Raw genomic sequence first — 288,358 nt, forward strand, 5'->3', positions numbered from 1 at the left:
GGATTTGATCCTGGGACTCCGGGATCACGCCCTGAACCAAAGGCAGGTGCTCAACCGCTGAGCCACCCAGGCGTCCCTAAACTGTTACTTTAATGCAATAAATTTACATTTTAATAATCACAGTAACATCTACTTATATTTTAAAATAGAAACACATAGGAGTGTGAGATTATTTAATGTCTAAAAAATGTAGTCGACATATACCATAGGCAGATCCTGGCGTGAAGTGATGCCTCACACTTCTTACATCCACCAAAATTCTGTGACCATTGTGTGGTCCTGAGGGACTCATGAATATTGAAGCTTCTTAGGTCCTAGAGCCAGGTGAGTTAAGAGCCAGTCCTCTGCGCTGGGGTGGGGTGGGGGGGTGCATAACAATTAAGGAACTGGGTGTGTGGACAAGCTCCTTCTACCGAGAGTGTAGAAACTTGTTTTTACTACTGGATGGAGCCATGGGGAGACAGTCAGGGATGTGACCACTGGCTCTATCAAGCAACCAGGAGGATCCCTTTCAGCTTCCGCATGTAGGCTGATTAAGGCCAGAACCTCAGGCAACAGACGGCAAACTATGGATTCACATCTTTTCCAGGGAGAAACTAAGAAATAGGTAATTTTGTCTGCTCCCTCTATTGAGCCCAAGAGAATAGATGTGCTTGCATGACCATTTGAAACTGGCTTTTTGTTTGTTCAATATGGTCCTGGGGGACTCATAAATGCCAGGGCCCACTGGATATCATAGCTGTGTGATTTGAGGCCTTCAGATAGCAGCCACAGAAGTTGGCATACCAGACGTGTGTACAAGCTTCTTCCAGGGAGAAGTTAGAGATTTGGCCATAGTGTTGGAGTGAGCCAGAGGGAAAATGTGGGGTAAGCGCCACTGGTTCTTTTGGGCTTTCTGGAGGGTCACAGTCAGCAACTTGATGCAGGCTGATCAGAAGCTTGGACCCTTATTCTGGGAAACAAACAAGGGGTGGTGTAAAGGGAGTTGGGCGGAGGGTGGGGGTGACTGGGTGACGGTTACTGAGGGGGGCACTTGATGGGATGAGCACTGGGTGTTACGCTATATGTTGGCAAATTGAACTGCAATAAAAAACAATACATAAAAAAAATAAACCCACACTTGATTCAAAAAAAAAAAAAAAAAGAAAAAGAAGAAGCTTGGACCCTTAAGCAGTAGCTGGGAAAGCATGTAGTCAAATCCCTTCCAGAGAGAAATGGGGAGATGTGTGCTTTTGCTGCTTCCCACTGCACTGAGCTCAGGTATATAGCCACAGGGAGTATTTGCATATTCATTTATTTTAGTTTTCTAATTTAAATTCAATTAGCCACCATAAAATACATACTTAGTTTCAGATGTAGTGTGCAATGATTTATGAGTTGCATCTAAAACCCAGTCCTCATCATATCATGTACCTTCCTCGATACCCATCACCAAATCACCCCATCCTTGCACCCTCCTCCCCTTCATCAACCCTCAGTTCGTTTCTTATAGTTAAGAGTCTCTCATGGTTTTTCTCCCTCTCTGATGACTTTCCATTCAGTTTTCCCTCCCTCTCCTACGATTCTCTGCACCGTTTCTTAGAGTCCACATATGAGTGAAACCATATGATAATTGTCTTTCTCTGATTGGCTTATTTCACTCAGCATAATGTCCTCCAGTTCCATCTACATCAAAGCAAATGGTAATTTTTGTCCTTTCTGATGGCTGAATAATATTACAGTATATATACATATTATACATATTGTATTATATACATATTATGTTACACATATTATACATTAAAATATTATATTATGTATTATAATATATTATATAATGTACTATATATTATATATTAATATATTATAATATATTATAATATATATTATATATTATATATATAATACCCCACATCTTCTTTATCCATCCATCTATCATTAGATATCTGGGCTCTTTCTACAGTTTGGCTATTGTGGACGTTGCTGCTATAAATATTGGGGTTTGTACATCCATTTAAAAACTGCTTCCGTGTTTTTAAACTCCTGTGGAACTCATGAACACAATCCCATTGGCTTTCAAACCTAGGTGATTGGAAGGCTGTGGCTCTGGTGGCAGCCTTAGAAGTTGGGGGTCCTAAATATGAGACCCAAAACCTTCTCTCCTCTCAGAGAAGCTGAGAGTTGGGAGTTCCCCTCCTGAATGCAAGGCACTGTGGAGGTGTGAGGGTTATAGTGAGAATATGCTTCAGCCTTTCCTACTTTCAATATAGGTATTTTCTCAGTTGCCTGTTGTCTAGGAGCTCATTCAGTTTCTGGCTTTTTTTCAAAAGGAATTGATCACGTGCAGCTGTATATTCTGTGTCTGTGGGAGGAGAGAAGTTCAGGAGCCTCTTAGGTCACCATCTTGGTGATGTCTCCATTTCTTTCTTTAAAATGGGGATCACAGTAATGGTGCATATAACATTATTGTGAGGATTAAGCAAATCAATATATATGCAACATTTAGAAATTATTACTTATTATTTATTATTCCTATATTATTGTTACCCCAGCTGGCATTCAATATTGTCAAATTAGGTACTACATAAATGCCTACTTGAAGTCCAGCATTGACCAAAGAGCACAACTTACTAGTTAGTCACACTTGAGAGTATGTCAAAATTTTTGTATGATGATGAAAACTTCCATTGAACATGATCTAAACTTTGCTTCATTTTGAGGGGATGCAGATGATTCAGGACTGTTGTTTGCCAAGCTTGTACACTTATCCTTGCTTAATGCTTTATTGATCAGGAAAGTGTGTAGGCACTCCGCTTGGGAAGCTTTCTTGGAGGAGGTCTACTATTGATGTGTGATTGCCAAGGAGACTCTGCAGGTTATTTCTTTTCTTCCTAGGAGCTGCTTAATAGCATCAGGTTATTGATCCATTTACTGTATTTGGTCCCCTGGCAATGGTTAATGCTAGAAAGACCATGTAATAAAAAGTATTTTGCTTAGAGGGTTGGAAAATGAATCTTGTCCTTGACTGAGGGAGGCATGGAGTGGCTTTTAGACCTCTCTCTACTGCTCTTAAGCAAGCTCTGGCCACTGGCTGTGCCCTTCAACATGTTCCTTTATTATATGTTTAGAAAACCTCCATTTTCAGATAATTCCTTTTTCAGGGGATTGTATGAAATGCAATAAGGAGATGTGTTTCATTTCTGTTAAAGACGAATAAAAAAGAATCATATTTTAGATTAGAGACCAGAAAGAATTTTGAGTGTATAGGTAAAAGTCTCACTCCAAAAATCTGCATATTCCTCTTTCTGATGCCATCACATATAGGGAAAAAGCTATTATATCCTAATGTTCCTTATTGATTACAATATAGTGTGATGTAGAAAGCATGGCTTTTGATTCTGGTAGATAGAGGTTCAAATGTTAGCTCTAACTACTTGCTCTGTGGCCTTGAATAAGTTGCAGAAAATTCTTGACAGTGAAAAAAGTACTATAAGAACTATCTTTATTGGCTAGTATAAGGAGTAAATGAAATAAATATAAGAGAAATGAAACATAGTGGGGGGGGGAATCCCTGGGTGGCGCAGTGGTTTGGCGCCTGCCTTTGGCCCAGGGCGCGATCCTGGAGACCCGGGATCGAATCCCACGTCGGGCTCCCGGTGCATGGAGCCTGCTTCTCCCTCTGCCTGTGTCTCTGCCTCTCTCTCTCTCTCTCTCTCTCTGACTATCATAAATAAATAAATTAATTAAAAAAAAAAAAAGAAACATAGTGGGCATGCCACACATGTTAGGTTCTATCTGTCTGCAGTGTTGTAGATGGTTAAGGCAGAGGCATTAGGCTCCAGTCTGGGCCCTCAAATAAAACTAAAGCAAGGCCTCCTTCTAGCCTCAGTGCACAAACAACTTTGGGGATATTCACTCCTTGGGAGGGCACAGTACTAAGCAGATTATTGCTTGGTTGATGGTTCTGCTAATAGAATATATTACCTGAGGACAAATGCGTGGTGGCTTTTCTTTATCTCTTGATTTTTCATCTATTCTTAAGGTCCTCAAAAATACTGCTATGTAAATAAACACAAGTGATAAGATACGGTGAGCAGAGTCTGGAAAAAATACATTTCCAGGGCAGCTGGGTGGCTCAGCGGTTTAGCGCCGCCTTCAGCCCAGGGCGTGACCCTGGAGACCTGGGATCGAGTCCCAGGTCCGGCTCCCTGCATGGAGCCTGCTTCTCTCTCTGCCTGTGTCTCTGCCTCAATCTCTCTCTCTCATGAATAAGTAAATAAAATTAAAAAAATACACTTCCACGGCAAATCTTTATTAAATAAGTTAACCTATGTGGAGGCACTTTAGCAAACTGTGAAGCATTAGTCCAATGTTAGCTCTGACTTCAGGGGTATTTAGCCAGAGATATAGCTTCTTTACATTTGCTAGCACACAAACTCATTTCCCTTGGCTAAGGACACCTCAGTGAGCACAGTGTGGTAAAAAAGATGTCCTACCCAGCAGGCCTTTGCAGTGATGGGAAGGACAGCCGTAACTAGCATTTACCAAGAGGGCCCCTGGTGAGAGCCTGCATCTCACAATATCTGAAAAGTAGAAAGGAAGACTTTTGCAACGCTGCACCCCCACAGTAGCTGCTCTCTCCCCTTGAAAATACACAAACGCAAAACTCCATGTACACACATACACAAACACATGCTCACATTGCTGCCAGGTTATCCAGGGAAGGAGAAAGTGAGTCACAGCTCTGGCTTCTCATTAGTCTAATGAGAAGACATGGGGTTGAGAGAGTTTGCCTGGGTAATTTGCCCTCCATTTGCAAATTAAAGAAAATTAAAGCTAGAAGTGATTGAGATTCTGGCTCTGCAATGGTAAGTTTGAGGACTTGATCAGGATATTTCACCCTACCTTCTGTCAGTGGTTTTGGAAACAAAAGGAATTCAGAGCTTTTTGTAATGAGAATCATTTTATACAGGTGCACACTCCAGAAAGCTGTGATTTGGCAATATCGGGGGAGTATATCAGTGTGCATGGGGGAGAGAGAGAAAAAGCACCTATCATTCACCTGGTATGGTTCCTGCTCTCTCGAAAACAACTTTCTGGAGTGGTCTAGCACTACTCATACACACAGATTCTGATCATATGCAAAGAAGCCATATGCGTATTGTGCTCCTTGAAATTTGTGCCCTTATTGGGGATCTCAATTTTTTTCTTCCATCTTCAAAATATTTCAACAGAAGGAAACTGTACATCATGAGTGAGTCATCCTCGCCCTAATATTATCCTGACTTAGAATTGAGGGACTATCAATTCTTTCTGAATGTGCAAAAACCAAATTCTGCATGAAGCAGGTCCTGCAGTTGGAAATGTCCACCTCCCTCGACTAAAAATCCCAAGAGTTCTGACTGCCATGCAAGTCATAGTCAAGTAAGACATCCTAGTTGGCAGAGATCAGAAATGTGACCACTTCTTCCTCCTTGTCCTATCTGTCCTCTCTCTTTCTCCACACCTTCCTCATCTCCCCCTCCCTCCCTCTTCTACTCCTGCTCTTCCTCTCTCTTCCTCTCTCTCTTCTGGATAAAACAGGGTTATTACCAGATAAGGGCCAACTAGCTATTTGATAAGCAATATTGCTATTCACATGATCTATCTGCACTTTCAGATAAGAGCACCTGGCATGGGCAGGCTGAAGTATGGTCTTTCCCTAACTGGAAACTTGGCGGGGGGGGGTTCTGATATCATTTGGATTTGCTATTCTATAATAATCCATATACAGGTAAATTGCTTAGTGAGTGTTTTAATTCATCAGTCTTTATCTACTGAAACATAAGATGGAAGGCTGTTTTTTTATACATATCTAATCCTTTTTCATCATTTATTCAGCCTTTTGAGACATTTAATCAGGTCATCCTATCTGCTTCCTGAAGACTTACAATATCTTCTTAATCACAGCCTCTGTGGTGACCAAAAACCACAGAGTACCTGGGCTCTGCTGACTTTTTTGTATCAGGGATACCACTTCAGTCCTCTCCCTTATTTGATATTAATATATTAGATGAATGCTAAAATTTTATCAGTCTAACTCCTCAACTACCGGAAAAGTTATTTTAAATACTTTAAAATAAAAAGGAATCCTTGTAATCAGTAACTTTTCAGTAAGAACATTCTGGATTTAAGAGGTGATTTGAATGATATAACAAATAGGAATAGAAATTTTAAAAAGTGTTGAGTTTAAAAACTCTGCCCCCCCAAAAAAAAAATTAAAAATAAAAAAATAAAAAAAAACTCTGCCCCTTCAATGGGTGTTATTCTGTATGTTGGCAAATTGAACACCAATAAAAAATAAATTTATTATTAAAAAAAAAATTCTGCCCCTTAAGGTTAGGGCCTCAAATAACTCCATATTAATAGTCTCCTTTAAGTTTGCCTCAATAAGTTATAGCTATTGTATTTTTACTAATAGACATGCTCATTTATGTTTGGGTACACTGTTAGGTTTATCTTTAAATCTTTTTTTCTTTGAATTTGAGAATTAAAAAACTTATCAAAGTAATACATCAAAGATGCATGTAATCAATACCTATATGTGTATGATTTTTATGTATGCTTTTCAATTTTAAAAATGAAGAAAATGAATTTAAGGGCACTTTTTCTCTGGAACCTGCCATCTCCCACAGAGACATTCATTATGATAAATTCAATATGAATCTTTCCATGTTCATTGTTTTGTGTTTTTAGAATATAGATATCCATAAACAATATAGTTATTTTTAGCATATGTAAAACTTTCTATCAATTATAAAATGGTGTATGTCTCTCTGCAACCTTTTTCATTCAACATATCTTCAGACCTGTGCATGTTGGTATATTATACATACACCATATATATGGCACATGGTATATCTCATTCTCTTCAACTGCTTTATTGTCTAAGTTGAAAATGTCATATTTCATGCATCCATTCCCCAAGCAAAGTAAGCTAAATGGTTACAATTTTTCATTTTTATGAGTAATGCTCACTGAACACTATTGCATATCTCTCTTTGTGTATATGGGCCTAATTTTCTCCAGCGGAGGACCCAAAAGTGGAAATGGTCAGTAGTGATTACATCAAATTTACTTGCATCAATACTAGATACAAGTTTATGTTTTTTCTCATGGTCACTAGTGAATATCACTGTAAATATTTTTTATTCACTCTAGTTAAATGGGGATAATATGATTTTAAAATATTGTTTCAATTTTTAGTTTCTGGATAATTGAAGTGTCTTTTCAGATGTTTATTAACCATTCTGTTTCCCTCCTCTTTGGATTGCATGGCCATTTCCTCTGCAGATTAAAATACTTTTTTTCTAAAGATCAATCCTACCTTTTGTGTGTGGTAGACATTGACTTCCGGTCTTTCCTTTGCCTTTTAACTTTATTTATGGTACCTCTGTCAGGCTAAAATCTTATCGTAAATAGCATCAAATCGATTAATCTTTTTTATGTATTGTGCTTTAGTGACCTGATTAAACAATATCTTCCAATTCCAAAGACACAAAGGCTTTCCTACATTTCTTTTTTATAGTATAACATTCTTCTAATTTAGGTCTTTACACAATCTAGAATTCACTTTTGTCTTTGATGAGAGATAGGGATCCTGTTTGACCATTTTCTAAGTAGAGAGTATCTGGAGAGTATTCTCACACCATTTATGATATAAACTTTATATCACCTTTCACGAACACTTAGATATATTTGTAGACTATCAGAACAAATCTCATCAAGTCTTATATTGGTCTAGATATTAGTCAGCAGGAATCCCAAGGAATCCTAGAATCTCTCTAGAGTTCTGATCTAACCTCATCTTCTATCTCTTACTAGATCTGCAAACTTTCTTGTTCCATGCAGGTTCTTCCTCTCTCTCGCTTAATGAAACATGCCTAACACCTGTGGGCGCTGCCTCTCAACATTACTAGGTGCCATGGTTAATTAATTCTTCTATTCTCCAGGTGATTCTCTCCTTTTTCTTCCTCGAGGCTTTTACTCTCAGATCACTTGTCCTTACTCTCAGATCATGGTTGCCTTTTATTGATAACTTTGAAGTAATCAAAAAAGCCCAAAACTGCTTCACTTCTACACCACTAAATCTACCTATATGAATACCCACAGATTCTTTCTTTCTAATGCAATGAGCAAACTGTTCTGGCCTTAATCTAATGGCAACTCTTTGATTTATACACCGAATCCATGTCCCCCTTGTCCCCTTGCCTATAAAAGATATGATACTTAAAACTGCCTTTCATTCTTTTTCCTTCAAAGTTTTATTTTTTATTTATTTATTTTGCATATTTTTTTATTGGAGTTCAATTTGCCAACATATAGTATAACACAAGATTAACTTCTCTCTTTTCTCTGGATCATTCACAGTATACAAGTGTACTATAATAAATAGTCATTAACCTTCCCTGGGCTCTGTGTCTCCCTGTGTGACCCTCTAGTCTCTTTCTTTTAGAGCAAATCTCCTGGAGAGAGTTGCCTAGATTCAGTGTTCCCACCCCTTGCACTCATTCACTCATCTACCTATACCAGGGACAATGTTGCCCCCAAAGTCCAATGAGATTGTATCTAATGAGGTTACCAACTTGCCAAATCCAATAGCCAACTTTTATTTTTCAATTTATTTGAACTACCAGCAGCATTTAATAGAAATAATCATTCATTCCTTATTGAAGAAATTTCTTTATTTGGTTTCTAAGATATCAAACTCACCTAATTTTTTTCTCTCCTTTCTCACTGGCTTCTAATCTCAATTGCCTTTAATGGGTTTATTTCTTGCTCCTGGGCTCTATTAGATGTTCTCTGGTCTCAGTCTTTAGGTCTCTTCTTTTTTATTGAAGATACCATGCTTCCTATTGCATTTGGATTAGAATCTACTAGAGTTATATTTTATTTGGGGCAACACTGCAAAAAGAAGAGTCCTAGTGACTCAGTTTTCTGAGTATTAAAAGGTCTACATGATTCATATAGTGTTGGATCAGCTAATAGAAAGCTGGTGATTTTATTTTCATTGCAAGCAAAAAAAAAATCCATGTTTTATAATAAATGTATTGTATAGAATAAATTAATATGTATTCCATGGGCATTCCAATTAAAATGGAAGGGTAAATTTTTGGGAGGTTAGATATTTTTGGAAACTTGCCCTCTCTCAGTAAATAAAATAGGAGGAAGAACATGATGAGATTAACTGAGACCTTTCTTCTATATATCCTCACCTAGTGCTCTGTGTTCATTGATCACCTGTGATCCCTGGATGTTAATATTGTATGCCTTATTTTCCTTATCTTTCTGAAAAGACTAATTAGTATAATATTTTGAAAATTTGTAGTACTCGTATAATCAAAATTCTTTCTTCCTAAGTTTTATTTTCAAAAAACTATTGTGACCTAAAATGTTTACTTTTGTTTTGATGAAATGTAAATTTTCATGGTTATAATTTTTATTTCCTTCCTGACTACACATACTACCTTGGCAAATCAATCAATCCATCAATCTCAAAGAAACAACAATAAATTGTCAGTGGACATAAAAATATAAGGAAAATGATGAAAAGTTAGATGCCTTGCAAATAAAAACCAAAAAGGAAAGTTTAATGGCTATAGTACTAGATAAAACAGGATTTTAATATATTGTGTCTTGTATTTAAGTTATGCCTTTCATAAAAAAACACAGAGCTCTGAAAAATCTTTGTGTTTTTATTGGATTATTTAGTCCATTTAGATAATCTTTAAAGATTTTTTTAAAAATTCTAGTTAGTTAACATACAGTGTAATATCAATTTCAGGTGTACAATATAAAGTTTTAATACTTCCATACAACACCGGATGCTCATCACAAGTGCCCTCCTTAATCCCCATCACCCATTTAACCCATCTACCCACCTACCTCCCTTCTGGTAACCATCACATTGTTCTCTATAGTTTAGGGTCTGTTTCTTGGTTTGCCTCTCTTTCCCCCACCCTTTGCTCATTTGTTTTGTCTCTTAAATTCCATATATGGGTGCAATCATTTGGTATTTGTCTTTCCCTGAATGATTTATTTTGCTTAGCTTAATAGCCTTTAATTCCATTCATGTTGTTGCAAATGGCAATTTCATTCTTTTTTATTGCTGAGTAATATTTGTTTGTACATATATACCAGATTATCCTTATACATTCATCAACTGATGGACACTTGGACTGTTTCCATAATTTGGCTATTGTAGATAATGCTGCTATAAACATTTAACCTAAGCAGTGATATATTAGTGTTCATACTTATCTTACAATTTGTATACCATTTTTTCTTGCTTTCTAAACTTTTGTCTTATGTTTATTAATTATTTTCAGTAGCTTATTTTGCCCTTATTAGCTTGTGAGCTATGAATTCTTTCTGTGGTTACACTACAGACACACAAACATCTGTACAATATACATGTTTGACTAAAACTAATGAAATTTTGTTATATAGTTAATAATCTAACTTCAAAATATATAAAGCAAAAAATACAGAAGTTCATAATTATAGTCGAAAATTTTTAATACAGTTCTCTCAATAAAGCCAAAATATAACTAAATCTATAAAATATTTTGTAGTACTATTCAACAGTATTCAAGCACAAACTGAAAACCCATTTGTCTATCAATAGCAGAAATTATAAAGAAATTATAAATTTCCATATGAAACATATGGTAATTGGAATAAATGAACTGACACATGTAAATGTATATATCAATCTTACAAGCAGAATATTGAGTGAAGGAAGTCAAAAACAAAAGATGAAGTACTGTATGTTTCAAATTTGATTTAAATTTGAGAAATAGGCAAACTAATTTTTGGTAATAAGTGTCAGGATAGTGATTACCTTTGGGGTAAGAGGTGACTCAGAGACTGTATAATGATGCTGTGATACTGATATATTCTAGTTTTCAACTTATGCTGAATTATGTTATAGGAGCAAGGATACAATTGGCCAGGAGAAGTGTTGGCAGCTCCATGTTCACTTCTATGCAGGCATTTCTATGGTAGGATTAGGATTCTATAAGACAGCACTCTATCCAGCATTTTGAGATGGTAGTAAAATAACTGGTGAGAAATAGGCAAACTAATTTTTGGTAATAAGTGTCAGGATAGTGATTACCTTGGGGTAAGAGGTGACTAGGTGAGTGAACGGCAAAGCAGCTAAAGTGTGGAAATGTAATATACTGTAATGGTGATATACTGCAGCAGTGGTTTTCAAACTGTAGTCTGCACCCAAGTGTTAACTGAACATGCAGATACCTGGGAACTACCTCCAGAAATGATGATTCATTAAAAACTAAGGAATAAGAATTTTTACACTCCAGATAATTCTGACACATAGGTGGTCCATAGAGCATTCTTTGAGAAACACAGAGCTGAAGTAAAGAAATCTTTGGTAGAGAGAACACTTAGGTTACAAATGCATAAATCCGAACTAGGGGTGGTGGAAGGGGAGGAGGGTGGGGGGTGGGGGTGAATGGGTGACTGGCACTGAGGGGGGCACTTGACGGGATGAGCACTGGGTGTTATTCTGTATGATGGCAAATTGAACACCAATAAAAAATACATTTATTATTAAAAAAACACAAATACACACTATAAAAAACAAATGCATAAATCGCCAACATAAAATATTGCAATGATTTTTAAATAAAAGAACTATTAAGAGAGGTAATTCATTCATATCTTTGGGTCAAATACCTAGTAGTACAATTGCGAGGTAATGGGGAAACTCTATTTTTAACTTCTTGGGGAACCTTCATACGTTTTTCCAGAGTGGCTATATCAGTTTGCATTCCCACCAACAATGTAAGAGGGTTCCCCTTTTCTTTACATTCTAACCAACATTTGTTTCCTGTTTTATGAATTTTAGCCATTTTGACCAGTGTAAGTGGCATCTCACTGTGGTTTTGATTTGTATTTCTGAACATGTTCTCATGTGTCTGTTGGTCATTTCTATGTCTTCTTTGGAGAAATGTCTGTTCATGTGTTCTGCTCATTTCTTGACTGGATTCTTTTTCCTCTGGGTGTTGAGTTTGATAAGTTATTTATAGATCTTTGGTTAGTAGCCCTTTGTATGATACATCATTTGTAAATATCTTCTCCCATTCTGTAGGTTGCCTTTTAGTTTTGTTGGTTGTTTCTTTTGCTGCCCAGAAGCTTTTTATCCTGACGAAGTCCCAATAGTTATTTTGGCTTTTGTTTCTCTTGCCTTTAGAGACATGTCTAGCAAGAAGTTGCTGCAGCCAAGGTCCAGAGGTTGCTGCCTGTGTTCTCCTCTAGGATTTTGATGGATTCCTGTCTCATATTTAGATTTTTCATCCATTTTGAGTTGATCTTTGTGTATGGTATAAGAAAATGGCCCAGTTTCATTCTTTTACATGTGGCTGTCCATTTTCCCAACACAAGTTGTTGAAAAGACTTTTTTTCCATTGGATATTCTTTCCTACTTTGTTGATTAGTTGACCATAGAGTTGAAGGTCCATTTCTGGGTTCTCTACTCTGTTCCATTGGTCCATGTGTTTTTGTGCCAGTATCATACTGTAGTGATGATTACAGCTTTGTAATATAGCTTTAACTCAGGCGTTGTAATGCCTCCAGATTTGGGATTTTTTCAACATTCCTCTGGTTATTTGGGGTCTCTTCTCATTCCATACAAATTTCAGGATTATTTGTTCCAGCTCTGTGAAAAACGTCAATGGTATTTGATAGAGATTGTGTTGAATGTGTAGATTGCTCTGGTAGCAAACATTTTCACATTTGTTTTTCTAATCCATGAACATGGAATGTTTTCCATTTTTTGTGTCTTCCCCAATTTCTTTCATAAATGTTCTGTAGTTTTTAGAGTACAGATCCTTTAACTCTTTGGTTAAGTTTATTACTATCTTGTGGTTTTTGGTGCAATTGTAAATGGGATCGATTCTTTCATTTCTCTTTCTTCTGTCTCATTGTTAATGTATAGAAATGCAATTGATTTCTTTGCATTGATTTTCTATCCTGCCACTTTGCTGAATTCCTGTATGAGTTCTAGCAATTTGGGGGTGGAGTCTTTAAGGTTTCCACATAACGTGCCAGGTCATCTGTGAAGAATGAGACAAATGTGATCCAAAGGGGCACCTACACTCCAATGTTTATAGCCGCAATGTCCATGATAGCCAAGCTATGGAAAGAGTTCAGATGTCCATTGACAGATGAATAGATAAAGAAGATGTGGATATATATATATATATATATATATATATATATATATAATGGAATATTACAGAGCCATCAAAAATGTAATCTTACCACTTACACAGATATAGATGGAATTGGAGGGTATTTTGCTGAGTAAAATAAGTTAAGCAGAGAAAGATGATTATCATATGGTTTCATTCATATCTGGAATATAGAAAAACAGAAGATCATAGAAGAAGGGAGGGAAAACTGGGAAGAAATCAGAGATGGAGACAAACCATAAGGGACTCTTAACTCTAGGATAAACAGAAGGTTGCTAGAAAGGAGGTCGGGGGTGGGGGAACTGGGTGAGGGGCATTAAGGAGGGCAGGTGGTGCGATGAGCCCCTGTGTGTTATATGCGACTGATGAATAACTGAACTCTACATCTAAAACTAATGATGTATGATAGGTTGGCTAATTGAATTTAAATTAAAAAAATAAAGGTAATTCATTTTAGGCTATAGCCTGGATTATATACAGCACGTATTATAATCAGTTCCCATAAAGTGTCTTTAAGATCAACTCTTTCATGTCTACTTAGAAAGTATGTGACAAGACAGGTAATAAACTGTGGAAGACATGTTATTAACAAAAGAAAAATCTCAATTCTGCTTTACCTGGTTTAAAAATGAAAATTATTCCCAACTTTTAAAAATTAAAATTATTTCCAACTTTGGTTTTATACTTCTGATAATAAATTATTTGCTATATAACAGCTGTGTGTTGCAAAATACAACAGTATTGACCACAACACACAGCTTGTCATGACACCGTGGTTGATGATCCCTGGTGTATTCATCGATGTAAGGCAAGGCTTACTTACAGTAAGGTCTGAAGAGAATGGCTCAAGTAGACATTTTTTTAGGGGCACTTGGGTGGCTCAGTCAGTTAAGTGTCTGCCTTCAGCTCAGGTCATGATCCCAAGGTCCTGGGACCTGAGCCTCTCATAGGGCTCCCTGCTAAGCAGGGTGACTGCTTCTCCCTGTGCCCTTCCCCCAACTCATGCTCTCACTCGCTCACTTTCTCTCTCTCAAATAAATAAAATCTTTAAAAATTATTTTTTTTAAAAAAAGATGTTTCTCAGAAAAGTTGACAATCTTCTCACACTATCATTAAGAATAACCTTGCCCAGAAGCCAACATCCTTCTGGAACTTTAGAGGCAGCATAGGCAAATATTAAAATAAACTGTGACCATCGATACACAGTGATGAGGTAAGGATTATAGTACAAATTTGTTCTTGCCTCTGTGTGGATTTCATGATAATTAAATTATTTTATTCAGCATTCTCTTCTGCTTCTAATTTCTATTCCTCTGAGTTCTATTTCTGTTTGGTTAATAACGATGAATTTGTTTATATGAAAAATTTATATGAAAGCTTTCAATGAATAGTTCCAGTATGCGAAAAGAAGACACATTATGGATTACAAAAATCAGAAAAATTGCTGCAGTTTTTAATCTATGTAAAATACTTTGTTTTTATTGGATCCAAGGAATATTCAACCCAAGTGCACATAGGTTTGTCTAATATAAGTGCTAATTGGGAGGCCTGGGTGACTCAGCGGTTTGGTGCCACCTTCGGTCTAGGGAGTGATCCTGGAATCCTGGGATCGAGTCCCACATCGGGCTCCCTGCATGGAGCCTGCTTCTCCCTCTGCCTGTGTCTGTGCCTCTCTCTCTGTGTCTCTCATGAATAAATAAACAAAATCTTTAAAAAAATTAAAATAAGTGCTAATATTCTATGATCTCCAGACACCTATTCTTTAAATAAATAAATGAATAGCCTTTATCACTAAAAATTAGACACCATCTTATCTAAAAGTAGCTTTCAGATAAGTGTGTAAGGAAGTTAATGGGGAAGACATTTGTAAGCTTAAAGTAACCCTCAGTTTACCTTTTCAAACAATGTACTTACCTTGGTAATCCTATTTCCATGTTTAAAATATGTTCTTACCTATTCAAGTATATTTGAAATTGTTTAGTAATGAAGGAGAATAAGAGTTTAAAATTATCGGGGAAAAATTAAAGCAGAGTTTCTGAAAGATTCATCCAAACACCTGCATTATAATTAGATGACTGGCTATATTCAATGATATCTCTTGGTTCCCACTCAGGAGCTCCTAGCTCAGCATCTCTGGGATTCAGCCCACAAATCTCACACCTTATGTGATTCTTATCCACACTGGTCAAATCATTTAATTCAGGTTAAACAACACTATGTAACTTTAGTTCCTAGAACACAGGAGAGGCCAAATTGGGAAGATGTTATCACGGCAGTCTCATTTCAAATATAACCATAATCTGTGTCTTCATAGCTGTGTGTGTGTGTGTGTGTGTGTGTGCATGCGCACGTGTGTGTTGCTCACAAGGAAGAGAACACACTGGGACTAGAGTCGGGTGAGCTGGACAGGAACCTATCTTGGTGAATCGAGAATTACATGCAGAGGAGGCAATGTGGGAAGCAGGTAACTTAAATTAATTGGGAGTGTTGAAAAGGAACTTAATGTTTTCTGATAATTTTAAAGCAGATAGTTAAAAGTTGGGGGCGTAGCTTTTCTGAGGTAAAGTGAGCTTGAGCTGACTAGGCTGCAGCAAGCAAACGGGAACTCCAGTGAACATTTATTTTTAATCACTTCAGAAAATGTAAATGTTCTTAAATTAGCATAAGGAAGACTAAAGTTAAATTTAGCAGTAATTGATAAGAACAGTGGAAAATTAATCAAAAAGTTACCAGACTATACCTAAGTACTCTACAATTTAATATCTTGTTTTAATTTGTATGCATCCTTACTGTGTGATAAAATATCTACTTTGAGAGTTTATTTGTGTTATTTTAATGACTAATAAATAAAGAGATACAAGTGTAAATCTCTAAACACAATTTAGAAAAAGAAAAAAAGAGGGGATCCCTGGGTGGCTCAGTGGTTTAGCGCCTGGCTTCAGCCCAGGGCATGATCCTGGAGTCCCGGGATTGAGTCCCATGTAAGGCTCCCTGCACAGAGCCTGCTTCTCCCTCTGCCTGTGTCTCTGCCTCTCTCTCTCTCTCTCTCTTTCTCTCTGTGTGTGTGTGTGTGTGTCTCTCATGAACAAATAAATAAAATCTTTAAAAAAGAAGAAAAAGAGATAAAGTCAATGGTCTATGTGTTTTAGCATATATCAATCTAGGTTAGATCCATATCAAAAGAGACTCAACAAAATCAGATATAAAAGTAATAATCATAAGGTCAATGAGGAAAAAAATAGTTCACTCATCATGATATTGATAAACAAAGGAAATACTTTATTTCTCATTAATCTTCAAGAATCCTTAAACATAGGAATAAAAAAATTAAGTCCCAATGCTTTTAAGACAGATTAGATGCATCTGTGCAGTGTTAAGCCCTCATGTAGTAAATTTAAAAAATGCTACAGCAAGGAAATTGGCAGCAACCTCCAAATATAAGTCACAAAAGGCTCAGAATGAGCCCCTCATTGGAAGCCACTGACAGTTACTATAAAATGACAGTGTTGGCCCAAAAGATCTTGATAGAGGACCATGTGCTAGAGAAGAAAGCAAGGAAGAATCGGGTGCTATATTTCCAGGCAATGAATAAAGGAAAACCTTAAAAATGAAGGGGAAATGCTAAAGGGAAGCAAAGATAAGGAAACAGAGCAGCCCCTGGGCTCTTCTCCAGCAAAGCCCTCTTAGAACCTGTGCTTAAAAATGGCAAATTGGGGCACCTAGGTGTCTCAATTGGTTAAATGTCAGCCTTCGGCTCAGGTCATGATCTCAGGGTCCTGGGGTTGAGCCCCACATGGGCTCCTTCCTCAACAGGGGAGTCTGTTTCTGTCTCTCCCTCTACCCCTCCTCACCCTAGCTCATGCTCTCTCTCTCAAATAAATAAAGTCATTTTTAAAAGATGGCAAATTGAATTCACAGACTGTTATTACTTGACAGATCAAACTTGATGTATGTACACACTTTTCTCCATCATCTTACAAACACCAGCAAATATAGCCATATTGTAACTATTAATGAAAGCTACAGAAATTCTCAGTTGTCAAACAACAGCTAAGACAAATACCCAACTATTCTAATATTTCTCGTTTTTTTTTTCTGTATCAAAAGTGAAAAACCTATTTTCTTTTTAAGTTTATGTTTCATATTTTGTGGTTACTGATGCTAGGAATAGGGTTATTAGCTCTGGTAGGTCATGTGACTAGAAAATAAATCTTATCCCGTCTCTCTTTTTACAAACTGTGTGAGCTTAAGCAAGTGGTTATCCTGTTTTCTGACTTCCCCAGGCCCAATGATTCTTCTTTTCTGTCTTTCATGAATTCTGCTAACAATGTAACAATTTTTTTCTTTAGAAAAGTTAAAAAGCATTATACAAATGGCATGTCCAGCATAGCCTTTGTATGACTGAAGAGAAACTGAGAAGTTAAGAAATTCAAAATTCCCTCCCTGGGCTGAGCTGTGAGAAAGTCTGCCTATGCAGCCCCCACTGGTCGTCCAACAAGCATTGGTCCACGGGTGCCTACCATGAGACTTTGCTGAACATCACCTAAACCCATTTCAGAGGTTTAGCTCATTCATCTGTTTTTAAAAAGAGAGAGGAAGAGAAGGCAGTTGTGGGGGGTGAGCGGGGGGGTGGGGTTTGGTGGGAGGGGAGAAGACAAGGCAAGATCCTTTGCGTTCTGAGAGAGGACAGTGGTTTAGACGGCTAAGGCCTAGTGCTGGTTATGTGGGTAACACTGGGCAGTGATGAAAATTCACCTTCATAGTAATTGCCTCTTCCTGTGAATTATAGGCCAGAAACAAGGAGGGATGTTAAATAGTGATGGCAGTGAGCATGAGAAATCAGAAAATGAGAGAAATCAGTTAAGCGGAGAGAATATTCAAGTCCAGTTATGTCCTATAGGTCGGGGGGGGGGGGGCGGGGATGGGAATGAGAGTTTTCCTGGAATGTCAGGCACATGGTGTAGGCACAAAAATGCACTTAAGCTGAACTGAAGGATTTAACAATAAACTTTGTCATGGCTCCTTGACATTGCCCTGGATAACAGACAACCAGGTGTCTTCCACAAATGGTAGACTATTCTAATTCAGCAAATAGAGCAGAAGCCTTACAATGAGAGACAAAATAAATGAGTGTTAAAGTGCTTCTTTAGAAGAGCTCTTCGTTCTCATTTGGCCCCGTGTGAAGGTTCTGCTTGAAGGCAGACTTTAACGGAGATAGACCAGCCAACCAATTAGATTACCAAGGATTAGAAAGGTCAACCTAATGATGAGTGGTTTGACTAAGTGAAGGAGGAATCAAGAACATGATTTTGCAAACTGTAAAAAAAAATAAGCAAGCACCCAGTTCTAAGAGCAACAATCCAAGGATGGATCCTAGGTCATCCTGCAGTGTAAACAGATGGGCACTGTTTGGGGTCTCCATGTAAACTCAGACTGGTGGGCCTTCTTTGAATATATTTCAACATCTATGGGAGAAAAAGTTTTCCTCAACCTCAGTAACAAGGACTTCCACAAGTGAACTGGGCCTGGTCATGTGAAAGGTATTTTTTTTTTGTCCTGAGTCTTTTCCAGTGGAAAACCATCACACAGACCCGGGGGAGTTCTGGACCGAAAGGAGGTTGTAGGACGTCAACCTTAGATCTGTATAGCCTTGAGTAAAACACACCACAGTCTTCTTGGTCTTTCATTTCCTCCATTTGGAACTGAAACATGATCTATCTTTTAATTATAATATCTCAGGGAATCTAGCCTATTAATTAGTACTTCTTAAAGGGCTTGCTAATTGATTAAACTTTTACTTGAAAGGGATATGTGGAGACGCATCTTTCAGTTGGAAAGGCATGATTGACGTCTAATCACAAAGCTTTCCAGTGACAATGAATATGTGTTTCCCCAGACCACAGAAAAAGACCTCCTGTCCTCAATACTTTGCTCTGCTCTTTCACGAAGTCCTCTGGGCAGGTTCATATGTTCTCTTTAGTGAGGCTCTTCTGATCACCAATGACATCTTTCTCCTCTTGGACGCTGGGCGATAGGACCTTAGGGCCTTCAGTTGGTTTGGCTCTATGGTTGGATTTCAGTACTCTTTCTCCCCTTTAATTCCTAGAAGTGATTTGATGAGCCCTTGGTTCATTGGCTGCCACTCCTGAGGTGGCTGGTTTCATTCCGATCCTCTTTCACTGTCATTTCTGTTCAGTATCATTTCTCTGTTTTATTATCTTGATGAACAGGAGCAAAAGCAATTCCTCTTGCCTAAGCTCCAGATCCAATTCCCAGAGGGAAAAGTCTAGGACAAAGGTCAATCAAAGATAAATATGTGTCTGTTTACACTAAAAAGTAACTTGCCACTGGCCTTAAGGTGAAGGAGGAGACATCCCACCACCCTCCTATCCCCCAGGGGGGGTGGTGGGACTCATAGCATTATAACAGATCTTCCAAAGACACCTCCATTAATCCTTCACTCTGACAACCTTTTGTATAATTGATCTGTCTGGGAATTCAAGCTGGTGTAATATGTGTACATATGTGATCTAGCTTTGAAAATTCTCATTTTATTTCAAATTGATTTTAACTTCCTGTTACACATGCAATGATAATATTATCACTTTATCTGATAGTCATCATTTTTTCCATGCTAAAGACATTGCTGAAGAAGATGTATATTGAACATGGTGTGAACTCTTTGGAGACACTTCTTTCTGGTGTGATTACAGTAATTGTTTTTTTTTTTTTCAGTAATTGATTTTTATAGAACTTTGATTTTATCTTGACACGGTAAACTGTGTAACTAATTATATGTTATTTTCAATCTAATATCCACAGTCTACTTTGTGTCTTGCTGACAGCACATGTACAGGACTCTAAGTTGGGAAATTTGCATAACCTTACACCTGGTACCACTTTCATTTACTTTCTGTCTTACTTTGATTTTTTTATTTGATTTCTGTAAGGCAATTGGGTATAATGTTAAAAGCTCAATCTTTGAAGTAGGACAGATGTGGGTTTATATTCTGGCTTCACCACTGCTGTGTGACTTTTTTATTCCCTCTCTTACCTCAGTTTTCTACTGGAAAATTATAATAAAAATAATATCTGCTCTTAGTATTACTGTGAGAATAATGTATATGAAGTATGTAGCATAGTAACTGGCACATAGGGAGCGTTTAAGAAATAGAAGCTACCACAACTATTATATATGTTTATTTTATCTTTCTATTCTTTTTTTTTCTTTCTATTCTTTATACACTTGTAGACTGTCCTGAATTCTTCTGGCAATAAATGCAAAGCGAATAAAGGAAAAACAATAAAATAACTGCAATTTTAATAATAAAATAACTGCATTTACATACCACTCTTGTAAAAATTCACTTAACATGTTATTTTTTTCTCATTGATAGGAAAGATACTATCCCTCTTTTCAAGGCACAGAAGCTCATTCAGAGAGGTTAAGTGGTTAACTCAAGATCACACAACTTGGGAGCAAGTTGCAAGCCCACATCTTCTGATTCCAAGTCTAGTGAGCCTCTCACTATACTATCAAATTTTTTCACCTTAGTCTTCAGCAACTGCATGAATCACAGTTACCCCCGCCCCCCAAAAAATCACAATTTTTGGAGACACAAACTCTGTTATTGTCAATCATTTTCCTACTAAACACTGTATAGCATCAGAATCTCAAAGTAGATTGAGAAAATCTTACTGAGCTGTATTTTTCCTCAGTTGTTTCTTTTCATAGGCTTTCGGTTATTTCCAAAAACAAATCACCTTCTTTTCATTTTTCCCATTCACTGCTTTACCAACGTACCCTTCCCTTCTTTTCCTGCAGCTAGATATCAACTTCATCCACCCCTTCCCTTCTCTATCACACTTTACTGCCTTCCAATTCTCCCCCCTCACCCTACATTTAATGACCACTTTCTGTGTGACCTACCTGCCCACTTCCACTACCCTGCATGTCAGGATCAAATGTAGGATAGCCGCATTTTCTTTCTTTTTCAATACTACCTTTATCATGTAGACTTTGTGGTTCTCTGTTAGCTTCCTTTTCAGTTGTATCTTTCCCCATCTGCCATGTGAGAACCTCCAGGTCTGTATATCCTTAGCACCCACAATACTCAACTTTGAGCTTTGCGCTCCCTGAAAGTTAAGAAAACCACTCACCTTTTTGCGATCTGGCTAACAGCAGAGAACCACCCTGTCCTTGCATGTTCCAGGATAAGACCGCCCTCTCTCTCTTCTCCATGACTCTCCTATTTTATAAAACCCTGCATTTTTCTTTCTTCTTTGAAATGTTCCTCATTAAGGAGCACTGTCCCCACTACAATAGCTGGAATAAAATCTTATCTTTAATATCCATTACTTTTTGTCTTTCACCTTATCTGTTTGCTACTCCTATTTAACAGGAAACTTCAACTTTAAACAAGGCAGCCTCTCCTCTGACCATACACTCAACTTCTTCATTCAAACTTCTTTTTGACCCTTGCACATGTGGTCCTTGACTCTGCTGAATTTCAGCCCTCCTTCTCCATACCTATGATCATCTTTTTCACTCTGCACCATCTATATATTCCAGTTTAAACTTCACTACCTGCACCCCGATGTTTCTAGCAGCAATGCCACCAATAGCCAAACTGTGGAAGGAGCCTCGGTGTCCATCGAAAGATGATGGATAAAGAAGATGTGGTTTATGTATACAATGGAATATTCCTCAGCCATTAGAAATGACAAATACCCACCATTTGGTTCAACGTGGATGGAACTGGAGGGTATTATGCTGAGTGAAGTAAGTCAATCGGAGAAGGACAAACAGTGTATGTTCTCATTCATTTGGGGAATATAAATAATAGTGAAAGGGAATAGAAGGGAAGGGAGAAGAAATATGTGGGAAATATCAGAAAGGGAGACAGAACATAAAGACTCCTAACTCTGGGAAACGAACTAGGGGTGGTGGAAGGGGAGGAAGGCGGGGGGTGGGGGTGAATGGGTGACGGGCACTGAGGGGGGCACTTGATGGGATGAGCACTGGGTGTTATTCTGTATGTTGGCAAATTGAACACCAATAAAAAATAAATTTATTATAAAAAATAAATTTATTATAAAAATTATATAAATATAATTATAAATAAATAATTCCTTCACACTATGTGTTGCTGTTCTCCGCATCTAAATTCCTACCATTCTTATTTATATTTCCTATTTATATTATAAAATGTACTGGCATGGTGAGGTATGCATTTCAAAAAAGATTTTTCTTTGTCTTACTGACTTTTTTTGTTTTTTTGGGTTTTTTTTTTGGGGGGGGGGGTCTTCTTTCATGGCTCCCTCTCCTCCCTCCAGATTTCCCTCAAAATCAAGAATAAAAATAGGCAGCTAATTGTTACTCAACAGATATTTGCAAATAATTCCCAAACTGGCTTTTTCTTAGAAATGCAAAACCTGACAGCTTTTCATGGCTTACCTAATGAATTAAAAATAAAAGGGAACCAGATACAATAACTGCAATATGACATTAAGGATTTGTTTTAAAATATGAAATACATTTCTTAATACATTATTTTAATTGACTGATTTAGTTTTAATTGTTTTCTTTACCTTAGCTTTGTATACTATCATTGCCATTTACTTAAAGCTCCATAATAGGAGTTTCAGAATAATTTCTTGAATTAGAGGGTAATAGAAATGCTTTGCCATAAACATATCAAGAAAGGATGATCATATTATAGCCTGTTTGCTGGTTGGTCTCTGGATTGGAGGGGATGAAGTGGGCAATCTTTCATGGGGCAAATAATTTTAAGGAATATATTTAATCTCATTGTCTACATTTGGCTTCTGAGATTTACACAGGAGGTACTTTGTAAGCTATCCTTTGTAAGTACCCACTGAACCCCATAAACAAACCAGAGATTAAACTCACACAAAATTAGAACTTTTTTTTTTTTATTTTCCAAGGCCAGCCTATTTACACCACAACATTAAAGCATAATACATGGTGGGCCTGAAACTTAAATTGTATGTGTTCTAGTGGTAGAAAGAAGAATAAAATATTTCCACATTTATATAAAAATAACAAAGTGAAAAGCAGAGAACACAGTGAGGAATGTTTGGCAGCTCCTTTAAATACAGTTGTTAGTTACTTCTATAGTCTTAAAAATAATAATTATAATATTTGAATGAGAATAAAAGGATTTAACTAATAAGAAGAAAAGAATGACTCTCTGATACTCTTTAAGAGTGTTTGTCTTACAAAAAAATAAAATAAAAATATCTTAAAATGCTAATTTTTAAAAAACCTAAATGAAACGTCGGGACACCTGCACCCCGATGTTTCTATCAGCAATGGCCACAATAGCCAAACTGTGGAAGGAGCCTCGGTGTCCATCGAAAGATGAATGGATAAAGAAGATGTGGTTTATGTATACAATGGAATATTACTCAGCAATTAGAAACGACAAATACCCACCATTTGCTTCAACGTGGATGGAACTGGAGGGTATTATGCTGAGTGAAATAAGTCAATCGGAGAAGGACAAACAGTGTATGTTCTCATTCATTTGGGGAATATGAATAATAGTGAAAGGGAATATAAAGGAAGGGAAAAGAAATGTTGGGAAATATCAGGAAGGGAGACAGAACATAAAGACTCCTAACTCTGGGAAACGAACTAGGGGTGGTGGAAGGGGAGGAGGGCGGGTGTTTGAGGGGAATGGGTGACGGGCACTGAGGTGGACACTTGATGGGATGAGCACTGGGTGTTTTTCTGTATGTTGGTAAATTGAACACCAATAAAAATTAATTTAAAAAAAAATAAAAAAAAATAAAAAACCTAAACAAAAAAAAAGTAACAAATGTTCAATACAGATGTTGAATTGGGTGTTACAGGGAACTATCACCACTGGCTGCTCACTAAGACAATGGAAGCACTAATATACCAGACTTAACTGTTAAGTGACCTAACATTTTTTGAATGAAAATATCTTGATAGCATTTTACAAATAAATATGATTGCATAGAGTACATGAGTAGCAAGACATTAATGACAATAACAGTGATGGAGTCAGGTAACACATAGCAGGAAGTCATTAAAGTGTGTGCACACAAAAGTGGCCATAAGAACCACCCAATCCCAAATTCAAGGAGAGGGAATCCCAGATTGGGGAAGCCATCTAGCTTAACATAAAGGTTAATGCCTTTTTCACATATGTACTCATGCACACGCACACACACACACACAAATGCATTGTTTTTTGTTTGTTTGTTTGTTTGTTTTGTTGTTGTTGTTGTTGTTTTTTCACAAATGCACCTGGGTCATGGAACTCTAAAATTTAATATTAAAATCAGGTCTTATATCGTCAATATTCCTATAAAATGCCTGATTATATTACTGTTACTTCTGTCTGTTTTTGTAATTAAAAACCCTACATGGCTTGAATTCAAGCAAAGATTATTTATTTATTTATGAGATAGAGGAGGAGAGAGAGAGAGAGAAAGAGAGAGAGAGACAAAGAGAGAAAGAAAATCTTAAGCAGACTCCAGGCTAAGCGTGGAGCCTGATGTGAGGCTCAATCTAATGACCATGAGGATCATGACTTGAGCTGAAATCAAGAGTCAGACACTTAACCGAGCCACCCAGATGCCCCAAGCAGAGGTTCTTTTCTTTCCTCAGGTATTGTTTTCCTAGTCATCATCATCATCATCATCATCATCATCACCATCTTCCTAGGTTTTCAGTGACCTGTAGTCCCATTCACTGTTCCATCCTATACCTGAATGTCAATCAGTGGAACAAACAAGACTCAGAACACCCAGACCCTTAATGGATCTGCACAGCTTTGTCATTTTTCTGAAAGAAACAGCCACAGAAAAGAAAAACATAATTCTTCTTTGTATCCTTTGTTTCACATATATGCAAACATACAAACTACATGTACCTATAAACCATTGGAAAATTTTGTTTAGGGGAGTCAGTACTTTGTATCTCTCATTCTCTTTCTCCTACTTCTCATTTAAGATATGTAACTAGTTTATGAAGAAGTCTCAATAAGTTAGGCTGATACATTTTTTTTCGATGATTACCTCTTGTGATGGTTAATTTTATTTGCCAATTTGGCTAGGATATGGTGCCCATTTATTTGGTCAAATATTAGTCTAATTGTAGCTTTAAAGGTATTTTGTGGATGTGATATAAACATATATACATATATCCTATGGACTCTGTTTTTCTGGAGAACCCTAACAGATGTACTTCTCTACATACTAACTTCCAAAACTGCCCAATGGTTGGTACTTAAATAGGTGCCCTGGCTGGTTTAGATATTAAGGCCTCTGTGGGAGTGTTGGCTTCCACATAAATGTTGTGTACGGTTTTCCTGGGGTCATATTAAACCTCCTTCTGCTCGTAAAAAGCCTTTCCAGAGGGGCCACCATGAGTCCCTTCAATCCAATACTGAGACCCATCCTCAATGCTTCTCCTGGTTAGATGGTCCTTCATTTGACCCAATAGCAACCAATACAACTTTAAGGTTACTATCTCTCCTCCAACTTCTGTGTCCTTTGTGTGGGTCCTCGAAATGATGGATTCCCTTTCACATATTCTCAGTGAGAAACCAGAGCCCTGGAATGGGTAGAGGCCGACTCCACTTTCTTTTCAGGAACATCACTGCATAGACTCTTGAGTTCTGTGGGATAATGGGATACAACAGGTCTTTCACCTTAAGAAATGTCCAATCTAGAAGGAGCCCCAGTGTCTTGGTCAAGTACACCCCCAAACGTCAGAGGATACATAGCAAGTCCCTTCTTCCCCATGTAAAGGGGATAATAACAAAGATCTCTAATTTGAGCTGAGCACCTAGAGGTATGCTTGACCTCTCCTGGACCCAGAATACTTTCCCTAGAGGTCTCTTATCAGATCCTACTCAGGTGGCAGCATAAGTATGGGAAGTATTTTTGGTAGCTCGACAAGGATACAGCCAGAAAACAGATGCCAGTCGCCTTTTAGTCAACTCAACTCCAGAAGGGGAAAGTACAGCTTCCCTTACCCCACACAAGTATTAGTAGCTTCTCTATTAGCATAATATTCCCCACTAATATAGTGTCTCCCTTCCTTTCTCAGTTTCTTATTATATTGATGCACTATAAGGTGGCAACCACTGTTGCTGCTCACTGACCAGTCTTATTAAAGATGCATGTACCAGTTTATATCCTCAGTTTGGGGTCTTAACTATAAATTTGAGACATTTTGACATTAAATGGCAAATATGCCTTAGACCTATTGTTAAAATGTAATTAGTAATAATTTTGATAAACTTTAAATAGTTTACAACCAAAATGCTGTGCTGTCCCTAACTAGAATGAGAAATATCCTTTTACTTCTGATGCCAAGAGGTGCTGGGACATGGTAAAGACAAAAGAGAGTCTTCGGGCCCTAAAAGAGTGAGTTAGGACAACACAGAACCTGTAGGAATAGCATGAAGTGAAGATTTTGCAACTTTCACAAGTGATTTTGGTCCCATAATGGAAAAAGATTGAGTAGAGAGGAATGAATAATCTGATTTCACTGTCTACATTGATCCCACTCACTAGATAATTGCTTGGCATCTTCATTTGCTTTACTGGGCATTACCTGAGAGAACAGTTTCTGGCTGACTGCCCCTTGGTTTGTTTTTATGTTTCTTTAACATGGAGACAGACAGCTACCCACATTAAAAATTTCGTGCCATGACTGGTAAATAAGTAGGGCAAATCAGAAAAGACAAAACAAGCCTCCACATAGCAAATGTGAATACAGTAGTGTGAGAAAATAAAGTCTTGCTATTTATTCCATTCCTTACTTCCATGAGAATCTACTGCCGTAGCAACACATTAAGTCTTCTTTCTTACATCTTCAGTCAACATCAAGTGGCATAACCAGTATCAAGTACTGAAACTCACAGGAGGTATTAACAATAACATTGCATTTAGCAAGACAACACAATAAACAGATCCACCTACTTAGGATACCTAATGCAACATCTGTTTCCAGGCAGTGCAAAATGCCTTTCAGAATCTATTCTCATTGCTGCTGATCTCACTGTGGGAAATGTAAAACTCAAGTATCAGAATTATCTTTCTTTACAGGAGACAGAGATGATTTGCCCAGTAGGCTATGGAGGAAATCAGAATTAGAATGCTAGTTTCTTTCCCTCTAACTCTCTTAGTCAAAACTTCACTCATCAATCCTCATTGCTTTTTCTGAGGAATTAATTTACCTCCCCATAAACTGAATCAAAAGAGAAGTGGAATCTCCTAGAGCTATGTTGTTCAATAGAGCAGCCCCTAGTCATGTGTGGCCTTTGAGCACTTGAGATGTGGCTAACCCAACTGAGATGTGCAGCAAATATAAATACACATCAAATTCCAAGTAGTTAGGACAGGAAAAATAATGTAAGGTAGCTCATTAACAAGTGTTCATATAAATTTCATATTAAAATGATAACATCTTATCGTTTATTTTTTAAATATGTCTACTAGAAAATTTAAAACACCGTGCAGAGGTCACATTTATGGCTCACAACATACTTATTGGACAGCACTGCACGGGGAGCTGAAAGTTGCTCCTTTCTCCACTTCTCCCCTACACAACTCTTCTTTTCACTCTCTTCCATGTTCCTCATCCTCTCTGCTTGTTATTTTGAGCTTTGTTGCTAATTCTCCCTTCTTTGTTCTATTTCTCTCCCTGGGATTTGGAATAGAGAGAAAGCAGAAGGTTTTTAAAGGGAGGGAGAAAGGAAGATGATGAAGGGGGAAGTATTCTGTGGTTCATAGACTTCCTTTTGTATATATATGTCCACCATTTTCAAAGTTGGCTGTAGAAATAACAAAAAGGAGTCAACTGTGGGAATCAGCAACTCTTTCCCTCATTCTCCTAGGGAACTATCTCTAACCACTGTATTTCCCTGAGGAGATATATGCCTCAGAAAACAGTAGGGAGCTATTTCACACACCCACCTCTACTTGCTCCTCAGGGCAAGTGGCCAATTTGATTAGTAAGACTTGGGGAAAAGCCTGACAATCATTGGACCTCAAGAAATAAGAGGTGGGGCACTACATTTAACAGCACCTGGCTCCTTCCCTTTTTAGTTTTTAGACCTTTGTTGTAGGCAGAATCATTTTTTGGAACCCAAAAGCCCAGATTCCAATTTCTAGAACCTGTGAATCTTATTTTACACGACAAAAGAGACTTTAAAGATGTCATTAAGATAAAGATCTTGAGATAGGGAAATAATCTAGGATTATCTGGATTTATACAATGTAATCACAGGGGTCTGAGAGTGAGCAAGGGATTCAAAATCAAAGAGAAGGGAATATGATGATGGTAGCAGAGGGAGATGTGGCGTATCAAGAAATGTGGGGAGCCCCCAGGAGCTAGAAAAAAAAAAAACAAGGACATTGATTCTGCTTTAGAGCTTTCAGAAGGAACTAGCCCTACCAACACCCTGATTTTTATCCATGGAGACTGATTTTAGTCTTCTAATTTCCAGAACTGTAAGATTAAAAAAAAAGTATGTTGTTTTAAGCCACTTTGTGGTCATTTGTTACAGCAGCAATAGGAAACTAATACATCCTAGTGGGACCCAGATGCAGCTGATTTTTTCAGGCAGTCCTAGCTGTCCAGTCCGGCTTAAGCTCAATTACATGAACAGTGCAAATCAAGCCTATGAGGTTTCTAAGGGTTTGGTGGGAAGGAAGCCTTGCTGCATTCCCCACTCTGGTCATTTCAGAAAGCCCTGAAAAATTCATTATTTTCCCCACTTCACCTAGTTGCTTATGTTTATTTAAAGTCTGTCAGAAGTCTGGAGGCAAGGGTTATTTGGCAAGACTCAAGAAGGGAAGTTCTATTCTAGGTCTGTTTAAACTTGTTTTCAGACTTACAAACTGAAGAACCAAAGGCTCCAATTCCAATGCTGCTTCCAGGCTTCTCTTCCTCAAATTCCTTCAATTCCATTTTCACTTGCACCATCTTCAACTCCATACCTCAACACTGTATGGATTTATAGAATGCCTTCTACGTACCCTGCTCTATGGTCGACATTGCAGTGGTTTTCTAAAATGTATACAGAAAGTTGTTTTTTCATCAAAGAAACACTTTGAGAGAGAACAAGTTCTACATATATGAAACGGGGAATATGCAAAAGTATCTCTGGCTGTTTGAGAAAATGAATGCTTAAAAAAATGAGTGGTTCAGATTATAAATAATATTGCATTTCGTTAGGACTGTATTTCCTCATGATCCTGGTATTTATCATCACCCATTTTGTTACTTGAGAGATTTAAAGCAACTTGATTGTCATTATTTTAAATAACCTATAGTGCTTTGCAACTTATAGAGTGAATTTACATATATATTATTCTCACAATTCTGTGAAATCAGCATTAAAATCTTTATTTGTGACATGAAGATAGATGAGAGTCTGAGAAGTTTGTGTGCTTTCCCAAAGGTTTATAGGGAATAATGGATCGAGTCTGCAGCAGAACCCAGATCCTGTGGAGCTCAGGTCCATCCATATCTTTTCTCAATTATAAATTAGAACTTTCATGAGAATTTTCCTCTGTGGTTTTGTTCCAAAGCTGGGATTTGAGCTTTGAGACCAATAAACACACTTCTTCATAACTCACACCAGAAGTTACCATCAGGCTGGCAGGGTCTCATATTCCCTGATGATAAATACAAGGACAAAACTAATCCCTCAGGAAAGGGAATGGGTTCAACAATTGGGAAGGTTATTGTTTTTTTGTTTTGTTTTGTTTTTGGTTTTGTTTTCAGCATAGTTAACACCCAAGGTTACATTAGTTTCAGTGTACAACATAGTGATTCGACAAGTTTATACATTCATAGATTGGGAGAATTAATTTGTTAAAATGTCCATATTACCCAGAGCAATCTACAGATTCAATGGAATTCCTTTGAAAACACCAACAGCATTTTTTTTCACAAAACTAGAACAAATTTGTATGGAACTACAAAGGACCCCAAATAGCCAAAACAATCTTGAAAAAGAAAAAGCTGGAGGTATCACAATTCCAGATTTCAAGATATACTACAAAGCAGTGGTAATCAAAACACTATGGTACTGACACAAAAAAGACTTAGATCAATGGAACAGTATAGAGAGGCCAGAAACCCGTGATTATACAGTAAATCTAAAGCAATTGCTATTTTGAACTATAAGAACAGAGTAACAAAATATGAGTAAAGATAAACAGTACTGAAATGTAGGTCAAATTCTCAAATATCAGGAACAACAACAAAAAAGTGCTAAATAAGTGCAAGCATATCAAAACACAAATTGCCACTATTATTTAATTGAATGCCTTCTCTTTGGTACTTCAGTTCTTATAGATATCATCTTTTATATAATATAGCACAATGGGAAAGTTTCCAACTCCAGTAACTTTTAACGTAAGTGTTTATGGGAGACTTTGGTAGCTACTTTTTTGCCTGTCCATGCATTTCTCCCCAACCCAATGCCCAGCAGCTTTGGAAATTGGTACTCTGGTCACCAAAGGAACATGAGCAGAGCCCTGGCCAATCCAATCAGAGTTCCCCATTCATTCTTGGGTATATGGTAGTGGGGACAGGGGTTGACACAGAATCCATGAGGGGCCAATAAAAGTCTTCCTTTAACAAGACCTTTCAAAAAGGAAGCTCTGTTTAAGCTGCAATTACTTCAACTGAGAGGCAGTCAAACTCTATCTTTATGCTGACCCAGAAAAGCCTTGTGTGGAATGAAGCTGACCAGGGCTAGGCTGACAGCAAGCTGTCTGGAGGAGAGAGGAAAAAGTATGGCAGTGTGAGCCCTATGGTCTAGGGTTCTGGACCCTTCAGCTCTTCCTTTGAGCTTATGAACTAGCTTCAGAACGGTCAAGCTACATATGGCAAAAAGTTGTATCATTCCCCAAGGTTGTTATTTAGGAAAAGAGGAAGAACCTGCTGACTCTGGGACAGACGCTCTAGCAGGCTCCCTCCCTGGTTGTAGACAGTGTGACATGTTGAATATTTGGACTTTATCTATCAAGAGTGGAGGGACTCCAGCATGACCTTGTCCATTGGGCCTCATTTCTTTCTCTCATTTGAACTAGAAGGGCTTTCTAGTCATTAGGAGGAGATTTTCCTGAACGTAGGGGCTGATGGCCAGGAGTGCAGTGGGTCATCAGAGAATATGTGGAAAATTATATAGGGACTGAGAGAAAGAATGGCTATTAAGCAGTTGATTCAATGAATCCTGAGTTTTTCTAGGCACTAGAGATTCACTAGTAAATAACAACAGAAAGTCGCCATCAAATCTTTTTTTTTGAATACCAGAATTGGTAAGTTCTGTAAATAATTGGTCAAAGAAGGCCTGTCTAAAGAGGTATTTAAACTGCTACCTGAGTGACAAGAAGGAGAAAGCTAGGTAAAACTCTGGAGGCAACAAAAGTATTTCTGGGGAGTAAACAGCAATGCAAAGGTCCTAAGAGAGAAGTTTGGGATATTTGAAGAACAACTGGAAGGCAGGTATGGATTGAAGGGGATATAGTATAGTGCAAAGGTTTTCAACATCCATGCTACTGATATTTGGGGCTGGATGATTTAAAGACAATGCAAAGTTATTTTTAGTTAGATCTAATATGGAATACTGTGCCACACTCAAGAAAATCAACTGAATAAAAAAAGTGAAAGGTCTATGAAAACAAAACTATATAAAACATTCCTAAAGGACAATAGAGGTCATGAAAAATGGAAAAGTACAAAGTGTGGCTGAGGAAGACTTGACATCAAAAGAGTTTAGGGACGCCTGGGTGGCTCAGCAGTTGAGCATCTGCCTTTGGCTCAGGGCATGATCCCAGGGTCCTGGGATTGAGTCCCACATCGGGCTCCCTGCATGGAGCCTGCTTCTCCCTCTGCCTATGTCTCTGCCTCTTTCTCTGTGTCTCTCGTGAGTAAATAAATAAATAAAATCTTTTTAAAAATGTTTTAAATTCTCCAAAACCAATCAATCTGTAACTCTAACAGGATTCCATTAAAAATGCCTACAGGATTTTGTTCTTGCGCTAGATAAGGTGATTACAATATCATATGAAAATACCAACAAGTCAAGAATAGTCAGAAACATTATGAAAAATAGAGGAACGAAGAGAATAAGCCCATTTTAAAAATATGTGAAACTTAGTTATGGCAACAGAATACAGGTTCAAGAATAGACACTGATGAACAAAGTAGAACCCACTAATACAAACAAATGCCAGTAGTAATTCAATAAATAATAAAAGTGGCATCTCAGATCAATGGGGGAAAATCTAAGAATTACATGGTATTGGGATAATTGTATAGCCATCTAGAAAAATATAAATTAGATCAATATTTTATACAAAAGTAAATTCCAAATGAATCAATGATTTAAATGTGTGTGTATATCTATCTATCTATCTATCTACACACAAAAGAAGCCCTAAAATTACTAGAGAAAAAACAACTTATGAGAATTATTTATAACCATGGAGCATGAAACACCTTTCTAATTAAAATACAATATTCCGAAGCTTTCAAAGAAAGTAAAAGATTGAAAAGAATGATTATAAAAATTTACAAATATTCATTGCAAAATCACTATAGGAAAGAAATAAGACAAATTGAGAAAATAGATTTGCAACTTTATCACAAAAGTCCCATTTAACATCTTAAGAGCTTCTCCCCATCCATAAACACCAGCAACCCAATAGAAAATTGTATCATCTACTTACCATTGCCCACTTTGATATTTTTTAGAACCATCTAAATACATTTTCAAAGGTTTAATAAAATAAAAGAATAAATAGTGATTACTCAGGCTACTGTTTGGTTAGGCTTCAAAAAAGACTATTACACATCAGTACTGACTTGTGCAAGTGAGTATTTCTGTAGAAACTGATAAATGATGTGAGTTTCATAGCTGAGTTGACACGGTTCAAAAATCAGTACATGAACTAATAAGACAGAAAACTGACCCAAGAACTGAAGTAGTTCATAACCAGAGGTAATTGTAAGAACTTAAACACATCACGCAACCACTTTCCCCCTTCTGCATGACCAACTGTTAAGCTGACAGAAATTTTAGGAAAGATTTTAGACTTCAAGGGAAGGAGGGGAAGCGCACAACTGCTGGATATTTAAGGAAATCTTTTTTAGTTCTTCAGAGGCAAGGTGATCGGAGTTGACATTTGCATTATTAAACAATTAAGCGCTAAACTAGAAGTCACAAGACCTAGACTCCAGATTTACCTGTGATCGCTGATAGGACACTTGGACACAAAATGAAATAAGAGAATGATCTGAATATTCCCAGGATCCCAAGGATCTAGCATGGCGGGGCTTTGGCACCAAGAAAATAACCAATTCTAGTTCTTTTCATTTATCGTTCTCATTCTGAAAATGGTTTTGTTTACGTGATGGTCTCAGCCTGATCGTGAACAGTTTGAAGCAGGTGTATTAGTTACCTCTAATGATGCTGCATCTATGGGGCGCGGAATACCACAGGGTTTAAACAAGGGAAAGCATTATTTCTCTTTTGCATATAAAATAACCAAGTTTAAGAAGTCCCAGGCTGGTGCAGCAGCTTCACAACTGTCATTAGAGACGTGGGCTTCTTAACACTCTGCCCACCACTCTAGCGCATGGCTCCCATTTCCAAGGCTGCGTCATGGTTTTGGGGTGGCTGCAAGAGCTTAAGCTATCAAATCCAGGATGCATGTAATTATGAACAAAAGAAGATAAACACAAAAGATCACGTGCTGCATGTGGCAGTTGTCAGTTTATTGCCTCTCAGCTCCAAATCTGCTTTGTGATACTGGTGCTTGACCCTGTAAATATTCCCCTTTGCCAGTTCATTCAGTACCGACCTTATCAGTAAATGGTTTTGGGGGGAACACTGCAAATCTTTAGCAGGAAGAAGGATCCCCTTTGTAGGCCCAGAATGCTGTTTCCAGTATGCACGGTCACTGGTGTCCCGGTAGCACTCATCCTGGCAGCCCTCAGACAAACACAGGCACGTGTCCTCTACTAGCAGGTGGACTAGAACTTCCAGCAAGGAAAGCATGTGTCCAGCCACTAGCAGGCTGCCTGTTTCTGTGGGAGCCTCTCCAACTAGGTCCGGACCTCAGGGGTGAGGGTGGAGCCTTCTTTAAATTCCTTGATCACTCTAAGCCTCAGAAGCAGTAGCTGCCATCTGTATTTGCTATTTCTGCACTTGCATTTTGTATTTTATGTTGTTGTAAGAATCCTCTTTTACCAATTTTAGTGGTTCACTACCTTTTAATTAATAATTCATTATATTAAATTTTCCCTGTTACAATTACCCGTGTGGTTTCTACTTTCTGATGGGGCCCTGTCTATTGACTGTGATTTCACTTCTATGAAATTCAAAATTAGGCAAAACTAACCAATGGTGATAGAGGTTACCCCTGGGCAGTTTATTGACTGGGATAGTCATAAGGGAGCTTTCTGGGCTTCTGAGAATATTTTATATTTTGATCTGGGTAATGGTTTCATAAATGGATATACATGTAAAATGCCATTAACCTAAATGATTAAAATGTGCACACCTTCCTCCGGGTAGATTACTCCTCAGTCAAAACACTGGGGAAAAACCCATGTTGCAAGCTAGGAGAGGAAATAAAGGGTTGGATAAAGGGAACTGTTTCTAGCTGAACCAACCCCCCTTTGAGCAGTTCCCTTCAGTATCGCACAGCAGTTATTCTGAATGTCACAGGCCTGAACAAAACCGTATGGCCAGAACTAGCTAAAAAACAAAATTAAGTGACAGTGCGCTAAGCTCAAAATCAGAGTTCCATTAGCTGAGGAGGAAGGAAAGAGGGGATGCCAGTGGAGGCCACTAGTAGTCTCTGCCACAACCAGTACTATATTAAATTTACTACATATTTATTCCTTGAGAGCCACTGGCCTAAGCCTTGGGGAGGTAGTCATCAGCAAACTGGCAGGGCCCCTGCCATGGCGGAATTTATGTTCTAGCACTTGGCTCTTAGTAGATCCTCAAATGATGTTTATTGAATAAATATGTGAATAATAAGGAACTGAAGGAAGGAACAATATTTGTTTCAATGGGAAAAAGTTACTTAGGGAAGCACAGCCACAGCTATAATATTGAGAAGAGTATCCGTCTTACTAGGGAGAAGGGAGCTATCTCTGACAGGCAGGTAGGGCTGATACATTATGCACGTAAGTTTTAGAAAGCTATAAATCAATGCACAGAAATGACTTCTCCGTGGAGGCCAGAGCTGAACTCTCTCTACTAGCAATGTAGATCGATGCATCAACCTCTTCTAGAGCCCAGCTGGAGTTTGAGGTCTCCCAGGCATAAGATTTGAAATGTAATAATTTTTTTTAAAAGCTCCAACTAAAAAGCCTAATAATTAAATTCCAGGGAAATACATGCTGCCCCTACAAGATAAGGAAGCATTATACACCAAAGGCTTGCCAGGGAACAGTTCACCTTGGACGAGATCTCTGATCCTCAAGCTTGGGTTTAGTTCTAGAAGGCCCTGAACCCTTTTATAGGGCCTCCTGGGACACTTTTGGGGTTTTTATCACTGGGCAGCACACACACCCACACACACACACACACACACACACACACACACCAAACTTTAATTTAGAGAACTGGACTGGACAAGACCTGCCACCTACCTTAAGAGTGAGCCATGAAGAAGGTCACACCATGTGGGCTTGAGGATATCACTAGACAGGGTAAAAGAGGACAGAATTTTGAGGGAAGAATGTTCACAGAACAATGGAAGAGAAGGGAGTGGGAACCAGAGTCATAATTGTTTCAGATTCAGAACACGTAATTCAAGCGAAAAGCCTGCACAATGCATAATATATCAAAGGGTGTTAGAATGGGAATGTATGGAGCCTGGCTACCACATTATTTTTATAATGGAACTCAAATCTTATATTGAGGTTGTTTTTTTTTCCTAGATTAGACAGAAAGTTTAACAGAAAAAAAAAAAAAAAAAGCCCAAGAGGACAATGCTGCCGCTCCTTAGGTACAGAGCTATATGGTCAATGACCTCTCCAAATCCAAGTATTGTCAACCATAAAAAGGAGGATTGTAACACATGACAGGAATAACAGCCAATAAATGAAAGTTCCTTAGAGGATGGTTAAACTTTATCTGCTGCATAGGTACTTGCTCTTACAGAAAAATTTATGAATGAATCATAAATCATAAATTGCATTGCCATTTCCCGTCTGGAAATGAGAAGTTCTAATAGGCAGTAGCTATTTAACAGGTGCCTTGCACATAATGTTTATTCAAAGCAGACCTTCTGTATGTTTAGTCAATTCATTTTTTAATGAGATGGAAATGTTCCTATAATGATGCCCAACCGTAATGGAAGGGTCTGTAATAGGATGCTCTGGTATAAAGAATACTGAATCGTGCTTCTGTGTATTTATTTATTCACTTATTTACATATACTCTGACTCATTCTAAAAAAAAAAAAAGAATTTGAGGTGACTTGCAACAGAAACACAATAACATGATAAAATATAAATGAAAAAGGGAAGAAAAACAGTCAGGGCAAAGATAAATTAGAAGAGCAGGTCATGACATAGTGGAAAACAAAATAAAGAAATATATTCTGTAAGGGATTACACACTTGCTATAATTTATTTCTGAAGTTGTTCCTGAACTTTCCTGAAACAAAGACTAAAGAGATAGACAGTGACATAGTTCTCATCTAAAGGGAAAAATAAAACTGTACTATTTCCTCAGAAGGACAAAGAATCCAATAGTCTGAATGATAGAATGGGTTGTGTCATCTTGGGTAAGACGTACAATATTCCTGAGTATCTCTGATTCTTCATAGAATGAAGGGCTGAAGGACTTGACCAGGTGACCGAGTTTAGCTCATGTTGTAAGTGGAAGGGACATGTGCCCTTTTCAGATCAAACCTTTTGTGGGTGACCTCCTTTGTCTTCTCTGCAGGCTGCAAGCTAATTCTCAGATTTCCCCCGACAGGAATCTGTAAGCAAGCAGACTCGGAGTTGCATGAATATTAGAGAGTGACTAGGGCCCAATACCCGCAGAAGGGAGGGGGAATCCAGGTGTAGGTAAGGAGACAAGTTGAGCTATGAGGCGGGCCTGATGACAACCATGGCTGTGGGATGTCAGGAATTAAAACAGCTCAAGAAAGTTAGCTCATACCGGGTGATATTCTATATGTTGGCAAATTGAACACCAATAAAAAATAAATTTATTTAAGAAAAAAAAAGAAAGTTAGCTCATGCTAAGCTGAAGTAACTAGTATATCTACTTTAGCCATTTTCTGGATGTGGGCTATTCCAGAAAGCGACCCTGGGTCAAGCAGCTCTCCAAAGCTGATGCTGTCCACAACGACAATGGCATTTGAAAGCACATCCAACAGCTGGAACATTTCTGTATCTACCACAAAGGGTGACCTTCTAAGCCATAAGCTAAACATGGCTGAGTCCAGCCCAGCACCCCTACCTCCTACTCTTTATACTGAAAAATTTTAACTTTAAGGTTTACCTGTTACAGCAAGTAACTGTATTATTTAACACACACACACACACACACACACACACCCAATCTTCAAACATACCTAACTTTTGAATAAAAGTCTCTAGAGATTATGCACTGGAATGAATATTCCTACTTCACTTGCTGACAGTGAATGCAGAGCCTGAACAGTGCTGTGAAGTTCACAGATTTTATCTTCATGGCTTCAACTTTTGTTCTGTGGCTTTCCCATCTTCCCAAAGTCCATTATCAGCCACTCTACAACCTACTCCATAAACCAAACATGTATATTCACACTTTTTGCACTTGCCACCTTTTGAAAAATCTTTTATCATTGTCTCATACTCAAAAAAAAACTACTTCTAATAAAAGTTATGTTTTCCCACTGGGAAACATATATTTTTAACCCCAGAAATAAAGAGATGTAACCATCACATGGAATTGCACACATACACTGAATGAGGCGAAGGAAATTTTGAGATATCGGGAACTCAACCAATCTGCCAGGAGGGAATACAGTTCTGATTTTAAGGTCAGCTCTCTTTTCCACTACGTGGCTCCATGCCTGAGTCCGATATGGTCTGAGGCTACACCCCATGGGAAGTAAAACGTGGTTAACTCATAAGACTTACCCATATTTATCTCCGAGGCGCCTTGTGGGGATTCTCAAGTAGTTTTTCATACTCTTCCACTTGAATCCTCTCATCACTGGTGTCCATTGGCTGAGAACCCATGTGAAGCAAGACTTTTCTCTCCAGCCACAGTCACACCGAGGAGCCTGGCATTCGTAGCAAGGATGCTGTCTTTAACAAGCTGCCTGAGTGCCTTGAAGTGTCAGCATGGAGTCACGAGCAGAATTTTCTCTAGGGTAGAGCTGCTGTTCCAGAAACACACTCCTACTTCAGGGGCAGATTCTCGAGTGATCACTGTCACTGCACTCTCATATCCAGAAGAATCCCCTGTAAGAACAATGCGTCATGAGAACTCCACTGGTTTAGAGGATAGCCACCTCTCTATAGATGTCAGTCCTCAGTTCTTGGAATTGAGTCAGCTGGACTTGGCCAAGTTGGGCCATGATGAAGAACCTCTCTCAAGAAGAAGATGCCAAGATACCTCCCTTTACCCACTTGTCATTACAGGAATATACTCTCTCATTCTCCTTTCATCTAAAAATCCTCATTCAAATTAACCCCTGGTAGCAGCCCTGCTAGTTCATATTCAAACACGGCTAAATCCCAGTTTAGAGATAAATCGGAACTTCCACGACGCATATGAAGAAGTAAGTTTGAGAAACAGGGAAGTAATAGTAATAGCATTATCAATATAACAACAGCTAGCCTTTACTGAGGGCTAACACACCAGTCACTGTGCTAAATGCTTTGTAAGCAATCAACAAACATATCATACACTATGCAAAAGATATTCATCTTTTTCACCATTAAAAACAAAGCAAGGTACAGAGAGTCAAATAACACATCCACGTTCATAAATCTAGGACTTCCCTGAGCCCAAATATAACCCCGAAGCTTAAGTTTACAATCACTATCCTCTGCAGGTGGTTCAAGGCACGGACCTTCACACTAGCACACCCCACTGGAAGAATTTGAGCGCTCATTTCATGAAGTGGTTCGACCAAATGTATACAGCTTAGTTGACCCTTCAGATTTTGCACTATCTTAGATGTGTAAAAAACACCCCCTCCCAAAGAATAAGGCATAATAAGTGATAAAGAATACTTCCAAGAGTGGAACACCTTTCTGGGTACACTTCCATGACTTCCATGTGATTAAAGGCACCCGTATACTCTCACTGTTCTTTACAGAATCTGAACATCCTTTAGGCTCAAAGTCTCTTGGACCCCCTAAGAGACCCTAATACAAAGGACAGATGAGTAAAGAAAAGGATTATGTTTCTGAGGGCTGCCAAAAGACAAGAGGACATGAAAACACAGGGAGGGATTGGGTAGCCAAGGGAAGGTGTGATGAAGATAAACTTCATTATCCAGCCAAGGTATGCCCTGATCCTGGATACACGTCGAACATCTCACAGTACTCACGTATCTAGTTCCCATGCTCTATGACATCTGTTATGTGACCCCTGCCCTCTTTCTTCATGCCTCTCTCCCCACAGCTCAATTTCACAGTATCAGTCAGCTTTGGCTGCACCAACAACCAACTGCCAAAATCAATGGCTCATAAAATATATTTATTTCTTGGTCACAGGACATAAGGGTTGCAGGGTAGGATAGGACACATGATGATTAGCTACCATCTGGTCAGTGTTGTTCTCACACTGGGGGACAGAAATAAAAGAAACAGCCATTCCATGCACATTAATTAAAGCTTTTGCTCAGATGTGGTATTTGTTATGCCTGCTAACAATCCATTGGCTTAAGCAAAGGAGTACACTTGATCCGCGGTGGTTGGTGCAGGGGCAAGATAGGGGTGAGGAGGAAACGAATAATTGCAAGCAAAGAAGATCTCTACAAACCGGGTCACTTCTCTACCAAGTCACAAAACTGTTCTCTGTTTGACCCTCTCAGAATGCTGTGTGCTCTAGATTTCTGTCCTAAAGCCCGCTCCGCATTTTCCTTAAGTCGGCCTGTCCATACTCGTGGCATCAGCTACCAATATTCTCCCATCAGTATCTTCAGCACCACTTCTCCTCGATTTTAGGCACACATCTTCCCTCTGTACTGAGTACCTCCACCCTAATCCTTCCAGGGACACAAACTCAAGTTATTAAAAAAAAAAAAAAACTAATTGATTAGTTTATTTATCTTGATATTCCCTAAATTGGTGCTTTTATTTTCATGCTGTGATTTATCTATTACAACCCCTACTCCTTCTGTATATTGATCATGAATACAAAGCCTTAGAGCCTTAACTCATCTTTCTTTCTCTCCTTAAATCTAAGCATAACAATATCCTCTTTCGGTCTGCCCCCTCGGCACCCCTACCCTCCCTGATCCGTGCATGCCCTTGCTGTGCTCTCAGCAGCGAGCCACTGTAATAGGCTTCGAATTGGTCTCCCCTTCCCCAGCTTCTCTCTTCTAACATAGCACGCTATTCCTTGAACATGATATGCGTGCTCTCATCTCAGGGTCTTCGCACCTACTGCTTCTTTGGTCTCAGAGGGTCTTCCTCCGATGTGCACATGACTACTGTCCTCACTTCTTTTCAGTCTGTTATCAAATATCACCTTATCACAATGCTTTCTCTGAATACCCCAAATAAAATACAATACTCTCCCTACAACCTAGCATCATTTTTTTAACATCCTGCTTTGTTCTCCTTAAATGCATCAACACCTGACATATTTTATTTACATATTCATTATCGATTTGCTACTTGTTCATTACCTGTTGTCTCCCTCTCTGAGGACAGGGGGATACATCTGTTTTGTACTTCCTCTCTCCCCAGCCCCCCGGAACAGTGCCAGGCATGTGAAATATTTGTTAAATGAACAAATAACAAATTCTTTTTCTGCTTATTAATCTATCTTGGAGTAGATTCTGTTTTATGCAAATGTACAGAGTGATAAAGGTTGCTACTCTCCTAGAAGATTCTATACCCTGGAAACATAACCTGCTGTGGCTTCCAAGCCTGCCTTTGCTTAAGATCCTATCTGATCCTATCCCTGGACTCATTTTATCCTATTCGTAGGTGATCTGTCTAAAATAAGTGTCCTAGGGATCCCTGGGTGGCGCAGCGGTTTGGCGCCTGCCTTTGGCCCAGGGCGCGATCCTGGAGACCCGGGATCAAATCCCACCTCGGGCTCCCGGGGCATGGAGCCTGCTTCTCCCTCTGCCTGTGTCTCTGCCTCTCTCTCTCTCTCTCCCTGTGACTATCATAAATAAATTAAAAAAATTAAAAAAAATCTTAAAATAAGTGTCCTAAAATCTCTAAACAAAGGTGAGAAAACTTGTCAATAATAAATCATTATCAGAAAAAAAATCCTTATTGATTCCTTCAGAAACATTCAATATTAAAGAGAAATACTTCTAAACTATGAACAAATAATAATAATTGAAACCAAAGCTATAGAGTTGATTTGCAAAAGCGAAAGCTGTAACATTGATCATCATGGTTTATGAGCTTTATTTAGGTGATTTTCCAGAGAAAATGGACTGATCTCTTGAGGTGGAAATGTTGGGATACAAAAGCAGTAAAGGCCAGTTTTGTAGAAAAACACTTGCCACGATCTCCTCCCGTGCCCCTTTTCTCTTTATTCCTGTCCCATTTGCCTTTGAGTATAGTCTGCTCTTGGCTCCCCACTCCAGAATCCATATCTGGTTTTAGTCCTCCTTCTGGCCTCTTTGGAAGTTAGTGTATCTCCTTCTAGACATAAGTTTTATAATAGGTACCACTGCCCACATGTGCCTACTTAAATTAAAATTAATTAAACGTAAAATTAACAATTCAGCTTTTCGGTTACACTAGTGACATCACAAGGGCCCCGTAGCCACAAGTGGCTGGCGACTGCTATAATGGACAATACAAAATGTCATAGAACATCCCCATCATCTCAGAAAGTCCTGTTGGCCAGCACTTCTCCAGACTCTTAGGATCCCACTTCTAGAATCCTATTGATTTTTGTTTGTTTGTGTTTATTGAACATGTTCACTGTTCAGCCTTTGTCTCAGGCTACAATTCCCACTGCAGCTCCAGGCCCTGGAACTGTTACACTGGGGTAGGTCAGCCCTTAGTCTTTATAAGGTAGCGATTAGATCACAGCAAATCTGCTTTCAGATCTTCATTTACATTAAAGTTGGTGATGAACTCTCTGAAGAAAGTCCATGGTATTTTGATAGGGATTAAATGTGTAAATTGCCCTGGGTAACATTGACATTTTCACAATATTAATTCTGCCAATCTACGAGCATGGAATATTTTTCCATCTTTTTGTGTCTTCCTCAATTTCTCTCAGAAGTGTTCTATAGTTTTTAGGGTATAGATCCTTTACCTCCTTGGCTAGGTTTATCCCTAGGTATCTTACACTTTTGGGTGCAATTGTAAATAGGATTGACTCCTTAATTTCTCCTTCTTCAGTCTCATTGTTAGTGTATAGAAATGCCACTGATTTCTGAGCATTGATTTTGTATCCTGCCACGCTACCAAATTGCTGTATGAGTTCTAGTAATCTTGGGGTGGAGTCTTTTGGGTTTTCTATGTAGAGTATCATGTCATCGGCGAAGAGGGAGTTTGACTTCTTCTTTGCCAATTTGAATGCCTTTAAGATTTGCGTGGAATCAGAAAAGACCCCGAATAGCCAGGGGAATTTTAAAAAAGAAAGCCATAGCTGGGGGCATCACAATGCCAGATTTCAGGTTGTACTACAAACCTGTGGTCATCAAGACAGTGTGGTACTGGCACAAAAACAGACACATAGATCAATGGAACAGAATAGCGAATCCAGAAGTGGACCCGCATCTTTATGGTCAACTAATATTCAATAAAGGAGGAAAGACTATCCACTGGAAGAAAGACAGTCCCTTCAATAAATGGTGCTGGGAAAATTGGACATCCACATGCAGAAGAATGAAACTAGACAACTCTTTGCACCATACACAAAGATAAACTCAAAATTGGTGAAAGATCTAAATGTGAGACAAGATTCCATCAAAATCCTAGAGGAGAACACAGGCAACACCCTTTTTGAACTCGGCCACAGTAACTTCTTGCAAGATACATCCACGAAGGCAAATGAAACAAAAGAAAAAATGAACTATTGGGACTTCATCAAGATAAGAAGCTTCTGCACAGCAAAGGATACAGTCAACAAAACTAAAAGACAACCCACAGAATGGGAGAAGGTATTTGCAAATGACATATCAGATAAAGGGCTAGTGTCCAAGATCTATAAAGAACTTATTAAACTCAAAAGCAAAGAAACAAACAATCCAATCATGAAATGGGCAAAAGACATGAAGAGAAATCTCACAGAGGAAGACATGGACATGGCCAACACGCACATGAGAAAATGCTCCGCCTCACTTGCCATCAGGGAAATGCAAATCAAAACTACAATGAGATCCCACCTCACACCAGTGAGAATCGGAAAACTAACAAAGCAGGAAACCAAAAATGTTGGAGAGGATGCGGAGAAAAGGGAACCCTCTTACACTGTTGGTGGGAATGTGACCTGGTCCAGCCACTCTGGAAAACTGTGTGGAGGTTCCTCAAAGAGTTAAAAATAGACCTGCCCTACGACCCAGCAATTGCACTGCTGGGGATTTACCCAAAGATACAGATGCAGTGAAACGCTGGGACACCTGCACCCCGATGTTTCTAGCAGCAATGTCCACAATAGCCACACTGTGGAAGGAGCCTCGGTGTCCATCAACAGATGATGGATAAAGAAGCTGTGGTCTATGTATACAATGGAATATTCCTCAGCCATTAGAAATGAGAAATACCCACCATTTGCTTCAACGTGATGGAACTGGAGGGTATTATGCTGAGTGAAATGAGTCAATCGGAGGAGGACAAACATTATATGTTCTCATTCATTTGGGGAATATAAATAATAGTGAAAGGGAATAGAAGGGAAGGGAGAAGAAATGGGTAGGAAATATCAGAAAGGGAGACAGAACATGAAGACTCCTAACTCTGGGAAACGAACTTGGGGTGGTGGAAGGGGAGGAGGGTGGGGGGTGGGGGTGAATGGGTGATGGGCACTGAGGGGGGCACTTGATGAGATGAGCACTGGGTGTTATTCTGTATGTTGGCAAATTGAACACCAATAAAAAATAAATTTATTACTAAAAAATAATAATAAAAATAAAAAATAAAAAATAAATAAATTTGGTGATGATGTTAAAGTCACAGTTTGCTGGAGAATAGGGAGCAGTGCCGAGCAGAGGAGATTCTGCTGTAGAGGAGATAGGGCAAAGCAGCAATAGGAAACAGCAATTCAGTGGAAAATTCCAGAGAAACTAACCACAGGTGATTAAAACCTCAAGAAAGTGGAGAGACTATTCAGAACCATGGGATAGTTTGCTTCCTTGCCAACACTTAAGAGTAATGAGAATCTGACTCAGGAGAGTCAAAGGTTTTGCTTCTACTTGGACTGGGTGGAGTCCTCTATAGATGCTATGCCAGGAGGACCCTTTCTTTATGAAAGTAGTTTTATAATAAGGGGGAAAACCATAACTAAAGGCTCCACTCCTTGGATTAAGGCTTCAGTAGCAGGTTTAGATGGTTCATGGTCTCCACCAAGTGACAAAAAGGAAGAACATGGCCAAAATATAACAAGACAGCTCCTTCCAGGCCTAGAGAGAGAGCTACTGGATTGTGTTTAGACTTCCTGCTTTTACTGCTGGTGGGAACGCAAGCTGGTACAACCACTCTCGAAAACAGTATGAAGGGTCCTCATAAAGTTAAAAAATAGAGCTACCCTATGATGCAGGAATTGTACTACTAGGTAGAGACCCCAAAGATACAAATGTAGTGATTCAAAGGGGCACCTGCACCACAATGTTTATAGCAGCAATGTCCACAATAGCCAAACGATAGAAAGAGCCCAGATGTCCATCAACAGATAGATGAATAGATGAAGATGTGATATATATGATATATATATATATATATATACACACACAATGTAATATTATTCAGCCATAAAGAATGAAATCTTACCATTTACAACAATGTGGATGGAACTAGATGGCATTATCTTGAGCGAAATAAGTCAATCAGAGATAGACAATTATCACATGATCCCATCATGTGTGGAATTTAAGAAACAAAACAGGGGAGCATAGAGGAAAGGAGGGAAAAATAAAATAAGATGTACTCAGAGAGGGAGACAAACCATAAGAGACTCTTAACCATAAGAAACCAACTGAGGGTCACTGGAAGGACAAGGGTGGGGGGTGGGAGTAACTGGGTGATGGGCATTAAGGAGGGCACGTGAGGTAATGAGCACTGGGCATTATACACAACTGTTGAATCACTGACCTCTGAAACTAATAATACACTATATGTTAATTAATTGAATTTAATTGAATTTTTTTTTTTTAAAAAGGGGGAGAAAAACAAGGGAAAAAATAATGTGAGCCTGTATAGACAGCCAAAAAAAAAAAAAAAAAAAAAAAACCTCAAAAAACAAAAACAAAACAATTGAGATGCTCAGGAGCCAGGCTGGGAGAATGCAGATTATTCCCTCTTCCAGCTAAGTGCTAACTGTGGGTTCCAAGTGGTATAGGCAGCTGCACCCTGGAATGGTCTCTATGATACTCAGTATCACCTGAGAGGGAGGGCTTGCTTGCCAGGGCCCAGGGAGAGAACGAGGTGCCCATGGGCAAGGACTTGCTTATTCATGAAGGACAAGATCTTAAGTGAAGAAATTGGGTTTTAATTATACAATGTGAGGCAGCATGGAGGATACGGAGGCGATGCCTCAGTGATTCTGACTCCCTGAAATCATATCACAAGGTCTACCTCTATGTTCTCAACTACCCATTTGGCTCACACCCCCCTCCTCCCAGGGAGAGCGCTGAGCAATTATGCTGACGCTGAAATCATTCTGCTAGTGGACAAGGTGACAGAGTCTACAAATGTTCCAGTCTGCTCTCAATTCAAACAACAGATTTCAAAAAAATTAAATTTTTATATCATTTCCAGCATCAAATCAGTAGATTAAATGCTACAAATGGAATTCAAACTACTCAAAAACCTGTAGCTAAGTCTTTGTATAAAGTAAATTAGAAATTTATTTCAACATAATGTATAAGCTGTTCTTGCTCTAAGCTGATATCTCTAATCTGCAGGATTTCTTTTTGAGACATAGGGATACAAAAGCAGAAAACTGAAAAAGAAAAAAAAAAAAAAAGCCTTTAAAATCTTCAAAGTTTGGGCAGCCCGGGTGGCTCAGCGGTTTAGCGCCGCCTTTAGCCCAGGTTGTGACCCTGGAGACCGGGGATCGAGTCCCACGTTGGGCTCCCTGCATGGAGCCTGCTTCTCCCTCTGCCTGGGTCTCTGTCCCTCTCTCTTTCTCTGTGTCTCTCATGAATAAATACATAAAATCTTAAAAAAAAAAAAAAATCTTCAATGCTCTGGAAAGCTCAGTTTCCTCATTTCAGAAACCTGACAGGAAAGTATTGATTTTCGCAGAAACAAGCAAGGATCAGCTAATTCCTTGAGGCAATTAATGGTTTTGTTAGGTTTTTTTTTTTTTTGGTTTTGTTATTTAATGTAACATGTGTTATTTAACAATCCTTTAACATTGAAGGGCTTATCATGCATTTGTTGTAAAGAACCCTTCCCGTAGAGCCCTAGATCAAAGCGAAAACAGAAGGAAGGTGGAAACATTAGCATGACCTGAAGACATGTCTGTGTATGGACCTGTTTGTGGGGGGTGAGGTTAAGGATATTATCATTCCAACCCTTCTCCTTACTATATGGTCTCACAGTGGACCTCCTGAGCTTTGAGGAACCATTTGAGTGAGAATGAACAACACAAATCTACCACTAATAAAGCACTTACTTAACAAAACTGGCTTAGTTGTGCTTCTTTCATCACATGGTTTTATAAAAGCAGTAATTTGAGGGGCAGATATTATTACTTCACATTTTCAGGTAGGTGCAGAGAATTTAGGTAACTAGTCCATCTTACACAGTTTATAGAGTGGAGTTAAAGTCAAACCCAAGTTCTGAATTCTAAGTCCACATTATTTCATAGGAACTAGAATTGTCCTCATTGTAAGAAAAAAAAAAAAAGGATAAGGGAACATGTTCCTTTAACTAGAAATCTCTTGTGAATAAATCTAATTTCCCACCAAATTTTACTCAGAAGAGTTCTATAGTCAAACAACATGTTTCTAGATATTTGCTTATCACGTAAACTTTTCCCCAAAATTACCAAAAATAAAAAAAAAAATCAAATAGAATGTTGTACTTAACTGAATGACGGGGACATGCTGCATTCCTGTCCCCCTGCCAACTGGCATGTGAAAGTCACAAGAAGTCCTAGTCAGGATTGTAGACCTTCTGGAAGCTTAGGAATTCAGCTGAAGAGGAAGCTGAACATTTCTTTCTATAAAGGCCCCAAAGCAAGTGAGATTGCCAAGTTCGGGACCTGCAAGCACTAAGATAGGCTGCTCACCACTCAGAATTGCGAGAGCTCCTTTCCGGCAGGTGTTCTCTGCAAAAGCTATGCTGAAGCCATTAGTGACATACGAGAACACTAGACCTTCTGCAGGCTTAGGCTGCTAAAGTGAGACCATGGCATTACTTTCGGCCAGAGAATGCTCGCAGGGGCTCACATCAATTGCCTACCGTCCAGCAAGTTCCCTGGGAATAGCTCACAGGACTCTCGAGCAAACAGTGGGGAATCCATCATGATGTGGTGAACCATTCTCATGACTCAATAACTTTTTTATCCTTTTCCTCAAGCCAAATAGTTCAAAAGATTGCTTGCTATTATTCCTAGCTGCTGGAACATAGCTTCCTGCTCTGTGTTTTCATCACAGGTGGTGATTGCCGAAAGGAAAAGTTGTTCGAGAAAATAACTTGTCGCAAGCTAATGCATGACTCAAGCGTGGAGTCCCCTGAAGCTAAATTCTGGAAACAGAAAGTCTTCCCTTGGGAAAGGCTCAGGTGTGCAGAGCTATAACCCGATGTTACTTGAATGCCTACTGTCTGCCAGGCACTTTATCAACCCCATGTAACATCACAACCACTATGGCAGAGACTTTTTATCTTCACTCTACATGTGAGAAAGATAAGCTCAAACTTTTAAGAAATTGCTAAGATCACACAGCCAACGAGTAGTAGAAATGTTTGGTTTTCTTAAATCTATACATTTTTGTGGAGGTATACGTTCAAATCGTAATGCGCGTAAACCACACTAATCCTCAACTTGCAGTTAATGAGTTGTAACTTGTGTTTATGCCCGTGGAACCACCAGCTAGCTCAGGGCATAGAAAGTTGTCACACTGCAGGAAGTTCCTTCTCGCCTTTTCCCATTCAATATGCAACCCAGAGGTGACCTCTACGCTGAACTTCTCTGAACATGGATTAATTAGGCTTGTCCTTAAACTTCATACAAATGTAGCATGAAACTAGCCATCCTAGTTTGCCTGGAACTAAGGAGTTTCTCAAATGCGGAGTTTTCAGTGCTAAATCCAGGACAGCTGGTCATCCTTTAAGTTAAATCACGTGATATGTATTCATTTCTGCTTCGTTTTGTGCAACAGAATGCCCGTGAGATGCATCCAGGCTGTTGCACGTAGCAAGGTTTTTTGTCCTTTTTAGTGTTGTGTAGTATTCCATTTTCTTACTACGCCATAACGCATTAACCCATTATCCTGTGGATGGACGTTTCTTTCTAGTTTGTGGCTTTCATAACAAAAGCCAACAACAATGTCATATGAGTCTTTTTTGTGGATATAATGACTAAATTCTCCTGTTAGAAGAAATGCTAGCTCGTAGCATAGATACGCTTTAATGGCTACTGTCAAAATTTTCTCAAATAGTTGTACCAGTTTTACTCTCTTAGCAATTTTCAAAAATTTTAGTTGTTCCACACCCTCACCAACATTTGGTAGGTCAATTTTTAGTCATTCTTGCCAAGTGATAGTCTGTTACAAATATTCGTGCCCGTGTGCCATCTCCTTCCACACTGACTTTGGTCTTGGCCATGTGATTCACTACAGCCAATGGGGTATGAGCAAGTATGACATAAACTAAAGTTTGATAAACACTTGTACACTGGGGTTTGTTCTTTTGGGATGCTCACTCTGACAGACCTGATCCACCATATAAAGATGTCGGGCTATGCTGCTAGGGAGACTACATGGAGAGGTAGAAGGGAGGTGGAAACATTAGCATGGACTGCTCGGCTGGGCCCTAGCTGTTCCAGCCGTCTCCACTGAAGGGCCAGACCTGTGAGTGAAGAAGCCACATTGGAAGTTCCAGTTATAATTGGAACTTGTAAAGGCAACATGGAATAGAATTACCCAGATGAAGAATTGAGAAAAATATTATTGTTATTGTTCAGGTCACTAAATTTTGGGGTGGTTCCATTCATAACTATAGATGATTCTAATAGGCAAGTATATACTAATATCTCTTCTTGGATTGGATTATTTCCCTGAGGAATGATTATACTGAGAATCATTTCATTTTTTCCTGCCTTTTTTTTTTGTGTATATATATATATATATATATATATATATATATATATTTACTGGAGTTTGATTTGCCAACGTTTAGCATAACACCCAGTGCTCATCCCATCAAGTGCCCCCCTCAGTGCCCATCACCCAGTCACCCCGGCCCCCCGCCCACCTCCCCTTCCACTACCCCTTGTTCGTTTCCAAGAGTTAGGAGTCTCTCATGTTCCGTCACCCTCACTGATATTTCCCACTGATTTTCTCCTTTCCCCTTTATTCCCTTTCACTATTTTTCATATTTACCAAATGAATGAGACCATATAATGTTTGTCTTTCTCCGACTGAATTACTTCACTCAGCATAATACCCTCCAGTTCCATCACGTTGAAGCAAATGATGGGTATTTCTCATTTCTAATGGCTGAGGAATATTCCATTGTATACATAGACCACATCTTCTTTATCCATCATCTGTCGATGGACACAGAGGCTCCTTCCACAGTGTGGCTATTGTGGACATTGCTGCTATAAACATTGGGGTGCAGGTGTCTCGGCGTTTCACTGCAGTATCTTTGGGTAAATCCCCAGCAGTGCAATTGCTGGGCCATAGGGCAGGTCTATTTTTACCTCTTTGAGGAGACTCCACACAGTTTTCCAGAGTGGCTGCACCAGTTCACATTCCCACCAACAGTGCAAGAGGGTTCCCTTTTCTGCACATCCTCTCTAAATGTGTTGTTTCCTGTCTTGTTATTTTTCACCAAACTAAGAATCATTTCAGATATTTATTGTTACTTGGATAATAATGAAATCTTATTTTATCCCATTTTATCTCTTAACTTTCTCATTAGATGTTTTTTCCTTTTTTGGTTATGATTATACTATAAATCCATTATTTTAATCTACCACAATTTGCTTTAACTCTTCATAAACATTCCAAATACCTTAAACAGTTTAATTCCATGTAGTCCTCTAATGCTTTGTGCTATGGCTTCCATTTTAACCCATTATAAGCTCCATGGAATACAGTAGTTATATTTGCTTCAAATAGCCAGTATTCTTTCATATTTTCCTACATATTTACTCTTTGTAGTGCTCTGCAGTTCTTCCTCCAGTTTTATGCTTCCACCTAGGCTTATTATCCTCAGACTAAAGGATTCAAATTCTTTATAGAGTAGGTCTAGGAGCACTGAGTTCCCTGAGATTCTGTTTGAAAAACTTCTTAAACTTCACCTTAAATTTTTACAATGAGCTTTCTTTTATTTATTTTTCAGGAGGGAATTATACTCACTGTCATTTTTTCTTACTCCATAGAAAATACTTTTACATTATTTTTTAGTGTTTAAGAATATCAAAATTTATGTACAGTAAAATTCCATTTTATGGTGGATAGTTCTATGGTTTGTGACTCAACTGCATAGAATTTGGTAGCCATAATACAATCATGATACAGAATAGTTTCATTACTACCTAAAATTCTTTCATTCTGCCCTAATCTCTAAACACCACTGATGTGTTCTCAATCCCTGGTTTAGCCTTTTTAAGAGTGCCATATAATTGAAGGATACAGTATATAGCCTTTTTTAACCTTTACATTTTTTCTAATTTTATTGAGAAATAATTGACATACATTACTTTATAAGTTTAATGATGATTAGATTTGTACATGTGAAATCATTGCAACAGATTCAGCTAACATCTATAATCTCATATAGATACAATAAAAAGAAAACAATTTTTCCTTGTGATGAGAACTCTGATAAAATCTACTCTCTTAACAACTTTCCTAAAAATCACACAGCAGTGATAACTATAGCTATCATGTTGTATACTATAGTGCTAGTACTTACTCACCTTATGACGGAAAATTTGTACCTTTTGATCATCACCTCCCTCAAATTCCCACTCATTCACCCTTCATGTCTGGTAAGCACATGTCTGATTTCTTTTTCTGAGTTCTTTGTTTTGTTTTGTTTTGTTTTGTTTTGGGGTCTCTGTTTTTAGATTCCACATATAAATGAGATCATACAATATTTCTCTGACTTATTTCATTTATCACAGTGCTGTATACATATGGCATCACAACTTTTTTTTATCCATTCACCAATTGATGGACTCCGGTTGTTTCCATGTTTTGGCTATATAAATAATGCCATTATGAAAATGCGGGCTTAGACAATTATATGGCCACAATTATATGGCCAATCTTCAACAAAGAGGCAAGAACGTACAATGGAAAAAAGAAAGTCTCTTCAACAAACGGTGTTAGGAAAACTGGACAGCTACATGCTAAAGAATAAGACTGGACCATTTTCTTATACCATACACAAAAATAACCATAAAATGGATTAAACCTAAATGTGAGACCTGAAGACATAAAAATCCTAGAGTAGAAAATAGGCAATAATTTCACTGACATTGGCCATTTATTACAACATTTTTCTAGGTAGGAAACAAAAGGAAAGGAAACAAAAACAAAAATAAACTATTGAGACTACATCAAAATAAAAAGGCTCTGCACAGGAAAGGAAACAACCAACAAAACTAAAAGACAACTCACTGAATGAGAGAAGATAATTGTAAAATGACAAAGCCAATAAGGGGTTAGTATTCAAAATATATAAGGAACTTATAAAACTCAATGCCCAAAAACCAAATAATCCAATTAAAAATGGGCAGAAGACATGAAGAGACATTTCTCCAAAGAAGACATTCACATGGCCAATAAACACATAAAAATGCTCATCACCATGTGTAATCAGGGAAATGCAAATCAAAACCACAATGAGGTATCATCTCACACCTGTCAAAATGGCTAAAATCAGTAACACAAGAAACAACAGGTGCTGATGAGGATATGGAGAAAGGGAAACCCTCTTGCACTGTCGGTGGGGGTGGGAATGCAAACTGCTGAAGCCACTGTGGAAATCAGGATGGAGATTCTTCAAAAAGTGAAAAATAGAACTACTCTAAGATCCAGTAATAGTACTAGTGAGTATATACCCAAAGAATACAAAAATACTAATTCAAAGGGATACACGCACCCCTATGTTTATAGGAGCATTATTTACAATTGTCAAATTATGGAAGCAACACAAGTGTCCATTGATTGATAAATGGATAAAGATGCGGTATGTCACATCTTTATGTCCACAAAAAAAAAATGAAATCTTACCATTTGCAAGTTAATAGATGCACCTGGAATAATATGCTAAGTAAAATAAGTCAGAGAAAGATAAATACCATATGATTTCACATATATGTGGAATTTAAGAAACAAAACAAATAGGCAAAAGGGAAAAGAGAGAAACAAACAAGAAACAACACTCTTAACTATAGAGAACTAATGGTTACCAGAGGGGAGGGTTGGGGGAATGGGTTCAAAAGGTGATGGGAATTAAAGAGTGTACTTGTCAAGATGAGCACTGGGTGATGTACAGAATTGTGGAATCACTATATATCTGAAACTAATGTGACACCATATTAACTGGAATTTTAAAAGAAGAAAAAATACACACATGTATTTTGACTCTAAAAAATAAAATAAGGGGATCCCTGGGTAGCTCAGTGGTTTAGCACCTGCTTTTAATTTTTTTTAATAATAAGTTTATTTTTTATTGGTGTTCAATTTACCAACATACAGAATAACACCCAGTAGCACCTGCTTTTGGCCCAGGGCCTGATCCTGGAGTCCCGGGATTGAATCCCGCATCGGGCTCCTTGTGTGGAGCCTGCTTCTCCCTCTGCCTGGGTCTCTGCCTCTCTCTCTGTGTGTGTCTGTCATGAATAAATAAATAAAATCTTTTTAAAAAATCAAATAAAATAAAAATAAAATAATAAAAAATAAAATAAATCTTGGGAAATCAAATTACACTTTTCCTAAGCTTACTGTTCTTTCATTTTTCATTATTTTAATTTCTTAACTTATTATTTATTGTTTATTATTTTTGCACTGTTCATTATTTTACCTTAAAACTTTGTTTTAAAATTCTTAGCCTTTGTCTGTTTGTAAACAGCTTAGCACACTTTCTAAAGCATGTACACTTTTTAAATGATGATAATTTTTATAAAGGGTGAATAGAATCAACTATTCCTTTCCCTCTCCCACATTTCCAAGCCATGTAGTTAAGTGTGTATCATATTACTCATTCTGTCCCATGGGCTATGAACAGAAATGATGCATTTACTTCCAAGTTAAGACAATTAGAGAAAATATTCCCCCTTCATCCTCTTCTTCCCCTCTGTAGTGACCTCAGAGGCTCCATTTAACAGAGCTACGAGATGGCATGGCCTCCATTAACTTTGGTCTCCAAAGGGCCATGTGCAGCAGATCCTCTGCCCACCAACCAGCAACAAGTAATGAGTGAGAAATAAACTTTTGTTGTGACACACCACTGAGATTTCAAAGTTGGTTAATCATAGCTCAACCTACCCTTAAACAGAAGATCCTTATAAAAGGATCTTCTATAAATTTAATGCAATTGGGATCAATCTGTAAATAGCATAAACGTATATAAATAAAAACTAATCTTTTCTTTCAGTGACTATTCTTATTTTGCCCTGGAATTCTATTCTAATGTCCTGGAAAACAATGTAAATGGACTAAATAAGAAGGTTTTTTTTGTTGTTTTGTTTTGTTTTTGTTTCTTTTCTTTTCTTTTTTTTTTTTTTTTTAATTAAGAAGTCTTAAGCTTAGCCCACCCTTTTCAGGTTAACTCAGTCTCACGTGATAACTCGATTCAAAGTTCAAATTCCCAATCATAGCCATTCCTCCTCTCTCAGTAGAGTTTACATCTCTGCTTTCCCTTCTGAGCTCTATGAACGGGTTCAGGATGAACCTTACTTACCCTCATGCGTTTACAAGGAATAACCTCCAAGGCAGGGCTTTCCTCCCTGCTCTCCGAGTCCCCATGGTGGTGTGGTGGGTTGGCTCTGGTCAATGTGCCGGCATCCATCAGGATGTTCCTACTCCAGCTTGGACCTCTGGGCAATCTATTGGCTCCTGATGCTGAAGTTGGCAGTGACTGGAGCTCTGCCTCCATTATGAAGTCCCTGTGTTCAGAGCTTGGCGAACATTTTTTACTAAAGGACAGAGAGGGAATATTTTAGGCTTTGCAGGCCACATACCGTCTCTGTTGTTTATTTTTCTTCTTTTTTAAAAATTCTTGTGGTGGTTGTAGTGGTGATGATGGTTGGTATCCTTCTTGCCGCTTCTCTTTTCTTTGCCTTCTCTTCCTTCCTCTTCATTTTTATTCTCTTCTTTTTGAAATTATAAACACCATCCTTAGTTCAGGGCCATAAAACTGAAGATTGCCAGGATTTGACTCACTGGCTACAATTTGCCAACCTCTAACCTACAACCTTTTCATTCAGACCTTGGGCCTCTTCTAGCTCCCTACGCCGATTTTAACAACTCCTGGGATCCCGGCATGCCCTATGATGTCTGTGGAAGGTTGTGGACTATTTTGGGTCCATATGCTGAGAAAACTTCCTCTTCCCAGAGTGGGGTTTCTTTTTTTAAGTTACTTCTGTACCATGCTGATCCCAGAAACAGAGCAAGGGTTGGCTGGCATGTTCTTTCATTCCCTCTCAACCTGCTGGGACTCTACTGGAGTGTGATGGCCTAAGGCTCAAGAAATACGGGGTGCAGGTCTGTTTTCAGGGACCCAGTCAGCAGCCTTCCCATCCTGTGAAACTTCTTTAAATTATTCTTCTTTTCCCCTCAGCAAATAGCTTTCTACCTTTTTCTGTTTGGTGCATCACATCCTCTGATCTTCTAAACTGTGGCTTATGAAGGAAAAACTCTTTCACCGTGCTGCAGTAGTCTTGCATTTTACTATATAAAAGGGATATTTTGTAACTTAGAAAATGCCTCTTTCTCAGCTAAAGCAGACCAGTTTTTAATATATATTCCAACACACTCCTGAAATAAACATCATAAACTCCCACATTTCATAATTAAGTACTTCGTAATTTATCTGCTACTCCTACAAGTCTTTTTAAACAGAGGTACGTATGCATGTATTTCAAGCTACGAGACATCTAAACTGCTCAGCCATGGAGCATGAATTTTCCATACTTTGCAGAAAGCACTTAGCTTCAAGGGTAATGTAAAGCAAAGTATTCAAAACGTGTATATTATAATCATCTGTTTAAATATTTTAAGTGATCATTTATTCATAAGGCCCCATTTTTTCCTTCCCAAGATACTTGGCATGATGCAGCAGCAATTAAAAGACACTCATAATCATAATCACAGCAATTATTATGTTTTCTGGCAGCTCTGTGCCACCCTTCCGTAGCAAGCCTCCAGAGATCTAGTCCTGCCTCTGGAATAGAGAACTGTCCTTACCAGAGGTTTCAGCCTCTGCTTCTGCCTGGGTCGCCCGTAAGAACGTCAGCAGTGACTCAGCAGCACCCTGCGAGCCGCTGTCGGTGACTCAGTGTCACATAGCAAAAGAGAAGGCTGCTACAATACTTGGCCTTTCTCTTCCTCTTGTGCGAGTTCTTTCCGTGATAGCTGTAGGGTGAAATACAGCAGATTTAAAATTCCAAAAACATTCTGCTTTAGATGCCCTGCAATATGGTTCAGGCTTTGATTACAGAAAGGAGTGGAATGTATAAGATGGTTTTGTGACTTTAGAAAGACATAATTTTTAAAAAGATTAGTTTCATCCAGCAAGGTCCAAACTGCTTACCTATGCTTGTGTTCCATCTCCCACCCCCGACCCCCTCCTCCTCCTGTATGGGTGTTTAGGAGGGGGAAGGAGCATCTAGTCCAGTATCACACATCATATGCCTCCTTCTTCCAGGGATCCCTGGAGAATATGAAATGGGGTACCACTGGTCCAGACTGTTGAAGAACTGACCTGGCCTGGATTTCAGCATTAGAACTACCACTTCTGAGAAACTTCCTCCTACCAGTGTTCAAGTGTTTGCATCTATGCCCATAAATATCCAGTTACCTGCTCGTCACCCTTACTATATGTGAAGTCCTTAAAGGAAGAAATTATGTCAAGCATTGAAAGACTGGTTGTAGAAAGGAGAGCTTGGGAGAGTGGAGGAATGAATGAATGAATATATGAAATTAGTTTGGTAAGATTATTTGTAGTTTTCAGAGGCTCATTTATCACTTTTTCTGAGAGGAGAGTATGGTACTCCCCATTCAGTAAATTTACTCAGATTAATGCATCAAATCCAATCAAATGCCTGGGTTATTATGACTGAAACAATGCTGGGATCATCACCAGGAAGGGTAAATACTAATGAGATCTTTCATATGATTGCTTTCAGCTGACTGTTGAAAGGGATTAAGCCACCAGAGATAATGGCTCATGCTACACATATGTTCTTTCTAAGAGGCGAAGACAAATAATAAGGATTTTGTTCCCAACTTTTTTATTGGTAGGTGAGCCCCCTCCATACAGTCTGTGGAATAAGATCACTGGATGTCCACAGCTAAATGTAATGTATTACCTTTTCTTTCCAGTCAACTAAGTGAGTTTCAGAGCATGTATCAAAGCCTGTGTGAAGTGCCAGAGGTGAGGGGGAAGGAATACAAAAGCAAAAAACTGGCATATAAAAAAGTGGTATGAAGTCATAATTAGTGCAAAGACCCGGAGCCAGGTGGCCTGGGCTTGAACTCTGTCACTCTTACTCTCTAATTCTGTGACCTTGGACAGGTTATGTAGCATCACTGATCCTCAATTGCCTCACCCATGAAATTAGTACCTATTTCTTAGGGTTACTGAGAAGAAAAATGACATGGGAAAAACACTTGGTTCAGTATACGACACAGAAAGTTCTCCAAAGTGGTAGTAATTGTTGTTTTGCTATTATTGCTGTTTTTAATATTATTATTATTATTATTATAAGATTTTATTTATTTATGTGAGATGCATGAATGGTGAGGAGGCTCAGAGGGAGAAGCAGACTACCTACCAAGCGGGGAGCTGACATGGGGCTCTTTCCCAGGATCTGAGATCATGACCTGAGCTAAAGGCAGATGCTTGACCACTTAACTGATTGAGCCACTCAGGCGCTCCTATTTTCATTATTATTAAGATAGAGTCCTTGACATGTAGGAGACATGGTTTGGCTGAGAATGATAAGTACTGTGTATTGATTTACTGACTTTCACAAAACAGCCCACAACAAATTGTAATGTAGTCTACCAAATACACAGTGACCTTAAATATTCATAATAACATATGGATTTAAAGAAGTTTTGATCATTCGCAATGTTCTCTTTATGTTTATTAAATCATACTGTTGCATTATGTGGGTAGCCACTGGATATTTCTTTAATAGGCTACATGTAAATTTAATAACAATGATAATAAATTCTTATTAGAGTTTCTCATAGAATTAATTAATCCTCTGTTAACACTCTTACTGAGGTCAAAAACAGTTTCTTGCACAGATGTAATTATAAATCCTCAGACCTATAAGAACAGATTCAATCTCAAAACAGTTCCATTAGGCCTGCAAGAACCCTACAAAAGTGATGTAATCCCAAGGACTACACAGTGGTTCAGTTCTAACGGAGATGATTGAGGATTTTCTTGCCAAATGAAGTAGTGCTCCAAAGAATGAAGCCTACTCACAATATATTGAAGTCTTCTAAATGCCAATCATCAAGCTAAGAGGTGAAGATGAATTACATGTAGAGCCTTTCTCAATAGCTCAAGCCTTCATACCATAGTGAGCCTGGAATAAAAGAAACCAGAGCAAGTAGGTTTCATCTAATCAGGCCCTTTGTCTTTGAGAGGCCTGAAAGCCTATAGTAATGAGTTGTCAAGAGAAGATGGTTGCAGCACTTAAGTTCCTTTAACATTTATGGGGGGGAAAAGCAAGCCAGACTATTACATCTCAAAGATCTGCTTCTCAATTTCATGCTATTAAAACCTCACTAGAGCATATATAAAAGATGTGCAAAAGAGTAAGCAAAGCCCCAGGGCAAACATGATGTCTTTCTAGGGCATCCATTTTTCCAGAAGCTTAGTGGGAAAGCATTATCTTTATATTTAATCAAACACAGATATCTCATGAATTCTTATAATAAATCAGGAAATCTAAAAATATATGTGCCTCTCTGGGGCTGCACCTTAGATCCTAGGAATATCATGTTTACTTTCCTCTCCTAAAACTTTGATGGGAAATTTGAATATCCAATATGATAAAATATCCGCACTAGCCAAACACAAACAAAAGTTTCATGATTTTATGTTCTGATTTTGTATTCATGTATTTTATCTCACCAATACTTAGGCATACAGAAAAGTGTAAATTCTAGCTATAATAAATATGGGATTCACTTTGCCCTCTTCTCCAACCCAGGTTCCATACACAGGTTCCCTTTATAGCCAAAAAGGATTTTGTCCTTCGGTTTTGCTTTCCCTTGAGGATGTAGGGCTTCACAAAAATCACATACAACAGCTGGTGATACTCCTAAGATCCCTACAAGGCAATTGCAGATGGTGATGATAACCACCCACATACTGTCAGTCTGCTCAGACACTAATCTCAAGGGAAAAAATCTGTATCAGTGAAATGAGGACATTTTCATGCCAGCAAAGAGCAGCTGTTAAAAGGTACTGTGATGATCCCACCCATTCACCCAGGCTCTGAATTGAGAGTACTGTAGTCAGACAGGCCCCGGGATTAATTGCTAGACCACAGAAGCCACTCTGACTTTTCCAAAAGTGATTAATGACTTTGCAAGTCAGAGAGCAATAGTGGTCTGGGTGTTCAGGTTTCAGGTAGAGGATACTGTATGGATCATGAACTTATGGAAGAGCCAGATAGTCATCTTTATATCTCTGTACTTCTGTGGTTCCTGGCATAGGGGTCAGGGGACTGCAAATAAATGTCTGAGAAGTAAATAATTAACTAAATAAATAGATTTCAGAAGGTTTTTAGGTCAAGGGATGTTAAGGCCAGGAAAAACTTAATATGATTAGTTTGTCACACTATCTTGGTTAGAATTCCATCTCCACCAATTAACTGTCGAATCTTGGGTGAGTTATTTAACTTTTCCAAGCTTCCAATTCCTCATGCATAATATAATATACACATAGGGTCATTATAAGAACTAAATTATATACAATAGCAAAGGTACAATGATTAACTGAATGATTGTCACAAGTAGACCCTGAATAATTTAACCTTCCTTAACAGGTAGCCAGAAAAGTTCAGAGCTTCTTCTGACGCTTTTTCTGTGTTACAGAGCTCTGAGTGGAAAGTGAGGTATGAAAAATAGAACTTTTATCTGGAAAATGATATAAAATGAACTTAATTGAAAAAGAGTACTGCTTGGAGCCAGAGATATTCATTCATTCATTTTGCTTGATTTTGCTGTTTAGTGGCTTTGTGATGTTGAGTGGTCATTTAAACTCTGATAGTCCAAAAAATAAATTAATTAATTAAAAATAAATTAAAAATAAATTTAAAAATAAATTCTGATAGTCCCAGTTATACCAGCTACAAAACAGGACTTTTTTAAATTTATAAATTAATTAAAATTCATACATTTTAATATTTTTTGCTCATCCCATAATACAGGTCTATTTTGAGGCTTTGTGTAAGATATAATGATTTATAAATAGTGACATACTATATAAATATGAGGCACTATTATTAATCAATTTTTTGAGTTGGTAAGTATAGAAAACTGGACTATAAATACACTTGAAGAGCAAGCAAAGGGGCTCATAGTAAGATTTCTCTTACTATGGGAAAGAGAAAAATCATGCTTTCAAGGCCAAGTTATAGGTCAGATTTCCTGACTTTAGATCTAATAGGCTCACAGGTCTCATCTTGCATGCTTGGAAAACTAAATTGAGAAGAACTAAGAAGATGTTGTTGGGTCCAATTTTAAAAAGTACCATTGTAGTTCAATGCTGGCTGCTAAGGACCCAGGAGGTAGGTGTGTCAACATGTGTGCTGTGAATTTTCTATCTTAACATAATATGTCCTTTATGCCCAAAATATTGCTGACCACCCACTTCTTGAAACTCTCTGTTCTGTAAACTCTAACTTGTTTTGTTTGCCAGTGGCTTTGAATGTTCTTTCTCTGCTTCTAACATATCTTGCTTCCTCCCACCATTTTTGTTTTCATCCGTTTCTAACTAAATTCATTTCCTCAGGGACCTCTTTCATTCCTATGGGAATTCTCATGTGAAATCTAAAATTTAGATTTATTGCCCTAATATCTGTATATATCTTTTATGCCATCATGACCTCAACCTAATATGGCTAAAAATTTATACATCATCATTCTCCTATCCCCCTTATCCTCCTTAATTCCTCATTCCTAATGTTCCATTTATCTTAGGATGTGCAATGCTTTATATGCAGAGCTATAAAATTTAAATTCATTCTATTATACTGAAGGAAATAGTCTCTCAGTCAATTCAGAGATTTTCCTGTTTCCCTGGGGTTTCACAGAGCTATGGTATCTTGAAAAGTGGACACCATGTCTTTGCTATTATAGGTTCATGCTGGCATCTTCTGAAACTTCCAGAACCCCAATCTCTGGGCCTTCAGTAATCAGTCTATATGCTTAGCTTCTGAGCAAGCCCTCATTTCATTGGCTGGGACAGCTTGGGATATTGTGGTTGTTATGGATAGCAACTCCTTAAATGAGGAGTAAATGCTAACGGGAAAAAGTCAATACAAGCGGAAATATATTAATTCATATTACAAAAAAATAAAAATGTTTTCTGATTTCATTTCCAAACACAATGGAGTAATGAGGACTGATTTACCCTCCTACCCCAAACATACAATGGACAAAAATATTTTTTAAACTTTTCATATTAGACACCAGGCAGTAAAGGAGACTGAAAGATAGGATTTCCTGGGAGACAGAAAACAAATATGGTGAGCACTATAACAACTCCGGATTAATTCCTAGAGAGAATTTTCAGGAGGCAGAATCATGCATAGTTTGGTGGTCTCCATGAGGTAAGAAACATGGAGCTGGGCATCTTAGGAACAGACATCCAGAACTAACAGGGCAGAGTAGCAGAGGAGAGAACTCCAAAGAGAGAGCTCCACAGATCTGCAGAGAGTCCATTTCAAGTATTTGTTAGAGAATTTACATGTATGCGAGGGAACTACCTAAAGCCAGAAAAAAAACAAATACTCAATGTAATTGATTAGAACTCACAGAGGACTGGCAATATTTCCTGTTCTAGCCAATCAGAATGGAAAGCTTCATTATTCAGAGGACATTGAGTATAGTATTCAAAAGGCAGTTGCCTCAGTGAGGAAAAATTAACCCCAGATGAAACAATGCTCTGATCTTACCTAACAAAATCTAAAAGAAACAGCTTAAATAAATGAACTTTTTCAAGTAACTTAATCAATCACATCCTAGAATAAAGCTCAGAACATTTATAGGAATACTAGAATATCCAGAACCCAATAGGATAAAATTATACTATCTGACATCAAATTAAAAATTACCAGGTATGCAGAGAAGCAGGAAAATACAACCCATAATGAGGACAAAAAAAATAATATGAACAGATCCAAAAATAACACAGCTGACAGAATTTGTAGTGGAGGAAAAACACAATTATAACTTAACTGAATATGTCCAAGAAACTAGAGGAAAGATTAAACATGTTAAGTGGTAACATAAAAGATATAAAAGAAACCCAAAGAGGGGCACCTGGGTGGCACATTCAGTTAAGCATTTGATTCTTGGTTTCAGCTCAGGTCATGATCTCATGGGTCAGTGCTCAGCTGGGAGTCTGCTGGAAGATTCTCTCCCTCTGCCCCTCCTCCTCTCTGTCTCTCAAATAAATAAATTTTAAGAAATAGAGAGACCCAAAGTGAATATCTAATGATGAAAAATAGACCAGATAAAATTAATGGCATATTAGATATTGAAGAAGAAAAGATTAGTGAACTTGAAGACCAAGCAACAGACATTATACAAAAAGCAGAGGGTAAAAATGACTCCATAAAAAAATAGAGTAGCATTGAGTTTTGGGGCAGTTTAAAACTGCCAAATATACATGTAATTATAATCACCAAAGGGTAAGTGCAGGAAAAAACTGAGAAAAGTAATTTTGAAGAAACAACGCTCAAAATTTTTCTAATTCGGTGATAACTAAAACCCACAGATCTTAGAAACTCAACATACTTTCAGCATGAAAAACATCAAGAAAGCTACACTGTGACTCATCATCAAATTGATTAAAATCATCAATAAAGGGAAAAATGTCTTAAAAGTGACCAAAGAAAAAAGACAAATTACATTCAGAGAACAAAAGGTAAGAATGATCAAATATTTATGGTTGGAAACAATGCAAGCCAGAAAAAAATAGCATTTTTAATGTACTGAAAAAAAAATCAAAATCTTTATCTAGTGAAAATATCTTTCAAAAATGAAGATGAAATGAAGACTTTTTCTTATATACAAAATATGAAAGAATTTATCACCAGGAGACTTGTAGTAAAAGATAAGTTTTTAAAAGTCAAGTATTTCAGGAAGAAAACCATGACACCAGGTAAAATTTTGGTTTTAGAAGAAGGAATAATAACCAGCACAGAGGATATTTATATGGAATATAAATATAAATATCCAAATGATTGTCTTCTTTATTATTGAAACCTTTGTCAAAGATAAGTGACTACTGAATGTAAATAATAACATTTTGTGGGGCTTATGCCATATGTAGTAGGCACTTTTAAGAACTTTATAATATGTAAAGACTAGGTTTTCATTTACTAAAGCACAATAATGATATTGTCTTGAATAAAAAGTAAATAAAAATTGGTTATTAGTTTCCTAGGGCTGTTATAACATGTAACACAAAGTGAGCAGCTTAAAACAGTAGCAATTTAGTGCCTTACAATTCTAGAGACTAGATGTTCAAAATCAAGGTGTAGACAGGGCCATATTCCCCCTGAGATCTGTAGAGGAATCTTTCTTGCCTCTTTGCCTCTGATGCTTTGTCAGCAATATTCAGCATTCCTTGGTTTGGAGCTGTATAACTTCATTCTCTGCTTTCATCATATGGTATTGTCCCTGTGTGTGTGTCTTCACATGGTTTTTGTTTTTTTTGTTTTTGTTTTTTTTTAATGTGATGTTTTTTTTTTAACAGTGTGAGCACACAAGTCAAGGGGGAGGTGCAGAGGGAAAGGGAGAAGGAAAATCTTAAATAGGCTCCATGCTCAGTGCAGAGCCCAACATGGAGCTTGATCTCATCACACTGAGATCATGACCTGAGCCAAAACGAAGAGTTGGACACTTAACCAACTGAGCCACACAGGCACCCCAGCATTTTTCTTATAACGGTATAGGTCAAATTGGATTAGGTGTTCACATACTGAAGTATGACCTCATTCTAACTAATTATACTTACAATGACAATATATGCTAATATGATCACATTCTGAGGTACTAGAAGTTAGGAGTTCAACATATCTTTTTCAGAGAAAAAAAATTCAACCCATAACAGCTGTTATGCCTTAAATATATTTCTGTGACAGAGTTTCTAAAGATGCTTGTAAATGTACATAGGCATTTTGTGGTGTTAATAGGCAATTGCACAACGGGAGCAGAATTATTTTTGGAACTGTTGGTTTTTCTTTCCAGCACCCTAGAGTAACAGGATTCAATAGCAACACTAACAATTAGTGCTTCTCTGGGTTTCAAGATCCTCTGTGAATAATTTTTGACAAATCACTCTCCAAAAAGCATCAGCTTTACAAAAGCTGTATCCCATATAGAAATTCTCCACTCTGAGACACAATAGACCATTAATGTGTCAACTTCAAAGCTAATGATAATCTAGTAATAAACTACCATCTTTAAATATTAATTTTTATTCTGGGGAAATATAAGGAGTTTCAAGATCTAGATACTTCACATATTACTTTTCAGATAAACAGGCTTCTTATTCATAATTCACATTAGTAAAGGACACAATCACCAAATGTGTGGTAAGTCATTTCACAGAATGCTGATTGGCCAACTCCCTAGTTAAGAAATATGGCACATATTTTTCAAATAGAGTTTAAATAACAACTTCTCTGATAAAGACTCCTTTTTAATTCAAACCTCACTAAGAAAGGAGACATGAAAATTACCAGCTCATGAGACAGAAAAGTAAGAATGATAAAACAAGGAAAAAAGTGAGGCTTACATTCAGAAAACTTTCATTTCATGGAAATTAAACTACTAAGAGGACATTTTAAAGAGAATGAGATATGGGTAAAATTAGAAGAGTCAAGTGACAATGAATGGACAGAAAACATTTGGAATCTAATAAAACCAAGTTTGAATGCTGTCCAAAACATTACTAATTAGTGGAAAAATAAGAAAATTACACATTAAGTATTCAATAAATTTAAAAAGTTATTATAACAATTATAGTCATAATTATGCAAATAACAAATACTGATTAATCGGTAAAAATCATTTGCCTAATTATGTTACATAAATACATGTTAAATGCACAAATAATTTAAAAATACTAAGTTTTAATATAATTATTGTTATTATAGTGAAGACAGAGAAGTCTTTGGCTTGCAGAATATTAGGAGATATATCAGGTTCTGGTCCTCTGGTGACATAAGAGTCTCCTGAATGTACTTCCTCCCATGGACACACTAAATCTACAGCTATACATAGGGCAATTGTCTCTGAAATTAACCCAGAAACTAGCTAAGTAACTACTATACATCAAGTGAATGAGAAAATATTCTTGTCAAAATGGGTAGGTCAGTCTGAGAGACAGTCTTGCCTCAAATCCACTCATGCCGGAGTGACCTATAATCAGGTAGGAACTCACAGTTCCTGGCTTTTCTCTGAGGACTGAAGGGTTTGGACCCAACATCTAGCACCCCAACTTTTAAGACTTTCACCTGAATGATGAGCACCCAAAAAACCTAGCTTTGAAAGCCAGTGGGACATGCATTCATGAGGCCCATAAGACCACAGCAAACAAAGGGGGAGCTCTTAACAAGTATGAAAGTACTGGCTGTAGCTACTAGCCACCAACATTTCCTAAAGGCTCAGTACACAGGGAGGAGACATAAATGTCCATTTCAAAATCTTTCCTCAAAAGAGGGCTATTTGCATACTTTAAAAGCTCTGGACAAAGGTTAGGCTTCTAATTTAGCTTATGTCTAAGGGCTCACTTCAATCCTTCCTAGAGACCAGTGGGTGCCATTTTGTTCTTCCTTTAACCCATTTAACTCACTAGGTGTCTTCTTGGAAGAAGCTCATGAATTTGTCTGGTGCCCTGGCATTTGCTGGCTGCCACCTAGGAGATGTGCCCTTTGATCGACTGAATCTTGTGGTGATTAGAGCTTGCATTTGTGAGTCCTACAGAACCATAGAAAATAAAGAACAGTTCTTAACCACACAACCTCTAAGAGCTAGGTACAGAGGAAACCGACAAAAATGACCATCTCCAGTCTTGCCCTGAAAAAGGCCTATCTGCATACTTTAAAGATACTGCCAGAGAGTTTGGCTAGTAATCACCCTACATCAAGGTGATAAATAACAGTCTCTCTTTTGGACACTGATAGGTCTTGGTATACTTCAAATACTGGGGGGCCAGTAAAAACAAAGAAGGTAATTAAATCAGCACAAAGGTGTAAGAGATAACAAAAAACTTTGGCTGAAAGACAAGTTTCATCACCAATACAAGACCATTTATCAAGACTGCTAGAGGTGGCTGTTTTATCTAAGACATAGAAACCAATGCAGAGAGTCAAGGAAATTGAAGAAACGGGAATGTGTTCCAAACAAAAGAATAAGATAAAATTCCAGAAACAGACCTTAATGAAACAGAGATAAGTGATTTACCTGAATAATTATTCACAGGAACAGTCAAACATGCTCAATTAAATCAGGAGAACAATGCATAATAAAAGCAAGAATTTCAACAAAGAAATGTAAAGTATTAAAAGATACCAAAAAGAAATCATGGAACTGAAGAATATGATAACTGCACTGAAAAATTCAATAGAGGGGTTTAATAACAAACTAGATCAACTGGAAGAAAGAATTAACTAACACAAAGGCAGGGCAGGAGAATTAATCTAGTCAGAGAAGAAAAAAGACAACAGAAAGAAAAAGAGGGGCCTCTGCCTCCTGCAATCACATCATCCAAGGAAACAAAAGAAACTCTAAAGGAAGAAGTGTCCTTGCTAATATTGACAGCTCATCTCAAATCACTGGGAAAGGAGTTATAGTGAAACCAGACTTTTCTGTGGATGAGTTTTCTGCCTCTGTCCTCACTGGAAAACTGACTACTTCTTTCTTTCAATTTTCTACACAATTGTATTTGTGATTGGTTTGCTAAGTAATGACATTGCTCTGTGGGTCTTTCTTTCCCAAACAAAGGGGCAGCACCCTGCTGTGGTTTACATGGCCAATCTAGCCTTAGCAGACCTCCTTTCTGGGATCTGGTTCCCTCTGAAGATTGCCTGTAACGTACATGGCAACAATTGGGTTTATGGGGAAGCTCTTTGCAAAGTACTCATTGGCTTTTTCTATGGCAACATGTACTATTCCATTCTCCTTATGACTTGCCTCAGGGTGCAGAGGTATTGAGTCACCACAAACCCCATAGTGCACTTGAGGAAGGAGGCAAAGACTGCCTTTGGAGTGTTACTGGGGATATGGGTGCTGATTCTGCTGGTTATCATCCCCTTCTATATCACGAAGCAGGCTGGGTACATTCCAGCCCTCAATATCATAACCTGCCATGATGTCCTGCCTAAGGATGTGTTTGTAGGGGACATGTTCAGTTATTTCCTCTCTTTGGCCATTGGAGTCTATTCCCAGCCTTCCTCATGGCCTCGGCCTATATACCAATGGTTAGAACACTCCAATCTTCTGCTATGGATGAACACTTAGGAAAGAAGAGGCAGAGAGCCACCAAACTCATTGTCATTTTCCTGCCATGTATTTGGTCTGCTTAACTCCTAGTGACCTTCTACTTGTGGTACATTATTTCCTAATTAGGAACTGAAGCCAGAGTCACATCTACATCCACTACATTGTAGTCCTCTGCCTCTCCACCCTCAACAGTAGCAGTGACGCCTTTGTCTGTTATCTTGTTTCACAGGACTTCAGGGATCATGCAAAGAATGCTCTCCTTTGTTGAAGTGTTCATACTGTAGGGTAGATGCAAATACCCTTCACATCAAAGAAATTCTCCAGGAAATCCAGCTCTTATTCAAGTTCAATCAGTGTTAAAACCTTTTTCTGGGTAGCCTGGGTGGCTCAGCGGTTTAGCGCCGCCTTCAGCTGGGTCGTGACCCTGGAGGCCTGGGATCGAGTCCCAGGTCAGGCTCCCTGCATGGCTCCAGCCTGCTTCTCCCTCTGCCTGTGTCTTTGTCTCTCTCTCTGCATCTCTCTGTGTCTCTCATGAATAAATAAATAACATCTTAAAAAAAAAACCCACCTCTTTCTGAGCTTTTCAGCCCCTCAGTTGGTTGTTTTAAGGGGGATTTGTAGCCTGCTTAATGTTACAGGTATATTTCTGTTGTTTCCTAACCAATTGGGTCTCACTACATACCAAGTATATGCAGTACTTCTCAGGATTGCTGGAAGCTTCCCTGTTTGCATGACAAAAGTCCCCCAAAGTAACACAGACATCAGTTTTAGAATTCCTCTACTGAGATGCTCCTGGAAATGAAACAGAAGCAAAATTTTCAGAAGGCAGTGAACACTGATAAGAACAGATACTACACTTGATCTTAGCCAAAAGGCCGAGAAGCGATTATTAGTCATAAAAGAGAATGAAATATTGCCATTTGTGAATACATGGATGGACCTAGAGGATATTAAGTGAAATAGGTCAGATAGAGAAAAACAAATATCATTTGATTTCACTTACATGTGGAATCTCAAAAACAAAACAAACAACAAAAAATAGAAATGGACTTATACTGGTGGTTGCCAAAGGGGAAAGGTTCGGGGGTAAGCAAAATAAGTGAAAGGGATTAGAAGGTACAAACTTCTAGTTATAAAATAAAGAAGATAAAGGAATGAAAAGTACAACATAGGCAATATAGTCAATAATATAATAATAATTTTCTATGGTGACAGATATAATTATACTTATTGTGGTCAGCATTTCATAAGGTATATAATTGTCAAATCACTATGTCTGAAGCTAATACAATATTATATGTGAATTGTACTTCAAATAAAAAATGATCGCAAACTTAAAAAAAAAGAAGGCAGTGAAAAAAAACAGAAGATCAGTGACTTGTAAAAACTAGTGGCATGAAGACACAGTTCTTAGCTGAAATTACATTTAGTTTATATCTGGGCTCAATTACAGCCATGTTAGAGCTTCGGTGTCTCAGAGATGATCAAACCAATTGGCTAACTGTACAAATGAGGACAGTAAAGAGGTAAAGAAGCTATCCAGACTCAGGGTAGCTTCCATTGCAACTAATTGCAGCCAGTTAGGATTGGACCATGGAATTAGAATGTTCTATGAGATTCTCCTACCACCTCCTTGTGGATTTTGTTTAAAAATGCAGATTTGTCAGACTCAAGACTGACAGAACTCAGGGTCTGAGTCAGGCAACTGTATTTTAACAAGTCTCTGCTGCATATGCTCATGCATACCAAGGTTCCAGAATCACCAGTCTGGGTGCTGCTTCCATCTGATAAGATGCCAAGGGAGAAGCAAACTGTTTTGTGTCGTTTTTATGTACAGCTTGAAATGAGATCTGTTTGTAGTCTCATTAGGACTTTCAATTATTTATCAGTCCTTTGAGCTTCTATATACGTCTTATCACTACAAGGAAAATACAATGAAAATTTTAAATGCAGAAATAAAAATTTTGTGTAACTTTATACCAACTCAATCTTCAGGGAGTCTGAGTTATAGATAGTTTCAAAGTAAGAATGGCATTTACCATTTAGTACTTTTCAAAATTATACTTAGATTATTTATTTTCAGTTTTCTTCACTTGTTGCAAATATGAAATTGTAATGCCTTCACTGGATTTGAACCACATCTGTTTGAAAAAGAATGCTAAGGAGATGTGATTTACAATATATTAAGGGGGTATTTACTTTAAACTGAATTTTTTTTTAACTGTTGTATTTCTGATTTTTTTGAAATAATTTCAATGATTGATTTGTAAATAACACATGACCCCCTCCTTTTTTGTTACAACTTATTTTTGAGTTGTGGGGTTTTTTTGAGGGAGGATGTAGAAGGAAAGCTCCAGCATCACTCCTAGAAAAAGAAATGATGTGATGCTCATAGCATATTTCTTAGATAAATAGGGCCATGCTGTAATATTGCCTAATGATACTGTTATCACTTAACATTACAGATTTTTTTCCATTCTATCTATAGGTTGACTTCAATTTTTAATAGACACAGACTGTACTTTGAGGGTATATTCTGATATAGTCATTTCCCTAGTAATGTCTCCTGAAGTCTCTCTCTTTCTCTCTCTCTTTTTTGTTATTAAAATAGTGCTGCATTGGAAAAGAGAAGAAAGAAAGAGAAGAAAGAAAGAAAGAAAGAAAGAAAGAAAGAAAGAAAGAAAGAAGAAAGAAAGAGAAAGAAGAGAAGAGAAAGAGAAGAAAGAAAGAAAGAAAGAAAGAAAGAAAAGAAAGAAGAAAGAAAGAAAGAAAGAAAGAAAGAAAGAAAGAAAGAAAGAAAGAAAGAAAGAAAAAAGAGAGAGAGAAGAAGGAAAATAAAGATAGCTGGAAAGACTATGACACATAATCAAGTGGTTCAATATTCTCATTACAGTTCTCCTAAAAGGGAAGAGAAAAAGGAGCAGAAAGCTTCCTCAAGAAAACAATGGCTAAAAATTCCCATAACTTAGGGAAATAAACAGATAACCAGATTCATGAATATTAAAGAATTCCAAATGAGAAAAATATAAAGGGACTCACATCAAGATACCCTGTAATTGAACTGTCAAAAATTAATTTTTTTTATTTATTTATGATAGTCACACACAGAGAGAGAGAGAGAGAGAGAGGCAGAGACACAGGCAGAGGGAGAAGCAGGCTCCATGCACCGGGAGCCCGACGTGGGATTCGATCCCGGGTCTCCAGGATCGCGCCCTGGGCCAAAGGCAGGCGCTAAACCCTGCACCACCCAGGGATCCCCGAACTGTCAAAAATTAAAGACAAGGAGAGAATCTTAAAAGCAGCAAGAGAAAATCAATTTGTTAAGTACACGGGAATCCCCAAAAAACTATCAGCAGATTCTTCAGCAGTAACTTTGTAAGCAAGAAGAGAGTGGCATGATATACTTAGAGTGCTAAAAGAAAATAAAACTGCCTTCCAAAGCATTTTCAGCAAAGTTGTTCTTCAGAATTAGAGACATAAACAATTTTCCAGACAAGCAAAAGCTGAAGAAATTGGTTACCACTAGACCAGCCATACACAAAATGATAGAGACATCTTCAAGGTGAAATAAAAGGATTCTAATTAGTAATGGGAAATTAGGAAACCCTGAATCTCACAGGGAAAGTAAATATATAGTTAGATACATATAGCCTATGTAATGCTGGTGGGTAAATCACATATAAATCTAGTATGAAGCTTAAAAGACAAAATCATAAATATAACTCTATAATAATTTATTTAATGGGTATGCAATATATAAAGATGCAAATTGTGGTATCAAAAATAAAATATGGGGAATTGGGGGAGAAAAATGTGGAGCTTTAGCATGCATTTGAAGTTAGGTAGTTATGAACTTAGATTGTTATAAATATGTTTCATGTAAGCCTCATGGTAACCACAAAGCAAAAACTTATTGTAGATACATACAAGATAAAGGAATATAAGCATATTGCTATACTAAATCATTTTATCACATGGAAGAGACAAAGAAGAAATAAATAAATAAATTATAAAACAGCCAGAAAACAATGAACAAAATGGCAATAATAAATCTAGATGTATAATCACTTTAAATGTAAATGGACTAAATTCTTCAATCATAATACAGAAAGTGCCTGAATGGATTTTTGAAAAGGAAAAAAAAAAGACCCAAATATCTGCTTCCTACAGAGGCTTACTTCAGATAAGGACACAGAGACTGAATCAAGGGGTTAGAAAAACAAATTTCACACAAAATAGACACCAGAAGGAAGCATAGATAGCCATACTTATTTAAGGCAAAATAGACTTTAAGCTGAAGACTCTAACAAGAAATAAAGAAGGTATATATTTAAAGATAAAGGGGTTTATCCAACAAGAAAAGTAAGTATTTATGCACCTAACATAAGAGTACCTAAATATTAACAAAACCGAAGGAAGCAATAAAGAGTAATGTGATAATAAAATATCCTATTTCAATTTGGATAGATCATTTAGGCATAAAATCAGTTAAGGAAATATTTGACTTAAAGGACACATTAGACCAAAGAGACTTAACAGACATTTATAGAACATTCCACTCAATAGCAGCAAAATATACAGTATATATATATATCCTTCCCAAGGACAGCAGGGACTTTTTCCAAAATAGATCACATGTTAGGCCACAAAACAAGTCTTAATACATTAAGAACATTAACATTATGTAAAGATTCTATTATGACCATAATGGTGTAAAACTAGAAATCAATTACAAGAGAAAAACTAGAAAATTCATACTTATCTGGAGATCAAACAACATGTTATTGAACAACCAATGGGTCAAAGAAGAAATCAAAAGATAAATTGAGAAAAAAATCATTAGACCAATAAAAATGGAAATACAATATACCAAATCTTATGAAATGCAGCAAAAGCAATTCTAAAAGGGAAATTGATAGAATAAATGCTTATATTAGGAAAAAATAAAGATCTCAAATAAACAATTTAACTTTACCCCTCAAGGAAGGAAAAGAACCCAAAATTAGTAGAAAGAAGGATATAACGAAGATCCAGTGGAAATAAATGAAGTAGAGAAAAAACAGAAAAAAAGAAAGAAGAAAGAAAGAGAGAGAGAGAGAGAGAAAGAAAGAAAGAAAGAAAGAATCAATGAAAGGATTTTTTAAAAGACAAAGTAGACATACCCTAGCTATACTTAGAAAGCAAAAAAGGATTCAAATAAAATTAGAAATGAAAGAGGACACATTCAACTGATATTGACACATGTAAAGATCATAAAAGAGTATGATGAACAATTATATGCCAACAAATTGGACAACGTAGAAGAAACTGATAAATTCTGAAACATAAAATCTACCAATACTGAATCGTGAAGAAAAAGAAACCTGACCATATGCATCACTAGTAAAGAGACTGAAACAATAAATAAAAATCTCCAAAATATATGTGATGAGCAGTAAGTGTTGGATGAAAGTGTTGAAACACTACATTATACACCTGAAACTAATATCACACTGTTTGTTAACTGGAATTCAAATAAAAACTTCAGAAAAAGAAAGGTAAAAAGACAAAACAAAACAAAACAAAACATCTCCATCAAATAAAGTCTAGAACCAGACAGCTCACCAGTGAATTCTACCAAACATTCAAAGAAGAGTTAATACCAACCTTTCTTAAACTCTTCCAAAAACTGGAAGTGTTAGTGGGGGGAACATTTATTTCCAAATTCATTGGAAAGGTCGGCATTACTCTGATACCAAAATCAGACAAGGGCACTACAAGAAACGAAAATTATAGGCTGAAACCCACAATGAACATAAACAAAAGTCCTTCACAAAATATTAGCAAGCCAAATTAAACAATATGTTAAAAAGGATCATATGTAATGATCATATGGGATTTTTTCCAGGAATGCAAATACGGTTCGACATCTGCAAACCAATAGGATATATCACGTTAACAAAATGAAGAATAAAAACTACGATCTCGATAGATGTAGAAAAATCATTTGACAGAAATCAACATCCATTCAGGATATACCCTCAGCAAACTGGGTATCTAGAAGCTCTCTCGGGGCTTGGATAGTGAAAGAAGAGGAATAGAACATGAGATTTCCAATAGTCCTTTCACAGTAGAAGTGAGCCTGACAACAAAGTAAACATGGAGAAAAGAAGAACCAAAAAATACAGAAAAGTATTGATGACTGTATGTTAAGCACCATGAAGACTGTGTAATGCTCATCAGTGCTTGATAAATCCCAGATTTTCATGTGGTTATATTGGAGCCATATGCCACTTCTAATCAATAAACATAAGTGATATATTTGTTTTACATGCCAAAGTATTTCAGAGCACATATGGATTATTCACAGTCTCTCTCTTCACTGGTCATAGTAACACAAAAAAAATAACATAATAAAATGGTGGCATCACGATGATCAGCAACAATGTGAAACAATCTACTGATCTGCATTAGATGACATAAGAAATATTAAGGCTTAAAATTCTGGAGTCAGATTAAAAAAAAACACACAACACTTGATCTCAGAAAGTAGTCATCTATATATTACCAAAAAAAGGAGGGGAGGGTAATCTGAGCAGATTCACTCAAACATGACCAAGATGAAGAGGAATAAAATGAAATAAAATGAAAACTTCAAATTCTAGAGGTCCTAAGAGAGATAATAAATATATCACGCAAAATTCAAAGTACTCCTACTAGAAAAAAATTACCCCAAATTGGAAATTAATTTTTCATAAATGGAGGAACAGAACTACTTAGTAAGGATAGTCATTAAAGCAAGAGCTTAATTATGAGACTACTGTCAATAAAATGAAAGCTCAAAAGTGAGATGATAAAATAAGAAAATAAAAGGTGGCTTCTAAATGTGGTGAAGTGAAACTAAAACAAATTAGAGACAGAAATGGTGTTGACAATGGAATTACTTGCATAAAGTAAAGTCTTGCAATAGCAGGATGGAAAGTGAATGCAGTTTCTTTTTTAAAGACAAAGATTACTCTAACAACAACAACAAAAAGATCCAAATCGATACAGAAAATAAAGTATCTAATATAAAGATAATGGTGCTGAAATAGAGATTAATAAATGTAATGTAATATAAATTTAAATTAAATAAGAAAAATTCTCTCCCCAAAAGAATTTTTAAAAGGGAAAAAGATTCCCTGATTTTTTGAAAAGTATTTTATTTATTTATTTGACACAGAGAGAGAGAGAGAGAGAGAGAGCACACACCAGAGAGCACAAGCAGGGAAAACAGCAAAGCGAGAGGGAGAAGCAGACTCCCCAGTGAGCAGGGAGCCTGACAGAGGGATCATGACCTGAGTGAGCCCAATGCAGATGGTTAACCATTTGAGTCACCCAGGTGCCTCAAAATTCCCTAACAAAAAAAAAAAAAAAAAAAACTTTGACTCTTGTACAGGAACACATCGTATTCAATGAAAATATGGTAACAGAGCACTTAGCACCAGACATAAACTGGATAAGCTATTGAGCTTAAGGAAAAGAGAAATTATTATAATTATTTTTATAATTATTCTGGTACCCAGACATAGAAGAAAAATATCAAGGAAAAAATAGTAGACTAATTTCATATTCCTATAAAGTATTATTCAGTGCCAGAAGACAGTATGAACTGCATATAAATTCTGAAGGAACAAAAGTATGACATAAGAATATTACATACAGCAAAATGTCCATCAAATACAGCGGACACTAGTTGATATTCTCAAACATGACAGAGCCTGAGTTTTTCTTAAAAAAGAAAATTACTTCACCTTGGAATTTAGCCACTTGAGAACTAAATAAAAATAAAAAATAATTTAAAAATATGCTAAATTTAAGAGACATGCTAAAAAGAGTGGTTATAAGCATTGATGAGTTTAAAGATTAAATTGATTTATAGAATAGAGGAATTGTTAACATTGTTTTTAAATTTGTCTTTGTATTTTGCTTCATTATTTGAATTCATTAGAATGAGCATATGTGATTTTCCCAAACAGCATTTTTTTTTGCTTAAAAAGAGACTAAATTGGAAAATTATTAGCAATTGTTAAGACCATGGCAATATATCAACATTTATTTTTTAGTTCAGTACTATATCTTAATTTTTAAAATATTGTTATTACGAAGAATCCTGAGTGCATGCAGTTACGAAGAGAAGTTGGGATAATCTGTAAAAGTGACACAGAATTAATAAAAAGCATGAAAATTAATGATTTTTTCAGAGAATGGGGAGCAGTCTCCATAAAACTGGAATTCAGTTCTGGTGAGATATATCTACAATGTAGAAGATGAAAATACACCTGATAACCTAACTTGAAGCTACATTATAGACTCTATTAACACTTCTCAGTAGAAAGTGGGAAAGTTTTGAAACCAAAGAGAAACAAAGTCATAAGAGATGTAAAGGCAGCATAATCTCTAAGACACTAATTTTAGGAATGTATGGGAATCCCATACTCAGTGAGCTCCTTGGCTACGTTGATAAAAATCAGAGAATATTTGCAAAAGATGTTCACCTTCTGTTTTAGATAGATACCAAGTATTTATATCTGCTAATTAAATGAAAATATTTGAGTCATAAGAGAGTACGAACAGGTAAGAGATCCAGAAGATCCTTATGTAAATTTTATTCATTGCGCTGGGAAAGAAATAGGTATGGAAACAAAGAAGCTTCAATCATCATCATTTATCCCAAGACTTTCCAGTACATTGTTTTGAAGTACAAGTGAGAAGAAAATGAGAAGCACAGAGCTCAGACTATAACAAGTAGAGACAGTTCCAATGATCCCCCTTTATTGGGGGAATGAGCCAAAGACCACTGATATATAATGGGAGGAACACTGAAGTTAGACTCTGGAAATAAGGACTTCAATTTTGACTTATAATTCACTTATAATTCATTTTATGTTTCATAAATTCATTATTAGTAATTAAGACTGAGAAAATCACTAGCAATGGATTCCTCTATTTCCTTATTTGTAAAATCAAAATAGTACTGATCTGCTCTAAAGGATATGATTTATGTAAGGATCTAGAATGGGATGATAAAATATTTTTTCTTTTTATTTTAAAGGTTTTATTTATTTATTCATGAGAAACACAGAGAGAGAGAGAGAGGCAGAGACACAGGTAGAGGGAGAAGCAGGCTCCATGCAGGGAGCCTGACATGGGACTTGATCCCAGGACTCCAGGATCATGCCCTGGGCTAAAGGCAGGTGCTCACTGAGCCACCCAGGGATCCCTAAAAGACTTTTTTCAATGGCAGAGTATGGAGTACCCAAAATTTTCTTCACAAAAGAATGAAAATACTGCTCAAAATTATCAAAATTGAGTTGTTGAGAACTCTAGAAATTAATCAAAAGCTTAAAAAGAACAATCCAAGGAGTGTTTTTTTTTTTATCACATTTTACACTTTATTTATTTATTTATTTATTTATTTATTTATTTATTCATTTATTTATTTTACATTTTACACTTTAAATACATGCAAATGTTTGCCAATTTTTCCTCAATCAAGCCAACAGGAAAAAAAGGCTTGAAGTTGTTGACGGTCAACTTTCTTGGCAATTCTTTTGGTGCTTAGAGTACCTCCACTAGGGATGTACCATCAAAATGTTCCAAGTTCAGTGGAGATAATTCTTTCATTTTGGACGGTCGAATCACTAACTTCATCTACAGTTAGGATAATTTATCGCCTTGTTTTCAGCTTTTTTTAAATAATAAATTTATTTTTTATTGGTGTTCAATTGCCAACATACAGAATAACACCCAGTGCTCATCCCGTCAAGTGCACCCCTAAGTGCCCGCCACCCAGTCACCCCCACCCCCGCCTTCTTCCCCTTCCACCACCCCAAATTCGTTTCCCAAAGTTAGGAGTCTTCATGTTCTGTCTCCCTTTCTGATATTTCCTACCCATTTCTTCTCCCTTCCCTTCTATTCCCTTTCACTATTATTTATACTCCCCAAATGAATGAGAACATATAATGTTTGTCCTTCTCCGATTGACTCATTTCACTCAATATCATACCCTCCAGTTCCATCCACGTGGAAGCAAATGGTGGGTATTTGTCGTTTCTAATGGCTGAGGAATATTCCATTGTATACACAGACCATAACTTCTTTATCCATTCATCTTTCCATGGACACCGAGGCTCCTTCCACAGTTTGGCTATTGTGGACATTGCTGCTAGAAACATCGGGGTGCAGGTGTCCCAGCGTTTCATTGCATCTGAATCTTTGGGGTCAATCCCCAGCAGTGCAATTGCTGGGTCGTAGGGCAGGTCTATTTTTAACCCCCTGAGGAACCTCCACACAGTTTTCCAGAGTGGCTGCACCAGTTCCCATTCCCACCAACAGTGTAAGAGGGTTCCCCTTTCTCCGCATCCTCTCCAACATTTGTGGTTTCCTGCTTTGTTAGTTTTCCGATTCTCACTGGTGTGAGGTGGGATCTCATTATGGTTTTGATTTGTATTTCCCTGATGGCAAGTGATGCGGAGCATTTTCTCATGTGCGTGTTGGCCATGTCTATGTCTTCCTCTGTGAGATTTCTCTTCATGTCTTTTGCCCATTTCATGATTGGATTGTTTGTTTCTTTGCTGTTGAGTTTAATAAGTTCTTTATAGATTTTGGAAACTAGCCCTTTATCTGATACGTCATTTGCAAATCTCTTCTCCCATTCTGTAGGTTGTCTTTGAGTTTTGTTGACTGTATCCTTTGCTGTGCAGAAGCTTCTTATCTTGATGAAGTCCCAATAGTTCATTTTTGCTTTTGTTTCTTTTGCCGTCGTGGATGTATCTTGCAAGAAGTTACTGTGGCCAAGTTCAAAAAGGGCGTTGCCTGTGCTCTCCTCTAGGATTTTGATGGAATCTTGTCTCACATTTAGATCTCTCATCCATTTTGAGTTTATCTTTGTGTCTGGTGAAAGAGAGTGGTCCAGTTTCATTCTTCTGCATGTGGATGTCCAATTTTCCCAGCACCATTTATTGAAGAGACTTTCTTTTTTTTTTTTTTTTTTTTTTTTTGAAGAGACTTTCTTCCCGTGGATAGTCTTTCCTCCTTTGTCTAATATTAGTTGAACATAAAGTTGAGGGTCCACTTCTGGATTCTCTATTCTGTTCCATTGATCTATGTGTCTGTTTTTGTGCCAGTACCACACTGTCTTGATGACCGCAGCTTTGTAGTACAACCTGAAATCTGGCATTGTGATGCCCCCAGCTATGGTTTTCTTTTTTTAAAATTCCCCTGGCTATTCGGGGTATTTTCTGATTCCACACAAATCTTAAAATAATTTGTTCTAACCCTGAAGATAGTCCATGGTATTTTGATAGGGATTGCATTAAACGTGTAAATTGCCCTGGGTAACATTGATATTTTCACAATATTAATTCTGCCAGTCCATGAGTATGGAATATTCTTCCATCTCTTTGTGTCTTCCTCAATTTCTTTCAGAAGTGTTCTATAGTTTTTAGAGTATAGATCCTTTACCTCTTTGGTTAGGTTTATTCCTAGGTATCTTATGCTTTTGGGTGCAATTGTAAATGGGATTGACTCCTTAATTTCTCTTTCTTCAGTCTCATTGTTAGTGTGTAGAAATGCCACTGACTTCTGGGCATTGATTTTGTATCCTGCCACACTGCCAAATTGCTGTATGAGTTCTAGCAATCTTGGAGTGGAGTCTTTTGGGTTTTCTATGTAAAGTATCATGTCATTGGCAAAGAGGGAGAGTTTGACTTCTTCTTTGCCAGTTTGAATGCCTTTAATGTCTTTTTGTTGTCTGATTGCTGAGGCGAGGACTTCCAGTACTATGTTGAATAGCAGTGGTGAGAGTGGACATCCCTGTCTTGTTCATGATCTTAGGGGAAAGGCTCCCAGTGCTTCCCCATTGAGAATGATATTTGCTTGGCCTTTTCATAGATGGCTTTTAAGATGTTGAGGAATGTTCCCTCTATCCCTACACTCTGAAGGGTTTTGATCAGGAATGGATGCTGTATTTTGTCAAATGCTTTCTCTGCATCTAATGAGAGGATCATATGGTTCGTTTTTCTCTTGCTGATATGATGAATCACATTGATGGTTTTGCGAGTGTTGAACCAGCCTTGTGTCCCAGGAATAAATCCTACTTGGTCATGGTGAATAATTTTCTTAATGTATTGTTGGATCCTATTGGCTAGCATCTTGTTGAGAATTTTTGCATCCATGTTCATCAGGGATATTGGTCTATAATTCTCCTTTTTGGTGGGGTCTTTGTCTGGTTTTGAAATTAAGGTGATGCTGGCCTCATAGAACGAATTCGGAAGTACTCCATCTCTTTCTATATTTCCAAACAACTTTAGTAGAATAGGTATGGTTTCTTCTTTAAATGTTTGATAGAATTCCCCTGGGAAGCCATCTGGCCCTGGACTTTTGTGTCTTGGGAGGTTTTTGATGACTGCTTCAATTTCCTCCCTGGTTATTGCCAAGGAGTGTTTAAGAGAAATCACTGAATCTCAGTAACAGCAGTTAGATGTGTGTCATTTAAACTAACGTTACTCCCATTTCCCTGGCCTAAGCTCCATCATAGCCTTGAAAATGAAGAGTCTTGTAAGCAACTATAGCTGTGAAAACAATCAGCCTAACAGGCACTAGAGGAATAAGATAGGTTTGAAAACTTTCCAATAAGTCCCATCCCAAGGTAATTGTCATTATTTCATCTGTCTGGAAAATCCCTAGAAAACCGCATCCACAAAACTTGTCATATTTTGACTTAGAGCTGGCTCAGTGGGAAAAGCCCTATCGGAGAGCATATGTCAAAAACAATCAGGGGCATTAGATTGAATCACAGTTGCCTGAGGCAGCAATAACAGATGGAGCAACCAAGAAAAATCACCAAAATCTTAAAAGCAAAATTTGGGAATGAGATGTAGGGCCTTTGAAAAGCTCAGACATATTCCTAGGAATATAGAAAGCCATACATATTTTCAGAGCTATGCATAGGCCCAGGACAAACCTGAGAGTGGTATCATATCTCACCTCCAGCTCATCTTGAGGTCCTACATAAGTGGGATGTAAGGACTAAGCTGAGTTTTAAAGTGCTGGAGCACTGGGTCATGCCCAACACACATAGAACTCCTTACTAAAGAGTGAGAGATTTTTTTGGTTTAAGGCTTTTAAGGAAAAAAAAAAGACTATTTAATTAACTAATTACTAAACTAAGTGAGTAGAGGCATGATTAGCCATCAATAACAGGATACAGTCTTTACAGAATTACTCCAAAAAAGTCACAAAATAAACAACAGAAACAGGACACTGACCAAAAAAATAAATAAATAAAACCAACAAACAAAAATATAGTGACAGCAAACCCTAAAAGAGGGAGGAAGGATCTGATTTCCCATAGATGTCATATAATATTATTTAATTGTCCAATTTTAAGAATAACAACATCTGACTGGCTCAGTTCGTAGGGCATTTGAGTCAGGGTTTTAATTGCAGCCCCATGTTGAGTGTAGAGATTATTTAAAAAATAAATATTAATTTAAAACTACAAATAACAAAAAAAAGAGATATGTGAAGAAGGAAAATATGGCCCAAACACAGGAAAAAGTATCAACTACAAATCTAGACTAGACGAAGACTATAAATTAGCTATTGTAAGTACATGCAAAGAAGAAAAAAATTGCTAAATAATTAAAGTGTGAGAATTATGTCTTGCCAAATAAAGATGTCAAGAGAAAAAAATTATAAAAAAGAATGAGCAGAAATTCTACAGGTAAAAAGATACAGTAACAAATGAAAAAATTGCATAGAGTGATTCAACAACAGATCTGAGTGGGTAAAAGGGAAAAAAATCAGTCAACTTGAAGATTGATCCATTGTGAATATCCAATTTGAGGAACTAAAAGAAATATGAGTGAAGAAAATTAACAGAGCCTTAGACATCTATAGGACAACATGAAGCATATCAATATGCACATAATGGGGATTTCAGAAAAAGAGAAGAAAGAAACAAAGGGGTAGAAAGAACATTTGAGGAATAGTGGTTGAGGACGTAACAAATTGATGAAATACAGTAATACACAAGAAATTCAATAAACTTCAAATAGGATTCCCTCAAAGATATAGGAGACAAATTGTTGAAAGACAAACACAATGTGGAAATTATGAAAGTATCCATCATCTTAGAGAATACACAAATTATCATAAACAGAATGGCACTAGAAATATAAACACCAGTGGTGCATATGGTGGTTCTCAGATGGAAGTGAGCAACAGGTTTTTCGACACTGAAGGAAAAAGAATCTGGGTTATATATTTTTTTAAAGACTTTATTTATTTATTTATTCATGAGAGACACAGAGAGAGAGAGAGGCAGAGGGAGAAGCTGGCTCCATGCAGGGATCCCGATGTGGGACTCGATCCCTGGACTCCAGGATCATGCCCTGGGCTGAAGGTGGTGCTAAACTACTGAGCCACCCAGGCTGCCCTGCAATCTGGGTTATTAAGTGGCAGAGAACCTGTTTTCCTGTTGGGTGAGATACATAGCTTGTAAGTGATAAATTTGGATGTTTAGCTGAGGAGATAAACTAAGCAAAATGTGAAAAGTGTAGCCTTGTTTCTTCTTGCTGCTTCAAATGAAATATGACAGAACAGAGATAAACAGAGAAATCAATTATTAAGCAGATAGGAACCCATTCTTGAGAATTTGGAAAATTTTAATCTAACCAGGCATAGTATTCTGGAAACAGGTCCAAGGGTGTTGTTGAACAACCGTTTGCTGAAGAGATGAGGTGTGTGACACATGGATCCAATCATCCATTTCAGCAGAAACCAGAAATAGAAATGTGGTTAACTAGGAAAGGGGTGTGGAGGACTCCCTTGTTGATATCTTGGGTCCCATCAATCACATGGAAGACTAACAAGATTTTTGAGAGTTTTATATCAGCAGAAATACTGCCAGCCTGGACTGAAAAGAACAGAGATAGGATGAAGTGATGGAAGTAAAACCCTGTGGGCAGAGTCATGGATGCAGAGGCCTACCAACAGGACCTCCTAGGCCTAAAACCGAGCTTGAAGGGTGAGACTACTTACTTTCAGGACAAGAAGACAAAGTGTTGACCGAAGACGATAACTCTCTGATCTCTGTCTAATGGAATTTGCTCTGGTGAGCTTTGGACTTGTTGGAGACCCCTGACTTCTTTCTTCCTTCCGATTTCTTCCTACTAAAATAGAAATGTCTATCCTATGCTGGTCCTACCCTTCCATTTCACAAATAGATAACTTGTCTGGTTTCACAGGCTCACAGATGGAGGATTTTGTCCCAGGATGAGTCATACCGATTCTCACTCAGAACTGATTTAAATGATTTAGATAAGAGTTGGCACTTTGAGCTGATAATACTGAGATGTGCTTTGGGACTTAAAGGTGATACTGGAATGGTTAAGATGTGGGGAATTTGGGGTTATAGTGAGTCTATTTTGCTCTTGAGAAGGACATGAATTTGGGGGTATAGGGCTAGAGTACAGGCTGTTATAGGTTGAACTGTGTACCCCCCCCCAAAAGATATGTTGAAATCCCAACCCCCAGCCCCTTAGAATATAACTTATTTGGAATTGGGTCATTACAGATGTAATTAGTTAAGGTCATATTGGAGTATGATGGGCTTTTAATCCAACATGGCAGGTGTCCCTATAGGAAGAAGAGAGAGACATACAGGGAGAGACAGCCTTATGATGATAGAAACAGAGATTAGAGTGATGTATATACAAGACAGGAACATCGAGGATAGCCAGCAAAGATCAGTAGCTAAAACAGGCAATAAAGAATTTTCCCCTACAAATTTGAGAGAGAACATGGCCTTGCCAACATCTCATTTCAGACTTCTGGTCTCCAGCACTGTGACACATTAAGTTGCTATAGTTTTCAGCCATTCAATTTTTGGGACTTGGTTACAGCAGCCTTTGGAAACTGATTGACAATTCAATCATCAGAATATTATTTTTTCCCCCAAATTGTGTTAAGACAACCAGACATTCATTTGCAAAAAGAATAAAGCTGGACCTTACCTCCTTGTAATATAAAAACTTAACCCAAAACAGACCATAGACATAAATGTAACTGTTAAAACTATAAAATTCTCAGAAGAAAGCAAAGGTGTAAATCCTCATGACCTTAGATTAGGTAACGGTTTCTTAGATATGACTCCAAAAGCACAAGTAACAATAACAACATCAACAAAAATGAACACTGAAGGCTATTAAAATTTCAAAATTAACATCTTTCTCATTTCAAAGACACCTTTAACAATTTAAAAAAACAATCTACAAAATGGGAGAAAATATTTGTCAATAATATATTTGATAAAGAGCCTGTACTCAGTATATACAGAGAACTTCTGCCATTCAAAAAAAAAAAGACAATACAATTATATATATATATGTAAATATATATACATATATAACGTTGCTATATGACCAAGCAATTTCATTCCTAAGTACATATCAAAGAGAACCGAAAACAGATACACATATATATGGATGTCCACAGCAGGATTACAGGAATAGGCAAAAATGGAAAGAATCCAAATGTTTAACATATAATCCGTGGAATGAATTATCATTTGGAATAAAAAACATGAAGTACTGATATATGTGACAATGTGGATCAACCTTGAAAATATTATGCTAAGTGAAAAACAAAACAAAAACTAAAACATATTGTATGATTCTACTCACAGAAAATGCACAGAATAGGGGCAACTGGGTGGCTCAGTTGGTTAAGCATCTACCTTGGACTCAGGTCATGATCCCAGGGTCCTGGAATTGAACCCCGCATGGGGCTCCCTGCTCAGCGGGGAGCCTGCTTCTCTCTCTCCCACTCCCTTGCTTGTGTTTTCTGTCAAATATATATAAAAGAATTTAAAAATACACAGAATAGGCAAATTCATAGAAAATAAAAGTAGACTAGTGCTTACCAAGAGCTTGGGCAAGGAAGGAATGGATACTGACTGCTAATTAGTGTGGGTTTCCCTTCGAAGGTAATTAAAATATCCTAAAATTAGATGATAGTGATAAATTCACAGGTGCAAATATACTAAAACCACTGAATTATGTACTTGTAAAAGGTGAATTTTATGATATACAGTCATATCACACTGTCGCCATTATAAATATAAAGTTGGGAAAAGCTAATTAAGAAAACTCAGGATTTTTTCTATAGTACTTTTCAAATCTCACATCATGATAATGTGCCCAAGAATTTCCAATGAAGTTATATATGCTGCATATCCCTAAAATGATCATTCTGGACAACGATGCTCCATGGGATTTCTTAAATTATTCTTGATCTCTTCATTCCCTGGGATCAAGGTAGAAGTCTTGAAAACTCTGCTCCCTATAACTGAGTAGTCAAGTTTATAATGAAGCTTTCCTGAAATTAAATATATATATGTAATGGGACGCCTGGGTGGATCAGCAGTTGAGCGTCTGCCTTTGGCTCAGGGCCTGATCCCAGGGTCCTGGGATTGAGTCCCACATCAGGTTCCTTGCATGGAGCCTGCTTTTCCCTCTGCCTGTCTCTCTCTCTCTCTCTCTCTCTCTCTCTTACTCTCATTTATAAGTAAATAAAATAAAATAAACATAAAATTATATATTCATTCTATCAAATGTATGAAAAAACATGTATTTTAGCACTGGCAGAATGTTAAAATGCAACGTTAAAGTAATGTCCTGGTCTTCTGGGGCAATATGTTAGGGGAATGTTTCTGGAAAGATGTCACCCAGTCTGTGTCAGTTAGAGACCATGTGAATGTGAGGGTAGATCTTAGTCTTGTGAGCTTCAGTTCACCTGTCTTTATCGATTAAAAAGGTGCCGAATTCATTGAACTGTTGTTAGGATTTGATTAGATAATTTGTGCAAGGTTCAATGTCTTTTTGCTGTTGATATTGTTATTCTCAACTAGAAGATCCTGCAAAAAAATACCTTAATATTCAACACAGCATGTAATTCCCATCAAATTTAAGAGAGCTTCTGAGAAAACATTAGAAAAAAAAAACTGGAATTTTAGGGCAATGATATTATTATTATTCTGGGTGACACTATAATGGTAGATTCATGTCATCATACATTTATCCAAACTCATAGAATGTACAAAGCAAAGAGTGAGCCCTAATATAAACCATGGACTTTGGGGATAATGACGTGCCCATGTGGATTCATCAGTTGCAACAAATGTACCACACTAGAGCAAAATACCAAAAATAGGAGAAATGGGTGGATGAAGAAGGGTAAGGAAATATTTTGGAACTCTGTACTTTTCATGCTAATCTTTTCTGTAAATTAAAACTGCTAAAAAAAAATAGTCTATCAATCAAAAAAGAAAAAATGTGAAATTAAATATAATTCATCCATATTGCCCCAGAATAAACATCATGTCTTTTATGCTGAAAATCCAATATGGCATGTCATTCCAGCACCTTATGTGTTGATTAGTAAATGGTATTAAGCAATCGATCAATCGGACATGCTTTGGGTGGACAGCTGATTGACCCTGACAGCTAAAGGACAGGACAGTTTGTATTAGAGACAAAAGTTTTCTTTCTGCCAATAACCGAAATGTAGAATTCAAAGTCTGAAATGGTTTCCTAGATCCCTTACAGAACCGTACTTCAGTGTGCCTGAGGGTAATGCTTTCAGTGGTCTGGCAAAGGTGTTTTGTCTTGCATTTATACCCGCTTGCTCCACTTTCAAGAAGCCTCATGTGTCAGAGCTGCTCCTATGTCATCTTACAACGTCCATCTCTCACCTGAACCTGGGCGTGATTAAGTATTGCTTAAGTGACTCGACAAAATTATGATCACTAATGTGAACAATTTTTCTTATGATGTTGAATTTATAGTTACCATTAGGTTGTCCTAAATATTCATTAGTCACACCATTTGGTCTCAACAGCTTTGTTTTCTTAGATGTTGATTTTGTTTTCTAAATTAGGTAGATACAAAGGACTAAAACTATATACCACATCTTGGATGGTGAGAACATGCTTCTGAGTGTCTCAAGTGAAAGCAAAACTGTTGGGGAAAAGTCAAGAATGAAGGACATTTAAAGATGTCAAACATTAGAAGCCATAGCCCTGGATAAAGCCCTGGACCATATGGCCCTTGGGGGCTGCTGTTGCTCCAGGGAAACTAGCCTCCAAATGCAGACTGCTACTTTGAGTTATTTGCTAAATTTTCAAAAACTCAAATCCCTGAAGGGAGTATGTGATTTGCTAATCAAACTCCATTAGATTCTATAAAAGAGACAGTAGTGGAAGGTGACAATAAGAGGCTGACAACGAAAAAAAAAAAAAAAAAAAAAGAGGCTGACACCGAGAACAACTCCCATTTAAGGAAACACAAAATGGAGCATTCCCTTCAGAGGGAAATTGGCAGGCTATTAGTAAAGAGGGGAAGTGTAGAGGTGAATGCCAGACACCCCTCCCAACAAAATGAGAAAAATTTCCCGTGAGTAGTGCTCATGATACTAATAGTGATCTTTAAGATTTTATGAGTTTTAACATAACACAATCTCATCAGTCACCCCTCCAAACCTATGGTCTGCATATCGTTATGTCCATTTTATTAAGTGAGATAACAGACACTCAGGTAAGGTGTCTTTCCCACAGTTATGTGGCCTTAATATAATTAAGTCAAAACTCATCCTGTGCAAATAATATACTCTCTTCTCCAAATACTTGTCTTGTAAACAAATGAATGAACAATAACTTTTTTTTGTAGAATCATGTAAACATATCACCTCTTGGAAATAGGTTCACAAATGGAAGGATTCTTTTAACATATCTAGTCCAACACTGTTTTTCTAAAACTCAGGAGATATACTATGAATTATCAGGATTTACATAAGATCAAACAATCAAGATGGCAATTTAGGCTGTCAAGGACCTCAGTATCTTGCTCTTATGCCCATCTCATATTGCTTTCCCCAGGTTTCCTCCTTATACTTAACTGGATATCACTGTTTTCATTCCATGAAAGGAAATGAGAAGCATAATGTAGACCATGCTTCCTGTGAGCTCATAGGAAACTTGGAAGTCAGAGTTTCTTATGCATCAGACTGATCTAAAGGGACTCATGGAATGTGTCAGATCTGCTTAAGGAACCCAGGGCTCTTAAAGCTCCTGTCTGCTGTCCTTCTGGAAGCCATCCCTAGAAAGCCTTTTCTCCTACATATCTCCTTCCTCTGGAATCCATGAAAGCCACAACGGGGCAGTCACCAAAGGGCCTTTACCCAGAGGCTCTAGCCATCAGGTCAACAGAGAGTGGAAAATCCCAGCTAACTGAGACAGGTGTGGGTAGCCTTTCTCTGTTGGCAATGAGACCTGTGTGCCTACATGCAAAGAATTTCCCATATTAGCAAGCATCTAGGGTGAGTAACTCTATTCAACAAGCTGATTTATAGTTCAGTACAGATAAGCCTTGAAGTCAAGACTAGTTTATCAATTGGTAGGCTCCGAATTGCAAATACCAGAGTACCCAGCTAAACGTGGCTTAAATCTTAAGAATTTATTATGTCCAGTGGTGTGCTGTAAATGTTTAATAGCCGATTCTCCAGAGAACCCCAAATCTTTCATTTGCACCACATGCAATTCCCATGGCATAAATACTCTTGACATGGCTGATTTCATGTGACCAACACACTAATGCAGAACTGGCAAGAGATACGCACAATCGGTTCCTACCTGGCAAGCTGGTTCTAGCCAATCCCATGATAAAAAATCTACTGTAGAGGATGCTGGAATTACAACTCAGTGGCAAAACAATATAATTAAGGACTCAGCTCTCTTTGCTTTCCTCTTCTACCATCCTCAGCATATGTGCTGTTAATCTCAAGCTCAGCGATTCATGATTCCAAGAGGACTTTCCACCCAGATGGCAGGTTCTTGCACAACTGCAACTAAAGGCAGGAGGAGCAGATTTGTTTCCTTCCTTTCTCTTTTCTCTTCTCTTTTCTTTCTTTCTTTCTTTTTTTTTTTTAAATCAGGGTGAAAACTTTTTCCAAAAGTGCCTCAGCTTATCCACCATGCCAGGAATGAATCAAAAGCTACTTCCTAAATACAGGGGATGCTGGAAAACAGTGTATTTGGCACTTTTAGGGTCTATAGTGGGAATGGGTCCCCATCATCATAGAATCAACACACTTAGGAGAGGAAAAGGGGGTGAGGGCTATCAGTCTGACAGTAAACAGGTCTGCCACAACTGAGAAGTTTATTGCCATGCATCACACACTTTTCATTTGAAATTGAATTACCTGACTTAGAAGACAAAGTAAAAACTACATTTATCTTTGTCTTTAACTACATCTGAGAGAGGACACACGGGTTCACCTAGTGCATGACTGTTGAGGCCACTTTTTTGGCATTTGATTTTGATTTTATTAGTAATTAACACCAAGTCCAAGTGTTTTTTGTTTTGTTTTGGTTTGTTTATTTTTGCTCCTAGTAGTTAGCCAGCCATTTTTCCCTTAGGGTACTGGGTACTGTTAACAGTTTCTCCTGTCAAAATTTTCTAGTTTTATAAGTTGTTAGGATTTTTGATAATTTTCTATAGTTTTCAAAATGGAGTTGTTATACTTAGAAATGGGAATTACCTGCTTTTCTAGAGAGTAGCCATGTGCCCATTACTAGGTAGCAGTGTTACCAATTAGATCTTCCCTAATACCCACTGTTCAACCTTTCCCTGATCTCTTTAAGTAAAACAGCTACCTGAAAATTCTAGACCAGGGGATTTGAATGAGTGTGTGGTAGTGTAGACAGAGCTATGTACTAAATACCTGGAGATCCCAGCTCTAACTCTAACCCTGCCACCAACTACTCATGTAGCCTTGGGTAGCTCACTTAATCTGTGTGATCTTGGCTTCTTTATCTCTGAACAGAGGGAATCTTAGGGAATAATCCCCAAATCCTTTCTATGTCAAAAGTGCTGCAGTTCAAATTATTAGTAATGCCAAAATGAAGTTTTCTCGGTAACTTGGGCAAGCCAATTAACCTGCTGGTCTTGGGTTCTTTCTTTCTTTCTTCTTCTTTTTTTTTGTTCTTGGTATCTTTATTCATAAATGTGTCTAATACAGTGAGGTATATAAGTAATGAACCATAAGGATAAATTACCCAAGTGTGAGTTGACAAGAAAGCCTACATTATGCAAAAAGCAGTAACAGGTCAATAAAATACAAACTGACTGTACTGATGATGGGTAGAGGCTGCAAAGCATCTATCTTCAAAGATAGGTCTAAGCCAGGTAAGCAGGAATCAGGTGAAACAGAATGCAATCAGCCAGGACTAATCTTTTATAAATCTGCTTCCAAAAGATAATATGCTTCAGTATTAAAGGGAAGGATCCAAAGAAGTTTTAGTAAAAACAGAAAAATATATATATAAGTTATGCATATAAAACACTTCATTGCAATTTATGGATTTTTCCAAAAGCCCAAGTATACATACGATTTTTGGAACTCAGAAATTAATGTCATACATAAGATTGATTTCCCTCGATCAACCCATAATGTGTTTTTAGCCACAATATACATATAGAAGAGTCTGGCACTTGTGCACAGAGGTCAGGGTGGCGGAACCAGACTAACGGTAGGTGGCATGGAAACTGAGCTTTGTTGCTACGCAGAAGTGAAATCAGGGACATTGCAGACAAACATGACATCTTGATTTTTTTTAATTAGTGCTCCTCTTTCTAAATCACTGTATGTTCTCATTACCAGCGTGCTGGTTATGTGCCCAAATCTGCTAACCTCAGGATCCCCTTCCATCCCCATCACTTAAGCCAAGCCTGAGTTGCCAGGTCTTCCTGGCTCTATCTTCTGTCCTGGTCCTACTCAATCATTCCTACAGGGAACACATCCAAGCTCCTGTTCCATCTTTCTACACCAGCTATAGGAGAGAAAAAAGAATTCTGCATGCAACCCATCATACTTGTTCCCATTGGAAGTGACTGGTTTCCTTCTTCCCTCTGCTTCTATACTGTGCACTCTGTGCAACTGGGCCCTACTGCAAATGGAATTCCCTTCAGAGAGTAAGAGGAGGGATCTATGTGGTTGTCAACAAGCCTGGAGATTCTTCAGTTGGTGATAAAACCCACTGGAAATAACCAGGGTGAAAGAAATAAAAGTAAAGAAAAGGAAAGGAAAGAGAAAGAAGGAAAGGAAAGGAAAGGAAAGGAAAGGAAAGGAAAGGAAAGGAAAGGAAAGAAAAGAAAAGAAAAGAAAAGAAAAAAAAGAAAAGAAAAGAAAAGAAAAGAAAAGAAAAGGAAAGGAAAGGAAAGGAAAGGAAAGGAAAGGAAAGGAAAGGAAAGGAAAGAAAAGAAAAGAAAAGAAAAGAAAAAAAAGAAAAGAAAAGAAAAGAAAAGAAAAGAAAAGAAAAGGAAAGGAAAGGAAAGGAAAGGAAAGGAAAGGAAAGGAAAAAAGAAAAGAAAAGAAAAGAAAAGAAAAGAAAAGAAAAGAAAAGAAAAGAAAGAAAAAAGAAAAGAAAAGAAAAGAAAAGAAAAGAAAAGAAAAGAAAAAAAGAAAGAAAGAAAGAAAGAAAGAAAGAAAGAAAGAAAGAAAGGAAAGGAAAAGAAGAAAAGAAAAGAAAAGAAAAGAAAAGAAAAAAGAAAAGAAAAGAAAGAAAGAAAGAAAAAGAAAAGAAAGAAAAAAGAAAGAAAGAAAAGAAAAGAAAGAAAGAAAGAAAGAAAGAAAGAAAGAAAGAAAGAAAGAAAGAAAGAAAACTGGAACATTGTGAATTAATTGACATTCTCTGATGAAAGCCTGTCAGGGTGTAGCCATATATAATGTTTCTGTTCACTTAGTGTCCTGTAAGGATGAAACATTCAAACAAAATCAAGAGTGGGTATATTTATTAACTAAATGTGATAGACTTAAATTTGTTTTTTTTTTTATTTCAACACTTGTTTTGGAAAAACATCCTTGAATTTATCGGTCCACTTTCCTTAGTGGATAGAGCATAAAAAGAAAATTGAAAATGTTCTTTGTTCATGGGAGAACTTGCTGGTTCCTACGTTGTTCAAATCTTCCGTTCTTCCAGTTCCCTCTACTGAGTCTTAGAAATGTGGAGAAGGTTGTGCATAATCTGTTACTTCTGGAACTTGCCTGAATACCTTCTTAAATCTCTCCTGTGAGATCTCCCTGAGAGAAAGGCGCACAGGGTATTCCAACTAATCAAGACTTTATTGTGCAACTGGACTTCTCCAAACTGGAAAATAATGATACTTGACGTAGGGAATACAACTGAGCAAATCCTACAGCTCCTTCTCCAATCCCCTTAGGTGTGACTAAGCAGAAGCATTTGAGTAAAATTTTCTCTTCTGCTTTAGCGCCATATCAATATAATGCAATTCTAGGGCCGGTATGTGTTTTAGATGCTTCTGGAAACCCTCTTGCCTGATTTAGGGTTGGTAAATAAAATTCAAGGTCATGTGTGCCCTTGCTGTCCAATTAAAGTCACCAGGAGAAAATAGAATCTACCCTTGGGTACCTTATTTTAGTGTTTGCCAACTACAAACCAACAGCTTAAAAATGTCACCCACTCAGTGGAGATATTTAATTTATGCTATAACTTCCTGTTTTTGATGGTAGCTTTTATGCTGCTTTTACAACTTAAACACCTAAAATGACAAGCCGGTGAGTCAGAAGTTAAACTGGATGAGTTCAGGTACCATGTGTCCTTCCCCTATTTCAGGCCACTGTTCTGTTCTCCTCATTTCCTCCTTGAGCCCGGCTCCCTTTAATTCCTCCATGGGTCTCCATTTAGTCACCCTATGACAGCACCAGCCGTCTCTCACTGCCTCCTACTTTCCACCCCTGTCCCTTACAGACTGTACCAGCCCAGGAGTTTCCTCCGATTTCTTGTTTTAAAACCATTGTATTCAGGTATGACTGACATACGAAAAGCTGTGGAGAATATTTACATATTACATTCAATTAAAAAAAAGAACCCTCAGTGTGTTTGGAGATAACACATCCATGGAACCATCGCACATATTGTCTGCGTGGTAAGAGCACTTACCCCAGGATCTATCCTCTAAAAATTTGAACTGTGTGCTATTGTTAACTATAGGCACTGGGTTGTATCTATTTTCTGAATTTATTTATCTTACATAACCTCTAGTCATCACCTCCTCCACCTCTCATCTTCCTCTCCCCCAATCCCTGGTAATCATCACTTTGTTCTCTACTTCGAGGAGTTTGACTATTTTAGATCCCACATATGAGTGACATCGTACATTGTTTGGCTTTCCGCATCTGGTTTACTCCATTTAGCATCCTCTCCAGGTGCATCCATGTTGTCACAATGGCAGGTTTTGTTTTTTTCTGTAAAGTTGAAATAATATTATGTTTATGTACCCTCTTTTCTTTATCCATTTGTCTGTTGATGGACATTTAGATTGTTTCCATATGATAGCTCTTGTGAATAGTGCCATAATGTGCATGTAAGTGCGTATATTTCTTCTAGATCCTAATTTCAATTCTTTGGTGAAAATACCCAGAACTGGCACTGCTGAATCATATGATAGTTTAAATTTAAAATTTTAAAAATTTTAAGGATCTTCCGTACTGTTTCCCTTAATGGCTGTATTAATTTATATTCCCACCAACAGTGCACCAGGATTTCCTATATTTCGTATCCTCACTAATGCTTTTTAATAATAGCTACCTTAACAGGTGTAGATGACATCTCATTGTCATTTTGATAACTATTTCCCTTATAACTAGTGATGTTCACCTTTTCATATACCAGTTGGCCATTTGTATGTTTTTTTTCAATATCTATTAGGTGTTTTGTCTATTTTTAAAATTATTTTGTCTTTGCTATTAGAAATATGGTTTACAAGTATTCCCTCCCATCCCATAGGTTTCCTTTAACTTTGTTATTTCCGTTGTAGTTTGATGTATTCCCTTTTGTTTATTTTTGCTTTTGTGGACAAAAAAAAAATCATTGTAAAGGCCAGTGTGAAAAATCAGTGTAAAGGCCAGTGAATCATTGTAAAGGCTTTCTCTCTGTATTTTCTTCCAGAAATTTTATGGCTTCAGGTCTTATTTTTTTAATCCATCTTTAGATGGTTTTTGCATGTAGTATAAGAAAAGAGTCCAATTTCCTTCTCTTGCATGTAGATATGAGTGCAGTTTTCCTAAAACTACTGAAGAGTAGTATCCTTTCCATCTTGTGTATTTTTGGCACTGTTCTTGAAGACTGTGTATGTGTGAGTTTATTTCTGCACTCTCTCTTCTGCTCCATTGGTCTATGTTTTTATGCCACTTTCATACTGTTTTGATTACTATAGCCTTGCAGTATCGTGTGAAATCAGGAAGTTTAATGCCTCCAGCTTTATTCTTCTTCCTTAGGATTCCTTCGGATATTCACAGTCTTGTGTTTCTATATGCATTTTAGAACTTTTCCCTATTTCTATGAAAAATGCCATTGGGATTTTGATACAGACTGCATTGAATTTGTATTGAATCACAATAGTAGCATGGATATATTAATAATATTAATTTTTCCAGTTGATGAACACAAGGTATCTTTTCATTTGTTATTTGTCTTCTTCAATTTCCTTTAACTATGTTTTATAGTTTTTTTAAAGATGTTTTATAGTTTTTAGTGTACATAGTTTTCAAGGTTAAATTTATTTTCAAGTAATTTTTGCTGATACTATTGCAAGCAATTGTTGTTTGCCTATACAGAAATACAACTAATGTATATTAGTTTTGTATTATGCAATTTTACTAAATTCATTTATTAGTTTTGACAGTTTTTTTGGTAGAGCCTTTAGGGGTTTCTACATATAAGATCATGTCATCTGCATACAGACAGTTTTACCTCTTTTCCATTTGGATTCATTTCTTTGTATTTCCTAGTTGCTCTGGCTAGAGCTTTCTCATATGTATTCTTAACCTCCTGAAATGTTAAAGCTCAAGAGGTCAGACTGATTGAAAACACACACACTAGTATTTACTGAGCATTTTCTAGATTCTAGGTACAAAGTAAGTACTTTATCTACATTGTTTATTTTAATCCCCACCCTAATCTATGTACATTTTATAGATAAAGAAAAACTTAAAAAGCTTGCGTAATTTGCCTGGAGAGCTAGAAAGTATGAACTCGTATTGAAATCCAATGCTCTTGGAGTGCCTGGGTGGCTCAGTTGGTTAAGCACCTGCCTTCAGCTTAGGTCATGATCTCAGGGTCCGGGGATGGAGCCCTGCATCTTGCTCCCTGCTCAACAGGGAGTCTGCTTCTCCCTCTGCCCTTCTCCCTTCTCCTTCTCCCTCTCTTGATCACTGTTTCTCAAATAAATAAATAAAATCTTTTTAAAAAGACACAAATCCAATGTTCTTATTTCTAAGCATATATCCTTAATTATTCTATGAAGCTACTAATAAAAAGGAACCCTCAGCTAAGGGGCAGAGTGTATAGTCTCCAGACTGGAAAAGTTGAAGATCACACAATGGACCTGACCTAATTACAGGTTTGTGTTCAGAGACACATGAAAATTAACTTTCAAACTCTCCCCATAATTCTATTTCTGACATATCTGCTCATGTCTATTGATCTAGGCAATTCCACATTTAAAGTTTTATTTCTTTTGTTAAAGTGTTGTTGCCTAAATGAAAATTTCTCTGAGAGTATCACATTCAACTAAAAAAAAAATCTATTTGCACCTGTATATGACAAAGTTTATTAGACAATTTCCCAAGTGAGGATTACAGTGGGAAGAGTCAGAATGGAAAGAATATGAGGACACTAGTCAGTAAGTAAAAGGAGAAACTACCTGGAAAAGGATGAAGGAATGGGGAAATGAGGACTTACTGTAAAAAGAAGGGTATACCAGTAGGCATATGCTATCGCGCATTTTGGCTTTGCCCCAATTCTAAATTTGCATGCTGCACTAAAAAATAAACTGAAATACATTAATTTAGGATCCTCTCACTCAATTATTTCAATATGTAAGTGAGATATAGCTGAGGTGTCTTTGGTTTATAAAAATAACTACTTGTATATAGAAAGCAAGACAGTTATTTCAAACTGCATATGTATCATATGTGATGTATATGCATAAATTATTTAAATATTGGCTTTTCCAGATGTCCACATAACCACTGAATAAACATTCTGAAAATACTTTAAAAATATTGAGGGTTAAAATTAAGTATGTATCCAGAATGCCTGGGTGGTTTAGTGGTTGAGTGTCTGCTTTTGGCTGAGGGTTTGATCCCAGAGTCCTCGGATCAAATCCCACATCAGGCTCCCCACAGAGAGCCTGCTTCTCCCTCTGCCTGTGTCTCTGCCTCTCTCTCTGTGTTTCTCATGAATAAATAAAATCTTTAAAAAATCTTTTAAAAAATTAAGTATGTATCCAATTGATTCTTTGGGCTGCAGAATGTATTTATGAGCCAGAAGTGGATATAGCTGGTAGCTTTGCATATATGAGGAATGTGTGAAGAAGTTACCTGGTGGCTATAAGGCTGCTGTTACAGCCTTATTTTATTATTACCAACATTGTAACAGAGTACTTAGAAACTTTATTGCTCAGTTATATGTTCATTAATTCAGTCAACAAATATTTATTAACCAATTATTTTAGTGCCTTCTCAAGGAGATGATGACCCATTTGGTCATCATTAGTCTAGCAAATAGATATACTTCATGATAGTGTGACTAAGAGTACATTAGGAGGTTATTTTAGCTAAGGGACTCAGAGATACAGAAACTAATACTGAACCAATCATTTTGCAAGATGCTGGTAGAGAGGATACAAACGGGCAATGGCCAGTAAAGTATGTAAATTAATTCTCAGTTTTCATAAGATAGTTATTCCTCAACTCCCAACACAGAGTCATGGTCTAGACCACACAGAGGATTCATTTTTCCTATTGATAAGTCAGGGCAAAGAGGCAGGAGACAAGAACCTCTGAAGTAGAAAGAAACCTATTTCATCTATTTTTATTCAGGGCTTTAAAGCAAGTCTTGGATCACATCATGCCAGAGTGGTGAAAGGGACTACCACCAGTGTCAGAAGAAAGGGAGTAAGAGAACTGAGTACTTGAGATAGCTCCTTTATTTATATCAGTGAATCTCTAACTGTAAAAAAGATGACCCAAACAGGGGTCAGGAGCATTCCTCTTCTTTCAAGGAAGAACACAGCACCATGCGTTGGCACATGCTTTCCCATTGTACCATGGTGTGCACTATTCACACAATGCTAGACCAGATATTCCCTGAAAGCAGAGAATATAATATAATGTCTTCAAAATACATAGATGATGTGGTTCTTACTCCAGGAACAACATTAGTGAGCAACTAAAACACAAGGAAAGGTAGAATTTGGGGTCAAAAATTCATTAATAACCATTCAATCCTACTTCAGAAAGGTGAAGAAATTTCCCAAATATCAAAGCTCTTCAGTGACAAAGATTCAGAGAAGACCAAAGATGGCCTTTACAACAGTGGTGTTTCTACAGCAAGGCCCATTGCATTAGAACACAGGTTGGGCTGGACTTCCAAAGGCAGCAGGTAAGTCCCCCATGGAAGCTGATAAATGCAAGGCTTTACTCAAGCTTAGAATTTTGATGGCTTTATATGTACTACATCAACCAATCTTTGAGTTAAGAATCGGTATGAGTGGAGTGTCTGCCTTTGGCTCAGGGCGTGATCCTGGAGTTGTGGGATTCAGTCCCACATCAGGCTCCCTGCATGGAGCCTGCTTCTCCCTCTGCCTGTGTCTCTGCCTCTCTTTCTCTGTCTCTCATGAATAAATAAATTTTTTAAAATCTTAAAAAAAAAGAATTTGCTACATAGCTGACTTTCAGAGACTTTGTTTCAAATAGAGATGAATCTTAGCATAAATCTTCTATAAGTGGTTGGGATGCCACTGAGATTCTCCCCATATTCAATATCCAAACCATCCTATGTCAACTATGCCTTCATGTTGAAGTCAAAATAAAGATACAATTTTGGACTACATAGTAAAATCAGTAAGAACTTCAAGGGTTTGTTAAAATTGAAGAGTTATGCTCAGTGAGGTAGAGGTAAGGAGCATTACAATCCTTGATTAGGGCTTAGTGGCAACCTCAGGGCTCTGCGTTTCTGCATCATTGATTCTGAACCTTGGCCACACAACAAAACCACCTGAGATGCTTTTGAAAATCCCAATGCCCAGGCTGTGCCCCGGATCAAGGAGATCAAACTCTCTGAGGATGGGGTCCAGCTTCAGTATTTTTCAAAGGCCCTCAGGTGATTCTATGAGCAACTAACATTCAGAACCACAGTTAAAACTAGTAGTTTTAGATGATTACAGCTGCCTAAGCGCTATGACTCAAAGTGGGGGGAAATGGTCTAGGACTACTGTCACTGGTGATCATTTCTCTTACAATATTGTTTCCAATATTTGAAACTTAAGAATGCTTTAAAGGATGCTCTCAACCACAGCACATTACATAGATTATGAACTTTACTTAACCTAAGGAAAGTGGAACAAAGTTCACATGTGAAGAAAGAAATCCTAGTTCTCATATTAAAATAATAGTATACATATTTGTAGTCAACCTCTATTTAATTTCCATGCATGATTAAACTGATCTTTTTGTAGAATATTCCAGAATATCTGCAGTTAGTGGGCCCTTCTACAGAGTGGGGCACCTCTGCTCCCATCAGCTAAGATACATACTTGTAAGAAACTAGTCCTGTTTGTTCCTTCCTACTAATACCCATTATACCTATTACCCTAATTAATTTTATATTTAATAAACAAAAAACAATGTATATGTGTGCAAACGGAATATTTTTCTTTTTTTTTTTATTTTTTATTTATTTATGATAGTCACAGAGAGAGAGAGAGAGAGAGGCAGAGACACAGGCGGAGGGAGAAGCAGGCTCCATGCACCGGGAGCCTGATGTGGGATTCGATCCCGGGTCTCCAGGATCGCGCCCTGGGCCAAAGGCAGGCGCCAAACCGCTGCGCCACCCAGGGATCCCCAAACGGAATATTTTTCTATGAAACTAAAATACTTAGAAAAACTTGATGAGGACAAATCACTAATATATGTTATTGATTATATATTCTAAAATATATTTAATCTCACTACCTATATTTATATATACTTATATATTTATATTATTTATATATTGCACATACACACACATACACATATATATGTAAAATATGCCAGACAAATTCAAAGGCTTTTTTAAATTAATCAAATGTTAGTTGAAATCATGAATGAGAAACACAGTCTTCTATTATAGTGGGAGAGTAAAGGATGAGTACGGGCCAAGGATTTTGTCAGAAATCATGCTTTCCTTTCTAGTGTAAGTGAAGATATTTTCACTGAAGCTCTTTCTAAACAGATAGGCAGAGGGATAAGAGCACAGTCTTGGAAATCAGACAATTTAATTTCCTATGACTACTCTGATACTGACTAGCTCTGTCATCTGGGAAAGTTATATGCCCTCCCTGCACCTCACACATCTTACTTTAACATAAGCTTAATAAATGGACAATGAGCAGTTAACTAATGAGGTTTTTTATATAGAAAGGAGTATATGATACAGTTAACAGGTTGGACCCTGGACTCAGAGATTTTAGTTTAAATCCCTGTTACGACATTTATTAGCTTTGTAACCCTGGGCAAATTTCTGAAATCTTTTGAGCCTCTTCTGTAAAGAAGGACTTCTAGAAAAACCATAATGTACCTTTAAGGTTTTTGCAGGATTAAATAAAACAATGCATATAAAGCACTTAGAGTCTCGTCAGGGACTTAGTAAGCACCAGACAAATGTTAATTATTATCACTGTCAATAACATTCGGCACCTAATAAGTGCTTAGGGTGTTACACAATTAGCAGCTACTGCAATTATTAACATTATCATTAAAATTATTCTTTTGCCCTGGTTTTAAGAAAAGACACTGGGGTAATTTGGAATATACTGTAGAAATTCCATTTGCTTTGACTCACCTCCTCCATAAAGGGAAATGCTAAGGTCCTGCACTAAATAAGAGTTTAAGCAATTAATAGTGTGGCCTTTTGAGTTCTGTGAAGACAATCCTATTACAGTATTTAAGATGAGCCTACTGAGTAATGGCTGAGGAGTTTTTATCTAGCTAAATGCTCTGTGATTAAAGCCATTATATCTTTGAGCTAAATTGACAGTAAGGAGATTCTGATTTAAAGGCACAGGTTTGTGATAATTGGATGCCAGAGTTTAGAAAAAACAATGGAAAGTAATTGCAAGGGAGGTAGCATAGAAGAGAGAACTTGAATACACCTATTTCTTTTTAGAAGTGTGACAAAAATTTGAATTCCCACCTATAACAAAATTTAAAGATTACATAAATTTTCCAACTCCCTTAAATCCCCCCTTTCTCCCCCAACTTCGGTGAATTCTTACTCATCCATCAAGACCCAGCTTTCATTTTACTTGACCTCCTTTCTGTCATAGTATGAAGTAATCAAAACTCTCCTTTTTCTCCAAGAAATAAAGTCATTCAAAATTAATTAGATTTAATAATAAAATCCAACATAGCTTTGGAAATCATTTTTTAAAAGATGAATTATCAAAAAACTTGACATGGATGGAGCTAGAGAGCATACTGCTAGCAAAATAAGTCGGAGAAAGGTAAATAACATATGGCTTCACTTGTATGTGGAATTTAAAAAACAAAACAAGCAAAGAAAAAGAGAGACAGATAGACAAACCAAGAAATGGACTTAACTATAGAGAAAACTGATATTTACCAGAGGAGAGGTGAGTAGTGGGATAGGTTAAATAAGTAATGAGGCCTAAGAGATGTTCTTGTGATAAGCACCAAATGATGTATGGAATTGTTGAATCACTATATTGTACACCTAAAAATAATATAACATGGTATTTTAACTACACTGGAAATTACAATAAAATATTTTTTTAAATGGAAAGAACAACATAATACTAAACAGCAAATGGGGTCAATGAAAGAGTCAAAGGAAAAATTTAAAAAATATGTGGAAATAAATGAAAATACAACTGCCCAAAATCTTTGGGATGCAGTGAAAGCATTGCCAAGTTAGGCCTACCCACCCCCACCCAAAACAAGAAAAAGCTCAAATAACCTAACCTGATACCTAAGGAAACTAGAAAAGAGCAAACAAATCTCAAGATAAATAGAAAGAAGGAAATAATAAATATCAGACCAGAAATAAATGGCATGATGACCAAAAAAAGAAAAGAAAAGAAAGAAAGAAAGAAAGAAAGAAAGAGAGAAAGAAAGAAAGAGAAAGAAAGAAAGAAAGAAAGAAAGAAGAAAGAAAGAAAGAAAGAAAGAAAGAAAGAAAGAAAGAAAGAAAGAAAGAAAAAAGAAAAACAAAAGAAAAAAATCAGTAAATCCAAGAGCTGGTTATTTGAAGAAATAAACAAAATTAATAAACCCTTAGTCAGACTCATCAAGGAAAAGATCCAAATAAATAAAACCAGGAATGAGAGGAGAAGTAAAATCTGACACCACAGAAATACAAAGCAATGTGAGAAATTATTGTGAAAAATTTGTATCAATAAATTGGACAATCTAGAAGGAATAAACTACTAGAAATAGAAAATCTGAACAGACTACTTACTCATAGCAAATAGAAGTGGTAATCAAAAAATTACCAAAAAATAAAAGTCCAGGACTAGATGGATACCCATGTGAATTCTATCCATGTTTTCAATTTGCTTGACTTAGAGACTTCCAAAAAGGATGGCAGAGTCAGGGGATCCTAGGCTTACTTCACCTCACAGATACACCTAGGTAACACATTAGTGTAAATAAACTAGAAAACCACCCAAAGACTAGCAGAATAGTCTCCTTATAACTAATCATAGAGAAAAGGCCACATTAAAAATGGCAGGAAGGTCAGAAACATGGTTGGGAGCCAAAGTGACCTGTGAGACTATCTGCAGTGGAGAGCAATACTGTAAGCATGGAGAAGGGAGAGGAATAAACTGCACGCCAGGCACCACAGGCATGGAGGACCTTCACTGGGAAGATGAATCACCATAACATCTGGCTTTGAAACCCAGACAGACTTAACATGGTAAGTTTTTACAACCAGCAGGGCTTAACTGGAACTTTAAAAATCAGTTGGCTCTGCTCTGGAAGAGCCTGGAGGGTCATGAACTGAGTCCCTGCCTTTAAAGAGATGGCATAACAAACAGCTCCACTGATATACAATTATAGAAGCAGCAGTTTGAAAAAACACCTGGGTATACAAGAAAGACATTTATTTACTAATCTCAGAATGTGTGCTAGAGGGGCAGGGATCTTTAGGAGACTTCTCCAAGAACAAAAGCTGGTAGGTACCATTTCTCTCAGCCTGCCAGCCCTATACATGCAAACACTTGCAGGAACTAGCTCAGTCTGAACACCTACCTTGTGAACAGCACAACCTGCCTCCCTTGTACTCCTGCAGAGTTGTACCTCCAACCCACCTTCAGCAAGGTGTGACATGTCTCCTCCCACAGCAGAGCAGGGCAAACTTTGTGAACACCAAGTGCCCCACTCCCATGCTCTTCTTTAGACTTCTCCCTCCAACCTGCCTTTTGACTCTGGCAGGAGTCCATCCAAAGCAGTGCCACAAGTCTGGCATTGTGCAAGCAGCCTCAGCAAGGGCCAGCACCACTCCAAAGTGACTTATGCCACAGAGAGTGAGGAGAATAACCATACATACCAGCTCAACTGCAGCCCCAGCAACAGCCTGGAAGCACACATCTGGTCTGACTGCAGGCCCCAAATTCCAACAAACCTCCATGGAGCCAGCACAGGTAGATGCCCTGCAGTTTGGTGTTACCACAGCTCTGGCCAATGCTTGGTTTGACTCAACTCAAGCCCAACGCCAGACTGGACTGATTACAAAACTGATTACAGAGAACAATCAAATAACAAACAAATAACTCAATAAATGAAATTAAAAATACATGGGATGTAATAAGTAGTAGACTAGAGGAAACAGAATGGATCAGACACCTGGAGGATAGCGTAATGGAAATCCATTAGTCTGAACAGGAGAAAGAAAAAATTTAATAAAAAAAAAGTGAGAATAAACTAAGGAACCTTAGCAACAGTCAATCATAACACCATTCACACTATAGGGATCCCAGAAGGAGAAGAAAGAGAAAAGGAGCAGAAAATGTATTTGAATAAATAATAATTGAATCCTTCCCTAATCTAGGGAAGCAAATAGATAACCAGATCCAGAATGCACAAAGAGCCTCCAATAAAATCAACCTCTTTGAGGTCCATAATAAAACACATAGTAATTAAAAAGGTAAAAAGTAGTCATAAATATAAAATTTTTAAAGCATCAAGAGAAAATAAAGCAGTTACATAAAAGGGAAACCCCATAAGGTGATCAGCTAAATTTTCAACAGAAACTTTGCAGGCTAGAAGAAAGTGTCAGGATATGTACAAAGTGCTGAAAGAAAAAAATCTGCAGCCAAGAGTACTCTGTACAGTAAGGCTATATTCAGAATAGGAGGAGAGAGAAAGAGATTCCCAGAAAAACAAAAGTTGAAGGAATTTAAGATGAATAATCTAGCCCTACAAGAAGTGTTAAAGGAAACTCTTTAAATAGAAAGGAAAGAACTGTAAGTAGAAATTTAAAAAGAAGGAAACACAAGAAAGGTAAAAATAAGTATATCTATAAAAATCATCAAGGGATTCATAAAATAAAAGGCTGTAAAATATTACACCATATACCTAAAATGTGGCAACAAGAGTAAAGAATGGGCTTAAATTTAAGCAATCATCAGCTTCATATAGACTGCTACAGGCATAAGACATTATATACAAACCTAATGCTAACCACAAATCAAAGACCAGCAATAGATGGGAAAAATAAAGAGCAAGGAATCCAAGTGTATCACTAAAGAAGGCCAATAAACTATGAAAGAAGAGAGCAAGAGAATAAACAGAGGAGAACTACAAAACAACCATGCAACAAAATGACAATAAGCAAATCTTATCAATAAGCGCTTTGAATGTAAATAGAATTACTTTGAATGTAATCAGAATAAATGCTTCAATCAAAACACAGAGGGTAAAGGAATGGATAAAAGCAAGATCTGTCTATATGCTGCCTACAAGAAACTCACTTCAAGCCTAAAGACACAACTAGATTGAAAGTGAAGGAATGGAAAAGCATTTATCATGCAAATCAGATGAAAAGAAAGCCAAAGTATCAATACCTATATCAGACAAAATAGACTACAGCTACATAATCATAAAGGGAACAATTCAAAAATGATTATAACAATTGCAAATATTTATGCCCCCAACATCGGAGTGGCCAAATACACAAAGCAGCTAATAACATAAAGGAAGTAATCGATAGTAATACAATAATAGTAGGGAACCTAAACACCCCACTTACATCAATGGATAGGTCTTCCAAACAGAAAATCAACAAAGAAACAATGACTTTGAGTGACACATTGGGCCAGATGGATCTAACAGATATATTCAGAACATTCCATCTTCAAACAGCAGAAAACACATTCTTCTCAAGTGAACATGGAATATTCTCCAGGATAGATCACAGACTATAAAACAAGTCTCAACAAATTAAAAAAAAAAAAAATGAAGTCATGCCATACATCTTTCCTGACCACAATGCTATGAAACTAAAAATCAACCACAAGAAAAATATCTGGAAAAAAACCACAAATACATAGAGGTTAAGTAACATGCTACTAAATAATGAGTGAGTCAACCAAGAAATTGACTAGGAAATTAAAATAAAATATGGAGACAGATAGAAATGAGAACACAATAGTTCCAAATCTTTGGGATGCAGCAAAAGCAGTCCTAGGAGGAAAGTTTATTCCAATACAGAAATACCTTAAAAAGCAAGAAAAATCTCACACAAACTAACCTCACACCCAAAGGATCTAGATAGGACAAAGTCCCAAACAAGGAGAAGGAAGGAAATAATACATTAGAAGAGAAATAAATGAAATAGAAAAAAATACAACAGAATAATCAAACTAGGAGCTGATTCTTTGAAAAGATAAAAAAATTGATTAACCTTTAGCCAGATTCTATCAGAGAGAAAAACAGATGGAATAGTGGGGTGACTCAAAATCAAAAATAGGGGAACATTCACACCACAGAAATACAAAGGATTATAAAAGAATATTATGAAAAAATATATGCCAACAAATTGGACAAACTAAAATAAGTAGCTAGAAACATATAACCTTGCAAAACTGAATCAAGAAAGAGAACATTTGAACAGACTAATGATCAACAATGAAATTGAATCAAGCATCAAAAAATTCCCAACAAACAAAAATCCAAGACTTGAAATCTTCACAAGTAAATTACACCAAACATTTAAAGAAGGATTAATCTATTCTCAAATTATCCCCAAAAATGGAAAAGGAAGGAATACTTCCAAATTCATTTGATGAGGGCAGCATAACCTAATACCAAAATCAGACAAAGGTGCAACAAAAAAAGGTAATTATAAACCAATATCCCTGATGAATATAGAAGTAAAAATCCTCAACAATATACTAGCAAACCAAATCCAAATATACATTTAAAAAATCATTCACCATGACCAAGCGGGGCTTATTCCTGGGATGTGAGGGTGGTTCAATATTCATAAATCAGTCAACGTAATACATCATACAGATAGGAAAAATGATAAAAACCATATGATGATTCCAACAGACATAGAAATAGCATTTGATGAAATACAACTTCCATTCATGATAAAAACCCTCGACAAGGTAGCTTTAGAGGGAACATACCTCAACATAAAGACCAAAGGTGAAAACCCTGCAACTATCATCATACTCCACAGTGAAAATCTGAGAGCTTTCCCCAAAGATCAGAAGGAAGACAAGGATGTCCACGCTCACCACATTTATTCAACATAGTACTGCAATCCCAGCTACAACAATCAGATAACACAAAGAAATAAAAAGCATCCAAATTAGCAAGGAAGAAGTAATACTTCTACTATTCACAGAAGATATAATACTATATTTAAAAACCTGAAAGACTCTACCAAAAACTACTAGAACTGACAAATAAATTCAGCAAGGTCTCAGGATACAAAATCAATATGCAGAAATATGCTGCATTTCTATATACTAATAATGAACTAAAAGAAAGATAAATTAATAAAACAGCTCCATTTACTATTGCACAAAAAATAAGATACCTCGGGGGAAAAAAAGATACCTAGGAATAAACCCAACCACAGAGGGGAAAGACCTGTGCTCTGAAAAATATAAAACAATGATAAAAGATATTGAGGATGACACTAGCAAATGGAAAGATATTCCATGCTCATAGATTGGGAAAACATATGTTAAAATGTTAATACCCAAAGCAATCTACCAACTTTTTTTTTTCAGCCTATTTATTTTTAACTGAAGCACATCAAGTATATTCTACACTTGATCACTTAATGATTTTGTTTTTTTTTAATTAATTTTTATTGGTGTTCAATTTACCAACATACAGAAAAACACCCAGTGCTCATCCTGTCAAGTGTCCACCTCAGTGCCGGTCACCCATTCCCCTCCAACACCCGCCCTCCTCCCCTTCCACCACCCTTAGTTCGTTTCCCCGAGTTAGGAGTCTTTATGTTCTGTCTCCCTTCCTGATATTTCCCAACATTTCTTTTCCCTTCCTTTATATTCCCTTTCACTATTATTTATATTCCCCAAATGAATGAGAACATACACTGTTTGTCCTTCTCCGATTGACTTATTTCACTCAGCATAATACCCTCCAGTTCCATCCACGTAGAAGCAAATGGTGGGTATTTGTCGTTTCTAATTGCTGAGTAATATGCCATTGTATACATAAGCCACAGCTTCTTTATCCATCATCTTTCGATGAGGCTCCTTCCACAGTTTGGCTATTGCGGCCATTGCTGATAGAAACATCGGGGTGCAGGTGTCCCGACGTTTCATTGCATCTGAATCTTTGGGGTAAATCCCCAACAGTGCAATTGCTGGGTCGTAGGGCAGGTCTATTTTTAACTCTTTGAGGAACCTCCACACAGTTTTCCAGAGTGGCTGCACCAGTTCACATTCCCACCAACAGTGTAAGAGGGTTCCCTTTTCTCCGCATCCTCTCCAACATTTGTTGTTTCCTGCCTTGTTAATTTTCCCCATTCTCACTGGTGTAAGGTGGTGTCTCATTGTGGTTTTGATTTGTATTTCCCTGATGGCAAGTGATGCAGAGCATTTTCTCATGTGCATGTTGGCCATGTCTATGTCTTCCTCTGTGAGATTTCTCTTCATGTCTTTTGCCCATTTCATGATTGGATTGTTTGCTTCTTTGGTGTTGAGTTTAATAAGTTCTTTATAGATTTTGGAAACTAGCCCTTTATCTGATATGTCATTTGCAAATATCTTCTCCCATTCTGTAGGTTGTCTTTTAGTTTTGTTGACTATATCCTTTGCTGTGCAAAAGCTTCTTATCTTGATGAAGTCCCAATAGTTCATTTTTGCTTTTGTTTCTTTTGCCTTTGTGGATGTATCTTGCAAGAAGTTACTGTGGCCGAGCTCAAAAAGGGTGTTGCCTGTGTTCTCCTCTATGATTTTGATGGAATCTTGTCTCACATTTAGATCTCTCATCCATTTTGAGTTTATCTTTGTGTCTGGTGAAAGAGAGTGGTCCAGTTTCATTCTCCTGCATGTGGATGTCCAATTTTCCCAGCACCATTCATTGAAGAGACTGTCTTTCTTCCAATGGATAGTCTTTCCTCCTTTATCAAATATTAGTTGACCATACATTTCAGGGTCCACTTCTGGGTTCTCTATTCTGTTCCATTGATCTATGTGTCTGTTTTTGTGCCAGTACCACACTGTCTTGATGACCACAGCTTTGTAGTACAACCTGAAATCTGGCATTGTGATGCCCCCAGATATGGTTTTCTTTTTTAAAATTCCCCTGGCTATTCGGGGTCTTTTCTGATTCCACACAAATCTTAAAATAATTTGTTCTAGCTCTCTGAAGAAAGTCCATGGTATTTTGATAGGGATTGCATTAAACGTGTAAATTGCCCTGGGTAACATTGACATTTTTACAATATTAATTCTGCCAATCCATGAGCATGGAATATTTTTCCATCTCTTTGTGTCTTCCTCAATTTCTTTCAGAAGTGTTCTATCGTTTTTAGGGTATAGATCTTTTACCTCTTTGGTTAGGTTTATTCCTAGGTATCTTATGCTTTTGGGTGCAATTGTAAATGGGATTGACTCCTTAATTTCTCTTTCTTCAGTCTCATTGTTAGTGTATAGAAATGCCATTGATTTCTGGGCATTGATTTTGTATCCTGCCACGCTACCAAATTGCTGTATGAGTTCTAGCAATCTTGGGGTGGAGGCTTTTGGGTTTTCTATGTAGAGTATCATGTCATTGGTGAAGAGGGAGAGTTTGACTTCTCCGACCATAATGCCTTGAAATTAGAACTCAATCACAACAAGAAGTTTGGAAGGACCACAAACACGTGGAGGTTAAGGACCATCCTGCTAAAAGACGAAAAGGTCAACCAGGAAATTAAGGAAGAATTAAAAAGATTCATGGAAACTAATGAGAATGAAGATACAACCGTTCAAAATCTTTGGGATGCAGCAAAAGCAGTCCTGAGGGGGAAATACATCGCAATACAAGCATCCATTCAAAAACTGGAAAGAACTCAAATTCAAAAGCTCACCTTACACATAAAGGAACTAGAGAAAAAGCAACAAATAGACCCCACCCCCAGCAGAAGAAGACAATTAATTAAAATTCGAGCAGAACTAAATGATATCGAGACCAAAAGAACTGTGGAACAGATCAACAGAACCAGGAGTTGGTTCTTTGAAAGAATTAATAAGATAGATAAACCATTAGCCAACCTTATTAAAAAGAAGAGAGAGAAGACTCAAATTAATAAAATCATGAATGAGAAAGGAGAGATCACTACCAACACCAAGGAAATACAAACGATTCTAAAAACATATTATGAACAGCTGTACGCCAATAAATTAGGAAATCTAGAAGAAATGGACGCATTCCTGGAAAGCCACAAACTACCAAAACTGAAGCAGGAAGAAATAGAAAACCTGAACAGGCCAATAACCAGGGAGGAAATTGAAGCAGTCATCAAAAACCTCCCAAGACACAAGAGTCCAGGGCCAGATGGCTTCCCAGGGGAATTCTATCAAACGTTTAAAGAAGAAATCATACCTATTCTACTAAAGCTGTTTGGAAAGATAAAAAGAGATGGAGTACTTCCAAATTCGTTCTATGAGGCCAGCATCACCTTAATTCCGAAACCAGACAAAGACCCCACCAAAAAGGAGAATTACAGACCAATATCCCTGATGAACATGGATGCAAAAATTCTCAACAAGATACTAGCCAATAGGATCCAACAACACATTAAGAAAATTATTCATCATGACCAAGTAGGATTTATCCCTGGGACACAAGGCTGGTTCAACACTCGTAAAACCATCAATGTGATTCATCATATCAGCAAGAGAAAAACCAAGAACCATATGATCCTCTCATTAGATGCAGAGAAAGCATTTGACAAAATACAGCATCCATTCCTGATCAAAACCCTTCAGAGTGTTGGGATAGAGGGAACTTTCCTCGACATCTTAAAAGCCATTTACGAAAAGCCCACAGCAAATATCATTCTCAATGGGGAAGCACTGGGAGCCTTTCACCTAAGATCAGGAACAAGACAGGGATGTCCACTCTCACCACTGCTGTTCAACATAGTTCTGGAAGTCCTCGCCTCAGCAATCAGACAACAAAAAGACATTAAAGGCATTCAAATTGGCAATCTACCAACTTAATGCAGACCCTATCAAAATTTCAAAGGTATTTTTCATAGAACTAGAACGAATAATACTAAAATTTGCATGAAACCACACACAAATTAGCCAAAGCTATCTTGAAATAGAAGAACAAAACTGAAGGTATCACAATCCGAGATTTCAAGATATACTACAAGGCTGTAATAATGGAGACAGTATGGTACTGGCACAAAAATAGTCACAAAGATCAAGAGAACAGAATAGAGATCCCAGAAATAAATCCACACTTATATGGAGAATTAATCTTTGACAAAGGAGACAAAAATATGCAATGGGAAAAAAACAGTCTGTTTAACAAATGTTGTTGGGGAAACTGGACAGCTACATGCAAAAGAATGAAACTGGACCACTTTCTTACACCATATGTGAAAATAAACTCAAAATGGATTAAAGACCTAAATATGAGACCTAAAAGCATAAAAATTCTTAAAGAGAGCACAAGTAGTAATTTCTCTGACATCAGCCATAGCAACATTTTTCTAGATATGTCTCTTGAAACAAAGGAAACAAAAGCAAAAATAAACTACTGGAACCACATCAAAATAAAAAGCTTCTGAACAGCAAAGGAAATAATCAACAAAACTAAAAGATAACCTGAGTGGGAGAAGATATTTACAGATGACATATCCACTAAAGAGTGTCTCAAACAACATATAAAGAGCTTATAAAACTCAACAGCCCAAACCCAAATAATCCAATTAAAAAATGGGCAGAAGACATGAACAGGCATTTCTCCAAAGAAGACATCCAGATGGCCAACAGACACATGAAAAGACATTGCACGTTACTTATCATCAGAGAAATGCAAATCAAAACCATAATGAGATATCACCTCACACCAGTCAGAATGGCTTAAATTAAAAAAAAAAAAAACACACAGGAAATAAGTGTGGGCAATGATGTGCAGAAAAAGGAACCCTTATGTACCATTGATGGGAATGCAAAGTGGTGCAGCCACTGTGAAAACAGTATGGAAGGTTCTCAGAAAATTAAAAATAGAATTACCACATGATCCAGTGTTTCCACTACTGACTACCCAGGAAAACACAAAAACACTGATTCAAAAAGATATATGCACCCTTGTTTTATTACAGTATTATTTACAACAGTCAAGTTACAGAAGCAACTCAGTGCCCATTGATAGATGAGTGAATAAAGAAATGGTCTATATACACAATGGAATATTACTCAGCCATAGAAAAGAATGAAATCTTGCCATTTGCAACAACGTGGGTAGATCTAGAGGATATAATGCTAAGTGAAATAAATCAGTCAAAGAAGGACAAATAACATTATTTCATTCTTGTGAACTTTAAGAAATTAAATAAATAAAAAAAACAGTTCTCAACTATAGAGAACGGATGATGATCAGAGGGATGGTGGGTAAAATAGGTGAAGTAGGTTATGAGTACACTTATCATGATGAGCACTGAGGAATAGTTGGAATTATTGTATCACTGCATCATACATCTGACACTAGAATAACACTCTACATTAATTTTACTGGAATTTATGTAATACTGAAATATAAATTTGCTAGGTTTTCTTGTGTCTGGCCAATCAGAAAAATTTTTTTTTTGTAATTTTATGTTCTTAAAGAATGTGCTCCATGATTGCATAAGTCAATTCTTATTTCCTTTAGCTTCCAGCTTATTTTTTAAATTTATCTGAGACATATGTTGAAATGTCTCACTAAGATGGGTCTGTCAGTTTCTCTATTACCACTATTTTTTCCTTCAGATATTTTGAGTATATTTATCAGGTACACAGAAACTTTTTTATTATTCTTGTCAAATTGAATTTCTCATCATCAAAACTTCACCTACCAGTGGGTTCATTTTCACCTTATAATTAATTTTGCTTGGTAATTGTATAGACGAACTAGTTTTCTTTGAGTTGGTATTTTCTTGATTCATTTTTTCCCATCAATTTATTTTCAACTAAAGATTTCATGTATCCTTATGCTTCAGAATTCATCGCTTCCTAAATGCATTTTTTAGTCTCCTTTAAACAGCATATATGTGGTTATTTTTCAATCTAGTATAAATGGACAAGCTTAGCCAATTCATGTTTTTCAATTCACAAAATATTTGAACATTTTCCCACTCTTTTCATTTACTATTTTGTCCTACTTTTTACATGCATTTCCTATTTTTTTCTTATCTTTATTGAGGTAAAATTCATATAAAATTCACAATTTTAAATGTTTTGTTTCTACTGGTTTGGGAGTGGCCTAGAAAAAAATACCCTTCTGACCTTAGAAATATTCTAACTAGGTAGAGAAATCACAGCAACTGTAAACACTTTGAAGATTACTTCAAATCTACTTAACTTGGGTCATCTGTGTGATTTAAAGATCCATAGAAATAAAAATTTTCCCAGCCAGATGTTGTTTCGTGATACTCTGAGCATTTATAATACCTTATAAGAACTGTGATTCCATCAAACAAGAGTGAAGGAATATCAACCAACTAACTACCCAGTAGTAATTCAGGGAAAAACTGTGACCAAGTCATTCAAAAGGACTGGATAGAGTCATGGGGTTTTATAAAATTAAATCACTTTGGTGTGTACCTAGGTTTCTTATTATTTCCACAAATCCCTTATATGAAGTTGTGGACATGAGACAGAGAGACTTACTCATTTTAGTTAGTTTAAAGCAGTTTTAAAATATTGTTTTTGTTGAGTGCATCATAGATTTCAGGCACTGTGCTAACTATTTCATTTAAATTATTTAAGTTCATTCTCCTGACAATCTTCTGAGGAAGGTGCTATTATGTCCTAGTTTTGCAGGAGAGGAAATTGAGGCTCAGAGAGATTAAGTCCAAATCCTCACAGCTAGAGACAGGGCTCAGCTTTGAACCCAAGCAGCTTAGCCATAAGGATTTTAATATTTACCACTGTACTATATCAAGAGGTAGGGCTAATTATTTATCCTCAGTTGTCACCTGTATGGCATAGTCTGAGAAGTATAAGATGTCCACCTGCCTACATATATTTTTTCCAACTACTGCCTCATCACGTCTTATATGTTAAATGTTGCCTGATTCTTGCTTTCCTATTTGTAAAAGCAAACTCTCCTAGAGCCTGAGGGTGGAGATGGAAATAACTTTCTAAACACGTTTGTTCTGAACACCTTAGTATTTATTATAGAGATATCAACCCCTTATGATTGATTGTCTCTTAGTGAGGAAGCCATAAATCCAAGTAAAAAAGAGATAATATATGAAAATCTTACTGGGGATCCCTGGGTGACTCGGCAGTGCCCTGCCTTCAGCCCAGGGCGTGATTCTGGAGTTCCAGGATCAAGTCCCACATCGGGCTCCCTGCATGGAGCCTGCTTCTACCTCTGCCCATGTCTCTGCCTCTCTCTCTCTCTCTCTCTCTCTCTTTCTCTCTCTCTCTCTCTCTGTCTCTCCTGAATAAATAAATTTAAATATATATATATATATGAAAATTACTTACTTAACTGCCTAATACATAGTAGGCCTTCACTGTATGCTATTTATTATTATTACTTCTCAATCTCAACTCATTATTAGTGATATTAAGAGAAGAAGATCAATTTTCCCTCCCAGGTGATACACTCTTGTTCAGGTTCAGTTATAGAATGTGAACCACAAGTCCACTAAATCTTCCTTCCTTGAGCTTCATCAAATATCTGATAATCCTTCTTGACTCAAGTTGACTGCCTTGATTCATTGGTACATGATCTTAAGCTGTTACTTTTATTTTCTCCATGATAGGGATTTAGGAAAAGGAGGGGGTTTTTACTGGTATTTTCAACAGCCAGAATGCCAAGTAAGTCTCTAAAGGTAAGAAGTCCCCGTAGCTGATGACATTGAGTTTCTCATAGGTTTCCAAGAACGCAGCTTATTTCTTTGCCATTTTCATGCCTCCTGGCCTTTGCATAGGCTATTCCCTCTGCTTTGAAGTCTTCTGGCCCTTGGCCATGCTTCCCCAGCCCCTGCTTGTATACCTGTTAAACTCCTAGTCATTTATTGTAGATACTTCATTTCTTGTTTATGTGATCCAGCAGCTAATCCAGTAGCTCTTCCTACACTGAGAAATAGATTCTTGTGTGACTTTTGGTGGGTACAAGAACCTTTCTACAGAGGCAAAATTCTGGCAGAATGAGTTCTGGCATTTTATCTAAGACACTCCTCATGAAACTTTGAATCTGGGAAAGAGTAATTCTAATAAATGAGAGGTCCATTTAGAAAACATCTGCTGGCAGCTGCATAGTATCCAGGGTGCCATGCTGGGTATACAGTCATACCATCGGTGGTGTGCTAGAGCCAGCTAGTCCTGGCTTCTGATAACCTGAGATTGCATCAGTTGTTAAACAATTATTAGGTGTCAAGTAATTTAAGGTTCTAATTAAATGTAAATGTAAATATAAATTAATTTAAAAATAAACTATATTGTAAACAAAGGTAATAAACATTCAAAACTTATCAGTCACTAATTTCATTATTTTTTTACTATTTTTTTTGTTTTGAGGTTATTTTATATTTATTATGTATGTGCATATATATATGTATATACACATACATATTGTATATATAAATATAGTATGTGTATGGGACTCCTGGGTGGCTCAGCAGTTGAACGTCCTACTTTGGCTCAGGGCATGATCCCAGGATCCTGGGATCGAGTCCCGCATTGGGCTCCCCACAGGGAGCCTGCCTCTCCCTCTGCCTGTGTCTCTGCCTCTCTCTCTCTCTGTCTCTCATGATTAAATACATAAAATCTTTAAATAAATAAATATGTGTATGTGTGCATATGTATGTATGTGTACATATATATGTAAATATGTGTATATGTGTCCTTTTACTCAGATAGTGGTTTTTTTTTAAGATTTTATTTATTTATTCATGAGAGATACAGAGAGAGAGAGAGAGAGGCAGAGTATAAACTGGATTTCCAGGATACCTCGGTGGCTCAGAGGTTGAGCATCTGCCTTCAGCTCAGGGATGATCCCCGGGTCCTGGGATTAAGCCCCACCCTCCCACACCCCCCACACCCCCCTCCGCATTGGGCTCCCCACAGGGAGCCTGCTTCTCCCTCTGACTGTGCCTCTGCCTCTCTCTCTGTGTCTCTCATGAATAAATAAATCAAATCTTTAAAAAAATAAATTGGACTTCCTCAAAATTAACAACTTTGTGAATCAAAGGGCACTACTAAGAAAGTAAAAAGGCAGCCCACAGAATGGGAGACAATGTTTGCTGATCCTATATCTGATAAAGGCCTAGCATCCAGAATACAGATAAATCCATATAAAGTAACAAAGAGACAAACAATGCTATCAAAAAATGGATAAAAATTTGACTTTTCTCTGAAGCAAGTTATACAAGTGAACTATTTTTAATAGAATTATTTGTCTCTGTTAATTTGTATGAGTTTATATACATTGTGGATACTAAATCTTTGTCAGGTATATGGTTAGCAAGTATTTTCTCCCCTTCTGTGGGTTGTCTTACTTTCTTGACTGTGCCCTTTGATTGACACAAAAAATGCTCATCCATTACAGTCAGGGAAATTCAAATTAAAACTACATTGAGATACTATTTCACACACTCTAGAATAGCTGCACTAAATATAATTAAAAGGAAAACATAAAATTATTAGTGTTGGTTAAGGATGTAGAGCATTCAGAGCTCTCATACATTGCTGATAAGAATGAAAAATGGTGTAACCGCTTTGAAAAAATAGTTGACAGTTATGCAAAACTCATTAAGATAGAATTGTCATATGACCCAGCAATTCCACTCTCAGGTTTAGAGCCAAATAAATTAAAAACAGGTGTTCAAATAAAAACTTGTTCATGAAGTGTCATAGTCACAATATTCACAACAGTGAACAGCTGGAAATAATTCAAATGTCCATCAACTGTTGCCTGGATTTTAAAAATGTGCTACACACATGAACAATGGAATATTATTCAGCCCTAAAAGGAATGAAGTACTGATAGGTACATGGTACAACATGGACAAACCTTGTAAGTATTAGGCTAAACTAAATGAACCAGACATAGAAGGCCACAAATTGTATGATTGCATTCATATGAAATACTCAAAATAGGAAAATACTCAAAACACTAAAATAAAAATAGGAAAATCCATAGAGTCAGAAAGTGGTCTCTATGGAAATTATGAGACTTAGTAGCTGCTAGATTAGTGGTTACCAGAGCTGGGGAATGGGTGGCAGGAAGATATGACTCCCTAATGAGAATAGGGTTTGTGTGATGAAAATAATCTGGAAAGTGTTGATGGTGGCACAGCATTGTGAATATACTAAAAGCCACTTAATGTACAATTTAAAACATTAGAAACATTGGATACTAAATAGGCAGTAACATCAATGCATGGAATAACCACACCTTTGTTAGCAGTTCAAGGTAGGAGGTGGGCACTTAGGAATATAAGAATCTCCAGGAGGAGGCTGCTTTATTAGTACATGAGAAAATTCAAGTGTTAAGGTTTTTACTCTGTAAATACAGAAATCAAGAAACATTCTTGATAAGTAGAGAAGTTAGAAAGCTAAACCACCAAAATGTATTCTTCAAATACTCCAGGAGATCCAGAAACAGTCCTAATGCCTGTTATAACAGCAACCTACATTACCTCCTATCCTAATATAATTTTTTTCCTCCAACTATTATTTGTTTCCTTTCCCTGTTGACTTGATTTCCAAAAACAGTTTCTAAGAAGTCAAAATGCTAGCAGGTCCAAAAATTGGCTCTTAGGAGCTTTGGGAATTTCATCTCTCAAAGAGATTTATCTCCACAAGCAGACCCACACTGCAGATGGGGACATGAATATGAAGATTAGGGTAGAGACATCTGCCTCTGGAGGTTCTCAAAGAGTTTGCACACACAGAATCTCATTATGCCACTCCGAGTTCTACAAACCACAAAAGCTTCCAATATTGTTTGTAGGTTTTCCAGGGCTATATGGTGTTTTGAATAAACTGTGATATTAATGTAAGTTATGTTGTGCTATCATGCATCAAACATACCTTGCCTAAGCATAAATGCTATAGGCTTGGCCTTCAGGAGGAAATAAAGCATTAGAAACATGTTTATATATGGAAAGGGTAGAGAAGGACTTCTGGTTTTTGGTCTGACATCTTAAGAACTTGAAAGTTACAGACCATCCTTACAACAGCAATAACAAAAGCTAAACCAACTGAAAATTAAACAACTGTTCTTAAATAATTTATGTTACAGGACAAACTGCTGCCCAAAAAACTAGAAAGACAGGTGGATACACAGCTTACTAGGAGCAGAAGCCCCACATGGAGCCAGTATTGTAGGAAAAGTAATTTTAGAGACTCAGTGTAGACTAACAAGAGTTAAATACTCCAGAAGGGCCCCCAAGTTTCATCAGTTTTACTATTCCATTAATTTTGCACTATGAAGATCAAAGAAAAATTATCTCTTGCTTCTATCCAGGGGAAGGGGAAAGTAATCATTTAAAAATATACCTAGAGTATGCTGTTCTCCTTAACAAGGATCTACCCTTAAAGGAAACTATTTTCCAAAAGCTAACTGACCTAAGGGAAATACTCATCTCAGTGGCCCATTACCTTCAATGCTGGGTAAGGAAAATACCCAAATCCAGCCCCTCTAGGTTAATTCTCTTACCTAAGGGCAGGGGACATGAGAAGCACTTATGAAGGTCACAGCCCAGAGACAAGAGCTCACTAAGAAACTAAGATCTAATCATGAGATTATAAAATGCTTCCCCTACCTCAACTCCCCACCACCGTAATAAAGCTCCTATAAAGAGTATGGCTAAAAGAACTGCAAGTCTCAAACCTGAAAATGAAGAAATTTCTGGTGCAACCGAAGACAATAGGGAAGAAAACACAAGAATGTTAGAAAAAAAATTCAGTCTGTATTCTCTGATCTTATAGGTAGATCAGTAAACAGAGTCCAAACCCTAGCCAGGTGAACATAAAACTTCACACTAAAGGCCTGTTTACCTCAGTTCCTTTTACTGGATAGGTCATGGCTGGACTGCAATAAAGAATTACGAGCTACGATAATGGTACAAGCCATGTCTGAAAAGAAAGCAAGCATCAGAACAAGTTTCAACTATGGCGCAGGTACTGGAATTACCAGAATGGGAATTTTAAATAATTATGGTTAATATGCTAAGAGTGCTAATGAAAAATGTTGCATAGGTGAACAGAATCAAATGGACACTCCAAGAATCAAAAGGATTTTTTAAAAAATCAAAAGTTTTAAAACAAATTTAACAAATTAAAAATACCTTCAATGACCCATTGGTAAATGGAATACAGTTGAGGAAGTGATCAGTAAGCTTGAGTATATCAACAGAAACTTCAAAACTAAAAAGCAAATAGAAAAAAAATTAAAGGAAAAAAACTGCCTGTGGGATGAATACAAAAGATGGAACAAATGCATAATGGAAAGATCAGAAAGAGAAAAGAACAGGAAAAAAATATTCAAAATAATAATGTCTGAGAACTTCCTTAAATTAATACCATACACCAAACCACAAATTCAAGAAGTTCAGAGACCCCCAAACAGGATGATAATGAAGAAGAAGAGAGGGAGGAGAAGGAGCAATTTGACACTTAAGAACACCACATTCAAGATAATCAAAAACAAAGCTAAAAAGTTGAAAGAACCCAGAGGTGGGGCACCTGGATGGCTCAGTCAGTTAAGTGTCCAACCTTGATTTCAGAAGGGATCATGATATCAGGGACATGGGATCAAGCCTAACAGTGGGCTCTGCACAGAGTCTGCTTGTCCTTCTCCCTCTGCTCCTACACTACTCCCACTTACTCTCTCTTCCTATGTCTAAAATAGAAAGAAAGAAGAAGAAAAAGAAGAAAGAAAGAAAGAAAGAAAGAAGAAAGAAAGAAAGAAAGAAAGAAAGAAAGAAAGAAAGAAAGAAAGAAAGAAAGAAGTAAATGAACTCAGAGGGAAAACAAATATCTTACCCAGAAAGAAACAAATATAAGAATTATATTGAAGATTTCTTCAGAAACCAATGAAACAAGAACATAGTGGAGTGAACTCTAGGTCAAGTGCTAAAATTTGTGTTAAAAGGTATAATTGATATGTGAAGTGTTGAATTAGAATTAGAGAAGGCAGGGGGAAAAGGAAAACAACATACTAAAAACAAGGACAGTCAACAGAAAACAGTTACAAATATGTTATCTATTAAACCAACTACATCAATTTATTTTGATTCATGTTAGCACAGTCTAGCTTTTTCCATTCCTCTACTTTTAATTTGTCTTTAAATGTGAATGGGATAAGTGTGCCTATTAATAGCTTAAGTGGGTTATAAAAAAACTAGACTCAAACCACATGTTGTCTTCAAGAAATAGACTTTCAATATAATGACATAGACAACTTAAAAGCAGAGGAATGGAGAACACTATGCTATGCTAACATGAATCAAAAAAAATCTGGAGAAATAATATTAATTTCAGACAAAGCCTACTTCAAAATAAGGAAAATGATCAGAGGTAGCAGGGGGTATTACTTAATGGCAAAGGCATCAACTCTCCAGAAAGACAGTAACGTTGTATGTGAATGTGCCTAAAAACAGTGTCAAATTACAAGGGTCAAAATGATAAAACTATAAGGAGAAATAGACAAATCCACTATCACAGATGAAAAGTTTAACAGCTCTCCATCAGTAATTGACAGATCTGGCAGGCACAAAGTAAAAATGCAGCTGAATGGAATAGCATCATCAACCAACTGGATCTCATGGGCATTTACAGAATACTTGATTCAATCACAGAATACATTCTTTTTAAGCTCACATGGAACATTCACTAAGATAGGTGACATTAAGGGCTACAAAGCGTATTTTAACGGATTTTGAAAAAATCCTGCCATACATATTCTCAGGTCACAGTGGAATTAAACTAGAAATCAATAACAGAAGAAAAGGTAGTGGGGGGAGGTAATGAACATGGCAGAAGGGTAGGAGACTTTGTTTCATCTGGTCCATTGAATTTAGCTAGATAACTAGCAGAAGCATTCTGAACACCCATGAATTCAACCTGGAATATAAGCAGGGAACACCTGGAGCCCCACCAGTAGAGAAGCGACCACTTTTTGCAAGGTAGGGGTGAGGAGAAATGTATTTGAGGGGAGATATCAGAAGATTAACAGCAGAGAAAGGGAGTCTTCAAAAGCTGGCTACAAGAATGTGATAGAGCCCGGGAGGGCAAAGTGCTTTAGAAAACTGCTCCAATGAGCGATACCCCTGGCTGTAAGGTGCTCAGGTGATGAAACAAGCAGAACTGTAGGTGGGACAACACAGTCCCAAAGTCCCTGGAGTCACAGAATTAACAGGGGGGCCTCAGCTTGTGGAATTCCCAAGGAGGAGAGTGGGGAAAATGGTTGTGGTCAGCAAGCCCAGGAGGGGGTTCTCAACTTGGTTTGCCATAGACCATGAACAGGGGCCTATCTGGTGACCACTCTCCCTAGGGAATCTGCAGAGGACTGGAATGTAGGGACCCTCCACCATACCCTGGGAGAGGTAGAGGAGAAATAGCTCTCAGGTCAGGGACCTTGTAAAAGACAATATGGGGCAACCTTCCACGTTCCCCTGGGGAGAGGCAGGCCAGGTGCCTGCACAATCTGAGGACTGCTCTCAGTGCCAGTGCCCTACAAAGCACAGTAAGGCAAGACACTCTGACTCCCCCGAGGAGGATCTGTGTGGGCACACACCGTGAGAATCTGCAGGCTGTGGCAGACACAAAAGTGAAGATTGTTGATCCCTGAGGGTTTACTGAAGAGAGGGTACCGCAATCTTTCGGCTCTGGGGATGGAGATCCCGGCAGGGCCATTTTTATTTGGATTCTCTAGAGGCAAAGACAGCCTTCAGGGAACAAAACCACACTGAGGACCAGCTTACACTGAGCCTGGCAGATGGCAAGGGGTGGTGCAACCCCACCCAGGCAAAGACACCTAAGAAGTAGTGCAGCAGGCCCCTCCCCCAGAAGACCAATTGGAAGAACAGGTGCACAGCAAATTTACAGACCCCACAAGACAGTAAAACTTTAATGCTAGGGGGAAATAGTATATAGAATTTGAGGTTTTTTGCTCATGATTCCTTTATCTTTTAATTTAAAATTTTCCATTTCATTTTTTTCTTCTTTCCCTTTTCAACTAGTTTCTTATTTTATCAGCTCTTTGTTTTTACGTCTTTCTTTAATTTTCACTTCCTACATTTACATTTTACAGATACATACTTCATTTTTGGCTTCCTTTCACTCTATTCAATGTAATTTTTGTATTTATACAAGTTTGGATTTATTCACAATTTTGGGATTTAGTGTCTTCTAACACACAGAGCAAAATACAGTCAGGAATTAGTGGAGTATCCTATTTTGTCCACCTGTAAGATTATATTCTCTCTTCTTCCCCCTTTTATTATTTTTCTTTTCTTTCACTTTTTGTTTTGTTTTTCTGTTTTGCTCTCTGACCTCATTGGATTTGTCTACTGTGTATTTTATTCAGGTAGCGGTTGATATTTTTGATTCTATTCACTAATTCAGCCATTCTTCTCTGGACAAAATGATTAGAAAGAGGAATTTACAACAAAAGAAAGAACCAGAGGTAATGCTCTCCAACATAGATCTGATCAAATTAGATTTAAGTAAAATATCAGACATGGAATTCAGGATAACAATTATAATTTGCTAGCTGGGCTTGAAAAAATCATAAAAGACACTATAAAATCTCTTAGCGTGGAAATAAGATCTAATCAGGCTGAAATTAAAAATACTCTGAGATACAATCTAAATTGGATACTCTAACAGCTGGGATAAATGAGGCAGAAGAAAGAATAAGTGACATAGAAGACCAATTGATGGAAAAGAAAAGGTGAGGAAGAGAATGAAAAACAACGAATAGCCCAAGAGGAGAGGCTTCAAAAAAATCAGTGATGCCATGGAAAGAACCAGTATCAGAATTATTGGAGTGCCTGAGGGAGAATAGAGAGGCAGCAGAGGGGCACAGAAGATATATTTAAGCAAATCATAGCTGAGAACTCTCTTAATATAGGGAAGGAAACAGCCATTCATATCCAAGAGGTATAAAGGATCCCTCCCAAAATCAATAAAAGTAAATCAACACTCTGACATATAAAATAAAGCTTGCAAATTTCAGAGACAAAAAGAAAACCCTGAAAGGAGCTCAAGACAGGAGATAGTAATGTATAGAGGCTGGAACATTAGATTGACGGCAGACCTATCCACAGAGACCTTGCAGGTGGCATGATATATTCAAGTTATTAAATGAGGGAAACATGCATCCAAGAATACTTTATCCAGCAAAGCTGTCACTGAAAATGGAAGGAGAGATAAAGGGCTTCCCGGAGAGACAGAAATGGAAAGAATATGTGACCACTAAGCCAGCCAGAAAGAAATATTCAGGAGGATCTTGTAAGCAAAGAGGGAGTCCAAGAGTAACATAAACCAGAAAGAAACAATCTACAGAAGCAGGGAATTTACAAATAATACAATGGCACTAAATTCATCTCTTTCAATAGTTACTCTGAATGTAAACAGGCTAAATGCTCTAATCAAGAGGCACAGGGTATCAGACTGGATAAAAGCAAGACCCATCCATATAGTGTCTACGAGAGGCTCATTTAGACCTGCAGACACCTCCAGACTGAAAGTGAGGGAATGGAGAACTATGTACTATGCTAATGGACCTCAAAAGAAAGCTAGGGTAGCAATTCTCCTATCAGATTAGATTTTAAACCAAAGACTACTAAGAAATGAAGAGGGACACTATATCATAATGAAAGGGTTTATCCAACAAGAAGATCTAAGAATTATAAACATATACGCTAATTTTGAAGCAGCCAATTATATCAACCAATTAATAACTAAAGTAAACAAACACATAGATAATACATTAAAAGTAGGGGACTTCATAATTCCACTCATACCATTGGACAGATCATCTAAGCAGAAGATCAACAAAGAAACAAGGGCTTTGAATGTTACACTGGATTAGATGGACATAATGGATATATATATATATATGGAGCATTCCATCCTAAAGCAACAGAATACATATTCTTCTCAACTGTACATGGAACTTTCCCCAAAACAGATCATATACTAGGTGACAAATCAGGTCTTAACCAATTCCAAAAGATTGGGATTATCCGCCAATTATTAGACCAAATGCTTTGAAATATTATCAGACCAAAATTCTTTGAAAGTTGAACTCAATCACAAGAGGAAATTTGGAAGGAACCCAAATACTTGGAAGTTAAATAGCATCCTATTAAAAAATGAAAGGGTCAACCAGAAGTTAGAGAAGAATTCAAAAGATTCATGAAGACTAACAAAAATGAAAGCACAACTGTTCAAAAACATTGGGATATGGTAAATGCAGTCTTAAGAGGGAAGTACATTGCAATACGAGCCTCTCTCAAAATATTAGAAAAATCTCAAATAGTCAACCTAACCTTACACCTAAAGGAGCTGGACAAAGAACAGCAAATAAAGCCTAAATCCAGCAGAAGAAGAGAAATAAAAAAGATTCAGTTAGAAATCAATGGAATAGAAACCAGAACAGTAGAACAGATCAACAAAACTGGAAACTAGTTATTTGAAAGAATTAATAAGATTGATAAACCCGTAGCCAAGCTTATCAAAAAGAAAAGAGAAAGAACCCAAATTAATTAAACCATGAATGAGAGAGGGGAGGGGAGGTCACAACCAACACCAAGGAAATACAAATGATTTTAAGAGCGTATTATGAGCAACTGTGTACCAACAATTAGGCAACCTGGAAGAAATAGATCCATTCCTGGAAACTTATAAACTATCAAAACCGAAACAAGAAGAAGTAGAAATCTGAACAGATCAATAACTAACAAAATAGAAACAGTCATCAAAAACCTCCCGAAAAACAAAAGTCAGAGCCAGATGGTTTCCCAGGGGAATTCGACCAACATTTAAGGAAGAAATAATACCTATTCTACTGAAGTCGTTTCAAAAAATAGACATGGAAGGAAAACTTCCAAACTCATTCTATAAGGCCAGCATTACCTTGGCCCCCAAACCAAAGACCCGATCAAAAAGAACTACAGACTAATATTCCTGATGAACATAGATGTCAAAATATTCACCAAGATTCTAGCCAAAAGGGTCTGACAGTACATTAAAAGGATTATTCACCACAACCAAGTGGGATTTATTCCTGGGATGCAGGGTGGTTCAACATTTGCAAATCAACATGATAGATCACATTAATAAAAGAAAAGACAAGGACAAATATGATCCTATCAATTGGTAGAAAAAAGCATTTGAGAAAATAAAGCATTGTTTCTTAGTTAAAACTCTTCAAACTATAGGGACAGAGGGAACATACCTCAATATCACAAAAGCCATCTATGAAAAGCCCACAGCAAACATCATTCTCAAGAGGGAAAACGTGAGAGCTTTTCCCCTATGGTCAGGAACAGGACAAGGATGCCCACTCTCATCCCATTGTCCATAGTGGCAATATCCACAATAGCCAAACTGTGGAAGAAGCCCAGATATCCTTCGATAGATGAATGGATAGAGAAGATGTGGTATATACAGGCAATGGAATATTGCTCAGCCATCAGAAAGTATGAATACCTACCATTTACATTGACATGAATGGAACTAGAGAGTATTTGCTAAGTAAAATACATTAATCGGAGAAAAACAATTATCATATGGTTTTACTCATATGTAGAATAAAAGAAATAGTGTAGAAGAATGTAAACAAAGGGAGGGAAAACTGAATGGGTAAAAATCAGAGAAAGAGACAAACCATGAGAGACCCTTTATTCTGGGAAAGAAACTGAGGGTTGATGAATGGGAGGGGGGTGGAAGGAAGGGATAATGGGGTAATAGGCATTAAGGATGCCTAACACCTATCACCTGGGTGTTACATGCAATGAGTGATCAAAAACTACATCTGAAACTAATTAGTTTCTTTCTTTCAGAAAGAAGAAACTAATAATGTACTATATGTTGGCTAATTGAATTTAATGAAAAAAAACCTAGAAAATAGCAAGGTATGAGGGAATCAAACAACAATGTCTAAATAACATGTGAATCAAAGATGTCTCAAAAGAAATAGAAAAATACTTTTAACTAAATAAAAATAAACTTATCAAAATGTGTGAGATGCAGCAAAAATGATGCTTAAAGGGAAATTTATATCATTGAATGCATTTATTAGAAATGAAGAAAGATCTAAATTGAATAATCTGTCACCTTAAGAAGCTAGAAAAATAAGGGCAATATAAATCCAAAGTAAGCAAAAGAAAAAAACATTAAAATGAGAACAAAAAGCTAATTGATAACAGGAGAATCATAGAGAAGATTAATAAAAACCAAAGCTAGTTTTTTGAAGAGATCAATAAAATTGATAAACTATAGCCAGGTTAGAAAAACTAAAGGGAAGACAAAAATTACTAATGTCAGAAATTAAAGAGCGACCATCACTACTGATCCAATGGACATTAAAAGGATAATAAAGCAATATTACCAACAACTCTATACCCCTAAGTATGATAACTTAGATGAAGTAGACCTATTCCTTAAAAGACATAATGTAACAATACTGACAACAGTAGGAAGAAATAATTCATACAAGCCCAAATCTATTAAAGATATTTAATCAATAATTAACAATCTGCCCAAAACCAGAAAGCACCAGGGCCAGACAATTTCACTGTGAATTCCACCATTTAAAAAAGAAATGATACCAATTTTCTATAATTTCTTCCAGGAAATTGAAGTAGAGAGAACACCAACTAATTCACTCTGGGAGGCCAGCATGACCTAAACACCAAAACCAGACCAAGCCATTACTAAAAATAAAGGGAAATTACAGACCAGCATCCTTCATATGGAGGTAAAAATCCTCAAAAAAAATATTAGCAAGTTGAATCCAACAACATAGAAAAATTTGTCAACTATACCTTATTAAAAAGGTATAATTTGTCAATTATACCTTAATAAAAAATTATACATCATGATCCAATTGGATTTATTCCAGGTACATAAAGCTTGTTCAACAACTAAAAATCAATTAATATAAACCATCACATCAACAGGCTAAAGAAAAAGAAAACATATAATGTTATTAATAAATGCAGAAAAAGCATTTGAAAAACTCATCATCCATTTAAGGTAAAACTCTTAGCAAACTAGAAGTAAAAGAGAACTAACTCAATTTGGTAAAGAATATCCACAAAAGGGGATCCCTGGGTGGCTCAGTGGTTTAGAGCCTGCCTTTAGCCCAGGGCACGATCCTGGAGACCCAGGATCAAGTCCCACGTCCGGCTCCCGGCCTGGAGCCTGCTTCTCCCTCCTCCTGTGTCTCTCTCTCTCTCTCTCTCTCTCTCTCTATGTCTATCATAAATAAATAAATAAATCTTAAAAAAAAAGAATATCCACAAAAAAGCATAGCTGACATCAGTCTTGATATCAAGAAATTAGGTCTTAAGATGTGGAATAAGACAAGGATGGCCCTTCTCACCACACTATTTAACATTATACTAGAAGTCCTCACTAACGAAGCCAGATGATAAGAAAGTAAAAGATATACAGACTGGAAATCAAGAAATCAAATTATCTTCGTGATGAAATGGTTGTCTATGTAGCATATCTGAATGAATCAACAAGAAAATACCAGAACAAATAATTACAGTTACTTTGCTGGACACAGAGTTAATATACACAATGAAGGGCACCTGGATGGCTCAGTCAGTTAAACATCTGCCTTTGGCAAAGGTCATGATCCCAGGGTCCTGGGATCAAGCTGTGTTTGGGGCTCTCTGCTCAGTGGGGAGTCTGCTTCTCCATTTCCTGTTCCCCCTGCTTGTACTCTCTCTCTCTCTCTTTCTCTCTCTCTGTCAAACAAACAAATAAAATCTTTTAACAACAAAAAAACCTTACAAAATGCAATTTCTCATCTATAAACCAGCAGTGAATGATGGAATTTAAAATTAAAAAAAAAACACCATTTACATTAACACCAAAAAAATAAATGCTTTCATGTGAACCTAACAAAATATGTATAAAGTATATATGGGGAAAAACTACAAACACTGATGAGAAAAAATAAAGATCTAAAATGGAGAGATATTCTATTTTCATGGATAGGAAGATGTCAGTTCTTCCCAAATTTTGATCCATAGATTCAAGGCAATCCCAGCCAAAATCCAAGCAAGACATTTGGTGGATGCTGCAAACTGATTCTAAAGTTAATACAAGTCCAAAAATACATAAATACTTAAAACACAATATGAAACAATCCAATTTAAAAATGAACAATATGTGGAACAAACCCCTCACCAAAGACATATATAGAAGGGAAATAAGTACATGAAAAGAAAATCAACATCATATGTTATTAGGGCAACAAAAATTAAAATAGTGATATACCACTACATGTCTATTAGAATGATGAAAATCCAAAACACCAATAGCATCATGTACTCGTGCGAATGTAGAGCAAAAAGGAACTTTCACTCCTGCATGTAAATGCAAAATGGTACAGTCACTTTGGAAACAGTCTGGCAAATTTTGTTAAAGATTTTATTTATTTATTCATTCATTCATTCATTCATTCATTCATGAGAGTCACACACAGAGAGAGACAGAGGCATAGGCAGAGGGATAAGCAGGATTCCTATGGGGAGCTGGATGCAGGACTCGATCCCAGGACCCCAGGGTTACTCCCTGAGCCAAAGGCAGATAGATGCCCAACCACTTAGCCACACAGAGGTTCCCTGGCAATTTCTTATAAAGGTGAATATGGTCTTACCTTATTCTTGCCTTTTAGATATTTAGGCAATTGAATTAAAAACATATTTCTACATAAAGACCTGCAAATAAAATTTTTATGGATTCATAATTGCCCCAAATTGGAACCAACCAAGATATTCTTCAATAGGTGAAAAGATAAAGAAGTCAAGTTACATCCATAAAATCTGATATAAAAAAGGCATCTCAAGCCAGAGAAAGACATGGAAAATTTAAATGTATAGTGCTAAGTGAAAAAAGTCTGAAAAGGCTACACACTGTATGGCACCAAATATATAACATGCCAGAAAAGGCAAAGCTGTAGATATAGTAAAAAAAAAATTTAAAAAGTGGTTTCCAGGAATTTGTACCAAGGAAGGATGAATAGGGGAGCAAAAGGATTTTAGGGTAGTGAAACTATTCTGTACAATACATGTACTATGCATTTGTCAAAACCCATAGAATTATAAAGCATAGAGATCCTTGACATAAACCATAGAATGTATTTAGTAATAATTTACCAACATTAGTTCATGAATTATAACAAATATAACATAAATTCAGGATATTATTAAAGGAAATTGTGGACATGTATAGGTACAGGGGGAGGAAGAGGAAGGGCATATGGGAAGTCTTTGTACACTCTGCCTAACTTTTCTGTAAATCTAAAACTCTTCTAAAAAATAAAGTCCACATTAAAAAAAAAAAAAAAAAGGTGGGGAGGGGAGCAGGAAAGGTCATGTAACACCTCTCCTTGCCATGGCCCAAATAGTTGCTTTGCACGTTCTATGTGGCCATTGTCAGAGCCCAAGTCAGTATGGTAGGCTGAATAGTATTTTCAGCATTATTGATTTTTGCCTCCCTATAAAACAATGTGACTGAGGACACCTTGTCACTAATTGTTGACTAATCCTGATATATCTTAAGCAGAACAGTGAATAGAGATGTGAGAAGGGAATTATAAAGAATCCTATATTTCTAATAATTCTCAACGTTTGTGCAGATGTAACATATCTAGATGTAAACATTCACATTCACACATAAATGCATTAGTATAAGCTATTTATTAAGGATTGCTATGTAGTAAGATGTTGCACTGTGATATGTGCATTGTGTGCAGGATGGAGGGGAAGGAGGGCAAATTTAAATATAGCCCAGGTAGGTCACTTTGAAGAGGTGAAAGTTTAGTCAAGGGTGAGAAGTAGTTGTTGGCTTGAAGAGATCAAGATAAACATTCCAGATAGACTGCACAGCAAGTGCAAAGGCCCTGAGGGTGGGCGGAGGTTAGTGTTGTGGTGTTTTGATTTTTTTGAGGGTTTTGTTTCAAGAAAGATGCCCCATGTGACTTAACATGCATATGCTTAAATTATTCTCCATTTAACATATATAATATAGAATTGTTACATTATGCAATACCTTTGCTTTGGTGAGTTCCTCAGCCTAGAATAGTTCTCATCTTATATACCTGTTAAAATTTAAGACCAGGGCAGCCCCAGTAGCTCAAGGGTTTGGCGTGATCCTGGAGACCTGGGATCGAGTCCCACGTCAGGCTCCCTGCATGGAGCCCGCTTCTCCCTCTGCTTGTGTCTCTGCTTCTCTCTCTGTGTGTCTCTCCTGAATAAATAAATAAGATCTTTAAAAAAATAACTAAAAAATAAAATTTAAGACACAACTCAAATGCTTCCTACTTCATGGCATTTCTTATGGTACTGTTTTGATTTCCCAGTCAAAATGATTTACTATTATCCATTTATTATAATTAGCTATTAGCATGTTTTCTTTCTCCAATGGGCAAATAGCATATAGGATTGGATTAAAAAATGCTTATTGTATTTAATTGAATGTCCTACTCTTATTGATTAGTCAGGAAACTTTCATAAGTCCCAAAGGATCAGAAGAGACACTAGTTTTTTCTTCTTTAGTTTATTAGGAATAGTAGCATAACTAATTTATCAAGAGTTTCAAGTAGAAGAGATCTGCTATACAAAACCGTGCCATAGTCAACAATATTGTACACTAAAAAATTTGTTAAGAGGGTAGATCTCATCTGGAGTGTTTTTACCACAAAACCGTGCCATGGTCAACAATATTGTACACTAAAAATTTGTTAAGAGGGTAGATCTCATCTGGAGTGTTTTTACCACAAAACCGTGCCATGGTCAACAATATTGTACACTAAAAATTTGTTAAGAGGGTAGATCTCATCTGGAATGTTTTTACCACCATAAAGTAAAATTAAAAAAAAAAAAAACATTCACAGCACATGTATTAAAAAGAACAAGGATGTAACTTCTGGCAACACCCAAATAAAAAAAAATTTCATCACAAAATGATATCTGGTCATTGATCTCTAGGAAAGCATATTTCAACTTCTCACTAAAATACAGAAAAAAGATGGGAACTCATAAGGTTATCAAATATTTCAATGGAAGAAAGCCATAGAATTTAAGAGGCCGTGGCCTTAATTTTAATTAATTGGACTGAGTTTTTAATCTAGTTTTTAGTTTATGAAGTTTTTAATTCATAGGAGATAGAGAATTTGATTATTGAAATAGAAGCTGCTGCACGGAAGTTAGGAAGACTCTCTACCTTTACAATCTAGAAAGCTCAAACAGCTTTCTCCCTTTCCCTCCTGGGTGCTTCCAAGTAAGGCAGAAAGATGTGCGCTACCTTTTTCATCCCACTCTATTTCCTATTGTCATCATTCTCTCTTTTTAAAAAATTGAAGTATAATTGACATATGAGATCGTATTAGTTTCAGGCATATATCATAATGATTTGACACTTTTTATATATTACAAAATGATCTCCACAATAAATCTAGTTATCATCTGCCACCAAAGTTATTACAGGATTACAGACTTTATTCCCTTTGTGGTACATCATTCTTTAAAACTGTGTTCATTATGAAATATACATAGATATATATGTATAAATTTGAAGAAAAATAATAAAATTAAAATATTACCACCCAGCCTAGACATCAGGTCTAAGTTCTAGGAACTCATTCACTTACTCTGCTCCACTGCCTCTGAAAGGGAGATGGAATTTCTCTTGCCTGGGGAAGTGGGATGGGGAAAGCATAGGCCATTCTGAATAGTTGGTTGAAGGATATTCCATAGGGTAACTAATTATAAGTCAGGTCTGACCTGCTGTGCCCCAGACAGAGGAGGTCTGGCAGCCTGGAAAAGTTCAGATCTTTCCAAGTCTATGGCTTTCTTTCATTTCACACACAACACTGAGCTGGGTGAAGCAGGTATTACCATTAAAAAAATAATAATAATGGAAATGAAGAAAAGAAAGACCTCTTGGTACATAGTAAGTTGTTTCACATGTGTTTGTCAAGTGAATTCATGATGGCTTGCTGTAATTTACAATGCAATTTTCTAGGAAAGGATTTTTGTGATTTTTTTACAAACGTGCTAGGAATTACTCTTTTCCCCCTGTATATAACTTCTTGAATAATAGCCACAAATGATCTTCAATTTACTTTATGCAATAATGAGCCTTTGAAAGGCAAAGTAACTTTATAGGAACTTTATCGGAAAAGGTTAATTTTCTTCTAACTATGATAAAACTAAAATATCTGGTAGTCAAATAACAGAATTTTGTTATTAAAGTTTTATAAAATTCATTCCTTTAGTTTGACTTTTAAACTTCTGTAGTCCTGCACTTTCATATGCTATCTTTTTATGAAGCTGCTTGTGTCATTATTTTATTCCACCGTGAAGTGACATTTACAAAAGATCGGGAACAGAGATACTCAGGGCTTATGATGCTGAAGAAACAATTCAGCATTTCTAAAACCTGGCTCTAGAAAGATGTTCACCTAATAAATTTTGTAATGGAAACACCCTAGAAAGATTGTTTGTAATTGATGCAAAGTCTCAGCAATGACAAAGGAGAAACTTCACTCAAAAGCTCAAGTTATTCACTCCTACCCAACATGAGAGAAATAGTTTATTTAAAAAAATAACCCTACTACTTATTCAGCTTTGTAATGTTCATGCTATTCAGGAGATGTAGGGTTTATGGAGGAGACAAGATATGCACATGTAGATAACAATACAAGTATTGGTGTGTAATTAAGTGCTCAAGAGATGCATTCAGTGAATATTATAATAATCAGGGAAAAGGAGAGACATCAATGACTGAAGAGAAAACTAAGGAAGTGACGTTTCAACTGATCCTTAAGGGATGGAAATGATTGGAACAGATGGGTGGATAAGGGAGGGTAGGACAGTTTGGAGGAACAGCTTAAGTTGAATATGAACATATCAAAGCAGAGTTGTTTGAGAAAAATAAAATACAGTGATTGATAGGCAAATGGTCTTAAGTCACAAATTCAGGTTAACAGGATCTCAAAATTAGAAGACATGAGTTTTCTTCTGGTTCAATCATTACAATGTTCATTAATCCCTTCTATAGCATTCTTAGCAAATGGCCACCGAACCTTCGCTTGGATACCTTCAACATTACTCCTCCTGTGGCAGTGCTGAACCGCCATAGATATTACAAGATTACTCTTTGCATCTGGCCAAAACCCTACCCCTGTAATTTCTACTCATTAGTTCTTATTTTGTCCTCTAGTAATAAATCTTTGCAGAATTGCTTATAAGCCCTCCAGATGCTTATAGTACACATAATCTAGTTGTGCTGATGCCACTTACTCTAATAACTAAAATTAAGTATCAGGGAGAAGGAGGTGGAGCTGACCTACAAGCCATTGCGAAGAGAACATCATAGTCTTCAGTGGAAAATAAACTTAAAGAGCCAGAGATTAATGTGTGATAGATCATAAGCCAAACAAATGGTGGGGAGTTACTGCAAAATAAACTAAAAGTGTCTGCTATCACTTCCATGAAAGGGACCAAGGGAAACATTTTAAACACTCTGGTAAGAATTCATTAACAATCAGAAATGTTTTTCTCCCTCCATCCATTTCCCTTGTCTTCATTTATGGGCAAAGCTTAGAAGGCACTAAATTCTCTGCTCATAGAATAAAAACACCAATTGCAAATGAACAAGACTCTCTCTGATCCTCAGTTCTCAATTAATACAGTTTTCACTGGACAAGTGAACTCTGCAGCTATCCCTTTTCCTACTCTGCCAGTAATTTTCACTTTCATCCTTCATAAACGTTGTGTGATAGCTGCTGACAAGTAGGAAAATTGATTTATATGACTCGCATTTTCCCCTTGCTCTTTGCAACTCTTCCACCAGTGAATGTGATAATGAGCTGGACAAAGGATAGAAGGAAGATGGCCAGAAGTTGAGGGATAGAAGGAGAGGAAGGGAAAGAAGGTCAAACAGTCAAGCTTGTTGGATCTATGAGTGTGGTCATCTCCTCAGGGCCCCAGAGGCTTTCATCATTTGCCAGTCTCTGGGGTTCACCATGTGCTTGCCATTCTCACCACTGCAGTGAAACATCCTGGATGTATAATCAAATTAGTGGCTTTTAGTTTATGCAAAGCTAAATGTTAGACTAAAAGCAGTTTTCTGTAAACATAGGCCTAGGCAAAAAAAAAAAGAAAAAGGAAAAAAAGAAAGAAAGAAAGAAAGAAAGAAAGAAAGAAAGAAAGAAAAGAAAAGAAAAGAAAAGAAAAGAAAAGAAAAGAAAAGAAAAGAAAAGAAAAGAAACCAAACCAAAAAACCCAAACCCAAAACCAACCCTAGACGTCTGACCATTAATTTCATTTAAGGTTCTGTAAGAATATATAACACATATTTCTTAGGGCACATGAGCAAGGGGGTATCATAAAGTCACCTTAATAGGAAGAACTCAAATGTTGCTGGGGCATTAACTCTTATCAATGTAGGATTCCAAGAGATGTTTCCCACGAACTTGCCACCTCATTTATGTCTATTTCTCCTGCTCCACTGGGCACAGTGGTCTATACTTCTCCGTACTTTTTCAGCTTATCCAGCAAAGCAGTCCCCTTCAACTACCTCCATTTCTTGACTAGAGAAGCACATTAACCATCAGACATGGGTCCAGTGAGAATAAACCTAAAAGACAAAGTTTTGTCAGAAACCAGGCTATCTTCCAAGGTGTCCATCCAAATAAGAACTAGTTCCCTGCTGCCACTCTAAAAGATTACCACAAAATTAGTATCTTAAAACAACACAAACTTATTAAGATGGTTATGGAGGTCAGAATTCTGAATCGAGACTTAGCTAAAATGAAGGTGTCCATTGAGCTGGTTCCCTCTGGAGGCTCCAGGGGAGAATCTGTTTCTCGTCCCTTCTAGTTTCTAAGGTTGCCTATGTTCCCTGGCTTGTGACCACATCATTCCAATATCTGCTTTTGTCACCACAATGCTCTTTCCTCCTCTATAGCCAAATCTCCCTCTGCCTTCCTGTAAGGACACGTGTGATTACGTTCAGGACCCCCTGAATAGCCAAGATAATCTCCTCCATCTCCAGATCCTTAACCATATCTGCAAAAGCCCTTTTGCCACAGGCTCTAGGAACTGAGGCAAAAATTAGATTTTTTGTCTAATATAAGTATATATTATCACATATCTGTAATAGTAATTCAATAAATACTTGACTAAATAGACAATTTATAAGAATCTATTAGAGACTAATTAACAGACTATAGTATTTTTGTCCCTTTAGAATATAGACTCACTCTAATCACAGTGTGTTGGTCATTCATGGTCATTAATTCATGACCAGAATTATACTGGTCATGAATTCTACTTCATGAAGTATACTTCTATGCTGAAGACCAGACACAAACTATCAATGAAGACATAGTTCTCTTCTACCCAAGCTCCCTTTGGGATTTTACTGTTTCATTTTAGGAGAAACTTATTTTTTTCCTAAGGCACTTACTACATGTATGCATAAGAGTGTATTAAATGTCTGGAAGAAAGACTTGAAGAGGAGAAAGATTTACCAGATGGAAATCCTGGAACTGGTATCTGAACTTTTGAGAAAGAGATGTGATGCTTTAAGGGTTAATAAATACATTCTTCAAAGAATTTCTTTTTTTAAGTATGCGCATGTGTATATGTGTATATGCATATATACATATTCTTAAATAAATGTTCCAAATTTTTAACCTTATTTATATCATGAATTACTTGAGTAATAATTATCCATGTTCACCTTCCTCAAAACTTTGAGATAATGCTTCCTTAAAATTTGCTTAGTTTTGCAAACTTTCAAATCATTCTACATATACAAGCTCTAATAATGCCCCTATCCTATAGCTTGATGCTGAACGGACATTCAATAACAAAATTTAGATGACCTACAGCCTCTGTTGTGGTAGAGTAAGTTAGATTATCATCCTCGTTTTACAAATTTAGTGAGGTTCTGAAAATTGAAGGGGTTTTCCCACAAGTTTAGTTTATAGCCTGTAAATATTATCTCAACTGCTACTGGATCCATGTATTCTTGACTCCTATAACTCTCTATAAAACAGAATATTCCCAATTTAAAAGGCTATGGATAAAATATGAAATAAGTTAATCACAAAATCAAGTAATTTCCATATTATATTTTCAAACACAGCTAATTTTACATCAAAAAGGAATTTGTTTTATATAATGTAACTAAAGTAGGTGAGCTATTTGCTGAATCTGTTCTCCTATATATTGTTTGTGAAGGCATACATATGCCAGAGATTAATCTTTCTAATAATCTCTGTAACATTTGTCAAAAATAAAAATGCCAGTCTCATTCACTTATTCTTTTTATAGTGGAGTGAAATTCTTGCCTTCCTTTCTACCATATCCATCTCCTGGCTTATCAATAGCTCCCTTTAGAATATAGACTCTTCTATGCCCTGTCTTCAAGCAAAATAATGTGAGATGTAAGGTAAATTTCTCTAGCCAAATAATATCTTCATGTCTTCACTTATCCTCCTACAGAATGAGTAATACATAGAGACTTTTAAAATGTGGATATTTTGCTGAAAGTGCCCTGCTATCTAGGCATTTCCTCTCTAGTTATGAAAGCTTAAAATTAAGTTTAAAACATCTTTTGTTTTCAGTTTTCCACAAAAACAAGCAACACAACTCTTGAAATGCTATTTCTGGGTATGCAATTTTATAAGACATGAAAACAGAATGCAAACTTTTATATATACAGGTGTTCCATAGAGACTCAAACTCACAGGTTATACTCTTAAAGGAGAATTTTGTGCCTGATAATAATATACTCTCAACTCATCTGCTTATGACTATTTTAAAAAACTTCTCCATCTGTCACTTCATTTAAATGTCCATATGACAATGTTTTATGTTTTTGTTTCATTTTTTTCCTGAACCATTGCCCATGATGCTCTGTAGAGTTGTTCATGTCTCTAGAATTATGACATCATGTACAACAAGATGAATACCGATCTGATTACTGATCCTTGTTTCCTTGATCTGTAAATTGGATCACGGCCCCCAAAGTTCCATTTTATCTCTAACACTTAGGTTTCTTTTTTTTTTTTTTTTTCGCCTCCGGATTTGGGGAGGAGTCCAGGCAGGACTTTTGTGAATTACTTTCCCCTTTTATTTTGACAAACAATGGTTTGCCACCTATCAATATACCTACTTCACATCAGATAAGCAAAAATAAGATCCTGTGCACATTACCTTCACCTATAACTCTGCTTCATGGAAAAGAACCTTATGACAAGATTTCAATTAATCTAGTAATATCAACAATATTAATAATTAAAATATTAAATTGTAACCTTTATTATTTAGAAAGCACTGGGCTTGCTTTATTAGAAATAACTACAAATTAGTGATCTCACAAAACACAATAAAAGTTTCTGTTATTATGTGGTGACTAATACTGACAATATCCTTTTCAGATAATAGTGATGAATTGCCAGACACTGTGCTTAGTATTTTAAATATAATTGTCCTTAAATCCTTTAAGGAATATTACTATCTCCACTCTAAGGCTGAGAACCTGAAATCCCAAACAGTTAACAAGCATAGTTCTTAGACACTGTATAATCCTTGCTTCCTTAGAAGAGTGGAATTTATTTGAACATCCCCTGATTACTTGCTTGCAGCCTATCAAAAGCAAACCACAAAAATTGCAACTTAATGACACTGCCTCTATCCATCTCTGGTACATTCCACTGTTGGCAACAACTCAACCCAGATCCTCATTATTTCTGTGCTGGACAACTCAAAAGCTTCTTAAATGGTCTTCTGAGTGCCTATATAACTCTCTTGTAATTCATTTTATACACAACTGCCAAATTTCCTTTCCTCTGGTCCTTATTATAGTATCTCTCTACTTTAAAAAATGGCATTAAAAGCAGTACTGCAAAATTCCAACATTAAAAATGTTAATGAAAAAAATGTTAATGATTTTGCAAACATGAAACTGGTGGTATAATTTATGAAGTCAGGCAATTACTTTTTCCATGACTACATAGAATTTTTTTCAAGGCTTTTTTTTTTTAAGATTCTATTTATTTATTCATAAGAGAGACACACAGAGAGAGGCAGAGACACAGGCAGAGGGAGAAGCAGGCTCTTCACAGGGAGCCTGATGTGGGACTTCATCCTGAGATCCTGGGATCCCAGGATCATGACCTGAGCTGAAGGCAGGTGTCCAACCACTGAGCCACCCAGGCATCCCATAGACAAATATGTTTTGGATGTCATACCCAATGGTGAAAACTAGAGTTTTTACTCCAAATCAGGATTAAGACAAGGATGACTAAAAGCCCTAGCTATAGCAATCAGACAAGAAGATAAGGCATCTAAATTGCTAACGAAGAAGTAAAACTGTCACTACATGCAGATGACATAATATTATACATAGAAGACCTGGAGGACTCCACCAAAAAACTGCTAGAACTGATAAATTCAGTCAAATTGCAGGACACAAAACTAACAGAGAAATTTGTTGCATTTCTATACACTAATGATGTAGGAGAGAGAGAAAAAATTTTAAATCCCATTTGCAATTGTACACAAAAAATAAAATAAAATACCAAGATATAAATTTTATGAAGGACACGAAAGGCCTACACTCCATAAAATATAAAATATTGATGAAAGAAATTGAAGACGACAGAAATGGAAAGATACTCCATGTTTATGGATTCTAAGAACAAATATCAGAAAATGTCCATACTACCCAAAGCTACTACAGATTTCATATAATCTCTATCAAAATACCAACAGCAATTTTCATGGAACTAAAATAATCCTAAAATTTGTATAGAACCACCTAAGACCCCAAACACCCAAAGCAATTTGGAAAAAGCAAAAACAAAGCTGGAGATATCACAATTCCAGATTTCAAGATAGATTTCAAAGCTATAGTAATCAAAACAGTATAGTACTGGCACGAAAACAAATAGATCAAAGGAAAAGAACAGAAATCCCAGAAAAAAAAAATCCCACAATTATATGGCCAATTAATCTAAAGAACCTACAGTGAAGAAAAGACACTCTGTTCAACAAAGGGTGTTGGGAAAACTGATAGGACATGCAAAAGAATGAAGCTGGACCACTTTCTTACAACATACACAAAAATAAACTCAAAATGTATTAAAGACCTCAGTGTGACCGAAAGCCATAAAAGTCCTAGAAGGAAATATAGGCAGTAATCTCTTGACATCAGTTTTAGAAACAATTTTCTAGATATATTCTCTGAGGCATGGGAAACAAGAGCAAAATAAAAAGCTTTTGCACAACAAGGGTAATCATCAACAAAACAGAAAACTCAACTTACTGAATGGGAGAAGATATTTGCAAATCACATATCCAAAAAAGGGTTAATATCCAAAATACATAAAGAAAAACAAGTCAACATCAAAAAGCAAATGAAATTAAAAAGTGAGCGGAGGACTTGACATCTGTCCAAAGACAACATTCAGATGGCCAAAAGACATGAAAAAATGTCCAACATCACTAATCATTATGGAAAAGCATATCAAAATCACAAGGTGATATCACCTTGACTCTATCAGAGGATATTATCAAAAAGACAAGAAATAATAAGCATTGGTAAGGATGTGAAGAAAAAGGAATGCCTCTACACTGTTGGTGGGAACTTAAATCGGCATAGTCACGGGAGAAAGCAGTATGGAAGCTCCTTTAAAAAATTAAAAATAAAAATACCATATGACCCAGTAATTCCGCTACTGGATGTTTACAAAAAAAAAGTAAAAATACTAATTTGCAAACATGTCACATGCCTATGTTTACTGCAACACTATTTACAATAGCTAAGATATGGGAACAACCCAAGTGTCTGTCAATAGATGAATAAAGTGGCATAGATATACCATGGAATATTACTCGGCCATAAAAAAAGAATGGGATCTTGCCTTTTGCAGCAATATGGATGCATGGAGAGGGCATAATGGCGAGCACTGAGTAATGTAAAGAATTGTCCAGTTATATTGTATACTCCAAGCTAGTACAACTCTGTTACTTACACCTTAATTAAAATAAATAAAATGTTCTGGATGTCAAATATGATTGTATTTCCACTATTAGAATACTTTACCACAGGAGAAGAAAACATACTTCTTTTTAAAAATTTTTTTTTATTTTTTTTAAGAAAACATACTTCTTAATATTTTGAGCCACTTTATTGAGGTGTGATTGATATAAAAAAAGTAATACATATTTAATGTATACAACTTGATAAGCTTTGAGACAAGTATATATTCATAAAACTATGACTACCATCTGTGTAATAAACATATTTCTAAAATTTTTCTCTAGCCCTCCTTTTTTTTTTTTTTTTTTTTTTTTTTTGGTAAGAACACAACGTAAGATCTACCCTCTTAGCAAAATTTTAAATATACAATGCGGGACTGTAAACTATGCTGTACAGTTAAATCTTACTGTAGGCCTTACTTTGTACAACTGAAAATTTTTACTCTTTAATACCTTCCCAGTTTCCCATCCCTCCAGGCCCTAACGATCACCATTCTACACTCTGCTGCTATGAGTTTGAATATTTCAGATTCAGCATGTAAGCGGTGTTTTGCAGTATTTGTCTATCCAGCTTTTTTTCACTTAACGTAATGTCCTCCAGGGTCAGCTAGGTTATTACAAATGGCTGAATTTCCTTTTTTTAAAAAAGGCAGAATAATATTCTATATTACGTTTATGTTACATCTTCTTTCTCCATTCCACTGTTATGGAAATTTAGAATATTTCCATGTGTTGGCTATTGTCGGGTATGCTGCGACTAACAGGAATTCAGAAGGACAGGACATGGACATCTCTTCAAGATTCTCATTTAAATTCCTCTGGAAATATACTCAGAATTGGGATGGCTGGATCTACAGGTCATAGTTCTACTTTCATTTTTTGAGGAACCTCCATACCGTTTTCCACAGTGGCTACATCCACTTACATTCCACACAGGGTACTGGGGTTCCTTTTTTCCACACCAACACTTGCTAGCTTTTATATATATGTAATTATATATGTAACTCCATATATATTTAATGATATATCAGGGTATTACATAATTAAATATATATGACACAATATATAATAATATAACTCATATTTTATACACACACACACACACACACACATCATCCTAGCAGGTATGCGGTCCTATCTTGTGGTTTTAATTTGCATCCTCTCTGTGATTACTGATGTTGAGCATGTTTCATACACCTGTTGGCCACTTCTCAGAAGTATATATTCAGTCCTTTTGCCTATTTTTTGAGTTATCTGGGTGGGTTTTTTGTAGTTGTAGGTTCTTTGTTTGCTGTTGGTTTGTAAGAGCTCCTTATATATTTTGGATATTCACCCTTCAGCAGGTATATGGCTTATAAATGTGTTCTCCCATTCTTTGGGTTGTCTTTTCATTTTTTTGACTGTTTTCTTTGCACGAAGCAGCTTTATGATTTGATGTAATGCTACTTGTTTAGTTTTGCTTTCATTGCCTATGCTTTTGGCGTCATATCCAAAACTCATTGCCATAACCAATTTCAAGAAAGCTTCTCCTTATGTTTTCTTCAAAGAGTTTTCTTCAAAGAGGTTTCAGGTATCACATTTTAGTCATTTATCTATTTTGGAATTGACTTTTGTGTGTCATGGAAGAAAAGGGTCCAGCTTCATTCTCTTGCATGTGTATTCAGTCTCCACCCCCGCAACCCCGAACCATTAATTGAAAAAACTACCTTACCCGTCCGTACTGTATTCAACCTTGTTGGAGGTCAGTTGAGTGTATATGTAGGGGATTATTTTTGAGCTCCCCATTCTTCCATTCCCCAATGGAATACCATTGGTCTATGTCTATTTTGTGCCAGTCATATTGTTTTAATTATTATAGTTTTGTAGCATAATTTGAAATTAGGAAGTATGATCCTCCAGCTTTGTTTCTCTGTCCAAGATTGCTTTGGTTTTTTGTTTTTTGTTTGTTTGTTTTTGTTTGTTTGTTTGTGGCTCCTTACAGACTTCAGGATAGTTTTTTTTTTCTATTAGTACTTCTATAGGGATTTCATTGAATCTATAGATCACTTTGAGTAGCATGGACATTTTAAAAGTATTGAGTTTTCCAATTTGTGAGCATAATGTCTTTCCATTTGTTTGTGTCTGCTTTAGTTCATCAGCATTGTATAGCTTTCAGTGTACATCTCTTTCACCTCTGTGGTTAAGCTTATTTCTAAGTATTTCATTTTTCTTTTTGATGCTATTGTAAGTGGGATTTTTTTTGGGGGGGGGGTGTTTTAGTTCTAATTTTGATCACCACCATTTTTTTCTATTTCTTTTATATTCTCTATTTCATTTCATAATCTTTTTTAAGTTTTTATTTAAATTCTAATTAGTTAACACTGTAATATTAGTTTCAAGGGGTACAGTGTGAGTCAATGGTTCTATACAACACCTGGTGCTCATCATAAGTGTACTCCTTAATCCCCATCACCTATATAACTTATCCTCTCATCCCTCAACCCCCCAGAACCATCAGTCTGTTCTTTATAGATAAGAATCTGTTTCTTGGTTTGTCTCTCTTTCTGTTTTTCCTGTTTGTTCATTTGTTTTGTTTCTTAGATTCCACATATGAATGGAATCATATGGTATTTGTCTTTCTCTGACCTATTTTGGTTAGTATTATAGCCTCTAGCTCCACCCATATTTATGCAAATGGCAAGACTTCATTCTTTTTTTATGGCTGAGTAATATTCCACAATAATTTATACCACAACTTCCTTATCCATTTATCAATGGACACTTGGTCTGTTTCCATAATTTGGCTATTGCCAAAATGCATCAGTTTGCATTCCTGCCAATAGTGCAAGAGGGTTCCCCTTTCTTCACATCATCACCAATACCTGTGGTCTCTTGTCTTGTTGATTTTAACCATTCTGACAGATGTGAGGTGATATCACATTGTAGTTTTGATTTGTATTTCTGCTCTAATCTTTATTTCCTTTCTTCTCTAACTTTGAACTTAGTTTTCTCTTTTTCTATTTCCTTGAGGTCTAACTTTGGGTTGAGATCTTTTTTTTTTTTTTTTTTTAATCATAGGCATTTATTGCTGTCAGCTTCCCTCTTAGAACTGCTTCTGTTGTAGACCATAAAATTTAGTGATTTTCATTTTCATTTGTATCAAAATTTTCTAATTTCTCTCAGCTTTTTATTGGGGGGGGGGGGTTCTTCTTTGACCTATTGGTTTTTCAAGGGCGAGTTACTCAATTTCCATTATTTTGTGAATTTTTCCATTTTCCTTTTATGAATAATTTCTAGTCTCATTCCACTATGAATTTTGAAAATTCAGAAAAAGATACTTGGAATGCTTTCAATGTCCTTAAATTTTTTAAGGCTTGTTTATGACCTAGCATATGATCTATCCTAGAGAATGTTTTGTGTGTTCAGAAGAATGTACTCTGGTGCTCTTTAGGTGGAATATTCTGTGTATGTCTTTTGGGCCTATTAGGTCTGTAACATTCCTTAAGTTTGCTTTTTCATTATTTGTTTTCTGTCTGGATGATTCATCCATTACTGAAAGAGAGATATTGAAGTCTCCTACTATTATTGTATTGCTGTCTATTTTCCCATTGAGTTCTATCAATGTTTGTTTTACATAATTCGGTGCTCTGATGTTGGATACACAGATAATTGCTATATTTCTCTGTTGAATTGACCCCTTTATCATTATGTAATGACCTTATTTGTCTTTTGTGACAGTTTTTGACTTAAAGTTTATTTTGCCTGATAAAAATACAAACACTCTTTTGGTTACCATTTGCATCGATTTTTTTTTTCCAGCTCTTCACTTTTAGCCTATTAGTGTTCTTAAATCTAAAGTGAGTCTTGGGACGCTTGGGTGGCTCAGCAGTTGAGCCTCTGCCTTTGGCCCAGGGTGTGATCCCAGGATCTGGGATCGAGTCCCACACTGGGCTTTTTGTAGGGAGCCTGCTTCTCCCTCTGTCTCTCTCTGTCTCTCTCTCTCTCTCTCTCTCTCTGTGTATGTCTCTCATGAATAAATAAATAAAATCTTTTTTTTTTTAGATTTATTTATTTACTTATTCATGAGAGACACAGATTGAGAGAGAGAGGCAGAGACACAGGCAGAGGGAGAAGCAGGCTCCATGCAGGGAGCCTGACATGGGACTCGATCCTGGGTCTCCAGGATCACACCCTGGGCTGCATGCAGCGCTAAACCACTGCACCACCAGGGCTGCCTATAAATAAAATCTTAAAAAAATAATAAAATAAAATAAAATAAAGTGAGTCTCATGTAAACAGCATACAGTTGAATCTTGTTTATCTATTCAACCACTCTGTATCTTTTATTAGTGAGATTAATCCACTTAAAATAATTGCTGATAAGAATTTACCATTGTCATTTTGTTGTTTTTTGTCCACTTCGTAATTATTTTCTTCCCCATATCTTTTCTTGCGTCTTAATAATTTGAAGATTTTTCTGTAATGACATATTTTAACTCTTTTCTTTGTATTTACTATACATTTTTCTTTAGTGGTTACCATGACACTTACATAACACTTCTTATCATGGTCTATTTTAAGCTGATGGCAATTTAACTTCAACCACATACAGACTACACTTACACATCTCTCACACTTTGTTATTGATACTAAAATTATTCATATCATGCATTACTCCTCTTGTGGTTAGAGTTAATTCTTAATATTTTTGTCTATTTTTATACTAGGGTTAACTATGATGGATGCATCACCATATCAATAAGTTAGTCTATATGTGCCTTCACATATATATAGGCCCTATAGGTGCCTTCAACTTAGTAGGTGCCCATACTTTTTCCAGTGAGATTTAGATTTTCATATGCTTTTGTGTTGCTACTTGACATCCTTTCATTTCAACTTGAAGAACTCCCTGTAGTTTTTTTTTCTTGGTAGTAGTGATAAATTCCCCCAATTCTTTTTTATCTAGAAATGACCTTCTCTCCGTTTTTAAGGGATACTTTTGTCAACCATAGCATTCTTAGCTGACAGGTTCTTTTTTTCTTTCAGCACTATATATATATGTGTGTGTGTGTGTGTGTGTGTGTGTGTGTGTGTTAAAGAAGTCTATACTGAGACATTATAACTGTCAAAAGTCAGAGATTTTGAAAGTAACAATAAAAACAAAACAAAACAAAAGCTACACCTCATATACAAGGGGAATCGTTTAAGACTATCAGTGAATTTCTCAGCAGAAGCCTTTTAGGTAAGGGAAGAGTGAGATTATATATATATATATATATATATATATATATATATATATATATATATATAAAAGGCTTCTGCTGAGAAATTCACTGATAGTCTTAAACGATTCCCCTTGTATATGAGGTGTAGCTTTTGTTTTGTTGTTTTGTTTTGTTTTAATTTTTTTAAATTTATTTATGATAGTCACACAGAGAGAGAGAGAGAGAGAGAGAGGCAGAGACATAGGCAGAGAGAGAAGCAGGCTCCATGCACCAGGAGCCCGACGTGGGATTCTATCCTGGGTCTCCAGGATCGCGCCCTGGGCCAAAGGCAGGCGCCAAACCACTGCGCCACCCAGGGATCCCTGTTTTGTTTTGTTTTTATTGCTACTTTCAAAATCTCTGACTTTTGACAGTTATAATGTCTCAGTATAGACTTCTTTAACCTATTTAGTATCCCATAGGCTTCATCAATCTGGATGTTCATTTCTCACTAGGGATTTGGGCAGTTTTCAGCCATTCTTTGTTTAAATAAGCTTTCTGCCCCCTTCCCTCTCTTGAGAGTCCCATGACACGTATATTAATTCGCTTAATGGTATCCTGTATGTCCCATAAACTTTGTTCACTCTTTTTCATTCTGTTTCTTCTTTTTGTCTCTCTAACTAGGTAGTTTAAATAACCTATCTTTGCATTTACTGATTTTTTTTCTACCTGATCAAGTCTATTGAATTTTTTTTCAGTCGTTGTATTCTTCAACTCCAGAATCTCCAGAATTTGTTTCTCATTTCTAGATCTTTGTTGAACTTCTCATTTTATTCATATATTGTTTCCATGATTTGGTTTAGTTGTCTATTTCTGTTCTCTTAGGTTAAAGACCATTATTTTAAAGTCTTTCTCAGGCATTTCATAAATCTTCATTTCTCTGGAGTCATTATTGGAGCTTTATATTGTTCCTTTGGTGGTGCTATGTTTCCCTTATTCTTCATTATCCTTGTAGCCTGTATCAGTGTCTGAACATTTGGGGAAAGAGTTACCTCTTCCAGTCTCTGCAGGCTGGCTTTCACCATTCAGCCTGGCCAGAGATTCTGAGTGGCGTCCATGGGCAGCCTGCTGCCACCCTCCACAGGCAAACGGATCTGTTACTGTGGTGTTCAGGTGGGCAGGCTTGGTACTGGGATCTGCAGGTGAGCAGACCCGCTGCTAGAGGCTACATGCAAGCCTGCTTACCAGGACTTCAGACCAGCTATTGATCTGCACACTGGTCGCTGAGAATCCCATCCCCCCTTCCTTTGTTTTTAACTCCCCTAGGTGATCTAACTGTACCAATTCCCTCAGTTTCTGAGTAAGGAAACACAGAAGCAGTCCTCTCAGGTAGTGCCCCCAAAGGCTAAGGGAACCAAATATTCACTTTATTTCTCTTTTTCCAGCAAAGGGGGACTTATAGCTAAGGGGATCTCTTTCACACTATGCTATGCTGGCCTAGGGGAGGAGAGTGATGAGGTAAAGTGAAACTGTTCTCCTTACTCTTTTGGTGTTTTTAAAAGTTGTCTCTGTGCTCCATGGGGTGTTATATTCTCTCACATGGATTCTAGAGCTCTCACAAAGGAGTTTTCATGTGTTAATAGTTGTTAAATTAGTATTTTTGTGAGGGATGAAGACTGGAACTTCCTATTTATGCCATCTTGCTGATGTCACTCTCTTCTTCACACTTAATGACACTCTATTACAGAGTGTTATTTTTTCCTATGCAATATATTTTTTATTTCTAATAAAAATACTTATAGGATAGCAAACCATTTTTAAAAGGCAAAATTTCAAACTAAGTATTTATGCTGAGTGATATCAATGAACAATGTCAGACTTCCTGAAAAAACAATTGAAATGGACCAATATTGTATTAGTGGACATTTCTCAACGGTAGCTTTCCTTTAGAGAGAAGGAATTTCTATAGTAATTTCTTAGAACCTTAATAATTCAGAAAGTGCTTTGTCAATATTCATACCTTTGACAAGATGGCAATTTTAACTTTAAGATATCCTCTGAAGCTTATTTTAATTTAATTTAATTTAATTTAATTTAATTTAATTTAATTTAATTTAATTTTATTTTATTTTATTTTATTTTATTTTATTTTATTTTATTTTATTTTTTGAAGCTCATTTTAACTTGGAAAGAGTTAATCACCCTTCTCCAAAGTCAGAGTGTTGACCAAACCCTTCTAGATTTAAAATCGTAGATCTAAAATGCAAAACTAAAAGTCTAAAGAAAAATATCAAAAACACCAGATGAACTGCTTATTCACAATTTTTCTAAAAGAGTTTGGGGGACATTTCAAACACTAAGATATTGAAGTAATGAAGGGAAAGAAACAAGTAACAGGAAAGATAAACCAGAACTACCAAAAATACTAAGTTGTTTCACAGACCCAGAAACTCTGATTCTGATAAGTAGAATATTATGAGGTAAGAATACACTGAACATTCTTTTCCTCCTACCAGAGAATCAATTATAACAAGAAATATCTTTTGAAATAGCTATATTCAGGCACTACCCAGAGAGATGCTAGAGCTAAAAGCACAGAGCTGGCTTTGCAATCAAAAGTATTACCTTGTTCGGTCTCAATTTAGATCTTATAATCCTAGTAAAATGTCACTCTTGCGATAATGCCAAATCCCAAGGGAGCTTTCATTTAGACTTGTTTGTCTGAGTGATTTTTAAAAAGATTTTATTTATTTTTTTGAGAGAGACAGCGAGAGACAGAGAGAGAGAGAGAAAACATGAGTGGGGGTTGAGGCAGAGGGAGCCTGATGCAGGTGATCCCGGGGATGATGGCCTGCTCTAAAAGCAGATGCTTAGCCAACTGGGCCACCCAGACACTCCTGCCTGAGTTATTATTTGATCTACTTTTCACTGCCCAGAGGAAAGACAATTATACCCCACTCCTCAAAATAACTCCTTCCTTTCAGTGCAGAAAAGCAGAAAGAGCATGGGCTTCTCTATTAGATGTATGTCTGCAGGCTTCACTTCCTTCACCTATAAAATGGAAATAATGAGTCCATATATAGTTGTTGTGAGGTTTAAATGAGAAAATATAAACCAACCATGTAGGATGCAGAAGATTTTTAAATAAATATTAGTGTTCTACTTCCAATTGGTCTTGACTTTAGTGAGTAATCAATTTCTTTCACATCATTGTCAGATAAGAGTTACAAATTCATCTCTCAAAAGAATATTTAGAATTTAGCAAGAGGCTCTGAGGACTTACAAGACTTATGGGCACCAAAGACAATTACAAAAGTGCAATTTTTGGCTGTTCTTCAGCACATACTTTGTTTTCTTTCTTTCTTTCTTTCTTTCTTTCTTTCTTTCTTTCTTTCTTTCTTTCTTGTCAGTACTGAAAACACAAAGATCAATAATATAGTATGTGTTCTCAGTGAAAGTAGAATAGCAATAGGATACTGTTGCTCAGAGGATAGCAACAGGATATTGCAAGGACAAGAATAAGAGATAAATTTTCCATAGAAGGAATGCAAAAATCATACCTTAGAAGAAGAAAAGATAAGGGAATTTCCTTCCAGTAGATCTTTTGGTTGTGGGCATTTTGGCAGGAAGATTAAGCAATCTTCTGAACCCTACCCTGGTCCTTATGATCATTGGCTGTGAGGCTCCTAGGAACTTTAGCACAAGATTTTTTTTTTTTTAATTTGTACAAGAACTATCTTCTGCATTGATGATATCTTTGACTTTAGAAAACTGAGTAGGGTTCAGTTAAGACACAAATAAGAGAAAGCTGACTGCTAATTCCATAGAAATAGTTTTAGCACAAGCAAAGAGATAAAGGGAATCTTCAGATATTTTATTGTTCAGTCTAATTCATCAAAATGGGAAAGGAGAGTTTCTAGTAAGAATTGCTATCCAAAGAATGTATATTTATTTAGTTGAACTATGCCTGGTTCTGTATCTGGTGGAAACCTGAGAAAGAAAATAAGAAACTTCAGCGGTAGTAAACAGATAATTGGCCATTGCAATTTCTTATTGTTGCAGAAACAAATCACCACATTTGGTGGCTTAAAACATAAATTTATTAGAGTTCTCGGGGTCAAACATAGTAATTAGTCCCACTGGGCTAAAATTAAGGTGTTAGCAGAGATATATTCCTTCTGATTATAAAGGAGACTATTTTTGTTGGTTCTCTACCACCACCACCCCCAGCTTCTAGAAGCCACCTACATTCAATCTTCAGCCCTTTAATTTTGAAAGTTAGCAAGCTAACATATTAAAATTCCTCTCTCACTTTGATGCCTACTATCAGGATCATATCTCCCTCCTGGACTCTTACCATGTATCTCTCTCTTACAAGGACCCTTGTGATTACACTGGGCTCACCTAGATAATCAAGAGTGATCTCCCTTTTCAAAATCCTTAACTTGATTAAATCTGCAAAACCCTTTTCTGTGTATTCTAAGATCACATATTCATAGGTTTCAGGGATTAGGATGTAGACATCTTTAGGAGGCCACTATTTTGCATACTATAGTTAGGATTTGAGAATGAGGATATCAGCATTAACAGAAGCACAAAAATAAACACTGTGATAAACAAAACTGGGATTTCAGCTTTGCCTTCTTACCATTATGTAAACACATTTGCCTTTCACCTGGTGAGTAAGCAGGTCCACCACAATAAATTATTTTTAGCCCCAATGCCAAGGGGAGAGTGAGATATTTATTTTGTAAGATACCATGAGATTCTATTATTTCTTCAAACCCACCTCCACCTGCACCCCTTCCCTTACCAGTAACCTTGACTCTGCATATTTACCACTGAATGATTACTTGCCTTACTTATAATGTAATCCAGCCATTAGAAGATCATGATAAATTTCTCTGTCCATCTATTTATCCTTTGTTTTTCTTGACCCCATTTCTGATAGATCCAAGGCTGTGAGTTCAGATTTTCCTCACCTTTGGCTCTAGGTAGACCTGAGCTAGCAGCAAATTAAGCACTCTATTTCTGTTTTGCCACTCATTGGAAGAGTAACGGGAGCATCTCTCTCACTGCAGCCATTTCACTTATGTGTTTCATATAAATAATGCCACTCTTCTCATACATAAACATCTCATTGGATATAATGTGCTGGAGACAGATGTTCACAGGTTGCCCAGTTATCAGAAATCTCTCCCTAGTTTGTTGTCCTGTAGAAGAGCTGTAAATCTTGACCTCTGGTTGATAAGGAAACAAAAATATCCATAGGAGGCTATTAAAGAAATTTCCCATTACCCTCAACTCTGACCAAGACAAAGAACTGAAAACAATAGATATTAAATATCCCAAAATACAGATCTGAGAATTGTCAGTGGATAGAGCCTATTTCCCTCCTTACAAGTCTCAACTTGCCTCATGGTGAAAGTACATCCATTCAAATGTGTACTATATAATATAGATACTATTTTGAAAGTTGTGTCAACTAAGAAGTAGAACTGCTTATGTCCTATAAAACAACTGTAGGTTAGTGAGGAGATGAACAACACAAAATGTCGAATTTACATCATCAGTGAGGAGCCTGGGAAGATGGTGGAGTAAGAGGTCCTTGAGCTCATCCCATCCATATTTACAACTAGATATCATCCACATCCAAATAGATAAGCTAGAGAATGAAGTGACTACTGGCAGAAAAAAACTCTACCACTAAATGTAGAGAAGAAGCTGCATCCGAAAGATTAGGAAGGTTAGAGTCAGAGGGAAGCTGCCTGCAGGAGGGAGGGAGCAGCCCACAAAGGTCAGAGAAAGTCCTTGTGCCAGGGAACTCATGTTGGAGATGGTGGGAGACTGATCCCCATAACATTTGGCTTTGAAAACCAGAGGGGCTTTAATCCTATGAATGTGTATAACCCATGGGACTTGGAGCCTGGGTTTTTCAAAGTCAGCTGACTCAGCACTGGGCAAGCAGAGAAGGCCAGTGATAGCTGGATCACTGCTCTTAAAGAGACAGCAACCTGCATGGAAACGTGACATAAAAATGGTAGTTTACACAATGACAGGGGGGCAGGGGGTAAGAGGGACATAGATCTGTTCATATTCACTTCAGAATATGTTGGGGGACTTCTCCCAAAATGAGAGACTTGTGGGTTTTCCTCCCTTAACCACAACATAAACATACAGCCTGTGGGACATGGAGCTGCACAGATACTTGCTACCTAATCTGTTAGCCATGTGTCATGCCCATGAGATCTCCTGGGGACTTGCCCACTCCAAACCTGGTAGCCTCAGCCCTGAGCTCAGGGAAAATTTTATTAAAGTTGCATTTGTGCCATGCCCAGCCCTGGGCTCCCAGTCACTCCCATGCAGCCCTCAGCCACTACAGTGCTTTGAGGGACCTGGCTAGGACTAATGACCCAGCACTAGTTTGCTAACACTGCCTCCCTGCTCTCAAGTTGCTAAGCCTAAAGAGCAGACCTGCCTGGAACCTACAAACACCACAGAGAGCAAGCACAGCCTACAACATTTAGAATCAGTGAAGACAAATTCACAGAAAGGAAAAGTGATCCAGACACAACAGCAGAGCATAAGCAACACACCTAAGATACTCTCCTGAAGTGCCAAGTTCTGGTGAACAGGGGACACTGCCCTGCAAACTGAAACAGGAAGAAAGAAAATTTGAACAGACTGATAACCAGCAAAAATATTAAATCTGTAATCAAAAAGCTCCCAATAAACAAGTCCAGGACCATGTGGTTTCACAGGGGAAGTCTACACCAAACATCTAAGTAAGAGTTAATACCTATTTACCTCAAACTATTCCAAGAAATAGAAAAGAAAGGAAAATTTCCAAATTCATTCTATGAAGCCAGCATTACCCTGATGCCAAAACCAGATAAAGACACCACTAAAAAAAGAGAACTACAGGCCAATATCCCTGATGAACAGGAGGTGCAAACCCCCCCCCCAAAAAAAAATACTAGCAAACTGAATTCAACAGTACCTTAAAAAAATCATTTCCCATGTTCAAGTGAGATTTATTCTTGGGATATGGGTCAATATTTGCAAATCAATGAGCTAGATCACATCAATGAAAGTAAGGATAAGAACCATATGATAATTTTAATAGACACAGAAAAAACTTTAACGTAGTACAACATCCATTCAGGATAAAAGCCCTCAACAAAGTAAGTTTAGAGGGAACATATTTCAACATAATAAAGGTCATATATGAAAAACCCTTAACTAATATCATCCTCAATTGGGAAAAACTGAGAGCTGGACCTGCTGACCAGGAACAAGAGAAGGATGTCCACTCTCACCACTTTTATTCAACGGAGTACTAGAAGTCCTAGCCACAGCAGACAGCAATAAATAAAAGACATCTCAATCAGTAAGGAAGAAGTAAAACTCTACTTGCAGATGACATGATGCTCTATATAGAAAATGCTAAAGACTATCAAAAACCTGCTAGAAATGATTTTTTAAAAGTTCAGTAAAGTTGTAGGATACAATATTGATGTACAGAAATCTGTTGCATTTTTACACACTAATAATGAAGCATCAAAAAGAGAAATTAAGGAATCAATTCCATTTACAACTGTACTCAAAATAATAATATACCTAGGAACAAACCTAATCCTAAAACTATAAAACACTGATAAAAGAAAATTGAAGATGACACTACAAAATAGTCATGGATTGGAAGAATAAACATTATTAAAAATGTCTATATTACCTAAAGGAATCTACACATTCAATGCAATCCCTACCAAAATATCAACACCATTTTTCACAAAACTAGAACAAACAATCCTAAAATTTGTATGGAACCACAAAAGACCTGGATAGAGCGATCTTGGGAAAGAAACGCAAAACTGGAGGCATCACAAGTCTGTGCTTCAAGTTATATTACAAAGCTGTAGCGATCAAAAAGGTATGGTACCAGCACAGAAATAGACACATTAATCAGTGGAACAGTATAGAAAATGCAGAAATGAGCCCACACCTATAGAGTAATTTAATCTTTGACAAAGCAGGAAATAATATCCAATGGGAAAAAAGATGATCTCTTCAATAAATGGTGTTTATTTTATTAAAACTGACAGCAACATACAAAAGAATGAAACCAGACCACTTTCTTACACCATACATAAACATAAATTCAATAATGGATTAAAGACCTAAAAGTGAGACCTAAAACCATAAAAATTCTCAAAGAGACACAGGCAGTAATGTCTTGGACATTGATTGTAGCAACATTTTTCTAGATAGGTTTCCTGAGGCAAGAGAAACAAAAGCAAAAATAAACTATAAGACTACATCAAAATGCAAAGCTATTGCACAGCAAAGGAAACAATCAACTATACTAACAGGTAACCTGTGGAATGGAAAAAGATATTTGTAAATGACATATCCAATAACGAGTTAGCGTCCAAAACATGTTAAGAACTCAGGCCATTCAACACCCCAAAACCAAATAATCCAATAAAAAAAATGGGCAGAAGGCAGGAACAGACATTTTTTAAAAGAAGACATCCAGATGGCCAACAGACACATGAAAAGATGCTCATCACACTTACCATCAGGGAAATGCAAATAAAAACTACAATGAGCTATTACTTCACACCTGTCAGAATGGCTAAAATCAACAACACAAGAAACAACAGGTGTTGGTGAGCATGTGGAGAAAAAGGAACCAACCACTTGGCACTGTTGGTAGAAATGGAAACTGCTGCAGTCAGTCTGGAAAACAGCATGGAAGTTTCTCAAAAAGTTAAAAATAGAACTTCCCTACAATTCAACAATTTCACTACTGGTTATTTGTCCCAACAATACAAAAAAAAAAAACCCCACTAAATAAGAGATACATTGCACTCCTTTTTTTTTTTATTAGAGCATTATTTACAATAGCCCAATTATGGAAGCAGCCCAGTGTCTACTGACTGAAAGTGGATAAAGAGATTTTATACATATAAAATAATATATATATATTATTCAGCCATAAAAGGAATGAAATCTTGCCATTTGCAACAACATACATGGAGCTAGAATGTATAATGCTAAGCAAAATAAGTCAGAGAAAGAAAAATACCATATGATTTTGCTCATATGTGGAATTTAAGAAACAAATGATCAAAGGATAAAAAGGGAGAGAAAAATCAAGAATCAGACTATTAATTATTGACAACAATCTGATGATTACTAGAGGGAAGAGTGGTGGGGGATGGCTTAAGTAGGTGATGGGATTAAGGAGCAGATTTGTGATGAGCACCAGGTGAAGTATGAAATTAATGAATCCCTATATTTTACACCTGAAACTAATATAACACCATTAACTGGAGTTAAAATAAAAATGAATTTATGAAAGAAGTTTCTAGAAGTCCAATTTTGTGAGGCATACTTGTACATCACACCTATGGTTTAAAACAAGATGTTGACTTTCCTAGTTGTAAGAAAAGCCAGCCTCATTGTGGTCCTTTTTTGGGTTTTAAAGACAATGCATACCCCATTTAGTCATTCTTCTGTAATCCATTTAGCAGGTTATTTAGAATGTTATCAGTTTTGAGTGGCATTGCTCCAAGTGACCTTGGAAGGTAAGGCATATGACCCAGCAGATAAAATGTTACTAAAATTATTTGTGGTGATGCTATGTGTAGTGTCTGGCATGCCCCAATAAAGCCACAGTGCAAATCCCCGGACTTCTAGAACAAAGCTGTGTCCTCTGTCACAGGAAAATAGCTCTCTTTGGAAAGCAACTCCTGATGTGCTGACTGAGCATCTGAACCTAAACCATCCTGTGATGGTACAAGTACAGAGGCCCATAATGAACTGGTATTACCAAATTCAACCAGGCATAGGGTTGGGGAACACAACACATTCATGTATGCTACAACTGGTACACTCAGGAATAGGCTTCCTCAGGGCCAAGGGACACATGTTACATAAATTATTTGTCAGTTCCTGTTACCTGCCTCAAATGTCTCTCCCTCCCCTCATTCCTCCTGAGGCATTCCCTATAACCAACTGACAGAAGAAAAAATCCTGCTTGAGATTCACACCTGGGTCAACTCATTGTCTTGGTGTAAGGCAACAACATACTGCTCCCACATCATAGCCCAACACAAGGGTTGCATAAAAGGAAAGTGAAGGGAATCCTTCCTAGGAGATGTGAGAGCAGTGCATTGCTTTTTCTGCTTGATGTGGAGGAAACAGTGGCCCATGACACAGATACTCATGAACTCCTAGGCTGCAGTGAACGACACAGCTGATGATATCTGGGAGGTTGTAGATATCCATGGGGACATTCATCTGAGGGAACATTAACCATAGTTTAGACTGATAGCAGTGGGCTATGAATCTTTGTATTTCAGGTGTATGCTCACCAAACAGAACCCACTACAAACCAGATTCTCAATAACCAGTCAGACAGGATGACTCAGCCACCCCAGTGCTTGTGAAGTGGGCCTATACATGGAACGTCATGGCAGGGATGGAAGCTATGCATTTAATCAACGAGGCTGATCTTCTGACTTCCACTGTTGTTTAATTTGCCAACAGCCTTGCTGACATTGAACCCACAATAAGGCAATATCCCTCGAGGAGTCTAGTTAGAGCCTTAGTGTCAGGGTGACTGTACCAGGTCACTTCTATTCTAAAGAGAGTGATTTAGGCTTGCCAAAATTGATGGTTATACCAGTCTGACTTCCCCGCTTCCAATGCCTCTGTCAGAACCACCATTTTAGGATGTCACTTGCATGGAAACTTGTGCAACATTACATCAGATGAAGGGGCCTATTTTACAGCAAAAGAGGTATGACAATGGGCACCTGCCAAAGGTATCCACCCAAAAGTTGATGTTCTAGTAGAATGATATACAAGGGACTATTAGAAGTTTGGCTAAGATGTCAGCTTGCAGACGATACCCCGTGGGGTTCTTTTGTCCAGAATGCAGCGTATGCACAGAACAGACTGGGGAATGTATCCCTAGTATTTAGCAAGCATAGATTTACAGTATATTTAGGAACAAAGAGCCACTGCCTCCCAGCTTCACATCATATAAATGACCTGCTTGAAAAATGTGCACTTCCAGTCTCAACAAATTTGGGCTCTGCTGGATTAGAAGTCCTGGTTCTCAATTGGGGAATGTTCCAGCAGAGGAACAGAGTAATGATTCCACTGAATTTAAAGCTACAACCACTATTGTGTCATTCTAGGCTCCTCATGTCAGTGGATTGGCGAGCAAAGAAAGGAATAAGAAAGGAGTCACACATGAGAAGATGCTCAGCATCACTCCTCATCAGAGAAATACAAATCAAAATCACAATGACATACCACCTCACGCCAGTCAGAGTGGCTAAAATTAACAACACAGGAAACAACAGATGTTCCCAGGAAACACAGGATGCAGAAAAAGGGGAACCCTCTTACAAACTGGTGCAGCCACTCTGAAAAACAGTATGGCGGTTCCTCAAAACTTAAGCTCCCCTATGGCCCAGCAATTGCACTACTAGGTGTTTACCCAAAGGATGCAAAACTACTGATTTGAAGGGGCACATGCACCCCGATGTGTATAGCAGCATTATCAACAATAGCTAAACTATGGAAAGAGCCCCCAAGTATCCACCAACTGATGAAATGAATGGATAAAGATGGCATGTGCATGTGTGTACGTGTGTGTGTGTGAAATATTACTAAGTCATGAAAAGGATGAAATCTTGCCATTTGCAATGACATGGATGGAGCTACAGAGTGTTATGCCAAGTGAAATAAGTCAGAGAAAGACAAATACCATATGGTTTCACTCATGTGGAAGTTAAGAAACAAAACAAATGAACATAGGGGAAAAGAAAAAAACAAAAAAGAAGAGAGGGAGGTCAACCATAAAAGAGACTCTTAAGGAGAGAGAACAAACTGAGGGTTGCTGGGGGGGGGGGCAGGGGGGAAAGGCTAAATGGGTGATGGGTATTAAGGAGGCCACTTGTGATGAGCCCTGGTGTTATATATAAGTGATGAATCACTAAATTTTACTCCTGAAACTAATGTTACATTATATGTTAGCTGACTAGAATTAAAAAAAAAAAAACTTAGGAAAAAAAAGAAAGGAGTTACTATAATTACAGAGTTAACAGACCTTAATTATCCTAACATAGTGTGGCATCTATATAACTAGGGCAGAAAAGAGATGTTTGGAACTCAAAGTATTCAACCGAATGTTTCTTGCTGATCTCATGATCAGAAATAATGGCAAAAAAGGCAATTGTAGTATTAACAGTTCAAATGGAGAAAATTAAAGGGTCACCTGTCTTGAGATGAAGATCTGAATTACCTCACCAGATAAACAACATAGACCTGATGAAACGCTTTATGAGGGTAAGGGAAATCCAGGATAGATGATTAAGTAGGAAGGTGATGCATATTAACTTCAACCTTGGAAGCAATTGTAGCCAAAAAGACTATATAACTGGTCCCATGAACTCTTTTACATCCTATTTTTGTAGCTATTGGTTGGCACCTACCTTGAGAAGTCTGCAATGGATTGCACTTAATAGAGGGCACGACCTGAGTGGTAGAAGGGGGTATATATACGATATTGTATCCCCCTTATGCGATCCTTCACATTTTCATGGTTTTAATTCTCATTTCAGACATGGCCATGAGAATGTCCTTCCTTTTCTGGTTTACTTTCTCTGGTCCCACTCTGCTGCTTACTTTTCAGATATCTTTCCTATACACAAAACTTTGTCTAAGCCTTGCTTCTCGGTGAGCAAAGCTAAAACAATACCTAAGTCATACCATGTAACACATCTGTGCAAAAATCTCTAAAGATTTTCATCTCATTCAATAAAACACAAAGACCTAGACTTAATCTATATGCTCCTGTGTTATCTAGTTCCTACTACATTTGCGACCTCATAGGGCAGAGACTGCTAACTGCCTACTCAATATCTATTATCCCCCTTTTTTGCCCTACTGGAAGTACTCCAATGTTAGGAGGATAGGTAATTTTCCCAGCTAAATTACTTCATCGGTCGCATGGCCATACATAGCTCTCTTCGCACCTAAGGGTGTTTGTGTGATATAGTTATGGACACTAAACAGAAGTTGCTGGGTAGTTTTCCAGAATGAAAAACTAAAACTATTTTTTTTTATTAGGAACTGATTCAGCTGGCATGTGGCCTTTGGCTCTTCATCTTTCACTCTCTTTCCACCTGAAAGCTACAAGGGAAAACAGGAGGGGTCCAGTCATCTCAAAATCACAAATATATGCATTGAAGCTTTATACTTCGACTGGTGTAGAGAAAACCTAAAAAGAATCTGGGTTCCCGGTGGGATCATGAAGCTTCCATATTAGATTCTTTTACATGATGCAACTAAAACTTCTATTTGATTCAGCCACCGTAAATGCGGTTTTCAGTTGTGCGCAGCAGGACATAGTCCTAACTGATGACTCCACTCCAGCTCTAAGAGCTTCTTTTTAATCTTCAAACGCATCAAGCATGCCTTTGCCTCAGATTTTGCACTTACCATTTCTTCTGTCTGCAGAATTCTATCCCCAAGTGTCCACATGACTCTTGCCTTCAATTCATTCAGGTCACTTCTACATGACACCTCATCAAGATTTCCTTAATGATCCTATCTAAGCGTAATGAGATACCATTTAATACCCACTAAGATGACAGTAATAAGTACTGGCATGGATGTAGAGAAATTGGAAACTTCATATAAAGCTGGTGGGAATGTAAAAAAGATGCATCCATTTTGAAAAATAGTTTGGCAGTTCTTCAAAAGGTTAAACATAGAGTTACCATATGACCCAGCAATTCCAATGTGAGGTGGACCCAATAGAACTGAAAACACCTGTCCAAACAGGAATGTGTACAATAATGTTCATAGCAGCATTATTTGTAGTAGCCAAAAAACTGGAAACAACCCAAATGTTAATCAATTGATAAATAAACAAAATGTAGTGCATACATACAATGGAATGTTATTTAGTAATAAAAAGGAATAAAATACTGGCAAGGCCACAGTATGGATCAATCCTGAAAGCACTACCTGAAATGGAAGAAGCCAGTCACCAAAGGCCTTATAGGATTCCATTTGTATGAAATATCCAGAATATGTAAATTCATAGAGACCAAAAGTAGATCAGTAGTTACCAAAGGAAATGGCATGTGGGGAGTTAACATAACCACTAATGATTATGGTCTTTCTTTTGGTGGCAAAGAAAATGTCCTAAAGTTAAAAAGTGATAATAATTGAACTGTGAATTAAATACTAAAACCCACTAAATGATTATCATTTTAAAAGGTGAATTTTATGGTGTATGAACTATACCTCAATATAACTCTTATTTTGTAAATGCATAGTGGTATATGTGGGTCCATCCAGTGTTTTCAATAAAACCACTTATGTGTCAATTACTTTGCTTGTTGAAAAAATGAAGCAAGTTCTAGAAATATGAAGTGAATAATTTCTATGCCTTATCTAGATTTGTGTTTCCTATCTTATGTACACTTTAAATGTATAAATTGTAGGGATGCCTGGGTGGCTCAGTGGTTGAACGTCTGCCTTCTGCTCAGTGCGTGATCCTGGTCCTGGAATCGAGTCCCTCATCAGGCTCCCTGCATGGAGCCTGCTTCTCCCTCTGCCTATGTCTATTCTTCTCTCTCTCTGTCACTCATGAATAAATAAATAAAATATTTTAAAAGAAATAAATGTATGAATTGTAGAGTATGTAAAGTAGCTCAATAGAATTTTTAGATGGAAAAAAGCAAATGTGAAGAAAAGAACTGTATTCTTACAGAAGAATCTCCTTAGGGTAGGCTCTTGAGAGTCACTATTTCTTTTTTTTTATATAAATTTATATTTTTTTGGTGTTCAATTTGCCAACATACAGAATAACACCCAGTGCTCATCCCATCAAGTGCCCCCCTCAGTGCCCATCACCCAGTCACCCCCACCCCCCGCCCACCTCCCTTTCCACCACCCCTTGTTTGTTTCCCAGAGTTAGGAGTCTCTCATGTTCTGTCTCCCTCTCTGATATTTCCCACTCATTTTTTCCCTTTCCCCTTTATTCCCTTTCACTATTTTTTATATTCCACAAATGAATGAGAGAGTCACTGTTTCTATTGGCTATGCCAACCTTGTGACTGAACTCTCGTCCTTTTGAGTAAATGAGAAAATAACATTTGTATAACTGGTAGGAATGGTTTTGAATGTCACCATATTACAGGCCTTAATATTATAAGCTAGACACCCTCTGATCAGTACAGTTTGACCTTGGTTCCCTCAAATGAGCATCCATCTGAGGTATATGGGCTCCCTTAAAAAAAAAAAAGTAAAACAAAATTCAAGTGGAATGCCACCTCTTTAAGAGGTGTGGCATAATTTGTAGATGAAGGAAACTTTTTCTAGTGCTCCCTTCCTTCTACTGGTAGGGATGGGGAAAAGGACATAGTAGAATTTGAGTCCACCAGGGCTCTTTGGCTTAAAAAAACAGAGACTGAGTAGGAGAGCCCTTTATTTCCTTAGCACATAAGTGGGTCTTTGGATATGCCAAAGTACCTGGGAGTAGAGAAGAGGAAGAGGCTAAGTTACTCTACCCAATCAAACACAAAGAGAATGGCAATTCTTGGGAAAAAACCCTAACTCACCACTGCCACTAGAAAAGGGAACAACACAAAGTACTGAAGTAGGGTAGCTATATGGTTGAGCACAGTCTTGAGGAAGAGATGTCAGGAAGCTGGAGCCCTCAGAAAACAATGGCCAGCAAGCATTTTCTAGTCACAGGAGAGCCAAAACAATTTACACAAAACAGAGATACCGGATATTCATTTTAAGGCTGTTATGTATTGTTGTGACATAAACCAAAAAACTTCAGTAAAGTGTGCTGCATTTGTAAATGTAGCCGGGGGAATTTGGGGGATGAACTAATCGCTATAGAAAAACATCTGTGCTATTTCAGGGCTGGTGTGACATAGAGAAAAGAGAACACTCATAGGAGTAGACAGGATTTTAGAAATAGGCGTAATCAGAAAACATAAGGCACCATAATCTGCAGAAATTATGGGACTGGCATAAAATACCCCATAGGACTTGAGAAAGGAACTAAAGCCAATTTTAGTTACATTTAAATGACAGAATGACCTCAGCTAACATCTAGCCTAGAACAGCAATGTTCACTTGACAATAAAGGCATGCTGAGCACAATTTTTCATTGAGGATTTTAGACTGTATTTGGGTATTGTCATTATAGAGATTAGTCAGAGCAGTGCAGATGGGCTTGTTAGCAAAAAGATGTCCAGTTCACCGAATGCTATTCCTCTTCAAATTTTCTTACTGTTATTTCAGGTCAGGAATGAGATTGTGCTTTGTGATTTTAATCTCAGAATAGCTTCTTACGTGTTCTCTTGTTAAGAATTATTGTTGTCAAAGATATCTTTCCAGCTTTTCTATTTAATAATGCATCAGCTAGTTCTCCTTATCCTAATGTGCCACGATATTCTACCTGAGAAAATTGTAATCAAATTCTCTAATAACTTTTTAGAATCTTAACTAAAACGAATTTTGATCAGAAAAGGATTGGAAGGATACAAGTACATGCATCTATGAAATGACATTAACTCCATACTAATTATTTCTGAGATCAGAATATTTTCAATGTTATTTGCTTCCCCTGACTAGTAATTTCACAGACCTTATATAATGACCACTGCTATACAGATTTAATTTTATAAAAGAAATATCGTTTTGATTTTACTAACACATGGCAGACGAAACTCTAGAATAATCTAAATAAAACCTGGTTCATTATGGCATGAGATGATAAGATTGATATTTCACTATTGACTGTTGGCTTAGCTTTTTTTTTAAATTTTTTTTTAATTTTTATTTATTTATGATAGTCACAGAGAGAGAGAGAGGCAGAGACACAGGCAGAGGGAGAAGCAGGCTCCATGCACCGGGAGCCTGATGTGGGATTCGATCCCGGGTCCCCAGGATCGCGCCCCGGGCCTAAGGCAAGCGCCAAACCACTGCACCACCCAGGGATCCCCTGGCTTAGCTTTTTTGACCTTCCTTTGAACACTAGAAAAAATAAAAGGAATCGCCCCAAACTTAGCACTAAATTCTTCTCTGTATAGAACACACCCAACTTTTCCTTCCTCCTACAGATACAACCCAGGTAAATTACATTTCCTTGGAATCAGGAAGTAAAAAGTTTTCCTTCTCCCTCACTTGGTCACCAGAGTCCATTAATGCTACCTACTAGATACAGCCTCCTCCTACTGCCATCTCATGTAGCATCTCTTGTAGCATTGGCTTTTTGAACATGGCCATCATGACATTGATGGGTGACCTCCCATTTGGGCATAAAGAAGGGCATTTCCTCTTCTTTATTCTGATGCATGGGGTGGGTGGGCAAGGGATAGATGGGCCTCAATACAGTACAGAGACTGTACTGTTCAGTTTTGATGTCAATTAACTGCTCTAAAAGTAGTAAAATAAATAAATAAATAAAAACTTACAAACAAACAACTTCCAATGCCACTATACTGTTCAAAAGATACATTCCTAGATCCCCAATGTAGAAACCTACTTCCTTAGCCTTTTCCTTCCTACACTATCTCTAGGGGCCTGTCCCTCACAAACAATGAGCTCAGATCACCCGAAGCACAACGTCCTCTGATGGACGCTCCTCCTTATCTGTCACTCACAAGGCCTTTCTTGTTCATTCACTCAGAGCCAATTACTCCTTCCTGTACATCTGCTATGTTGAGTAGAGCCTTGAGCTCTACTTGATAGCAAGCATCTCATTGCATAATCAGACATTTACACATTTCACTTCCTCACTGTGCTTCTTTGAAACCAAGAGTGAGTCCTATTCACTTGCTCTTTTTAAATGCCTAATTTTAGGTGTTTTAAACTAAAAAAAAAAAAAAACTAATATTTTATGAATAAAGGAGGCCTGATGAGGAACAATTTAACAAGGTCTTTAATCTTCCAAAGCCTCTCAGCTACTCAAAACCTTTGCCAGCCTCCCTGAGGCCTCCTCACCCTTTTGTTCACAGTGAGAAAAATGTTACTGAGAAAACTGTGACCCTAATGTGTGTCCTCTCTTACCATCTTTTCCCACCACTTCTCTGAATCTATTCTCACCAAAGTCAATGACTTTATATCTGCTAAATGGGAGGCCACTCCTAGATCTTTAAAGAAGGCCAACTGAGCCAAATGTAAATTAATTCCACAAAAAAATATATTTCTATCCACCTTTGCAAAGTGCAGAGAAGGGGAAATTCCAATGTGCAGCCACTGGGAAGGTGGGTTCATATAATCACTCTGAAAAAGCAGAAGAAGGACAACCTAAGTAAAATGAAGATCTGCATAGCCTCTCTGACTCAGCAGCTTCTCTTCTTGAAGTAAATCTCAGGAAAATTCTGGCACATGTACTCCAGACAACACACGCAAAGAATCCTTAAAGTAGTTTAAAACATAGGAAACAATCCAAATGTCTACTCCAGAAGAAATGATAAATGGGTTGTAGTATATTCTTCTAATGGCGTAGTATATGGTACTGTAAATGAAGAATAAAATATGACAAAAACTATTATGGTTTAAACAAGCAAAATGTTAAGCAAAAAAAAAAAACTCAGAGAAACATTTTTATGGCATAAAATTGATATACATTTCAAAAATGTGCAAAAAGAAATTGTATATGATTTAGATTTTAAATACACATGTTAAAACCCCAAAGAAAAGAGAATAAAGCCAAAAATTCAAGATAATGGTTCTATTTTAGGAGTAAGTTTAAAGAGGGGCATAGGAGCTTCAAAGGTATGGGTTTATGTCCTAAGCTCAGTGCTAAATACGTGTGTGTTCATTTTACATTTAAGTAAAACGAGTAGTGTTGTTACACATAAGCAATATCAAAACATCCTTACAGATTTCAATGTGTTTAATGTGGAAAGATGAGGAAAAAAAATTACCTCTAAAATGACCACATTATTTTTCTGGAAAATAGGAGGCTTATACAGTATCTGGGATAAAATATATTTCTTTAAATTTTTTTCAAGGTTAGTAAGAATGAGAGAGATTTTCAATAGAAACCCATCCCAAAAGAAAACAAGTAGTCTGAAATACATCCTTTTATGGGTAAACTAGCAAAATTTGGTTCTTGGAAAAGGTCTTTTTTATTATTTTCTAATGACTCACCACTGATACCCGCTCAGTGAAGCAATAGAAGCATGGCTTTGTCTTTTCTAAGTACAGGAGGCTGAACTCAACATTTTCTTCACAGAAAAAAAAAATCTTTAAAAAAGTCCATTTTGTTTCAGTAGACTTCTTCCTGATTTCCACATTTATAATTGTAGTAAGCAACATGTAATATCATAGTTGGCATTAAACTAATACAAATGAAGGAGGACTGAAAATAAGAGTGGCCATTGAAATGCCACCAGCAGTTATCACCTCCTGAGGAAAAGGATTGACGTATAAAAGAAATTTCACTTTTATGCTTTCTTCCCTTCCATAATATTCAAATCTTTTACAGGTATGTGCTCTTTTTGGAACTTACAAGAGCAAAAAGATACCTTGTATGTATTAATTTATCTACTTATTTTTTTTTCATCTTTCATTAACATTTTATTATGGACATTTTTCTATAGTATACACCAAGATTTACAACCTTTTTTACCCAACCATTTTACCCATTCATAGATCCACGTTATATTTAACCATGTTGCAGGGACCATTATTTAAGAATTAAATGTAGGAAGGGAGTTTCCTTTCCCTTTCCACCCAAGTTTAGATAATTAAGGCAGTGACCCAAATTTGCTTCTCTTGTCTCACATGCTTGCCCCCTATGTCTAGTTCAGGCAGGCAGAGTACTGGGACTGGTCATTTCCCAGGACCACTTGGCGTGGACAGAGGTGGGTCTCCAGGAGATAAAAGCAGTTCTTTGTAGATATGAAGGACGGAATGCTTGGCAAACAAAAGCGACATACATCCACTACAAAGTGAAATCTCTGTTAATACGTATTGAAATACATTTAAAGATAAATAATGCACTTTGAAGGAGTGTTTTAAAACCAATTATTCCAATATTGTCCCTTATAGAAAAAAAAGTATATTCCAGGGTCAAATACACACTGCACTGAGATTTCAGGTCTCTAGCCTCTTTTAAATTATTTTTTTCTTTTTTTTTTTTTTTTTTTGTAAATTTATCTTTTATTGGAGTTCAATTTGCCAACATATAGTATAACACCCAGTGCTTATCCCATCAAGTGCCCCCCTCAGTGCCCGTCACCCAGTCACTCCCACCCCCCACCCACCTCCCTTTCCATCACCCCTTGTTCGTTTCCCAGAGTTAGGAGTCTCTCATGGTCTGTCTCCCTTTCTGATATTTCCCACTCATTTTTTTCTCCTTTCCCCTTTATTCCCTGTCACTATTATTTAAATTCCCCAAATGAATGAGACCATATAATGTTTGTCCTTCTCCGACTGACTTACTTCACTCAGCATCATACCCTCCAGGTCCATCCATGTCGAAGCAAATGGTGGGTATTTGTCGTTTCTGATGGCTGAGGAATATTCCATCGTATACATAGACCACAGAATTCTTTATCCATCATCTTTCGATGGACACCCAAGCTCCTTCCACAGTTTGGTATTATGGACATTGCTGCTAGAAACATCGGGGTGCAGGTGTCCCGGCGTTTCATTGCTTATTTTTAAGGACAGTTTTAACGTGTCTTCTCCAGTTCAAAAACTAGGTTTTTCTAGTAAGTGTGGTATTTTTGTGTAAGGCCAAATTATGAAGCAGGTGAAGTTAGCCTGGAGTCACCTTCCAGTCTGCCTTTCTTTCTGTAAGCATGTGTCATACCCTTGACCTAATCCACCCTGTGGTCTCTCCTCATCGCTCTAACTCTCCTCAGCATTTCCCCTTCTTTTTCTAAATTCCCATGGACTCCTTACTCTGAGATTTCAGCCAGTGGTCACTAGAGTATCATAGGCCCAAATGATATGATTGTATATGATCAATCATATACCTTTGCTACTGCTCTGAAAAACACAAATTTCAGATTCCATAGTAGAGTTGAATACCACCAGTCCCCTAAAAAACAAGATTCAGATTTCATTTACCACAGTATATTGACCATGAGTAACTACATAGGGTATACACTTTGCGGCTACCTCTTCAGTCTGCAAATCACTGGGTAAGCACATGTGCATCAGGACTAGTGACTGAGCATGTTACATCTTTCACCTTATTACAGTGATGAGTCGTTGTGCATTTGTTACCCAATCCCTCCATTGGCAGCAAATGTACCGTCACGCTGCCTCCCCTCCCAGAGGCGGACCTGCATGATGCTTTACAAACACAGCTACTCAAAAGAGGGACCTGACCAAGAAAGATAAAAGCACAGCAAAGTAGTGCCAAGTGCTAACTCTGGATATGAAAATCAAATCCAGCGTAAGTCCTGTGATGGAGGAAATAGCTGATCATGGCAACTTTAATTGTGGGGCGGTGCAGAGACTCTAGACACGCAGTGGGGGGAATTTATTGAGAGCAAAGTTACTGACATGAGTCAGAGAAGGTGAAACTGGTGAAAATCTTCAGATTAAGGGGCTTCTGAGATGTTTTCTAACTTTAAAAGAGGAAAGGATTAAATGTTGGAAGCTGATCCAAACCTAGAGAGGAGTATAGCCAATGGCCACTGGCTAAGGCATAGACAAAATGCTCACTTCATATCATAGGTTATGCAACAACAAAGCAAGTACTATTCAAACTACCCTTGATACTCTTGTTTTTTACCAAAAAATTTAATTCTTGGGGCACCTGGGTGCCTCAGTGGTTGAGCATCTGCCTTTAGCTCATGTTGTGGATCCCAGGGTCCTGAGATCCAGCCCCGCATCTGGCTCCCTGCGGGGAGCCTACTTCTCCCTATACCTACGTCTCTGCCTCTCTCTGTGTGTCTCTCATGAATAAATAAAATCTTTTTTTTTTTAAAAGTTAATTCTTAAAGCCTAATGATTTAAATTACAGTGCACCAAATGTTAGTTTTATTTATTTCCCCATATAATTATAACAAAGTTTTTAATGTTGTAACAAAAAATTTTGCAAGGCACGGAACATTCTTGATTTTTTCATTGCACGCTTTCAGCCGGCGTGATCATCTTTGCAGTTCTGTGCTACCACTGTGAGGAGTGTGGATTTCCTGTATTTGACATTAAGGTCAAGTAGTCTCTGCTACTGCTCTAATTAAAACGTTAGCTGCAGAGGACAGTAGGACCAGCACAGACTGTAGATGGGAAGACCGGGGGTAAAGCTCTGTAAGACTTGTTTGCTGTGACCTTTGCTTTTCCAGTTAACCTCTCAGCCTTAGTTTCCTCCCCATTTTTAGAAAAGAGATGTCAGGAATACCTCATTCGCAGCATGGTTGTATTGGCTAGATGAGGCAAGGGAATGAAAGCATTAAATTACAAAGCATAATACAAACACTAAATTCTATTAAAAAGTCTAAGATTTGCAGGTTAACGTCTTGTCCCCTTAGACGCAGCACATTTTAAGACACAGCAATCACTGATATATGCCCTTCCAAAAAAAATTAATCTTAAATAAGAGGTTTTCAAACAGTAGTTTAGCAACTGCTAAAGACATTTAAAAATAGAAATCACTCCTGGAACTTCAGTCCTAAGCCAACTTCTGTTTCCTATCCCTAAGTCCCTATTAATGATACTTAAACTACCTTCAGAACTAAATGTATGTCTATTATCATTTGGATTCCAAACTTCTTGAGGTCTTTACCTGTTCTTAAATAATAGCTCCCTGGGGACCCCTGGGTGGCTCAGCAGTTGAGCGTCTGCCTTTGGCTCAGGGCATGATCCCGGCACCTGGGGATCGAGTCCCACATCAGGCTCCCTGCGAGGAGCCTGCTTCTCTCTCTGCCTATGTCTCTGCCTCCCTCTTTCTTATGAATAAATAAATAAATCTTAAAAAAAAAATAATAGCTCCCTGTTGCACTCCTGAATTGTTCCTTTGACTTAGTAAAGTGAGGTTCCATTTTACTAATGCTAATTATTCTCAGTACATAAAGAAATATAGAAGGGAGAAAAAGAGGAAAATGTTTAATTGCCTTGAAAAATGAGGTGCTAAGTTTAGCTCGAAACCCGTGAATTTTCCAGAAGACTCATCATTTCAGAACTGACATTGAGGGATATGGTTGCATAAAACACAAAAAGTGTCCCTTTTGGAAGGAGTGAATGAGCTAGGTTCCTAGTAAAATTTACAAATGATCCCAAATCCTATCAACTTAATTTGCAATTTTAGGACATAGCAATGATCTCAAAAGTACAGAAATGTCCTGATACAAGGCCCAATCCTTGGCTAGGTAATAAAGTCAAATATGCCTTTAGTACTTATCACCTTTCATGTATCAAGGTCGTTAATTAGATGACTTATTTATTGGGTTGGCTCCATATAAAAGCTATCAAGGATTGGATCTCAGGAGAAAGAGAATGTGGTTAAGGTCCCAAAAACCTGAATCCTCTACCAGCTGGCTACTCTAGCCACAGCTTCAGAAAGGAAGTAAGTAATGAGTACATTCCTAATAAATGGTCTTTAATACTATCTGGAGGTCTGAACCACAAGGCCCTTGTTGAATGCTCTGTGGTCTCATCTCCTAATCTGGGTCCTAGTCCACCCCAAAGCCTAATCAGAAGCAAACCAAATGGTTTTTTTGGTTTTTTTTTGTTTTTTGTTTTTTATCTAGAATTTCAATCTGATCTTGGTCTAGAGACTTTCATCTTGCAACCATGAAATTGCCTCAAGTCAAGACAAGCATAAGACAAGTCAAGGAAAATAGCTTCTTATCTAAGACCCCAAAGAAAACTCACTTATGCCACGCACACCAAGCATCCCTTTACGCCAAATCCACATTTAGCCATGTTTGGCTGGGGAATAATCCACGACTCCTACTCCCACCCCAAGCAGGGGATACACTAGCATTTTCATTACACACAAGCTTCAAAAGAACTGTAGGGTCCTTCTAAAAGGAAAATGCTGCAAATGAGGAAAAGGCCAGAAGATCAAGAAAGAAGGAAAAACCACACAGATGCAAGAGCTCACCCTATCAAAAACTCCTCCCCCAGCGTCAAGGCCAAATCCTTACCATTTCACAGTCCTTCTTGCTGGTGGAACAAGAAGCAATTCTCTGACTTTCTGGAGTTTATAGCATTGCCACTCAGTCCAGTGTAAAATCTAGCCCAAGAAATTAGAATTCACAATAGGTTTCTCTAAACATTTGCCTGCTTGTACATCACACTCAGGGATATCTCCAGTTAGCACCTTTATTTTCCCCAGCATGGGCTCCACTGTCTTTCCCCAAGCTTTTTAGGAAATTGTGTAGCCACAGCAAACTCCTGCAAGTCTTAGTCAAGGTCATGATCTCCTAATTTTTAAAATTATCATAATTCTTAACCACTTAAAAGTAGAGAGAAGAGTCCAATGAATTCCCATGTACCCATTGGCCAAGCTCTACAATGATCAACATTTTGTTAATCTTTCTTGGTCAATTATACCAGGGGTCAACAAACTTTTTAAAAATATTTTCAACTCGGTGGACCATATGGTCCTTGTCACAACTATTTAACTCTGCTGTTGTCTTGTGAAAGCCACCATAGACAACACATAAACAAATGAGCATATCTACGCTCCAATCGGATTTTATTTATAAAAACAGTCTAACCTCATCACTCACAGGCAACCACTATTGTGATTTCTATCTTCACAAATTATGCCTGTTCTCAAACATTATGAAAGTGTGCTCTTTTGCTTCTTTCATTGAGCAAAAATTTGAGATTTCACGTTCCTGTAGCAGTTTGTCTCTTTTATTGCTGAATACTATTCCCCTGAATGAAAATAACGTACTTGTTTTGTTTATCCCTTCTTTCACTGACGGACATTTGGGTTGTTCCCAAGGTTTTTGCAATTGGGAGTAAAACCACAGTTGATATTTTTGATTAAGTATTTTCAGAGAAATAAGATTTAATTTTCTTGGGCGTGAAATCGATGTATCATAAAGCAGATGTATGATTGACTAAAAATGAATAGTACAGTGGGTATATCATCTCCAAGAATGTACAAGAGATCTCGTTGCTCTACATCCTTGCAAACATTTGGTATTACCAGTCTTTCAGAGTTTAGCATTTTTAGCGATTATTCAGTGATATTTCACTGTGATTTTTATGTGCATTTTCATGGCAAGTACTGTCATTTCTTCAAGTATTGGCCATCTAATGCATGACTTTTATGAAATGTCTAAGACTTTTAGCCATTCTTAAAGTAAGTTGCTTGCTTTTTAGTCATTGATTATAGAGTTAAGATTTATATATTTGAGTCTTTGGTCAGATGAGTATATCGGGAATATTTTCTCCAAGTCTGTAGCTTCCTATTCTTTTTTAATAGACTACCCTTTAGAGCAGTTTTAGGTTTAAAGAAAAGTTGTGCAGAAAGTAGAGCATACCCTTTGCCTGCTCCAAATGCTCAACCCCCACAGCTCCTCCTCCTAACATTATGTATTTATGCGGTACGCTCTTCGGCAATAGAATATCAATATTGACACATTACGAACTAAAGACTGTAATTTAGAGTTTACTTTTTTTTGTTGTTGTTCAACTCTGTGGGCTTTGACAAAAGCATGTCACGTATCCTCTTTTACCGTATTATACAGAATAGTTTCATTAACCTAAAAATAGCCAGGCTCCACTTACCCACTTATTCATTCCTACCCCTCCCTCCCCATCACCACCTGGCAACCACTCATCTTCTTGCCGTCTGTAAACCTTTCCCTCTTCTAGAATGTCATATGGTTGGAATCATACAGACTGGCTTCTTTCATTTAGTAGCATGCATTTGAGCTTCCTTCATACCTTTTCATAGATTGAAAGCTTATTTCTTTGTATTCCTGCATTATAGTTCGTTGAATGGATGTACCCATTGTTGATTTTGTTGAATGTTGATTTTGTAATCAACATTCATTTACTGAAGGACATCTTGGTTATTTCCATATTCCTACTCTGTTTCTCTGGCCCAGGACCTTCACAAGTCCTCAGTTGTCTCCAATCCCTGAGGTGAGACAGAAAAGCTGGTGCCACCTGGAGTGGGATGTTTGCCTTTCCCAACATGGAAGGCTAGGAGGCAGTGGAGCTTTGTATTTATCTTTCCCTACTTCAAAGGCTAAAGGGGGCTGGAATTGGGTATTTTCTTTCCCCACATGGGTTAGGCTTTGGTAAAACACACTTTGGTTGGGTTGTGGTAAAATCGTTTCCTTTATTTTATTATTTTATTTATTTATTTGTTTGTTTCAGGAGTAGAATTCAGTGGTTCATCACTTATGTACAATGTCCAGTGATCCTCACAAGTGCCCTCTTTAACACCCATCATCCAACAATCTTCAGTTTGTTCTCTATCATTAAGAATCTCTTATGATTAGTTTTTCTCTCTCTTTCTCCTCCCTCCCATATGTTCATTTGTTTTGTTTTTTTAAATTCCACATATGAGTGAGATCATGTGGTATTTGTCTTTTTCTGGATGACTTATTTCCCTTAGCATAATACACTCTAGCTCCATGTCATTACAAATGGCAAGATTTCATCCTTTTTGATGGCTGCGTAATAATCCATTATATATATGTGTGTGTGTATACACCTATATGTATATATATGTATACACATATGTGTGTACACACACACTATACATCACATCTTTTTTGTCCATTCATCAGTCAATGGACACATGGGCTCTTTCCATAGTTTGACGATTGATAATGCTGCCATAAACATCAGGGTAAATGTACCCCTTTGAACATTTTTGTAACCTTTAGGTAAATACCTGGTAATGCAATTGCTGGATCATAGGGTAGTCTAGTCTTATTTTTAACTTTTTGAGGAACCTCAATACTGCTTTCCAGAGTGGCTGCACCATTTTGCATTTTAGCCATTCTGACAGGTGTGAGGTGGTATTATATTTCACCATGGTTTTGATTTGCATTTTCCTGATGATCAGTATGTTGAGCATCTTTTCATGTGTCTGTTGGCCATCTGGATGTCTTCTTTGGAAAAATGTCTATTCATGTCTCCTGCCCATTCTTAACTGGATTTTTTAAAATTTGTTTTTATTGAAGTTCTATTTGCCAACATATAACACCCAGTGCTCATCCCATCAAGTGCCCTCCTCAGTGCCTGTCACCCAGTTACCCCAGCCCGCCACCCTCCTCCCCTTCCACAACCCTTTGTTTGTTTTCCACAGTTAAGAGTCTCTCATGGTTTGTCTCCCTCTCTAATTTTTCCCACTCAGTTCCCCTCCTTTCCTTTATAATTCTTTTCACTATTTCTTATATTCCTTTAAAATTTGGCCTTTTTAAGATCTGAATCCTCTGGCAGTTTTTCAAAAACTGTTGCTTTTCCTCTCCCTTTCTGGAAGCCAGAGGGGATTTTTCTCTGATTCCCATGACAACCTGGCGGGGGTCCTCGAAATAAAACACAAAAATATGGGGCCTCCTCACATGCACCCTCAGGAGGTTTAATCTCTTAAACTAGTCCACTCAGCCTCAGGCAATTAGTCAACTATCCTTTAAGTATTCCTGCCAGTTGCTGGGTACAGGGAAGTGTTTGGCTCCTCATAAATTTGATTCTCTATATCTTCTCTCATGTTTCAGGACAGCTATTTGCTTTGGGACTTCAATTCTCTGATGCATCTAAGAAGAGTTGTTGATTTTTAGTTTGTTCAGTTTTTCCTTATTGTGACAACCTCCAGGCTCTTTACATGTTAGATTAGAAACTGGAATTTTCTTACTTTTAATTAAGAGTGTCTTTTGAGAACAGAAGGTTTAAAATTTCAATTAACTCCAGTTTACTTTTTTTTCTTTCTTTTATAGTTAGAGCCTTTGAAGTTCCATACAGAAACTCTGCCTGATTTCCAGTTTGCTAAGATTTTTCCTGAATTCTCTTCTGGAAGCTTTATAATTTTGGCTTTTATATCTAGGACTATAATCCATTTCATGATAATTTTTATATATCATAGGGAGTATGAATCAAGATTCACTTTATTTCCACACATATCCAGATGGTGATACAGCACTTATTGAAAAAACTATCCTTTCTTCATTGATGCCTTTTTCAAATACTTGACTCTCTCTATATTTACATGTATATGGGTATATTTTTGGACTCTTTTCTGTTGCAATGATCTATCCTTTCTCCGGAATCATAGTGTCTTCAGTACTTTATCTTAAAATCAGGTTACGTGGGGGCACTTCGATGGCTCAGTCAGTTGGGTGTCTGACTTTTGATTTTAGCTGGGGTCATGATCTCAGGGTCACAGGACTGAGCCCTGCATCAGGCCCTATGCTTAGCAGGGAGTCTGCTTGAGGGTTCTCTCTCTCTCTCTCTCTATCTCTCTCTCTCTTTCTCTCTCCTTCTGCCCCTCCCCCCCACTTGTGTATGTGCTCTCTCTCTAAATTAAATATTTTTTTAAAATCAAGTAACATAAGTCCTCCAACTTTATCCTTTTGCATACAGATTGTAAGATTAGCTTGATGATTTGTATTAAAAACTGTGGCATTTTTTTTACTGATATTTCATTGAACCTATAGATTAATGGGGGTGGACAATATTAAATCCTCTGAATCTACCAAAATAAATTCTATGACTTACCTCACTTATATTTATAGTTTCATTTCTATCTGTACATATAATCTTCCTTAATTTCTCTCAAATATTTTTTAGTTTTCAATGAGGTCTAAGATTTATCCCTATTTATGTTTTTTTTATGATTTTCTAAGTATTTTTAAATTTTATTTTCTAATTATTTTTGTTAGTATTTATCACATATATTACAGCTGGATTTATGTAGATTTATGTTTTCTAATAGTCTATGATGTGCAAAGGTGGGGATATCAGCATATTTATCTGGAATTTAAGTTGTGGATTTGTGTTTTTCATCAATTTTTGAAAATTTTCAGTTGACATCCTTTCACATATTTTTTTCTGTCCCACTTTCTTATTCTTTTGTTTTGAGGTTTCCAAGCATGCTAGGCCACTTGATTAATTGTTCTATTGCTATCCAACACTCTCTTTAGTCTTTTCTCCTTCAAGTGCTACACTTTATATAATTTGAATTAGGCTATTTTCCACTTTGCTTAAATGTTCTTCAGTATTTTGTTCTTAAAACCATTTATTTCTTATTTTAGATATTTGCTTTATATATCAAGGGTTTTTATGTTATTTTAAAGTTTTTCTATGCTGATATTATTTCTCTTTTGACCCATTCTATGTTTGTCTAGAAATCCTTAAACATTTATAATAATTTAAAGATCTTCATTTGTTAGTTCCAATATCTGGTTCACCTATGGATTGGTTCCTTCCTCTGTCCACATCCCCAATTAAACTTGGATCCTATATTCTTCCTTTTTGTGCTGAGTGATTTTTGATTAATAAGCAGATATTATACATAGAAAAATAGTGGAAATTGGGAAATATTGTTGCATTGTTTTCTTTTTCTCAGAGCAGGAGTTCCTACATGTGGTGGCTAAATAGATAGAAGCAGAGGGCTGCAGCCACCACAGAACTATCACATGTGGGCCAGTCTTATCTCCACTGTATGCCAAGAACTTTTCTTTCTTGCTTTCTTGCTTCCTTTCTCTCTCTTTTCCTCCTTCTCCTCCTCCTCTTCTTCTTCTTCTTCTTTGTTTGAACATTCAAAAGGCTCTTCACTTGACAAAAATGAGTTCATCAAGGCTTTCTCCTGTCTCTCTTAGACAATCCTATAGAAATCCACATCTTCAGGAGTACCTGAATGGCACATTTAGTTAAGCCTCTGACTCTTAGTTTTGCCTCAGGTCATGATCTCAGGGTAGTGAGATCAAGCCCCACCTTGGGCTCCACACTCAGCATGGAGTCTGATTAAGACTCTCCTTCCCTCTCTCCCTCTCTTCCCTTCCCTCTCTCTAAAATAAATAAATATTTAAAAAATAATAACACATCTTGGTTCCCAAAGGTCAGATTAGGTTAAATCAACCTATTTATTTAAAGGTGAAACACTAAATTTTAAGGGAAACTTTGAAAAGACTATAAATGTTAAATTACAGACTTGGAATGTTCAAACAAAAATCAAAGATAAAATGATAAGATGGTAAATCACCTAGCGTTGGGTTGTATGATTCACACTCTAGGTGCTATGGAAATTTCTCAATTATAGCTGAGATACACCGAGAACAAACCGACCTTAAGCTGAGACTTACGGAGAATGCTAGATTCGCATTTATGAAGAAGCAGTCTTTTTTAGAAGGGAAAAGGGTCTAGAGACAGGAGGAGTGATTGTGCTCCTAGAGGGGCTCAGTTATTGGAGTTATTGGCCACATGCATGGTTTGGGTAAGATGACGAATGGAGGGCTGGATAAATCAGGCAAGTGAGGCCAGTTGAAAAGGGCCTTGACTTATTGAGAAAGTTATGTGAATTTCAAACTCTCCATTAGACCATACGCTTAATGTAGGAAGGAACCATAGCTTGTTTACTATTGTTTGCCCAGTGCCTGGCCCAGTGTCAGACAGGCATTCAAATAAATAATGAATAACTGAATTGATTCAGGTCAAATGGCTAGTTCTCTTTTTCAATATGAAGCTCAAAAACTGATGCAAATGAATATTTGTTTAACCAAACCTAAAGACTATCTCATCCTAAGCTACTGTAGAGTTTTAGTCCTAGTAATAGGGGAACCGTTTCTCCCCAAAGTGCTACAACATTGTACAATAGCTTTCAAGTTATTGGAAGAATAGAAACTGTTTTAATTATATAGCATCTGCATGAATCTGGATGTGGATCTGTAACATCAATAGGAACAATTTTTATACTCAGGGATATATTATTACCCATACGTGTGGATGTTTGTGAGCTTTGACTGTTTGGGGTGTATACTTTATTTGGGAAGCCACTGCTTTCCTCCATAAACATTTAACTCTAAGGAGGCTGATAATGATTCTATTTAATTCCTTTGCCCGGGTGTGTACATAACCCATATTCAGACTAAGCCAATCATAGTAAATTGCAGAGTAAATATTTTAGGCTTAGAGGACCAAAAATCAAGAGATTTTAAAAGACATCTAAAATTTAATCATTTTAAAATGTAAAATATCATTCTTAGCTTAAGGTTTAAAAAATTAAAAACAGATAGTAGGTCACATGTGGCCCATGGACCACAGCATGTCAAGTCCTGGTATATTCCATTCTCTTGGTTACAGTGATTGTTTCAGAAGCAGACATGTAAGTCAGGCCAGTACAATGAAAGTTCATCTGGGACTTTTTAAGTTAGTACTAGAAGAATCACAGAGCTAAAGTATATAAATCATTCTGCCTGTACCATGTCCTAAAGAGGAGAATAAGGCCCAAACTGAGGAAAGCAGACACACTAAGTGAAAGAAAATGAGGGATACCTGCGTGGCTCAGTGGTTGAGCATCTGCCTTTGGCCCAGAGTGTGATCCTGGAGTCCCAGGATCGAATCCCACATCAGGTTCCCTGCATGGAGCCTGCTTCTCCCTCTGCCTGTGTCTCTGCCTCTCTCTCTCTCTTTCTCATGAATAAATAAAATCTTAAAAAAATAAAAAAGAAAGAAAATGAGAACACAGGATAGCTGATGATTTCATTAGAGTCCCAAGATTCACTTGTGTTGAGAGCTACCCACATTTCTTATTAAATAGGCCAATTAACTTCCTTTTAGGCTTACGCTTGTTTAATTGGGTTTCTTTCACTGATCATCAAAAAATGTACACATACACACCACACATAATATATATGGTATATAGATAGACATATATTTGGACACATACATATAAGTTTACAAATACATACATATGCATATATTCAATTAACATATATTGAAGGCCTAATATTCACCAGATAATGTGCTAGGCACTAGCAAAACAGCAAAACTAGGAACAGCAAAGATATGGGATGCCTGGGTGGCTCAGTGGATGAGTGTCTGCCTTTGGCCCAGGGCCTGATCCTGGAATCCTAGGATTGAGTCCCATATCAGGTTCCCTGCATGGAGCCTGCTTCTCCCTCTGCCTGTGTCTCTGCGCGCCCCCCACCCCCCAATGTCTATCATAAATGAATAAATAAATCTTAAAAAAGAGAGAGAAAAAAAAAGATTCAAAGATAGAAGACATATTTATGCATGAATAAGAACATAATTTCTTAAAATTCTGAGTTAAGATGGCATTCTAAGCACATATTTTTTTCTTTCATTCTCTCCAAAAGTCCCTCTGAAACAACATTAAGATCTTTTTTTTAGGGCATAAACTTATAAGGACAAAGAGAATGATAAAAACAATAAATTCTGGTAGCTAGTAAGCAGGTGATTGAGAAAGCTCTTTTTTTGTGGCCAACAGCAGAAAAACCTAAGTGACTCAATCATGACCAATAGTGAACAAAGCTAAAAACTAACTTGATCTATACCCCAAACAAAACCCCAGAAGTTTCAGAAGTTAACAATACCAATTACCTCTGCAAGTGAGGATATAGTGGCCAAAAAAGAAGAAAAAAGATGGGTCACAGTCTGTCTGAAATTCAGATCCCCAAACCATTGTCCTCAATATTGGAATTACCTAGTACCTTGGGGAAGGCACCTCACCAAATGGGGTTGAGGATAGAAATATCACATGATCACAGAGAGGTTAAGTGAATATTTGTGTCCAGAATAAGGAGATTCACACCTTCTTCTGCCCTTCAATTCCTTCTCTAAGGATTCTAAGCAACCCAAAAGGCTAATGAAACTCTCATCATTAGACAATCCAAGGAAATGTCCCGGCTGGATACACTAAAGTGCAATCCACAGTTAAAGGGTTTCAAAGTGAAACCCATCAGCTCAGAGACATCAGATAGGTTTTTATTGTCCAAGTCTTGAACATGGATAATCAAGGATTAGCAAATATCTGAAGATAAGAATCATGTAGCTATAGTACTCCTAGCAAGGACCAATAGGATCATGTAGCAATAGTGCTGCTAGCAGAAACAGAGACTCATTTAGGGAACTATAATTTTAAAATAGCAAACACTAATGTACTCAAAGAAAAAAAAACAAAGGAAAAAAAGCCATTTAAAAAGAACATTCAGAGAACAAGGAAGGACTCTTATAAATTTAAAATATTAGAGAACTGGGGACACCTGGGTGGCTCAGTGGTTGAGCTTCTCCCTTCAGCTCAGGTCATGATCCTGGGGTCCTGGGATGGAGTCCCACATCAGGTTCCCCGCAGGGACCTACTTCTCTCTCTGCCTCTCTCTCTGTGTGTCTCTCATGAATAAATAAATAAAATATTTAAAAAAATAAAATATATTACTAGAGAAATGAATAATACTATAGTATAAAAGATAAATTTATATGAAATTACCCAAAGATATGGAAAATAGGAGGGAGGGGAAGAATTTTATCACACTAAATAAGAAGTTCAATATCTAAATAATGAGAATCCAGAAATAGAAAACTGTAAAAATAGAAATAAAAACTAATTTATGAAGAATTCTCTGTGAATAAATGACAAATATTTCTTAGATTAAAAGGATTCATTAAGAGACCAGAAGAGTAGAAGAAAATAAATACTCAACAAGGCCGATCATCATGACCTTTTAGCATTTCAGAACCCAAAGAACAAAGTGAAGATTTAAAAAAAAAAAAAAAACTGTGAGAAGGAAGGAGAGGGGGAGAAGGAGAAGGGTGAAGAGATGGGGATATTACTTATGAATGTTAGCAATAGGAATGATTTTTGACTTCTTGACAACATGAAAGCTAAAAGGCAATGGACAGTATCAAGCAGAGTCTGAAGGAAAACAATTTCCAACTCTATCAGAAGGGTACCCAGGGCCACCCCGAGGTTCAAAGATTTGCTAGAAGAACTCCCAGGATCCAGATATAATTGTACTCACTGCTGTGGTTTTTAACAGCAAAAGGGTACAAAGCAAAAATCAGCAAAGAGAAAAGACACATCTGGTAAAGTCTTGAGGAAATCAGGCTCAAACTTCCAAGAGTTCTCTTCCAGTGAAGTCACAAATGACGTGTTGAACTCCAAGCAGTGCTTAACCCTTTCACATGTGACTTCACGTGTGGCAGATTGTCTACCAGAGAAGTTCATTAGAGTGGAAGTTCCCAAGTTTTATTTTTATTTTATTTTTATTTTATTTTTTTACCAGAAGCTGGTCATGGAAGCAACTTCTGCTTCGCATGTACCAAATTCCAGACTCCCAAAAAAGAAAGCAGGTGTTCAGCATAAACCATATTATTTGCACAAACAGCTAAGACTTAGTAAAGTACTCTTATCATTCAGAGAACGTTTATATCAGAGGAAACTGTTTACAATTCCAGTTTGCAGACACCAGTCAAGGGCCATCATTGCAAGCAGGACTTTCTAAGGTTTACATTATCAGGCCTACTATGTTAACTCTTTTTTTGTATACCAACCCATAATTCTTGATCAAACTATTGACTAAATATGAAATAAAAGAGAGTTTCAGATACTCGAGATCTTAAAAGAATTTCTATCCTACACATTCTTTCTCAGGAGAGTACAGAAGTATATAGACTTCACCAAAATGATGGGGAAAACAAATAGCAGGAAGAATGGAAAAAAACAGGGATTCCCACACAGGAGAGAAGTAATGAAATCTCCAGAACGAGGAAGGAAGATCCCAAGATGATAGCTAGCACCAGGTATTGATGACAGGCAATTTTAAAAGGAACTGATCAGAAGGCTCCAAGAGAAATTTCTTTAGGGATTATCATTAGGTTATTTGATGGCCTGAATAGATGGAGAGCCCAGTAGATAAGGTGCTTACAGTTGAACGAATAAGTTCATAGAAAGGGGAACAAATGTGAAACGAGGACAATTATTACCTCTAGTTAGACTGGAAAGGAAAGGTAATCATGGGAACAAATATATAGTTAAGTGGAAAAAATGCAAAGTACATTTTAACATATGTATATTATGCCAACATTTGTGATTTTCTAAAAACAATGTACAAACACAGACATTTATTTGTGCATAGAATATCACCAGAAAGTTAGTCAAGAACAGCTGCCTTGTGAGAAGAGAACTAAAGTAAAAGACTGAGTGGGAGCAGATTTTTTTTTTAGTCACTATTTGAATTTTTGAGATCATATGCCATGAACATGTATGACTTTTCAAGCAAGCAAGCAAATATAATGACCCCTCCAAGTCCAAACACAAAAGCAAGAGTATCAGAAAATAGTAAGACCTATTCCTCAGTCCCTACCAGACAACCAGCTTCTCTTGACAATCATGGGACCCCTGGCTTCACCTTTCCCAAATAAGCGGGGAAAAGCACCTATCCCCATGTGCAGGAAAAGGTTAAATAATTATTATTTCCCTTTATTAAGAAATTATGAAAAAGAATCTAGCTGTTATTTGCGAATGAAACTCATATTTAATAAGTGTGGGGTCTTCCTTTGGTCTCCAATGGGCATCTAAAAAATTTACACTCACTGATAATTTCAACTTAAATTGCAAAATCAGATAATTAAGGATGATCATTTTATCATGGTCATGATAGCATGAGAGAAGGATGGAACATTATGCAATAAAATATTATTATTATCTATTATTCTAATGGAACAGTTTACTACACCACTAATCAGCAAAATAAATCGAATGACTTACCCTACCTCCCTCATGGAAACTCTATAAATGTCATAAAACATTTTTTTTAATCCATCAAGCACAAAAGCTCCATAGAGATTTTTTTTTTTTAATGTGCCTACATTCAAGCTACAGATAAAAGCAGAAGAGCATTGAATTACTCTGTGGTTAGCACAGCCCAGAAGCAGAAAACTTATCAGCTTTTCTGCTTTCTCCTTCCCATTGCTGCCAGGGTAGGAACTCCTCCAGTCCCTACACACCACCCTTAAGCATCCACAGGCCTTTTCTCCTTCAAAAGCCTGACAAGCAGCAAGCAAAGCAGCAGGTATGTGTAGCTTTTAATAATGAAGACATAATGGATAATTCGGAAGCAAGAGTCTTGCAAAGGACCTAAAAACACAAGTTTCGCAAAAAAGAACCACCATCAGAAACTCAAGGTAATGCAAGAATCATGATATCCAACGAGAGGGAAGATATTTTGAGAGGCCAAGGTCTCAGTATTGTCTTTCATTGGTTAAGTGCTACATGTGTAGGAGAGGGTGAGCCGATCCATCTTTATCCTCTTTTAGGAAGAGAATTTAAGGTCCCGAATAGAAAAGTATGTATGTATGTGTATTTTTCAGGATAAAATTTAAATGACACTTTTTACTCTAAACATACTGTGAATGCACGCAGGTTGTTGGGCATTTATTGGAGTAACGCTGCAGAGCCCCCAGTATCTGGTGGCCCACGTTGTTTAAAGTTTTGATTAGACTGAGTATTAAACTCAGAAATAAACTCCGGTGCACATCTCACAGCTAAACCACATAGCAAAGATTTGTTTACACTTGCTTTCAATCACTGGATCACTGCTTGGATGATAAACTGCAACTTTCAAGGTATGCAGCAATAATCACTTCCTTTGGAATCACTTTATCAGTTTAAAAATTGACCATGCTAAAAATCATGCCAAAAGTGGTTCAGTCCAGGGTAGTCTGGGTGGCTCAGCGGTTTAGCGCTGTCTTTAGCCCAGGGTGTGATCCTGGAGACCCGGGATCGAGTCCCACGTTGGGCTCCCTGCATGGAGCCTGCTTCTCCTTCTGCCTGTGTCTCTATCTCTCTGTCTCTGTCTCTCTCTCTCTCTGTATGTGTGTCTCTCATGAATAAATAAATTAAATTTAAAAAAAAAGTGGTTCAGTCCAGCCCCCAGACTTACTGACTCAGTCTCCAGAGAGTGAATCTTGAAAATCCCCAATGCAGGACTTGAACTCACAACCCTGAGATCAAGACCTAGGCTGAGATTGAGAGTCAGACCTTAACTGCCTGAGACACCCAGGCGCCCCTTAGAGATTCCTTTTCAATGATTGTCAACGACAGTGAAGTTTGAGAACCAGTGGGGACTTCCAGTTCACTAACACAATCCATAGTACTTACTGGAAACTCTGAACTTGCTTTTTATCTGCACAATTAATGTTTAATGAGCAACTTTTTATTGTGCTCTATTGTACCTTGTTCTAGGCAAGAGGATATCGTATTGAGTACAACACACATGGTCCCCGACGTCACCAAAGCACTTACGTCCTAATGCATACCAGTATTTCATGAGACTATCCTGAAAGTTTTGGCTGCCCACCCGACAAATATCACATGGAAAGCTTATTAAACATCATGTGTATCCAGCAGATCTGGGGGGATTTTATCATTGACAAACTTCCCAAATGACTACAATCATACTTTGAGAAACTCTATTCTGGAGAGTTGGGGTATAGAATACATCATTTGTTGTTTTTTTTTTTGTTGTTGTTTTTTTTTTAATTTTTTTTTTTTAATTTTTTATTTATTTATGATAGTCACACAGAGAGAGAGAGAGAGGCAGAGACACAGGCAGAGGGAGAAGCAGGCTCCATGCACCGGGAGCCCGACGTGGGATTCGATCCCGGGTCTCCAGGATCGCGCCCTGGGCCGAAGGCAGGCACCGAACCGCTGCGCCACCCAGGGATCCCCCATCATTTGTTGTATATGCTTAGGCTTAAATTAATATATTGTACAATGTTTGTGGTTTGAATTAACAAAGATATTATATATCAATATATTAATAACAATCACAGTTATATACAACATACAACATAGTTATATGTTAATATATAATACATTAATAATACAATCACTACTATAATTCTATATCACTATGCTGATATATTACAAAATTTATAGAATTATAAATTATATTTATAATCATAAATTATGTATAATATATAAATTAGAAAGTATAGGGATCCCTGGGTGGTGCAGCGGTTTAGCGCCTGCCTTTGGCCCAGGGTGCGATCCTAGAGACCCGGGATCGAATCCCACGTCGGGCTCCCGGTGCATGGAGCCTCCTTCTCCTTCTGCTTGTGTCTCTGCCTCTCTCTCTCTCTCTCTCTCTCTCTGTGCCTATCATAAACAAATAAAATTTAAAAAAAAAGAAAGTATATTTATTTCATATATTACATATTAATTACATATACTAATATACTACACATAATATATAATTATAAATGCATATATTTATTACCTTATATATTTAGCAAGTACTATTGAACACCTGCTATATGTGCCTGGTTCCACAATGAGCAGAGAGGAAATAAAGATTGAAGGGACCTCTCTCTACCCTCATAGCTTATAGGGCGGGAGGCTTGTCTGCAATGAATTTCCTCAAATGCTGTAATTATTACAGACAGAAGTGATTTGAGAACACAGAGGAAAAATGATGAGCTGTGCCTGGGGAATCTGCAAAGCATTCACACAGAAAGTGACGTGAACACGGGCGTGCAGAAGAATCCTACCAGGCAAAGAAATCTAGGATTACACTAAGTGCTAGGCATTGTGCAAAGTGTCCTCTAAATATGATCTCGTTAATTTGCACAACTTCTTAGCTAAATGCTCTTCTCATCACTATTTTATAGAAAAGGAAACTGCAGCCAGAGAGGACACATGACTCATTCCAGGTCACACAGATGCAGTGGCTGAGCTGTCACCCTGATGCTTCAGGACTTTAGAGCCTGCAGGCTTTGCCACTCTACTCTGCCCCTTCACAGATGGGGGCAGTCCACGGACAAGAGCCCCAAAGCACGGGAGACCCTGCGGTGTTCAGGGATCTTAGGCTCACAGTCCAGAGCAGAACAAATGCAGAAGGAGGAGAGATAAAAGCAGACACATGAGTGGGACCTTCATTCCATAAGACACACATTAAAAATTAGTTTCATTACTTTACACTCTGACCTGGTACACTTATATTTTCAGGAGTCCATACGAGAGCCCATTCATGTAGGCAAAAATAATTATTACAGGGATCCTCATTAGCCAGAGATTCTACATTGTGAATTCAGCGGCAAAATGTATTTACAATCTCCAGATCAATACTTGGAGTTTTTTCATGGTCCTTTACACACATGTGCAGAACCATGAAAATGTTGAGTCCCCCTCTCCCCAACCATGCCCAGTTCCCAGCTAAAATAAAAAAGATTTTTAGCTCTCAGAAGATAAACGAAGTTTTATCTTTCTTAGTTAATGTGTTTTTCTCATTCCTTTTAGGGCCACATTTTTCACATTTTTATGCTTTTTGTTGGTGATTCTGCTATTTAAAATGGCCTCCAAGTATGGTGCTGAAGTGCTGTGTGGTGTTCCTCAAAGAAGGCAATGATGGATTTTATGGAGAACATACAAGTGTTAGATAAGCTTCCTTTAGGCATGAGTTATAGTACTGTTGGCTATGAGTTCAAGGCAATTAAATTTTATGTATACATTTTCACATATTTCATAAATATATAATTAATACTAATATCTGTATCATCATAATATGTGATGAGATATAACATGTTATAAAACTATGTTTCTTTACATATTTATAAGCTTTATATATAAATATATATAAATTTTTATGTGTAGATAAAATTCATTAACACTGAGCTCATGGTGGGTAAATCTTCAGAAGTTTCCTCAGCTCTAGAAGGATAAGTCTTAAAAGGCAAGGTGGGTCATTAAAATAAATGGCCTCGGATTCTCTCCATTGTTTTTTGCAACTTCCTGTAAACTTATCATTATTTAAAAATAAAGGTTTTTTAAAGCAACCTTGAAAATCCCTTCCAAACCTGAAATTCTATACTTTCCTGAACTTACTTAATGTTGGTCCTTAGCACGACATCATAGACTTGTGGATATTAAACCACAGAAGACAAGCATAGTGACAGCATCACACCACTTCCCTGCCATGCCCAGGGAGATCAAGTTTTCAGACAGTGAGATCTCAAGGAGTCTGGAACTATTTAAAGACGATGTATCAACATCGATACTACATAAATACTGTGAGGACACTTCCAGGGGAGGCCACGTTGGTAAAGGAGCAGTTGACCATTTCTGTATTATAGAAGGTTTCAGCAGTGTTACCAGGGTGGTAACACTTGCTTTAAAAAAACTTCAGCTTTCCTTGTTGGATTAACAGAGTAACCACCCAAAGCTATTTTAAAATGATATATTTAGAAGACAATTCAAGCGCACTAAATGCTAAAAAGCAAAATAAAATACCTGACTTTTCTCCACTGAAACACTGTATAATGAGATATATATTTAGACATTTAAACTCATCTAAAATACAATATGCACAATATGGACAAGTTTGGGATTTCCTGACTTTAGGGCCTACATTTTTGGCAAACTCATTAAAATAGATTTTTGGACTTCTGATTATGCTGTTTATAACCATAGAAAGGTTGTCACAAAAAAACTCATGAACAAAATCTAGCCTCAGAATGAGAAAAGTCAAAACGTTTGAGGCTCTCCAGTAATTCCTTATCTTGATGACTCAGAAAACTAACTGGCTCGGTATTGAAGGCAATTTTTTAAATGTTCTTTTTAAAAATCACTGAGGTAGCTGCCAGTCTACTACATGAACAGCCATAATATAATGGAATTAGTTTCCGGAAATTACATATCTAGCAGGATATGAAGGTCATTCTTATAAGGTATTAAACCATCAAGCAAAATTCTAATACCCACAGTAGGAAGACTGCATTGAATGTTAATTTGATTTTCACTCATGTTTGTGTTCCTCCTGCTGAATCTGTGATCAAGTATTCATAGACTCAAAGGATTGGAAGAAGTTTCATCTATGACAATGATATCACTGATGTCAATAATGTTGCACTGAAATTTCAAATTGTGTAAAATAAGACAAGAAATGTCACCAAGGAAGAGCCAGTAAACAAGATAAACAAGTCCCACACAGGGTGAAATATTCCCAATGATTTTTCTTTTCTTATTCACTATGGTTTTTTGTATATTCATCAATATGATTTAATCAAAAGCATTTTGCTTTTCTGTTTGAATCACATTGGCCCTTAAGGTCAAATGCATTTTTTTTTCAAACATGCATCATCTAGACAACTGACTCTTACAGATCCAACTTATGCCTTTCCCTGGAAATTATTTGTAAGATAAATCTAAGTACAATGCTACCATGCTTAGAGATACTGAGCATATTCTCAGACCTCCAGATTTCTGTAAGAACTGCTTCATTTTAAGTGGAAGCAGAAAGCACAAACCTGCTATATTTTAGATAGAGAAACTTTCTTCGAGCAGGGCAGGCTAACAAATCTGAATTTCTTCTAAACAGCACTTAGGCCTTGTCTATAGATAACGGTACTGAAAGTTTGCATGATAAATTGAAGTCTGCAACTCTGAAATAATTGATAAGCTAGACTTCATTAAAATTAAAAACTTCTGTTCCCGAAAAGACAATATCAAGAGAATGAGTAGCCACACACTGTGACAAAACAGTCACAAAAGGCATAGTTGATAAAGGACTGTTACCCAAAATGTACAAAGAACTCTTAAAATTCAACAATAAGGAAACAGCCCAATTTAAACATGAACCAAAGACCTTAACAGACTCCTCACCAGAGAAGATATGCCAATTCTATTAATAGATGCCCTACATTGTATATCATGAGAAAAATGCAAAGTAAAGAGAATACCTCATGCCTATTAGAATGGCCAAAATCCAGAACACTGACAACACCAAATGCTGTCAGGGATGTGAAACAACAGGAACTCTCATTCATTGCTGGAGGGAATGCAAGGTGGTACAGACACTTCGGAAGACGGTTTGATAGTTTCTCATAAAACTAAACACACTCTTACCATATGATCCCGCAATCATGCTCCTTCATATTTACCCAAAGGAGCTGAAAACGTGTCCACATGAAAACCTGCACATGTTTTTGTAAGTGGGTAATATATGGAAATGTTGAATCACTATGTTGTACACTTGAAATTATTTTACACTGTATGTTAACAAATTGGAATTTTTAATCAGTACTTTTTTTTAATGATTTTATTTATTCATGAGAGACACACACAGAGAGAGAGAGAGAGAGAGAGAGAGAGGCAGAGACCCAGGCAGAGGGAGAAGCAGGCTCCATGCAGGGAGCCTGACGTGGGACTGGATCCCGGGTCTCCAGGATCGTGCCTTGGGTTTAAGGTGGTGCTAAACCACTGAGTCACCCGGACTGCCCAAATTGGAATTTAAAACTTTTAAAAGTGAAAATAAAAATAAACTGATAAATCATTCGTTCACCTCTTATTGAGTTTGTCCAACTGTATTGCATCACAGTATGAAAAATGCCAAGCTCCAGTTCTATCACTGACATGGAATGACCTAGAGAAAGCCCACAGGTAGGGTAACCCTTTGCAGAAACCTCAGTGGCTTCACAATTAGAGTATTGTCCCTCTTCATCCACTGTAATATGAAAATGTATTAATTTTTTTAAAGAGATAATTACACTATGGTATAGATAATATACATGCTGTTGAAAAGTTGTGTGTGTGTTTTTTTTTTTAGAAATCAAAAATTTTTTAAATTTTTCTTAGGTAAGGTGTTTACTACGTAAGGAACATTAATACAAATCACTTAAAATCAGTCACTTTTTCCCCTAATCAAGATTTCATTTTCTGATTAATAAAATCTACTCATTGTAGAAAAATCAGAAAATGCAAGACAATTTATAGAAACTAATTAAAATAAACAGCATCTTGTAAGGCAGCTAGATTCACCAAGAGCTGTGCTGAACAGCATCGTATTACAAAAAACATTCTGGTAGTATTTCCATGCAGTCTTTTATTCTACGCACATAAACATGTATATTCATTATGAATATAAAGCTCTTTAGTGCGTGTAACTTAGAACTCTAACATTCAATGTTTAATTTTGCTATACTATGTGACAACTTGTTATCTAAAAAATATTTATAGGGCAGCCTGGGTGGCTCAGTGGTTTAGCACTGCCTTCAGCCCAGGGCTTGATCCTAGAGTCCCGGGATTGAGTCCCACATCGGGCCCCTTGCATGGAGCTTGCTTCTCCCTCTGCCTGTGTCTCTGCCTCTCTCTCTCTCTCTCTCTCTGTCTTTCATGAATAAATAAATAAAATCTTAAAAAAATAAAAACAAAAATAAAAAAATATTTATAAAAGGTATAGGATGATAACTTATTTAGCCAAAACTTTATTACGGGAATTTGGGTTACTGACAAATTTTGATTAACATATAAAAGTGTGATGAGTATCATCAAACAAATGTATATTACAAATTATGTCACATTTAGACCAAATATTTCACAAAGTAGACCTGTATATCCAAGAAACACATAGATGACAACTTTAGTAAGGTAAATCTTGTTGGTACTTTTTTAAACAAAGAGCTAATACCAAAAATCAAGTAGTGACTCTCAACCGAGTGACTTAGCTAAAAGATTTACTACTTCTCTTCACTAGTGTGTACTAATTAAATGAAATTAAATGGACCTGCCTGAATATGACACAAAGGACCTAAGACATTTCATAGAGAGGATAATATGTGACACACATTTATCACTTTTCTGTGCTTTTCTAATATTAGATTCAGAAAGAATTTAGAAGCCAGAATAGCGTGGTCTAGGTTGAACCAACCAAGGAAAGATTTGGGAAGATAAAGTTTGAAGAATTTGTCATATACTGTGTCTTGGTATAAGTCAGAAGACACGGACTTTGGAGTCCATCTCAGCTGGTTAGACTCCTGGATATATTACTTCTAGAGCTTTCATCCTGGGTAGTTCACATATACTCTGAAATTTTCACTAATGAAAAACGGAGGTAAGATGTCTGTGAAATAGTTATTATGAATTAAATATGACAAACTCCTAATCAGGATACTTAGTACATACATACTAGATGCTCAATCAGTGTCAGTTAGCTCTTTTCTCCTATAAGGATCCAAAACAAAACAATGACTCACACTCCAAGTAATCACAACCAAAGTCCCAAACTATAATCAAATGGATACAAATGTCAGAGCTCAGATCAAGATTAAGGTTTAGAATGTAAACAGTCAAGAATCAGAAGGAGGCAAAAGCTTGCAAGGTGTGGGAGGGGAGCAGATAAAAAATCTAAGATAAAGGATCCCTGGGTGACTCAGCAGTTTAGCACCTGCCTTTGGCCCAGGGCATGATCCTGGAGACCTGGGATCCAGTCCCATGTTGGGCTCCCTGCATGGAGCCTGCTTCTCCCTCTGCCTGTGTCTCTGCCTCTCTCTCTCTCTGTGTCTCTCGTGAATCAATAAATAAAATGTTTTAAAAAAAAAAGTAAGATAAAACAAACACAATTCTGGAGAAGATAAATGTGCAGGAAAGGGTAGGACCAAGCAGGCAGAGTTGAACAAAGAAAGGTTCCTGTGCAACTGAGACAACTCTAGGCATAGAGTGTTTTATTTTATTATTTATTTAATTTAATTTAATTTAATTTAATTTAATTTATTATTTTTTATTATTTTATTTATTTATTTATTATTTTATTTATTTATTTATTATTTTTTATTTTATTTTATTTTATTTTATTTTAATTTTTTTGAGGGCAGCTGTTATTCCAAAACAGGGCTAATATAGATCTTCAGGGTAAGTTAAAGCACCTGATGGGGCTGGGAGTGGTGGACTAAGCCTTGAGCATTTTGAACATCTTATTCATTAGTGTCTCCCAAACTGCAAATGAACGACAGCTGTGTATGTTAGGATCCAGTCAGGTGCAAATAACTGAAAATCTGATGAAGACGATTTAAACAAACATATGTTTGTTTACTTAACAAGAAGTCCAGAAGTAGATGAGGTTGGCTTGGAAACTCACTGTTATCATGGTCCTAGGAGCTTTCCATCCTTTCAGAAACTATCCTCTTTATACCAGAAATGTCTGCCCACATGGTAACAAAAGGGGTCATCGTTCATTGCTTCAAATCTCATGTGACAATGTCAGAGATGGGAACCAAGAAGGGAGGTAGAAAAAAAGTTTTTCTCTTTGTGCTCCTCTTTCATCTGAGGACACTCTAAGAGGCCCCTAAGGACCTCCAGTTATGCTGTGGTGGACTGAGTTGGGCTTCTACAGCTACTCCTAGAGTCATCACTAGCAAAGAAGACGTGGCTGCTGTTCTTCTCTCCAGTGAATCACGATTTCTTTCCCAGAGCTGCATACTTTAAATAGAAAACAAAATTGGAATTCTCTTAACATGGAAGAACCTGATTCTGCCTTTTGGAGAGACCACATGTGTGCCACAGGTTACTAGACAATACAAAGGGCACTGGAGTTAGGTCAAAGGGATTAGGCATTGGCCCCGCCTCTTTCTAAATCCCCTGCCTAAGAATTTGGATTATCTCTCAGACAATGTTCATTCCTCTGTCCACTGGAAATACTGCTATACTCACAAGGGGTTGTCATTAAATTATAAGGATTAAGTGAGATAACGTGTGAAAATGCTTTGCAACTGGCACATGAAAGGGTCCAGATAGGACTTCAGTTGAACGACAGCAGGGCATTTTCTTTCAGGTTATGTACTCTATAAGACAAGTGAAGTTTTATTCAAGAGGAAAGGAACTACAAGGTGCCATTATTATTATTATTATTATTACACCTTTTGGAGAGTTGCAAGTGGTAATAGATACTAAATAAAAAATTGGGTGACTTGGAGCTTTTAAAAACATACTGAACCGGGGATCCCTGGGTGGCTCAGCGGTTTAGCACCTGCCTTTGGTGCAGAGCATGATCTTGGAGTCCTGGGATCGAGTCCCACGTTGGGCTCCCTGCATGGAGCCTGCTTCTCCCTCTGCCTGTGTCTCTGCCTCTCTCTCTCTCTCTCTCTCTCTCTGTGTGTGTGTGTGTGTGTGTGTGTGTGTGTGTCTCATGAATAAATAAATAAAATCTTAAAAAAATAAAATAAATAAAAACATACTGAACTTACCCCTGAAGGTATAACACAGAAAATTGTTTACAGTGTATCTGATACAATGGAAGCCACTTAATTCTGTGAAAGACAAGTCTTGATTAAACCCTAGAAGGAAAACAACTTGTTGAAATCTCAGCAGGAGCAATTTTCAAATTACTAGAACTGAAAAAAAAAAAATTACTAGAACTGAGTAGTATATGCTTGAGTTACCCCCTAGAACAAAAGTCCATGCATGAATAAACAGGTAAATGCAAGGGGACAAACCAGATGTTTTTGTAACCTGTTTTCTCACAATAATCAGCTAACAGCAGCGAGCTGGTGACTGCTATCTCTTTTTCCTGATAAATCAACCCGGCATCTTGACAGTGATGAGAGGAAACGTTCAACAGCCAGAGAGTGATGTAACCATCTGATGAGACTCAGAGTTTGCAAAATCATCTGTCCTTATGCCAAGACTTTATTGATTTCCATGTCACACTATCATGGTAGCCTGGAAATTGCTTTGTGAATTATTTATACGTTGAATCAGGAATCAGAAGCACCCGAGTCAGGATGGCTGGGTAATTACTAAGGGTCATCAGACTGCTGGGGCCTCCCTTTCTGTATATGCAGAAAGAGAAGCATGACCGAGGTGCCACGGTGAGTCCAATACTCTGTGTCTTTCCATGGGGCTATATGCAGATGAGGAAAAGGCGCAGAGGGATGGACCAGACTATCTTTTGCCCTGTCAGCTTTGTGCCACCAGCTTCCCCATTTCTTCTACCCCCCTATATTTGTGTATGGTCTCCTAGCTCAACGTCACAGTGTGTGCATAGCTTGACATCATCCCCTTTCTCATCTGACAGTTACTGCTTCACATTTTTTGCATACACTTTTATAGTAGCCACTCCAGAAGACGCTACGATAAAGGAAACCAAGAGGTAATTGTTGCTGTAATTGTTGTCAATTGTTGCCCAATTGACTATCATTTATGTCATATTCAAGCTAAAAATGGGATAAGAGGTAGAGAAAACAAATGACTATGTCCAAAAGGTGTGTAGGAGAACAAGAATGAAATAGAGAACGTGGTAGAAGCAAAAGCAAGAATTAGTTGAGTTAACCTAGGAAATATTTATGAGTACCTAGTACATGCAGGCGTTGGGCCATTAGAAACTATTTGCATGGGATGAATTTCAGAATGTGGTGGCCTACTAGGGTGTCTGACATATGCCTAGATTTTTATTTTGAAAAGAGGTGAATAAAAGGAGAGATATACATTTGGGAAGGCAAAGTACATAGAAATTCAATCAGGAGTTTAGAGAGCCTCTGCTGGGGGGAGAGAGTGCCTGAGTTAAGTCTTAAAGGATGAATAAGATAGTAAACCAGGTGCTTCATGCAGAGGGATTGACAGGAGGAAGGCATGGAGTAAAGGAAACAGGTTATGCAGGAAGAAGGGTCATAAGGCAAGACATTCACCTGCTCAGAATCACAGTATGATCCTAATCATAATAAAATGTGCATTTTATAATACATACTTTATATTCATTACTTCACCTTTTCTTGTATCAGATGATGAAAGATGGATTAATTCAGCGAGGAAAGGCCAGGCCCAGCACAGTATTCCGTCTCCATCTCCACCGCCCTCCACCGCCCACTATTTTTGCTTCTCAATGGAATACTAAACCACTCACAAGGAAAGGAAACTTGATATGCCATACAATCCAGTAACTTCCACATTTTGAACATGACCAGTAAAAAAACATTTTCAATATAGCACCACCCTCAAAAATATATCTAAACAAAAGTATCTCAAAATAATACTCAGTACACGTGATGTGCTCTGATATTTCCTATTGGAATCTGTTTCAATCCATTTAAATAAAAAAAATACTGGTCCCTCACCATAAAGGTAAAGCTGTCCGTTTTTCCCCATTGAGGATGACGTTAATTGTGGGCTTTTCATATATAGTCTTATTGAGATATGTTCCTTCTAAATCCACTTTGTGGAGGGTTTTTATCATGAATGATGTTGTACTTTGTCAAATGCTTTTTCTGCCTCTAATGAAATGATCTTATGGTTCTTTCTTAAAAATATTACCTAAATTCAGTTTCATGACAATATATTATTAGTTTCAGAGGTAGAATTTAGAAATTCATCAGCTACATATAACACCCAATGCTCATTCCATTAAGTGCCCTCCTACATGCCCATGCCCAGTTACCCCATCCCCCACCTACCTCCCTTCCTGCAACCCTCAGTTTGTTTCCTATAGTCAATAATTTCTTATGGCTTCTCTCTCCCATATGATTCTCATTCTTCTTCTAATGATGTGATGGATCACACCGATTGATTTGCGAATATTAAACCACCCTTGCAACCCAGGAATAAATTCCACTTGATTGTAGTGAATGATTTTTTAAATGTATTGTTGGATTTGGTTTGCTAGTATTTTATTGGGAATTTTTCTTCAGTGATATTGGCCTGTAGTTCTCCTTTTTAGAGGTCTTTATCTGGTTTTGGTATGAGGGTAAGGCTGGCCTCACAGAATGAATTTGGGAGTTTTCTTTCCTTTTATATTTTACAAAATAGGTATTAACTCTTCTTTAAACATTTGGTAGAATTCCTCTGTGAAACCCTCTGGTCCTGGATTTTTTATAGTTTTGAGAGGGTTTTTCTATTACTGATTCAATTTCTTTGCTGGTTATCAGTCTGTCCAAGGTTTCTATTTCTTCCTGTTTCCATTCTGGTAGTTTTTGTGTTTCTAGGAATTTATCCATTTCTTCCACATTTTCAATTTGTCAGCATATAATTTTTCACAATATTCTATTTCTGTGGTGTTGGTTGTTATTTCTCCTTTTTCATTTGTGATGTTATTTATTTATTTATTTTTGCATTAGCATTTTATTTTTTTTATAAATTTATTTTTTATTGGTGTTCAATTTGCCAACATATAGCATAACACCCAGTGCTCATCCCATCAGTTGCCCCCCTCAGTGCCCGTCACCCCCCCCCCCCCCGCCCACCTCCCCTTCCACCACTCCTAGTTCATTTCCCAGAGTTAGAAGTCTCTCATGTTCCGTCTCCCTTTCTGATATCTCCCACTCATTTTTTCTCCTTTCCCCTTTATTCCCTTTCACTATTTTTTATATTCCCCAAATGAATGATTTTATTTATGTGGATCCTTTCTTTTTTCCTTTTGGTAAGTCAGATTAGAGTTTTATCAATTTTATTAATTTTTTTGAAAGAAATAACTCCTTGTTTCATTGACCTGTTCTATTTTTTAATTTTTCATTTATTTCTGCTCTAATAATTGTTATTTCCTTTCTTCTACTGGATTCAGGATTTGTTGTTCTTTTTTGGCTCCTTTAAGTGAAAGGCAAAGTTGTTTGAGATTTTTTCCTATTTCTTGGTGTAGGGCTGTGTTACTATATACTTCATTCTTAGGACTTCTTTTGCTGCATCCTCAAGGTTTTGGATTGTGGTATTTTCATTTTCACTTGTTTCTATGTTTGTTTGTATTCTTCCTTGACTTCCTGGTTGGCCCATTTATTTTTTGGGAGCATTTTGTTCACTTGTATATATTTGTGGTCTTTCCAAATATTTTCTTGTGGTTGACCTCTGGTTTCATAATTTTCAGATCAGAAAACATGTACGGTATGATTTCAATCATTGGTACTTGTTTACAGGCCTGATTTGTGATCTATTCTGAAGAATGTTCCATGAGCACTTGAAAAGAATGTGTAGACAGGGATGTCCACCCTCACCAGTGTTATTTAACATAGCACAGGAAGTCCTAGCCACAGCAATTAGACAACAACAATAAAGACCTCCAAATTGTGAAGGAAGAAGTAAAACTTTCACTATTTGCAGATGGCATGATACTCTATATAGAAAATACTAAAGACTCCACCAAAAAACTGTTAGAAATGATAAATAAATTCAATACAGTTGCAGGATGTCAAATCAACATTCAGAAATCTGTTGCATTTCTATACACCAATAATGAAGCAGCAGAAAAAGAAATTACGGAATCAATCCCATTTACAATTACACCATAAACAGTAAGATAACTAGGTGTAAACCTAACCAAAGAAGTGAAAGGCCTGTACTCTGAAAACTATGAAACAGTGATAAAGAAATTCAAGATGACACACACACAAAAGGAAAGACACTCCATGTTCATGGATTAGAAGAATAAATATTGTTAAAATGTCTATACTACCCAAAGCAATATACACATTCAATGTAATCCCTATCAAAATATCAGCAGCATTTTTCAGAGAACTAGAACAAACAATTCTAAAATTTATGTGGAATGACAAAAGACTCCGAATGGCCAGAGCAACCATGAAAAAGAATATCAAACCTGGAGGAATCAGAACTCCACACTTCAAGATATATTACAAAGCTGTAGTGATCAAAACAGTATGGCCCTGGCACAATACTAGACAAATTGACCAACAGAACAGAATAGAAAACCCAGGAATGAACCCACAACTATACAGTCAATTAGTCTTTGATAAACAGGAAAGAACACCCAAAGGGAAAAAGGATGGTCTCTTCAACAAGTGGTGTCAGAAAAACTGGACCAGAACATACAAAAGAATGAAACTGGACCACTTTCTTACACCAAACACAGAAATAAATTCAAAAAGGATTGAAGACCTAAAAGTGAGACCTGAAACCATAAAAATCCTGGAAAACACAGGCAGTAACCTTTTTGACATTGCCCATAACAACTTCTTTCTAGAAGGGTCTTCTGAAGCAAAGGAAATAAAAGCAAAAATAAGCTATTGGGACTCCATCAAAATAAAAGTCTTCTCCACAGGGAAGGAAATGATCAACAAAACAAGAAGGCAATCAGTAGAATGGGATAAGTTATTTGGAAACAACATATCCAATAAAGGGTTAGGATCCAAACAAAGGGACTTACCCAACTCAACACCCAAAGAAACAATCCAGTTTTAAAAATAGACAGAAGGTATGAATAGCCATTTTTCTAAAGAAGACATACAGATGGCCAAGACACATGAAAACATGTTCAACATCACTTAACAGGGAAATACAGATCAAAACTATGCTATCACCTCCCACCTATAAGAAAGGCTAAAATTAACAATACAAGAAACAACAGGAGTTGCTGATGATGTGGAGAAAGGGGAACTCTCTTGCCTTGTTTGTAGGGATGTGAACTGGCACAGTCACTGTACAACACAATATGGAAGTTTCTCAAAAGTTAAAAATAGAAATACCCTATGACCTAGCAACTACACTACTAAGTATTTACCCAAAGAATACAAAGATACTAATTCCAAGGGATACACACACCCTGATGTTTGTAGCAGCATTATCTTCAATAGCCAAATTATGGAAACAGCCTAGGTGTCCGTAAACTGAAGAGGTGATACACACACGCACACTGGACTATTATCCAGTCAGATGAGAGAATGAAATCTTGCCATTTGCAATGACTTGTTTGGAGTTGGGAGTATTACACTAAGCAAAATAGGTCAGAGAAAGACAAATACCATATGATTTCACTTGTATTATGGAGTTTAAGAAACAAAACAAGCAAAAGGAGGGGGAAAAAGTGAGGCAAACCAAGAAACAGACTCTTAACTATAGAAAATTTATGGTTATTACCAAAGGTGGGGGGTGGGGTAGGGGGATGGGTTAAGTAGGTGATGGAGATTGAGGGCAATTGTGATAAGCAGTGGGTGATGTGTGGAAGTGTTGGATCACTATGTGTACACCTGAAACTAATATTCCACTGTGCATTAACCAGCTGGAATTTAAATAAAAACTTCAAAGAAATGCTGCTCATGACCACTAGTTTAACTACCATTAGACATTTGAGAGGTGATGTTCTCAGCCAATTAGTTTAGAGAGAACAAAACTGAGCTCTTAAAGGAAGGCACTGGCTGACGATGACTTCCAGGCAGTAAGGTACCTGGCTGTTGGAGAGATCACCAGAACACGTCAAAGGTTACGAGGTCAGGTAGGGTCCTGTCCTGGCTTAGAACCAGCATTGACTGATGTCTCCCGCAGAACAGGTTTCGTTCCAGGTGCTTTACCAGTTCTGACTCATCTAAACCCAAGAACCTTGTGTGAAGGAAGTTCTTTCATTAATCCCTCTTCTCAAAGTGAGGAACTAAAGCACAGCAAGATTAAGTAGCGGGCATGTCCATGATTGCCCAGCGGGTGCTGAACTACTACTGCTCTCTGGGCCAAGAAAAACTTGTTCCGAGAACTTGGAACGTTGGTGAGTAATTCTTTTACATGTGGATTTAAATTAGTAGGCTCTTCCCATTTCTCCATTTCATTCTCCTCAGAACCTTTATTTTTTCCAAACTACGCTCTAAGCTGGCAGGGAGAATGTACTGAAATATCTCAAGAACTCTGTGCTGGTTTGCAGAATCCAAAGATGTTATCAGGCTTTTCAGATTTAAGAAATTGTATCAGAATAATTCTAGATTTGTTGGTGTTGCTCGGATCTATTGGGGCTTCAGAGTTAATAATGCTTCCTCATTTCTACAGAACCAAACAGTGTCTTAATTTGCAGGAAATTACAGCTGCTAGAATAATGGAAAGGGCCACTGGCTTCTACTAACCTATGAAGAACAGACAATTTTTTGTGAAGAGCAAATCTACCAAATTGACAGATAGCATATCAGGGAATTTTAGGGCACATCATATGGTGCATATTTATGCTGAAATCCTATTTAATTATCTCTAATTATTTACCCTAAACTGGCGATTTTCCAATGTTATATTTATACCCACAGTGGAAAAAAATAAGTTTATACCAAGGTCCAGTCATTTATTCTCAAACCTGTACTCTGAGTGAAAATGTCAGGGTTCAGAAAATTATTTTTAAAAGAAGTGATTTTACAATAGAAATCTCCTTAAAGTAGAACTCAGACGATTCAGAAATGCAATCCAGTATACAGTTTAATGAAGTCTGACAGAGAATCAATCTTGAGGAAAAAAAAAAGTCTCAATTTTCCTCCAAAGCAAGAGACAACCTTAAGAGATTCCAGAAAACACCAAGAAGCATTTTGGAGAGTATGACATGAATTAAGCACAATCCTGCTTGCTCTTTTAATTTTTTTTTCCCCCGAGTCACTTAGATAATCTAGGTAATGATTACTTTTATTTGTTTTTACTTTCCAAGCATGATAAACCTCCAGAAAACCAGAGTCCTTAAGTGCTGTCACTTGCATAAGTAGTAAGCGTCCCACCCCCCCAATCCCCTCAATCCAAAAAATGACTTCACTATCCTTTAGACAAAAGCCAGGGAATCCTTGTAAAAAACACTGTTCAAGGGGATCAGGAGAGGCATTTCATCTGGGTTCTGGTCTTAGCTCACTGTTAATGAAGCACATGCCCTTGACCACTTCACTTCCCCTGTTAGAGCCTCAGTTTCCCTTCCTGGATAAAGTCAGAGGATCAGGCCAGATAATCGGAGGCTCCTTCCAGTTGTGACTTTAGAGCTTTCTACTTATGCTGCACTCCTTTGACCACTGCTTCCGAAAGCAATGGCTTGCTCAGGTCACTGGATCAGAGGCCCAAGTGCTTGCTCTTTCCCAAGGGACATTCTGGTTCTCTGATTGGCAGATGGTAGCAGGTGAGTCATCCATCTTGGTTTCTCTGAGGAAGATGCGTTTTAATAAAATACTTTCCATGGTTACTCAGCCAAAGCCTTTGAGACAGACCCCTGGGTTTCCAAAGACTTATTCTCTGGGATCTTCAAAACTCCTGGTTCACATAATGCAACTCCACTTCTGGCTTCTCTTAACAAACTTGTCTCAACCCCGTTGGCCTTTCACACTTTTTCTATTTCCTTTAATACCCACTCTGGCTTATACCTTTTTCCTCAACCATTGGTTGTACTTATTTTTCTATCCTCTTCTCAAGAGTCTGTCCATCTAACCTGACAGATAGACACAGCTCCCCCACGTTAGAACCACGCCTTCCATATCACAGACCTCCAACAAGCCCTGTGCATTCCTCTCCACCGAGGGAGGCATCACATGTGCCTGGCTGGCCTTTCTGTCAAAGCCAAGTTTTTACGTTGACAAGAAATTTTATAATAAATAAAACACGTGCATGCATACACAAAAATTATAATTGGTCAAAATTTAAAAGAAAAATAAATGATAGCTGAGGTGGTGAGAAGAATGATGGTCTCAAATGTTATTAATCCTTTATTTTACAAATGATAGAATTCAAGATGATATTGAAAAAACAAAAATAAATTCTGATACCTTGGCAGGGACTTATTACCCGATAATGGATACTAATACATAACTATTTTTTATAAATATATACAAAAATATATATACATTATATATAAATATAAATGAATATATTCTCTGTGTATATATACCATGTATGTATACTTGCAATCAGTATGTATATACATTTTATATATAAATGTACATTTTATATTAGTGTGTGTGTATATATATATATATAAATATGTGTATATATATCACATTTACCCATGCATCTGTTTTTCAAATAAAAAATAAAACATTTTCACTCTTGATTTCCTTCCATGGAGTTTTCAAAAATTCTCTAAAGGAGAAATACCAATTTATAAGCATGATATTATTATGGCAGAATGATTTATTATAGTATAAATTTTGCTTTTCCTGCCTCTAACTTTCCCTCCCTGCTCATTCATTGTCTTGCCTCAGAAACTGTGGCTCATCCTAGGGAAACAGAGAGAGAGAGTGTGTGCCTTTGACAAACAATGAGTCCAAGAGAAGAGATTCTTTGGGTCTTGGAAAGACACAAAGCTCTATGGGTCCCTAAGAAATAAGAAATGTTTCCTACCCTTTGGAAACTTTCTCTTTGGAGAACTGGCAAAAGCCAAAAAGACATGATTTGATGGTCCACCCCCAGGTCCCAGTATTCCCATAGATTCTTACCATAGGGCAGGGCACAGAAACCAGAGTTGGCTGTTTACAGGAAGACCTCATGTGGTCTGGGGCAGTGGGTGGCCCAGCATGGGTTGGCACCTTTGTTAGTGGAGCTTCCCCAAAGTTTTAGGCTTGGAAAACCTCTTCACTCTGTGCCATCCATTCCCAGGTGCAAGGAACCCAAAATGATGGTTTGGAACTTTCTACCAGAAAAGGGGAATAGGCACATTTTAAGGGAAGTGAACAAATGCAGTGCTTCTTGATCACCTGGATTTGTGAACCAAATCTTTCCTGCTACTTTACATATGCAATATGTACCAAGTAAGAGTATTAGTATTTTCTTCAAACGTCTAGTTTAGAGACAATCCAAGAACCCCAGTAGCCTAGTGAATAAGGTACTGGCCTCCCAGAGACAATGCAGTATGTTAGGTTAGTTTTTCAGAGAGGAGACAGGGGCATACAATATGGAGATATTGTATTTCTTATATTCTGTATAAAGAAATTTGTTTTTTTTTTTGTATAAAGAAATTCCTTGATGAAAATCTGAGTAAGCAGCACTTTGTTATTTACAATGTGTTACATTATTGGTAACAAAGCAGCTACTACAAAGCCAAATTAGAAAATCATTGTTTTAGGAATGAATCTCTTGTCACCAATTATTAGATTTTACAGTATGAAGAAATTCACAGAAGGATTGTCTTGAGAGAAAATTCACCTTGTACATGTCAGCTAAAAAACAAACAAAACCCCAATCTTCTTCATTCATAATGTATGGCTAAAAGGCTAATGATGAACCTGTGATGTGCCAAGAGCTTGGGATCCAACTCTGCCCAAGCTTTCCTAGTACACTGTGAAGAGGTGCTTGAGATTTGAGAGATTTAACTGAGTTTGCTCATGGGTCATAGACTACTTTCATTATATGGGCCCAGTATTCTCAGCCTTATGACTCTTCCCTTCTCAAAGGTAATGGAGAAATCCAGCACAGGGCCTGGCCCTGGCTCTTTCTATACTTCAGAGGCTGATTGGCCAGCATGCTATGGACTATAACTGGTGAATGAGTGTTAGTGGCATCCATTTCTAGAAAATGTTCAGGACCAAGGTCCAAGTGATCAGCAAGTCTTTTCTTCTCATCAGATGGAAATAAAGTACAAAGGAGACAGTAGGTAGTGTAGCAGAATTTGGAGTTATGATTCCCATTCTGCACTCTCCCCCACCCGCATTTGGCCTATACCTAAGTAGCCATGCTACTTGGATGAGGTTCTAAGCCTGTTTTCACCTCTAAAATGAGGGTAAAGATGAATAATCATTATGCTTCCTTCTAGATTAGTTATTGTGGTTAAGGTTCATATTGTTACAAAAGGCAAAAGAGGTCACATTAGTGATTAATCATAAAATAGTTTTTTTTAAAGATTTAATTTATTTACTTGACAGAGAGAGAGGGCCCAAGCAGGAGGAGCAAGAGAGGGAGAGGGAGAAGCAGGCTTCCCACAGAACAGGGACCCTGGTGTGGGGCTCTATTCCCAGACCCTGAGATCGTGACCTGAGCTGAAGGCAGATGCTTAATCCACTGAGCCACCCAGGTGCCCCATAAAATAATTAATCTGCTTGACTCCCTGTAATGATCACCGCCCTCTAGCTCTACAAATTGCCTTGTCATTTCTTTGTTAATTTCCTCCCCTCTCCCTCAGTCTGCTTCTCCCTCCATGTATTCATACCCTGATTTTGTGGGAAGGGGACCTGTGAAATAAATCTTAAAGCACTGGGACACCTGAGTGGCTCAGCTGTTGGGCTTCTGCCTTTGGCTCAAGGTGTGATCCTGGAGACCCGGGATGGAGTCCCATGTTGGGCTTCCTACATGGCACCTGCTTCTCCCTCCGCCTGTGTGTCTGCCTCTCTCTCTCTCTCTCTCTCTCTCTGTGTGTGTGTGTGTGTGTGTGTGTGTGTGTGTGTCTTTCTGGAATAAATAAATAAAATCTAAAAAAAAATCTTAAAGCATTTGTTTTTGCAGAAAACGTAGATACACTGTCTACTGCTTGATCAATAGGTTGTTGGAACCCTGAAAATTTGAATCCTGATTGATTGCACCACATGGGGAATTCCATTTCTCTTATTTGAGTGATTTGAGAGAACACGTCTTGGGCCTTCTTCAGCAGAATGCAAAGTTTTATTTTTCTCTGCATTTCTACCATAGAGAAAACACTGCAGATTACAGAAGTTGGCTGCTGGAGCATGTGTAGAATGGCCTGCTTCCCTCCCACTTATTTCCACCATTCATCTACTACTAATAATTGAGCAAAGTGATAAAGGGGTGTGGAATGCAGCCAGACGCAGGCAAAAGTGAGCTGGCTTTGCCACCAGATAAACCTAGTACTGAATCTCACACTGTGTGGTTTTAGGGAAATAACATCAACTCTCTGAGTATCAATCTCCCTTGATAATTAACACGTACTTTTACAACGACATTTATTTGCAGGTACTTCAAGATTACAAAATACATGAGGAGTGTGCCTTGGCACCGCGTAGGCACATACAGTGGATTTGTAGCCATTGTTCAATTCCCACTCAATTCCAATTTTAGTCACTCTTCTTTTCCACCTGCAGCCTTACACCAGGGGTAAAATCATTTTTTTATATTTATGTTCGTAATTGTTAAATATACCACATTTATTAATAAATTTTAGGTATACATGTAATTTAATAATTAAATGAACTAGAACTAAAACTAAATGGCATTGATGAAAGAAACTGAAGAAAACACAAATAAATGGCAAAATATTCCATCCTCACGGACTGGAAGACTTAACATTGGCATATCCATACTATCTAAAGCAATCTATAGATTCAAAGCAATCCCTATTAAAATTCCAATGGCATTTTTTTCCACAGAACTACAACAACCCTAAAATTTGTATGGGACCACATAAGACCCCAGATAGTCAAAACACTTTTGAGAAAGAAAACAAAGCTAGAGGGATCATATTTCTTGATTTCAAATTATATTAAGAACTGTAGTAATCAAAACAGTTTAATACTGGCATAAAAACAAACACATAAATATCAATGGAATAGAATAGAATCCAGAAATAAACCCAACATATATAGTCAATTAGCTTACAACAACAGAGCCAATGCAAAAACAGAGCCAATGCAAAAAGCCAATGATAAATGGTGCTGGGAAAACTGGATAGCCACATGCAACAGCATGAATCTGGACCCCTTATACCATTACATTTAAAAAAAAAATCAACTTGAAATGGTTCAGACTTGAACATAAGGGCTGAAGCCATAAAACTCCTACAAGGAAACGTAGGTGGCAAGTACCTCAACCCTGGTCTCAGCAATGATTTTCTTGGGTTTGACACTAAAAGCAAAGGCAACACAAGCAAAGACAAACAAATGGGACTACCTCAAACTAAAATGCTTCTGCACGGCAAAGGAAACCATCAACAAAATGAAAAGCCAGCCCATTGAATGGGAAAAATTTTTTGCGAATTGTATATCTGAAAAGGGATTAATGTCCAAAATGTATAAAAACATCTTACAACTCAATAGCAAAAAAACAAAACAAAACAAACAAAAAAAAAAACCTCAATCTGATTAGAAATGCACAGAGGAACTCAATGTCTCATACATGTAATCTTAAAAACAAACAAACCAACAACAAAAGACATTCATAGTTACAGAGAACAGATTGGTGGCTGCCAGAGATAGGGAAGGCTGGAGGGAGTGAAATGGGTAAAGGTGATCCATAGGGACAAACTTTCAGGTGTAAGATAACTAAGTCCTGGGGCCGCGACGTACAGTACGGTGACTGTAGTTAATGCTGTATTGCACATTTGAAAGTTGGTAAAAGTAAATCTTCAAAGTTGTCATCATAAGGAAGGTAACCGTGTGGTGATCGTTTTGCAATATATATGTATATGTAATAATTGTGCTGTACACCTAAACTAATGATGTATGTCAATGATATCCCAAAAGATTAAATGAATCCATTTATCTCCCAAGTTCCTAATTTTTAATATACCTCTATGTGGATTAATTTATCTCATTTCTTTTCTGGCTTTATCACATTCCTTAAGTTTCTAATTTTAATTACTATATATATATATATATATATATATTTTTTTTTTTTTACACCTAGAAGTTCTACTTAGTTGTTTTTAGGATATATTTGTCACTTTTTATATTCTTCTGGTTTTTCTACATACTTTCAATGCCTCTTATTTCTTAAATCATGTAAAACATCTGTTTCTAATTTCTATCTGAAAATTACAGTATCAACCATCTTTTCGGTTCTTCTTCCGCAGTGTATTTCATGGACTCTTAGTAATGTTCACTTTGTTCACTTGTCCCTTCATATGTTACAGATTTTTTTTTTTTAATTGTGAGCCCAGGTTTCTTGAGCTCAGTTTTGTGATAACTCTTCAGAAAAGCTTTTAGTTTACTTCTGCCAAGTAGCTGAAGCTCTACATATTAATGATCATTGTTAATTTTGTGCTTTGGTTTTTGACCCAGATAGTATGACCTTTAGTTTTAAAACTCATGTGAGGATGGATTTCCAGCAGGCATCAAGGGATTTTTTTGTTTTACTGCCTCTGCAGAGCAATTTTTTTTTTTCTTATTCACCCGTCAGGATGTCATCTATTGGTGTTCCCTCCCTTATATGTGAGTCTCTGATCTAATTTCATACCTGTTCAGGCCCCAGGTACGATCACACAACTCCAGAACGTATACTATTTAAAACCCAAGCTCTGTGCAATATATTAGGAATCAGCAATTTCCAACCCCCCAAGAAACATGCTGGTGACAGTGCTACTCGGAATTAATATTTTCTCTTTGCTTCTGGCCTCTGCACCTTACCCCTCTCCTCCTCAGTCTCTTGCTCCTTGCATGGTACTTTCATGTACTTAAAAAACATGTTTCAAAAATGTCTTAGCAAGAATCTTTACACGTTATGCACAAGAAGGGATTTTTCTGGACATTTGGTTCACCATAGCTAAACACAATAATTATTTTAGTGTTGTATTCCCCAGTCATCTCCTGTCCAATTTTCTCCCGATGACCTCTTTCCCATTGTCCCGACCCCACCTCCATGGGCTCCTCAGATGCTTTGTTTTGCTCTGGACCTGTATTTCTTTCTTGCCCCAAAACAAATTTTCAATTGAGCTAAATAAAGAATACAAAAACTGGGGTTAAAAGACCCAGATTTGAGTCTGTTCCTTTGCTCTTTCTCACTATGTAATTTGGGGTGAATCACTTAACATCTCTAAGCTCAGTCTCCACCTGTGAAACAACTCCTGCCCCATTTGTCATAAATAACTGTTCTAAAGGGCAAATGAGGTAATATATGTAAAAAGTTTTATAATTGGTAAAATATGCAAAAAATGTAAACCATTTGCAGAACTTGACCTACAAACTAAGGGTGCTTCTCTCCATCATTCGTCCCTGAGGAAAAGATATAATAAATGGTTTTATACTGATTAAATTGTGCTCCTAGGTCATTTGTGTTTTATTGGAGAGACATCCCAAATACAGAAGAAAGTAGTCCTGAGTGTTTTCAGGATGCTGGGGGGGGGAAGGCATATTTTTGGATGGTGGCTTTCCTTTTCCTTATGCCTCCATTATCAGCACATACATATTTATAGAAGGCCAACAATTCTCTTACCTCCAGAAACAATCATACTGCTAATTTCCAGTAATTGCTTTTTTGCAGAAATAATGATTGCAGAAAGGGAAGGCCACTCCATAGCACCTACAGCTCGGGCTAGCTCTTACTAACTCCTGTGGGCATGTCATAAAGCTTTTATGGATGACGATTTGAAAACAAAATTCTAGAAATTAGTTTTAACACTTCCCCATGAGGTGATGCCTGTTGCCTTTATTGGAATTTAAACTGGAAGCTGGCTCCAGCCATCTGTTAAATGGCCACAGAAACTCCCCAGATGTTTCCCATGGGCCAGAGATAATATTGTGGCCATTCCTCTGCCCTCCTGGGAAGCTGGATGAGTCGAATTCATAATCAGGAAAAAAGAGCATATATGTAGTGTCAGCCCTGAAAAAGTGTGCAGAGGAAGTGCAGGCAGCATTGAGCATCTGTACAGGTAAAAACGATCCTCAAGTTGTATATTCTTAAGATGACAAGTCCAGAAATTCAAGCTTTCTGTGTTTTAATGGAATTCCCAATATTTTAGTACTGATTTGATTCCTGTTATTTTATATGAACACATTCTCCTACATACACTTAATTTGGAGTGATTATTCTTATTTCAAAATCCTGAAGGTTGGTTTTCAGCCATTTACACACTAATTCTCCTGTCCTCTCCTATTACAATTTTCAGTAATCCTTGGCTAAATGTAAGTTTTAATAGAAGACTGAATCCGAGGTGAATCCAGCAGCAGCTGTCTGAACTGCCCACTGGGCAGAAGCAGAGGCGTACAGCTTACCCAATGAGGTGGTCAGCAGCAGTGGCCCATCCATGGGTTCACTAGCCCGTGCAGTAATCCTGCTGTCTAGAAGCTGAGATTATGGGAGTCAGGAATAACCAACTGGTCATCACAATCAGCAGACAGGTAGAAGAGGAACAGGGAAATACATGGACTTTGGTCAGAGGACGGGGCGGTGCAGACAAGTGGTGTGGAACAACTGTGTGTGTCAATGTGATGCTCCCAACCAGTGTGCCTTTGGGCCACCTGAACCAGATATGAACATGGCTTGTGCTGCTACTGTGGACTGTATTTCAAAGTTTATCCAAATTAGTAAAATCTACAGGCTGATTTATTCATTACTGAATGCAGTATCTCTTAAAGTCTTGGCTTATCTATGTGTCCTAATTTCAAGGAGTAAAAAAAATAAGCATTCGTTGAATTAATACTATTTACAATGAACAGAAAACAAGTATCAGAAAAGGCCTGGAGATGCAGTATAGTTCTCAAGTCTAAATTCTAAATGCCTTAATACAATTTTAAAGCCTTGCCAAGGGCCATGACTTTTATCCCCCTGCCATTTTCTCTGATTCGGCCACTACCTGAAATTTGGTTCACTTTTTTTTTCCTGACTGCGCTATGTTTATGTATCTCTCACTTTTTTCTCATGCCTTTCTCCTTTTATGGGGTTGCCATTTAAAGTAAAGTTAAATACAGACAATTTAGCAAGTCTATAATCAACCTCACAAGCCTTGGGGATTAATAGTAGAAAAGTCTGATGCAGTTGTAAGTCTTCTAGGTAGAAATCAGATCATAAACTTTTGTAAGGATTTAAAGTCAATTCTTTGATTATCTTTAGAGAGATTGTTGTTTCAATGCAATGCCTATCAATATATCATTGACATTTTTCACAGAGCTGGAACAAATAATCCTAAAATTTGTATGGAACCAGAAAAGATGCTGAATTGCTAGAGGATTACTGAGAAAGAAAACCAAAACTGATGGCATCACGATGCCTGACTTCGAGCTATATTACAAAGCTGTGATCATCAAGACAGTATGGTACCGGCACAAAAACAGACACACAGATCAATAGAATATATAACCCAGAAATGGACTGTCAGCTCTATGGTCAACTAATCTTCAACAAAGCAGGAAAGAATATCCAATGGATAAAAGACAGTTTCTCCAAGCCACATGTAGAAGAATGAAACTGGACCATTTTCTTACATCATACACAAAGATAAACTCAAAATGGATGGAAGACCTAAATGTAAGATAGGAATCCATCAAAATCCTAGAGGAGAAGAGAGGCAGCAACCCTTTTGACCTTGGCTACAGCAATTTATTGATAGACACGTCACCAACAGCAAGGGAAACAAAACCAAAAGTTAACTACTGGGTCTTCATCAAGATTAAGAGCTTCTGCACAGCTAAAGAAACAGTCAACAAAACTAAAAGGCAACCTCCAGAATAGGAGAAGATACTTGCAAATAACATATTAGATAAATGGCTAGTATCTAAGATCTATAAATAATTTATCAAATTCAACATTCTAAGAACAAAGAATCTAGTCAAGAAATGGGCAGAAGACATGAGCAGACATTTCTCCAAAGAAGACATATACATGGCCAACAGACACAACAAAAATGTTCCATATCACTTCTTATCAGGGAAATACAAATCAAAACCACAATGAGATCCCACCTCACACCAATGAGAATGGGGAAAATTAACAAGACGGGAAACAACAAATGTTGGTGAGGATGTGGAAAAAGGGGAACTTTTTATACTTTGGTAGGAATCCACGCTGGTACAGCCGCTCTGGAAAACTTCCTCAAGAAGTTAAAAATAGAGCTACCCTACAACCCAGCAATTGCACTACTAGGAATTTACACCCAAATAATACAGATGTAGTGATCCAAAGGGGCACCTGCACTGCAATGTTCATAGTAGCAATGTCCACAATAGCCACACTGTGGAAAGAACTCAGATATCCATCGTCAGGTGAATGGATAAAGAGATGTGATCTATATATACAGTGGAGTATTGCTCAGCCATCAGAAAGGATGAATACTTACCATTTACATCAATGTGAATGGAATTGGAAGGTATTATGCTGAGTGAAATAAGATAGCCAGAGAAAGAAAATTATCATATGGTTTCACTCATATGTGGAATATAAGAAACAGTGCAGAGGACCGGAAGGGAAGGGAGGGAAAACTGAATGAGAAGTCATCACGGGGCGGGGGGGGGGGGGGACATTAGAGTCTCTTAGCTTTAGGAAACAAACTGAGGGGGCAGCCCAGGTGGCTCAGCAGTTCTGCGCTGCCTCCAGCCCAGGGGGTGATCCTGGAGACCCGGGATTGAGTCCCATGTCGGGCTCCCTGCATGGAGCCTGCTTCTCCCTCTGCCTGTGTCTCTGTCTCTGTCTCTGTCTCTCTCTCTCTCTGTCTCTCATGAATAAATAAATAAAAAAATTTTTTTTTTTAAAACTGAGGGTTAGTGGAGGGGAGGTGTGTAGGGTGATGGCGGAATTGGATGATGGGCACTGGGTCTTATACCCAACTGATGAATCATTACACACTACATCTGAAACAAAGTATGTACTTTATATTGGCTAATTGAATTTAAATCTTAAAAATAATAAAAAATAAACAAGTCGTCTATACATAATCTTGTTTTAAATTCTCCTAGAGGGAGAAAGTCATAAGGAAGAGCAAGTAACACCTGAATGTCATTTAGTCAGGAAACCAAGAGGAGCCACTTTCAAGAAGGGGAGAGGTGTGAAAGAACAATGGGAGACCGGAAATATGACCATGGTGAGGCCTGAACCTCAGGTGAAGACACTGAGAATTAGCCTGAGCACTGGTGGTTTCAATCTCTGTTCAGAAACTCGGGGACCTCTGGATGTGTCTCAGGAACTATCTTGAGGGAGGAGGCAGGAATCTCTTCCTCTACCAGGGCAAGTCAACCATTACCTACTGAGTATTTTCATAATAGTACAACTAATTGTGTTGTTAATTTACATATAGAGACTCAAAATCCTTTACTCCTCCTTTTTCTGAGCTGTATTTAAATGGATCCAAACACAAACCAGATAAATATATTCAGAGGACTGGTCACTCAATTTATTCCAAGTAAGCATCAAAATATGCCTTGTTTTACTACTTGATTTGGTTCCACGCAAAAATTCTTCTATTGTTTTAAATATTCTATCTCTTCCATTATAAATTAAGTTCTAATGGAAGTTATCAATATAGGAAGACAATCATTGGGAAAGGTTTTGAGTATGGTGCAATCTTTAAAAAAAAAAAAGGCTTATTAGAGAGAGAGAATCTTTAGTGAACCCCTGGACTTGGGGTCCAACGAGGAGCTTGATTCCAGGACCCAGAGATCATGACCCAAGCTGAAAACAATAGACACCCAACTGACTGCACCATCCAGGTGCCCCTAGTATGGTACAATCTTGAGAGAACTCCAAGTTACTATAATTAGTCTAAGGAAATTTCCCATATTAAAAACAAACAAACAAAAAATCTACCTTCAATTCAGAGAACTCGCAGAATATCTTTGATTTATGACTTTAGCCACCTTCTAGAAACTTGGTGTCACACCTTACATGCACATACATGCACATGTAATACGACTATGCAGTGTGTTTTTATTTTCAATATATATTTGATCATTTTTCCTTCTCTAAGTAGCAGTCCCAGGAACATATTTGAAGCTCTGTAATTGTTTGCTCCTTATAATTATCATAGGTCTAGAAATTTTAAAATGCATTGTTTTTATTAATATTTAACATTTTTAATGAGACAGATTCTCTTCTATAAAAAAGCAATTTTAAAAAGTTGTCTTGCTGAATGCCTGAGACACAGAGTAGGTAAACTTTTAAGGTCTGTCTCTCTAATCCTTATGTCTCTTACTACTGTTTTAGAGTCTTCAGGTCCAAATGTTGAAACAAATTTAGGTTAATTATGGGAGAGCTAATAATTATATTTATAATAAACAGAATTAAGATGAATTACAGTGAAAGAAGACTTTAATGTCTGTCCAGTACCTTCATCTCAATGACAACTAAGGATCTGCTACTTTTCCCTAACTGCCTCTGGGCTTAAGGTTAAGGGGGAAAAAAAGGAGAAAAATTCAGTCCACATCTGTACCACCAACTAAAAATAATACCAGTTGGATTACGGACCAAAATTGTGGAATTATCAAAGTTTTAGAAGAAAGCATAGGAGAAAAAATTTTAATTTGGCTTAGACAACAATTTCTTAGATACAACATAAAAAATACAATCTCTAAGTGAAAAAAAAAAGGCAAATTAGACCATCAAAATTAAGAACTCCCGCTCTTTTTAAGACCCAAGGAATAAGAAACTACATAGTGAGAGAAAATATTTGCAAATTACATATCTGTAAGAGGACTTGCATCCAGAAAATAAGACCACTTTCAAAAATCAATAATAACAAGTAACGTAAATACAAAGCATACAAATGATTCACACAGACATTGCATCCAAGGAGACACAGCAATGATAAAAAAAACACACATTCAATTATCTTGAGCCATTTGGGAAATTCAAGTGGAAACCACCATAAGATAACACTGTATACTTACAAGAATATCTGAGAAAAAGAAATCAGACTTAACACCACCTCCAATCCTCCCAAAAAGAACACAGAGTACACAATTCTATTGATTCCAAATTGTAGAAAATAGAAGATAATCTATAGTACAACTGAGGGCTGCTGTGTGTGTGTATGTGTGTGTGTGTGCGTGTGTGTGTGTTAGTGTATGTAAATTTCCTTCTCTGTGCCCCATTCCTGTACCTACCAAGGCAGAACCTTTGCCCAATGTGATAGCAAGAGGATGATGAAATCAGTCACATGTGCTTTGGGTCTTTGGGCCTGACCTCTGTACATTAGCTAGAGTTGAAGGAGCCACAGTTCCAAGAGGCCAAACCCCTTTGATATGCATAGCCACAACCTGATGGCCTCCCAATCACAGGGAGCCTGGCCAGAGTCTTACTACTGTCCATTATTGACCATGTAGAATGGAATAAGACTTTGTCCACAACTGGGATTTTATTTTCCCTTTGGTTAAAATGGTGCATTATTCCTCCCGTCGCCTTCAAAATTATGTTGGATATTGCTGTGAGAATAGAAAGAAAATCCCTTGATCTATCAAGATGAGTAAGTTTTCCCCAGGATCAGCATGCCTTGGTTTCTCAAATGACAGAAATCACCAAAAATTCTTTTACATATTGCGGGCACTTCAGCTGTATACTTTTATGCTCACTTAATTATTTCTATATCTTCATGAACATGTTACTGATTGCAGCTTCATTGAAACTTCTAGGGAAATAAAACATAATTCTACATTCCCAAATGGCTTACTCATCCTAACTTTTAGCCTCTCTCTCTTTTTTGCTGCCCTTCTTCAAATCCCTCTACCCAGATGCATCCTGGAAGAGTTTGCTTTTACACGTCTAAATCTTCTGATAATTTTATTCAAGAAGATATTCAGAGATGAAGTTTAAATGAAAGCACCAATGCTTTCCTTAGTTCTATCTAGGAGTGTCAACATTCACTCATGTTCTGAAAGTCAAATGTGAAATGTGGCATATGAAGCCACATGCGCCATCAAAAGACCTCTCTTGTCAGTCCTGAAGCCATGAACCAAGAGCTGATTAAACACATTGTAAGTGCTACAAAGGCTGTTACTTACTACAAGAAAGCTGACATTGTCGTTTGCAAGACTTTCCTTTATTAGCCTCAGATTCCTCTTTAGTGAAACTCAGGTTGCTCCTTCACAGTAGCCTTGTGACAAATAAAAGCAAATGGAGCATATATTAGCCATGCAGACAGCATAAAGTATGCACCGTTGTGCATGAGCGTGCTCTGGCTACTGGCACCTGGTATGCATAACTCTTGGCTCTGAAGAGCTGTAACCTAGTAGGAAGGCGAGAAAAAGCAAAATAAATGCACAGAGGAACAAAAACTGGGTTACATGTGGTGCCACTGAAGCCAAGGGCATCACTTCTGCAATCAACTTCCCTTAGTTCATATCAAAAACCCTCCATTTGCAGGCTGAGTGAACTCGGTTATGTAATTCTTATATCTCAATTTTCCCAAATGTAAAGTAAAATAAGAGTATTATCTAATTCATAGAATTTTTATAAGGATCAAGTAAACGAACGCATAGAAATGCTTAGAACAATGCCTGGCAAAGAGCGCTCAGTAAGCGTAAGCTGTCAACCACACTTACCGAGGCAAAACAACCAACGCAATCTTCAGGAAGATCTGACTCATTTTAATTTTTGGTTCTAAAATGTGTTTCATCTAAGCCCCCTTGCCTTCCATGAGCAGGCCCTCAGCTACCTCTTTAGCCTGTCCTGGACCCCTTGTCACTGTTACTTATATTCTGCGTCCATTCAATCACTTGCTATACTCTAATCTGCCTTTCTCTGCAAGGAAGGCGTTTTCTATAGACATTCAAAAAGAGGGAAATTTGGTAACACATAGTGAAGCAGATAGGTATGCGAGCTCAAGAGGGAGGAAGGTCACCTCCCTGTAGGTTGGTCTTCAGTCTTAGGGAATCTGCCACACGTTTCTCCAACTCAGAGATCTAATTTCATCAGCCCAGTGCAAATGGATACCAGTCTGAGAATCAGATCTATCAACATACTGTAGAGTGAGCTAAAGAATAGCTCCAAAGTTATCAGGTCCTAAGCCCTGGAACTGTGCCTAGCACCCAATAGATGCTAAAACAATGTTTGCCACATGCCTCTCGGTTGTAAAATAAGCCTCCTCATATAATTTTCAGGCCAATGAACCAATTTAAATTTCAATCATATCAAAGTGTATGGCCACTAACTATGCAAATGCTCTCCCTCAGCCTTTGTTTCCCACTTTTTTGCGTCTTTTGCCTTCCAGAACATTTTCTACCATCTCCACTTGTTCTTCACACCTCCTTCCCCCTTTTAGCTTCCTCACACACCCACACCCTGCATCCTCCACCCCAGCTGGCTGCCTGCCACTAGAGAGGCTCCTATGGAACCACCAGCTCTCCGTCCACCTCCCAAGTGCCGCCTTCCTCACCATTACCCAAGGAAACAGCTCTCAAAATACCCAGTAGAAGTGCTGCTGACACTTGGAGTCTGTCTTCAATGTTACAGTTTCAAAAAAACAAAACCAAAACCAAAACAAAATAAACAATTTTTAAAGAAGAAAAACCCTTAAAACACGGGGCCTGGAATTACTTCTTTTCATTTGCATGATAATGGACTCTAAAATGTCTCAGGAAAATAACTTCAAGGCTAATGGTCATGGATATTGGTTTTTCAGAAGGAAGTGAATATCACACGAAAATATACAACATAATTAATTGTAGCTGAACAAAGATGTAAGCCAGTCTACAATACTAAATATACAAAAAGCTAAAAAGGCACCATACTAAGGAAATTTATTTTCCACACTAAAGAAAAAAACATTGTAGTCATGGTTCTTATAACGAACTTACTAGATTCCTTCAACCCGTTTCAGTATACATACAGCATAAATAACATATGTTGAGTAGCAGATAGGCCTTGGTAATGCCGATGTTTTTGTAAAATTTCTAATTGAAATCTATCTTTCAGGGTTGCACGATATTTATGTGTATCTAATGTCTTTTTGTCATGGTGTCCATCTATCTCACTAAATAGCTCTTGTTAAATTAGTTAGCATTAGGTTCCCATGTTCAGTTTTCCTACATTTTAATGCATTTTATCTCAACCAAGTATCTGTCAGGAGCATTAGAGGGATATGAATATATTTTGTGCTACTACTTGATAATACTTCCACTTGGTTATCTATTAGAAATCTGATAACTTCACTTGTGTAAAATTTAAACCCTGGCTTTCTCCCACTAAAAGCAAACAAAAACTGACTCTCAACCATGGGCTTCCTCTTCTCAATTAACTGGAACTCAAATTTCCAGTATTTCAAGTCCCAAACCCCACAGTCATCCTTGACTCCTTTCTCTCACACATCATGCCTCCAATCTATTAGCACTGCTATGAAAATATATCCAGAATCCAATCACCTCTCACCCATTCACTTACTATTACCCTGGTCTGAGCCACCAGCCACTCTGGCCTATATTTATGATGTGATTATATCACACTTTTGTTCCTTGAATATCTCTTTCGCAGATGGCATGCAGAAGTAACCTTTAAAAATATGTCAGGGGACTTCTGGTGATGATGCCAGAATAGGAGGATCCTAGGCTCACCTCTTCCCACAGTTACACCTAAGTAACACCCACAGAAGAGAAAATAAACTAGAAAATGTCCTGAAGATTGGCAAGACTCTCCACAGCTAAATGTAGAGAAGATGCTACATCAAAGAGGATTAGAAAGGTGAAGATGTGACTGGGAGCTAACTGACCATAGGATTATATGCAGGAGAGAAGGACATCTCAGGCAAGGAGAAAGGAGAGGAGCAGACCCCACAGCAGGGACCCCAGGTTTGGGGGACCAGCATTGGAAGATAAATCCCTGTATCATTGGGCTTTTGAAAAATAAAGAGGCCTAACTTTGCAAGTTCTTACAATCAGTGGGGCTTAATAGCCAGAACTTCAAAAATCAGTGGCTCCACTCTGGGAGAGCCTAGAGAACAACAGGAAATGGAGTCCTCACCTGAAAAGAGACAGCACAATTAACAGCCCAACAGAGATAAAGCACAGAAACAGCAGTTGGAAAAATGCCTGGGGTATATAGGAAGTACATTTATTTACTGATCTCAGAGGATGTGCTGGAGGTGCAGGGATCTTTAGGAAACCTCTCTAAGAACAAAAGAACTGGCAGGCACTATTTCTCTCTCCTGCCCCCCAAACCTAGGTACACAGACACCTGCAGGAACCAACACAGGGCAAACATTCTCCATCTAGCTTGCTAACAGCAGGCCTTGCTCCTGCAGGCTTCTGTAGATTGACCCCCTCTATCTTGTCCCGGGCAGGTTTTCCGCAGAAGTTGCAGGTCCCCTTCTGCAGCAGACAGGCCCAGAACTTGCTGGCACCCTACACTCCACCCCTTCCCTCTCCTGTAGACACACTCCCTCCAACATGCCCTTGGCAGGAGACCATCCAAAGAGGTGCCAAAACCTGTCAGACTACAAAGCAATTCTAAAAGGGTCAGCACTACTCAAAAGTGACTCCTGCCCTGAGGAGAGGGAAGGATAACCACAAATGCCAGACTATCACCCCAGCAGTGGGCTGGTCTGACTGCAGCCCTGGTCTGATTGCAGGCTCTGCCAACCAACCAACAAAAGCTTCTCTGGGGGGCAACACAGGGAGAGTGCCCTGTACTCTGCTCTTGTGCAGCTCTGGCAAGCATCTGGTCTAATTCAATTCAAACCTAAGGCAGCCCCAACATGACCCACTAACAACACAATGACCATACCCTACCTACAACCAGCAAGGTGAGCCATTGCAAATTAGTGGGCTGAAAGCAAATGTGACTCAGCCACAACAGCAGGATGCAGAAACACATAGAGGAGACATCTCTGAAGCACCAGTTTCTGGTGAACATGGGGTATTATACTGCAGGGCTCCACAGGACTTTTTCTACAGAAGACCAGTACTTTCAAGATCAGGAGACATAGCAAAATTTTCTAATGGATAAAAACAGGTACAAAGAGTAAGACAAAATAATGAGACAGTGGAATATGTCCCAAATGTAAGAAAAGGACAAAATAAGCAAGAGAGCCAAAAGAAATACAGGTAAGAAACATGCTTGAGGGGCACCTGGGTGGCTCAGTGATTGAGCATCTGCCTTTGGCTCAGGTCATGATCCTGGGATTGAGTCCTGCATCAGGCTCCCCACAGGGAGCTTGCTTCTTTGTCTGACTATGTCTCTGCCTCTGTCGCTCTCATGAATAAGTAAATAAAATATTTTTTTAAAAGGAAAGAAACATGCTTGACAGAGAATTTAAAATAATGGTCATAATGGTCCCTGGACTTCAGGAATGAGCTGAGTGAGACCCTTAATGAAGAGATGGAAAAGAACCAATTGGAAGTGAAGAACTCAATACATAATTTATTTTAAAAAAAGAACTCAATAAACAAAATACACTAGAAATAAGAGTAGTCTAGAGAAAACAGAAGAATAGACCAGTGACCTGGACACCAGATTAATGAAAACTGATCAAGCTAAATGGAAAAAAAAGTAAAAATAATAAAAAATGAAAAAAAGACTTAGTAACTCAGCAACATCATCTGCATTATAGGGATCCAGGAGGAGAACAAAGAAAAAAGGGGGCAGAAAATTCATTTGGAGAAACAGCTGAAAACTTCCCTAATCTGATATAGATGTCACAGAGAACCCCCAATAAAATCAACCCAAGGAGGTACATACCAAGACATGCAGTAACTGAAATGGCAAAAAGCAGTGATGGAGAATTTTAGAAGCAGCAAGAGAAAATAGTTACATACAAGGGAAACCTCATAAGACTCCCCGCTGAATTTTCATGATATATTCAAAGTGCTCAAAGAAGGAAAAAAAAAAAAAAAAACTATAGCCAAGATACTCTACCCAGCAAGGCTATCATTCAAAATAGAAAGAGAGAGAAAGAGGTTACCAGACAAACAAAAGTAAAAGGAATTCATGATGATTCAACCAGCCCTACAAGATATGTTAATGGGGACTCTTTGAGTAGAACAACCACCGATAAGAGTACGAAAAGTAAGAAGCACAAAAGCAGTAAAAAATAAATATATCCGTAAAAATCAGTCAAGGGACAGTCAAGGACTCATAAGATGAAAGGATGTGAAGTATGACACCTATATATGACACCTATACTATATAGGTATATATAGTATACCTGTAACATTGACAGGGGAAGGAGTGGAGTATGGAATGGATTCAAATTCAAGTGACTATCAACTTCATATAGACTGCTATATGCAGAAGATGTCATATACAAACCTAATGGTAACCACAAATAAAACCCAATAATAGATCTGCAAAGAATAAAGAGAAAGGACTCCAAGTATATCACTAAAGAAAGTTAACCAATTGTGAGAGAAGACAGCAAGAAGCAGAGAAGAACTATAAAAACAACCATAAGCAAAAAAATGGCACTAAGTACATATCAATAATTACTTTTTATTATTTTTTTTATTATTTTTATTTTTTTATTTATGATAGTCACAGAGAGAGAGAGAGAGGCAGAGACACAGGCAGAGGGAGAAGCAGGCTCCATGCACCGGGAGCCCGATGTGGGATTCGATCCCGGGTCTCCAGGATCGCGCCCTGGGCCAAAGGCAGGCGCCAAACCGCTGCACCACCCAGGGATTCCCTCAATAATTACTTTGAATGTAAATGTAACAAATACTCCAATCAAAAGATGTAAGGTGTCAGAATGGATAGAAAAATAAGACCCATGTATATGTTGCCAACAAGAGACTCATTCCAAACCAAAAGACACAAGCAGATTGAAAGTAAAGAGATGGAAAAGCATTTTACATGCAAACAAAAGTGAAGAGAAAGCTGGGGTATCAACACTTATATCAGACAAAATAGACTTTAAGGCAAAGACTATAACAAATAACAAAGAAGGGCACTATATAATCATAAAGGAAATAATCCAACAAGAAGATATAATAATTATATATATATATATATATATATATATATATATATATACCCAACATGGGAGAACTCAAATACACAAAAGAGCTAATAACAAACAAAGGAAGTAATTGATAGTAATACCAATAACACTAGGGGAATTTAACACCCAAATTACATCAATGGACAGATTATCTAACAGAAAATCAGCAAGGAAACAATGGCTTTAATGACACACTGGATTAAATGAAACTAACATATATACTCTTTTTTTTAAAGATTATTTATTTATTCATGAGAGACACAAAGAGAGAGGCAGGGACACAGGCAGAGGGAGAAGCAGGCTCCCTGTGGGGAGCCCAATGCGGGACTCGATTCCAGGACCCCGGGATCACATCCTGAGCCGAAGGTACATGCTCAACCACTGAGCCTCCTAGGAGCCCCTCTAACAGACATATTCAGAACATTTCATCTTAAAACAGTAGAAAACACATTCTTCTCAAGTGAACATGGACCCTTCTCCAGAATGGATCTCATATTAGGCCACAAAACAAGTATCAATGAATTCAAAAAGATCAAAGTCATACCATGCATCTTTTCTAAACACAATACTATAAAACTAGAAATCAACTATGAGAAAAAAATCTGGAAAGAGCAAAAATACATGGACATTAGATAACATGCTGCTAGAAAATAAAGGGTTAAACTAGAAATAAAAGAGGAAATCAAAAAAGTACATGGAGACAGATGAAAATGAAAATACAACAGTCCCACATCTTTGGGATGCACCAAAAGCACTCCTAGGAGGGAAGTTTATGGCAATACAGGCCTACCTCACGATGCAAGGAAAAATCTCAAATAACCTAACCTCAGATATAAAGTAGCTATAAAAAGAACAAACAAAACCCCAAACCAGCTGAAGGAAGGAAATAATAAAGATTAGAGCAGAAATAATAAAAAAAAGATAAAAAAGGAATAATCAGTTACAGCTGGTTCTTTGAAAAGGTCAACAAAATTGATAAACTTTAAACCAGATTTACCAGAGAGAGAGAGAGAGAGAGAGAGAGAGAGAGAGACTCAAGCAAAATTAGTAATAGGAGAACACTGACACCACAGAAATACGAAGAATTATAAAAGATTATGAAATTATATGCCAACAAGTTGGACAAATTAGAATAAATAGATAAATTCCTAGAAACATACAACAACCTAAAACTGGATCAGGAAGAGATAGAACATTTGAGCAGACTGATTAGCAGCAATGAAATTGAATCAGGAATCAAACTCCCAACAAACCAAAGTCCAGGACTAGACCCCTTCACAGGTAAATTCTACCGAATAGTTAAAGTGTTAATCTAATCTCAAACTATTTCAAGAATTAGAAGAGGAAGGAAAGCTTGCAAATTCTTTCCATGAGCCCAGCATTATCCTGATACCCAAACCAAATAAATATACCACCAAACCGAATCCAATATATTAAAAGAAAACGATCACCATGACTGAGATTTATTCCTGCAATACAGGTGTGGTTCAATACTTGGAGAATACTAAGGCGAGAATACTAATACGTGGAGAATACTAAGGTGAGAACACCTCCTAGTTTATTGGAGATGGATCATAGGATGTCAAATCAATCTGATACATCACATCGTCAAGAGAAATAATAAAAATAATATGATCATTTCAACAGATGCAGAAAAAAATGACAAAGTACAACATCCATTCATGATAAAAAAAAAAAATTCTCCATAAAGTGGATTTAGAGAAATATACCTCAACATAAGAAAGAAAAATATGAAAAACCCACAGATAACGTCATACTCAGTGAGGAAAAACTGAGAGGTTTTTCCCTAAGATCAGGAACGAGACAATGATGTTCATTCTCACCACTTTTATTCAACATGGTACTGGAAGTCCTAGCCACAAGCGATCACACAACGAAGAGAAATAAAAGGCATCCAAAGTGGTAAGGAAGAAAAAAAAAGTTCATCACTTGCAGAAGACATGATACTATATTCAGGAAATTCTAAAGACTCCACCAAAAGCTACTAGGATAGATAAATGAGTTCAGTAAATTTGCAGAATATAAAATCAATATACAGAAACACCTTGCATTTCTATAATAATAATGAAGTAGAAGAGACATTAATAAAACAGTTCCAGGGACACCTGGGTGGCATCTGCCTTCCTCTCAGGGCGTGATCCTGGAGTTTGGGGATCGAGTCCCATATCAGGCTCCCTGAGAGAAGCCTGCTTCTCCCTCTGCCTGTGTCTCTGCCTCTCTCTAGTGTCTCTAATGAATAAAATAATATCTTTTTAAAAATAATAAAAATTACACAGTTCAATGAACAATTACACCAAAAAATAATAAAATGTCTAGAAATAAACTTAAGCAAGGAGGTAAAAGACCTGTACTCTGAAACACGAAAATGCTGATGAAAAAAATTGAAGATGACACAAATGGAAAGATGTTCTATGCTCATGGTTTGAGAGAACAAGTATTGTTAAAATGTCTGTAATAACCAAAACAATCTACGAACTTAATACAATCCCTATCAAAATACCAGCGGTATTTTTCACAGAACTAGAACAAACTATCCTAAGAATTGTATGGAACCACAAAAGACCTCAAATACCCAAATAATCTGGAAAAAGAAAAACAAAACTGAAGCTATCACAATGCCAGATTTCAAAGATCTACTACGAGCTGTAGTGACCAAAACACTATGGTACTAGTGCAAAACAGACACATAGATCAATGGCACAGAACAGGGAGCCCAGAAGTAAACCCATGATTATGTCATCAATTAATCTTTGACAAAGGAGGCACAAATATGCAATGGGGTAGACTGTCTCTTCAACATATGGTGTCGGGAAAATCAGACATAACCTGCAAAAGAATGAACCTAGACTGCTTTCTTACACCACACACAAAAATAAACTCAAAATGGATTAAGGACCTAAATGTGAGACAGGAAACCATAAAATCTCTAGAAAAGAGCACAGATAGTAATTTGTTTGAGACTGGCCATAGCAACATCTTTCTAGATACATCTCCTGAGGCCAAGGGAAGAAAAGTAAAATAAAAAAAAATTAAAAAAAAAAACAACCTCTTGTGACCACATCAAAATTAAAAGCTTCTGGACCCTAGGATCAGATCTGCAGCTGCTAAGTCCTGCTGCAGAGATGGCACCTGGTACCCAGACCTTCCCGCTAGTCCTGAGGGTGCTGAGCACACAACAAACAGCAGCTGCGACCCCATGTTACCAGCTACCGTAGCACACCTTGGAGCCCAGGGTGCTATCCTAAGCTTGGAGGAACTACTGGTGGCCCCACAAATTAGAGGCCTTATTTTCTAGCCCTTGTTCCCGGGAGCTATCCTGTCTACCAGTCAAGCTTCCAGATGCCCCGAATGGAATACTTCCTGCAGGCATCCAAAGAGGCGTGGGCACTACCCAGGAAACTACAACAGGGCTGCCAAACGGAATTCAGTAAACTGGTTCAAACTTTTTCAACTAAGCTGCCTCAAATGTGGTGATACATGAGAATCTTCTTCATTGATCATATCATGGAATAGATTGAGATACTTTGAAGAGTATCAGAAGCAGCTCTTGGTTTACCTTTTTTGAAATTTCAGAAAACATTCTCCCTTGAGAATAATGATTTCTGAAAAAAAAAAATACATGGATAAATTTGCTTTTGAAACATAATATTATGCCACCGTGGACCTGGGAGGTATTTTGAAAATGAAAAAAAAAAAATGAAAAGCTTATGTATTGCAAAAGGAAAAAAAAAACAGCAAAACTTTAAGACAACCTAGTGAGGGAGGAGATATTTCCAAATGACCTATCTCATAAAGGGTGAGTATTCAAAATATACAAAGCACTTACACAACTCAACCAAAAGCCCCAAGTAATCCAATTAAAAATAGGCGGAAGACATGAGACATTTTCCCAAAGACGACATCCAGATGGCCAACAGTGACATGAGAAGATGCTCAACATCACTCCTCACCAGGGAAATGCAAATCAAAACCACAATGAAGTATTACTTCACACCTGCAGGGCTAAAATCAGTAACACAAGAAACAACTGTTGGTGAAGATGTGGAGAAAAAAACACGTGTGCACTTTGGGTGGGAATGCAAACTGATGCTGCCTATGGAGGTTCCTCAAAATATTTTTAAAAATTACCATACGATCCAGTAATCACACTACTGGATATTCAACCAAAGAAGAGGAAAACACTAACTCAAAAACTTATATGCACCCCTATGTTTATTGCAGCATTACAATAACCAAATTATGGAAGCAGCCCGGGGCCTTTTGTTTTTGTTTGTTTTATATTTTTTTTATTGCAGTTCGATTTCCCAACATATATTATAACACCCATTGCTTATCCCATCCAGTGCCCTCCTCAGTGCCCGTCACCCAGTCATCTCATCCCCCCGCCCATCTCCCCTTCTGCTTCCCCTTGTTTGTTTCCCAGAGTTAGGAGTCTCTCATGGTTTGTCTCCCTCTCTAATTTTTCCCCACTCGTTTTCCTTCCTTTCCCCTATAATCCCTTTCACTATTTTTTACATTCCTCATATGGGTGAAACCATAGGATGATTGTCCTTCTCCGATTGGCTTACTTCACTCAGCACAATACCCTCCAGTTCCATCCCCAGTGTCCTTTGACAGATGAATGGATAAAGAACTGGTACTCACGTACAGTGGACTATTACTCAGCCGTAAAGAAGAATAGAATCTTGCCATTTCCAACAACTTGATGGATCTAGAGAGCATCGTGCTAAGTGAAATAAATGAGAGAAAGACAAATACCATATGTTTTCACTCATGTGTAATTTAAGTAACAAAACAAATGAACAAAGTAAAAAAGAGACAAAACAACAAAAAACACACTGTTCACTACAGAGAACAAACTGGTAGCTACCAGAGAGGAGATGCCCGGTGGGATGGATGCAATAAGTAGAGAGGATTAAGCTAATGCTCATTGTGATGAGCACTGAATAATGTGTATAACTGTTAATGCAACACCATCTGTTTATACCATAATTACTATTTTAAGTTCTTTAAATGGTAAAAAAGAAAATATAAGTTATACCATGCCCTACCTTTGCTCAAAACCCTGTTAATTCCTCTCCTTCCCCTTAGAGCGAAGGTGAAAGTCCTTCCAACACCCTATGTATCAGTTTGCTAAACGCTGTAGTAACAAGGGACCCCATAAACAGGGTGGCTTGCACACAGAAATGTATGGTCTCACAGTTCTGGAGCTTCGACGTCTGGGTGCAAGGTGTTGGCAGACTTAGGTTCTTCGAAGGCTGTGAGGAGAACCTGTTCTAGGTCTCTCCCCTGAGGTTGGGTGTTCCTTGGCTTATAGAAGCACCACCCCGGTCTGTGCCTTTATCTTCATGTGGCCCTATGCTGTGTATGTCCATCTCCAAATTTCTCCTCTTCATAAGGACACCGATCATATTGGGATAAGGGCCCCCTCTGAGCCCAGGATGAAGTCATCTCAACTGACCACACTTCTAAAATGACACTCTCTCCAAGTGAGGTCAATGATCTCGAGTACTCGTGGTTAGGACTTGAACAAATGAATTGGGGGAAGGGGAAGGAATACAATTCATGATGCTACGTGGCCCAAAGGCTGTGGTCGCAGACCGCCTTCCTTTCTGGGACTCACACATGGCCTTTACCACTGCCTCACTCCATTCCAACCACACTAGCCTCCCTGCTGCCCGTGCACACAGCAGGACGCTCCCCGCTCCATACTTCTGCACCCACCGTCATCTGTGCCTGGGAATGCTCTTCTCTCAAGATGCCTAATTTTGTCAACTTCAAGTCTTTGGCTCCAGAAGTCACTTAATCAATGAGCTATATGCAAACAACTCTATTTTGAATTCAAAGCTAAATTCTAATCCCCTACAACTCAATGCAATCCAATCCTCTTTACCTTGCTCTGTCTTTCTTTCCATAGCGCTTATCACCTTCTAACATATAACCTACTGTTCACTATGTTTATTGTGTTTGTCTTCTCACAGTGAAATGTAAACTCCTTGAGGGGAAGCATTTCTGTGTTACTCACTGATGTATTCCAAAAACCCAGACCTGTACCTGAAGTGGAGTAAGCCGTCAAAAAATGTGTTAAACTGTGTGAACTGGTGCAGCCACTCTGGAAAAGAGTGTGGAGGCTCCTCAAAGAGTTAAAAATAGACCTGCCCTACGACCCAGCAATTGTACTGCTGGGGATTTACCCCAAAGATACAGATGCAATGAAACGCGGGGACACCTGCACCACGATGTTCATAGCAGCAATGTCCACAATAGCCAGACTGTGGAAGGAGCCTCAGTGTCCATTGAAAGATGAATGGATAAAAAAATAAATAAATAAATAAATAAATAAGAAGAAAGATGAATGGATAAAGAAGATGTGGTCTATGTACACAATGGAATATTCCTCAGCCATTAGAAACAACAAATACCCACCATTTGCTTCGACGTGGATGGAACTGGAGGGTATGATGCTGAATGAGGTAAGTCAATCGGAGAAGGACAAACATTATATGGTCTCATTCACTATAAAAAATAGTGAAAGGGAATAAAGGGGAAAGGAGAAAAAATAAGTGGGAAATATCAGAAAGGGAGACAAACCATGAGAGACCCCTAACTCTGGGAAACAAACAAGGGGTAGTGGAAGGGGAGGTGGGCAGGGGGATGGAGTGACTGGGTGACGGGCACTGAGGGGGGCACTTAATGGGATGAGCACTGGGTGTTATGCTATATGTTGGCAAATTGAACTCCAATAAAAAGAATTTTTTTAAAAAAAATGTGTCAAATGGACAAATTGTCAATTCACAAATTCCTCTGATTCGTAAGGGAAGTCATCAACGGGTCAGAGCTCTTTAGGGATTCGGAACTAGGGAGGCATGCAATTGTTCAACTGGAATCTATGACGCTGGCAGAACCCGGGAAGCAGCCCTAGCAGCAAAAAGGAGAGGGTGTATCTGCCAGAGACAAACCTGATCAATACAGACAGGGAAAGCCATCAAACACTGTAGCCTGAAAACCCACTTCATTATTTCTGTTTAGCATTCTTCTGAATTAACCATCTTGCCTCTATAGAGTCAGAAATTCTCACTTCGCGATAATTCCTCACTTCATTTTGGGCTGTGTAGGTATCAAAAATCCTGGAAGTGAGGTATTTGCATTAAAACGTGTGAAGAGAATCCCACTACAATAGGCCACAATGCAATATCCGTAATTGCCCTTCATGATGTGACACTCCTTGCTCTGGGAAGCCACGCGCAGGTAACGAAATTTTATTTTAAGCAAAATGTTCTTCAGAAGAAAAACAAGTCCAGGAAAATGGAAAGTAGATGGCTTTCTTAGTGTTTTTTTTTTTTTTAATGTTCTTGATGTACGAAGACTCAGGACTGACTCAGACCCAGCAGTCCTGCATTTGCAGTTTGTGTGTCCCTCAGAGCTAATGTTTTCCTAGTACCTTTGGAGACTCCGCATGGAGTCACCCACACTCTCACCTGCTTTCTTGTGATGAGCAGCATCCTTTTCTGAGATGATGGAGCAGATTTCAGAAGCAGACTTTCCTGAAATCTGGCTGCTTTTGTGTCCCTAAGTTGCAGGAGATACCTCAGCATCATTATAATGCATCTGCTCCTCCGTTTAAGCGAAGAGCTATTTCCAACCAAACATATGTGTCTGGCATCTGCTTTCCACAGCTTAGACTATATGGACGGTTCTTCCTTGGTGTAATTTTCCAGTATGTGACATACACTCTCTCCTCCATAGTAAGAGTCAGTCCTCTTAAAACTATTCTTATTAACAGGGGATATTTACAGGCCCAGGAGTGAGGCTTCGACTGCAGAAGAGCCGTAAGCCAGGAGATAGGCAAAAAGATTCATGGTGCATGTGCCCAGCTTCTTCAAACAAAATTCTCACATGTAATATAGGTCTTTAAAAATTTTAAATATGAGTATTCTATCACTAGGATAACTAAAAAGTCACACTGCCTCAGTAGAGACATTTATATTACACTCCGGTTTTCAAATAGGAGTGTATGCAATATCCCCAGGTCACTGAATTTTTTGTGGCTCATTGATTTCTGTGGTTCATTCACACGACATCTGCGAAAATTACTACTATCGTTCTCTTAGTGCATAGTTTCAGCCTTCTAATTTTCCAACACATTATTCAAACCCTAGCTTTAACGGTCACTTGAAAAAAGCCAATTCTTTCTTTCTGAAATCAATCAGCCTCCTACTCCACCCCCTCTCTCTTATTGACTGAGAACATACGCATAGTTTTACAAAATAAGGAAAAGGAAGCCTGAATAAAGTAAATATTTATATAAACACTATCACCCAGGAGGTTTTGGAGCCTCTAAACAATCTGTGCTTTTACTGCATTTCATTGTCAGAGGTAGTAGCCTAGGTAGCATAAATGTATCCCATGCAAAAGCTCTTATGTCCTGCCCTCCACTCCTACCCACCCAATTCCCCCAAAGAGCCTTCTATTTCTTTCCCTTTGGTGTAGACGCAGCAAACGAGGCAAGCATGTTTAAGGAGGAGGGAATGCTACAGAAAGATGGTAGAGAAGGGTGGGGGTTCCGTGACAGAGGCAGACTGAGCAATACCTGCACACTACGACCACCTTCCTATTTCAAGACCCCTTGCCATGGACCCATTTGTTTATTCGACACAGTTACTGATGACAGAGTACATTAGGCTCTGACTGTAGACGCAAAGAGAAGTCAAACAATGGCAAGCAGGGCATCATACATCAGTTTTAAGCGTGATGAGCATTACACAGAAATGTGTGAGTGTGCCAAACGCAGCAGGAGAACCACATTGAGGGTCCCCGTGCTCACAGGGCATGCTCTTGCTTTGATTGTCAAAAGCACCTCTGTCCACAGGGCGCATTAGTGCTGGGATGACTTACATCATGGATGAGGAGAACCAGAAAGGCCTAAGGATTCACCTGAAGCTGTAAGGCTTGTCATTCACAGACCTCGCTATGACCAACCGGCCTGGTTTACCTGCAACGGAGAAGTTTCCCAGGCCACAGAACTTCCAGTTTGGTACAAAGTAGAACAGCTGTTCACTTTACCAGAGCCCAGATTTCCTAAATCCATTTCATGTTCTCTTCCAGATCCACCATTATGTATAATATTTTTTTGTTGTTGTTAAGTTTGCTGTTTTAGATGATGGGGTTTTCCAGGCATTGCCAATACACTCGATGTGTGCTGGGGTCAATTGGGAATAGAAGAAATAAAATCCTCCAGCAACTAATGAAAGAAAAAAAAATCAGTGTACCCAACATACTGTCTACTATTTTGGCAGATCTTATTGTCTAATATTTTTATTATCAATACCTTCTATCTATCTATCTATCTATCTATATATATATATATATATATATATATAAAATATAATGCATTCTATTATAAATAGAATTAGCAGTCTCCTTAGAAAGCAACACATTGATGGCAGGGATTCAATCGAAACCCAAATGTGTACATTACAATCTTTCATGCTGACCACAGCATTGAGATTATCTACTCCATATTAGATCTTCCTCATATTTTAAGTCATTGTCTGGTTTCAGAGTTTTCTATCTTCAAAGACAGTCATTTTATCTAATCATCTATTTTATCTGTTTCCTGATGTCTTCTGCTTCGTTAACAATTTCCTACAGTTTCTCAGAGTTCTTCTTGGAAGGAAGGACGAGATAATCAAGAACTTGAGCCCTGACATCAGGGCATGGACTTAAGCCCTATGCCACTTTCTTCTTGTGTGACTTGGGGAAAAAATGCTGCTCTATACTTCAGATTCCTCATCTGTAAAATGCAAATAATCATAGTACTATGTTATAGAGTAGTTCTAAGGATTCAATAATTATATACATCTGGAAGACATAAAACACTTCCAGCACAGAGTATATGCTTAGTAGGTGTTGACTAATATTATTTTCATATATAGTTCAATATTTTTTATTCTAAGACTCTAGGTTATAACTCTAAGATTTTTTTTAGATTTATTTATTTATTTATGATAGACAGAGAGAGAGAGAGAGGCAGAGATGCAGGAGGAGGGAAAAGCAGGCTCCATGCCCAGAGCCCGACGTGGGATTCGATCCCGGGACTCCAGGTTCGCGCCCTGGGCCAAAGGCAGGCGCTAAACTGCTGAGCCCCCCAGGGATTCCCTAACTCTAAGATTTTTAAATCAGAAATAAACATGTCCTAGAAATATGTACACTGATTTTAAATAGTTGATGCCAACTTAATGTTATTTTTGTTAAGAAAATATGATTCCCTTCACAGGGTGAGGATGCTTACTAGTACGGACAAGGCTATTTAGGTCTAGAACTCAAGAGAGACTTGGGTGGATGAGCAGTGGTCTTGGAACTAGAAGAAAATGGTCTTCTAGCTCTAGTTCGTAGATCTAGAAGGAAAGAGATTCCAGAGAGGATCTCAGGAGAAAGTGAAAGAAATAGATTCTAAGAAATGGGAGGAAGAGCCATCAGAGAGATAGAGGGAAAAGCGGGAGAATAAATGTGTTTATTCAGAAGGGAATGTTTAATTCTGAACATAGTCAAATAAGAAGGATTCGGGCTTTCCGTATAAAGATCCCAACAATGTGACTGCTCTCTGATCATCTTATGAAAAAAACTAAGGTGTAGTGATGAAGGCCACAGTGAAGCTACTGCAGTAGGTGTAGGAGGTGAAAGCAAGGGAAGGAAAATCATGACAGTAGCAACTCTATCCAAAGCTAGAAAAGAAGATAATGTAATTGTTAAATTGAGAATTGGTGTCGAACAAACGTGAGTCAACTCCCCTTCTCAAAATAGGTGGCAACTAAGGTTAGATTCTTTGCATCTTTGGGATACACCTGAATGAGGGAAAGCCCAAAGCTGAGATTCAGAAATGGGGTCAGAACAGGAGGACAATAGAAAGGGACAGCTGTCACCACCCAGTATAAAAACAACTTGGTGTACAGCACCAGGGATCCAAGACAAAAACAGTTGAAAGCGAGGAGTAATGAAAGAAAAGTGTAAGATAATTCATAAATTGCCTAGAACAGGATTTATTTTTCTGCAGTTGGCTTCTTTGTGACAGTTGCCATGCATATGGCTGACTTGTAAGAAGGGCTTTGAGATTTTAGATTTATAGAACATTAGAATTTAAAAGGGTTATGGAAACCACAGTTAGTCTTTCTTTTTTTATCAATTCATTAATATATTTGGTCATGCAATGATTACTACACTGTGGTGTGTATAATACTGCATGCTGGACATTGAGGCAGGACAGCTTTATAGTAATTTTATCTATATTCAGCATAGAGTCTACCATCCTAGTTTTTAATCATCCTGAAATTTCTTTTTTTGGAAATGTATGCCAATTTTGCGTTTCAATTCAGTATTTTTTCTCTCCTCAACAAGTCACTCTGATTTTTAGGCCATTCATCTTTGACATACTTCTTGCCTTTTCATTCTTTTTCCATCCTTCTAAGTATTGCACATTCACCAATGAAATCAACCAAGAGTCATCCCCCAATCACACTTTATTTGCTCAGAGTGAATTATATCTTCCCTCTAAAATCGTGATGCCTTAGCACCTGTCCCATCTGTCCCTTAGCTCCTGCCAGCCTCCTCATTTCCAATCAAATGATAAGCCCTTATATGGAGTGGACTCTTCAGGGCTATTTATTATGAGGGAGTTAGGGTTCTAGGAATGAATAAAGATGTAAATAGTATTAGTCAATAAAGTCATACAGGAAAACAAGATTATAAAATGATGTATCCATTTGTACATTTATACCCTCCTTTGCTTCTCTTAAGAATATTATTCTTTAAAAAAAAGAATATTATTCTTTATATCGGCAAATAAACATTTGGCCCCCAAAATTATGATTTAATAGAAATTAAGGAATAATAAACACATAAGAATCCCTATTCCAATAAGCATTCATCAGAAGAATATTTATTCCAATAAACATCCATATCAGGCAACTGGAATTAGTCAAGTGTAATTAATGTAACCACATAGGCATTTTTTAAAAAGATTTATTTGAGAGGGAGAGAATGTACATAAGCAGGGGAAGGAGGAAGAAAGAGAGGGAGAAGCAGACACCCCGCTGAGCAGGGAGCCCAATGTGGGGCTTGATCCCAGGACCTGGGGATCATGACTTGAGCCAAAAGGAAAACAGATGCTTAACCAAATGAGGCACCCATCCACCCCCAGCATTTTTTACGAGAGGGAAAGGTGGGGGAGGAGTAGAGGAAGATAGAGGAGGAGACTTTTAAGTAGGCTCCATGTCCAAGCAGAGCCAACTTGGGACTTAATCTCATGACCCTGAGGATCATGACCTGAGCTGAAATCAAGAGTTGGCCAGTTAGCTGATGGAGTGCCCTAGACACTGGGCATTTTAAAAATTAATTTTAAAATTTATAGTCCAAAAAAATTCCTGAGGAAACTCTGAAGCTGAGAAAGAGGTGGGCCTGTCCTCTCCTATTGAGTCCTGTACAACAGAATACTCCGTTCAGTCCTGAGGGCCAACCATTGAGCCAAGCATAAACTTGTCTAAAGGAGAACAAATGCTAGAATATGACAAAGTGTTTAAAGAAGCATATGACAAAGAGTTGCACACAGGGAGACAGTTTTGCCTAAAGAAAAAGAAGAATTCAGGAAAAAAAATAGCTAAGGTAAAAAGGGGCAGCCCAGTAGCCGCCTCCAAATAATCCAAAGACGATCATGAGAAGAGATTTCAGGTCGTGACAAAAAGAAAAAAAAAAAAATAGTTCTGGCATGTTTTGTGGCTTTTTGTCATTTATGATACCCTATTCCTTACTAAGAAGAGTGGATTCTGGTACCTGGTGGGTCCTTTGCTAAACACTAGGATGTTATGGGAAAGAGAAAAAGGGCTAAACTCACACTAGGAAGATGAGAGAGGTACAATGATTCTGACAGGACTGTGCTTGGAGAAGAAAGAATCCAGAGAGATTTGGATGCTGGTCTGGGACAGACAACACAACAACAACAAAAAGACCCAGTATATGTCTGCCAAGAAGAAACTTTGAAGAATTCATAATTGTTATGGTTAAAAAAATAGTTCAAGAACATTTGTAATGACATAGAGTCTCCCACCGCATTACTCTTTAGCCACTGAAACTCTGCACTTTGTATGTCTGGTTTTAGTTCTCTTTGTTTTCAAATACCATGAGGCTTATATTTTACCACACACACTATCTCTTCTCTTTAACTACCACACATATTATCTGTAACTGCATTTAATATGCTTAAAATTCATCCTTTCCCCATCCTCCAGTACAGCCCAATATCATTAGATCCCTTTTTTTAGTTTGTAATAAAATATTTAAGCCTTTTTATGAGGTATATTCACACCCTTACCCTCATCCTTTCCTGTCTCTCTCCATTCCTTTCCCACCTCCACATTTGACATTATCAAGGATGAAAACATTTACATTTTATTCTGTAATCATAATTGAGTAATCCTTAGTCTACAGGGGATTACAAAAGTGAAAGGCAGTAAATAGCATTTACAGACAGTGTGGTTTCTCAAGTAAACAATATTCCTTCGTGTTTTCAAAGCTCACAGTTTCAGTGCCACCCTACAATGCTACACAAAACAATCTCATTCTTATACTCCACCAAGAACCCAATGCTGAGCTTTAATTTCCAAGACAGAGTAAGGGTTGTTTGCAAAATTAACGTGACAGTGTCTCACCTGGAATTACAGATTGCTGTGTGTCTGGTGTGAAAGAAACACCGCACTGGACAGAGATAGGCAAGGAAGATTTCATTCGAGACTGTTATAAGAGAGCTTGAACTCAAGTCCTCAGAAGCAAAAGATGGGACAATTTTTAAGAGACACAATGAGCTAGTACAAAAGTACTGGAAGGCATTATGGGGGATTTGGTCCATGTAATCACACCATTTGTGTTTGCTAATTGTTACTTATCGAAGTTCGGTTCCCATTCTCCCACAGCAACTGGAAGGTAGGGATGCTGTCAAGACAAGGGGGCCCTGGCAATAAACATCTATAATAGGATCGGAAAACCAGCACTCGGTAATTCCCCATGCTCATAAACTCCTTGCATTTAATTCACTCTCCATTGATGCTCCATAAACCTTTGCAAGGTCCAGCATGGTTCCCTGAGCTAAAAGGGGCCAAGTCAATGGTCCATGGCTACTCTCTGGCCACAGTGGTACTGATGAGAAGAGAAAACTCCAGTAATAGTAAAAATTAAGAACAACAGCATCAGGGTTACTTGGTTGGTGCACCTCCCTCCATGTGGTGAGTCCCTGCTTGACTTGGCAGTTCTGAGCATTGTTCCTAAGGAAGGAAGCAATCCGCTAACTCCTAATGTCTAATCCTTGCTCTATCTCAGCTGTGTCTTTGAGACTTCTCATCCTAATTCTAGGTTCATGCCAAAAGCCACTTCTTCTGCATAAGGATTTCTAGTCCGCCAGGGAGAACAAGTCATTTGTTTCTCTGCCATTAAGATACGTCGTTTTATTCAAAATCTCTGTGCAGATATTCCCTAATCCATAAAGGTGGAGATGTTAAAACCTCCCTCCCGGGGACATTGTGATAATTCAAGTAACATACTGAAAGGCTTCTAGTATGATCCCTGGCATCTTCCTTCTTTCTGGCAGTCCATGACTCCAACTGCAATGCTATTTCTTCTCATGTGTGGCTCTGACATCCTTAGATTGTGGCCTTCTTGAAGGCAAGGCTCTAATTTGTTAACTGTTATATCCTCCACCCCCTAGCACAGCTCTAAGGGCAAAGGATGATAAATGTTAGCTCAGTTGAGTATAAGTTTAGTGTAATCCATTTGCTTTTCTATTATAATCCACCTGAAATCGAACTAAATTGAAGGGGGACACATGGGAGGAGAAATAGTTCTTCCTGAAGCACTGGAAGTTATTTTGCAGCAGTGGAGTAACTTTAAGATGCAAAAAAAAAAAAAAAAAAAAAAAAAAAAAAAAAAAAGAAAGAAAGAAAAGAAAAAGAAAAAGAAAGAAAGAAAAAGAAAAGAAAAAAGAAAAAAAAGCACAAATTGTTTTGGAAGGGGCACCAGGAACAAAAATAAGATGGTGCCAAATACAAATATCATCCATTCCTGCAAATTCTCTTGAGTTCTCTTTAAGGCACAGGATTTTTTGGACATAAATAATGGAAGCTCTTTCTCCAGGAGACAGGACTGTGAAAAACACATGTGCATTATGAACATCTGGATCCCCTGCTACAGGCTCTGGTGTCATGTGACACCTAGCTACAACTTGGAGGAAAAGGTGGGAGTAGGCCCAGAGGGAGGGTTCAGCCCCAGATACTGGAGTCCATTCTCCTGCAACATAAAGACAACTCTATGATCCCTAAGTGACTGGACTAAACCCCAGCTACCTCAGCTACCCTCACATTCCTTTTTCTCCAGTGACCCTAGGAAGCCACATGCACTGATGGCCATTTTGGAGTCTGACATGGTTCCAGGCACTTTACCTGTGTTCACTTACATTTGTCTCGTGAAAAATATCACATTTCCATTTTACACAATGAAATGAGGCCCAGTGGAATTACATCACTTTAGTAAATAACCAAGGATTCAAACCTTGGTCAGATCTTGTTCCTCCCAAAGCTTTGCCTCTTTTGCTGTCCCTCACTGATGCCCCATACGCTGCTATGCTAATAATGGAATCCAGCTTTCCTAGTGGAATCCCAGGACGGTAACAAAAGTGTCCGGGGCCTAGGAATGAGAGCAAGCAAAGACAGTGACAGTTTCCTAAGGCACACAAGCTTAGTGGGACGTATATCCTGCACATTTGTTGAGAGCTGTACTCTGATGGAGCACATTCATTTAATCAGTCTGATCCTGATCCTGATCCTGATCCTGAGAAAATTTCAGCTTTTGGTGGAATTAGAGACATGACGGTGATCCTCCTGTGTCTGTATTAATTTGTGCTCATTAAATTACTTGTTGCTACTCCAGGAAGTGCCAGTATTAATATTTTGACCTGGCAAAAGGCAAAAATGATTAACTCAGAAGTGTGAAACCAATGAAACAAAGTTTCAACTATAATTAGAGCACAGACTGAGATCCAAAATCAGCCTCCTATTTGCTGTTTCTAGTATCATTTTACATGATAAGTTAAGAATGAAAGTCAGATCAAAAGTGGTTCCATCCTGTGAATCCTCAAAGACTTCATGGGCTGTTCATCCAGAGCGTGAAGTGCTGTGTGCCCAGAAACACGGTTCCAATGTCTAAATTACACCTAGGCAGTGTTTATTTATACATGCAAAGTCAAATAGAGGACTGTTGTAATTTTCAGTATAATTCAGGCCAAATTTTTCCTACATGAATACTTAACTAGTCATGACAAAGTGGAGAGGCTTCCTTGAGCCATTTTGCTAACGGTCTCAACTCTCCATTTTAGATTTCCCAGATAGAGCTTGAAGAGGCCAAGGCCTTGCTAGTCAGTGCAATAGGTCAATATGCCCTTTAGCTTCCTATCACTTCCCTTTTGTCCCTCACAAGATGGAAGTGGACAAACATGCCTTGTAGAATGATCCTGCTTTTTGGTCCATACATTGGATCTGTACATTTCTGCATAAGAGTTGGGTTAATAAAGAATTGCCACAATCTATGAAACTTTTGATCTCCCTACTTCTCCCCACCCTTCCTAATACTCTCTTGAATTATAAACAAGATGAGTGATTTTAATACAGCCAGCATAAGATTAAATTCTACCCCCAATAGTCCATTATATGGCTCCACCAGATGCTATTTGAATTGTGTGCACAATTAATATTCTTTGTAATTTGATGAAACATATTTGTGACATGGCCTATATTGGGTGCTTAGAAGACAAAAGGCAGTTTTTCTTCAGGCTATTGAAGAGCTAAAACAGTAAATTGCTATGATGTTCTGAAAAACTTACACAAGTTGTAGAAAAAAAAGATACACCCCTAGAAGAATATCTCTTAATCTCTTTAGCAACTGAGATCATGTTCAAGGGCAGGTCTTACAAAAAATTATATCAAAATCCTTGACTATTTCAATCTTGTTTCTCCAGAGAAGCCATTCTTCGTATGCCTCATTTAAACAAAACTCAAGTACAATACCTTATACTTGTACGGCACCCTTCAGTTTATAAAGCACATTAACACATATCATCTCATTCTACCTTCTGAACAACCCTCTCATACAGACAGATAATAGTGTGCACATTTTTATAAAAGAGGAATAAAATAAAGCTCAGAAAGGTAAGTGATTTGTCCAAAATCACAAGATTCATTAAGAGCAGCCTGGGGCCCAAGCACCTACTTCCTAACCCCACGTTCTGTGCTGCCTCTATTCTGCTCGGCCAGCTCCGTCCTCATGAAATGTTGGCCAAGATGGAACTATCGGAGTTGATCCTTTCACATTTGTGCTTTCCCACTCCGAGTCCTTCAAAGTCAGGTACTTCAAGATTTTCAGACGTAGTGCAGGTCTTAAGAAATTAACAAGATTATGTTTCATTACTGGAAACTAATTTCCTTTCTCATTCCCTCTGCAATCTGTAAGGTATAAGTAACCTAAAGACACTTAATGCAAGAAGCAACCTGAAAAGCAGATGAGTGATGAATAAGACCTTGGAAGGCAACCAATTGCCTTTTTCATTCTGCGTATCTTGAGTTTTTTCACAAATACAACAGAAGTTTGCTTTTGCCTTATTTGTCTATTTCGTTATGTAACTGACCTTAAATGATTGAATAACAGTCCAGACTGTGATTCAGTGCACTGTTATTTCCTACTTAGTATTATCAGAAGCTATTGGAGAAAACACTCTCAGTGCTATCCAAAAAGAAATCTTTTAAGATTCTATTCAAAGATATTGTGTTTTCCTGTGAAAAAGAATAAAAGATGAAATTGTCAAACATAAGATTATAAAATTATAATTATTGATTTTTATGAAAAACGTTCATCCCCCTCCAATTTTTTTTCTGTGATAGAAAACTAAGGGAAAAAATAGATATAATGAAACATATGATACATGAACAACAGGTGTGCCGAAGGTAATACTAAGACATCAGCATGGACACTTAGAGTTACTTCCTTAAAATTCTTAACTGACATGGTATGAAAAGAGAACATTATGTTATATTCTTTTTTTTTAATTTTTTTTTTTATGATAGTCACAGAGAGAGAGAGAGAGAGGCAGAGACATAGGCAGAGGGAGAGAGAGAGAGAGAGGCAGAGACATAGGCAGAGGGAGAAGCAGGCTCCATGCACCGGGAGCCCGATGTGGGATTCGATCCTGGGTCTCCAGAATGGCGCCCTGGGCCAAAGGCAGGCGCCAAACCACTGCGCCACCCAGGGATCCCATTATGTTGTATTCTTAAGTACACTATGGTATTCATGTGAAATCATCTTGCAGATTTTTCTCCCTAAAAATTCTATAGCAGTACCCATGAAAATATGCTGAGAATTAAAGGAAAAGTATTTCCTCAGTGACCAGAGAAAACCATTAAAAGTTGGTATGCTTCTGGGTGTTATTCTATATGTTGACAAACTGAACACCAATAAAAAATAAATTTATAAAAAAAAAAAGTTGGGCATGCTTCACAAGAAAAACTGTGCAGCATCCAAGAAAACCCCTGTTAATATAATCAACCAAACAACAAAAATAAAATGCACTAAACAATCAAGTTCCCCAATGTTCTTTTGTTTTGTTTTAATCCTTTGATGGTTACATGTCTGTGCCTTTGTGCAAAGTTACAGTCACAATGGCTTTCTTCTTTCCTTGAAATATATCTGCTTATCTAAGGCAAGTGACCATTCTATTGTCCATACGCCAGGCCTGTATCCTGAACTACTAACCATGACATTCCTTTTTCACCTTTCAGGCTTCCTCAGTTCTTTCCTTTTATTCAGCAAATCCAATCTGTGAGAAATTTATTTTACATGGATTATATTTTACTATCATGATTGATGCAATCAACAACCGCATTCCTAAAGGAAGATTCCTCCCTTTCTGTATCACCATCTCCTGCCCCACCCTATCCACACCAAGTTCCCTTATCCATTATGGGGCTATAGGATAGCAGCATTTCAACCACAAATTTAATATTATCGTTGTGGGTACCTGGGTGGCTTATTCAGTTAAATGTCTGCCTTCAGCTTAGGTCAGGATCCCAGAGTCTTGGGATTGAGTGGCCTTGGCCTCAGGCTCCCTGCTCAGTGGGGAGCCTGCTTCTCTCTCTGTCCCTTTCCCTACTCATGCTCCCTCACTCTCCCACTCTATCCCCATCTCAAATTAAAAAAAAAAAACTAAATAATATACGAATGTTAAGAACTAGTACCTAAACTGTTATAGACAAGTCATTATCTGCCAGGAGAATGCTCTAAAATTGAGAGGAAGTCCTACTTTGTACTTATGAGAGATTAACTTGAGGTGTTCTACCAAATAAGAAGCTCTGCAAGCATCTACTTCCTTTTTCAACATACAGATCTAGGTCTCCATGGAGTATGTGGCCAGCTCTACTTTGAAGCCTGAGCCCTACTTTCATCTTTGGGCAACTCATTTCTGAACCTGTAGATATACTTGAAGAAGGCTCAGAGGAAAAAGAAGAAGAATGATTCATGGCTTGGATGAAATCATTAGTTAAGGGAGTTGACAGGAATTTTCAGATGTACAAGATGTCCTAGTAAGACTAAGGGAATTTCATGGCCACATATCTCATGGGTGAAAATGTGAGACAGTCATAAGAACATTTTTGCTAGGTTAGAAGGAAATGAACTGAAGGTAGGACTTTTCCTTGCGAAAAAGAAAAATTCAAGCTTTCATGGTGCTCAGATTTGATCATATTAGAACTTCCATCTTCATATGTCAAAATAAAGAGAAGACTATTAAAGAATAAAAGCAAAAATACAGTAGAATATATTTATATGCCCCGCCTGCTAACAAGATTCAAATATAGTTGGGATCCCTGGGTGGCTCAGTGGTTTAGCACCTGCCTTCAGTCCGGGGCATGATCCTGGAATCACAGGATCGAGTCTCACGTCAGGCTCCCTGCAGGGACCCTGCTTCTCCCTCTGCCTGTGCCTCTGCCTCTCTCGCTCTCTCTCTGTGTCTCTCATGAATAAACAAATAAAATCTTTATTAAAAAATTCAAATATAGAACTTACACAGGCTTCCAAATAGGCACAGACACTAGAATAAACTTATCAGAATGTACTGGGCAAAAAAGGAGAATAGCAAAGAGATCTTAAAATATAAATAACCAAAATAAAATGATGTGATGTCTGAAATGTCTTTAAAATATATAAGAGAAGTGAGGGAGAGGGAGATAAAATTGTCCATGAGTTTACAATTGACTAAACTGGGTGATACATACCTATGTTTCATTATACAGTATTTCTTTCCCTACTTTTATCTATACTGGAAAATAATAAGTAAAAATATAATATATACATACAAAAGTATTATATATAATATATATAAAATATTATATATTTTATACACACACACACACCTACTAACTTGATAAATTTCTAAAGAGAGCCAGACTGAGACCTGCATTTAACAGGAGCACTGGTCAAAAAGAATAATCAAAATTATTACAATCGCCTTTAATACTAAAAAGTTACCTGAAATCAATACAGATACAATACCCATGCACCAACTGAAAACTAAAGGTGAATTTTGATCACTTTACCTTAAATTTGTTGCTTAAAATTGGTCCCTCATTATATAGTGAGGGACTTGATAGATTCATCTATCAAAATACCATTTCAGTTATCTTCCTGTTTTCTGGAGATGTGTGATATAAAATTGCTTTAAGTGGATTACGTCCTGTGTTCAACCTTCACACTTAGAGAGAGCAAATACTCTGATCGTTGGAAGCCCATTCTCCACAAGTCTTCCATGTTCCTGTGCCTTGCAAGCCAGACTTGTATCCTGAACTTCTCACCATTTGCCACAACATTCCTTTTTCACCATTCAACTTCCTCGGTTCTTTCCCTGTATTTAGCAAGTCCAATCTGTGAGAAATTTATTTTGCATGGATTTATTTTCACATTCCATTTATTACAGACCATCCTTTGCTTTTGTTTTGTTTTTATCCTTTGTTTTAAGACTATCTTTTCAAGGATTTTTGTGCAGGAATGGCCTTGAAAGATAGAAATAATTTCTCCCACTGGAGCAAAGGGCAAATAGGCTTACTTCCCATTATTAAAGTTTGGGGTTCTAACACAACTTGTGAGGACCGGGTCGCAGCAAATCATCATGCATGAGCACAATGCTCATGCTGTTTACTGTGCCATGAATAATAAAATTCTTTGTCTCTGACCCAAGAGTCTCATGTCTTTTGCTGGCACCAACAAAACAGCAACAAGATAATCTAGTAGCTTGCTAGTAGAATAAAATCTCAGATGCTTCACAAATCTTGACCCTCCTAAATTGAAATGGTAAATATACTGTGCCTGGCATGAAAGTGACCTATATTGAGATCAACTGCAAAGAAGCCTTCAACTGAATTCATTTTGAAGGACTCTAGTTAAAAATTAGCAATGCCTGCCAAGCAAGACAGCAGGGAGGCTACATTATGCACACTATTAATGCTGTCCTTGTGAAGTTACTTGTGTCAGTGCCAGCTACATAGAAAGTGCTCAGTAAATGATTACTAAACCGAAATGATTGTTAAAGTTCTAGAATCTGATATTAGATTTTAATGTATTGAATCCTGAAGAGTCACACATAGAACTTTCGGCATTAAGTTGGTTTTTAATTTAACAGAATTTCTTCAAAAATTAAGTAGAAAGGCTCTCTGCTTCTCCCTGTTTGACAGAGAGCCGCATCTTCTGGTACAGTGCCAGCCACGTCCCCGAGACACAATGGTGAAGGTCGGAGTGAACGGATTTGGCTGTATTGGGGCCTCATCACCACGGTTTTTTTCCAACTCTGGCAAAGTGGATATTGTAACCATCAATGACCCCTTCATTGACCTCAACTACATGATGTACATGTTCCAGTAGGATCCCACCCACGGCAAAATCCATGACACGGTCAAGGCTGAGAACAGGAAACTTGTCATCAGTGGGAAGTCCATCTCCATCTTCCAGGAGCAAGATCCCACCAACATCAAATGGGGTGAGGCTGGTACTGAGTATGTTGTGGAGTCCACTGGGGTCTTCACCACTATGGAGAAGGCTGGGGTTCACTTGAAGGATGGGGCCAAGAAGGTCATCATTTCTGCTCCTTCTGCTGATGCCCCCATGTTTGTGATGGGTGTGAGCCATGAGAAGTATGACAACTCCCTCAAGATTGTCAGCAATGCGTCCTGCATCACCAACTACTTGGCTCCTCTGGCCAAGGTCATCCATGACAACTTCAGCACCATGGAGGGACTCAGGACCACTGTCCATGCCATCACTGCCACCCAGAAGACCATGGACAACCACTCTGGGAAGCTGTGGCATAATGGCCAAGGGGCTGCCCAGAACATCATCCTTGCCTCCACTGGTGCTGCCAAGGCTGTGGGCAAGGTCATCCCTGAGCTGAACGGGAAGCCCATTGGCATGGCCTTCCATGTCCCCACCTTCAACGTGTCAGTCATGGATCTGACCTGCCACCTGGAGAAAGCTGCCAAATATGATGGCATCAAGATGGTGGTGAAGCAGGCATCAGAGGGCCCCCTCAAGACATCCTGGGGTACACTGAGGACCAGGTTGTCTCCTACAACTTTAACAGTGACACCCACTCTTCCACCTTTGATGCCAGGGCTCGCATTACCCTCAATGACCACTGTGTCAAGCTCATTTCCTGGTATGACAGTGAATTCAGCTATAGCAACCAGGTGGTGGACCACATGGCCTCCAAGGAGTAATAACCTCCTGGACCACCGGGCCCAGCAAGACCAAGAGGAAGAGAGAGGTCCTCAGCTGCTGGAGAGTCCCTGCCTCAACTTATCCCCCAACACACTGAGAATCTCCTGACCTCCAGTTTCCATCTAAGACCCCCTGAGGAAGGAGAGGGAGTTGGGGAGCCCAACCTTGTCATGTAACATCAGTAAAGTATACTGTACTCAAAAAAAAAAAAAAAAAAAAAAAACTAAGTAGAAAAACAAGGCAGGCATTTTACACTCTGTATGTAGGACATAAGCAATAGAACTCAAATTTTTCAATGTAAAACAGAAAAGTTCACAAATTTTCATTACTTAAAGAGAATTAGAAAAATCAAATTATAAGTAATATTTATGAAGCTATAAACTTAAGAACTGCCAAAATTGTAATCCCATGTATTACATCAAAATGTTGGCAAAGTTCTCGTGCATCTAAAATGCCCCAATTTTCTTGGTGTAAATAGACAAGGCTTTCAAAATAATTCAGAGGTAACGTATTTAGGATCAAACCAGGACAGGTGCTCCAACAACACTGATAAATGAGATGAGTTTTATTATCCACAATGAATAATGTAATGCTTTCCACTGAATTAATTGATTTCATGGGGGGAAATGGCTCGACTTTGGCTTTCTCTATCATTGCACTTATTTGGCACAAATTCACTTACTAGAATGCCATAAGATGTCACTGAAAAATGGAAAGGGGAAATCTTACTATATTCAATCCTATCATAAGAGTACAACACCTTTAATAAGTGAATTTTTTTGTGTGAAGAATTTATGTGGATAAGACCACAAACAAGCTTGTCAAACTGCTGGTTCTACCAAAGTGTGTAAAGATATTAATTTACGTTAGTGGACACAGTCAGGACACCCCCACAAAATCCCACCAAAAAAAGAAAAGGTGTTAGTGGCAATGGCCATTAAAAAGTATGAGTGTCAATTTAGTCTGTATTTACTATGTAGTTGTGATTCACTGATTGGGAATTGTTCTAAACACTTTTTTTACTTGATAGTATTTGATTTCAAGCATATACAATAAATCCTCAGCAGAAAGGTTAAATAATCTTGATTTGAGGTATTCCTAGGCTTCCAGCTTCAATGTTGGTCAATTATTTACCAAATTGAGCAAGACTTTTTTAAAGATTTTATTTATTTATTCATGAGAGACACACAGAGAGAGGCAGAGACATAGGAAGAGAGAGAAGCAGGCTCCATGCAGGAAGCCCAATGTAATACTCAATCCTGGGACTCCAGGATCACTCCCTGAGCCAAAGGCAGAGGCTCAAACACTGAGCCACCCAGGCATCCCAAATGGAGCAAGATTTTAAGAGTAATAAAAGGAGAGGGAAGACATTTATGAAATATGTTAAGATGATATATGGGGCAGCCCGCATGGCTCGGCGGTTTAGTGCTGCCTTCAGCCCAGGGCATGTTCCTGGAGACCTGGGACCAAGTCCCATGTGAGGCTCCCTGCATGGAGCCTACTTCTCCCTCTGCCTGTGTCTCTGCCTCTCTCTCTCATGAATAAATAAAATCTTTTTTAAAAAAAGATGATATATGAAATTGAAATAAATATGAAATATACATTGAAGATGTCCAGCATCAAGGAGATGCCTTCAAGGAAGAGAATTTGAGATCTGTCAATACACAAAGAGAATCTAAAGCCCTGAAACAAAATTATCTACAGAATGAGACAGAAGCATTTCTGTACTGAGCCAATATTGTAGTCTGGTAGGAGGAGCTAAGAAAACAGAAAGGCATATCCAGCAAAACGGAGATGGTCCCAAAGATGGAGTAATCAATTTTAATGTGAGTTACTGATGGATTATGCAGATTAAGAATTTAAAGGATTTTCAAAGATGAATGAATGTATCTAGTAACCTTGAGAAAAGTTTCTCTATATGGAAAGAACAACAAAATGAGCTTAAGAATGAATTTAAAAAAAGATGTGAACAAGGAAGAAAATGTGTAGAAAACATTTCTGAGAATTCAGAAACAGAGAATAATGAGATAATCATTGAAGGAGGATAAAGTGTGAATGAAGGGTTTTGTATGATTGAAATAATAGAATAGAAACTGAATATACAGAAAAGACAGGATATTCCTGATGTAAGAAAGTTCTTAGGATGATGAAAATGGAAGGAATCCAGAGCAAATATGATGAGTTTGTATGCAGGAGCAAAGGAGAGGTGGATGAATGTGCTTTCATATATGTAGATTTAAACATGGCAGGATGTGGACATATGTTAATAATAGTCTTTTCTTCAGTGATATATAAGACACAGTATCAGATAAAATGATAACTGGGGCTAAATGGAAATTTTGAGAAGAGAGTTGAAGTATGAAATTGTCACTGAAGAGGGTGGAAGAGTGAGCTTCTTAGAGAAACACAGTAGATTTGTAATAATAGGATTGCTCGGCATCTGCAGCTAAAATGGCTCTATAATAGAGTGTTTTTCATAAATTTGGCAGCTCTCAACTCTTTCATTTTCTCCTTATGAATGTCAAGGATTCATTGACTAGTTCTAGGTTATTTTGAACTGGTAGGCCCTCAGAGGTTTGAGAGCAGTAGTCAAGTTAGGGTCAAGATTCCCTGGAAGTCTGGTACCAAACAGATAGCTTCATTAAATTATGTAAATTTAGGTCTCACCATCCACAGAACTAGGCAAATCATCACTCTAAACCAAGGTAGTACTATTGAGCTTTTGCACTGGGATTTGTAAGGAAGCTGGAAAAAGAATAATTTGGGGGAAACTGAGTTTAGCTATTTTGTATAACTCAAAGGGGGATCAGCCATATTACTTGAGGGCATACATGGAACAAAGCAATACTAAGGCAAAAAAAAAAAAAAAAAAAAAAAAAAAAAGACTGGCCAAGATTCCACGTCTGCGATAGCTATCATTAAGAGTTTCATATTTAGAGCCCCCTTCTATTTTTCCCAAAGTCAACATGTTCTCACCATAAGACCCTTTTGGATGTTGTTGGCAGCATCCAACATGCAACGCTGTCCTCTGGAGACAGCCAACTGAACCAGTGTAAGACTATGACCCAATGACCAACAATGGGTCTGGGCATGAAGCTCTGAGTAAAAGTGATATAAGATAGCAATCAGTTATAACAATCTTTTTTTTGAGATTTTTAAGATTCACAACAGAAAGAATGACTCTGTTATCAGTCACAGCAACATGTTTTCTATATATTTCTCTGGAGGCAAAGTGAATAAAAGCAAAAATAAGCTGTTGGAAATACATCAAAATAAAAAGCTTCTGCACAGAAAAGGAAGTAATAAACAAAACTAAAAGACTCAGTCTCCTGAATGAAAGAAGATATTTACATATGACATATCCAATAAAGGGTTAGTATCCAAAATACATAGGGACCTTCTAGAATTTAAAACCAAAAGAAAAAAAAGAAAAATCCAATTTAAAAAATGGGCAAAAGACATGAACAGACGTTTCTCATAAGACGATGTACAGATGGACAACAAACACATAAAAAGATGCTCAACATCACTTATCATCAGGGATATGCAAAGCAAAACCACAGTAAGATATCACATCAGATCTGTCAGAATGGCTAAAATAAAAAACACAAAAAACAAGTGCCAGCAAGGATCTGAATAAAAAGGAAACTTTGTGCACTGTTCATGAGAATGCAAACTGGTACAGCCACTGTGGAACACAGCATGATGATTTCTCAAAAAAAAAATAATAATAGAATTACCCAGGGTCCAGGAACTCCACTATTGAGTATTTATCTAAAGGATATGAAAACACTAATTCAAAAAGATATATGCACTTCTAGGTGTATTGCAGTATTTACAATAACCGAATTATGTGAGCAACCCTAATTTCCATCAATAGATGCATGGATAAAGAAAATGTGGTATACATATACAGCGGAGTATTACTCAGCCACAAAAAATGAAAATCTGCCATTTGCAACAACATGGATGGATCCAGAGTGTATAATGCTAAGTGAAATAAGTTAGAGAAGGTCAAATACCATACATATGCTTTCACTCTTATGTGGAATCTAAGAAGTAAAACTAATGAACAAATTAAAAAGAGACAAGCCAAAAAAACAGATTTTTAAATATAAAGCATAAACCGATGGTTACCAGAGGGGAAGTACACTAGGGGGTGGGTGACATAGATGAGGGGGATTAAGAGTATACTCACCATGATGAGCAGTGAGTCATGTATAGAATAATATACCTGAAATAATACATCTGAAACTAAGGTAACACTATGTTAATTACACACTGGAATTAATTTTTTTTTTTTTAAGAGCAAGCTGAGCTATTAGTGGAGACAACAGAAGCCAAATGATGTACAAATGTTTGGAGAAAGAACAGTAATAGAATACAGAGATCTGTGAATTCCTGGTATAATATGATAACCCAGTTATGTATGTCTTACCAGTACCCTCAGAATTCTGGAAGTCTTTTTCATTGATAGCACAAACATCTCATTAAGGGGTAGTACCTTAATATTCTTGAGAGAGACTGTTACAAAGTGATCCCTTATGATTTCCACCGTCCTATCTGCACGCTTCTGTGTCATCTGCTCCTTCTTTGACTCGGTTCATCCATGTGGGCCATGGAACACAGCAAGCCATCAAGGCTTGATGCATATTTGCACATTGAGGCTTGTCCTTTTGGAATACTTTCCCTTGAAAGCCAGGGACCATGGATGAAGGAGCTAAAATTGGCCTGCTGACTGGTGAAAGACCATGTGGAGAGAAGCCCCAAAGGATGAGAGGCCACCTTGGATGTTCCAACACCAGTAAATTCCAAGCTGAATCTGACCCATGAATGACGTCACCGATGCCAATATGCAGCTGAAGAAATAGCTAGCTGAGCTAGTCAACCCACGGAATCACGAAAAACAAAGTGCAATTGTTAATAAGCCAGTGGGTTTTTCAGGTGGTTGTTTACAGAACAATAGGTTCCTGAGACACTTCCATTAACTCGGAACAACTTCCATTAATGAGCCATTCTACTCCAAAGACAGAGGCAGACATACTGGATTAGAAATTAGAGAAACCTGAATTTGAGTTCTTGTTATGTTATGTAAATAAGATTTCCTGGCCTTACTTTTTTTTTTTTTTTTTCCTTTTCCTCTATCAGCTCCTTTGTCCTGCCAGCCCTAACAGATTGTCCTCACCTGTAGTGAGTATTCAGTAGACGCTTAGGTATCAAAGATATGAATGAGTGAAATCTGTACTAGTTTGCTAGGACTGCCATAATAAAATATCAGACTTATGGCTTAAACAACAAAAATTAATTTTCTCGCATTGTTGGAGGCTGGAAGACCAAAATCAAGGGGTGAGCAGATTTGGTTTCTTCTGAGGCCTTTGTCTTTAGCTTGCAAATGACCGTCTTCTTCCTGTGTCCTTACATGCCCTTTTCTATGTGTGCACAAACCCCTCATGTCTCTCCCTCTTCTTATAAGGACACTAGTCCTATTGGATTAAGGCCCCACTCTAATGACCTCAGTTTAATTTAATCACCCCTTTGAAGGCCCTATCTTCAAATACATTCACAATGATTAGTTTCCACCTATATGACCTCATTCTACCTCTTTAAAGGACCTGTCTCCAAACATGGTTACATTCTGAGGTAATGGGGGTTGGAATTTCAACATTACAGATTTAGACAGGGATCCAATTCAGCCCATAACAATAGCTAAAGAACCTTAGGAACTCTGAATAATTATGCAAATATTCAATTCTGCTATTAAATTTCCATAAGCAAGCAAGAAAGCCCATAATAAAAGACATGAGAAATGATACAAGGGGACTCAATTCTGAACCACATATGATATATAAGTGGTACTAGGAGTTTGTTAAGGTCAGGTGGCAACCATTGTTCTCCTTCTTCATGGTCAGGGCTACTTGGGTAAAGAGTGCTGGCAGCAGGGTTAAAGGATGCTAAATGAGTAATGAGTCTTAGAAGTTAAAAATAGGGATTATCTGGAAAAATTTACTAGTTTATCTCCCCAGGAGCCATTTGTTCTTATTCCAAAGAGTAATAGACCTAGTACCTGGGTTTGTCTCCCTAGAAAGGATTTGTTTCTATTCCGCAAAATAAAAGCTCAAAAGTATTCTTTGTCTCTGAAGGTGAGGTTAGATGTGCAAGCAGTTCCAAAATAAGCTCCAAAATTCACTATTTTAGACATCCTTTTCCGTGGCATTAAACCACTGTATGTGCAGGAGATACCTGCCCTTACCATGTTGTCTCTAGAGGGACTGAGTCCTGGAAATGGCCACAGAGGTTCTAGAAGTAAATAAGTAATCTGTTCTTTAACCTCATGCTTCCTGTCAGCCTAAAGTAAACACGTACATACACATCAAAACGTATGTAAAAATACTTAAAACAAGATGCCCTTAATAGTTACAAATCAAATACTAGAGCCTTATTCCCCCCCCCTTCCAGACAGACCACTCTATCCATTTTAAGCCATTTCATTTTTATCTTTTCCATCTTTAGTTTCTAAAAATCATGGACAGCTTTTCACTGGTCCAAATTTTTCTTTTATAAGAAGCACAAGAAATCTTAATATCAAGAGAATTGGGGTTTTGTTGATGTGGAAGTAATAGGATGACGTGGATTCGGGTTGTTTGTGGGACATTACATCAACATGATGTTGCCTGAAACTCACCCTATCGTCTTTAAATTAGTGCCCAACACTCTAAAACTTCAGACAACTGTGTGCTAAGGACAGACAGCCCTACCTATAAGCTCATGAAAGTTTATCTTGCGAAGACTTTCCTAATTAGAAAGAAACAATATAAACAACTATATTATAATTAAAAAAGAAAAGATGCCTTACTCCAAAGGTGAGATCTTTTCTCTAGGTAGTGGTCCTTTCAGCTTGCCTTACGTCCCTGTGCAACTTTTCTGCTTTTTCAAACCTCATCATAAATGTGACCGGTTCCTTTGCTTTAGCAGGTTCTTTTATCCTTTAGCAAATATCTAGTAAAAAAAAAAAAAATTAATGAAATCAAAGTACTGCTGAAATAAATGTATTTAGAGAAAGTATATCTTTACATTTGCCAACAGACTCATTGACTGTAGATGTACACTAAGGTGAACTTCTCAGGGGTTATGTTCAAATGCAATCCATGTTCTACCTACTAACTGCGTGTACTTCTGAAACCACTCTCAGATTTGAGTTCAAGAGGACCTTGGGTTATCTAAACCAGCCATCTACCAAAAATTTATAATATTCTTATAGATGAATGTGCAGCTGAACAAGTAAAATGGCCTCACGATCTTATAAAACCACCTATTCCATCAATGAAACTCTCTAATTGTTAGAAAATTCTTCTTTATATTGAACCAAAATTTACTCTCCCACAAATTACATCTATTGATCCTAAGTCTGGCCTTTATGGACCATAAAATTTGAATCTTTTCTTCCCTCTATTCGATATCTCTTTAGATAATTGAAAGTCATTGCCACGTCTTCTTCAATTCTTCTCCTTCTTCTTCAGTAAGTTATTGACATCCAAATCAGTGTTTCTTCATGCTCTTTTGACTTAAGTTTTTTACACCTCAGACTCAACCAATAATGCCTCAATACTTACTCCAAGATCGAACTCTACAGCATCAAATTATTTTATCTTTCAAATATAAAATATGTCAAATATTACAGACATATGGCCTTGGACCTACAAGCTTTTCAGAGCTAACTATATGTAAAAGTGAGTTATTGGCTCCAAAGTACTAACCGAAACAAATAATTGAAATAAAATTTTTGTGAGATAACTGCAAATTTTACCATTTCCCAGATTCAATTTAATACTAAAAAGTAATAACAAGGGCACCCAGGTGGCTCAATAATTTAAGCATCTGCCTTTGGCTTAGGTCATGATCCTGGGTCCTGGGATCAAACCACACATTGGACTCCCTGCTCAGATGGGAGTCCGCTTTCCTTCTCCCTCTGCCTCTTCCCCTCTGCTTCTGCTCTCTCGCACGCATTGTACATGCTCTCTCTCCAATAAATAAAATCTTTTAAAAAAATAGTAATAACAAATGTAAACAATCAGTATGTTTTTCTCACTTGTCAATAATTTCCAAGTATGTACAATGATTGCAGAGAAATGGGAGCTTCTCATAAATTAAATTATTATAGCCATCTCTCTTTAGGAGTCAAAAGCAAAACTCAAAAATCTTCATAAAATATAACCAATATACATGTTTATGATCTTAATGCTATCTGCATTTTAACTTAATATTAAGGACTTAAACAGAATTAAGAGAGCCTATAAAGATCTTAAAATTGGTTCTTAAAATTATAAAATAAAACCTCAACAAAAATCACCTGAGGGATATATGTTGCATGCGGGGTTCTGGACCCATTCACCCCTACTAAATTAATAGTCTAAACTTTCAATGCTACTGATTTTAACTACAAACTTCCAGGTCCTATTCCTAATTTTGCTTGTCATTTGGTCACCCTTATCTGACTTCTGGCCTGCAATCTGTTTCCTGTTAGGTACACTGATACGTGTAACCCCCCCTGCTAGCTCTAAGCTCTAAGTAGTCAATCCTCACATTATCATCATAGTGCCCCAACTAGGGACCAAAATCAACAAAGAGCTTTTAATTTAAATTGTATTCACGATATATACCAACAAGAAAAATGACAAGGCGATTTGTCAAAATAAAATCTTTCCAACATCCCCAGAGCTAGAGTACCGCACATTTTTTAATTTTTTTCCTTCTTGCTCCATGATTCCAGCTTTAATTACTTCAGACAATTGGAAACTGCTGCCCTGAGAGCAAAAGTGAAGTTAATCCCCCCAAGGAGGAGGAAGAACTATCCCTAAACCGAAGTGGAGGTTAATTATAGCTCAAGCAATTCATCTTGAGTCATGGCTAGAAGACTCTGAAGTAAAGAGTCTCATTTCTTGAGCCACTTAAAAAAATAGAGAAAACTAGGATCTTTTTAAAGACTCATTACCAAGCCAGGGAATGATGCCAGATTTTTTTTTTTCCTAGTGGTAGATTTTGGTTAGTCATTTTTCTCAGAATGATTCTAGCAGCTACAGTGCCTTAAATGGTCTCCAAGGAACCTGAAAATAGTGATAGAGTCTCTGTAAATACTACTAGGGTATGACGTAGAGTCCAAGAATTATGGAATTCAATAAATATTAATAAATCTTAATGGCAATATCAAATATATTCCCATAGGATATTCAGCTTTTCTGCTTTTTATATCATTTTTGACAGGAGAATTTCATCTCCTGTAGAAGATGACACAGCCAACACTGCCCTAATACCACTATCTGAAGACATAAACATTTATTATTGTGAAACTTTACAAAAAAAGCAACTTCCTCTTTATTAAATTAAAATCAGCCTCTTGGAAATCAAATATATCTATTTAAGGCCTTAATGGGGGAAAAAAAATCCTTTAGGGAGGATTTTATTATTAGACTTGTCAATGTGTCTGTCCTTTGCTAAAAATATACTAAGCAGAGTGCTAAAAGACAACTTTGATTACAGAACATAATTACTGAACATTCAGAGTGGAACATTTATAAAAATACACACTGGACACATGCCTGGGCCCATACAGAAATTGGGCCTGGTTCTGTGTAACGATGCCACATTCAACACATCCAACTAATCTTGCTATAGATTTACCAAACCCCCAAAGAGCTATATACAATGAGTTTTCTTCTTCTTCCTTTTTTTTAATAGGCATAAACTAATAAAACAAGAAGAAAAAGAGGCAGTAACAAGAGAATTTTGGGAAGTAACCTGATTTACACAGTAGATGCACAAAAGAGTAAGAATTCAGCCCCTCTACAGTAGGTCTCCAGGAGGAATGCTATGATAAGACTGGTTTAGGGATACGTGAGAAGCATTAGTTTCCTACATTCCATACTTATTTCCTGCTCCTGGGTTGCTGCCCCTTCCCCAGTACAGCAGAATGCCAACATTTATTCTCTGGAGAAAATAAGGTACAGATCTCTGCACTGAGGGGAACACACAGAGAGATGAAGATGGAGCTACCTTACTGCAAACAAGGAAGGTTAGCAACCTTGGGCATGATGCTTGCTGAGATCCCCCAGGCTGAATCTGCCATTTGGCTCCCTGAACAATGGCAGCCCTTCATTAGCCTCCAGGCAAGGGGTTGCAAGAATCTTCTCAGGGGAATCAACTCAGCCTAACAAGAAATATCTTCAGGTATCAGGTAGGTAGTAGTACCTACCAGTAGGTAGAGTCTCTACCTACCTACCAGTAGGTAGGTACTACCTGTATCTGTATCTACCGCCTCTGGGGTTTCATCAACAGTGAGACCAACCTGAAGTGAAGGACACCGAGTAAATCCCATTCAAGGCACTGAACTTTCAATCACTTTTGCTAGCCCCTACCCCGACCTGGACAGACAACCAAAGACCACCAGCATGAATGCCTCCAAGATGGATACCAAAGGACACAAACAGAAGAAAGAAACTGAGAAACAGACTACTTGGGGGAAAGGGAATTCCAGAACATTACAATTAATATCCTCAGAGAGGTAAGAGAAATATTGTATACATGAAAGAATAAGATAACCTAATAAGTAACCGAGCAGTAGTTCTACAACTTTCTGGTTTAAAGATTCCTTACCTAGTGCTTTTCTAAAAAATTACTGAGGACCTCCCAAAGCTTTTGTTTATGTAGATTTTATCCATCCATATGTTTTCGGTTAGAAATGAAAACAAATTTTAAAATATATATTCAACCTAACTAACCATTGTATAGATATGTAGTAACTATAAAAACCAAAGTAACATATTACAAAGGAAATATTTTATACAACAAGCAACAATCAGTTGTAATACTGACTTTGCTTTACATTTTTTCAAATCTCTTTAATGTCCAGTTTAGTAAAAGACAGCTGGATTCACATATCTGTTGCTGTATTCCATCTGTTACAGATCATCTAATATTCACATAAGAAATTTTAGAAAGAGAAAACAAAGGGTATCGTTATGGAAATGATTCAAAAGAGTTTTTCAGAACTAAGGATATGAGTTCCAGATTGAAAAAATCCCATCAAATGCACAAATGAATGAATAAAATTAGATACACTCATCTACATTTCAGAATCTGAGCTAAAGAATAATCACACAAGCCTCCAGAAAGAAAAAAAAAAATGCAAGTCACATCTGAAGGAGCGGGAAATAGAAAAACCTCAGATTTCTCAATAGCAATTCTGGAATCTAAAAGAAAATAAAACAATGTCTTCAAATCCCAAAAAATATTTACAACCAAATTGTCATCAAGTGTAAGGGTAGGAGAACTGAGTCATTTATAGAAGCACAAGATCCCAGAATGTTTTTCTTCATACACCATTCCCAGAAAACTACCAGAAAATGTGTCCCTACAAAACAAGTCCTTACACCACATATTAAAAACAAAGACAAGGGATACAAGAAACAGAAGATGTGACAAGGAAATACTGGGAATACTCAGGATAACGATGATGGAAGATTCCCAAGATAGCACATCTGTGACACAGGTGTAGAGAGTAAATAGTCCCAGAAGGAGCTGATCAGAAGGTGCCAAGAGACGTCTATAAAAAGATGAAACTGGTGGAAATCCACGTATTGAGAATAAATTTAGGAAACTGTTATAAAGTATGAGATTAATGTCACATAGAAAGGTAAGCAAGTAGGGGCCTGGGTGAATCAGTTGGTTAGGCATCTGCCTTTGGCTCAGGTCATAATCCCAGGATCCTGGGAACCAGGTTCGTGTTGGGCTCTCTCTGCTCAGCATGGAGTCTGTTTTTCCCTCTGCCTCTAACCTCTACTCATGCTCTCTCTCTCAAGTAAATAATCTTTTTAAAAAAATTTTTTTTAAATAAAGATAAGCAAACATGCCTAATTATTAACTCCAGGAAAGAAAAAAACTATACATATAAGAAATATGATCATAGCTTACCAATTAACTCAGCTCTAATTAGCACTTGTGTCATCTTTTTTTTATTTAAGATTTTTATTTATTTATTCATGAGAGACACACACAGAGAGAGAAGCAGAGACACAGGCAGAGGGAGAAGTAGACTCAATGCAGGGAGCCTGATGTGGGCCTCGATCCCGGGACTCCAAGGTCATTCCCTGGGCTGAAGGCAGGCGCTAAACCACTGAGCCACCCAGGGATCCCAGCACTTGCATAATCTTAATAGAAGATGTAGCAAATTATAATCTAGCTATATTGAGATAGTAGAATAGGGGAAGGCAAGTATGCTGGTCAACATAAAACAGAAACTTGGAAGCTCCTTATCTTCCAAAGTGGGAATTCAATAGAAATTATTAAAAATTGATTTAAGAAGAAGAGTACTGCAAGCATATTATGTATAGACAAGGAAGTAAATTCTGAAACCTTAGCTAAAAATGTGTAAAAGAGAGTACCTCTGTGGAAGGAGAAATAAGGTTACTTTTCATCCTAACCAATATTGTCTTGTTAGCTGACTCTTTTATTGTATAAATATGATGAGAATACAATGTTTTTAAATGTCATACAAGTTTCAAAAGCAAAATAGGGCCACCTGGGTGGCACAGTTGGGTAAGCATCCAACTCATGATTTCAGCTCAGTTTATGATCTCAGGGTCATGGGATCAAGTCTTGCATTGGACTCCATTCTCAGTGGGGAGTCTGAGATTCCCTTCCTCTCCATCTGCCTCCTTCCCTGCTCATGGAAGTGTGCTCTTTCTCTCAAATGAATAAATACATCTAAAAAAAATTATATTAAAGCCTATCAAAAAAGCAGGGGGGAGGAAAGGTAATGCTACATTCTCATTTTGGTTAGATCATAAGCATTTGAGGTTTTTTTTTTTAAGATTTTATTTATTTATTCATAGAGACAGAGAGAGAGAGAGGCAGAGACACAGGCAGAGGGAGAAGCAGGCTCCATGCAGGGAGCCTGATGTGGGGTCTCCAGGATCACGCCCTGGGCTGCAGGCGGCGCCAAACCGCTGCACCACCGGGGCTGCCCAGCATTTGAGTTTTTGAGGAGATTGAACACATTTACCACAAACTGAAGCTAATATTCTTAAACATTATATCTTTGCTAAATTTTAGAACTCCAAGTAAACAGATAATGATATCAGCCCATGTAAATTGGGGCACTGAAGATTTGCCAGGCAATAAAATAATGACAACCTAAAACTTTGATAATTATTTTCAAAGCTAACAATCAAATTGCAGAAGGAATCTTATCAACTGCTCTATACAGGCTTACTCACTTAGTATTATTGCTTCAAAGATCAAATATATATTAAAGCTAAAAGTTGGTCTCATATACAATCGTACTAAGAATCAAACCAAGGCGAAATTTTTATTCCATCTGATATAGATTATTGGTATAGACTCCCTGTCAGTGTTTTGGTTTCCTCTCCACTAATGGCCACATACTAAATCTCAGTAAAGGCTAATGTTAATACACTTGAAGGCAATTCTGCTAAAAATCATATGTTGGTCTAGGAGTTTTTATGTTCTATTGTGTTCGGGTGCAGGGCATCAAATGGTGACCAATGCCAGTTTTGACACATCTGAATAATTGGGTTGAATTTAGCAAGTATTGGGCACCATCTTTGTCCCACACGCTTTGTTAGGCTGTCCAGAAAATGGGATGTTTACACTAAAAAGCCTAGATACGTGCTTGGTCTATTTCTTTATATTAATCATAATTCTGTAAGAAACTGATTTTGTTCTCATTAAATTTCAATATGTCTTGCCTGTTGTCAGTCATCCAAGTTACCCTGGAACAGAACTGGCAATGCTCATTGCCTGGGAAGAAAGAGACATCACGTTTCACAAGAGCAGCAATGGGGTAGGCTTCTCTGAGCTTTACTAAAAGACATTCCTTTATCTTATACAGTCAAAGCCTTGAGTGCTTTGAAGGAAGCTCTCTCCTCAACTGTACTGAAACGTAAATGGGACAATTAAGTGTAAGAAGTCACACAGAAGAACATTCTATGACTTGCTATGGGAATGAGATAGGATGGGTCTTCAGCCACCCAGATACAGCAAAATGATAATGAATAAAGCACAGAAGGCCCATTCACGGTGGGACAGGGCCTGGGGAACCACTACAGTGAAAGGCAAAGAAGCAGCATGAAAAAAATGGAAAATATAAAATTGAAGTCAATGCTTAAGTTTATTTTTTAAGATTTTACTTATTTGAGAGAGAGAGAGAGAGCATGTGCGAGCGGGTGGGGCAAGGAGGCAGAGGGAGAAGCAGACTTCCCCTTCCTGTTGAGCAGGGAACCTGATGTGGAGCTGGATCTCAGGACCCTGAGATCAGGACCTGAGCCCAAGACAGACGCTTAACTGACTGAGCCACCCAGACACCCCCAAAGACCAGCATTTAAATAGCAGGCCTATTTCTTTCCATTTGTCTTTTTTTGAGCAAATAATTTATCCTTTTTAAGTTTCAGTTCTTGTTAGTAAGATCAAAAAGCTAATACCTGCCTTTCCTTTTTTTTTTATGTTTAATATCATTCATATAAAGCTCCAAAGCATTTGACTCTGTGCATTGTTGTAGTAGTAATTAGGTGCAGGGCAGGTTAATCTCCTTTATACTGCCGAACGCGGTCTCTGCTGATATGAAGCACATTGAATCCCCAATGGCAGCATTTAATATTCTGGTGTCAAGTAGGAGGGGTGGTCACGATCAAGTAATGTTGAGGCAGCATCCCAGCAAGAAGACTAAGGTCTGGGGGTTTGGGGGGTGGGGGGAATTAGGCACGGTACTTCTTCCCAACTCTCCTGGTTTCCATAAAGACTGATTGTGACAGGAATAATAATGGGATCCCCAAAGAGGTCTACATCCTCATCCCTGAACCTGTGACTATGTTGTTACATGGCAAAAACATGATTAAAACGTATGATTAAGGAATCACGAGAAAGGGAAAATATCCTGGACGGTATCCATTGGTGGGTCAGTGTAATTACAAGTGTCCTTAAAGGCAGGAAAGTCAATGTCAGAGATAGGACAATGGAAGCAGAGACTGAAATGATGCCAATTAAGCCAAGCAGAGTGGGCAGCCATTAGAAGCTGGAAAATTCTCTGCTAGAGCCTCAAGAACACGGCCCTGCCAACATCCTGATGTTAGCCCACTTTGACTCTTAAATTCCAAAATTCTAAGATAATTGTGTTTGAGGCCCTTAAATTTGTGACAAATTTGTCACAGTAGCAATAGGAATTAACACAGACTTTCTCTTAATACCCCTGGCCTGTCCCCAACTCCTCACTCTTCTCCCCAGAGTTTCAGTGAGGAGCCATACAGTTAACTCAGCCTCCCCGAACCCCCCTCCTCATAAGGGCAGGCCTTCCAGGAAGCAGAAACCCCCCTCTGCTCTTCCATGCCATTCGTCTAGGCACCAACTCCCATGCAGGGCGAGTAGATGGTGTGCAGGCTGCCAGTGTTGCCTATGTCTGCATGAGTAAGTCCAGTTCTGGAAATAGATATAGGGAACCTGCCAAAGCAACAAGTGTAAACTAGGTCCTCCGATCCAGCTTTAATGGTTGAGAAAGCTAATGGCTTCATCCCCATCTGTCTGTTTTATTTCTCAAATGATTTAGGACTCAGGGAGAGAATGGGACAGAACCAAGTTTCAAGCCCTGAGACCCTCAGAACTTATACGTGAGGGATGCCTGGGTGGCTCAGTGGTTGAGCATCTCCCTTTGGCTCAGGGCGTGATCCTGGGGTCCTGGGATTGAGTCCCATATGGGACTCCCTGCATGGAGCCTGCTTCTCCTTCTGCCTGTGTCTCTGCCTCTTTCTCTCTATGTCTCTTGTGAATAAATAAATAAAATCTTTTTTAAAAAAGTTATACATGATACTAAGGTAGAGATTCAGTTCTTAAGAAGGGACATGACAACAGAAATCTAGCCCTTTCATTGAGCCATCATGGAAGACTGAGATTGCTATCCTTAAGGTGTCCTGTTAGAATTAAGGAGCTAGTCCACGTATGTCAGACCGCAGGTGGAGGTGATCCATGGATCAGGACACTACAGAAAGCAAGAGTAGAGCTGACACTCTAGGCACACTGCTCATAAAAAGCCGAGAGCGCCAGCCTAAAATATACCCAAGTTCTTTCATCAAATAAGTACTCAAAATCAAATATAATATTGTAAGAATATGAGTTGGCATCTTCACTCTTCCAAAAAAGGAAAGGTAATCACTCTCAAATTTCCTAATCAATTCCACAAGCTGGTGCTCTATGATTCCATCATTACAATTCTCTTTGAGGCTACACATAGAACTACTGGAAGCAAACCATGTATAAAGCAGTTCTGTTGGAGTCTAATGGTTGCTGGTTTTGCTAGAGCAAATATGTGAAATTTCCTTCCATCCACAGATTAGATGAAGATATTCACTATCCTTCTGATAGGCATAAAGCAAACAAACATTTTACGTCTTTTTTATTAATTTTTTTTTTTTTTTTTGGCCAGGACATATTGACAAGGCCTTTAAGAGACATACTGATTGCAATTATCAATCATTTCACAAATTGGGAAGGCACTTCCCAGCTGTGGATTGATCCCCGAAGAGGTTGGCTCTAAAGATCTTAGTCATTATCACAGCCAAGAGCCGCCTACAGGGAGTCTCAGGCCCCAGAGTGAGGGTTTACAGCCCAAAGGAAATTTCATCACACCAGAAATTGGAAAACAACTAAATCTAAGCTGAACATCCTTCCCTTCCTTTGTTCATCTTTAGTTTTTAGAACATTCCCAAAGTTAGTGCATTCCAGGCAACCACTCAAGGGAGTTAAGTCAGTTTCTCTTTGAAGAGTAATTTGGAGCGTGTGGTTATCTGGAAGAGATGCAGACAATATGGGAAAAGTACGTGGATAGAGAAGGTGGGGGTGCGGCAAAGAGCAGGAGCTGCACCTTGGACGAAATGGGAAGAATAAACTCCTTCCATTTCTCTATTTGTAAAAAGAGAAAAAAAGTTTTGTAAACACAATCAGTTCTTAAAGAATATTGAATAGTTAGGTTCCATGGCAGCCCAGCAGACCACCGTATGTATACAGATTGACTTGACTTACTCTAGAAAAAGTCACATTATTGGAGGGATCTGATTTTAAGCAAATTCCCATTTTTTTTTTTTTTGACAGTAAGAAAAAAGCTTAGTACATGAAACCAATTGGAAAAATGCAGTTTTCAAGGAAGGTATACTGTCAAGGAGATTTTTCACCTGTTCATTTCAATCAACAGGAAGTTGGGAGATCCTTTCCCCCAGGGAAGGAAGTTGAAGGGATCCTTTCCACCCAGGGTCATGTGGAGATCAGATAGAAGAATGTTGATGGTATTAAGTTCCATCACAGAAAAGTATGAGAAATTTAACTATATATTATCTACAAAATGTAGCTTATTTTTTAAATATTTTATTTATTTAGTCGAGAGACACAGAGACAGAGGCAGACACAGGCAGAGGGAGAAGCAGGATCCCTGTGAGGAGCCCGATGCAGGACTTGATCCCAGGACCCTGGGATCCCAACCCAAACCAAAAGCAGATGCTCAACTGCTGAGCCACCCAGGGGCCCCTGTAGTTTCTTTTTTAATTTCCTTATCTAGGTTCGTAATTTTATTTACTCAACATAATTTGTTGAGCACCGACTATCTGTCAGGCACTGAACTAGACTCAGAAATACAAAAAAAAAAATACAATTTAAAAATACAGACACATTGTCTTTAAGGCACTCGATCCATGTCAGATAAACAAGCCATGAAACTACAGAAGACAGGCAAGAGCATCTGCTTAACGGCTCTTGCCTGGAGGGATGCTAGTCACTACTCCAAGTGTCCTCCTGGTCCGTCAACTGCCAGGTACTGGTCTACAAGGAATTCAACAGAAATTGAGAATATACCTTTAGAAAAAATTTTTATGGAAGCCTGAAACTGCCACAAGACCTAAGTACATGATCACTTTGAGTATTTATATCGTATGCTGCAAAATTTCTGACCATAACAGATTTGAAATTAAAATGCATACATTACACACAAAATCAGCCCTTAACCACAGATCTTTTGAGAAACATTGCTTAACATTTTAGAGATTTCATATTAGAATTAAGGCAAGTTAAATTGTTCAAACAGGAGCACTCTAGAATCCTTTCCCATCTCACCCTCAATTCAGAGATTAAAGTTCTTTTTTTTTTTTTTTTGAGATTAAAGTTCCTAAAACAGATTCACTACAAAGTCCAGAAATCTTCCTAGAAACTTACTTTTAGCTTATATAGCCTAGGAACATGCTTATATAGCCTAGGCTATCTAGGATCTTCAGGCAGCTTTATTTGTCCTGTTCATGATCTTTAAATTTTATATCCCTGTATTTAAAATTTATGAAATTTCAAAAAAAAATCTAGGTAATTACATCTTTTTTTTTAGAAAGTAAGAAAATGTGGGAACACAGACCTATAATCCAAGTGAATTGTTGTCTAAAGAAATGGTACCCCGATCTCTCCTTTGAGTTGTATACCTGTCCTCTCTAGACAATTTAATTTGCCACCTTTACTTTTTTTCATTTCATTGGTCAGTTGGGGATATCAGTATATCCCCGCTAGTCCCCTATAGCTATCTTATCTATAACTTTTTGGGACACAAATAGGAAACAAAGTTTCCCTCTGGTAAATAAAATGTAGACAGGCTGTAATTTTCAAAAGCAGTTAGACTAGTAAGTCTTGGTTCAAGAAATTCTGAAATAATCAGAAAAATGAGAGGTTTTCCAAATACCCCTCATTAAGAGACAATCCTACAAATGACGGATGGTAAAAAGTCCTACTCTTGGAGCCTAAAAAAGAAGAGATTTTGGAAATCAAATTGAACTCCTAGAAGAGGAACTTGAGAAGCTACCTTTCCCCATAGTATCTCTTAATTTAATGAAGATGTATTCACTAAAGAAATGTTTATGCAGCACTTGCTATGTAACAATCCTATGCACCATGGATTCAGTTGTGGACAAAATTAAGTCCCCATCCTTATGGAACTTATCTATGAAGAGACTTAGATAATAAACACACACACATCCCCCCAAGATGAAGTATGAATACGTAAGTAATGTAGTTTCAAATAGTAAGTATGATAAAGAAAAAAATAAGACAATAGAATAGAACATGGCTGAATATTTGTATCAGGGAGACGAGGTCCTCTGACTATAGTGGTGGGGAAAGGACTCAACAGCGGATAATTGACCTGAGACAAAAATGATGAGGAAACAGCCATGTGGTCACTTTGTGGGACACAAAAAGTCACAGAAAAGGAGATGGGGAACTGGCCAGGATATACTAAGGTCATCGGCCACACTGATGCAATCAAGAAATGCACAAGTGGTAAACTCAAACACCTACAGGTAGACAGACAACTCCAGGAAGAGAATGGAGACAAGCATTCCAGGCCAAGGAAAGAGTACACGTGTCCTAAAATGGGAGCAAGCTTGAAGTGTCATGGTATTTATAAAAGATCCCACATTAAAAAAAAAAAAAAAATCCCACATGTTTAAAATTCTCTTTGTCTTCTTTGTAAGACTTTTTCTGAAGTTTCCCAGGACCCTCTGCAAACCATTACTGATAGAAGAAATCATCATCCATTGACTTTGGCATAGTCCATATGATCTCTGCCATGTGTTCATCTTTGCTTCCTCTCCATGCCACTCCCCAGTACCTAACACCCCCATCAGGACCATTATCACCATGACCCCAGTCTCAGACAGAAATTTGAATTTACAGCCAAGTTATATGCCAGGTAATGACGGTGAATCAGATTATGTAACAACCAGCCATAAAATGAAAGGAATGGTATTTGAAAGTTTGTCCTGAGCTTGTTGTACACATTTTAATAACACATGTCTTAAAGGCCCTTAGTGAATTTCAATGATACGGGAAAAAGTTTTTTAATGATGAATAAAATGAAAAAGTTTAATGATAAATAAAACTTAATCAACATTTGGACATTTGAAACCTTTACCACATGGACCAGAATCAATTTAGGACCTGAAGAAGTAATTTAAAAAGCCAAATATCAACATGAGTTTCAAGGACAACCACACTGTATATTATACAAGGCCTAAAAAAAGAAAACTATCTAGTACTAAAAATAAATAAATAAATAATCACGCGATCGTGTTTATCGTTTGCTAACATGGAATCAGATCAATAACATAAGTCCCTGCAAGTAAATGATACAGAACAAAAGGTTTCAAAAGTGAGACTAAAAGGAAAAATAAATCATTCCAAGAATATGAAATTATATAATTCATATTTAGAAGATTAAAAATGAAAAGATATTTAATAACTTCCTTCAGTGAAAGGAATTATTTATGTTGGCACTGTGAGTATAATTGAAAAGGAGGAATAAGAACAAGAAAAGTGAATACTAGTGTGAAAACTCCCATGTGGTACAAAATACAGATTTTCTCATTGTTATTGCTCAATATTCATTAAACATCCTGTTTTTCCAAATGTTGTCAATTATGAAGTTCCAAGCGTATGTACCTTAGTGAAGGATCTGCTATGATTTGCAGACTCATAAAAATTGGTAGAACTATTGAATTTTACCACTGAATGAGCTTCCCACTTCCCTTTCAACATGCCTTTTCAATATTATTCAGTTATTAAGGCGCTAGTAGGGATGAGGCACTGGATTACAAGCAAAGGTGTAACTCAAACTCCAGTCTTCTTTCCAGGCTATCAACTCACATTACCCAACTTCCATACAGACCCATTAAAATTCTTAGTCTCTGTCTACAAAGTAAAAGAACAACTGGATTCAAGTAATTTGCATGGCATTGGGAATGACTAATAGGTTTAATTTACTGATACAAGCTAGCATTGCCCATATTCCTGGGAACATGCATAGTTTATCTGTGCCCAGAATTTTCCCAGAACTGGGTAAGGATGAAGTATGTATGAATCAGGCCAGAAATGCTTCGTAATTAACATCTTCAGCTAGCAGCCTTCAACTAATGATTCTAGGAAATCGGTAGTAGAAACACCCTAGCTCGCTCCTCCTCAAGTCAGCAAATTCTGAGAAGTGTGTTTTATATATTTCCTTGGGTCTATTTGCTGGATTAACTTTCAGCCTCCTACCGTGGTTACCGGCATCACAATGTACCCCCTGTTCACTGACATCTCCTGTTTCAATTCTCTACTCCCTCACCAGTGTTCCCTGCACCTCCCAAATAAACTCTTTGCACCCAAATTTTTGCCTCATTAAGATACTCATCATGAACTCATTTGCATGTGAGATGTTGTCGTTTATCCAAATGGATTTTCTCTACACTAGTAGCTATGGGGCAATTGTGATTGGGAAGGTTGCCCTATACCCATTACCTACATCAGCACCTACCTCCTCTGATCTTTCTGTCCTACGCAGCCCTCAGGCTATCCCATATTCCTACCTTGCCCCCAACATTCTGTGCTGCTTCCAAACCCCAATGATCTCTTCCACATCTGAGATCACGTCTCATCTACTACTTCAACCACATGCCTAACACTTACCTCCAATGTAACAGGACGTCAGGTGACTTTACAGGGGAAGGATTCCCTTCTACCAGGATCTGTCTAACCACTCCTCCTTCAAGGCCAAGATTCCTTTAAGGCGCAAGGCGAGAAGCATTAGATCAAGTCTTCAAAATGCCCTCACACTCCTTCAGGTACCTGAGATGTGGACTCTGACCTGGCCTCCAGTTACACCTGAGCTCTTGTCCAACATTACTTATGGCTCCTGAGTGATTTGTGATATGTGGATATCATCCTTTCACTTCATTCCCTTCAAAACAACAATTAATTTTTATCTTTATTTCTCAAAAGACTAATCATCGGCCATCATTCAAGTCTAAACTCTTCTTTCCACCTGTCTTTCCAGAAAAATCTCTAACCAAACACCCAACTGCAGACACTTCAACTGATTTCCAGAGCTGCTTGGTTTCACAGGTTGCAGTTGGATTTAATTTTTCTGATACTGGGATTAACTTCATTCTGCTTCTGAACAATGAACTCATTATCACTGTCAGCATTCCCAACAAAGAAGATGATTTCCATAGACTAAAACGTTCATATTGGGTATATTCCCATGTATTATCTTTTTAGGATGTCTTTTAGCCTTTTTTTGTGCTATCCTTGAGTTTGTGTGTTAAAGACATTTATAATACCTACCAGAACCATAATGAACATCCATATGGCAGAAATAAAATCCACACTATATTTTTCTTTTGAAAGGTGCAAATCTGTGAACATCCTCCAAGTGGACACTTAGCTTTTCAGTTAGCTTCCCCCATTTTTTGCTTTCTTTTCTTTTTTTTTAAATAATAAATTTATTTTTTATTGGTGTTCAATTTGCCAACATACAGAATAACACCCAGGGCTCATCCCGTCAAGTGCCCCCCTCAGTGCCTGTCACCCATTCACCCCCACCCCCTACCCTCCTCCCCTTCCACCACCCCTAGTTCATTTCCCAGAGTTAGGAGTCTTTATGTTCTATCTCCCTTTCTAATATTCCCTACCCATTTCTTCTCCCTTCCCTTCTATTCCCTTTCACTATTATTTATACTCCCCAAATGAATGAGAACATATAATGTTTGTCCTTCTCCGATTGACTCATTTCACTCAACATCATACCCTCCAGTTCCATCCACGTCAAAGCAAATGGTGGGTATTTGTTGTTTCTAATGGCTGAGGAATATTCCATCGTGTACATAGACCACATCTTCTTTATCCATCATCTTTCAATGGACACCGAGGCCCCTTCCACAGTGTGGCTATTGTGGACATTGCTGCTAGAAACATCGGGGTGCAGGTGTCCCGGCGTTTCACTGCATCTGTATCTTTGGGGTAAATCCCCAGCAGTGCAATTGCTGGGTCATAGGGCAGATCTATTTTTAACTCTTTGAGGAACCTCCATGCAGTTTTCCAGAGTGGCTGCACCAGTTCACATTCCCACCAACAGCGTAAGAGGGTTCCCCTTTCTCCGCATCCTCTCCAACATTTGTGGTTTCCTGCCTTGTTAATTTTCCCCATTCTCACTGGTGTGAGGTGGGATCTCATTATGGTTTTGATTTGTATTTCCCTGATGGCAAGTGATGCAGAGCATTTTCTCATGTGCATGTTGGCCATGTCTGTGTCTTCCTCTGTGAGATTTCTCTTCATGTCTTTTGCCCATTTCATGATTGGATTGTTTGTTTCTTTGGTGTTGAGTTTAAGAAGTTCTTTATAGATCTTGGAAACTAGCCCTTTATCTGATACGTCATTTGCAAATATCTTCTCCCATTCTGTGGGTTGTCTTTTAGTTTTGTTGGCTGTATCCTTTGCTGTGCAAAAGCTTCTTATCTTGATGAAGTCCCAATAGTTCATTTTTGCTTTTGTTTCATCTGCCTTCATGGATGTATCTTGCAAGAAGTTACTGTGGCCGAGTTCAAAAAGGGTGTTGCCTGTGTTCTCCTCTAGGATTTTGATGGAATCTTGTCTCACATTTAGATCTTTCATCCATTTTGAGTTTATCTTTGTGTCTGGTGAAAGAGAGTGGTCTAGTTTTCATAAAGCAAGGTTTACAGCAGAGGGACTTTGTGAGCTTTCTGGTCACCTTCTTAAACATCTCAAAATTTGCGACTATCTTCCATGTGAATTTCTTCCTAATATTTTCCAAGTTGCAAATATTTAAAAATGCAAAATCAGCCATGATTTTGGACTTGTAGTATTAATCCTATAATGCTCCACCTTCATCATGCAACCTTCTGGTCTCCAGCGATCTCAGCACTCATACTGCAACTTGACTACTTTTTCTCAACATAAAGTGGCATGCAATTTCCCAGCAGCAAAATCTTTAAGGCTTGCTTTCTAGTCACATGCATCTGAAAGACAGCTGTGTTTTCCATGAATTCTTTGCTGCAGATTATACACATGCCACAGAAACTGGTACCCTTTTTTCCATGCTGCTGTTGCTCCAGAAATTTTTCAATCTGTTTCTGAAGCTGTTCTGATAAAACATTATACAACAAAATAGAGTTGTCATTTTGTTTCCAAAGAGCATTTGGGGTTGATTCTCACTGCACTACAGTGCTCAGTGATAGACCTCTTTGCCTGGGTGGGGGTGCAGGGTTCTCTCTCGGTTCTGTCTCAGCTCTATGCACAGTTCCCACCTCCTGGTTTGATGGCTTTCTGATTCAGTTTTCAAGAAAACTGCCCCACAACATCCCTGACTTGGTTCACTTTTTCCCTTTGAATTTCAATTCTCTTGTGATCTCCCTGAAGTAAGCTCTCCAGCTCTTATACTGACAAAAGATGCCAAAGAGTATTCAGGAAGAAAAACTAAGGACTTAGCAAGCATTACAGTTTGGATCTGTAAGTGAACCACTTTTTATAACTTTTGAAAACAATTGGGAGATCTACAGAAAATAGTATAGTCAACTCAAAGTTACAGGAGCAGTTCATATAGGAGGGATGTTGAAACAGAGCAGTCTAGAGCCAGTCTACCTTGTTGTAGGTCCTGGTCCCACCATTTACCACCTAGGAAATAGCTACTACTTATGACCTTGCTCAAGTTTCTTATCTAGCTTCTATTTCCTCACCTATAAAATGAACAAAAATAGCACCTAATAGGCTGGTGTAAGGATTAAATGGAGAAAAAAATACCTGTTGATAATTTCCTACCTTATCATAAACGTTGGCTATTTTTATTGCTCGGTCTAATGCGAAGGATATTATAAAGGGGAGCATTTATTTTCAGGCAACGCCTGCATGTCATTTTTGATCATGTGACTCAGGGGGTAGCCTCTATTCCCTTCTCACCAGCTCTGTGTTTTAGACTCCCAAATCCAACGGTCTTTCCACACATGCCAACCAGCTGTTTCAGTTGTTAAATTCCTCCTGAACCCCATGTCACCATTGGCATGCTTTCTGGGTACATGGCATTGCATTGAACAACTATGTCCAGGCATAAATGGGCGCAGTAAGTAATATTTTTCTCCTTCACAGAGGTTTGGAACCAATGGAAACATGCAGTATAGTTAGGCAAGGAGAAAAAACACCTCGTTACAATCAAGGTGGTATTAGAGAACATAGCTTGTATCTACAGAGTAGGTCTCCTCAAACCTAATCTCTAAAACATAGAGACTGTCCTTCTCAAGTTGTAACTATAGATCTTCCCAACCTTTACAGCAAAGCTGACCACATAGACAAGGGCAAAGTGTACTCTGTGGGCAGATGTGCTCCCAAGAAAGGGAGGGGGGAGGAACCGAAATGCACACGCTTTGTTTCTCCCTCCCAAACCCCTGTTGAGACTGTCACATCTCTAGAGAACTTGCATGAGGAAGTAGAAGCAGGCTAAGACACAAATGCTAGTGGCGCTGCCTCTACCAGAGAGAAAACATCAGGAGTGGGAAGCAGCACTCCTTCCCACACAGGCTGAACACTAGTCCAGCAGAAGACTGGCCAGTAGTCATATTAAAGGAGAAGCCAAACTGCAAGTTCACAGTCCTATCATCAGAGCCCTTGCCTTCCTGTTTCCTGCCTTGAGTTTCTGGGGGGGCGGGGGGAGAAAGAAGGAAACAAAAAGAATTATCCCACAAGCCCACATTTGAGTTTTAAATAACTCCGTTTTTCACTTTGATATGTCTATTATATTCTCTGACATTCCAGGAAGCCCTGCAAAACTGAAAAATACAGCCAGGGCTTACAAGGAGGCGTTTTTGGGTGCCACAGATGTGCACCAAATGATGACAGTGGAGCTGGGCATCACCTACATCCATCTCTCCCTTCCTATCCCGGTCTCACCAAACTATGAGATGACACTTGATACCGATCATAGACAGTGTGACACAGCTTTTTTTTTTTTTTTTTTGGCATGCCCTTAAGCACAGTGACACTAGAATTTGTCAAAGAAACAAAATGCAGTGGGCAGGGAAAGCTGTCAATTATAACTTCATGGTTTTGTTTCATTTCATAAGAAAAGCGCAGAGTATTTTAATGGTTAAATCTCCTATTTGCCCTTTGTCTTGCTTGCTTCCTTTTAACGCCTCCTCTGCTTTCTCTGGGGTCCAGACAGAGGATTTCAGAGGTTCTCCTTTTCCATACCACATCCAAGCAAGCTCGTCAACCTTGTAGTGAAGCTGTACTTTTTTTTTTTTTCTCTTTCAACCACTCTATTTTCTCCATCTTGTGGGTGTTGTGCTAGATTTCAGAAATAAGCCCAAGTCGAAATAAGAACTAAATTATTCCCTTTAACTTTCAAAGGTACCACCTTCTGACACAAACACAGGCCCTCCTTGACGAAGGAAGGTTCACTTGCTGGAAACACGGCTGACCCAAGGCCTAGAGACAAAAGGAGGATATAGGGAGAGAAGAGCATTTGAAAAGCCCCCTTCCCTCAGAAGGGCATCAATGAAAGAAAAGAGATATTTTAGAAAGTATCTTGAACTCTGAGGTGGAAGCACTGAAACAAACACAAAGTTTTTTTTAAAGTTGTTCTTCTTTTTTCTGATAACTCAATATGTTAAACTCCGTGGGAATATGCACAAACACGTGACCTTTATACTCCCTACCACTAGTCTGACCCAAATTAGAGCATTTCTTCAAAAAATTGCCGACAGAATACAGAATGCTACTACCGTGGCCAAGTAGTCCACAATTTTTCTTTAACAAGGCTATCTCCCTCAAGTGCTGGTTTTCTTTCTCATTAAGAGATAATAGCCCCTTTATGACAAATAAAAATGAACTTCCATGACTATTTCTAGCAAGTCTGAGGATTCTAAACAGCATTATTGTGCACAATCATATGAAACAATGCAGAATAGCACCACAAATTATGTAAAAATGAGTTTCCTCTCATCTGTACTAAAATGTTTGGTAAATTGTAGGGTATAAACCATCTATTTGCCCAGGGCATAATTCCTCATACTAAATATCACAATTTTCCAGAAACCAAAATAGAGCTTGAAGTCTATCCCGCTTTAGCCATAAAATGAAATATGTTGTATTTTAAATGTCTACAATTTTTTTACTTTGGATGTAGGCAGGGACAGGAGTAAAGTATGTTTCAGAATGGCAAGAACAGGACTCTATTGGGTCTATGTCTACAAAACCAGGACCGCCTCATCACCCCACAAAGACATCACCCAGCAAAGACAGCGTTCCTTAGCATCACATGTGTTCATGTTGCTAGATAAAATATAGAAAGCTTAAATTTGAGTTTCAAATAAGCAACAAATAATTCTTTTAATATAAGTATGTTCCAAATATTCACACTTATATGAAACTCACGTTCCGTACTTAAATCCACTGAGTTTATTTTCGTGTGTGGTATTACAAAGTAGCCCAGGTTCATTCTTCTATGAGTAGCTGTCCAGTTTTCTCAGCATCATTTATTGAAGATCCTGTCTTCTCTCCATTGTATATTCTTTCCTTTTTTTTTTTTTTTTTTGGTCACAGATTAATTGACCATACAAATGTGAGTTTATTTCTGGGATCTCTGTCTTGTTCCTCTTATCTGCATGCTTAATTTTGGGCCACTACCACATGGTTTTGATTACTACAGCTTTATAGTGGGTCTTGATAGCTGGAATTGTGATATCTCCAGCTTCTTTATTCTTAAGATTTGACTATTGGGATCTCCTGTGGTTCCATACAAATTTTAGGATTATTTGTTCTAGTTTTATGAAAAATGTTGCTGTTATCTTGATAGGTATTGCATTGAATTTCTAGATAGCGTTGGTACCATGGACATTTTGATCGTATTAATTCTTCTTATACATGAGTATAGATTATTTGTGTGACCTTCAGTTTCTTTCATCAGCACTTGATAGTTTTCAGAGTATAGATCTTTCACCCCTTTGGTTAGGTTTATTCCCAGGCATTTTATTCTTTTTGGTGCAATTATAAACTGTGCTCTCCCCCCCCCCCCCATTTCTCTTTCTCTGATTTCATTGTTAGTGTTAGATACACTACCAATTTCTGAGTATTAATTTTGTCCTGAAACTTTATTAAATTCGTTTATTACTCCTAACACTTTTCTGGAAGTCTTTAGGATTTTCTCTGTATAGTATCACGTCATTTACAAATGGTGACAGTTTGATTTCTTTCTTACCAATATGGATGCCTCATTTCTTTTTGTTGCCTGATTGCTATGGCTGGGACCTCCTGTACTATGTTGAATAAAAGTGGTGAGAGTGGACATCCTTGTCTTATTCCTGACCTTGGGGGAAATTCCTCAATTATCCAACACTGAGAATGATGTTAGCTGTAGGTTTTTTATATATAACCTTCATTATGTTAAAGTATATTCCCTCTAAACTATTTTGTGGGGTCCTTATCATGAATGGACGTTGAATCTTGTCAAATGCATTTTCTACATCTTTTGAGATGATCATGTGATTTTTATCTTTTGTTTTGTTGATGTGGTATATGACATTGGTTGATTTGAAAACACTGAACCACCCTTGTATCATGGGAATACACCCCCCCCCCCATGATCCTGGTCAATAATCTTTTTAATCTATTGTTGTATGTAGCTTGCTAATATTTTGTGGAGGATTTCTGCATCAGGTTCATCAAGGATGTTGGCCTACAGTTTTCTTCTTTGTGTAGTGTCTATTTGCTTTTGTTACCAGAGTAATCCTGGCCACATAGAATGCATTTGTCTGGAATAGCTTGAGGAGAATAAATATTAACTTCTTCAAATATCTGGTAGCATTCACTTGTCAATCCATCTGGTCCTGGGTTTTTATTTTTTGGTAACTTTTTCAATTACCAATTCAGTTTGTTGCACTTAATGTATTCAGATTTTCTAATTCTTCCTAGTTTTGTTTTGGAAAGTTCTATATTTCTAGGAATTTATCTTTTTCTTCTAGGTAATCCAGTTTGTGGGCATACAATTTTTCATAGTATTCTCTTATAATCCTTTGTATTTCTGTGACATCAGCTGTTACTTCTTTTTTCTGATTTGATTTCTTTTGCTTTTTCTTGATGAGTCTGGTTAAGGGTTTTTCAATCTTGTTTATCTTTTGAAAGAACTGGATCTTGGTTTCATTGTTCTTCTCTACTGTCTTTTGTTAACACTCTATGTCATTTATTTCAGTTCTGATTTTTTTTTTTTTTAGTTCTGATCTTTATTTACTTTCTCCTAGTCACCTTAGGATTTGTTCTTTTTCTAGTTCCTTTATGCATAAGGTTAAACTGAGTTTTTTGTTTCTGGAGGTGAAAAACTTATTTTGAACTCAGTGATCACTCTTCAAACACTAATAAATATGTTTCCAATAGACGTAATTTTCCTTAAAAATTGTATGAGTCGGGCAGCCCAGGTGGCTCAGCAGTTTAGCACCACCTTCAGCCCGGGGTGTGATCCTGGAGACCTGGGATCAAGTCCCATGTCAGGCTCCCTGCAGGGAGCCTGCTTCTCTCTCTGCCTGTGTCTCTGCCTCTCTCTCACTCTCTGTCTCTCATGAATAAATAAATAAAATCTTTAAAAAAAATTATATGTATCTCTCATGAATAAATAAATAAAATCCTTAAAAAATTGTATGTATCTCTCATGAATAAATAAATAAAATCTTTTTTAAAAATTGTATGTCTCTCATGAATAAATAAATAAAATATTTTTTAAATAAAATATTTTTTAAAAAAATTGTACGAGTCATTTTTCTAAATACTTACCTAAATCTTATTTTTGACCATATTGTCTTCTAAATGCCTCCCATAAATTCACTAGCTGCTATCTTTAAAACTATGTATTTTAAACTATATGAAGTGATGCTAGTTCTGGTTCCCCAGATTTGATAAGAAGGGCCATACTGTAGCTAATAACAGATTTGTGAATAAAATTCAACCAGAGCATATCCCTCCTAATATTATTGTCATTACAGTGAAGAATGTGACATTTCCCAGTCATTACCCACCCACCTCCTGTCTTTACTGAGAGTGAAACAGGAACTGAGATCTGAAAGTGACCATACTCTGGTTCTTTACCATGACAGACAAGACTTTGTTTCCAAAGGACTTCTTTTTTCAAGCAAGGCTTCCTAGGGTTTGGTGCTACCTGGCATGAATTATTTTTGTTATCAGTTCACCAAATGTCTAATGAAAATTTAAACTGTACCAGGCACAGTATAAGGACTGAGGGGGGAAAAAGAAACCAGTCTGATCTCAGGTAGTTTAGAATCTAATGAGTGGCACCTAAAGCTGCTTACAGTGACTTGTCATTCTCCTTTATCTGAATCTGTACCATCTGCTTAAAGCAGCTTGCTTTATACATTCTAGATCTCAGATAGGAGCTGATGGGATAGATTCTCTGAAAAGATCCAAATGCCTTTCAACACCAGCTCTGCATATGTTGTCCCACAAGAGCTACTACTGAATGTAGACAAAGATGGTTGATGGCTCCTGTCCTGCCTGGCTCACTGGCCATTACTCTATAGCCTCCTGAGAATGGGAGTCAACCCAGTGTCACCAGCACCTTCTAGCTAAGGTAAAGGGAGATTTCAAAATGGAGTGAGCTAGCAAATCTAGTCCAGAGTCTTTTCAAGATAGGGTTGGAAGGGAGGAGGAATTTATGCACATCCTCCTTTGAGAAACCGTGAACTTATTTTCTAAAACCTTTCCAACAGCTGGAAACCCTCAACCAGCACTTAACTTCCTCCTCACCACAAGGACACCTGAATCATTGATATTGTTTTCAGAAAGAATCAAAGCAATTTAACAAGTTTCAATCCCTCATTTGCATATTAACTCAACCAATTCCAGTTTAACCTAGTTTCAATCCCTGCTTTGCCTAGAAGACCTAAATGAGAACCACACTTGTAGTTTTCAGCCTATATAATACTGTATACACACACACACACACACACACACACACACACACACACACACACATTTCTCAGCACAGGAGTCAGGTTCCTACCTCAATCTGTATCTCCCAAATTGCAATTCTAATAGCCCAAATAAGCACCTGTTAGCTTTAATTTTCAGTGAGTTCTTTCTTGGTTAATGCTTGTTCCAAAGAATTCCAGCCAGACAAAAAGGTATGACAACAGGGATCATGCCTTAAATAACTTCAATCTTATGTAACAGTAATTCTTGATGGTACCTACTGTTAAAAAGAAAATCACAGGCCCCAAACGGTGTCACCTAAACCAAGTCACCAAACTTGGGGGCTTAATATCTGACTTAACTGTAGTTTCAAACTCCCTCAGAGAGGTCTTAACTTGTCAATCATAAATTCTCAGACCAGGGGACACCTGGGTGGCTCAGTGGTTTAGCATCCGCCTTCAGCCCAGGGCCTGATCCTGGAGACCCAGGATCAAATCCCATAGGGGCTCCCTGCATGGAGCTTGCTTTTCCCTCTGCCTGTGTCTCTACCTCTCTCTCTCTCTCTCTCTCTCTCTCTCTCTGTATCTCTCATGAAGAAATAAATAAAATCTTTAAAAAAAAAAGTAAATTCTCAGACCAGTATTAATGAGGTAGTCTGTCACATGGGTCCTCTCCATCCTCCAAAGTGAGATGAGCTAATCCACCTAATAAAACCTCCTGCCTTTCTCCCTAAGGAAAGGTGACCTTGTCTGGAACAATCTTTTCTTTTGCTAGTAACTTTCTTGTCCCTTCTTATGAAAAGACCTTCCATCTTGTACAACTCCTCAGAGCTCTCCTTTACTTGCTAGTTCAATCCTTCATTTGCATATTAACAATGAGGGATGCTGCCCAATTTAAGAATCACTTAATAAAGCCAATTGCATCTTCAAAAACTTACTCAGATGGATTTTATTTTATTATAAATTTACACATTTACACCTCTTTCATCTGCCAGCTCAACCACTTGTATAGGAGTTGCCTTAGGCTCCTTTCAGTTTCTCTCCTAATGAATTGTTCTCACGTGGGCCACAATAGCCTGATAATTTAAATTCTTGGAATCCTATTTCAAACAAATCAACTTAGTTTTCTTGTCTCACATGACACTCATTCAAACTCTTTCCCATGTAGAGAGAATCATGTTAGCTGCCTCTGCATTACTCAGTCTCCCCTCCTTCACTCTCTATATCCCCCACTCATTCACCTACCGGGTTATTATCAAGCACCTGCCAACACCTGCCATCACCACATATAAAGTCATGTTGTTTTTCCACTGAATAATGTTGCTTCTGTTGACCACAGGGCCTCATCAAATGTTGAGCTCCCTTAAATGCTGTAAAATTTGCTGACAAAGCTGATGCTCTAGAACCCTGGACTATGCAATGTTCTCAGAATAGGAGAATGCTTTACCAAAACTTTTTAAATTTTTTTACACCATTTACACTACCTTCTTTGGAGGAATTCATACCCAAGAAATGCTGCCTTCCACTCCAGTGAACTACAGTAGAAACAGAATTTTAACATTTGTTGACAAGTCTCCTACCTGTAAGCCCAGAAGAGTCCTAGGATCACTATGCTCATCCCTTCTGAAATTGAAGCTTATTATTAAGTCAAGTTTATTGGTTTGAACTTCCCTTATGTTTTTCTTTTCCCCAAGAGGTAAACCTCAGACCTTCATGGTAGGACTTCTTGACAGTCTCATAGACAGATCTGAATCCCACATAGACATATATCTATGGATAGACATAATCTATATAGATATAGACATAATTTATATCTATAGACATAGATTAGGTTTAAGCAGCAGCTCTGCTGTCTTTGTGTACTTTTTTTTCTAATCCAGAGAGTATAAAAGGCTTCATAACTAGTTAATCTTGAGAGAATACAAGAATAATATTGAATGCTGTGAGGATTACAGAAATTTCTTGACTATTAAAATGTCCTGTCAATATAAATTGGACTCCTTAAGAATATACAACTTTACAAAAGAAAGAGGAAAAGGCAAATGAGAGATGGGGAAAATATGCAGATACACATGATAGATTACTTATTTCCTTAAAGTGCACATAGCTCTTACAAATCGATAAAAAAGATGAATAACACAATAGAAAAATGAGCCAACAATGTGAATAGAGAGTTCACAGAAAAAGAAACAATAGCCAAGAAGTCTTTAAAGAGATGCTGATCTTATTCATAATCAAAGGAATGGAAATTATAACAGGAAGGTACTGTTTTTCACCTAGAATATCAGAAAAGGTATAGAAGAGTAAAACTCTAATGCAGGTAAGGTAGGAAGAAATGAGCATTCTAATATGCTGCTGCAAGAAGAATAAACTATAATTGTTTGGAGAGCAGCTCGATATCAATAAAAATTAAGTTTGCATAGCATTTGACCCAGGAAACACTGGGAATTTATCCAACATACATACTTGCAAACAAATATTTAGAACATCTATTCAATAGAGTAATTGCCCTTAGGATCTACCTCTGTGTTTTCATATGGAAAATGTCTCTATTAACAAAACAATCGTCTGAAATTTATGTATGGAGTAACACAGTTGATATAAAATAAGTAGGTGGATGGATGGATTGATAGGTGGATAAGTACTTTTAATGCATAGTAAATTAGGTTAAGATAAAGTAGAAAACAAAGTGGTTTGGTGCGGGGAATAACAATAAGGATGGGCTTGAAGTAGAAGAGACTATTAGTCATGGCTGCATCTAACTTTTCACGATATCCTCTTCTCACTGTACCAATTTTTTTCCACAATGAACACGTATTACTTTTGTAATTTAAAATACTGTTTTTTTAAAAAAAATTTTTTAAATCACCCCAGCTTAAATAAATAGCTCCTTTAAGTAGCAGGGCACTTCATAAAAGTGTCCCTTAAAGGACTTGGTTCCAAACTAATTCACTTTCTCCAAGGTTGGATCTGTCTCCCTTCTCAGATTTTCTTCTGCCAAGCTCACTCCTCTCTCTGGTTTACGGTCTCCATCTCTGCTCTTCATGACCCATACTCCACTTTCTCTTGGTCACAACCTTAGCTGTTTCATGTGTTACGCTCCTGTCTCTCAACTTGTCAACACAGTGACCTTCACTGCCTGTCCAGCCTGATGCTACCCCACCGTCTTCCCACCAGAACTGTTCTAGCCAAGGTTTCAAGGGTATGCTGATAAATTGGAGGAGCAGCTTTGTTAGTCTTCAGAAGATGAAATAAAATAACCCATCATAGCGTAGATCCACATAGTTTAATAAGAACCTTCATATAAATGGCACTTTTTTAATGTAGCAGAATACAGAGGCAGGGATACCCTAATAAGTCATTCAACACCCACTTTTGAATTTTTTCTGGCCCCCAAAATCACACACACCTTTGTAGAAAATATAACTAGCAAATGGAAAACAAGTTAAAATAGCTCCATTGCTTTTTCACATTTTGACACTGATCTGTGTTGGCTTTACAAAAATGGATTTTACCTATTAATGTACACCTCTTATTGTGATAATTTTTCTATGAGCAAATATACAGTCACGTTGTAATTTTTAACCATTATTTAATATTATGTTCTATTACTTGATACATTCATTCATACAACAAATATTCAGGAGGCTGTTCTGGGCTCTGGGTGTATAATCATGAATAAACATATCCCTGCACTCCTGGATTTATATTCTAGTGGGAAAGCAACAGATATATATATAATATATGTATATATTATATATATTATTAATATAATTTATATATATATAATTATAAATGCACGTGGAGACAAGTGTAATTTACAGAAAGAAAAGAGGGTGATGTGATGCTGCATTGCAGCGTTACACAGGGAAGGGGCCAGGCTTTTAGGAGGACTGGCCGGGAGGGTGACTTTTGAGCAGGGATATGAGTGAGGTAGGAGTGAGCTACTTCAATGGAGATATGGAGGCAGAGTCCCAGGCAAAACCAATAGGAACAGGCCTTAAAGGCTGATACAGTCTTTTCTTGTCCCATATTTATTTCTCACAGTTAAAGAGTATATAAAGATTCTACTTTATCTTCCTCTAGTATTTGGGGAGGAGGGTTTAACTGTCACATTTAAATCTTTTATTCAAACTAATATTTAAAAAATAAATAAATAAAAATAAAAATAAAATAAATATAAATTAAAAAAACTAATATATTTATTCTAAAACAGGGATATTAAGCAATATTCTTGTGAATGAGTACACGTATCAGTGTATATGTTCCCATTATTTCCCTAGGATGACTTCCTAGAGGTTGTTTTAAAACACTGACTTTTTAAAGATTTTTTGATGCACATTGCAAAATTGCCTGCCCAGGAGGATTTTAACAATTTAAAGTGTTTAGGATACATCTTGTGGCACCCTTAAAAACATGTGAAATTAGGAACATTATCACCTAGGAGAACATCTAAGGTTTTTCCACTGAACGATCTTCTTAAAATTGCTTTATATATATCTATTTAGTTAGGTTTTGTCCTTTCCTCTTTCTCCATTCATTTGTAACCACTTTTTTAGTGTGTTTTAGGGCTGTGATATTATATCCGCAGAGGTTGATAAAAATTATACCTTTATTTTTTGGTAATCTCCTTCATTATAGCATATAATTCCACCTTTAATCAATTTAATGGCTAATATTTTAAAATCCACTTTTTCTGAAAATAAGGCAGCCCAACTCTTTAAAAATGTTCACTTGCAGGGCACCTGGGTACCTCACTAGGATAAGCACTTGGCTTTTGGTTTCAGCTCAAGTCATGATCTCAGGGTCCTGGGATCAAGCCCCCATGGGGTTGTGCTCTCAGTAAGAGTCTGCTTGAGAATTTTCTCCCTCTCCCTCTCTATCCCTTCCACTCCTTATGCGCACTCGCTCTAATAAATAAATCTTTTGAAAAATGTTCACTTTCGTTGGACATCTTGTCTGTTCTACCTTAGTTTTTCTGAGGCACTATGTTATAGGTGTGCCACTTGTTGATAACATAGAGTTCCATTTTGGCTTGGTAACCAAAAGTATACATTTTGCTCAATTCATGTAATTTATAATTGTTATATCAGGCATAGTGGATCTTATTTCTGTTCTCTGTTTTTAACTTTTTTTCCAGTTGGTTCCTTTTATAATTTGCTTTTGCTTCTCTGACTGGGAAAGCATATTGAATTATTTTTCATTAGCAGTTAATTTTCAGTTTTTAGAAAACACAATTTAAATGATTGTCTAAATATCAGTGAATTTTTAAAAATTTCTTTCTATGTAAGTGTAAATAATGCACTGAACTTCTTACCTTACTCCTACACTTATAAGTATGATTTGGAATTTTCACTTCATTATGGTCATTGTTTTTCTGCTACATTCTGTACGTTCTCTTGATATCTGCATCTTTTCTAACATATTTACACTATTTAGAATCCATTCCATTCTCAAATAGTTTCCATATTCACTTTCATATTATGACTTGCTTTGTAATTCTCTAAGTTGTTTCTCAATTAAAAGCTTTATATTTTTTCCCCATATAGAATATGTGGAAGGACTTGCACTTTGGGCCTTATAGAGCTAAACCTCTTTACCATGGTCTTCATAAATGAAAAAATCACCTGCTATGACATACAGTTGAAGGAGGTAACTCACAAAAATAGTCCCCATGCACTTTAGGTATGGCTTCCCTTTTTTCCCAGGTATCTAATATTTCAAGTCTGAGGCCAACTTGCTATTTTCAGCTTTATTAGCACTGTTTTCTCTGGATTTATAGGTATTACAAAATTCCAAACCTTTGTTAAGTGCAAATTTTTATCAATTTTCATCAACTTTACTTGGTAGAGTAAGCTTTTTTACCAGTTGGTTTGAAACTTTTCAATTCAGTATTATTTTTCATTAAAACAGAGAATAATATTGATTCAATTCATTCTGTTCAGTTCTTCAGGAAAAAAAAAATCAAACTTTTTTTGTATTAAGTCTTCATTTAATGTCCCCCATATCTAGGGCACCTGGGTGGCTCAGTCAGTTGAGCTTCTGACCCTTGGTTCTGGCTCAGGTCATGATCTCAGGGTCATGAGCTAGGAGCCCTGCCTCAGTTTGCTCTAGGTGTGAAGCCTGCTTGGGATTCTCTCTTTCCCTGTCCTCCTCCTCCCCTCCACACATGCCCTCCTAAAAAAAGAAAAACAATCCTCCATATCTGAGGTCTTCAATCACTTTCATCTCTATCATTTTTTTCCTTTATCTAAGGTTTTTTTAAAGATGGCGCCTCACAATCTGCTATACACTTCACTGATTCAATTTGCAATACAATCTATTTCACTCTTTATAATATCTGTTATTTTTAATTCCCATGATTGCAAGTTCTGATTTTCCATTTCCTTCTATTTTTCCTCAGCACCATGGATCTTTAATTCACTAAAATCTGTTGCTTTTCTTTTTCTAAAGAGTCTGTTTTCTTTCATGTACACAAGCACTCATAGCAGATTCTGTCTGAAGTTTATTTTCTTGCTTGTAGTAAAAATTTTCAAATAGGTTCCTCTAACTTGCCTTTGATACAATTTTTTTCAAAAAATAATCCTGTTGTTTTTTTTCCTTTTCATTTTATTTTTAGCAAGTGCAGACTTTCCTATGCCCGCTATTTGTTCCAATATATGGGATGGAATTTTCACAAATTTATGTAAGTTTTGAAATTCTACTCTTGCAGCATCTTAACACAGATAAGCATTCTCTTACCTAATCTTTGCTTATAAGTAATGTGACTACATCTTCCTTCAAGTCTCTCACAATTTATCTAGGTGTGTTTGGAATTATCCTCTTATATATTGATCTACAATGTTAGATAATCTAGTTTGAATAATTAAGAGGCTTAAGACCATGGGAAACAAGCCCAATATCTCAGTGAAGGAGACAATTTTCTACATGTTTTTGTCTGACTTTTTCATCTATTGATTTATATCAGATTATCTCTTTGGTCTGGCCGGGTCTTCAGATACAGACTAACTTTATCTAGTCTTTTTTTGCCAGTGCTTCTCCCTGGTCAGGTGAAGAATAATTACACCCACTAGTTATTGAATTTTCAAGAGAAACATCCTATTTTGCTCGCATATTTCCTGCTTACCATAGCAAATGTGTCTCCAGTGCCTTTGCTGAAACCCTTGAAAGTCCTTATCTGTGAAGCTAAAATTAGAAGTGAAATAGTCCTCCTTTTCCCATAGTACCCCTCACTTCCATACCCAGACCCTTGAAAATAGTGTTGTGGTCTTCTCCAAAACTATGTGTTTCCTAGAATTCTGTACCATCTTATTGGGAAAGAGTTATGAACTAACTCGTTATGACTTACCTTCAATATAGAACCAGGCAGGCTAAGGTTTCTCAAGGATCCTGATACATGGTTTGCATCATTCCTTATTTCAGCACCGATGCAGGTTTCTCCCACACCTTTGGTGTTTTAGTTATCACAGGTAGTTTCTATAAAGTGAGTTTGTGTCTGCTGCCTCCTACAGTTGACCCTCACCATCTGTGTTGAATATATAATTATGAACCCATCATGCTAGCTAGGTAATCAAAGACAAAGGACTTGCCCTGCCCTCAGGTTTTTTGTTTTTTTTGTTTTTTTTAATGACCAAAGTAAGACCTCAATACATCAGCCTACTCATGTCTGGTGCCTCTTCTCAGTTTCTATGTACAACCTTAGCTACCTGTCAAGATACCATTATTGAATACAATACCATTATTGTGTTGATACCATTATTGGCTGCTGGGAATCAAGCAGCAAAACAAGTTACTAGAGCAGTTTCCAGAATCAGCAACAAATAGACCCACTTATTCTTCTGAAGGGCATTTAAGAGAACATAGAGGGCAGGGAGTTTCCTTACTCATGCTTTCATTATACCTGAGAGGCAGAACGAGGAAACAGACTAAAACAGAACTCACCGGGAGATGGAAAGAAGTGGCGCAGGAAAAAAAACAAAAAAACATAAAAACACCCTAGTCATTTAAAGTCTGAAACCTCGGCTCTAAACACTGAGAAGTTCCCTGTTAACTTTCTGAAATCTTGTTATAGCAGGGGCCCAAATTTTACACTTTGTTTTAAACTAAGACTTGACAATTGATTTTTTTAAATTTATTTTGAGAGAGAACATGCGAGAGAGCAGAGAGCGTAAGTGAGGAGGGGCAGACAGAGGGAGGAGCAGAAGCAGACTCCCCACGGAGCGGGGAGCCTGATGGCAGGGCTCCATCCCAGGACTCTGAGATCAGGACCTGAGTGGAAGGCAGATGCTTCACCATCTGAGCCACCCAGGTGCCCCCGGACAATTGAAATAATCACCTTAAAGAAGGTGGGGGGTAGGTATAGTGTTTCAGGGGCCGATTACAAGAGTTCTTCTACTCATGCAGAACATTTGTTTTGTCGGGTTGCATTTTTTGTCTTACTGTCCTAAGGAAGACTTAAAGAGTAAAATTAGGTAAGAACCTCAAGAACTTTCACTTATCACTACCTGAAAAAAAAAAAAATTTTTAATGGGATTCAATAGAGATGAAATAGGTCTCTTTATATGAAAACTAACTCTTTTAATTGGATTCCAGCTTCTGTGAATTTTACTTTTTAGGCGCTGGATATTTTCCTATCCCTATAAATACTCTTGAACTTCGTTCTAGGATGCAATTAACTTAGTTGGAAACAGTTTGATCCTTGTGAGGATTATTATTTTCCAGGTGAGACAAGAGCCGTATGTAAAGCTAATCATTCTTCATTTCTGAGAGACTCTTCTGATCCTTCTAGCTAATGTCCCATGAATTAAGGGTTTTTCTACTTTAGCTAGTAGAAGGAGGCCCAAATTCTGGCCCTGCGTGAATTTCAGGGACTGTCACTTCTCATTCCTTCACATGGTTCTTTCTCTAGACTTGAATAGTTTCCTCCTATATTTACACTGATTAGTTCTCTGCTAAATACTCAGGGAGGACCCTCTGCAGATCTCTGGGGTATCTGCGTGCTGCGGCTCTCTTTTCTCCTGTACCCTGCCCTATGAACTCTAGCTGCCTTGTTCTCCCAGCCCCCTCAGCCTACTCTAACTCGACTCAGGGGATCTTTCCAGATTCCTCCTCCTTGCACAATGGTCTCGAAGTTCTCTCAAGGCAGTTTTTGGGACTAGACTACATTTTGCTTGTTTCCCATCCTGCCTGATGTGATCAGAGATCACATGTGTTGGCTGATATCCATTATCTTCGAAACTGCTGGTTCACATATTTTTGTCTGAGTTATTAGTTGCTTTAGGCAGGATGTATGTTCCATTTTTCCAGCTCAGCCAAAATGGTAGTCTCTAATGAGAGGTTTTTGAAATCTCCATAGGTGAGCTTTACGGTAAAGAATATCAATACTTTCTCTTTAATGTTTTCTAATGGGAGAACAGAGGCCTACAGATGCTTTAGTTCTACCAACCACATAACAAAGAGCCCAGCTGGTCAAAGCAATCTATTGTTTGAGGGGGGACTCTGATGCTAACTGTGACTTAATGTGGAGGATATACTGGGGAATATAAGAACCAGCACTCTGGTGTCTCTTTATAATAGCCCCAGTGTGTGGCTCAGTCCCCTGGTATTGCAAACACAATATACACAAGCAACAGTTGATCCAAGCTAGAGTTAAGGACTGATTGACTCCGTCCCCCACTCCTTTTTGTTAAGACTTTCCATCTGCCTCTTACCTAATAAGGAAAATCAAAGAGAAGGCTTGGCTCTACACTCGGGTTAGATACCATACAGAGGTAGCCTGGTATACCCCTAAAGGACAGCATCAAAACACCACTGATGTGAAAGCTCTCTCCAACCATAAAAAAGACAAAATTCAGAAAGAATCAGTTTCCTGATCTAGCCATCACACTCCTCCTCCAACCACCTCAAAGTCTCTCCTTTCAAAACTATGATCTTGATACATCTGTTTCTTCTATGTATTTATTCTATGTCTCTCACTTACTAAACACAATCACTGCTTCACTCAGAAGATAGGGATCTCTTACCCCACGGTCACTACCGACCTATGTGGGACAGCCTGTGTGACGGGGTTTGGAATAAGTTCATAGGAAGCATAATGGAGGAAAATTCAGGAAAGCAGTAATAATTAAGGGCAGCCTCTGTGTCAGGTACTGTCCCTCAAATATTCTGATTCTTACAACATTTAAACATTGCTCTTATGTGCTGTATTTACAGATGACAAAACAGATTCAGAGTTAAAAAATACGTACTTCAGACCTGCCTGATTCCAAAGCTTATACCCCCTATACCATAATACTATATTTCCCATTTCCAAAGAAAGACAGCTCTGCTCTGGAATGGAATAAAAATCATCTCATCTCAAAAACATAATCAAACCCAAATCCTACCATCTTTCCCTACTGGCAACATCTATCACGCATTTCATCATCATCTTAAGCCTGCCTTTAATTATCACTTAAAAAGCATTTTGATCCCCTAGCTCTAAAGAGAGGAGGTTGAGGAATAAAGGTTGGGCAGGTAGGCCACAGGCTTGGCAAGAAACAGTGATTACAAAAAAAAAAAAAAAGCCAACTTTTCTTACCCCACAGTCTACCAGGCAGTTTCCTGGTGTTAAAATAATAATAATCTCCCTGACTGAATGCTTATTCACCATGTTAAAAGGCTTCTCTGCCCTCTTATTTCCTTATTGCTCTTTCTTCACCTCTAAATGTTTAGCTCCAAGACTGTCATCACTTAGATTGTAACCCTCTGGAATGGACATTGGCTCAATTTGCACACTGTGAACAGGAGAGAGAGAAAATTCCCTCCTTTGTCTGTTATGAATCAGTAAAAGAACCAATGGAAGTTCTTCTTATCCTAGTTATCAATCTTACAAACACCAAATTTCAAGTATCTAAGTTCTGAATCACTTGTACTTTGGCCCCTTGACTTGAAATTGGGACAAACGGAAAATCAAGTTATTTGGTAAAAATAATATAAATGCTCTGAAAATTTTAATATGTTGAACCAGTGTTACATTGTTATGAATAAGGCAGAAAGGGCAAATACTAAAAGAATAAGAGTCAAAATATGCTTTCAGGAATTACATAAACAACACAAATGCACTAAAATTGGCAAAAAAAAATTATCTTTAACAGCAATTTTTAACTTTTCAATGTATCTTTGCTTTCTCTGGTAGCTATTATTTTAACCTGATGCCCTTTAAAACACCGACACAAATCTGAAGGTGCATGAGCGTGCAGATACACACAGAAGCAAATTGATTCTTCTGGGTTTTTTTTTTCTTCCAAAGAAAATTGTCTGACAAAACAAATAGTCAGGTTTGAATATGACGTGTTAAGACACCATTGTAGTACCCAGGCCATCCTTCAAACATTACATCAACAGCTCCATTCAGCACTTTCCTGACAGGCAAGGCATCTCAATCTCTCCCAAGTGTTGGTGATGACGGTTCTTTTGCACGATAAATGAGCTTTGTAACAGAATATAAGATCAGGTGTGCTCAGAGGGCAAGGAAAAATCCTAGCTGAACACTGACCTCAATTGCTCATGTATAAGCTGAAGGCCCACAATAGGAGCCACCATGCATTTTATGCAATGCCCGTCGCTACAAATCAGAACACAAAAGAAAGCCCTCCTTAACATAGGTCAGAACTATGCTAATGCAACAGAATGTTAATATTCTATTGATTTTAGCCAAATTGGTCATTTTCCACTCCAGCTAAGACCTTGTTCCTCAGGGAAATTTTAGGATCTTCTTGCTTTCCTCTTGGTGTTTTTTTTTTCTTCCTTTCTTTTTCTGCAATAACTAAAATGATTCAGCCCAGTGACTGTCATTTGTGAGAAACATCTTTCCATGGAACCAAAAATTTGTCTTTAGGATGAAGATATCAGTTTGTCTGAAGGAGCTTGCTATATCCCATAAAAGGTCTGGCTGTGGATTTTAAGCAACATGAGGTACACATGATGTTGCAAGCAGCTGTAAGGCAGTGAAAGCCAGAAGGACAGCTTTGGTAGTTTCAAGACTGTCATTTGTACCAAAGTTTCACAAAGTCAAGAAAATGGTGTTTTCCATGTGTGTTCATTGAACAAATATTTATTGAACATCTGCTATGTGCCAGGGGCTCTACCAGGAAAGCAATGAGTGAGTCAAACAAAATCCCTAATTTCATAAAGGTTAGTGAGAGAGACTAGTAACACAAACAGCAAAAAATACCATAACATCAGGTAGTGGTAATGGCTATCAAGAAAATAAAACAGGTTCAAGGCGTAGAAAATAGAGGTGAGTCCTATTATACGTCAAATGATCAGGAGAGTCCATCCAAAGGATGAGACACTTGAGCAAAGATCTAAACAATGTAAAAGAAAATCTCGGTGAGAACAGTGCTACCGGCATAGGGAAGAGCAAGTATAAAGGCTCAGAGGTGCAAATGAGCTTGACATGTTCTAGAAACAACTTTTCTCACTGAAACCAAATGGGAACATGGTAAGGAGTTGGAGATGAAGGGATAGTCATGAACCTGGTAATGAAGGCCTGTGGGGCCTAGACATACAAAGATATTGCAGAGTACCGAGCTTGGAGCATGCCCTTAAAACATTACTCCTCTGGCTGTGTTATAGAAAATAGACCTTAGGAGCAGCAAAAGTAGAAGCAGGGACCAGCTAGTAGCCATAGCAGGATGTGAATTAGTAGTGGCTTGGACAAGAAGTGAGAATTGGTGATTATTTGGACAAGAGCAGTAAAGAATTCAGTGTTCCCCTTCTAGCATGTTTAATCTGAAATGCCTATAAAGAATATAAGTGGACAACAAGTCTAGAGGTCAGGAACAAGGGCAGGTCTAAAGATATAAACTCAGAGGAGAACATCATGAGGGATTAGTAAGATCATGCACCTGTTTGAGATCTAAAAGAGAAAGTTTTGTAGGGAGAGAAAGACTCCGTTATGTAGGAAGTCAAGAAGAGACAGAACCAGAGAAGCAAAATGAGGAACTAGCAAGGGACCAGATTACTAGATGGTGCTCTACAAGTCAAGTGAAAAACATATTTTAAAAAGGAGAATAATTATGACCAATGCTGCAGAGATGATGAGCAAAGTAAGGCACTTGACCATTGGATTTAATGTGTAGGACAATTTAAATTTAAAATACATTTTCAGAAAGCTGTTTTACAGAGTGGGTAGCTTGCAAAAAAAAAAAAAAGCCAATTTTCTGAATTTTATCAAATTGTAATTTCTCACACGAATGTTTGAGAAATTTAACAAAAAGTTTCAACAGCTCTAACAAAATTTCCATTTTGTTAGAAATGGAAATTTCCATTCTAACAAAATTTTCACTCATAATGAAATGTAAGTATATTTTATCATTAATAATCAAAATTATTTCATACATGATTATTTGCTTATAATTTTAATACAGGATTATCTGGGCCAAATTGATTCTTTTCAGATGTCATTGAATTTGAATTAAAATGTAAATCATTTGTTCACATAATATAAGATATTTCTATGATATAGATTCAAAAATTCAAAATAAGGGCAGCCTGGGTGACTCAGGGGTTTAGTGCTGCCTTCAGCCCAGGGCCTGATCTTAGAAGACTCAGGATGGAGTCCCATGTCAGCTCCCTGCATGGAGCCTGCTTGTCCCTCTGCCTGTGTCTCTGCCTCTCTGTCTCTCTCTGTGTCTCTTATGAATAAATAAATAAAATCTTTTCAAAAAATTCAAAATAATTCTCAATGAAATTTTGATTCCCAGTTACGTGCTTAAATGTCAATTAGTTTTGAATTAAACTTACCTTAAAATTTTAAATTCCTTTTTGTCGCAAATGGCTAATAACCTCTTTCAAGAACTTGAAAAAAAATACCAAAAATAAAGCCTTAACAAAAAGAAAAATGGTATTTAAAAGCATCTAAAAGAAATTCAAATTAGCCAAAACAATCTGGGCAAAGGTAAAGTGCTTATAACGGGTTTAACTATGACATGAGTAATTGGTACAGGTTTGCAGGGATATAAAAAAGCAAAGGGTGAAGTCAAATCGGGCAATGAGGAGGCCTGCGTAATCTCGGAAAGGTTACTATTCTGGATCAGTAAATCTGGACTAGTGAGAAAGCAGTATGGATGTGTCAAAACAAACACTTCAAATATTAATATTTAGATACTAATTGCTATAACTATAAAACTAAAGTTGACAAGCTATCAGAAAATCTGCAGAAAAATATTAAAAAGGAAGCAAGCTTAGAAAAACAGATATGACATGTATTTAAATTCAATTTAAATTGCTTTAAACTCCCAGAAAAGGCATTTTACATTAAATGTGAATTAAAACCTATTTTGATCTCAATTTTAAGTTTTCAATTCAAAAACATCCATAGTATATCAGAACTAGTGAAACAGTAACAGCACAAAAGTCCCATGTGTTGAGCACCGGTGTAAATGGCAGTTCTTGATGTTTCCATTTCAATTTCTCAAAAGACAAACCTCAGAGAGGTCCAATTCATCTATTCAGGCCACGTCACAAATTTTAAGTGACTATCCTGCCAACAAATTCACTTTTGGGGGTCAGGTTCCTCCCCATCACTGTGCTAAGGAAGAGCTAATTCCAGAGGTGGGGGGCAGGCATCAGGGCACGCTGGTTCAGCAATTCGTCTCTGGAACCAGACTCCAGGGATGGACTCTGAGATCTTCCATTTACAAGCTGTGCAACCTCAGGCAAGTTATTCAGTCACTACTTTGAAACCCAGAATTCAGAATATGAGTATTATCCAGGAGAAAACAAGCATCCGTGGTTTTGGAGCAGGAGAGAGTGGAGTGCAAAACAATCCAATGGCCCTGGGAATGAAAACTGTACTCACATTTCCACCACCAGAGTCAAGGGGGGCTGAGCGCAAGATTTCCATCTTGTTGTTAAGGGTGGGTTGGCTGTTTACCCCAGTTTCTAGCACTGAGTTGTGACTATAGATGGGTTTGTAGAATTGAACTGAGTTACTTTAGCTGATGTTGATACTGCATGAAAGAATATGGCTACGGTTTTTAAGAAAGGAAAACTGAAAGAACATGAGTTGAGACATTTTGCATTTCCGATGCGGGTGGTACATTTAGGTGCAAATGTCTAGCAGAAAGTTAGAAATGTGAGACTGAGCTTGGAAGGTAAGACAGGGCTATAAATACAAATTTGGGAATCATCTGCCTCCATGTGTGAATTAAAACTATAGGAATAGATGAAATAACCAAGAGAGGGAACCTAAGAAGAAAAGAAGAGGCCAGAGCACAAACTGGGGAAGCCAAGTAGCGAGCTTTAGAGAGTCAGATTCTGGATGGCCCAAGACAAGACTGCATTGAGCAAAGAGGTAGAGCTGTTAATTTTAGGGCCTAGAGAGACACCACTTCCTTGATAAATGACCCATTGCATCACGCCGGGCTTCCATAAACAAATTCTGCCAAACTTAAAAAAAAAAAAAAAAAAAGAACCTTATCCTTGACATATTTCTGCCTGCATCTCTTTTCTATGGCATGATTTGAACAGAAACTTTATCATAATAGCTACTTTCTCCTTCTGCCCTGTAAATAATGCTGGAGGAATCAACATTGCAATTCTGAAATGATTTCACACTCTTGACCAGAACCGAAGTAGGAATTGACATTCTTTGCAGGGTAATATTTAAATTTTATGTCAAATGGGGCACTTTTTTTTCCTCCTTCAGCAAGGATTTTCTCTGTAAGGTTTATTTTTTTCTTAACCTCATGTTTTCAGCAACTTAATTTGGGTTTCACTGAAAGGTTTTTTGGGTTTCTTTTGAGGTGAATGACATAATAATAGCTAGAATATTAATTGGCATGTTCAGGCAGGGGTGAAAATCTATTTGAGGATAATGTAAATTGAAAGTACAAGAAAGTGGTGTTTAAGAATCCGGAAGTACAAGAATAAACTGAATCTTCATTTTTTCCCCCTGATTTTCACACTGTTAGAAATTACTGTTTGCATAAACCATGCAGAAGAATTTGCAGTGATAGTTTCTGACCTAGGCAGGTAGCCTCTAAGCACGTATAAGGAGCTTATGCTGGATGTTTGCTTACATAAGGGGTGGTAAGTATTTCACAAAGGTTTTTTTTCTTTTTTTCTTTTTTTTTTCCTAACATGAATACATTGAGAAGACCTGAGGGTATTAAGATTTGCTTATGACTTTATACTAAAAAACTAAAATTATGGAAATATCTTTATCTCATATTCAATATTTATGCTGTAATTGCAACCATGCACTCATTCTTAGAAAAGAACTAGTGTTTTGAAGATGATTTTTCAAACACAAATACACTAATCGATTTATACTTGATTCTTACACAAAGATCATAAAGAGACACGTTTCACACAAAAATTGAGGGCTTTTAAATTTTCTCAAGGGCCCCTTCAGTCTTTAATATTGAAATAATTTTTTTGTAGTCTATCAACTTCATTATTTTTCTCTTCAGTTACTAATTGAAAATGTGGTCAACTTACATTATCAATGATCTTTATCTGATTAATCACTTTCATGGATGTCATGATACCTAAACTCCCTCCACCAAGATTTTAAATTTCCACTACTACATTTGCATTGGATTTTCAGGTGTTTATGATACCCGATATTCAGCAAGGCTCTTCTGTACAGGCATTGTTTGTTTTTGTTTTGTATTTTTCACGATGGCTAGGGATGGATGCTAATGTTATATAGCCAGGGAGATGCTGGAAAATGGAATCTTTTTAAAGTGCACCTTTCAATAGACTAATGTTTTCACAAAAAGTCAATGTTTGCTACCTCTACAACCGTGTAGCAATAGGAGATTGCATCATAAATATTGGATTTCACAGACCCACCGAGCTATCATTTTTTAGGTTGGATCATCTCTTCCTCTTACCCCAGAGACATGGCATAAAAGAACAGGATAAACATCCAGGACATACTTCCAGATGCTGATTTTAAAAGGGACTACTTTTGTATATTCCAGTGTTCAAAATAAATCTAGGAGTTAAAACTAAATGAGTATTTTTCATTGATAGTAACAACTAACTTTTATTGAGTCCTCGTTATTGCCCAATGACATTTCACTTGCCTTAATTCTACTTTTATTTGTCACATAACCCATTTAGATGGGTATGACATCACCTCCACTTAGCAGATGACAAAAGTAAGACCCAGAAAGGCTAGAAAATTTGTTCAATTTCACAAAGCTAGTAGAAATTTTGAAAAGATCATTCTAAGCTCTACAAACCGACCTGGTTTATGCAACAGAGGTTATAGGGTTTAGATGCAACGGCATATGCAAACATTAGATCCTTTTGGGGACGATGTAGCTATCAGACTACTTACACACTAGCTCGTAAATAAGAGTAGCTTACGGACAGATACAGATGCGTTTAGAGATGAAAATGGCTATGAACCGCTAATGCATCCTTTTTAGGCATCAAATAAGCTAGGAGCTTGTGTTTCTAATTCCTCTTAGTTTTGTTTTATACAACAGCCAAAGACAAGAATTTGAAGTAATCTTTTGAGCATAGAAGTTAATAAGGAATTCCTCAGAACCATCATATTCTATAGGAGGTGCCAACTACTTAGTTGTGCTGCCCCATTCACCCAGAAAGCCCTTACATTTGACACTGATTTTCTTAGGCATTT

The 288,358-nt window shown here is 37.5% G+C and overlaps 3 pseudogenes; 2 read left to right on the top strand and 1 right to left on the bottom strand.

Annotated features, from left to right (window-relative positions):
- The first annotated feature begins 62,756 nt into the window (after positions 1-62,756).
- LOC112933935 (proteinase-activated receptor 2-like) lies at positions 62,757-184,240 on the top strand (annotated as a pseudogene).
- On the bottom strand, positions 68,455-68,659 carry LOC112933957 (U2 spliceosomal RNA; annotated as a pseudogene).
- Positions 184,241-238,900: 54,660 nt separating the features above from the next.
- Positions 238,901-239,892, top strand: LOC112933940 (glyceraldehyde-3-phosphate dehydrogenase-like; annotated as a pseudogene).
- Positions 239,893-288,358: the final 48,466 nt, after the last annotated feature.

Source organism: Vulpes vulpes, chromosome 6 (assembly GCF_048418805.1).
Source record: "Vulpes vulpes isolate BD-2025 chromosome 6, VulVul3, whole genome shotgun sequence".
NCBI lineage: Eukaryota > Metazoa > Chordata > Mammalia > Carnivora > Canidae > Vulpes > Vulpes vulpes.